This window comes from Dendropsophus ebraccatus, chromosome 2 (assembly GCF_027789765.1).
Source record: "Dendropsophus ebraccatus isolate aDenEbr1 chromosome 2, aDenEbr1.pat, whole genome shotgun sequence".
Classification (NCBI taxonomy): Eukaryota; Metazoa; Chordata; class Amphibia; order Anura; family Hylidae; genus Dendropsophus; species Dendropsophus ebraccatus.
In genome coordinates, this window is record NC_091455.1 from 205476567 (window position 1) to 205764924 (window position 288358).

The 288358-nt window shown below is 43.7% G+C and overlaps 1 protein-coding gene and 2 long non-coding RNA genes across 4 annotated transcripts; 2 read left to right on the forward strand and 1 right to left on the reverse strand.

Annotated features, from left to right (window-relative positions):
• Nucleotides 1–14486: 14486 nt before the first annotated feature.
• ADCYAP1R1 (ADCYAP receptor type I) lies at nucleotides 14487–155557 on the reverse strand. 2 transcript variants are annotated; one of them, XM_069959260.1, is made up of 16 exons: nucleotides 155231–155557; nucleotides 115447–115612; nucleotides 102460–102562; nucleotides 75516–75623; nucleotides 65586–65615; nucleotides 64645–64677; nucleotides 59194–59297; nucleotides 57564–57661; nucleotides 54800–54932; nucleotides 52964–53117; nucleotides 51733–51793; nucleotides 50181–50250; nucleotides 42405–42496; nucleotides 17132–17261; nucleotides 16198–16239; nucleotides 14487–14988 (listed from the first exon to the last, which is right to left on the reverse strand). In XM_069959260.1, the coding sequence occupies exons 2-16, from the start codon at nucleotides 115495–115497 to the stop codon at nucleotides 14800–14802; spliced, it is 1398 nt and encodes a 465-aa protein (XP_069815361.1). In that variant the 5' UTR covers nucleotides 115498–115612; nucleotides 155231–155557; the 3' UTR covers nucleotides 14487–14799. The 2 variants fall into 2 exon arrangements, with proteins under 2 accessions (XP_069815361.1, XP_069815360.1); XM_069959259.1 differs by having other exon boundaries at nucleotides 14487–15001.
• On the forward strand, nucleotides 48338–67503 carry LOC138783928 (uncharacterized). The gene is made up of 3 exons (XR_011361776.1): nucleotides 48338–48449; nucleotides 52069–52457; nucleotides 67088–67503. It is a non-coding gene; the product is annotated as an uncharacterized lncRNA (long non-coding RNA).
• On the forward strand, nucleotides 152120–207437 carry LOC138783929 (uncharacterized). Its single transcript, XR_011361777.1, has 3 exons — nucleotides 152120–152224; nucleotides 204863–205110; nucleotides 207078–207437. It is a non-coding gene; the product is annotated as an uncharacterized lncRNA (long non-coding RNA).
• Nucleotides 207438–288358: the final 80921 nt, after the last annotated feature.

Below are 288358 nucleotides of genomic sequence, written 5' to 3' on the forward strand. Positions count from 1 at the left end.
AATATGTTTTTCCCTATTTCTTTTTACCCTCACTAAGTGTTTTGTGGACGGACATGGCTAGATGTGGATCTCTTTTCATATAATAAACTATCAACCTCACTCTCTGGTACCTGACTAGCCTACTCTCCAACTACTTCTCCTCAGGCTAGACTGCACTAAACTGGTTTTACCTTACCAAGTAGGGAGCTCTGTGATTGGAGGAAACACACCCTGTGACACAAAATAAGGTCTCTGATAGGCTGGGAGCTGGAGGAGGGCTCTGCATGAGGTATCCTCGACAGAGATTGGTCTCAGTCGGCTTACAAACCACCACACATGATTGGACAACACATCCAGTCAATCAAAGAAACAATTAACCCTTTGTAAAAATAATCCCCTGCAGCCATGCCATACAGTACATAAGATATAGTGAGACATCTAGTGGTGGGAGTGCAGAATACACCTTTACAATCCACAGAACACTTTAAAAGTGTCGAACTACATATAACAGAACAGCAATGGCACACCTGTTCTGGGACATTGCATATCTAAGACTGTCATGTGTGATACTGTCTGCTGAGGCTGTGTATCTAAGCCTATGATATCTAAGTAGGTCATATAAGATACAGTTTACTTAATCCATGTATCTAAGCCTATCCTATGTGATACTCTAAGCTGAGACCAACTTTCTTTGCTTATCAAGAATGATATTGTTTGCTGGGCCCATAACACAGGGCCTTTTTTTTATCATAGGGGGCGCTACTGAGACCAGCTAATAATATAGATGGAAAAAAATATATTAATTGCAGAGGAAAGGTGTAACCTGAAGCTTCTGGGCCCCAATGCATCTTGCAATCTACCATGTGCCATAGATAATATTGCTTGGGTGCAGATGCAAACCATAGTTGCCAACCTGTAGCTCCTTAGCTGTTGCAAACCTACAATTCCCAGCATGCCCTGACAGCCGAAGGCTGTCAGGGCATGCTGGGAGTTGTAGTTTTGCATCATCTAAGGGGGCCACAGGTTGGAGATTACTGCCCTATACCTATAGCCATACTACAGAGAAAAGAAGCAAGGAAGCGTAATACTCTATGATGATATAGTCTTTGGTGCCATCTAGTGGCCATTTGTAATAACCACACAGTCAAATTGTGGACAAGCTTGACTATTTGACACTTTGCAGTGTTATAGAAAATGTGAGGTTTTACTGAATGCAAAGAAGATTCAAGGTTGAATACAATGTAAAAAAAAAAAGCACCAGATATCTAAAGGACAAAAAAAGTTATAGCGCGAATATTGAAGACACAAGCAACCTTATTTCTTTTATAATGTTTTTTTTTTTTCTTTTTCATCTGTTAAACATATATGTATATTGGAGCCATGTGAGTTCCATCATTTATCAATGAAAAAAAAATCACTAATAAAATAAAAAAATAAAAAAAAATCTGGAAATTATTTATTTACAAAAAAAAAAAAAATTATAGAAAAATTTTTCCAGAACTTTTATTTTGAACTTTTGATGGCTTCAATTGCAGCAATACCGATGCAGCTATAGCGGCAATCAAAAGTTTGTTATGAGGCCAGTCAATTGTAGTTACGCCCCTGGACACACCTGTAAGGAGTTTGTTAGTTCCTTCTGTCTGCAGGGGGTTCTTCCCACACTCCAAAAACTTATGGATTCAGACTGTACAGTGCTACAGAATATGATGGAGTTATAGAAATAAAGGGATTATTTTAGTCTTACTTCATGTTACTTATACACTGCATTTTCATTCTGATACATCTCTGGTTTATAGGGAGGCCCCCCACTTGGGCGGTAGTTGAAGTTTTGGACCAGGCCTCTGTAAAGTGGTCAATCACAGATAAATATTATTGTAATCTTTATTTAGATAATTCATATTTAATAAAATACATTAAAATGAAGGAAGTGAAACAGAACCATACAATAAAGAAATCAGTCAGGGGATATATAAGCGTACTTTATAAGATCATATATTGCACATGCATAGGAACTGCTCATGAAAAGTATCTAGCTGTTGTGATACAGGCAACCTCCACTAGATGGCAGACAATTACAGGTAATAGATGTAAATGGCAACAGAAAAAGAAAAATGCAAACAGGCAAAGCCCTATAAAGTGCCGAGGTTACTCAGTGAGTACCACACACAAGGTGAAATCACCAAAATATATTAGATGTATATATATAAACCAAGGATTTAATGCAGTTTATAGCAATTAATTTCACACTGTAGGGATATAGGTTTATCTTCCACTTTATTCTGCTAGGGGATGTCTTCTTGTTGTCCGTTTTTAGTTATTATTTGGACATATAAATTTCCTGGTCATGTGACCGGAGTGTGTTGACGTCACTTCCGGTTATGGGTGACGCGCGTCGTCACATGACCGGCATGGACTTCCATCCTTCTCCGCCATGTTTAGTCTTCCTTTCGCGTCTGTCATCTTGTCATTATGGTGAATTATTTCACCTGCATTGGGGTACTCTTATTAGTTGTATTTAGATATAAAAGAACAGGCTTTCCCCTCACTACTCACATCCCTTGACAAAGCCACGCGAAACGCGTGTAGGGTGAGTAGGTGAGTGGGACTTGGTTGAATACACGCATCCTCCTTGTTTTATATATATCTAATATGTTTTGGTGATTTCACCTTGTGTGTGGTACTCACTGAGTAACCTCGGCACTTTATAGGGCTTTGCCTGTTTGCATTTTTCTTTTTCTGTTGCCATTTACATCTATTACCTGTAATTGTCTGCCATCTAGTGGAGGTTGCCTGTATTACAACAGCTATATACTTTTCATGAGCAGTTTCTATGCATGTGCAATACATGATCTTATAAAGTACGCTTATATATCCCCTGACTGATTTCTTTATTGTATGGTTCTGTTTCACTTTCGTCATTTTAATTGTTTTTTATTTAATATGAGTTATCTAATTAAAGATTACAATAATATTTTTCTGTGATTGTCCTGCATTTTCTGTGGTCCCTTTGTGGATCCCTTCCTTTTTAGTTTATATTCTTTGGTGCGTTTAGGACTATATATTTTGGGCACTCTTTAATTGGACTCTGTAAAGTACTACCACGTCTGGGGCAAACACTTGCGTTTTTCCAGGCATCTTCACACTAATACAAAAATAATACTTAGGATAGGGTCCAAGCACTGAATGGGCAAAAAAGTAAAAAAAACACCAGAATTTTAACAAAAAAATCAATAAAGGCTCTAAAACACTATGAAGGTGAAGCAGCAAAAACAGACGAATCCTGTTGGTGACACGCCATACGGAGCGGTGCAAGTGAGGGTGCAGGTGTGGCGGCAGAGACGACAGAGCTCCGACTTAAACCGTGCTTCACTTTACTGATAATACTTCTGTGCAATATAAAATATGAGAACAGTTCTGGTAACAAGTACTAGTGCAAAACTACTTTAAGAACTTCAGAGGTAAACGTGTGCAGAAAGTGATAGAAGAGAGAGCGTGAAGAGAGAGTGGTGTCAGGGCCGAGTAGGAGCCCTTACCTAATTAGTACAGGACTCTGCCAGGACGTGTGTGAAGAAAGATACTTGAATCTTGTAGGGAACTCCTCGTACTCATGTTTAGATAAGCCCCAGTTATCTTATCTGACCTCCTTCTGCCTCATAGTACCGGTGACCGTCCTGGGAGGTAGTACAAGTTCTAGGTCTTTGTCTCTAGGTGTACTGTAGCTCCCACTGAAGCCTAACCCCAAGTGGACGAACGTCTGTCAGTAAAGTACGTCGGCTTACTCGCTGCTTTTCCTTAAGGGGTGACTGTCCTAACTGAAGAATCCTCGATGTAGGCAAGAGGGTCTCTCCTGTGGTCCCGGTTACCCCACCTCTTGGTTTAACACTGATGCTTGCTAGTTAGCTCACACTGGACTGAAACTCAACTGCATCTGCCTCCAACTGCCCACCTGACAGGAAATCTCTACCTTTTATAGGGTGGTGTGACAGTAAGAGTGTGTGCGTGTGAGAGAGAGAGAGAAGTATACAGAAAGTCTGCTCAACAGAACAATAAACAAACACATAGCATAACCTTTTTTACATACTGCAGCTGTGCACAGGGAGTGAGACACCTAGTGGCTGCAGTGGAGAATGCAGCTAAAAATCACTTAGTGTGACACCTGAACAAATTAGTTTTACCTGGGTTGTGCTAAGACAAAAAGAAACACCCATAGTGGGACACTACATATAGATTTGTAATTTACTTGTATTTTAAAAATCTCCAGTATTTATCAGCTGCTGTATATCCTGCAGAAAGTGGTGTATTCTTTCCAGTCTGACACAGAGCTCTCTGCTGCCACCTCTGTCCATGTCAGGAACTGTCCAGAGCGGTAGCATATCCCCATAGAAAACCTCTCCTGCTCTGTGCAGTTCCTGACATGGACAGAGGTGGCAGCAGAGAGCACTGTGTCACACTGGAAAGAATACATCACTTCCTGCAGGACATACAACAGCTGATATGTACTGGAAGACTTGAAGACTTCACTGTTCCTTCTTTAACCACAGTTGATTACCTCTTCATTATTCCTGTACAGCTCAGACTGTGACCACCAATCTAGACCGGGTAACCACATTTCCCAGAAGCCTTTGCAGCTCCCTGCACTGATGCCTGCCCCTGTTGCCATGTGCTGTAGCTGCTCACATGTATGACTTTCCTGCATTATTTCCTGCAGTCTCTTGTGCCAACTTGGCTGCCGCTATCATATCTTTAGAGCACTTTCTGGGGCGGCCATATTTGAAGGCTCACATGTTGTAGAGTGCAGCAAGGTGTGTGCACTTTACGGCAGCTGCAATGAAAAACTGGTTATACATATTAAGTGACATCAGGTGAAGGATGAACGATGTTTTTGGGAATGTTCTACTGTAGTCTATGTGTAGACATCCCCTTCCAGGAAGTGATACAGTGCTGCCCCCCAGAGGTCAGGGAGGGATGGGAGCACAACATAGACCTGTATATATGTGTATATATGTGTATATAGTGTTACTATCCCATATTATCCAGGATAGGAGAAAGAGAGAGAGTGGGGAGAATAAGTATTTAATACACTGCCAACTTTTCCCACCCACAAAGAATGGAGAGATGTCATATTTATGGTGGGTAACTTCACCTGTGAGAGTCTATAGAAAACATTCCAGATAATCCCATTGTAGGATTTATAAATAATTATTCTGCATGTTATTCCATGAAATAAGGATAACAATAGAAAAGTTGCTATTTGGGGCAGAAACCTTTGTTTGCAGTTACAAAGGTCGGACGTTCCCTTGAGTTCCCGACCAGGTTTGTAGACCCTGCAGCAAGGATTGTGTCCCCCTCCTCCATACACATCTTCTCCGGATCTTTCAGGTTTCGGGGCTGTCACTAGGGGGTAACACTGAGTTTCAGCTCCTTTCAAAGATTTTCTATTGGGACCCTGAAATGTTTCTTTTGTGGCCACTCCTTAGTTGCACCAGCTGTGTGTTTCCTCCTTAGTTGCCCCGGCTGTGTGTTTCCTCCTTAGTTGGCTTGGCTGTGTGTTTCGGGTCATTGCCATCCTGGAAGACCCGGCCACCAGCAATACTCAATGCTCTTACTGAGGGAAGGAGGTTGTTGGCCAAAAATACGTGACCCCATCCATCCTTCCTCCCATACAGTCCTGTCCCCTTTATAGAAAAGCCCACCCTCCCAAAGTACAATATCTCCCCCCCCCATGCCTAACGGTTGGGGCTGTGTTCTTAGGGTTGTACTCATCCTTATTTTCCTCCAAACATGGCGAATGGAGTTGATAACAAAAAGATGATTGATAGATGATAGATGGGAGGAGATAGGATAGGAGATAGATAGATAAAAGATCGATAGATAGATGATAGATAACAAATAGATAAATAAATAGATATAGAGAGATAGATAGATAGATAGATGATAGATAGATCAATAGATAGATAGATAGATAGATAGATAGATAGATAGATAGGAGATAGATAGACAGATAAACCAGCAGCACTCCGTTCTCTAAAGTTCAAAACGTGTATTTATTCCATAACAATTGCAACGTTTCAACCTCCTCTCGCGGTCTTTTTCAAGCATGACCGCAAGAGGTGGTTGAAACGTTGCACTTGTTATGGAATAAATACACGTTTTAAACTTTAGGGAACAAAGTGCTGCTGGTTTATCCGTATATATACTACAGTTGACCCCTAGCCTAGCACCTAGCCTAGCCTACCCTAGATAGATAGATAGATAGATAGATAGATAGATAGATAGGAGATAGATAGATAGGAGATAGATAGATAGATAGATAGATAGATAGATAGAGATAGATAGATAGATAGATAGATAGATAGATAGATAGATAGATAGATAGATAGATAGATAGATAGATAGGAGATAGATAGATAGGAGATAGATAGATAGATAGATAGATAGATAGATAGATAGATAGGAGATAGATAGATAGATAGATAGATAGATAGATAGATAGAGATAGATAGATAGATAGATAGATAGATAGATAGATAGATAGATACTATACACAGGGTATGTAGTTAGCAAACACTGTTTAATAAGTTGACAATTTTTGTAACAAAACAGTTTTCCCCAATATCAATACATTTCTATTTAGATATTTCAAAAGTTAAAACAACATTCTACATAGATCGGTTTAAACACGTTTTTGTTATTTGTTTTTTCATTTACAGGTTATAAAAGAAGGATGATTTCACGTTAAGAAGCCGCAGATGCCGGATCGCAATACAATAAGCATTATTAAGAAGACAACCTATCAAAATCTACAAGGGCATCCGTCATTTACATCGTGTCAGAAACCAAAATTCGGAAGGAAAAAAAAATTATTTTTTAAGAACAGAACAAAAATAAATAATTCTAACAATTGTGAGTAAGCCATGGTTATTAAAGAAAAACAAAAAGATTAAAAAAAAAAAAAATTGGACAATACAGAACACTGTTATTTTCTACATACATTAAAATACACTATACAGGTTATCGAACTGTTCTCTCTATTACAAAAACACACAAGTGTACACCACGGCTTCAGGATTAGACGCTACGACATGCTACACACCTCAAAAAGTTAATTTTGGCATTGACCACTGTACAACACACAGCAACAGAGGACTTGTTACATTGTATTAAAGCTGTAGCTTTTTTTTTTTTTTTTTTATGTTTTTTTTCGTAGAGACATTGGAAGGTCATTGGATCAATGACACAAGTTAAGACTTCTTTTTTTTTTTTTTTTTTTTGACATCACAGTAAACACGTAAAAAGGAATCATGGTCTGTATCTGCAATAAGGCACTCGAAATGTTGAGTTGCCACGATGCATAATAGAGAAAACTGATAGGTGTATCGACTTAAGGAGCGCTATTCAGCTAACAGTTGAGTGGATGTGTTTGGAGGATCTGTTACGGGAGATCAACTTGTTCTCTTGATGCGTAGCTATATAGGGGGGGGGGGGGGGAGGTGGCTGAGGGTAAAGTTGCACTCAAGTCCTGATAACCAAGGCAGCCCAAATAGAAGTATAAATAGCACATGGTAGACGGGTGGGGCTTCTTACAAATATATGCAAAATATACATCTGTAATGGTGTTCCAAATGATTCCTAACCACATTGAGGCTATGTTCACACTGCGTATGAATCCGTCCGTAGTGCGAACCTCGAATATATGCACATAGTTTTGAGGTTGATGCGTGCGCTTGAAAGTATACGATATACGCCCGCAAAATGCACACTACGTATGAGCTCACGGCCGGATCGTATACGGCGCCGTGAAAAATGAACAAGACCATTGTTTGAGGACGGAAATGTTGAAACTCACGGCCGTGGATTTCCATGCGGTCCCGTACAAAGTACTTATTTCAGCCAAATTGAACTTGATTTTTCAATCCAAAAGGTTCTGTGTGGTTTACGGGGCTGGGCGAAGATTTACAAGTAAATGACCTGCCTCAGATCGCTTCGAAACAAGCTAGGGAAGCATAACTCTACTACGGGCGTATGTTCGCGGTTCGTACGCATCCGGCTGCATGTCTATTTTTCCCAGGCCCGTAGTTTCAGCCGCACATGTACGCCGGCGTACGATCTACGGACGGATTCATACGCAGTGTGAACATAGGCTAACATTGGACACCACTACCAGAATTTTCCCCTACTTTGAAAGCCATAACTAATGTTGAGCGAACTGGCTAAACTGTTCAGGCTCTGCAAAGTTTTTCGAACCCCAACGTTCTACATTTGACTCCATGACGGCCACAGACTGTATCCATGTTTTCCTGACAGCCCTAGGATGGTATGTAACTTTTACAGCCGCCATGGAGTAAAATTTAGAGTGTTTGGGTTCAGAGAACTTTTCACTCAAATAGTTCGGACAGTTCACTCAACACAACCCACCAGAACCTGAATCTATCGAGTGGAACGGTTCTATCATCCCCCTTTCTTTTTTTTATTCTTAACTTTAAAAAAAAAAAAAAAAAAAGAACAGTTACATATTAAATTCCAAGACAATTTTCTCAGGGTTCAAATAAAAATTTCCAGTTCTCTCATCCCTGGATGGGTAACTGCCTTTGACTCTTTCCACCCTCCAATCTAGACTAGGTCAAACCTAAACATTTTTGGGTCCCTTTGTTAATTTTTCATCCTTTTTTAGACAGAATTGGTAAAAGATCGGGACAAGAACCTATTAGCCACTAGAGAACTGCCGTAGGCTGTTTTCATGTTTTCCAGGACTCCCCAGGGCAGCATCCAACTTCTACAGACGCTAGGAATTGAGTGATCAGTGTTTGGGTCCGGATTAAATTGTCAAACCTGAGCATTTTGACAGGTTCATTCAACACTACTGACATCAATGTTGGAGGAAGTTGGTCTCCCAGGACAGATCCTCTCTAATGTGCCATGACATCATAAACCAACCCAGTAATTCTTACGATGACCTCTGTATGGATAATCAGTACATGTTTGATAAAAACATCAATAACTTTCTACATTTTGTGATCAGTGGATGAGATATGACACAAATTTCTAGAATGGAGATGAAATATAATTTTTTACTGAATTTTTTTTAAAAAATTGGCAATATCTGTATTATGGCTTCACAGAGCCTTATGGTGATATAGATTTGGTTAAGAAAATGTCTTGGTGTTTGTCGCTGTAATATGGACCTTTATTGATGGTTTCTGTTGTGGCCATCTGGGATGGACCCAAAACCCAACAAGACAAAAAAGATGACAAAATCTTTAGGAAAAAAAAGAGTCAAACTTAAAGAGGACCTGTCACCCCCCGTGCCGGGGTGACAGGCTCCCGACCCCCTGTTACAGCCCCCTATACTCACCTGATCCCGCCGGGTCCTGCTTCCTGATTCGGTCAGGTCACGGAGATATGAGCGCCCGAAGCCTGGCGCGCATGCTCACAGGAGAGTCCGATGCCCATAGAGAATGACGGAGCATCGGACTCCCCATTTATTCTCTATGAGCGTCGGACTCTCCTGTGAGCGCGCGCGCCGGGCTTCGGGCGCTCATATCTCCGTGACCCAACCGGATCAGGAAGCGGGACCCGGCGGGATCAGGTGAGTATAGGGGGCTGTAACGGGGGTCGGGAGCCTGTCACCCTAGAACGGGGGGGGGGGGGGGTGACAGGTCTCCTTTAATAAACCATTATGACAGTTTTTTCATGCTTTTTCATCACTTGTTCTGTAAATATTTGAAATGTTACCGCCTTTAACGATTTTAAAATTACCTCCATCTTGGTTAATGTGCATCGACAAAATTAAGGAAAATACTGGAAAAAAACTGTACAATAGATTTTTTTATGTAAATGTGGCTGTTTTTGTTATCTGACTCTATAATATATTATGTCATATGTTGTATTTCTATCATCTGTGATACAGTTTGGAAACCTAAAAAAATAAAATCTTAATTCAGACTGTCTTATCTAAAAATATATTGCTAGATGTGTGTATAATAAGTTTGGCACATACACGGGCAGATATCTATCAATGAAATGGGTGCTTTTCTTATCTAATATATTTAAATGTTATTTTTTTGCTTGTTTTTTTTTTTATTATTTTTATGCAATTTTACGTTACAATTTATTTTATTTATTTTTTGTTTTGTATTCTGCATTCGGCTTAAGCGCTATGTAAAGGAACCTTAATATCAAATGCAATTTGTTTATCAGAAAAAGCTGTAAAATTTAAAGGGATACTCCGTAGAAAAACAATTGTTTTCAAATCAACTTGTGTCAGTAAATTTTTATAAAAAATTTTCAAGCTTTCCAGTGCTTATCAGCTGCTGTATGATCTGCAGGAAGGGGTGTATTCTTTCCAGTCTGACACAGTGCTCTCTGCTGCCACCTCAGTCCATGTCAGGAATTGTCCAGAGCAGTAGAAACAGTTCCTGACATGGACAGAGGTGGCAGCAGAGAGCACTGTGTCAGACTGGAAAGAATACACCACTTTCTACAAGACATACAGCAGCTGATAAGTACTGGAAGACCTGAGATTTTTAAATAGAAATAATTTACAAGTCTGTATAACTGTCTGACATTAATTGATTTATAAAATGCCTTTTCTGAGTACCCCTTTAATGATAGTATGAAGTTTTTAAATGCCCATATATTCTACAAATGTATGATTTACTGTATAGAGAGATCTTTTGTTAAAGATATATTTTCTTTGTTTTTGAAAATATAGTCATCCTTCCATTCTTCAAAAATATTCAGTCATTTATTTTTGTGTTTTATTTATTTATTTTTTGCTTCAACACTTTAATGCTTCTTTCGGTGATTTTATGACTTAAGTACAGCTGGTTGATTTTATTCATATTTTATAAGTTCTTTAAACCCGTGTGATGGTTGAGAAACAGAAATGCTGCTGTGAAAAGGCACTTGAGGGACCTCTGCTGTTCTAATGGAAATACAGAAATTTGGGCAAAAATTCAAAATGTTTTTTTATTTTTTATTTTATATATTATATATTCGTCTACACGATAGCCGGGGGCCAAAAGGCTGAATTATTACTTAGGAAATTACTAATTCACCAAAGTAAGCTGCCCAGTATTTAACAATAAAAGAACGCCATCAAAAATTTAGTCGGTCAAAAGTTCTTTCAATTACAAAATTCAATTCCATTAGGTGAATAAATTGGTTACTTCTATGGGATTTTTTTTAAATCACAAACAAAAGAATTGAAAAGAGAAAAAAGTCCAACTAATTTGACCTTAGATTGTCAGCAGATCCTACTGGTCTGTGAAACAATATCGATTATCTATGGAGGGGAGGGAGGAGCTAATAATTTTTAGCTAATACCAGGAATATTGTTGATAGGCAAAAAGTACACTTTGATTACATTTAACAATACAGTGCAATGTGCATAAATGTGACATCAACAAACCAACCAAAATTTTGGTTGATATTTAAAAAAAAAAATAAAATAAACATTTCCCAGAGTATTAAAAAAATGTATCTGGTAGCTACAGATCATATGGCAAATCATCACGTTGTACCGTATATTCAAATACAAAGTGCCCAATATAAAATGAAACTGGTTTTAGATGGTAAATAGCAAAGTATGATACAAAAACATCAACTGACAGGACATATATTTGGTAATTTTTGGGTCAGTTTCGAATTAGTACAATGGGAGAGAACAATCCATTTGGATGGCCACTAGTCAAGTTTTTTAGAGGGAAATTTCTATTTTTTTCTGTTTACATTTTCCCCTTTTCCGAATCTATTGCAGTTGTTCTAATTCATATAAATTCTGGTTATCTCCAATTCACACAGATATTTTTGGAAATTAAATTTTTCTCTTCATCAGTCACTATTAAAATGGCCACCACAACTCAATAGAAATCTCTTTAATTAAAATGAAGGTCCTTGTCATTAAACTTGGTGGAGAGGCCCCCTATTGAAGTGTCATAAAGGGTCTGATCACATCGGAATTAGACGCTCCATTTGGCATTCAGCACTATTCTTTCCGTCATAACGGTAGACACTACGATGAGACATGAAGGAGTTAGTTATAGGTTAGTGGGGTCTGTTAGGCTCCGCTGGTATCTCTTGTGTCTAGGATCCTTTACAGCTTGAATGTGCTTTAACAAAAAATTCCTTTTCAGAAGATCAAGCTCCAGTGTCCATTAACATTTGTCATGTTCTCTTCTTCAGAGAAGAGATTCCGAGTCAACAGTGGAACATCTGGTGGTCTTGGTCTACTTGACTGGGAAAGGGGGAAAAGGGGGAGTGGTATTAAAATCTACTTGCATTGGGGGTCTATTTTTCAATTGTGTTGAGTTTTTCCATCCATAGAGTCAAAAGTGGTAGACATAGTGCTATTGGGTCTTGATGGACTTTGCCGTGAGAGCCTTTTAGTGAAATATGATGGCTTTGGGGATCTACAGATCTAGTGTTACCTTTAGAAATGTCCAAATATTTTCTTATAGATTGTTCCCTCAAGCCAAGTGGAAGAGTGATGGATGTAAAGCCCTCTGTTTGCAAACTACTTGACTGTGTGGGCCTTGTAGTGAAATCTGGTGGTGTCAATGGTCAGTGGTAAATTTCTTCTTGTAATATAAAGTTATTTTCTTGACAATTGGATTGTTCCACCCATGAAGAAAAGTCAACAGATGGCCTTGGGATCATCTTGGCCAGAGGGGTCTTGTGCTGAAATCTGGTGGTGTTAGGGTCTTGAAATGTTCAGATATTTCCTCATTTGTTTTAAATTATTGGAGTATTTTATCCACATAAAAAGTAAAAAATGTGATGACCTTGGTTTGAGATCTACTTGACTGTGTGGGCCTTGTAGTGAAACCTGGTAGTGTTGATGGTCTATAGAAAAGAGTCAGTGGAAAAATTTCTCTTGATATATCTCAACTGTGTTAGAATTATCAAGAAAAGTCAACAGGTGGTGGCCTTGTAATGATATCTGGTGGTATTGGGGTCTACAGACCACGGTCAGTAGTCAATTTCCTCTTTGAAAAATCTTACTGGTGTCGGATTATTCCATCCATTAGGAAAAGTCTACAGATAGTGGCCTTTGGTTCTCGTCCAATTGGCCAGAAGAGCTTTGTAGTGACAAGTGGTCGTGTTGGGGTCTACAGGCAACATTCAGTGGTGAATTTTCTCATGAAATGTCCAGATATTTCCTCATTTGTATTCAATGTATGGAATATGGAAACTAATTTCTATGCCACACATAAAATAGTCATCAGTTTTAAAAATGGCTCAAAGAGAACAATGGCACAACTAACATCACAGTCCATGTTTTTGAAAAAAAAAAAAAAAAAAAGTTGCTTGTATAATGTAATGTAGGTGAGCTATACACATTCTGCATTTATTATACACATTCTGCATTATATATATACATTTTTATCTTCCTCCTGATTATCTCGATTCCCACGTTCGGAAATTACATTCTAGGAAGCCAAATGTAGAACTTTTTATGCCCCTTTTTCCTTTTCCGATAACATTTTTTGAAAAAAAAAATTTCAAAACGTAGCATAATTATCCAGTTTTTTTTTTCTTTCAAAAGTTTTTGCTTCCTACATTAAATAAAACCACTCGTTATTCTTACGGTAAAGTGTTTTCATAGTGAATTGACATCTTATTACTGTGAGTTAAGAAAATATGCTCCAGATGTTTTATTCTGGATACAAGGCAAAGTTATGCGAGACTGTCACAAAATATTAATAATAATAATTACATATATATAACTTTTAAATTTTTTTTCTAAAAAATATAATTTAATACTGTTAATGTTTTATTTAATGTTTTTATTTTATGCTATTTTCCAGTGTTAATGAAAAAAAATTGCCATTTTCCTGCTAAATTCTACAATAATACTGTACGGTAATCCATTTTGCGTTAAACCTGCATTTTTTTCTTTTTTTTGTGCAGATACACCCTGCGTCCACCGACACCATAACCAGTGCAATCTATATACAGAATTCACCCGAAATTCACATTTTTTAATTTACAAAAAAAATAAAAAATTTAAATAAAAAACTAAAAATTGAAGCTGCCAAATAGTTACATTGTAAACCATAAAATCATACTTGTCCTTACAATCGTTTCCCTAAAACAGGGATGGGGAACCCTTGGCGCTCCAGTTACAATTTCTATCATGTCTGGATGGCCAAAGCTTTGGCCCTAAGACAGTGAAATGAAATGATTTCTTCCTTTTGGACAATGGAAGACACATTTATAAAGACTGGTACAAAAATCAAGACAAAGGGGGGTTTTGTAACCTCTAGCGAATTAAGTTTTTATTTTCTTAATAAATCTAAAAAAAAAAAAATTTAATGATATTGCAAAGTTGTGCAAGGTTACAGAACATATTTGCACCAGTTTTAATAAAAATTATTCCATTGTATTTATATTTTATTTATTTTAGTTTTATTTTTGAATTATAAATTTTTTTTCATTTTATTATTTTGAATTTTGAACTTAATTTTTTAAATGGAAATATATTTATTTGAATATTTATCTTTATTTTTAAATTGTAATCATTAAATTTATTTGTTAATTTGAATTATTTTAGTCTAAAATAAAAAATCGCAATCTACAGTGTTAGACATGGATTGGACTGTATGTATATGAAGTTATATTGCTGGGAAACAAACCCAAATCTTTATGGAAGTGACATATTCTACCTTCTCTCTTCCAAAAACTCTCACTACAGCGCGCTATTCTTTTCTTGCCTCCTTTTCACATTCTCTAAAAATAGTAGAATGGAAAAAAACAAAGTTGTAATAATAAAAAAATCAAAAAAAGCAATGTTAGAAAATGTTTAGGCAGTTTCTGGGCTCATGTCGCCAGGTTCTCCGCATTTATGCTGGACATCCGGATCTGCGAGCTGCTCTTGCTCAGAATGGACAACTGTGTCCCCCCGTTGACTCCGCTGCTCGCCAGTGATGGATGACGGTGCTTGAAATCCACAGCAAAATACCGGTTGACTTTCCAGCTCCGCCATTTTCTCTTTATTTCTGATTGCACCTTTAGGGAGAAACTTTAAAAAGTCATTTTTTTATGTACTTTTGTTGTTATGGTTCAGGGTGGTAAATATGCAAATCTATCTAATATCTATCTCCTATCTATCTCCTATCTATCTATCTCCTATCTATCTATCTAATATCTATCTCCTATCTATCTATCTCCTATCTATCTATCTATCTATCTATCTATCTATCTCCTATCTATCTATCTATCTCCTATCTATCTATCTATCTCCTATCTATCTATCTATCTATCTATCTATCTCCTATCTATCTATCTCCTATCTATCTATCTATCTATCTATCTCCTATCTATCTATCTATCTATCTATCTATCTATCTATCTCCTATCTATCTATCTCCTATCTATCTATCTATCTATCTATCTATCTCCTATCTATCTATCTATCTATCTATCTATCTATCTATCTATCTATCTATGTAAGAGAAAGTGAGCAGCACAGCTTGTAGCAGAGATGCAGGTGCCAGCGGTCGGGGTCCTGACTTCAGACCGTCCAAATATATAAGTAGAAGACGCCTTGGAGTGTTGCCTTTATGTTTTGAATAAATCACAGTTCACCTTTACGTCAACCTTGTGTGCTGCGGAGTTTCTACTTATATCTATCTATCTCCTGTCTATCTATCTATCTATCTATCTATCTATCTATCTATCTATCTATCTATCTATCTATCATCTATCTCATATCTATCTATTATCTTTCTATCTCCTGTCTATCTATCTATCTATCTATCTCCTATCTATCTATTTACTGTATCTATCTATCTACCATCTATCTATCTACCATCTATCTATCTATCTCCTATCTATCTATCTATCTATCTATCTATCTATCTATCTATCTATCTATCTATCTCCTATCTATCTATCTATCTATCTATCTATCTCCTATCTATCTATCTATCTCCTATCTATTCTAATCTATCTATCTATAATCTATCTACCATCTATCTATCTATCTATCTATCTATCTATCTATCTATCTATAATCTATCTACCATCTATCTATCTATAATCTATCTATCTATCTATCTATCTATCTCCTATCTATCTCCTATCTATCTATCTATCTATAATCTATCTATCTATCTATCTATCTATAATCTATCTATCTATCTATCTATCTATTCTTTCAATGTGAACAGTGTATAAAAAAATAAAAATTAAACTAGGAATAATCTGGTATTTTACCTCTCCATTCAGGAAGCAATAGAGGATGGCGACAACAAATCCCTGAGAGGAAAAAACAGAGAAATGTATAAATTATATATCTATTAAAGAATCTGCTCCTGTTTATTGTGGAATTTAAACCAAGGCCGATCTGTATTTAGACCAGATTATTCAGGAATACAATTACCGTACTTCTCAGAGTATAGGACCCACCAGAGTATAAATAAATATATATATATATATATATATATATATATATATATATATATATATATATATAAAAATTTAAACTAATTGAATTTCCCTGGTGGTCTCAGGCGGTGAGGGAGTCAATGTCACCTTTTTGGTTAGTCTAATGTTAAATATAAGTGCCTGTGCAGTTTATTACCTAGATGGAAGTTGCTGTGTGTTTCCTCCTGGTCATGTAACTGATCACATGATACTCTCACTTTATGGTGTTCTGCAGTCTCTATTTTTACCGTATTTATATTTGTTTTTATTAATCATAATAAATATGATGTGAATCTGGCAAGAAACAAGTAACACTACAATTCTTCTGTATTTGCAATGGAAAGTGCCAGGAAGAGATAACAGCTATACCCACAGCATCTGATATGAGTTTCACCAACAGCTTCATCAGGGGTAAGATTCCATATACGGACAGGGTAAAACATGTTGGGTGCAGTGGGTTTTCCTGCTTGTCTCCTACTGGCCCTTTCACTTTATGATATTCTACAGTCTTTATTTTTTGCATATGAAATTGTATTTATCATAAAAGTTTAGACTTTTTTTTATCGTTTTGGATGTAGTATAATCTTTGCTTTATACAGTTGGTGTAAGAGATAAAAAGTATCTTCAGTTCCATACATGTTTAGATAAAGTTTTATCTTTGGCGTTCAAAAGAGACGTCCATGGGAGGAGTGAGATGTCACATTGTTCTCTGGCTGATCCTTACCTGGAAGGATCCCAGTCCCAGCTCAAACACGAGCCTTTCCCTTTTACTGACATTCTCAGGTGAAAAGGCAAAGACGGTGTAATGTATTCCGAAGAGCGGGATCAGCAGGAGTGTGGAGCGGGCCAACCGCCTAGAAGAGAGAAGAAAACATTGCTTGATAGGTCATGGGATTAACTATTTGTTTCTTTATAATTTAGACAGAAGGGATTGGTGAAAAAGGCGAACGTAAAGTGAACAGGACATGGAGAGAAAGGGTAGGATATTGTAAAAGTATTATACAGTGACCTGCAGTTCTGGAGTATAATACAGGATGTAACTCAGGATCAGTACACGATAAGTAATGTATGTACACAGTGACCCCACCAGCAGAATAGTGAGTGCAGCTCTGGAGTATAATACAGGATGTAACTCAGGATCAGTACAGGATAAGTAATGTAATGTAATGTATGTATACAGTGACCCCACCAGCAGAATAGTGAGTGCAGCTCTGAAGTACAATACAGAATGTAACTCAGGATCAGTACTGTTATGTATGTACACAGTGACCCCACCAGGAGAATAGTAAATGCAGATCTGGAGTATATTATAGGATGTAACTCAGGATCAGTAATGTAATGTATGTACACAGTGACCCCACCAGCAGAATAGTGAGTGCAGCTCTGAAGTATAATACAGGGTGTAACCCAGGAACAGTACAGGTTCAGTAATGTAATCTATGTACACAGTGACCCCACCAGCAGAATAGTGAGTGCAGCCCTGGAGTGTAATACAGGATGTAATGCAGTATGGGGTGAGTAATATAATATATGTAGACAATTACTTCTACAACCATCATAACGCCCCACTATGTCACTATTTGTCACTGATTGCCTCCCCTCTGCAGCAGTTTACTCCGACTACGGACTCCTGGGGTTACACCAGTTACTTTGAATTGAAAGCTGAAGACACCTCACTAACTGTATGAAGAATTCAACACTTAACAGTAACACATACAGAAGGATGGACACTACATGCAGACAGCAAAGCTGGACACACAAGACATAAGACACCATCATGCAGAACAAGCACAGGGCAGTGCACACTTACATAGTGACGATGGAAAGCTCAGACATCTTGAATGAGTACTGGTTTACCCTCTTATTGTTACAGAAGCATTTCTGAAGGCAGCTGATGGACATGATAAGAGTAACATATCAGCTGTAAACATGCCTGACCACGACTAACACAGGACAAGCACAGAAAGGACAAGACAACCAACAAAACTAGTTCACACTTAGTAGTTATAGAGTATAAGAGACAGGAACAAAAGAGAGACAGGAACAAAAAAACAGCATGCAGTTATACACTATATTCACAATGTACATGACAAAAACACCCCACAGGGCAGTATTATAGTACTTATATTCTTGTATATAGGGAGCAGTATTATAGTAGTTATATTCTTGTATATAGGAGCAGTATTATAGTAGTTATATTCTTGTATATAGGGGGCAGTATTATAGTAGTTATATTCTTGTATATAGGAGCAGTATTATAGTAGTTATGCAACTAGTAGAGTGAATCTGAGTTTGCACCAAAGTCCAGCAATATGTGTTGTGTACCCATGAGCTAGGACATACGTAGTGAGGATTCTAGGCAGCGGAGTGCAGCATGGGAGGTGCAAAAAGCTTATAGAAGTACAAGTATATTCCAAACAAGGAGAAAAAGAAGCTTGCACTCACCACAAAAAACGCTGCGGTAATGATCCGTTTATTCAGTCTCAATAGACATAAGTGGGGAGGGGAAGTGAAGGCCTTTACTTCCCCTCCCCACTTATGTCTATCGAGACTGAATAAACGGATCATTACCGAAGCGTTTTTTGTGGTGAGTGCAAGCTTCTTTTTCTCCTTGTTTGGATTATAGTAGTTATATTCTTGTATATAGGGGGCAGCATTATAGTAGTTATATGCTTGTATATAGGGAGCAGTATTATAGTAGTTATATTCTTGTATATAGGGAGCAGTATTATAGTAGTTATATTCCTGTATATAGGAGACAGTATTATAGTAGTTATATTCTTGTATAAAGGAGGCAGTATTATAGTAGATATATTCTTGTATATAGGAGCAGTATTATAGTAATTATATTACTGTATATATGGGGCAATATTATAGTAGGTATATTCTTGTATATAGGAGCAGTATTATAGTAGTTATATTCCTGTATATAGGGAGCAGTATTATAGTAGTTATATTCTTGTATATAGGGAGCAGTATTATAGTAGTTATATTCCTGTATATAGGAGGCAGTATTATAGTAGTTATACGGTTCAGGGAAGAAAAAGAGTGCTGCACCTCACACCTATGGCTGATACCAGTACCTCTCGGCTGCATAAAAAACATCAGAATTCTGCATGTGAATTGATCAAGCCACACTGCCCCATGCACCTCGTGCAGGTATCTGATACACATGGGTCCCTACACTAAGTCCACACTGTGCCGGTCAGTGACCACCACCCCCGCAGGCGTGCACAGTCAGGGAAGGGAGGCCATGGAACGGCCCTGCAACCCCCATGCCACAGGACCAGACCCAAAAATGACACACCGGAACCCAGCCAGCACCACCGGCGGAGGAAGCTGCCCACAAACAGCACAAGTCTGGATAAGGTATTGCACTCACCATGGCTATCACAGATAGAATGGGACAGAAAGGAGGGATTAAAACCATGAGCACTCAGGTGTCTCCTGCTAATTGCGGTCATGTGGGTCTTACAGGAGGAGTGCAAACCACGGAGAAAAGAGAGAAACAAAATACGGTTCAGGGAAGAAAAAGAGTGCTGCTCCGCCGGTGGTGCTGGCTGGGTTTTGGTGTGGCATTTTTGGGTCTGGTCCTGTGGCATGGGGGTTGCAGGGCCGTTCCATGGCCTCCCTTCCCTACTGTGCACGCCTGCGGGGGTGGTGGTCACTGACTGGCACAGGGTGGACTTAGTGTAGGGACCCATGTGTATCAGATACCTGCAAGAGGTACATGGGGCAGTGTGGCTTGATCAATTCACATACAGAATTCTGATGTTTTTTATGCAGCCGAGAGGTACTAGTATCAGCCATAGGTGTGAGGTGCAGCACTCTTTTTCTTCCCTGAACCTTATTTTGTTTCTCTCTTTTCTCCGTGGTTTGAACTCCTCCTGGTGAGACCCACATGACCGCAATTAGCAGGAGACACCTGAGTGCTCATGGTTTTAATCCCTCCTGTCTGTCCCATTCTATCTTTGATAGCTATGGTGAGTGCAATACCTTATGCAGACTTGTGCTGTTTGGGGGCAGCTTCCTCCGCCGGTGGTGCTGGCTGGGTTTTGGTGTGGCATTTTTGGGTCTGGTCCTGTGGCATGGGGGTTGCAGGGCCGTTCCATGGCCTCCCTTTCCTGACTGTGCACGCCTGCGGGGGTGGTGGTCGCTGACTGGCACAGGGTGGACTTAGTGTAGGGACCCATGTGTATCAGATACCTGCACGCGGTACATGGGGCAGTGTGGCTTGATCAATTCACATACAGAATTCTGATGTTTTTTATGCAGCCGAGAGGTACTAGTATCAGCCATAGGTGTGAGGTGCAGCACTCTTTTTCTTCCCTGAACCTTATTATAGTAGTTATATTCTTGTATATAGGAGGCAGTATTAAAGTAGTTATATTCTTGTATATAGGAGCAGTATTATAGTAGTTATATTCTTGTATATAGGAGCAGTATTATAGTAGTTATATTCTTGTATATAGGAGCAGTATTATAGTAGTTATATTCTTGTATATAGGGAGCAGTATTATAGTAGTTATATTCTTGTATATAGGAGCAGTATTATAGTAGTTATATTCTTGCATATAGGAGCAGTATTATAGTAGTTATATTCTTGTATATAGGAGCAGTATTATAGTAGTTATATTCTTGTATATAGGAGCAGTATTATAGTAGTTATATTCTTGTATATAGGAGCAGTATTATAGTAGTTATATTCTTGTATATAGGAGCAGTATTATAGTAGTTATATTCTTGTATATAGGGAGCAGTATTATAGTAGTTATATTCTTGTATATAGGAGCAGTATTATAGTAGTTATATTCTTGCATATAGGAGCAGTATTATAGTAGTTATGTTCTTGTATATAGGATCAGTATTATAGTAGTTATATTCCTGTATATAGGAGCAGTTTTATAGTAGTTATATTCTCGTATATAGGAGCAGTATTATAGTAGTTATATTCCTGTATATAGGAGCAGTATTATAGTAGTTATATTCTTGTATATAGGGATATATAGACTGAGCTCTGGTCAATAAGTATTACTTTTTCCTGGTATAAATATAGTCACTGACAGTTAGGAAAAATAAAATATACCTTTTATTTCTTTGTTTAAAAATTGTGCCAAGAAAAAATGTATATTTGCAATAGAAAAAACAAAACACACAACTAAACACAAAAAAACAACAAAAAGGAATGACATATTGTCAAGCAAAAAATTCATATGTGCATTATTATCTTCACGGCCATCACGTAGCTGTCCATAAATATTAATGGGGATTTACACTCCTAGAGTATCAGCATATATCGCTGTGTATCTCTACTGTATTATCCCTATGTTGCACTTCATACAGTATCTATATTGCACAGGTGGTTATTGCACTTTTTTGTTCAATAGCTTCTTATTGCACATAACCCCCACAATGTCCTTATTGCACATGCGGTTATTGCACTTTGTTATATTTCATTTTAGACTTAGTTTCACATAACCTCTTTTCATATTGCAGCAATCAGATACAGTGCGCATTCCATCTTAATCACATCTTGCGTTTTATCAATTTTATAATATTGAAAAAATGAAAAAAATGATGAATGACTTCCCTTTAAAAATTCCAAGAGTCCATTCAATAGTGATTGTCATGAGCCCTACGCGTTTCCTCCGCGACAAATCCTCAGGGGCTGATTGCGCTCTGTCTCAGATGGGTTGAGTAGTGATTAGCTGATGCGGCCATCATCAGAGCTAATCACTACTCAACCCATCTGAGACAGAGCGCAATCAGCCCCTGAGGATTTGTCGCGGAGGAAACGCGTAGGGCTCATGACAATCACTATTGAATGGACTCTTGGAATTTTTAAAGGGAAGTCATTCATCATTTTTTTCATTTTTTCAATATTATAAAATTGATAAAACGCAAGATGTGATTAAGATGGAATGCGCACTGTATCTGATTGCTGCAATATGAAAAGAGGTTATGTGAAACTAAGTCTAAAATGAAATATAACAAAGTGCAATAACCGCATGTGCAATAAGGACATTGTGGGGGTTATGTGCAATAAGAAGCTATTGAACAAAAAAGTGCAATAACCACCTGTGCAATATAGATACTGTATGAAGTGCAACATAGGGATAATACAGTAGAGATACACAGCGATATATGCTGATACTCTAGGAGTGTAAATCCCCATTAATATTTATGGACAGCTACGTGATGGCCGTGAAGATAATAATGCACATATGAATTTTTTGCTTGACAATATGTCATTCCTTTTTGTTGTTTTTTTGTGTTTAGTTGTGTGTTTTGTTTTTTCTATTGCAAATATACATTTTTTCTTGGCACAATTTTTAAACAAAGAAATAAAAGGTATATTTTATTTTTCCTAACTGTCAGTGACTTGTATATAGGGAGCAGTATTATAATAGTGTAGGCATGTCACTGGAGAAATGTTTGAGGGGAGGTACATCTCACCTAGGTTACTGCATAGTGTGAGATGGTAAGTCCAGGAGAGATATGTTACTCAGCAGTGTTATGCTGCTGAGTTGTTGTTCTTTTGTTCCGGGCCTGGACTTACTGGAATGGCGGGTAGGTTGGTAGTGGGATTTGCCATTCCCTTCCCCCCGATCCAGTTCGGGTATTGCCATCAGGTGAGCAATCAGCCTGAGAAGGCAAAAGGTTGCACAATGTGCAGGGAATTGCTCTCAGCCAGGAGTGAACAGCCTGGGTGTATGTATACCCTGCGGTATCCAGGTGAAAGACGCACTGTGATAAGTGTTAGATAGGTGAGCCAACCTGTTAGTAAGAGCCCAGACGGGCAAGACCTTTTTGTTTTTTTTATTCTTAACCCTTTCCCGCACAAGGACGTAACTGTACGGGCGTTCAGAGCGGGCGTTCAGAGCTCTGAACCGCGGGGGTCCCGGGTGCCGCTCGTAGCCCGGGACCGCCGGTATTAGCGGGCACGGTCCGATCGCCGTGCCCGCTAATACAGTAATCAGATGCAGCTGTCAAACATGACAGCTGCATCCGATTACCGGATTCAGCTTATCCCTGGTGTCTAAAGGCGGAGATCGCTCCTCCGGGACGTTGTCCCGGAGGAGCGATCTCCGTTTCTGAAGCCGGCCGGGGACCGCTCCAAGATGGCACCGTCCCTGGCTCGGCACTCGTTTACTTCCGGCTGCAGCAGCCGGAAGTAAACGAGTGCCTATCTCATGGATCTCTGCAGCATATCTATACTGCAGAGATCTCTATGAGAGGTCAAAGCACTTATACTAGAATTCCCCTAGGGGGAATAACCCTAACCACAGGAGGAATAACCCTAACCCCAGGGGGGCTTCTAGTATAAGTGTAAAAGTAAAAAAAAAAGTATTGTTATAAGTAAAAATCCTTCTCCCCTAATAAAAGTCTGAATCACCCCCCTTTTCCCAGGTTATAAATAAAAGTAAATAAAAAAACAAATAAATAAACATGTTTGCTATCGCCACGTGCGTAATCGCCTGAACTATTAATTAATCACATTCCTGATCTCGCACGGTAAACTGCGTCAGCGCAAAAAATCCCAAAGTGCAAAATTGCGCATTTTTGGTCGCATCAAATCCAGAAAAAATTTAATAAAAAGCGATCAAAAAGTCGTATTTGCGCAATCTAGGTATCAATAGAAAGTAAACATCATGGCGCAAAAAATGACACCTCACACAGCCCCATAGACCAAAGGATAAAAGCGTTATAAGCCTGGGAATGGAGCGATTTTAAGGGACGTATATTTGTAAACAATGGTTTGAATTTTTTACAGGCCATCAGATACAATATAAGTTATACATGTTCTATATCGTTTTAATCTTAACGACTTGAGGAACAAGCATAACAAGTCAGTTTTACCCCAGGGCGAATGGCGTAAAAACACAGTCCCCCCAAATAAAAGAAATGCGTTTTTTTTTCAATTTCACCACACTTTGAATTTTTTTCTGGTTTCGCAGTGTACTTTATGCAAAAATTCAGCCTGTCATTGCAAAGTACAATTAGTGACGCAAAAAATAAGGGCTCATGTGGGTCTCTAGGTGGAAAAATGCAAGTGCTATGGCCTTTTAAACACAAGGAGGAAAAAACGAAAATGCAAAAACGAATATTAGCCTGGTTCCGAAGGGGTTAAAAGCACGGTGTTGCTGTATTTCTGTTTTGCTGGACTGTTTATGCTGCAAATAAACGCCAAGCTGTTATTTTATAAGTCCAAGTCTGCTGTGAACTGTGTCCAAACACACCATCCCCCGGGAAGATCCCTACAATTGGTGCTGCGGAGCGGGCAAAAAACGGTTGCTAGGGGCAACGGTGTGCATCAACTTGGCTACAGCTGCTTATGTCCTGGGTGAAGGCTGCTGCTTCACTCCAAAAACAGACAAGCGACATGGAGGAGATGATGAAGCAGTTAATGCAAGTGAGTCTGCAACAGCAACAGGATCAGGCAGCCGCTAACCTGCGCCATGAACAGGCGATGGCTCAACAACAGAAACTTATTGAGCACCTGATAGCAAAGCAAGAGGCGTCTGCAGGTGCTAATCCACAGCCGGTGGCAGCAGCCGCTCCAGAGACTTTGTCTGTAAGAAGAGCTGTGCAGCGTGCGCTGCAAAAGATGACTGCTGATGATGATATTGAGGCCTACTTAACTGTCTTTGAGCGTTTGGCTGAGCGAGAGAAGTTACCATCCACTGAGTGGGCAGAGGTCATTGCTCCCTATTTAACAGGCGGACCTCAAAAGGCCTACTATGACCTCAGTGAGCAAGAGGTCAAGGACTATCCTCGGCTAAGAGCAGAGATACTCGCCCCACTAGGAGTCACTGCTGCTGTCCGTGCCCGGAGGGTCCGCAACTGGAGCTACAGTCTGGACAAATCAGCGAGGTCCCAGATGTATGACCTGATTCATTCGGCAAGAAAGTGGTTGGAGCCAGACACCTCTACTCCTGCACAGATCCTAGAGAGGGTCGTGATGGATCGCTACCTCCGAGCACTTCCTGCTGATCTGCAACGCTTGGTGGGACAAGGCGACCCTAAGAGTGCCGACGAACTTGTCAACCTTGTGGAGAGGTTCCAGGCGACCGAGGACTACCTCCGTGATGTTCCTGCAGCACCTTCACCTCCCTGGAGTGCCAGATCTGTGCCGTCAGCTGGTAAGAGACTTCCATCTATTGGGGGAGTGTGGAGGGGTGCTGATAGAGGGAAGAGCGCTCAGGAGGTGTCTCAAGGGCAAAAGACTGGTGATGGTCCCAGGTGGCTAAGTGGCACTAAAAAGGACTCCCTGCCAAGGAGACCAGGCCCTATCCAGTGCTGGAGATGCCACGAGACGGGACATATGTCTGCCCATTGCCCTCTTACCACTGAGCCCATGGAGTGTGACGCTAGCCGGCGTCAGTCGCTATTTGCGGAACCGTCTTTTGTTGCGGTCACTGGACTAGAGACTGAACCGCAAGTCTGCAACATTACGGTCAATGACTTCCCTGTTAAGGCGTCCCTGGACTCAGGAAGCCTTGTCACCTTGGTGCATGCCAGTCTGGTGACTGGGGACTTTGTGTCAAACAAATATATGAGTGTGGTGTGCATACATGGCGATACAAAGGTGTACCCTATAGTACTGGCTAATGTCGGGACTGAACTAGGCACGGTACAATATGAAGTGGGTGTGGTTAAAAACCTCATGCATAATGTAATATTGGGGCGGGATTTTCCATTGTTCTGGGCTCTATGGGGAAAAAGAAAATCCCCTGAAAGGAGTGAGGATACCCCTAAGTCTATTGCATTACCCACGGTAAATGAAAAAAAATGTACAGGACGAAAATGATGCTTTTCCTTTGCAGGTCCTGGCAGGTGAGGAAGAGGCTCCTCCTACCGAGCAGAATGTTCCAGACTTAGAGGTGTCTAGGGATAATTTTGGTACTGCACAGTTGCAGGACCCCACTCTCAAAAATGCGAGAGAGCAGGTTGCTGTTATGAATGGGGTACCTCAGGAACCAGATGCTGAAAAAAGTTTCCACATTTTTCTGTGACTAACAATCTCTTCTATAGAGTCACTAAGATTAATGACGAGGTTGTGGAACAGCTTCTGGTGCCTAAGTCGTACCGGCGTCAGGTACTCGACATGGCCCATAATCATGTCCTTGGGGGCCACTTGGGGACGGATAAAACGCAGGAGAGAGTCCTCCAGAGGTTTTATTGGCCTGCGATTTATGCTGACATTAAAAAGTACTGTGAGTCGTACCCCACATGTCAGCTTAGCGCCCCAGTGTCGCATTTTCGCAGTCCTTTGGTCCCACTCCCCATCATAGAGGTACCTTTTGACCGCATCGCAATGGACTTAGTGGGTCCCATTGTAAAGTCGGCTAGGGGGCTAGGGGTCACCAGTACATTCTAGTTGTATTAGACTATGCGACCCGCTATCCTGAGGCTGTGCCCTTAAGAAACACTGCATCTAAAACAATTGCACGTGAATTGTTTTATATGTTTTCCAGGGTGGGGATCCCCAAGGAAATCTTGACTGACCAAGGTACTCCGTTTATGTCAAAGGTGATGAAGGATCTATGCAAACTGTTCAAAATCTCACACCTACGTACCTCTGTATATCACCCACAGACAGACGGGTTAGTGGAGAGGTTTAATAAAACCCTGAAACATATGTTAAAAAAAGTTGTGGAAAAAGATGGTCGTGATTGGGATCACTTACTACCTTACCTGATGTTTTCTATTAGGGAAGTACCCCAAGCGTCCACAGGGTTCTCTCCCTTCGAATTAGTCTATGGTCGTCACCCTAGGGGTTTGTTGGATATAGCGAAAGAGACATGGGAAAGTGAGTCCACCCCATACAAGAGTGTTATAGAGCATGTAGCACAAATGCAGGACCGTATAGCCACTGTAATGCCCCTAGTAGGGGAACACCTCCAGAGGGCGCAAGAGGGCCAAAGCAGAATTTACAATCGTTCTGCAAGAATCAGGACATTCAGCCCCGGTGACCGGGTCCTCATACTTGTTCCCACGGTAGAAAGTAAATTCTTGGCAAAGTGGCAGGGTCCCTATGAAATTGTAGAGAAGATCAGTGAGGTCAACTACAAGGTGCACCAACCAGGTAGAAGGAAGCCTTTCCAAGTTTATCACATAAACTTGATCAAGCCCTGGAAAGACAGGGAATCCTTGGTAGCGACAAACCCTGCTAATCATTTGTCACAACCAATCCCTCCGGTCAAGACTGGTGACACCCTATCAGTGTCACAGAAGCAGGAAGCTAAGGAGTTCTTGCAGAAAAACAGGGACAAGTTTTCTGACCTCCCAGGGCGTACGCATCTCATTCGTCATCATATTGAAACTGAGCCTCGAAGCAGAGTAAACCTTAAGCCCTATAGGATACCAGAAGCACGGAGGGAGGCGGTGTCAGCCGAGGTAAAACGTATGCTTGACCTAGGAGTCATTGAGGTGTCCCAGAGCGAGTGGTCCAGCCCGATTGTGCTAATCCCAAAGCCCAATGGAACTTGGAGATTCTGTAATGACTTCAAAAAGTTAAATGAGATCTCCAAGTTCGATGCCTACCCCATGCCTAGGGTAGATGAGTTAATAGAAAGGATGGGCAATGCCAAGTACATAACTACCCTCGATCTCACTTAGCGCTACTGGCAGATCCCCCTCACTCCGGAGGCTAAAGAGAAGACTGCATTCTCCACCTCTGATGGGCTCTTCCAATACATAGTGATGCCATTCGGGTTACATGGAGCTCCTGCCACTTTTCAGAGGTCGATGGACTTGATTCTGCGACCACATCGTGGTTACTCCGCTGCCTACCTCGATGATGTGGTCATTTTTAGCCCGGATTAGGAAAGTCACCTCTGTAAGGTCCAGGCGGTGTTAGATGCCATAACTGAGGCAGGGTTAACCATCAATGCAGAGAAGTGTGCACTAGCCTTAGAGGAGGCCAAATACTTGGGCTACATTATTGGGAGGGGGTTAGTGAAACCACAACTAAATAAAATTGAGGCAATACAGAATTGGCCTAAACCCCTTACAAAGAAACAGGTCAGAGCTTTCCTGGGTATTACGGGCTATTACCGTAGGTTTGTGCCGAATTTTGCTTCAGTTGCAGCCCCACTAACTGACCTGACAAAGGGTGGGAAGTCCGCAATGGTGACATGGACTCCAGAGGCCGAGAAGGCTTTTCAAAGCCTTAAGTCTGCCTTGTGCCAACAGCCTGTGCTAGTTACCCCTGACTTTAGGCGAGAGTTTTTGGTACAGACAGACGCCTCTAACACAGGGTTAGGTGCCGTCCTCTCACAGGTCGTGAATGGTGAGGAGCACCCGGTGATGTACTTGAGCAGAAAGCTATCCCCGGCCGAGAAAAACTACGCCATTGTGGAGCGAGAATGTCTGGCAGTGAAGTGGGCCCTAGAGTCCCTCAGCTATTACTTGCTAGGCAGAAAATTCAGGTTAGTGACAGACCATGCCCCCCTAACATGGATGAAGCTTAATAAGGAGAAAAATGCGAGGGTGACGAGATGGTTTCTGTCCCTACAAAACTTTAATTTTACGGTGGAACACAGGCCAGGAAAGTTACAGGCAAATGCTGACGCCCTATCAAGGGTACACTGTCTGTGGGGACAAAACGCTCAGCCCTCCGGTCTGAAAAAGAGGGGGGGGATATGTAGACTTGTCACTGGAGAAGTGTTTGAGGGGAGGTACATCTCACCTAGGTTACTGCATAGTGTGAGATGGTAAGTCCAGGAGAGATATGTTACTCAGCAGTGTTATGCTGCTGAGTTGTTGTTCTTTAGTTCCGGGCCTGGACTTACTGGAATGGCGGGTAGGTTGGTAGTGGGACTTGCCATTCCCTTCCCCCCCGATCCAGTTCGGGTATTGCCATCAGGTGAGCATTTAGCCTGAGAAGGCAAAAGGTTGCACAGAGTGCAAGGAATTGCTCTCAGCCAGGAGTGAACAGCCTGGGTGTATGTATACCCTGCGCTATCCAGGTGAAAGACGCACTGTGATAAGTGATAGATAGGTGAGCCAACCTGTTAGTAAGAGCCCAGACGGGCAAGACCTTTTTGTTTGTTTTATTCTTAAAAGCACGGTGTTGCTGTATTTCTGTTTTGCTGGACTGTTTATGCTGCAAATAAACGCCAAGCTGTTATTTTATAAGTCCAAGTCTGCTGTGAACTGTGTCCAAACACACCATCCCCCGGGAAGATCCCTACAGTAGTTATATTCTTGTATATAGGAGCAGTATTATAGTAGTTATATTCTTGTATATAGGAGCAGTATTATAGTAGTTATATTCTTGTATATAGGATCAATATTATAGTAGTTATATTCCTGTATATATAGGGGCAGTATTATAGTAGTTATATTCTTGTATATAGGAGCAGTATTATAGTAGTTATATTCTTGTATATAGGAGCAGTATTATAGTAGTTATATTCTTGTATATAGGAGCAGTATTATAGTAGTTATATTCTTGTATATAGGATCAATATTATAGTAGTTATATTCCTGTATATAGGGGGCAGTATTATAGTAGTTATATTCTTGTATATAGGATCAATATTATAGTAGTTATATTCTTGTATAAAGGAGCAGTATTATAGTAGTTATATTCTTGTATATAGGATCAATATTATAGTAGTTATATTCTTGTATAAAGGAGCAGTTTTATAGTAGTTATATTCTCGTATAGCAGTGTTATAGTAGTTATATTATTGTATATAGGGGCAGTATTATAGTAGTTATATTCTCGTATATAGGAGCAGTATTATAGTAGTTATATTCTTGTATATAGGAGCAGTATTATAGTAGTTATGCGGTTCAGGGAAGAAAAAGAGTGCTGCACCTCACACCTATGGCTGATACTAGTGCCCCTAGGCTAAATAAAAAACACATCAGAATTTTGTGTATGAATTGATCAAGCCATACTGCCCCATGTACCTCGTGCCGGTATCTGATACACATGGGTCCCTACACTAAGTCCACACCGTGCCAGTCAGTGGCCACCAACCCCGCAGGCACGCACAGTCAGGGAATGGGGGCCATGGGACGGCCCTGCGACCCCCATGTCACAGGACCAGACCCAAAAACACCACACAGAACCCGGCCAGCACCGCCGGCGGAGAAGGTCGCCCCCAAACAGCACAAGTCTGGATGAGGTGTTGCACTCACCATAGCTGCGGCAAACAGAATGGGAAAAAAACAGGAGGGATTAAAACCATGTGCACTCAGGTGTCTCCTGCTAATTGCGGTCATGTGGGTCTCACCAGGAGGAGTGCAATACACGGAGAAAAGAGAGAAACAAAATGCGGTTCAGGGAAGAAACAGAGTGCTGCACCTCACACCTATGGCTGATACTAGTGCCGCTAGGCTAAATAAAAAACACATCAGAATTTTGTGTATGAATTGATCAAGCCATACTGCCCCATGTACCTCGTGCCGTACTTGTGTCGTTTGGGGGCAGCCTTCCCCGCCGGTGGTGCTGGCCGGGTTTTGGTGGGGCTTTTTGGGTCTGGTCCTGTGACATAGTAGTTATATTCTTGTATATAGGAGGCAGTATTATATTACTTATATTCTTGTATATAGGAGCAGTATTATAGTAGTTATATTCTTGTATATAGGAGCAGTATTATAGTAGTTATATTCTCGTATATATATTACTGTAGTTATACTTTTCCCATACTGCTTTATGTATGTTAGGAGGCAAATAGAGAATTATAAACATGAATACATTCGCTTGTTACATTTACAATATATTAGTAATATTTGCAGTATTTATATCCATTGTTCTGTTTTCTGCTATTAGAGGGTTTGATATTATTCTCATGAATTAACAATTAATTACGAATGAGTAGAGATGTCTCTGTTTTCCACATGGGGATATTAGCTGAATTTCTTAGATCCCGGTCTATTGGTAACAGACACATATGACATCTGGTTAACTGACTTGACATTTTGTTGCGATATTGTCTGACATTTCACGTCAGAGACCGAGGTCGTAGCTGAATACTGATCACCTCCTCAGTCATTGCTGGCAGAAACTGCTACTGACTATGTAGGAATGGCAAAGGTGGAGAAAACAGGAGAAGACCAGGATTAGTCCATTACTCTCACCCCTGATGCTTCACAACTCTTTGTGATAGGTAAAGCTCCACTGTAATAATTTAAGGCCAAAAAAGTCTGAAAATAACACCAAACCTAAACTGCTACAAAACCTACAAAACTGCATTTGCCTGGAGCTAGCACTAGATGGCGCTCACTGCACTTACATTTGTACAGTTTCTTCCAGACGCAGTAAGGACCACAATATACGAATATAGAGCCGAGTACACACTCACCATATCAGAGACATCTACAGTTGTCCCGTAACAAAGCCCCTCTATGTGCCTCAATGAAAGAACCGTAGTGCCCCCATATCTGATGCAGCCACAGGGCTGGCATAGCAGAGCTAAACAATGTAGGGGAAAGCAGAGGTAAACACTGTGGGGGAGATTTATGAAAGGGTGTAAAAATACACCTGGGGGGCGGTGTGTATAGATATATGAAGGGGCTGTATATAGATGTATCTTGCTGTGTATGGATGTATGGTGCTGTGTATAGATGTATTGTGCTGTATGTAGATGTAGTGTGCTGTATGTAGATGTATGGTGCGGTATATAGATGTATGGTGATTAATACAGATGTATGGTGCTGTATAAGGCTGGGTTCACCCTACGTATATTTCAGTCAGTATATTTTAGTCAGTATTGTGATCCTCATATTGCAACCAAAACCAGGAGTGGATTAAAAACACAGAAAGGATCTGTTCACATAATGTTGAAATTGAGTGGATGGCCGTCATTTAATGGCAAATATTTGCTGTTATTTTAAAACAACGGCTGTTATATTGAAATAATGGCCGTTATTTACTGTTATATGGCGGCCATCCACTCAATTTCATCATTGTGTGAACAGAGCCTTTCTGTGTTTTTAATCCACTCCTGGTTTTGGTTGCAATACTGACTGAAATATACTGACTGAAATATACGTAGTGTGAACCCAGCCTAAGGCTATGTCCACACTGCGTATATGTCTGGCCGCATATTTTCGCGGCAGGACATATACGCGGTAAACTCCGGCAGGAGATTTACGCTACTTGCGGCCGGCTACGTACGGACCGCGAACTTACGCCCGTAGTCTACTTACGCTTCCCGAGAGCCCTACGTAGCGATCTGACAGCGGTCTTTTACTTTGAAATCTTCGCCTAGCCCCGGACACCCCACAGAACCTTTTGGATCGTAGTAGTGCTGATGTTTCGCCACAAGATGTCACTGTTGTTATCGTTTGTTTGTATGTCACAGGGATCTGTATGCCAATGAGAGTACACTCTTCTTCTATCCTATAATTACTCTCCTTTCTTCTTGTATTTGCACTCTTCACCCATTCACAGCACACCTTACATGGGGCTGTAGATAGGACGTCACATGGGTAAAGGAAGTGTAGAGGTCTTTTTCGCTAGACTCTGTAGACGAAGGACACAAGCCAGAACGTTCTCTACAGCGGTCCGGTTGGGCCCTGGCCCTCTGCCAGGTCCCCAGTCTCAGTGTGCAGTCTAGAAGCAGACCAAGGCACAGGAAGCTACCCTTTTCTTCTCAAGTAACTCCACTCAACACTATGCAGTGTTAGACCCTTCACTAGAGAGGACAAGTCAGAGATCATCTCAACCCATGCCGTGGACAAGGAGAGTCACAGTGCAGGACAGTATCCACAAAGCAGACGGCTAGGAACTGATCCGGATAGAGAAAAGTTGCTGGAAGCCTATGAACTCGCATATTTCGCAGCGCGGGTGCACTCAGCATTCCGCTCATCCCAGGTAACAAAGTCTGGGGCTTGTTACCCACTAGGACGGGTCAACCGACACTCCAAGGGCAATAGGTGGTGCGAAGACCAAAAGAGTCGAAACACGGGTACAAGTATTCTCTCTCTCTTCTCAAGTATTCTTCTACTTCTACCTCCAACATCCTGGCAGAGCACAGTGCTACTTGGGATGGGACTCTCACAACATGCTCCTTTCTACTCTTCTGATTCTTCTATATACCTCTCAGCACGCAACCCAGTCAGCACGACTGTACCACTCTCTATACTCTCACTGCAGATCTGGATCCTAAACTATCAAGTGTCTTATTAAGTGTAAAGTCTTATGTCAATGAAAAGCTGTATGACCTGCTGCACTTGGGTATTCTTGGAGTAAAGCAGATTTTATTTATGATAAAGAGACTCTGTGATTCCTCGTCAGGCACCAACACTGTACACATACAATCGTTGGGTCATTTCCCCTTTCTGTGGGTGGCAGTGCCGATAGTCCGAATGGGTCATCATTTCATTCCGGACCACTGTGACAATAGCCCAAGGGACCCTGTAGCAACCAACCCGGCAGGTCACTGACCACAGGGAAACAAGGTACAACCGGCCCTTTAAACTAAAAGCAGGTGTGCCACCATACTTGTGTGCCCAACCGGCACTGGCGTCACGACACAACATCACCGGGCCTGGCTGTATCTTGGCCAATCACTATAGAACTGGCGTCACACCTTACCATCTGACAAGTGACCAACCGTACCTCCTCCACACCACCGCAGAAGGTCACCACATATATAGATGTATGAAGGCGCTGTGTATAGATGTATGGTGCTGTGTATAGATGTATGGTGCTGTATATAGATGTATGGTGCTGTATGTAGATGTATGGTGTTGTGTATAGATGTACGGTCCTGTTTGTAGATGTATGGTGCTGTATATAGATGTATGGTGCTGTATATAGATGTATGGTGCTGTATGTAGATGTTTGGTGCTGTGTATAGATGTATGGTGCTGTGTATAGATGTATGGTGATGTGTATAGATGTATGGTCCTGTACGTAGATGTACAGTATGGTGCTGTGTATAGATGTATGATCCTGTATGTAGATGTATGGTGCTGTGTATAGATGTATCGTCCTGTATGTAGATGTATGGTGCTGTGTATAGCTGTATGGTGCTGTGTATAGATGTATCGTGCTGTATGTAGATGGATAGTGCTGTGTATAGATATATGGTGCTGTATATAGATGTATGATGCTGTATATAGATGTATGGTGCTGTATATGGATGTTTGGTGCTGTGTATAGATATATGGTGCTGTATATAGATGTATCGTGCTGTATGTAGATGTATAGTGCTGTGTATAGATGTATGAAGGGTCAGTATACAGATGTATGGTGCTGTATATAGATGTATGAAGACACTATGTATAGATGTATGGTGCTGTACATAGATGTATGGTGCTGAACATAGATGTATGAAGGCGCTGTATACAGATGCATGAAGGTTTTACATGTGTATAAGTGTGATAACTGTTTCGGCTACTGGATAAGCAAAATCTAAAAAACCTCTCTGGCAGTGGAAGGGTTAAGAAACAAGTGTAACTTTCCGTTCCTGTATCTGCTACAATGTGTCCCCGGCCTCCTCAGTAACAAGCTGGGAATAACAATGTCTAACCAGCCTCACCTTGTCACGCGTCACTGTCACAGAGTGACAGAACATCAGCTGCGATAAGGTGAACGCACCAGTAATTATAATGCAGACTGACGCGGAGCCGACATTATACATTACACATCTACCTGCTGCACCGAAAGGTCACCGATCCCGTCATATATACTGCACAGAGACACCGGAGACGGGGGAGAGGCACCGCAGGCTAGAGACAGGAGATATCATATACTCTATACAGTGATATGGAACATGCTGCTATAACCTGGGAATCTCCTGCATATAATTATATACAGTATGTACAGCTGCTATAACCTGGGGATCTCCTGTATATAATTATATACAGTATGTACAGCTGCTATAACCTGGGGATCTCCTGTATATAATTATATATGTACAGCTGGTATAACCTGGGGATCTCCTGTATATAATTATATATGTACAGCTGGTATAACCTGGGGATCTCCTGTATATAATTATATATGTACAGCTGGTATAACCTGGGTACCTCCTGTATATAATTATATATGTACAGCTGGTATAACCTGGGGATCTCCTGTATGTAATTATATATGTACAGCTGGTATAACCTGGGTATCTTCTGTATAAAATGATATATGTACAGCTGGTATAACCTGGGGGTATGTCCTGTATATAATTATATATGTACAGCTGGTATAACCTGGGGATCTCCTGTATATAGTTATATATGTACAGCTGGTATAACCTGGGGATCTTCTGTATAAAATGATATATGTACAGCTGGTATAACCTGGGGGTATGTCCTGTATATAATTATATATGTACAGCTGATATAACCTGGGTATCTCCTGTATATAATTATATATTTACAGCTGGTATAACCTGGGCATCTCCTGTATATAATGATATATGTACAGCTGGTATAACCTGGGGATCTCCTGTATATAATTATATATGTACAGCTGGTATAACCTGGGGATCTCCTGTCTATTATTATTATATATCTACAGCTGGTATAACCTGGGGATCTCCTGTATATAATGTGGACATGTCACTGGTAAAGTGCTCGAGGGGGTGTACATCTCACCCAGGTTGATACATAGTGTGAGATGGTGAGTCCAGGAGGCATCTGTGCTCAGCAGTGTTATGCTGCTGAGCTATTATTTATTATTGCCGGGCCTGGACTTACATGGAATGGCAGGTAGGTTTTGGTAGTGGGACTTGCCATTCCCTCCCCCTCGATCCAGTGTGGGTTTTGGGATCAGGTGAGCTCTGATCCCAATCAGCCTGAGAAGGCAAAAGGTGGGCTCAGTGTACAGGTCCTTGCTCTCAGCCAGGAGTGAACAGCCTGCATGCTGTTTGGTGAGAGCTGGGAAGACAGCCGCTGCTGGGGCCTGTTCACACCCCGCAATACTGCCGACTGAAGTGTCAGAGAGGTAACCTGCTTTTGTTAGTTAGCGCCCAGACGGGCAAGACCTTTTGTTTTGTTCTTAAAGCGCAGTGTTGCTATATTTTCTGTTACGGACTGTTTATGCTGAAAATAAACGCCAAGCTGTTGTTTTACAAGTCCAAGTCTGCTGTGAACTGTGTCCAAACACACCATCCCCCGGGAAGATCCCTACAATTGGTGCTGTGGAGCGGGCAAAGCGGTTGCTAGGGGCAACGGTGTGCATCAACTTGGCTACAGCTGCGTATGTCCTGGGTGAAGGCTGCGGCTTCACTCCAAAAACAGACAAGCAACATGGAGGAAATGATGAAGCAGCTAATGCAAGTGAGTCTGCAACAGCAACAGGCGTTGGTCGCACAACAACAGGCTCAGGCAGCCGCTAAGCAGGATCAGGAGGCTGCTAACCTGCGCCATGAACAGGCATTGGCTGCACACCAGCAGGCTAATCGGCAGCAACAACAGGCTCTGACAGACGCCAATCTGCGCCATGAGCAGGCTAATCGGCAGCAACAACAGGCTCTGGCAGATGCTAATCTGCGCCACGAACAAGCGATGGCTCAACAACAGAGACTTATTGAGCACCTGATAGCAAAGCAGGAGGCGTCTGCAGGTACTAATCCCCAGCTGGTGGCAGCAGCCGCGCCAGAGACTTTGTCTGTGAGAAGAGCTGTGCAGCGTGCGCTGCAAAAGATGACTGCTGATGACGATGTTGAGGCCTACTTAACTGTCTTTGAGCGTGTGGCTGAGCGAGAAAAGTTACCCTCCACTGAGTGGGCAGAGGTCATTGCTCCCTATTTAAGGCTAGGTTCACACTGCGTTTTCAGCATCCGTTTAACGGATCCGTTTTTTTTAACGTCCAGAAAAATAGGGTCAGCAACGTTTTTTGGTCCGTTTTGGTCCGCCAAAAAAAACGGATCCGTTTTTTTTTATAATGGAAGTCAATGGAAAAACGGATGCACACAAATGAATCCGTTTTTTGCAATCCGTTTTTCATGCGTTTTTTCAAAAAAACGGATGCGTTAAACGGATGCTGAAAACGCAGTGTGAACCTAGCCTAACAGGCGAACCTCAAAAGGCCTACTATGACCTCAGTGAGCAAGAGGTCAAGGACTATCCTCGGCTAAAAGCAGAGATACTCGCCCGACTAGGAGTTACTGCTGCTGTCCGTGCCCGGAGAGTCCGCAACTGGAGCTACAGTCTGGACAAGTCAGCGAGGTCCCAGATGTACGACCTGATCCATCTGGCAAGAAAGTGGTTGGAACCAGACACTTCTACTCCTGCCCAGATCCTAGAGAGGGTCGTGATGGATCGCTACCTCTACGCACTTCCTGCTGATCTGCAACGCTTGGTGGGACAAGGCGACCCTAAGAGTGCCGACGAACTTGTCAGCCTTGTGGAGAGGTTCCAGGCGACCGAGGACTACCTCCATGATGTTCCTGCAGCACCTTCACCTCCCTGGAGTGCCAGATCTGTGCCGTCAGCTGGTAAGAGACTTCCATCTATTGGGGGAGTGTGGAGGGGTGCTGATAGAGGGAAGAGCGCTCAGGAGGTGTCTCAGGGGCAAAAGACTGGTGGTGGTCCCCGGTGGCTAAGTGGCCCTAAAAAGGACTCCCTGCCAAGGAGACCAGGCCCTATCCAGTGCTGGAGATGCCATGAGACGGGACATATGTCTGCCCATTGCCCTCTTACCACTGAGCCCATGGAGTGTGACGCTAGCCGGCGTCAGTCGCTATTTGCGGAGCCGTCTTTTGTTGCAGTCACTGGACTAGAGACTGAACCACAAGTCTGCCACATTACTGTAAATGACTTCCCTGTTAAGGCGTTGCTGGACTCAGGAAGCCTTGTCACCCTGGTGCATGCCAGCCTGGTGACTGGGGACTTTGTGCCAGCAAGACATATGAGTGTGGTATGCATACATGGCGATACAAAGGTTTACCCTATAGTGCTGGCTAATGTCGGGACTGAACTAGGCGCTGTACAATATGAAGTGGGTGTGGTTAAAAACCTTATGCATAATGTGATATTGGGGCGTGATTTTCCTTTGTTCTGGGCTCTATGGGGAAAACAACAATCCCCTGAAAGGAGTGAGGAGACCCCTAAGTCTATTGCATTACCCACGGTAAATGATAAAAATGTACCGGATGAAAATGATGCTTTTCCTTTGCAGGTCCTGGCTGGTGAGGAAGAGGCTCCTCCCACTGCGCAAAATGTTCCAGACTTAGAGGTGTCTAGGGATAATTTTGGTACTGCACAATTACAGGACCCCACTCTCAAAAATGCTAGAGAGCAGGTCACTGTTATAAATGGGATACCTCAGGAACCAGAAGCTGAGAAAAAATTTCCACATTTTTCTATGACTAATGATCTCTTCTATAGAGTCACTAAGATTAATGATGAGGTGGTGGAACAGCTTCTGGTGCCTAAGTCGTATCGGCGTCAGGTACTCGACATGGCCCATAATCATGTCCTTGGGGGCCACTTGGGGACAGATAAAACACAGGAGAGAGTCCTCCAGAGGTTTTATTGGCCTGCGATTTATGCTGACATAAAAAAGTACTGTGAGTCGTGCCCCACATGTCAGCTTAGCGCCCCAGTGTCGCATTTCCGCAGTCCTTTGGTCCCACTCCCCATCATAGAGGTACCTTTTGACCGGATCGCAATGGACTTGGTGGGTCCCATTGTAAAGTCGGCTAGGGGACACCAGTACATTCTAGTGGTGTTGGACTACGCGACCCGCTATCCTGAGGCTGTACCCCTAAGAAACACTACCTCTAAAACAATTGCACGGGAATTGTTTTATATGTTTTCCAGGGTGGGGATCCCCAAGGAAATCTTGACCGACCAAGGTACCCCATTTGTGTCAAAGGTAATGAAAGAGCTATGCAAACTGTTTAAAATCTCACACCTACGTACCTCTGTATATCACCCACAGACAGACGGGTTAGTGGAGAGGTTTAATAAAACCCTGAAACATATGTTAAAAAAAGTGGTGGAAAAGGATGGTCGTGATTGGGATCACCTACTACCTTACCTGATGTTTTCTATTAGGGAAGTACCCCAAGCATCCACAGGGTTCTCTCCCTTCGAATTAGTCTATGGTCGTCACCCTAGGGGTTTATTGGATATAGCGAAAGAGACATGGGAAAGTGAGTCCACCCCATACAAGAGTGTTATAGAGCATGTAGCACAAATGCAGGACCGTATAGCCACTGTAATGCCCCTAGTAAGGGAACACCTCCAGAGGGCGCAAGAGGGCCAAAGCAGAATTTACAATCGTTCTGCGAGAATCAGGACATTCAGCCCAGGTGACCGGGTACTCATACTTGTTCCCACGGTAGAAAGCAAATTCTTAGCAAAGTGGCAGGGTCCCTATGAAATTGTAGAGAAGATCAGTGAGGTCAACTACAAGGTACACCAACCAGGTAGAAGGAAGCCTTTCCAAGTTTATCACATAAACTTGATCAAGCCCTGGAAAGACAGGGAATCCTTGGTGGCGACAAAGCCTGTTGGTCATCTGTCACCACCAATCCCTCCGGTCAGGATTGGTGACACCCTATCAGTATCCCAGAAGCAGGAAGCTAAGGAGTTCCTGCAGAGAAATAAAGACAAGTTTTCTGACCTACCAGGGCGTACGCATCTCATTAGTCATCATATTGAAACTGAGCCTAGAAGCAGAGTAAACCTGAAGCCCTATAGGATACCAGAAGCACGGAGGGAGGCGGTATCATACGAGGTAAAACGTATGCTTGACCTAGGAGTCATTGAGGTGTCCCAGAGCGAGTGGTCCAGCCCGATTGTGTTAATCCCAAAGCCCAATGGAACTTGGAGGTTCTGTAATGACTTTCGAAAGTTAAATGAGATCTCCAAGTTCGATGCCTACCCCATGCCCAGGGTAGATGAGTTGATAGAAAGGATGGGTAATGCCAGGTACATAACTACCCTCGATCTCACTAAGGGCTACTGGCAGATCCCCCTCACTCCTAAGGCTAGAGAGAAGACTGCATTCTCCACCCCTGATGGGCTCTTCCAATACGTAGTGATGCCATTCGGGTTACATGGAGCCCCTGCCACTTTTCAGAGGTTGATGGACTTGATTCTGCGACCACATCGTGATTACTCTGCTGCCTACCTCGATGATGTGGTCATTTTTAGTCCGGATTGGGAAAGTCACCTCTGTAAGGTCCAGGCGGTGTTAGATGCCATAAGTGATGCGGGGTTAACCATCAATGCAGAGAAGTGTGCACTAGCCTTAGAGGAGGCCAAATACTTGGGCTACATTATTGGAAGGGGGTTAGTGAAACCACAACTAAATAAAATTGAGGCAATACAGAATTGGCCTAAACCCCTCACAAAGAAACAGGTCAGAGCTTTCCTGGGTATTACGGGCTATTACCGAAGGTTTGTGCCGAATTTTGCTTCAGTTGCAGCCCCGCTAACTGACCTGACAAAGGGTGCGAAGTCCGCAATGGTGACATGGACTCCAGAGGCTGAGAAAGCTTTTCAAAGCCTTAAGTCTGCCTTGTGCCAACAGCCTGTGCTAGTTACCCCTGACTTTAGGCGAGAGTTTCTAGTACAGACAGATGCCTCTAATACAGGGTTAGGTGCCGTCCTCTCACAGGTCGTGAATGGCGAGGAGCACCCGGTGATGTACTTAAGCAGGAAGCTATCCCCGGCCGAGAAAAACTACGCCATAGTTGAGCGAGAATGTCTGGCAGTGAAGTGGGCCCTAGAATCCCTGAAGTACTACTTACTAGGCAGGAGGTTTAAGTTAGTGACAGACCATGCCCCCCTAACATGGATGAAATTAAACAAGGAGAAAAATGCGAGGGTGACTAGGTGGTTTCTTTCCCTCCAAAACTTTAATTTCATGGTGGAACACAGGCCAGGGAAATTACAGGCAAATGCTGACGCCCTATCACGGGTACACTGTCTGTGGGGACAAAATGCTCAGCCCTCCGGTCTGAAGAAGAGGGGGGGGATATGTGGACATGTCACTGGTAAAGTGCTCGAGGGGGTGTACATCTCACCTAGGCTGATGCATAGTGTGAGATGGTGAGTCCAGGAGGCATCTGTGCTCAGCAGTGTTATGCTGCTGAGCTATTATTTATTATTGCCGGGCCTGGACTTACATGGAATGGCAGGTAGGTTTTGGTAGTGGGACTTGCCATTCCCTCCCCCTCGATCCAGTGTGGGTTTTGGGATCAGGTGAGCTCTGATCCCAATCAGCCTGAGAAGGCAAAAGGTGGGCTCAGTGTACAGGTCCTTGCTCTCAGCCAGGAGTGAACAGCCTGCATGCTGTTTGGTGAGAGCTGGGAAGACAGCCGCTGCTGGGGCCTGTTCACACCCCGCAATACTGCCGACTGAAGTGTCAGAGAGGTAACCTGCTTTTGTTAGTTAGCGCCCAGACGGGCAAGACCTTTTGTTTTGTTCTTAAAGCGCAGTGTTGCTATATTTTCTGTTACGGACTGTTTATGCTGAAAATAAACGCCAAGCTGTTGTTTTACAAGTCCAAGTCTGCTGTGAACTGTGTCCAAACACACCATCCCCCGGGAAGATCCCTACAATAATTATATATGTACAGCTGGTATAACCTGGGTATCTCCTGTATATAATTATATATGTACAGCTGGTATAACCTGGGGATCTCCTGTATATAATTATATATGTACAGCTGGTATAACCTGGGGATCTCCTGTATATAATTATATATGTACAGCCGGTATAACCTGGGTATCTCCTGTATATAATTATATATGTACAGCCGGTATAACCTGGGGATCTCCTGTATATAATTATATATGTACAGTTGGTATAACCTGGGGATCTCCTGTATATAATTATACATGTACAGCTGGTATAACCTGGGTATCTCCTGTATATAATGATATATGTACAGCTGGTATAACCTGGGGATCTCCTGTATATAATTATATATGTACAGTTGGTATAACCTGGGGATCTCCTGTATATAATTATACATGTACAGCTGGTATAACCTGGGGATCTTGTGTATGTGTAATGATATAGATATATATGAACAGTCTCCAATACCCCAGTATCTGGGTGTTTGCACTTACAGGTATATGCTGGACTCGTTGCCGCCGATGTCCGGGGACTGAAGCTTCTGCACTAAGATGATTATTATTCCGACAAACAGGACGAAGTTGATCTGTTGGGCAAAGTGAGAATTGAAAACAGGAAACAATATTGGATTCTGAACGTTTCTCAGACACTTATTATCACATTCTTATGACCGTGCGAGAAGGAAACCGGATTGAGGTCATTAGAGCGCGGTGCCCGAGACATCGCAATTTCTAAGTGAGATGATGGTGGGGCGGGGTAGAAGATCCATTGCCGGGGGTCATTCATTCTGCTGTCTATAAGTATGTGCCCCTCTCCTAATCACTCAGCTCAGGTATTTCTCATAAATCCAGCACACAGTCATGTAACACCTATAGAGCGACATAGGCGGCAGTATAGGTCCTACTAAAGATCCAGGACTATAAACGTGGGGTAAGGTCCCAAATCCCTGACTTAAAGGGGTACTCTGGGTAAATTTATTTTGTTTCAAATAAATTGGTGTCAGAAAGTTATACAGTTTACTTCTATTAAAAAATCTTCATCCTTCCAGTACTTATCAGCTGCTGTATGTCCTGCAGGAAGTGGTGTATTCCCTCTAGTGTGACACAATGTTCTCTGCTGCCACCTCTGTCCATGTCAGGAACTGTCCAAAGCAGCAGCAAATCCCCATAGAAAACCTCTCATGCTCTGGACAGTTCCTGACATGGACAGAGGTGGCAGCAGAGAGCACTGTGTCAGACTGGAGAGAATACACCACTTCCTGCAGGACATACAGCAGCTGATAAGTGCTGGAAGACTGGAGATTTTTAAATAGCAATAATTTACAAATCTATATAACTTTCTGACACTTGTGGATTTGATATATTTTTTTTGCTGGAATACCCTTTAAGTGATGGCGCTTGGACCCTTTCCCAGTGATGAAGGCTTCCCGAGTTGACTTATCCATTGCGAGTCATAACCAATGTCACCTTTTAAACGCAGTTTCTAATATTAAGAAGGCAGTGGGTGCAGCCATACTTCAGCCCCACATGGATCCACCATTATGGTTTTTGAGTGACACAAAGTAGCCATGATATAACTAATACACCATATAATACAAGGCTTCTTACCTGTTATCCATCGCCACTCTTAGGGTCCTATTCCACGGGCCGAGGAGGGCCTGATCAACGATGTAAACGAGCGGCGATCTGCTAGATCGCCGCTCGTTTACTGGGCCTATTCCACAGCCCGATGATCGTTGTGCAAGGGCTGCAAGGACATTGTTACCAATGTCCTTGCAGCATCATACATTACCTGTCCAGGCTTCTTCTCCGCGCTGTCTTCATCTCTCTATCTTCAGAATGGCCGGTCAGCTGACGGAGCGCTCAGCCAATCACAGGCCCTGGCAGTCCCGGCCTGTGATTGGCTGAGCGCTCCGTCAGCTGACCGGCCAATCTGAAGATAGAGCGCGTGGGACCCGGGGATGAAGACAGCGCGGAGAAGAAGCCTGGACAGGTAATGTATGCTGCTGCTGCTTGTCAAATCGTCGGTCGCCCGCCGCGCACCGCTATTCAACCGTAGTGATCCGCAGTGGGGGAACGATGATTTTAGGTCTGGCCCTAAATGAACGATCAGCCGATGACACGATCATCGGCTGATCGTTCTCTCTATTTCACCGAACGATAATCGGCCAAATGGGGCCGATTCGGCCGATTATCGTTACTGTGGAATAGGGCCCTTAATATATGGCAGCGTGTGGTATTGTGAGTTCTTTGGGATTCTGAGGGAATTGAATGGGGTGCTGCGTCAAGGCTCTTAAGTGTATCTTCTCTATAGCACATATGATGAAGTTAAAGGAGAAGTCCAGCGAAAATTTTTATTAAAGTATTGTATTGCCCCCCAAAAGTTATACAAATCCCCAATATACACTTATTACGGGAAATGCTTATAAAGTGCTTTTTTCCCTGCACTTACTACTGCATCAAGGCTTCACTTCCTGGATAACATGGTGATGTCACTTCCTGGATAACATGGTGATGTCACTTCCTGGATAACATGGTGATGTCACTTCCTGGATAAAATGATGGTGTCACTTCCTTGATAACATGGTGATGTCACTTCCTGGATAACATGGTGATGTCACTTCCTGGATAACATGGTGATGTCACTTCCTGGATAACATGGTGATGTCACTTCCTGGATAAAAATGATGGTGTCACTTCCTGGATAACATGGTGATGTCACTTCCTGGATAACATGGTGATGTCACTTCCTGGATAAAATGATGGTGTCACTTCCTGGATAACATGGTGATGTGACTTCCTGGATAACATGGTGATGTGACTTCCTGGATAACATGGTGATGTCACTTCCTGGATAACATGGTGATGTCACTTCCTGGATAAAATGATGGTGTCACTTCCTGGATAACATGGTGATGTCACTTCCTGGATAACATGGTGATGTCTATTCCTGGATAAAATGATGGTGTCACTTCCTGGATAACATGGTGATGTCACTTCCTGGATAACATGGGGATGTCACGACCCGACTCCCAGAGCTGTGCGGGCTGTGGCTGCTGGAGAGGATGATGGCAGGGGGACACTGAGGGACACAGAGCACTGGAGGGACACTGAGCACCCCTCTGCCATCATCCTCTCCAGCAGCCACAGCCCGCACAGCTCTGGGAGTCGGGTTGTGACATCACGTGTTATCAAGGAAGTGACATTGCGATGCCCTGGCCCCTAGGGGCCACTCCGCAGTGCGGATGGTATTGCAGGCAGTAACCAGGTGCTGTGGGATGTAGAGTGGCCACGGTTAGGGCACGAGGGTGGCACAGCTGGAGGACGGTCTGCGATACTATGCGGGACACTGGGCATGCGATTCTTCGTTGTACCTAGTCGGGGCACCAGATATTAGACAGCAATGCCAGGGTTCAGTAACAACGGTGGTTACAATTTTATTGTAACTGAGGTAACTGGTAGCAAAAGTCTCATCCGGATGCAACCGGGTATATAGCAGACTTGTACAAGTAGAGCAAGGGTGGTGCTGCATAGGCTGAGAGTGAAACGTGCCGGATGATGGGAGTAGTAGTGATAGAGGAATAGAGAGGCTGGGTGGATTAGATTACTTGCGGTGAATATCTTGAGTTGATGAGGAGGTAGAGAACAGGAACGACGCCCAGATGAGAGGATACTCCTGGCACTTGAGCAGCCGGACAGCCAATAACTGCAACAGCAACGCACCAGCCACTCTTCTAAAGGTGAAGAGGGTCTGCAGGAACACATCCGTCCTTTCTGAGGTAAAGGACAGAACTGCCCCAATAAGGGGAAGTCACATGGTAACCCCTGGCCAAAGCTCGACGGCCATTGGGGGAACCATGGTTACGGGGCACGGTCACGTGACCACCAGCCTCTGCATACCACTGTACATAGTTATACACACAGAAATGTACATATAATTGTACAGGATCCTGAGAGCAATAGGGGTGAAACAGCAAGTAGTTGCAGTGCATAGAGTTACCAGGACAGGCAGGACCATAATAATAAAAGTAAACTTAAAGCGTAACTGTCATGTTTTTTTTTTATTGCAGAAATCAGTAGTATAAGCGATTTTAAGAAACTCTGTAATAGGTTTTATCAGCCAAAAAAGCCTCCTTCTGTACTGAAGAAGCAATCTCCCAGCCTCCCCCCCCTGACTTCTTATCTGTGCATTATCAGGCAAACACGTCTTCATTTCAGAGAAGCCAGTGAAGACGGGCTCTGCTCTCTCCATTTTATCCTTATGGAGGGGGGAGGGGCTGGGGGAGATGAGGGAGCAGGAAGAGGTGACATGAAGGTCAGCTGTTTGTAGACTGTCTGGGCACCTAAACCGCAGGATTCTGGGGTCAGAAAGGTCAGTGCTTATCTATGAACTTACTGAGAGAAGATTGCAGGGTGCCCCTCCCCTCTCCATAGCCACATAATGGACACAGAAATCCTGCTTCTTCTGAAGTGAGGGGGGAGGCTGGGAGATTGTTTTTTCAGTCCAGAAGGAAACTCTTTTGGTTTATAAAACCTATTACAAAGTTTCTGAAAATCACTTGTACTATTGATATTTAATGTTTTCAAAAAAATTACCCTGAAATGACAGTTACGCTTTAAAGTGAGAAAGGAACAGCCTGTCTGGGACACTGCAACATCACCATTTTATCCAGGAAGTGACATCACCATTTTATCCAGGAAGTGAAATTACCAGGTTATCCAGGAAGTGACATCGCCATGTTATCCAGGAAGTGACATCACCATTTTATCCAAGAAGTGACATCACTATGTTATCCAAGGAGTGACATCACCATGTTATCCAGGAAGTGACATCACCATGTTATCCAGGAAGTGACATCACCATGTTATGCAGAAAGTGAAGCCTTGATGCAGTAGTAAGTGCAGGGAAAAAAAGCATTTTATGTGCATTTCCCGTAATAAGTGTATATTGGTGATTTGTATAACTTGGAAGCAATACAATACTTTTATAAAAATTTTTGCTTGACTTCACCTTTAACCCCTAGACGACCCTGGATGTACAGTTACGTCGTGGAAGTCTGTCACCAGACGACCCTGGACGTAACTGTACATCCTGGGTGTTTCTCCTGCTATGAAGCGTGCTCCTTAGCGGAGCGTGCTTCATAGCAGGTGGGGGCCGGCTGCAATCAGCAGCCGGCACCTCACCGTTCATGACATCCGTGTCATCAACTCCTGAAACGGCGCGGCCGCGGCGTTTAAGTGTAAGTGACAGGGGGAGTCCCCTGTCACTTACCGATCGGGACCCCCACAGTGTTACTGCGGGGGTCCCGATCGTTGTATCGGACCGCTGGAGGTCTCTTACCTTCCTCCGTGCGGTCCGGCCCGATGCACAGGCAGGCTCAATGAGCAGATCGCCTATCACACTGACCAATGCTATGCCTATGGCATAGCAATGATCAGTGTATGAAATCAAACTAATGAATGTAAAAGTCCCCCAAAGAGACTTCAAATGTGTAAAAAAAAAGTTAAAAACACCAATACACTACCCCAAAGCCACTCCCCCAATATAAATTTAAATCACCCCCCTTTTTCCATTATATAAATAAAATATATAAAAATAAATAAACATATAATATACCGTAGCGTGCGCAATTGTCAGATCTATTAAAATATAACAAGTGTCATTGTGAACGACAAACAGCGTACACAAAAAGAGGGAAAAAAGTGCGCGGATTACCGATTTGATGTTACATTATATATATAAAAAAATTTATAAAAAGTGATCAAAACATCTGATCTTCACAAATATTGTATTAATAAAAACTAGAGATCATGGCGGAAAAAATGACACCCCATACAGCCCCGTAGGTGAAAAAATAAAACCGTTATAAGCGTCACAATAGGCCCATTTTATTAATAATTAATTGCCAAAAAAAAGGATTTCATTAAAAAAAAATATATATAACATTAGAGAATCTGTGTAACCTGCATGTGGTTGTGTTCGGATTGACCTAAAGAGTAATGGTATCATGTCGCTTTTACCATATAGTGCGTTACGTAGACACAGGAACCCCCCAAACGTTACCATATTGCATTCTTTTTTACGATTTCACCTATTTATATTTTCATAAATAATATATTTGGAATTCCATCATACATGTTATGGTAAAATGAAAGCCGCCATTACACAGTACAACTATTCCTGTAACAAACAAGCACTTACATGGCCTGTAGATAGAAAACTGAAAGTGCTGGAGCTCTTAGAATGGGAGGAGGGAAAAACGAAAGCGCAAAGATCAAAATTTGCGCAGTCCACTGGGTCATTTTGGGCCTGGTTCTTAAAGGGTTAAGCATGATCCATTGTAATGAAGTTTAACAGGTTTTATTCTGGTACATTCTCCATACAGTAAAACTCCATCAGCAATAAACATCACTGGGAACAATGTGGAAATGCTTCCTGCCTTCTTCACATAAGGAGGGTATGTTTCAGGTACCTGGGTTTATCAGTCCTATCCTGTAACACCCTCTGCTTCCCACTGGGCTGGAGTCCCTCTACCTGAGGTAAATCCTGGTCTCTCTCTCCCTGTGGTAAATCTTGCTCTCTCTGTCTCCCTGTGGTAAATCCTTGTCTCTCTCTCTCCCTGTGGTAGATCCTGGTCTCTCTCTCCCTGTGGTAGATCCTGGTCTCTCTCTCCCTGTGGTAGATCCTGGTCTCTCTCTCCCTGTGGTAAATCCTGCTCTCTCTCTCTCTCCCTGTGGTAAATACTGCTCTCTCTCCCTGTGGTAAATCTTGCTCTCTCTCTCTCCCTGTGGTAAATACTGCTCTCTCTCCCTGTGGTAAATCCTGGTCTCTCTCTTCCTGTGGTAAATCTTGTTCTCTCTCTCTCTCTCTCTCTCCCTGTGGTAAATCCTGCTCTCTCTCCCTGTGGTAAATCCTGGTCTCTCTCTCCCTGGGGTAAATCCTGCTCTCTCTCTCCTCCTGGTCTCTCTCCCTGGGGTAAATCCTGCTCTCTCTCTCTCTCTCCTCCTGGTCTCTCTCCCTGGGGTAAATCCTGCTCTCTCTCTCTCTCTCCTCCTGGTCTCTCTACCTGAGGTAAATCCTGGTCTCCCTCTCCCTGTGGTAAATCCTGCTCTCTCTCTCCCTGTGGTAAATCCTGGTCTCTCTCCCTGTGGTAAATCCTGCTCTCTCCCTGTGGTTAATACTGCTCTCTCTCTCTCTCCCTGTGGTAAATCCTGCTCTCTCACTCCCTGTGGTAAATCCTTGTCTCTCTCTCCCTGTGGTAAATCCTGGTCTCTCCCTGGGGTAAATTCTGGTCTCTCTCCCTGTGGTAAATCCTGCTCTTTCTCTCTCCTCCTGTGGTAAATCCTGGTCTCTCTCTCCCTGTGGTAAATCCTGCTCTCTCTCTCTCTCTCTCTCTCTCTCTCTCTCTCTCCCTGTGGTAAACCCTGCTCTCTCTCTCTCTGTGGTAAATCCTTGTCTGTCTCTCCCTGTGGTAAATCCTGCTCTCTCTCTCTCTCTCTCTCTCCCTGTGGTAAATCCTGGTCTCTTTCTCCCTGTGGTAAACCCTGCTCTCTCTCTCTCCCTGTGGTAAATCCTGGTCTCTCCCTGTGGTAAATCCTGCTCTCTCTGTGGTAAATCCTGGTCTCTCTCTCCCTGTGGTAAATCCTGCTCTCTCTCCCTGTGGTAAATCCTGCTCTCTCTCCCTGTGGTAAACCCTGCTCTCTCTCTCTCCCTGTGGTAAATCCTGGTCTCTTTCTCCCTGTGGTAAATCCTGCTCTCTCTCCCTGTGGTAAATCCTGCTCTCTCTCTCTCTCTCCCTGTGGTAAATCCTGCTCTCTCTCCCTGTGGTAAATCCTGCTCTCTCTCTGTGGTAAATCCTGCTCTCTCTCCCTGTGGTAAATCCTGCTCTCTCTCTGTGGTAAATCCTGCTCTCTCTCTGTGGTAAATCCTGCTCTCTCTCCCTGTGGGGAATCTAGGTCTGTAATGTTATTTTGGCTTTTCATATAAATCTGACTTTCTCTGTCAGTGTTTTTACCTCATAACACAACCGGATCTAGTTCCTTTCTCTAATATTCACACAACAGAATCCTGCTTCTTGTTACCTCATAGCACACTATCTGACACTGACTGGATCTCCACACTAGATCCTTCTATGCCCCTCCTCTTTCCCAACATGCACAGCACTGCCTGTTAACCCCTTCACTGCTGGAGAACTACCAATGTTGAGTGCTAGCACTCTCCAACTCTGGGCCACATAGCACTCACATGTCATCCATCCCTATCCCACTTACCATGATGGAGCCGATGACGGGACCTTTGATCACCCACCAGAGGGCCACATTATTGTTCATTTCCCAGCAACTAAAAAACATAATAAACCCAACATCATTTACTAATACTAACCTATAATAACATCATTCACTAATACTAACCTATAATAATATCACTCACTAATACTAACCTATAATAACATCATTCACTGATACTAACCTATAATAATATCACTCACTAATACTAACCTATAATAACAATAGAATTGAAATAGAGAGCCAGGTCGGTTTGTATAGGACAGAGCCCCTTCTAGTTGCCCAGGCTGGGCAGAACCTCCAAACCTTAGATCGCCTTCTTAGATCATTGTCCAAGTAGTAAATAAATATTAAAAAAAACAAAAAAAAAAACAGCACAATGCCAATCAGCTGCTGCTAAAGCCAACAGGATATTAGCAACTTCTTAAGGCCGTATTCCACGGCACAACTCTGAGGAGCAAATGAGCATTGTGAGCACTTGTTTGCTCCTCGTCCCCCGCTCGCTGCTGCCGCTATTCCAGCGGGTGAGTCCAGGGAGGTCCGGGGAAAGCTGCGGGGGGACTGCCCGGGTGATCGCTGATCGTCCGAGCAGCCCATTGGATATAGCAGCGGTCTGCTGCCACGGCTCCTATTACATGGAGCAGCACCACCAGATTGCTGCTATTTAAGTCGTTTGTCTTTCAACATGTTGAAAGACAAACGACTTCAACGATCAGCTGGCATGAACAATGTCAGCTGATTGTTGCCTCCTATTCCACGGGACGATTATCAGCCGTAACAGCCGATATCGGCTGATAATCGTTCAGTGAAATAGGGCCTTTAGACCCCTGTGAATGTACAGTAAGATGAAATTAGCAGCCATTAGAATTGGGGGGAGGGGGGGTTAACCCTAAATTTTAATGTTTTTCCTTTTCTTAGATCATGTCTTCTGTCTATCTTTTTTCTCTTTTGGCAGCAGCAACCACCTTGATACTCCCCACCCTGACAGTCACCACCTGACAGTCACCACCCTGATATTCACCAAGCTAATAGTCACCACAGTGATAGCTATAAGCCTGATAGTCACCACCCCAATAGTTACAACCATTATGGTCACCAACCTGATAGTCACCACCCTTATAGTTACCACCTTGATAGTTACCACCCCCATAGTCACCAACCCGATAGTTATGACCCCGATAGTCACCACCTTGATAGTTACTACCCCCATAGTCACCAACCCGATAGTTACCACCTTGGTAGTCACCACCCTTATATTTACCACCCTCATAGTCTCCACCCCGATAGTTACCAACCCGGTAGCTAGCACTCCATGCTACATTCCCAAGAGTTGTATATCCAGCTGGCTTTAGCAGCAAATAATCAACATTGTTCTGTCTTTAAATACGCGGTCTCTTGAATCCCCCAGACTGTTATTTTGTAATTCGCTATCAGCTTCTGTGTATGTACTGCGCCTCAGTGACTTATCCAACCTCACAAAAGGTTTTATATTGTTATAGTACATGTGGTGAGTGAACGGATCCTATACTGTACATACCCCTGGTCATCAAAGTGAAGTCTTAGTATGGCCCATATGGTGACACAGATCAAGGGAGTTCCTGGAGGAGAGGAGAAGATGACACTATTCATTAGACAGTATCGCACATGATAGGTTTAGATACCCAGGAACAGTGAACAGTATCAAACATGATAGGCTTAGATACACAGGCTTAGATACACAGGAACAGTAAACAGTATAACACATGATATGCTTAGATACACAGGAACAGTAAATAGTATCACACATAATAGGCTTAGATACACTAGCTACTTTGCCCTACAGCTCTGACAGATTACTCCTCTCTCTCTATAACGTTCCTCTCCTTCTTTACAGGAACATGGACACATCTACAGAATCCGCTCTGTATGATGAGACGATGAGAGGAGTCATTCTACATTCTACCTGTAACTCGAGGACAGATAAGAAAAAGATAAAAAGCTTAACGCAGCCCGATGATGAAAAGCCTGCAAACATGAATGGAAATCCAGAGAAGCCGCGGGTGAGTGCCGCAGCCGCATTCCTTTGAAATGCAAAGCTGGAACCAAAGCCGATCTCCAGAATAAATTGTCCGGGACGGAATTCGCTCTTTTGATACGAAGCTTGTAATTAAAATGCAAATGAATGTCATCCAGCGACGCATCGGACGGATTTGCGCTCCTCGCCCTGAATTATTTAACACCGCACTCAACTTTGAAACAGCTGAACACACGCCAAGGCACAAGGTAAATATTTCATCCCCCTGTCCCCTTTGTTCTCTCGGATGATGACGTTCTTCAAAAGAAGTCATGCCGTAAAATCCCTATAGACACCAGCCATAGAGCCGGCGTTGTTATTGATGGGAAGCAAGGGGTTATGTTTTATCATACAGTCAGCTTACCATCTATCTAATCTAGGGATCCAGCTATTTGGTTCATAAATAGAACGTCAGAATGACAATATTTACCAGGAATGGGGGAGCTTCGGTCCTCCAGCTGTTGTAAAACTACAATTCCCATCATGCCTGGACAGCCAAAGGCTGTCCAGGCATGATGGGAATTGTAGTTTTGCAACAGCTGGAGGACCGAAGGTTTACTATTCCTGGTATGGACTGACATGTACAAAGTGACAACCTCCAAGTCTAGTGACAATCACCAAGAACTAGTAAACTGGTAGCCCCCCATACATGAGACATAGCCCCCCTATACACAAGACCATCCCCACGATGTACAATATATAGTGGAACACATACCCCATCCGATTATCGTGTACCAGTAGAAATATCTTCTCTCTGGAAAAAATGTTTCCACCAAGAGTGTGAAGAGGTAAAGTCCTTCTATGAAGAGCCAGAAATAGTTGGACATGACGCAGTAGTGAAAAAACACCATTACTGCTTTACATTCCACCTGAAGATATAAGAGAAGACATAACGTATCATTTACAGGGTGACAAAATGTGTGTCTGGGTTACTATAGATGGAGACAAGGAAATCATTGCTCCTCGTGGGCGGAGCTACTTAGCTGAGGAGCTTGATGAATTATTTTCTACAAATTTGTATCCATTGTATCAGGATACAATATTGTAGCTGCTACACTATAATAGCTCAAGGGTGGTTTCTCACTGGGGATATCCAACCAGAACATGGAGGGGAGACAAAATGTGTATCTGGGTTACTATAGGTGGAAACAAGGAGATCACTGCTCCTCATGGGCGGAGCTAGCCAGCTGAGGAGCTTGATTAATTCTATTCTATAACTTTGTATCCTTTGTAGAAGGATACAATATTGTAACTATTGCTCTAAAATAGATCAGGGGTCATTTCTCACCAAGAAGATCCAAGCAGAACGTGGAGACTTATTTTCAAGCAATGGTTCAGGGTGTGGGGGTGTGGGGGTGTGGGGGGGGGGGGGGGGAGTATGCAATATATTTCTCTTCCAGAATTAGCCAAAGCAGCGTCTCCATATTTTGCTTTTCCAGCCCCTCATCAGTAAAGAACAGGTTACTTTTTGGCTAGACAGAGTAGTTAAGCTAATTTGCATATAGTAGTTAAGCTAATTTGCATATTTGTTTCCCATAAAGCATTGCCTGAAAATAGCTCTCTATACACCAACAATGTCTTCTCAATAGGAAACAGTACCACCCATGAGCTACATCAAAAAATTCTCTCTAGTCAACCAGCACTCTACTCAATGGCCTGTAAGTTCCCAGCATGCTTTCACAGGTACAGGTCACATGACTAATAGTTCCCCATCAATTGCATAACACTGATTTAAAGCAGGAATGGGGAACCTTCAGCTCTTCAGATGTTGCAAAACTACAATTTCCATCATGCCTGGACAGCCATGATGTGAGTTGTAGTTTTGCAACAGCTGAAGGGTCGTAGGTTTCCCATCCCTGGCCTAAAGGAGTCAGGATTAGCTTCAAAGCTTTTCTCCTTTTACTTCTTGCTCTTTTGAAATCTTCTGCATGTAACTGGTGTTAAGAGCCGCGAGCGACATCCTCCCCCTGTAATGCATCTAATGGCGCATCTCAGGAGGAGACACATGAAGTCCATTAGGGAAAAGAACCTTTTCTTAGGTCATCTTTTCCTTCTTTAAAATTTTAAGCATTTGCTTATCACCTAACAGATGTGAGCAGATCCCTGAAGCGTCTCCGGATGGCGACATATTCCGCCATTGCGTGCCATAAGACATCAATATACACTAAGATGACACACACGTACTAAGAAGCAGGTCTCTATATAGCAGGGGTAGGAAACCTTGGCTCTCCAGCTGTTGGAAAACTACAACTCCCATTTTGCGTGGACAGCCAAAGCTGTCCAGGCATGATGTAAGTTGTAATTTTCCAACAGCTGTAGAGCCAAGGTTTCCTACCCCTGCTATATAGTAAAAAATCAGCCTATAGAGCATAGATCTGGAAGTCTACAACTTTTGGATAGACCAGGGATGGGGAACCTTCTGCCCACCAGCGCTTGTAAAGCTACAATTCCCATCATGCTCCATTCTAGTTTTATTGACTACAACTCCCAGCATGCCCTCCTAATTCACACAGGACCCTATAAGACTCTCATCCCATATACATCTGCTTACTGTGGACACGTGGCAGTGGTTGCTGTCCTGCTCGGCGTACAGAACTTCATCTTTGATGAAAACAGATATCGCCCTCAGGATGAAGGAGACAAACAGGTTCATGTGGATGAAGTTCCGGGTGCAGTGGAGCTTCCTGAAACAGTGAAAAAAAAAGTTGTGCAGTCACAGTGTGTTAAAGGGGAACTCTGGAGGGGAAAAACATTTTAAAATTAACTGGTGCCAGAAAGTTATAGAGATTTGTAAATTTATTCTATAAAAAAATCTCCAGTCCTCCAGTACTTATCAGCTGCTGTATGTCCTGTGGGAAGGGGTGTATTCTTTCCAGTCAAATGGTGCTTTTAGACGGAACGAATATCGTTCGAATTTGCGCGATAACGATCAGATTCAAACGATAATCATACGTGTAAACGCTGCGAACGATCAAGCGACGAGCGAGAAATCGTTTATTTTGATCTTTCAACATGTTCTTAAATTGTCATTCGTCGTTCGCAAAAAATTCGCAAATCGTTCCGTCTAAACAGTCGTTCACCGATTTAACCTATGTGTGAGATAGGCTTAAGCGATCGCAAAACGATTTTTCCGTATGATGTATTGTTCCGTCTAAACGCTGATCGTTATAAAAAACACATCGTTCATTCAAAATAGTTAATCGTGCTATCGGGCGAATTATCGCTCCGTCTAAAAGCACCATAACACTATGCTCTCAGAACCCTTGGGCCACAGATGTGTTCCCCTTTTATTCCAGTCAGCCCTGAGTCATTACATACAGAGTGATTAATCCAAAACACCTGCAGTGGCTTCCTAAGTGTTATAAAAGGTCCCTTATGGTCCTTTTAGATGGAGCGATAATTCGCCCAATCGCACTATTAATGATTTTGAATGAACAATGTGTTTTTTATAACGATCATTTAGACGGAACGATACATCGTACGGAAAAATCGTTTTGTGATCGTTTTGCGATCGCTTAAGCCTATCTCGGTCGTTGAAAGACCGTTTACACGGAACAATCTGCTAATTTTTTGCGAAAGATCAACGACGATTTGAGAACATGTTGAAAGATCAAAATGAACGATTTCTCGCTCGTCGCTTGATCGTTCGCTGTGTTTACACGGAACGATCATTATCGTACAAATTTGAACGATAATCGTTCCGTCTAAAAGGACGGATTAGTCTGGTTCAGTATGTAACACAATCATGGGGAAGACTGCTGACTTGACAGATGTCCAGAAGGCCGTCATTCACACACTCTACAAGGAGGGTAAGCCACAAAAGTTCATTGCTAAAGAAGCTGGCTGTTCTCAGAGTGCTGGATAAAAGCATATTAATGGAAAGTTGACTGGAAGGAAAAAGTGCGGTAGAAAAAGGTGCACAAGCATGAATGCAAAAAAGCCATTTAAAAATTTGGGAGAGATTTACAAAAAATGGCCTGCTGCTGGAGTCAGTGCTTCAAAAGCCAACACATCCAGACGTCTGCAGGACATGGGCTACAAGTATTGCATTCCATGTGCCACTCCTGACCAATAAACAAGGCCAGAAGCGTCTCATCTCGACCAAGGAAAAGAAGAACTGGACTGTTGACCAGTGGTCCAAGGTGGAGAGGCTGCACACAATCCGTCTAGTGTGAAGTTTCCACGATCAGTGATGGTTTGGGGAGCCATGTCATCTGCTGGTGTAGCTTCACTGTGTTTCATCAACACCAAAGTCACCGCTACCACGACATTTTAGAGCACTTCATGCTTCTCTGTGCTGGAAAGATATTTGGAGATGGAATTTTCATCTTCCAGCAGGATTTGGCACCTGTCCACACTGGCAAAAGTACCAATCCCTGGTTTACTAACCACAGCATCACTGGGCTTGATTGGCCAGCAAACTCGCCAGACCTTAACCCCATAGAGAATTTATGGGGTATTGTAAAGAGGAAGATGAAAGACACCAGAGCCAACAATGCGACGAGCTGAAGGCCGCTATCTAAGCAACCTGGGCTCCACTAACCCCTCTGCAGTGCCATCAGCTGATCGCCTCCATGCCACGCCGCAGTGATGCCGACATTCATGCATAAGGTGCCCCGACCAAGTATTGAGGGCATTTACTGTACAGACTTTTCATTTAGTCGACATTTCTGTGTTAAAAACATTTTTTTTTCAGTTGGTTTTATATAATATTCTAATTTTCTGAAATACTGACTTTTGGGTTTTTCTTGGCTGTTATCCATAATCATAAACTTTAACAGAAATAAATGCTTGAAAAAGTAATGACTCTATAGAATATATGAGTTCACTTTTTAAATTTAATTATTAAAGAAAAAAAATAAATTAGATATTCTAATTTATTGCAAACCACTGTATTTTACAAGAAGTTCCTATGCTCTCTATATTATACATGCACTACTATTTTTTAGCCACAAGATGCCGCCACTGATCCCTGTGTATGTTATTTACAGCATATTGAAGTAAATGGGGGAAACGTTCTATCTGTATAGTGTTATATTATGCTTCCAGGAATTGATTGTCAGCCAGGTCCCACACTGACAGCCTTTCAGGGGCCCCTTCTATAACATTTCACCCAATGGGACATCAAGTTTCCTTACTCCCCACCAATGGGAGACTAGTCTCTGTACAAGTAGTGGATTAGTCTAGTATTGTGTTCAGTCTAATAAGAGAAGCCCACTGCTCGGATTTGGAGGCCCCCTAAAACAAAAGCAAAGGCCGACTGTGTTTATTGTACCTCACCATTGATTTCTATAAGTAATAATAAAGAAATTTACCTGAAGCGACACAGGATAACCATGGCAGTGGTCAGCGCCACCAGAGACGTGCTGTACCCAACTGTGTATAAGGCTTTCACCGACAGAAAGTAAGTGTCCTGCAGAGAGATCAGCAACATCAACCGCCGTATAACCATCTAATACCATCTAATACCTCTATATGTAAGAAACACTAAGGTGGCAACATACTCCTATACATACCTGTATACATAAGAGAAGTAATATAGCAGTTATATTCTTGTATATAGGGGGCAGTATTATAGTGGTTATATTTTTGTATACAAGAAAAGTATTATAGTAGTTATATTCTTGTATATATGAGCAGTATTATAGTAGTTATATTCTTGTATATATGAGCAGTATTATAGTAGTTATATTCTTGTATATAGAAGCAGTATTATAGTAGTTATATCCTTGTATATAGGAGCAGTATTATAGTAGTTATATTCCTGTATATAGGAGCAGTATTATAGTACTTATATTCCTGTATATAGGATCAGTATTATAGTAGTTATATCCTTGTATATAGGAGCAGTATTATAGTAGTGTATTCCTGTATATAGGGGCAGTATTATAGTAGTTATATTCTTGTATATAGGAGCAGTATTATAGTAGTTATATTCCTGTATATAGGAGCAGTATTATAGTAGTTATATCCTTGTATATAGGAGCAGTATTATAGTAGTTATATTCTTGTATATAGGAGCAGTATTATAGTAGTTATATCCTTGTATATAGGAGCAGTATTACAGTAGTTATATTCTTGTATATAGGTGCAGTGTTATAGTAGTTATATTCCTGTATATAGGAGCAGTATTATAGTAGTTATATCCTTGTATATAGGAGCAGTATTATAGTAGTTATATCCTTGTATATAGGAGCAGTATTACAGTAATGTTTTTTTTTCTTTTTGAATGATGAGAGGGAGATTGTGGTTGTTCCCTGTGATCATGAACCTCACCCTTCTGTATTGTATATGAGGGCAGGTGATGTGTTTCCCCCCCGTTATGTACAGTAACATTATATACAATCTGTAATCATTTCTTTATCACTTCTGATACGTTTTCTCTGTTCGCACACACAATCCATTGTCTTACACATGCAGCTTGCTTTATTTCACAGTGTGTCATCTCTTATTCTGTATCCCTGACCTACATTGGCAGCTCTTGCTGTATATGTCTGTACGGAGCGGCGGTGTCTCTGCTGGATGATGCTGGATGGATCCCTATAAATAAGAGTCAGCAAGTTCTGAGCTGATATCCTGCTTTGTGTTCTATATAAACGCCTGCGCTTATCAGCTAATTGGGCGAGAGGCGTCATGTGACCTCATCTACATTCATATAGCTAGTACTGAAGTCAATGGAAGCTCTCCAGGTTATCACACAGTGAGCCTCTAACCTGCTATTACCTTATGTTGGATCAGCTGGAGCTCCGATCTAATGCATTGTGGGTGATGTACAGATTACACATGGCTGTTCAGTTATCTGCTGTAAAAAGTCAGAAACATCTCCCACAATGTAGTGCAGCTGAAGGCAGAGGCTTATGGGGCATCACTGTATGTAATGCATTGGAGGCTGGCGGCTCATGGATGCCATAGTAGATCATTGGTGGAAGGAGACTATTTTCTTACCTGGTCTGGACCCGTCTGATTGAGGTCAAAGCCGCAGGCGTCCGAGTAATGAGGGAAGGGTTCCGACCAGCCGCTCTCCGTGCAGTTGCGGCTAATGACTCCTTCTGTGGATAGGAATAGGGAAGTGATATACATGATGTCTAGTGAATATGACAGCGATGAAGAGTGATGGTGGCTCATAGACTCAGGGATGGGGAGTGATGGCGACTCATAGACTCAGGGATGGGGAGTGATGGCGGCTTATAGACTCAGGGATGGGGAGTGATGGCGGCTCATAGACTCAGGGATGGGGAGTGATGGCGGCTCATAGACTCAGGGATGGGGAGTGATGGCGGCTCATAGACTCAGGGATGGGGAGTGATGGCGGCTCTTAGACTCAGGGATGGGGAGTGATGGCGGCTCATAGACTCAGGGATGGGGAGTGATGGCCACTCATAGACTCAGCGATGGGGGGTGATGGTGGCTTATAGACTAAGGGATGGGGAGTGATGGCGGCTCATAGACTTGGATGGAGAGTGATGGCGGCTCGTAGACTCAGGGATGGGGAGTGATGGTTGCTTATAGACTCAGGGATGGGGAGTGATGGCGGCTCATAGACTCAGGGATGGGGAGTGATGGCGGCTCATAGACTCAGGGATGGGGAGTGATGGCGGCTCATAGACTCAGGGATGGGGAGTGATGGCAGCTCTTAGGCTCAGGGATGGGGAGTGATGGCGGCTCATAGACTCAGGGATGGGGAGTGATGGCCACTCATAGACTCAGCGATGGGGAGTGATGGTAGCTTATAGACTAAGGGATGGGGAGTGATGGCGGCTCATAGACTTGGATGGAGAGTGATGGCGGCTCGTAGACTCATGGATGGGGAGGGATGGCGGCTCATAGACTTGGATGGAGAGTGATGGCGGCTTGTAGACTTAGATTGAGAGTGATGGCTGCCCATAGACTCAGGGATGATGAGTGATGGTGGCTCATACACTCAGAGATGGGGAGTGATGGCGGCTCATAGACTCAGGGATGGGGAGTGATGGCGGCTCATAGACTCAGGGATGGGGAGTGATGGTGGCTCGTAGACTTAGATTGAGAGTGATGGCTGCCTATAGACTCAGGGATGATGAGTGATGGCGGCTCATACACTCAGAGATGGAAAGTGATGGCGGCTCATAGACTCAGGGATGGGGAGTGATGGCAGCTCATAGACTCAGCGATGGGGAGTGATGGCGGCTTAGAGATTCAGGGATGGGGAGTGATGGCGGCTCGTAGACTCACGGATGGGGAGTGATGGTTGCTTATAGACTCAGGAATGGGGAGTGATGGCGGCTCATAGACTCAGGGATGGGGAGTGATGGCAGCTCATATACTTGGATGGAGAGTGATGGCAGCTTGTAGACTCAGGGATGGGAGTGATGGCGGCACATAGACTTAGATCGAGAGTGATGGCTTCCCATAGACTCAGGGATGATGAGTGATGGAGGCTCATACACTCAGAGATGGGAAGTGATGGTCGCTCATAGACTCGGACTGGGAGTGATGGCGGCTCATACACTCAGCGATGGGGAATGATGGCGGCTCATAGACTCCGGGATGGGGAATGATGGCGGCACATAGACTTAGATCGAGAGTGATGGCTTCCCATAGACTCAGGGATGATGAGTGATGGAGGCTCATACACTCAGAGATGGGGAGTGATGGTCGCTCATAGACTCGGACTGGGAGTGATGGCGGCTCATACACTCAGAGATGGGGAGAGATGGCGGCTCATAGAATCAGCGATGGGGAATGATAACATCTCATAGACTTGAATGAGGAGTAGTGGCAGCTCATAGGCTTAGTGATGTGGACATACCATCATCATCACAGATACCATATTCAGCAACACATTATCAATCATCATCTCTGTCAATACCATCAGGATCACCACCACCATCATCTCAACTATTTTACTCAGGCAGAATCAGTATCCTCATCAATATAAACCATCATCTTTTTCAATATCATAACAATCTGCTCCTAGGGGTGCCTTCTTGGCTGCTGGGTGCTGCCCCTATCATTTTAACTGTTAGCATTCATAATAAGTGTTTAGAGGTAAATGCAGCCCACTGACAAAGAGGAGGCATCATTCTGCCCATGGCCACAAGAAGCCACTCTCTTCCCTGAGCTCTGGCACTCAAGTGACGTAATTCGAGCAATGTTTGGGAAAGGGACAAAGAAGATACACCGATGGACTGTATGTAAGCCAGGTGAATATTGGTGGAAGGCAAAGAGGAGACCTAACAACTATATGAGGGCACAGAGAGACCTAACTACTATATGGGAGCACAGAAGTGGCCTAACTACTATATGCGGGCACAGAGGGACCTAACTACTAAATGGGAGCACAGAGGAGGCCTAACTACTATATAGGGGCACAGAGGGACCTAACTACTATAGTGGCACACAGAGGAGGCCTAACTACTATATAGGGGCACAGAGGGACCTAACTACTATAGTGGCACACAGAGGAGGCCTAACTACTATATGGGAGCACAGAGGTTGCCTATGTACTATATGGGAGCACAGGGGAGGCCTAACTACTATATACGGGCACAGTGGGACCTAGCAATTCTATGTCAGCACCTTAATTCATACCAGGAAACTGAGAGGGCCTTATTACTATCTAGAGGCACAGGAGGCCCTAACTTCTATATGTGGGCACAAAGGGACCTAACTACTATATGTGAGCACATAGGGGGCTAACTACCATATTAGTGACCTAACTATTATATGGAGATACAGGGATACCTAACTACTACCTAATACTATATCGGCTGGGGCAAGGAACCTGATATTATTTTGACAGATTCTATAGAGTGGTGTGGCACGGGCTGGATGGAAAAGAAAAAGAATAGTGAACGATTTTGTACAGAAAAGACATCACCTGTTAACTACTGTACAGTATATAAGTCACTGTTACTGTTTGTACAGTCTGCAGAACATGTATAGCACCGCTATCTACCTGTATATGGTCACTGTATAGGGGAATATTGGTCTTGGTGTGGTTAAGGTTTTAGTTCCCTAACATCAGGTGGTATTGGCAGTGGTCACGGTGGTCACTTTGGTCACGGTGGTCACTTTGTATACTGGTAATACTGGTCTTGGTATACTGGATTTGCCAGCAACTAACCCACCGTAATCTATAGGAGCAGTATAGTGGAAGAAATTGTAACCAATCTTATCCACATGCTGTGACCATAATTCACAGTACAAGGTGATGTGCAGTATTATACCCTCAGGATGCCGCCACTCCTGCAGGGGTCAGCCACAGGTTTAACCTTTGCAATGGAAAACTGCGGGAAACCTGCTGGGATTGCAGCCTGTGCCCAGCAATTATATCCGGTGTCACTAGTTTATGCAGTTTTTCTACCGTTGTGCTGAAGGGGGCAACTACAACCCCTGGTAAAAAGTATGGAATCACCAGTCTTGGATGAGCAATCATTCAGACATTTCATGCTGTAAAACAAACTCAGATCAAAAACATGACACAATATTAAGGTCATTCCAAAGTGCAACTTGTTGGCTTTCAGGAACACTCAAAGAAATGAAGAGAAAACATTGTGGAAGTTAGTGAACGACACTTTTATTGACCAAGCACAGGGAAATAAATATGGAATCACTCAATTCTGAGGAAAAAAGTGTGGAATCATGAAAAACACATAAACAAAAGACCATTCAAAATACATCACTAGTATTTAGTTGCACCACCTTTGGCTTTTATAACAGCTTTCAGTCTTTGAGGCACGGACTTGATGAGTGACAAACAGTATTCTGCATCAATTTGGTGCCAACTCTCTTTGATAGCAGTTGCCAGATCAGCTTTGCAGGTTGGAGCCTTCTTGTGGACCATTTTTTTCAATCTCCACCACAGGTTTTCAATTGGGTTGAGATCTGGACTATTTGCAGGCCATGACATCGACTGAATGGGTCTTTCTTCAAGGAATGCCTTCACTGTTTTTGCCCTATGGCACGATGCATTGTCATCTTGGAAAATTATTTCATCATCTCCAAACATCTGTTCAATTGAAGGGATGAGAAAACTGTCCAAAATGTCAATGTAAACTTGTGCATCGATGGAGGAATTAACCACAATCATCTCCCCAGTGCCTTTGCCTGACATGCAGCCCCATATCATCAAGGACTGTGGAAATTTGGTTGTTTTCTTCAGGCCTCTTCATACATCTCACTGGGACGGCACCAAACAAAAGTTCCAGCATCATCACCTTGTCCAATGCAGATTCTTGACTCATTACTGAAGACAACTTTCATCCAGTCATCCACAGTCCATGATTGCCTCTCCTTAGCCCATTGGAGTCTTGTTTTTTTATGTTTAGGTGCCAATGCTGGTTTTCGTTTAGCTTTCCTGTATAGAAATCCCATCTCCTTTAGGCGATTTCTTACGGTTCGGTCACATACATTGACTCCAGCTTCCTCCCATTTGTGCTTCATCTGTTTAGTTGTACTTTTTCGGTTTTCAAGACAAATGGCCTTAAGTTGTTTGTCTTGACGCTTTGATGTCTTTCTTGGTCTACCAGTACGCTTGGCTTTAACAACCATTCCATGCTGTTTGTATTTGGTCCATATCTTGGATACAGCCCACATCTTTAGCAACCATGCCTGAAGGGTTACCTTCTTCAAGAAGTTTCACAATCCTCTCTTTTGTTTCAAAGGACATTTGTTTTGTTGGAGCCATGGTTCTCGCCACTCCACCTCGTCCAGCAGCCCTCCAAGGTGTCATGACTGCAGGTGTTTTTAACTGCAGACTAACGGGCACATCTAATCTGGGGCAGGTGTCCATTTAGGGAAAGGAAATAGACTGGGTGTGTCCTTTTTTTCTACCTCCAATTTGAGTGATTCCACACTTTTTTCCTCAGAATTGAGTGATTCCATATTTATTTCCCTGTGCTTGGTCAATAAAAGTATCATTCACTAACTTCCACAATGTTTTCTCTTCATTTCTTTGAGTGTTCCTGAAAGCCAACAAGTTGCACTTTGGAATGACCTTAATATTGTATCATGTTTTTGATCTGAGTTTGTTTTACAGCATGAAATGTCTGAATGAGTGCTCATCCAAGACTGGTGATTCCATACTTTTTACCAGGGGTTGTATAGCTGTCAGCCGGCCCTGCCCCACATCATCATCATCCCAACTATCATTCCTTAGCATCACCATCATTATCCCCCCAACTATCAAATTCAGCATCACCATCAACATCCTCATCCCAACTATCATACTCAGCATAACCATCATCCTCATCCTAACTATCATAGTCAGTCTCACCATCATCCTCATCATCATTGTGATCATTCTGTTCTAGATCAATCCTTTCCAGTAACATCATTACAGTCAGATTGCGGCTCCTGATCACACCGGACATCAGTGTCATCCATAGTGGGTGACGGCTATAATCTCCTTCTTACCTGACTGCAAATCCTCCAGGTTTTCCAGGGACTCTGCATGAATGAAGAAAACATGATGATCAGTGCAGTCATATATGATATAATATAACATACTGATCAGTACAGTCATATATAATATAACGCTGATTAGTACTGTCATATATGATATAACGCTGATCAGTACAGTCATATATGATATAATATAACGCTGATCAGTACAGTCATATATAGTATAATATAACACTGATCAGTATAGTCATATATAGTATAATATAACACTGATCAGTACAGTCATATATGATATAATATAACACTGATAAGTACAGTCATATATGATATAACACTGATCAGTACAGTCATGTATCATATAATATAACATGATGATCAGTACAGTCATATATGATATAATATAACATACTGATCAGTACAGTCATACAGTATACGATATACGGCCGCACAATGCACACTACGTATGAGCTTATGGCCGGATCGTAAACGGCGCCGTGAAAAATGAACAAGACCATTGTTTGAGGACGGAAATGTTGAAACTCACGGCCGTGGATTTCCATGCGGTCCCGTACGAAGTACTTATTTCAGCCAAATTGAACTTGATTTTTCGATCCAAAAGGTTCTGTGAGATTTATTGGGCTGGGCGAAGATTTCCAAGTAAATGACCTGTTTCAGATCGCTTCGAAACAAGCTAGGGAAGCATAACTGTACTACGGGCGTATGTTCGCGGTTCGTACGCATCCGGCCGCATGCCGATTTTTCCCACGCCCGTAGTTTCAGCCGCACATGTACGGCGGCGTACGAAATGCGGCCGGAATCGTACGCAGTGTGAACATAGCCTAACACTGATCTTCCAGTATAACAGCATCCCAGTCCTGGTATAGAATCATACTCAGTATAGCAATCTATACATGTATAATGTATCATAGGAGAGATATACATTGAGCTCTTACCCATCTGGGACTCTCCTGTGAAGTCCATCCCTGCAAAACAAGATAATGGGGATCAGTACAGAGGATACAACACAAGATAATAGGGATCAGCACAGAGGATACAATACAAGATAATGGGGATCAGCACAGAGGATACAACACAAGATAATAGGGATCAGCACAGAGGATACAATACAAGATAATGGGGATCAGCACAGAGGATACAATACAAGATAATAGGGATCAGCACAGAGGATACAATACAAGATAATGTTGATCAGTACAGAGGATACAACACAAGATAATGGTGATCAGTACAGAGGATACAACACAAGATAATGGTGATCAGTACAGAGGATACAACACAAGATAATAGGGATCAGCACAGAGGATACAACACAAGATAATAGGGATCAGCACAGAGGATACAACACAAGATAATGGGGATCAGCACTGAGGATACAACACAAGATAATGGGATCAGTAGAGAGGATACAATAAAAGATAATAGGGATCAGCACAGAGGATACAACACAAGATAATGGGGATCAGCACAGAGGATACAACACAAGATAATGGGGATCAGCACTGAGGATACAACACAAGATAATGGGGATCAGCACTGAGGATACAACACAATATAATGGGGATCAGTACAGAGGATACAACACAAGATAATGGGGATCAGCACTGAGGATACAACACAAGATAATGGGATTAGTAGAGAGGATACAATAAAAGATAATAGGGATCAGCACAGAGGATACAACACAAGATAATGGGGATCAGCACAGAGGATACAACACAAGATAATGGGGATCAGCACTGAGGATACAACACAAGATAATAGGGATCAGCACAGAGGATACAACACAAGATAATGGGGATCAGCACAGAGGATACAACACAAGATAATGGGGATCAGCACTGAGGATACAACACAAGATAATGGGGATCAGCACTGAGGATACAGGACACCAGGCTGCAGCCATTAGACCTACAGTATATATTCATCCTCCATAATTGTACCTCTGTTTCTCTCCATTCTCAAGATCTCCGTTTGCTGTGATTAAATGTGAACTGTGACCCAGAGGCCAGAATCCTGCACAGACCTCTCCCAGCTGATGATCTGTTACATTTGTCTCCAATCTGGATCATCCTCTGTGATACATTAAATATAGGTGTGGATACATTGAGGGTCATTCACCAAAATGATGGCAGATCCCGTCTCCTGTGCCTTTACTATACAAGTATTATCATTTGTGGCCTATTCTCTAGCTGGTAAAACTTCATAATTGATAAATCTCAACCATATCAGCAGCACTAGCTCACTGACAGCAGCAGCACTAGCTCACTGACAGCAAGCAGAGATCTTGAAAATGGTGGAAAATAAAAACACAAAGTATATCAGTAAGCTTTTTTTTTTTTGCTTTAGTGCAAAATATTAAAAATACCTTATTTTTTGTAGCATAAAACCATTTACAGAGATTTTTATTTATTTATTTATTTATTTATTTTTGCAGGAATGAACCTCGGTTAGTAGAGCAACAAGAATTTATTACCAAGGATGTCATACAGATCTTGACCATTAGATGGCGACATAGTAATGCACATTTCCTATGGACTGACTGCTGTAGATAGTGGGCTATTGGCAGGATCATCGAGGCTGCTGACAAACCAGAGACTTCTAACATGGAATACAATGGAATAGGGAGCCCCTGTTAGACTAGTCCTTTCAGTGTATCAGATGGTCATTTTGGAAGATGCTACCAGTAAGTAATGAGAAGGGGGTGAGGATAACAATAAGCATTCAGCCTTTCAGTGTTGAGATGATAGGTGTTGTGGCATGAACCAGGACCAGCTATGGGGCCCCATATTGATTTGCTATGGGATCCTCTCTGCTCTATGTATATGATAATATATTGGTTTCTGGATGACATTGAGAAATAAATCACAGAATTTTGGAACTATAAACAACAAAGTAATGAAAGAATCATATTAATGTAAACTCAGTAACTATATCTACCACTAGGTGCTGCTGTAGAGTGTCAAACTACATATGGCTTAACAGCATACCATGTGGTCAAACTTGGTATTGCGAGTAAAATTTTTGGCACCTATATAATTTTTTTTAATTATATAACACCTACATATTCAGTAGCACTGTAGAGAGATTTGTCCTCACTGAAATCGTTCCCCTTTACATGCATATGTTTATCAGAGCTGAGTTTGTCCAGTCACTTGTTCTGTTCTTGAATGCGTCATCCAGGATTAGAAAAACATAACAGCTCCATTCCTGTCCGCAGTTTGTGTGCGGTATTGCGGCTTAGTCCACTGAAGTGAATGGAGTTGAAATGGAATACAAAACACAACCTGAGGACAGGGGTGGCGCTGTTTTTGGAAGAAAGCAGCCATGTTTTTTTAATCCTAGAAAACCTCTTTAATATCATAGCAAATTTAACTTTAGTCCAGTGTAAAACCTCATATATTAAGGACAATAAGTTGTGACAAATGAGGTATGACAAACTAATCTCTGCTACTTACTGAAGTGTTGGAGATCGATTTTAATGGAGCTAAGGTGCAATGCTGAACACATAAACTGAGGACAAGGGGTGGCGCTATTTCTGGAAGAAACCAGATAAGTTTTTGTAATCCTGGAAAACAGAGGCTCATCAGTGTATAAAACACAAATGACTGCAGTAAGTATATCTACCACTAGATGTCGCTGTAAGGCATTCAACTGCATATGGCTTAACAGCACACCAAGTGGTTAGCCCTGGTACAGCAAGTAGAAATGATTGGGACTCTCAGTGTAAATTATTTTCCTGTTTATGTTACACTATTATAAGATGCTGTATAAGGGGCCATATGTCTTTTAACCATGCATTACATAGATACATAAGAAGATCTTTCCTGCTTCTCAGACCAAACGACTTCCCCATAGGAAAGCCATCACTCTGTCAGCCGCTTAACCAACACGCACTCGTCTCTGTACTGACACAATCACGCTCCACTCTATTAAGACAATTAATTTCACCATTAGCTTGAATTATAAATGCAAAAAAGACGCAGTGGGATGAAATGTTCCTTCTAATTGTCTCGTTGTAAGATTCAGCTGTAATTTACAGGAGGCGGAGGAAACTCGGGGACCGTGTAGATATTTTTTCTAAGTACGATTAAAGACAAAGGAAAAAAAAACACTAAATTATATATATATATATATATATATATATATATATATATATATATATATGTATATATACTGCAATACCAAACACAGCCAGTGAACAAGACTGGCGCTGTTTCTCCATGTACATCTTTAGGTAGAGTCATAACTTTATACTCCTGGGTCCCAATGCCCCCCACTTTCCGTGCTTTGTTGAATGTCAGTTATTTTACTCCAGGCACTTCCAGAGCTGCATTCATAATTCTGTTTGTTGGATTTCTTTAGCTTTGATTTTGTAAATCCCTCCGGCCTGGCTCGTTCAGTGTCTTCTTTACCAAATTTACTGTCAGCAGAAACTTCCAGATGAGATTTCCACACTCAGCATAGCTATATTGTGTGTTGGAGTCTTAGGTAGTCTAAACCCCCCCTTTACCAGGCTCAGGCTGGGTCTGGTCCTTTCCCGTGATTTACACTAAACCATTGCTCTAATAACTTTAGCTTCATTACTAATTTAGTCACATGGGGGGGGGGGGGGAACTAAAAGTTTATTTGTCAAAATTTTGGTGAAAAATCTGTTTTTCATGTAATTCTTTTAACAGATAAACCCGATAAAAAAAGTTAGTTTAGCAATTCCAAATGGTTCACTTACTTTCCCCCTGCACTGTGGATGTTTACCCAATATTCTCCATGAATAACATGAACAATGCAGCTGCCTGTGAACTATCAGTTTACTTATATTGGGGAGAATTTATGAATTTATTTGTTTAGTTTTGTTTAATTTTTAAGCAGTCCACTTTTCATCCGTTTTATGCAAAAATAACATAAAATTTGATTTTCCCAGTCCTCTGGTAAAAGCATTGATGAATTCCCTCAATTTTGTTTGTCTACAATTGTGACATAGAGGGCAGATCACATTATTTGAAGTTAATGCAGAAATCCAAGTAGTTCTCCCTGCACTGTGGATGTTTACTCAATGTGCTCCATAAAAGTTATAAATAGTACACCTGCCTGTGTGTTATCAACTTAGTTATAATGGGGGGAAGTTGTCACCGAGCACCCTGGTGTAAGCCCTACTCAACTCATGGGCCTACAGGGGGTGTGGCAAGGTGGTGAGGAAGTGTGTTCTTCTCCCACACCTGATTTATCATGAGATATGGCTACAAACAGTCATAGGGTGACATAGAGAACAATAGACATAAAGAACAATCGGATCACGTTATATTTGGAATCCAAGTAATTCCAGTGGTTTCACTTACTTTTCCTCCCTGCACTGTGGATGTTTGCTCAATGTGCTCCATAAAAGTAATGGATAGTATACCTGCCTGTGTGTTATCAGCTTAAATACAATGGAGGAAAATTGTCACCGAGCACCCTGGTGTAAGCCCCATTTATCTGATGGGCCTGCAGGGGGTGTGGCAAGGCAGGGAGAAGGTGTGGCCTTGTATCATAAATTATGTCTGCAAACAGGCAAAGGGTAACATAGAGAGTAATAGACGTAGAGAACAATCAGATCATATTCCTTTAGGAATCATTGAAGAAATCTAAGTTCACATACTTGTTCCTCCCTGAATTGTGAATGTTTACTCAAAATCTTTCATATTTGGAATCCAAGTAATTCCGAAGGGTTCACTTACTTTTTCCAGCCACTGATTTTTCTACAGCGAAAGGACAGCAGGAAACCTGTTCAATCTTTACTGAGATTTCCATGTTCTCTGGTCCTGCCTGCAGTGTGCATGGTGTGAATGTGTCCCTCCGCTGCCATTGTCTACAGCTTGTTTTGGGAGGGGGGGGGGATTTTACACGATTTCGGTATAATAAGCGTTTTTCCACTTTCTGCTCCTAAATAATAAATGTTGGCAACGCTCAGACGTGTTCTATATATTATTTATTTGTCTAAACATGGCAGCTACAGGAGAGCAGGCGACGCTGCCATCCAGCTGGTATCTGTAGGTAAACTAATGAATAGTTAATTGGATAAAATGTGCATCTGGGGAGCGGGGAGGAGAGGATCTGCTTCTGTGTATCTCAGCACCAGAGACAAAGGCAAAGCGGGCAAAGGAATACTGCAGCAAAAATGTAGGTCTGAGAACTGATAAGGATCAACTATTACCTAGCGTGGGGGGAAGGGGGGGGGTATTCTTTCCAGTCTGACACAGTGCTCTCTGCTGCCACCTCTGTCCATGTCAGGAACTGTCCATAGCAGCAGCAAATCCCCATTAAAAAAACCTCTCCTGCTCTGGACAGTTTCTGACATGGACAGCGGTGGCAGCAGAGAGCACTGTGTCAGACTGGAAAAAATACACCACTTCCTGCAGGACATACAGCATCTGATAAGTACTGGAAAACTGGAGATTTTTTTTAAAATAGAAGTAAATTCCAAATCTCTGGCACTTTCTGGCACCAGTTGATTTGAAAGAAAATATTTTTTGATGAACAACTCCTTTATGGTTGTAAGAATAGAGCTAGATGTGATTCATCCCATCATGTATTCATGGCAGGTACACTGTGTCATGGCTACCACAGAGGCAGGACGCACCACTGCTATGGCACCTGGACACTTTCCCATGTTTTCCCAGTGTAGGACCACTAGGGGGCACTGGTAGAACTCTAGGATAATCCGTTCTGGTCCACAACCAATGTACGTCAGCGTGACTCAGGCTTGTGTCACAGTTCAGCTCTGCCGGGTGTCATTTATCTGCTTTATATATCAGCGCTGCTATGACACAGGGAAGCGGCGTCACATACGAAGCGCAGCCCACATACACTCACTGAATCACAGCTGTTCAGACCTGTGTGATGAATTATATGAGAGCGTTACAGCGTGCGGCTAATGCCGATGAGGATATGACTAGATTACAAAAGATTTCCTAGCTGCCGCTCGGGATCCATTAGCACGCTGATGGTTCATGCAGCACAATGTAAGAGCCACTGAAGTATAGCTGAAATGCACAGGTGTACCTATAGGGGGAGCAGTGTTACATCCGGGCCACCTTAGTGCTGGAGGGGACCCAAACACAAGAAGATGCAAGGTGGCGGCCTTGGCTACAGATATTGCATTAGTGGCAGAGAGCTTTTTTATAACACATCTCCTGCAGTAAATAAAATGCATCTCAGTATAATGGGGAGAAACTACAACTGGGCCCAACGGCCAAAGAGACGACAGAAACTAAAATGACAGCAAAGAAGCAATATTGATAATAGCACCATATAGCACATAAATAATATCACTATATAGCAGATAAATAATATAACCATATAGCAGATAAATAATATCACTATACAGCAGATAAATAATATAACTATATAGTAGATAAATAATAGCACTATATAGCAGATAAATAATAGCACTATATAGCAGATAAATAACAGCGCCATATAGCTCATAAATAATAGCACTATATCGCAGATAAATAATAGCACTATATAGCAGATAAATAATAGGGCCATATAGCCGGTTAATAATAGCACCATATAGCACATAAATAATAGCGCCATATAGCAGATAAATAATATCGCCATACAGCAGACAAATAATAGCATTATATAGCAGATATATAATAGCGCAATATAGCAGATAAATAATAGCGCCATACATTAGAAGAACCACATAGTAGTGCTAAATAGGTATGGAAATAAGTAATATATAGTAGATAAATAATGGCGCCATATATCAGATAAATAAGAGCAATATGTAGCAGATAAACAATAGCCCCTTATAGCAGATAAATAATAGCACTATATAGCAGATAAATAATAGGACCATATAGAAGATAAATAATAGCACTATATAGCGGATAGATTATAGCACTATATAGAAGTTAAATAAGAGGGCCATACATTACAAAACCCACATAGTAGTGCTAAATAGGTATAGAAAGATTAAATATATAGCAGATGAATAATAGCACCATATAGCAGATAAATAATAGGGCCATACATTAGAAAAATTCACATAGTAGTGCTAAATAGGTATGGAAAGATGAAATACATTGCAGATAAATAATAACGCCATATATCAGATAAATTATATCACCATATAGCAGATAAATAATAGCACTATATGGCAGATAAATAATAGCACTATATGGCAGATAAATAATAGCACTATATGGCAGTTAAATAAACACTATCGGGGAAATTTATTAAGTCCGGCATTTTTTACGCCGGGCTTACCAATGTACCCGCAGCTTCAGAGCTAAGAGGATTTGTGTAGAGGCGCATTGCCTCTACATGATATCCTGTGCGCAGTGAACACGTCCGTGCCAATAAATTGAAACCTACGTCAGCTCCCCCGGAAAAATGATAATGCGGCACATGCAGAGACCGCACTCCCTCTGCATGCTGCCGCATCCCCCGTGACGCCCCCTCTCCGCCCCATTGGCACAGGAGGCGCAGATCTGCCCGATACAAATAAAATATTTGCGAATATTTTTACGTCAATCAGGACGATCTGCGACTAAAAAAGGCATTTTAGCCTTTTAATAAGTTCCCCCTATATTGAAGATAAATAATAGCACCATATAGCAGATAAATAATAGCACCATATAGCAGATACATAAACACTATGTAGCAGATAAATAATAGGGCCACACATTATAAAACCCACATAGTAGAGCTAAATAGGTATGGAAAATAGTATTTTATAGCAGATGAATAAATATTGTTAGGGCAATATGTAGCAGATAAGTAATAGCACCATATAGCAGATAAATAATAGCTCCATATAGCAGATAAATAATAGCGCCATATAGCAGATAAATAATAGCGCCATACAGCAGTTCAATAATAGCGCCATATAGCAGATAAATAATACCACCATATAGCAGATAAATAATAGCGCCATATAGCAGATAAATAATACCACCATATAGCAGATAAATAATAGTGCCATATAGCAGATAAATAATAGTGCCATATAGCAGATAAATAATACCACCATATAGCAGATAAATAATAGTGCCATATAGCAGATAAATAATAGCACCATATAGCAGATAAATAATAGCGCAATATAGCAGATAAATAATAGCGCTATATAGCAGATAAATAATAGCGCCATATAGCGGATAAATAATAGCGCCATATAGCAGATGAATAAAAGCCCAACATAGCAGATGAATAATGGCGCCTTATATCAGATAAATACTGTTAGGGCAATATGTAGCAGATAAGTAATAGCACCATATAGCAGATACATACGCCCCATATAGCAGATAAATAATAGGGCAATATAGCAGATAAATATTAGGGCCAAACAATAGAAAACCAACATAATAGTGCTAAATAAGTATGGAAAATAACAATAAATAGCAAATAAATAATTGCACCATATACCTGATAAAATACTAGTATTATATATCATAGATCAATATACAGTGAGAGAGTATAGGGGGCACCCATAGAGCTGTTCATCCTGATCTCACTGCTTCATGAATTCTAGCCGGGCAGTGACTGACCCTGATCCCAGCGTGCGGCTCCTGGATACACACCCGTCTGTCAGTCTTCACTGTTCTACTAGAATTCTATTCATGAACCAGTGAGATCAGGATGAACAGCTCTATGGGCTGGCTGGAGCATGGGATTGTGGGTAGCAGGAGTCAGGGACTGTCATGGTTGAGATAAAATCCATACATTTTTTCCAGATAAAACAAGAAGAATCAGATCAGTTCTGGGTGCAGTAAAGCGTTGTCAAGGTGTTTTGCAGCCGCACCTGCCGCTCGCTGATTATCTCATCCTAATTAGATAAACAAGATACAAAAATACTACTTGTTCCGTATCCACGGTAACCAGGGAGCAGGCAGAGCAGAATACTGGGGGGGGGGGGGCAGATGAGAGGTAATAAATGCTGCTGCACCCATACCGTCTGCTCCCCGGAGTTGTCACCCAGTCTGCTGTTTATTACCGTTATCAGATGAGCAGCCACATCGAGGGGCCACAGAGCCGGAGATCCCCGAAAGTTATCCCTCCTGAAGCCAAGCCCCACCATATCACCATATCAGAAGCTTATAAGGCCCAATCCCAGGCATAATACAGGAGTATACATAAGTAGTGCCACCATTCAGCCATCATGTGCTGCAGTGTCCTATGCAAAAATTTTAAAGGGATACTCCAGAGGAAAAAATGGAGTCAGAAAGTTATATAGATTTGTAATTTACTTCTACCTAAAAATCTCCTGTCTTCCAGTACTTATCAGCTGCTGTTTGTCCTGCAGGGAGTGGTGTATTCTTTCCAGCCTGACACAATGCTCTCTGCTGCCACCTCTGTCCATGTCAGAGCACTAGAAAATCCCCATAGAAAACCTCTCCTGTTCTGGACAGTTCCTGACATGGACAGAGGTGGCAGCAGAGAGCACTGTTTTAGACTGTAAAGAATACACCACTCCCTGCAGGTCATCCAGCAGCTGATAAGTACTGGAAGACTGGAAATTTTTTAATAAAATAAATTTACAAATCTGTATAACTTCCTGAAACCAGGGCTGCACAAATAACTACTTTGCTGTCGGTTGTGGACATGTGCGTTCGACAGCTGATTTTTAATCAACTAAAGAGTTATAAAAAGGCTGCTTAGGTAATGATGCAACAACAAACATACATGAGACATGAGCGTCCTGTTCCACAAGCTCTGCACCCCCTGCATTCCTTTACATTTCAAAGTATTATATAAAAAAATTCCTGCAGCCACCAGTAGGGGGAGCCTGATAGCTGTAATAGGAGCTGTATACATCTGTAGTGTGCTCCCCCCAGTGGTGCCTCCAGGCAGTACAGTTCTTTATGGCTGACTCTCACCATCCTCCGAATCGATCATGCTGAACCAGGCCGGGCATCGGGTAAAAACCATCTTGCCAACCACTGTGGGCATCCAGCAGGTTATATTATCCCACATCCCCGGGCATCCTAAAAACAGAAGAGAACATCAGATTTTATTACAAGACAGATTTCAGATGGATGCAGGATTTCATTCTTCTCGTACAATGTCAGAGAATAAAAAATAATGCCATGACCAATGCAGAACAAAGAATGTCTCATGTGAACGAGACCAGAATTTCTTCCATTGAACAGTATTTATATATATAATTCAGTGACCCCCAACCTGTGAATGTAGAGCTGGTGTAAAACTACATCTCCCATCATTCCCTGTGTTGGGAACTGCAGGGCTGTCTAAGCTCTGGTCCCTGCTTCCTCCCATTACTGCTGCACACAGAGCACTACTGGTATAGAGCAGTGCTCCCATGTACTGTGTAATCATATTAGAATATACAGTACCTGGTGGGGGCTGTCTGGCACTATCACCGCACACAGCAATAGTGACAAGCAGCTTTCCCCCATGTATTGTATATTCTAATAAGAATCCACAGTATATAGGGAGCACTGCTCTGTATGAATAGCACTCTGTGTGCGGCAGTGCTGGATGAGAGCAGGGGAGTGGGGACCAGGGCTTAGACAGCCCTGCAGTTCCTGACACAACCATTGGTGGTAGCAGTGATGCCTGTGTGACCTCTTACTAATAGAAGTAACAAAAAATACATTTATTTTAAAGGGGTTGTTCACACACAAAAACAAATTTCAAATCAACTGGGACCAGAAAGTGCCAGAGATTTGTATTGTACTTCTATTAAAAAAATCAATATCCCTAGAGCAGTAGCAAATCGTCATAGAAACCTCTCCAGCTCTGGAGAGTTCCTGACATGGACAGAGGTGGCAGCAGAGAGCACTGTGTCAGACTGGAGAGAATACACCACTTCCTGCAGGATAAACAGCAGCTGATAATGTGGTGTCCTACAACGGGTATTGTTATTGGTTACACCCTTCGCAAAAGCCTGTACTTATTGTAAGTAAGTGGCGATGTAGTAATGATAAAGTTTCACTATTAGATGTCGCTATTGTAAGTATATGCACTTAGTTGCTGCACAGCTGAAGTATGGAAAGGGTTATTGTTTGCTTATGTGTCACATGGATCTGTGAACCTATGAGAGTGTCTCCTTCTTCTATCCTATCCCTTTATTATTTACTTTTTCTTTATGCACTCTTCACCCATTCAAAGCACAGTCCCAGCAGCAGTCAAGCTGTGCCCTGGCTTATGCCAGGTCCCCTGTCAGGGACAGCAGAACCAGCCTTAGTCTTAGGGCCCTATTACACCAACAGATTATCTGACAGATTTTTTTGAGCCAAAGCCAGGAATGGACTATACACAGAGAACAGGTAATAAAGGAAAGACTGAGATTTCTCCTCTCTTCGAATCCATTCCTGGCTTTGGCTTAAAAAAATCTGTCAGATAATCTGTTGGTGTAATAGGGCTCTTAGTCAGGTTCCTGTATGGTGAGGAAGCAAGACAAGACACAGCTAAGAGTTTCTCTTCAAGTAACTCTATACAACGCTATGCAGTGTAAAGCCCTTCACAGGAGAGGATCAGTCAGAGCCTATCTCAACCCACGCCAAGAAGTAGGAGAGTCACAGTGCAGGCCAGTATCCACAAAGCCAGAGAAAGCTAGGAACTGATCCGGATAGAGCAAAGTTGCTAAGAGCCTAGGAACTCTATCTTGCAGCACTGTTGTCAACAGGAAATCCTCAGCAGTCCGCTCATCCCAGGTAACAAGGTCTGGGGCTTGTGTCACCCTGTAGAACGGGTCCCCCGACACTGGTAGGGCAACAGGTGGTTAATGCCGACAAGAGTTGATGCACGGGCACAAGTGTTCTCTTTCAAGTATTCTTGTATTTCTACCTCATCCTCCAACATCCCGGCAGAGCACAGTACTGCTTGGGTTGGGACTCTAATGACATTCTCCTCTCTGCTCCTCTGATTCTTTGTATCTCTCAACACGCAACTCACTCAGCACGACTGTACTTTCTACTACTCTCTGATCACATCATCTGGATCCTGTATTATGAAGTGTCTTATCAAGTCTACTATACTCAGTCAATGCAAAGTTGTATGTTCTGCTGCACCTAAGTACCTTCAGAGTAAACAAGCTATTATTTATGGTAAGGAGACTCTGTGATCCTTTGTACCGCACCAACACAGTATACACACACTCCTTGGGACACTTCCCCTTTCTGTGAGTGGCAGTACTAATAGTCCAGGTGGGTCAATACTTCACTCCGGAACCCCATGACAGTAATCCAAGCGACCCCTCAACAGCCCGGCAGGTCTCTGACCACAGGGAAACAAGGTTGTGGCGTCACGACACAACACCCAAGGGTCTGGTTACATCTCGGCAAACCACCACAGGAGTGGCGTCACACTTTACCATCTAGCAAGTTACCGGTATACCCCATTAACTTCCTCCCCGTTATACCCCATTAAGTTCCTCCCCGGTATACCCCATTAAGTTCCTTAAGTTCCTCCCCGGTATGCCCTATTAAGTTCCTCTCCGGAGTACCCCTTTAACGCTAATATTTAGACAGTAATAATAAATCTACCCCATAGTATCACACGTAAAGATGTAATGAACCGCCATTCCCACTGAATATTGTTTCCTTTCGGAGCGGCCGGTGTTGGACTTCTGCCAGAGACCATTAGGTAGAAGCTGCTAATGACCTCCGGTATTCCCCGGGAAGGTGGTGCCGGCGCGGAGAATGCGGCACAGTGTTTATTTGTTTCCTTCTACATCGCACTTGTGTGAAACGTCAAGTGTTCTGCGGCCGGAGGAAAGTTCACACCTCAGCACAAAGTGTAAATCATTCCCCAGAGGAGGGAGAAGAGGAAAGCGAGGGATCGGAGGAAGGAGAGTGAGGGACCAGAGGAGGGAGAGGAGGAAAGTGAGGGATCGGTAGAGGAGGAAATCGAGGGATTGGAGGAGGGAGAGGAGGAAAGCGAGGGATCGGAGGAGGAAGAGGAGGAAGAGGAGGAAAGCGAGGGAGAGGAGGAAACGAGGGATCGGAGGAGGGAGAGGAGGAAAGCGAGGGATCGGAGGAGGGAGAGGAGGAAAGCGAGGGATCGGAGGAGGGAGAGGAGGAAAGCGAGGGATCGGAGGAGGGAGAGGGATCGGAGAAGGAGAGCGAGGGAGAGGAGGAGGGAGAGGAGGAAAGTGAGGGATCGGAGGAGGGAGAGGAGGAAAGCGAGGGATCGGAGGAGAGCGAGGGATCGGAGGAGGAGAGCGAGGGATCGGAGGACGGAGAGGAGGAAAACTAGGGATCGCAGGAGGCAGAGGAGGAGGAAAGCGAGGGATCAGAGGAGGGAGAAGAGAAAAGCGAGGGATCGGAGGAGGGAGAGGAGGAAAGCAAGGAATTGTAGGAGGGAAAGGAGGAGAGCGAGGGAGAGGAGGATGGAGAGGAGGAGCGCGAGGGATCGGAGGAGAGCGAGGAGGAGAGCGAGGGAGAGGAGGAGGGAGAGGAGGAAAGCGAGGGATCGGAGGAGGGAGAGGAGGAAAGAGAGTGATCTGAGGAAGAAAGCGAAGGAGAGGAGGAATGCGAGGGATCAGAGGAGGGAGAAGAGGAAAGCAAGGGATCGGAGGAGGGAGAGGAGGAAAGCAAGGGATCGGAGGAGGGAGAGGAGGAAAGCGAGGGATCGGAGGAGGGAAGGGAGTAAAGCGAGGGATCGGAGGAGGGAGGGTAGGAAAGCAAGGGATCAGAGAAGGAAAGCAATCGATCAGAGGAGGAAGAGGAGGAAAGCGAGGGATCGGAGGAGGGAGAGGAGGAAAGTGAGAGATCAGAGGAGGGAGAGGAGGAAAGCAAGGGATCAGAGGAGGGAGAGGAGGAAAGCGAGGGATCGGAGGAGGGAAGGGAGTAAAGCGAGGGATCGGAGGAGGGAGGGTAGGAAAGCAAGGGATCGGAGGAGGAAGAGGAGGAAAGCGAGGGATCAGAGGAGGAAAGCGAGGGATCGGAGGAGGGAGAGGAGGAAAGTGAGAGATCAGAGGAGGGAGAGGAGGAAATCAAGGGATCGGAGGAGGAAAGCGAGGGATCGGAGGAGGGAGAGAAGGAAAGCGAGGGATCGGAGGAGGGAGAGAAGGAAAGCGAGGGATCAGAGGAGGGAGAGGAGGAAAGCAAGGGATCGGAGGAGGAAAGCGAGGGATCGGAGGAGGGAGAGAAGGAAAGCGAGGGATCAGAGGAGGGAGAGGAGGAAAGTGAGGGATCGGAGGAGGGAGAGGAGGAAAGCGAGAGATCAGAGGAGGGAGAGGAGGAAAGCGAGGGATCGGAGGAGGGAGAGGAGGAAAGCGAGAGATCAGAGGAGGGAAAGGAGGAAAGCAAGGGATCGGAGGAGCAAAGCGAGAGATCGGAGGAGGGAGAGGAGGAAAGTGAAGGATTGTAGGAGGGAGAGGAGGAAAGCCAGGGATCAGAGAAGGGAGAGGAGGAAAGCGAGGGATCGGAGGAGGGAGAGGAGGAAAGCGAGGGATCGGAGGAGGGAAGGGAGTAAAGCGAGGGATCGGAGGAGGGAGGGTAGGAAAGCAAGGGATCAGAGGAGGAAGAGGAGGAAAGCGAGGGATCAGAGGAGGAAGAGGAGGAAAGCGAGGGATCGGAGGAGGGAGAGGAGGAAAGTGAGAGATCAGAGGAGGGAGAGGAGGAAAGCAAGGGATCGGAGGAGGGAGAGGAGGAAAGCAAGGGATCAGAGGAGGGAAGGGAGTAAAGCGAGGGATCGGAGGAGGGAGGGTAGGAAAGCGAGGGATCAGAGGAGGAAGAGGAGGAAAGCGAGGGATCGGAGGAGGGAGAGGAGGAAGAGGAGGAAAGTGAGAGATCAGAGGAGGGAGAGGAGGAAAGCAAGGGATCGGAGGAGGAAAGCGAGGGATCGGAGGAGGGAGAGAAGGAAAGCGAGGGATCAGAGGAGGGAGAGGAGGAAAGCAAGGGATCGGAGGAGGAAAGCGAGGGATCGGAGGAGGGAGAGAAGGAAAGCGAGGGAGAGGAGGAGGGAGAGAAGGAAAGTGAGGGATCGGAGGAGGGAGAGGAGGAAAGCGAGAGATCAGGGGAGGGAGAGGAGGAAAGCAAGGGATCGGAGGAGCAAAGCGAGGGAGAGGAGGAGGGAGAGGAGGAAAGTGAAGGATTGTAGGAGGGAGAGGAGGAAAGCCAGGGATCAGAGGAGGGAGAGGAGGAAAGCCAGGAATCAGAGGAGGGAGAGGAGGAAAGCAAGGGATCAGAGGAGGGAGAGGAGGCGATAGAGATATCGGCAGCAACAAGCAGAGGAGAGGAGACATGGGGCACACCGTGATCTATTCATCTACAGCAGGGATAGGGAACCTGACGCCCTTCAGCTGCTGCAAAACTACAACTCCCATCATGCCTGGGCAGCCCCAGGTAGAGTTTGTCAGGTTATATATGGTGGTGTATTAAAGGGGAAGTCCCACGAAATATAAAAAATTAGAAGGGAGAAGGAGGGTGTAGGAAAATAATAAACAAAGTTAACTCACCCTTCCCGGTGCCTCTATAGCGGTGCTCCAGGGTCTCGCTGATGGCCGCCAGATGTCACTTTTGTCTGCAATCCGGGTACGTCAAGGGACAAGGAGGACTTCTCCTTTAAGATGGTGATGAATTGGCCCAGATTAAAGGGGTTGTCAAGCAAAAACCTTTTTCTTTCAAATCAACAGGTGGCAGAAAGTTATATAGATTTGTAATTTACTTCTATTTAAAAATCTGCAGAATTCCAGTACTTATCAGCTGCTGTTTGTACTGCACGAAGTGGTGTTTTCTTTCCAGTCTGGCACAGTGCTCTCTGCTGCCATCTCTGTCCGTGTCAGGAACTGTCCAGAGCAGCAGCAAATCCCCATAGAAAACCTCTTCTGCTCTGGACAGTTCCTGGCACAGACAAAGGTGGCAGCAGAGAGCACTGTGCCAGACTGGAAATAATCCACCACTTTCTGCAGGACATACAGCAGCTGATAAGTACTGGAAGACTGGAGATTTTTAAATAGAATTAATTTACAATTTATATAACTTTCTGATACCAGTAAATGTAAAGGAAAAAGAGTACCCCTTTAAGCTCATTAAGCTTTAAGACATTGAAGGAGACACACGGGTGCACTGTGAGGGGTGAAGCATCATGTGCTATATACCCAGGAATACGCAGGGTTAAGCAGGTCACAGTGTTCTAGAGACTGATCCTACACAGGAGACTGTGTGCGTCCTATGGAAACAGTAACCTCCACAATATTTACACTGCACCAGTAACATTCCTGCTGCTACATACAGGAGCAACTGGGATAAAGGGGAGATAAAGACCACTACCACCCAACCACAGATCATAGACCGCCATATACATCACCAGCCTTCACATCTAACGATCGCCCATAACAAATAAATCAGCATTGTATGACGGTGTTATATGTGCACTGTATGGTAGCAGTATATCAGCATTGTATGACGGTGTTATATGTGCACTGTATGGTGGCAGTATATCAGCATTGTATGACAGTGTTATATGTGCACAGTATGGTGGCAGTATATCAGCAATGTATGACGGTGCTATATGTGCACAGTATGGTGGCAGTATATCAGCAATGTATGACGGTGTTATATGTGCACTGTATGGTGGCAGTATATCAGCAATGTATGACGGTGCTATATGTGCACAGTATATCTATATCACATGTATGTAATCCTTTTACTTTTCTCTGTCTGCAGCTTCCTCCCCCTCCTCTGCTGCAGCTTTTCCTCCTTTATCTGTTGTTCTGTTTCGTTCTGTTTTCCCCTGATTTTAATTATCATTCTTTCTGGATGCCGCTCCGGGCTACAGTCTCTTATTGAAGAGACCCGGTTGATGTTCGGAGTCTTCAAAGCAAGGTTCCATGGGAAGGAATTGTATGTAAATTAGCTATCCTCCAGTAAGGTGTCTCTCTAGTGCCACCTACAGGTAGTCATGAGTCTTGAATGGATAAAAGAAACGTATTCCAGCAGTCCAATAAAATCCGGTATTTATTGTACAGATTCCATAAAATCGTTACATACAAAAAACGTAGAAAAATGCTAGACGCTAATGAATGATTGTATGGAATATTTTGTTTGTTGTTTGGAATCACTAAAGGTTTGGGTTTTGTGTGTGAACTGGCACATATTACATCTAGCTCCATTGCAAGGAAAAAATCCTTTCTGTGTTAACCAAGTGGTGTTGGATTTGTTTTGTTTCAGTACAGTAGGTGAAACTATATTGCCAATGGAAACACCTCTCTTTGCCACAATTCTGCAATTGTCCTGCAGAACCGTGCGCAAAGACTGGTCTTGGTATAAAATGGGTAAATATTTTTGGATTATGTGTTTAATAGCTGGGAATTGTTTGCTATAAGCTGTGGAAAAAACAACATTACTTTCAGTTTTTTTTTACTATTCTCATTAAGTGCACTGTGGTCGGACAATAAGTCCTCCCTATGTCTGTTGTCCGCTATTGTTTTGTCTCTAGTTATCATCCAGTGTGGATAACCCGTTGTTTTAACCTTACAGATAATGTAGATGCAAGGTGTTCATAGTCATGGTTTTCTGAGCAAGATCTTTTTAATCTCAAAAATTCTCCCACTGGTACGGCTTTTATTGTGTGGGAGGGGTGGCAACTATCAGCTTGCAATATGCTGTTGCCAGCAGTTGGCTTCCTAAATTGCGAGGTTACCACCCTTTGTTCAGTGGAGTCCCCCCTCAGACACAAATCCCAAAAATTTACTTTATCAAAAAACAAATCACTCATGAAACGTAAATTTAAATGATTAGAATTGAGAAAGGAGACGAAGTCTGGTACCACATCACGACCCCATATAAACAAGAGGTCATCGATGTAGCGGCCGTACCAGACCACGCCTCCCAAAAAAGGATTTTGTACATTGAACAAAAAAAGCTCTTCCCACCATGACCTATAAAGATTAGCAAGCGTGGGCGAGAAACAGGAGCCCATCGGGGCTCCTGTGATCTGCAAAAAAAACTGACCTTCAAATGAAAAATAATTGTATCTGAGGAGGTACTCACCTGATTTAATGATAAATTCATTTAAAGTGGAACTATATAGGTTACATCTATTCAAATGAAAACGCAATGCTGAAATCGCAAGATCATGAGGGATGTGCGAATACAACCCTATGACATCACAGGTTAACCAATGCATACCCTCTTTCCACTGAAAATTCTTTAGAGAGGTTAGCACCTGTTTACTATCCCGCAAGTATGCCTGACAGGATTGAGCCATTGGTTGCAATAATCCATCTATCCACACACTTAGTTTTTCTTGGAGAGACCCAATGCTAGAGATGATGGGGCGCAGACTGGGGGGGGGAAATTACCTTTATGAATCTTTGGTAACCCATGAAACACGGGCACCAACGGATGTTCTACTGTGAAATATTTTTTTTCAGTTTCATCTGCACCCCATCATCCAGCAGTGAGTCTAACGCTTTTTTAGAAACACTAAAAAAATCACAAGAAAGCCTGCGGTATGTGCAAGTATCATTGAGGATCTCAAAGGCTTGTTTTATATATAATTTCCTATCCAGGACCACCAATGAGCCTCCTTTATCCGCCTGTTTAATAACTAAGCTGGTATTTTTACTTAAATCATGGAGGACAGTGGTGGTCCTGGATCTGGATGGTTGGGAAATCACATCATCATGCAATTGTTTCAGATCCCCTTCTACCATAGCCTGAAAGCTATCAAGTGCTGGAATCCTAGATTGTAAAGGATAAAAAGTCTTGAATGGTTACTTTCTCCCTGGATACAGCTCATCTCTCTGCCCCCGTCCATCATATCATTGGTTCTGTGGCCTGTAGACTACGACCCCTCCTTACAGTATAGATCCTACACAACCTCCTGTCATCCTTCATCCCACTAACCTACCCTAATGCAGATATAACGGGACAGGACTCTCCATATCCTGATGCTGACATGGTGATCTGACCCGTCACATTTCACCAATAATGTTATCAGATCTGAGTGCAGGAAAACCGCCGGCGCCTGATGTTACACAGGATTACAATGAAGGGACTGACGCTGACGTCTCACTATTTCTCGCCCTTCTGACTCAATATAAACCTCGTCCTCCGATCCGACAATCCCAGCAATCGCCCCATCCATCTGCAAATCAAGTGAATGGATGAACCCTGAATAAGACGCATTCCTGAATAAGACGCATCAAGACACAAGAGAAAAAATAAGGGTCTCTAAGAATCTGCTTGTTCCCCTAATGCCTCTCCTCATGGAATCTGCTGCGTATACATGTATAGGGAGAGGAGATCTATTGCCTCTTTCCTCATTCGCTGATCCTTCTTTCCCCCATTTGCTGATCTCTCTTTTCCCCAACATCTAATGATCCTTCTTTTTCTCAACATTTGCTGATTCTTCTTCCCCCTAAAATCTGCTGATTCTTTGTTTCCAACAATTTCAGATCCTTCTTTCCTTTGACGCTTTGACGTGCTGATCCTTTCTTCCTTTCGACATCTGCCAATTCTTCTTTTCCCAACAGCTCCTGATCCTCCTTATTTCTCCTCACCTTAGCTGATCTTTCTTTCTCCTTGACATCTTCTGATCCTACTTTCTTCCAACATCTGCTGATTCTTCTTTTTCTGGTCATCTGCTGATCCTGCTTTTCCCTATCATCTGCTAAACCTTCTTTTCCCTATCATCTGCTGATCCTTCTTTTTCCTACCATCTGCTGACCCTTCTTTTTCCCTATCATCTTCTGATCCTTCTTTTCCCTATCATCTGCTGATCCTTCTTTTCCCTACTATCTGCTGACCCTTCTTTTTCCCCATCATCTGCTGATCCTTCTTTTCCCTATCTGCCCATCCTTCTTTTCCCTACCATCTGCCAATCCTTATTTTCCCTATCATCTGCTGATCCTTCTTTTCCCTATCTGCCGATCCTTCTTTTCCCTACATCTGCCAATCCTTCTTTTCCCCATCTGCCGATCCTTTTTTCCCTACCATCTGCCGATCCTTCTTTTTCCCCATCATCTTCTGATCTTTCTTTTTCCTATCATCTGCTGATCCTTCTTTTCCCTATCTGCTGATCCTTCTTTTCCCTATCATCTGCTGACCCTTCTTTTTCCCCATCATCTTCTGATGATCCTGAACATCCTTCTTTCCCCAACATCTGTTGATTCTTCTATTCTATTAGAATCTGCCAACCCATATTTCCCCAATATGTGCTGATCCTTCTTTCTTTCAACATCTGCCAATTCTTCACTCATATACACATTATATAGATGACTTTCCTGTAGAGATCTGGCCAGTTGTATGGGTGCCTTATGCTGCAGGAATATCTGACCTGCTGATTCAGGATTGAGTAAGAAATCTTATGAATCTTATGAGCAGACTGTCCGGCTGGGGTTGTAGAGCAGACCGCCCGGCTGGGGTTGTAGAGCAGACCGTCCGGCTGGGGTTGTAGAGCAGACTCCCCGGCTGGGGATGTAGAGCAGACTGTCTGGCTGGGGATGTAGAGCAGACTGTCCGGCTGGGGATGTAGAGCAGACTGTCCGGCTGGGGATGTAGAGCAGACTGTCCGGCTGGGGTTGTAGAGCAGACTGTCCGGCTGGGGTTGTAGAGCAGACTGTCCGGCTGGGGATGTAGAGCAGACTGCCCGGCTGGGGTTGTACAGCAGACTGTCCGGCTGGGGATGTAGAGCAGACTGTCCGGCTGGGGATGTAGAGCAGACTGTCCGGCTGGGGATGTAGAGCAGACTGTCCGGCTGGGGATGTAGAGCAGACTGTCCGGCTGGGGATGTAGAGCAGACTGTCCGGCTGGGGATGTAGAGCAGACTGTCCGGCTGGGGTTGTAGAGCAGACTGTCCGGCTGGGGTTGTAGAGCAGACTGTCCGGCTGGGGATGTAGAGCAGACTGTCCGGCTGGGGATGTAGAGCAGACTGTCCGGCTGGGGTTGTAGAGCAGAGCGCCCGGCTGGGGATGTAGAGCAGACTGTCCGGCTGGGGTTGTAGAGCAGACTGTCCGGCTGGGGTTGTAGAGCAGACTGTCCGGCTGGGGTTGTAGAGCAGACTGTCCGGCTGGGGATGTAGAGCAGAGCGCCCGGCTGGGGATGTAGAGCAGACTGTCCGGCTGGGGATGTAGAGCAGACTGTCCGGCTGGGGATGTAGAGCAGACTGTCTGGCTGGGGTTGTAGAGCAGACTGTCCGGCTGGGGATGTAGAGCAGACTGTCCGGCTGGGGTTGTAGAGCAGACTGTCCGGCTGGGGATGTAGAGCAGACTGTCCGGCTGGGGTTGTAGAGCAGACTGTCCGGCTGGGGTTGTAGAGCAGACTGTCCGGCTGGGGATGTAGAGCAGAGCGCCCGGCTGGGGATGTAGAGCACACTGTCCGGCTGGGGATGTAGAGCAGACTGTCCGGCTGGGGATGTAGAGCAGACTGTCCGGCTGGGGTTGTACAGCAGACTGTCCGGCTGGGGATGTAGAGCAGACTGTCCGGCTGGGGATGTAGAGCAGACTGTCTGGCTGGGGTTGTAGAGCAGACTGTCTGGCTGGGGATGTAGAGCAGACTGTCCGGCTGGGGTTGTAGAGCAGACTCCCCGGCTGGGGTTGTACAGCAGACTGTCCGGCTGGGGATGTAGAGCAGACTGTCCGGCTGGGGATGTAGAGCAGACTGTCCGGCTGGGGATGTAGAGCAGACTGTCCGGCTGGGGATGTAGAGCAGACTGTCCGGCTGGGGATGTAGAGCAGACTGTCCGGCTGGGGTTGTACAGCAGACTGTCCGGCTGGGGATGTAGAGCAGACTGTCCGGCTGGGGTTGTACAGCAGACTGTCCGGCTGGGGATGTAGAGCAGACTGTCCGGCTGGGGATGTAGTTCTGCTGCATGGAGGAGCTCTCCTTCTATTCTGCTGTAATAGTTAATAATGTTCCAGGACATGTCATGTGTATAGGATCACTGGGGATCGTCAATGTGCCGCTTCTGGATTTACCCCCCACCCACTCAACGGGATGATGGTTTTTTCATTGCCATTCTTGAAAAGATCCAAATATACATGACAATAGGCATATACAGTATATATATACTCTAGGGGGATAGCATCATATAGCGAAAGCACAGAAGGGTTATCAGGAAAAATGCTGAATGTTTAGAACAGATAAACTCATATAAAGAACAGATAAAGCTGGATAATCCTGGAGGAAGGAATGTCAGGCTGGATTATTAGACATTTATCTAGGAACACTGGAAAGGAAAAGAGAAGGAACAGATCAAGGAGAAATGTAAGGAGAAAACAGAATGGGAATGAATGGTAACAACTCAAAGGAAAATCGGAAGAACACAGAAAGGAAAGGAGTGAAGAGAGGGGAAAAGAGAATAGGAAAAGAAGAAAGAGAATGAGAGGGGAATGAGATGAAAGGGGAAAGGAGGAGAGAAGAGAGAAGGGAAGTAATGAAGCGAGGGAAGGGAAGGAATGAAGTGAGGGAAGGAATGAAGTGAGGGAAGGGAAGGAATGAAGCGAGGGAAGGGAAGTAATGAAGCGAGGGAAGGGAAGGAATGAAGCGAGGGAAAGGAAGGAATGAAGTGAGGGAAGGGAAGGATGGAAGTGAGGGAAGGGAAGGAATGAAGTGAGGGAAGGGAAGGGAAGGAATGAAGTGAGGGAAGGGAAGGATGGAAGTGAGGGAAGAGAAAGATGGAAGTGAGGGAAGGGAAGGGATGAAGTGAGGGAAGGGAAGGATGGAAGTGAGGGAAGGGAAGGACACAAGGGAAAAAGAGAAGAAGAAGAGGAAAAGTTCAAGGGAAATAAAGGAATGAAGAGGGAGGGGAGGAGGAAAGAGAAGGAGAGGGATATAACATGAAAGGGAATGGGAGGAGAGAGGAGGGAAGGGAAGGAATGAAGTTAGGGAAGGAATGAAGTGAGGGAAGGGAAGGAATGAAGTGAGGGAAGGGAAGGACACAAGGGTAGAAGAAAAGAAAGGAGAGGAAAAGTGCAAGGGAAATACAGGAATGAAGGGGGGGGGGAGAGGAAAGAGAAATAGGGGGATATAACATGAAAGGGAATAGGAGGTAAGAAGAGGAAAGGAGAGGAAAGGCTAAGGGAAGAAAAAGAATGGAGTGAAGAGAGGAGGGGTAAGATGAAAAGGAGAGGAAAAATGGAGGTAGAGAGGAAAGAGAAGCGAGGAGAGGGTAAGGCAAAGAAAGAAATGGAGAGGACAGAAAGGACAGATGAGAGGAAAATAGGAATGGGAAGGACAGGGAAAGGACATGAAAAAGAAGAAAAAGAAAGGAATGAAGGAAGGAATGAGGAGGAAGAGGGAAAGGAGAGGAATTAAGGAAATATGAGAAAAGATGTGAGAGGAGGGAAAGGAAAAGAAATGGAAGAAGTGAAGACAAGGAAGGGGAGGGGAAGGAAAGGAGTCGATTGAAGAGAGGTAGAGGAAGGAGAGAGAAGGGGAGTAGAAGGAAAGGACAAGAAAGAGAATGAGAGGTGAGAGGAGGAAGAGAAGAAATGGACAATCCTGAAGGACAGAATATGGTTGCGAAATATCAGAGATTACCTGCAACAATGGAAAACAATGGAGATGACCGGGAAAATAAGGAAAGAAGAAGGAATAAAAGAACTGACAGAAGGAGAAACTAAGGAAAGAAAGGGGAAGGAGACAGTATAGGATAGGAAGGAAAGGAAAGGAAGAGAAAAAAAGAAAGGAAAAACAAGGGGAATAATGCTGTAAAATACACAACCACAGAAGAAAAGAAGGATAAGAAGGGCAGAATGCAGAATATTATAGATTTATAGACAAATCATTAAATGACCAGGAAGAACTGAGGAGAAGAGGCGACATAAGTAATGGGAAAGGAAGCAAATGAAGCATTCGTATTGTGGAAACATTTCAGATAGAATAACGTCAATGAATCTGCAGATGAAATCAGTTCAGTGGCTCCAAGGCATCTATAGCCGAAGAACATGATGGATGTCCCTGTCCGATAGGAGGCCTGATCAATCACATGGGGAGATGCCCAGGAGAACATGGAGATAGAACAATCAGGGGAGAGGAAGGGAAAGAAAGAAAAATCCAAGAATGTGTGAAATCGACTCCAGGAGAAGAAGAAGATGCTCCAGCTTTTAATTTGCTCATTTGACAGAAGACATTAAAATGATAAGTTTACTGAGTCTGAGGCTTGTGTTGTGTCTGAGATCTAATCCATCACCGAGGTTATGTGCAGAGGAACACAGATAGGAGAAATCCACATGTACACGTTACCAGAATAATAATCAAAGCATAAATAACATATTCTTGTATATAGGGGCAGTATTATAGTAGTTATATTCTTGTATATAGGGGCAGTATTATAGTAGTTATATTCCTGTATATAGGAGCAGTATTATAGTAGTTATATTCTTGTATATAGGAGCAGTATTATAGTAGTTATATTCCTGTATATAGCAGCAGTATTATAGTAGTTATGCGGTTCAGGGAAGAAACAGAGTGCTGCACCTCACACCTATGGCTGATACTAGTGCCCCTAGGCTAAATAAAAAACACATCAGAATTTAGTGTATGAATTGATCAAGCCATACTGCCCCATGTACCTCGTGCCGGTATCTGATACACATGGGTCCCTACACTAAGTCCACACCGTGCCAGTCAGTGGCCACCAACCCCGCAGGCGTGCACAGCCAGGGAACGGGGGCCATGGGACGGCCCTGCGACCCCAATGCCACAGGACCAGACCCAAAAACACCACACCAGAACCCGGCCAGCACCGCCGGGTTGCAGGGCCGTTCCAAGGCCTCCCTTCCCTGCACGTGCACGCTTTGCGGGGTTGGCGGTCGCTGACCGACACGGTGTGGAGTTAGCGTAGGGACCCGTGTGGACCAGAGGACCTGCGCGGTGGTACACGGGGCAATATGGCTTGATCAATTCATATACAGACACTCTGGTGTTGATTTTTAATATAGGCCTAGCGGCATTAGTATCAGCCATAGATGGGATGTGCAGCGGTTCCATTCTCTCCAGTTCGTGTATTATAGTAGTTATATTCCTGTATATAGGAGCAGTATTATAGTAGTTATATTCTTGTATATAGGGGCAGTATTATAGTAGTTATATTCTTGTATATAGGAGCATTATTATAGTAGTTATATTCTTGTATATAGGAGCAGTATTATAGTAGTTATATTCTAGTATATAGGAGCAGTATTATAGTAGTTATATTCTTGTATATAGGAGGCAGTATTATAGTAGTTATATTCTTGTATATAGGAGCAGTATTATAGTAGTTATATTACTGTATATAGGGGCAGTATTATAGTAGTTATATTCTTGTATATAGGGGCAGTATTATAGTAGTAATATTCTTGTATATAGGAGCAGTATTATAGTAGTTATATTACTGTATATAGGGGCAGTATTATAGTAGTTATATTCTTGTATATAGGGGCAGTATTATAGTAGTAATATTCTTGTATATAGGGGGCAGTATTATAGTAGTTATATTCCTGTATATAGGAGCAGTATTATAGTAGTTATATTCTTGTATATAGGAGCAGTATTATAGTATTTATATTCTTGTATATAGGAGGAGTATTATAGTAGTTATATTCTTGTATATAGGAGCAGTATTATAGTATATTCCTGTATATAGGGGGCAGTATTATAGTAGTTATATTCCTGTATATAGGAGCAGTATTATAGTAGTTATATCCAGTGGCGGATTATAATATGGGCGGTTTGGGCGGCCGCCCAGGGCCCGAGGCTCCGGGGGGGCCCATACCGCCCGCCAGTGGCGTCGCTAGGCACGAATATTCATGCCTAATAGTCACCCGCGGCCTGCTCGCATTGCCAGCTCCCAGGTACCGCCGCGGCGCACGCATCCAATGAACAAGTGCGGGATGACGTCATTGCATGCGTACGCCGCGGCCGGCCGCAGCGGCGCCCAGCTCCCGCCCAGCCTCTCTCCTGCCTCTGGAGTCCGGGCGATTATCTTCAGCTGAGGGGCCGGCGTGAGCTTCCAGCAGAGAGAGCCTGTATCCCAGGTCGGAAGCTCACAGCTGCAGCCCTGTGATGCCCGAACTCTAGTGCTCGGCGATGACGTCACATGTGCGCGCCGCCGCCGAGAGAAGTTCGGGACCGCGGGGCTGCAGCTGTGAGCTTCCGACCTGGGATACAGGCTCTCTCTGCTGGAAGCTCACGCCGACCCGAAGCTGCGCCCCAGCGGGCCTGCCCAGCCTGCCTCTGCTTCCCCTGCCCTCCGGCTGCCCTCGTCCGCTCCGTCTCCCCCACCGCCCCCCAGCCTCTCCCCCTGTTTCTCCCATGCCCCCCAGCTTCTCCCCTGCTGCTCCCCCTGCCCCCCAGTCTCTCCCCCTGCACCCCAGCTTCTCCCCTACCCCCCTACTTCCCCTGCCCCCCAGTCTCTCCCCCTGACCCCCAGCTTCTCCCCTACCCCCCTACTTCCCCTGCCCTCCAGCGTCTCCCCCTGCACCCCCAGCCTCTCCCCCTGCACCCCCAGCTTCTCCCCTACCCCTCTAGTTCCCCTGCCCTCCAGCCTCTCCCCCTGCACCCCCAGCGTCTCCCCCTGCACCCCCAGCTTCTCCCCCTGCACCCCCAGCTTCTCCCCTGATGCTCCCCCTGCCCCCCAACTTCCCCTGCCCCCCAGCGTCTCCCCCTGCTACTCCCCCTGCCATCCAGCCCCTCCCCCTGCACCCCCAGCTTCTCCCCCTGCCACCCTACTTCCCCTGCCCCCCAGCTTCTCCCCTGCTGCTCCCCCTGCCCCCCAGCTTCACCCCTGACCCCCTGCTGCTCCCCTTGCTACCCTGCACCCCCAGCCTCTCCCCCTGCACCCCCCAGCCTCTCCCCCTGCACCCCCCATCCTCTCCCCCTGCACCCCCCAGCTTCTCCCCCTGCATGGAGAAGACTTCATGATGCTGCGCCAGATGGAGATGAAAGCAAAAAGTGAGCAACGGCAATTTAAGAAGACGACACCTGTGAGTCATTAGTAACTGCACTGTAATCACTTCTATAGTGTGCAGAGCCTGTGTACCATTGGGGTCTCAATGGGTCAGTGTATTGTTTGCGGTAGTGTACTGACACAGCCCTGCGGTCACTACAGTACACTAGCGCAAACTTTTAAACTAGAAGCAAACTACAACAGCTGCAGACACTACAACTCCCAGCATATCCTGAGGGCTGCAGACTGTCAGTACATGCTGGGAGTTGTAGTGCCTGCAGCTGTTGTACTTGGGTCCTAGGTGCATCATACATACAATAAAAGTTAATAGTTTACTATAAAGAAATTAGTGTATTTTTTTTCTAGTTGGGGTCGGTTGTGTACGAAGCGGAAGGAGGGGGGCCCAGGTAGAGCGGACAGCCCGGGGCCCAGGGTACATTTAATCCGCCACTGGTTATATCCCTGTATATAGGGGGCAGTATTAGAGCAGTTATATTCCTGTATATAGGGGGCAGTATTATAGTAGTTATATTCTTGTATATAGGAGCAGTATTATAGTAGTTAAATTCCTGTATATAGGAGCAGTATTATAGTAGTTATATTCTTGTATATAGGAGCAGTATTATAGTAGTTATATTCTTGTATATAGGAGCAGTATTATAGTATATACTAGCACTGGTCAGGGATATCTATGCCTAATCCTTGGAAGGAAAATTTATTATTTCTAAATTAAAGATGATGTTTATATGACAAGTTTTTGTTTCCCTGTAATTTATATACACATGTTACAGCCATTGCCCATTATGTGCCGCCACGGTCAGATATCTCCTTACGGGTACAAACCCACACACCGTATACGCAGCAGATACGCAGCAAAAACGCAGCAGATTTGAAGCAGATTTGGTGGTGCAGATTTGATGCTGTGTTCAGTTATTTAGATCTAATCTGCTGCGTATTTGTTGCGTATTTGTTGCGTATTTGCTGCGTATTTGCTGCGTATTGCAGCAGTAAATAAGCTGCGTATACGGTGTGTGGGTTTATACCCTACATGTCATTGGTTTGACACATTAATTTTATTACATGAGGATTATATTAGTCATATATCTGTGATGTTCTCAGCTCTCCTGTACTGTCATGTCGCCTTGGTTTTTACTGCTCTCCCATTCTTAGATCAGTGTATATGTAATATTCATTGAAGCAGAGACGCTGTTATCCAGTATACTTGTGACTTGTGCCTCGAATCCTGTGCGATGCCGACTCAGCACAAGTAGCAGCCGACGCGTTTCAAACACACTTTGAAGAAGACACTTCACTGGAGAGAATGTTAAGGAAGGGCTGATAGTGTGAGAGCCCAGCTGAGAGATTAATAGTGGCAGAATTTAAGAGATGAACTGGAAATCAAGGGCTGACATGGAGAATGTCTCTTCTAAAGGGATTGCCAGAACCCGACAGTCCTTCAGAGGTCATTGAGCCATAGAGTGCGTGTGTGTGTGACCCTCACTATAGAAAAGGCCTCCACAAAGATGCAGTGTAAAGCATGGTGACCAGTCCATTCTCTATTACCCTGCCTCCCATATACTGTATAGATGTAGACAGTACAGGTTCATTATTAATAGTAACAACCCACTGCAACAATATTTCATCATCAAGTCCCATCATATTACATGTATATGCTCAAGATTTCTCCATATATTATGACATTGCCACCAATGGGACCATATTTGTATCATCAGAGCAATCCGGCACACCGATCACCTAAGTTACAGCCTTTAGGGCACTGATCCCTGGTCCGTCCTTATGAAAATGTATCCATCAATCTGCAGCGATGAGTGATACATATTTTTGAGGAGGGGCGGATCAGTGTGTGGTATCCTATGCACCCCAGTAAGTCGTGCACTCAGGTAAAAGTGGTGGATGAGTACTTTAGTTTTCCCACTAGGTGTCACTATTGTTTTTCTATGTATTACTTCTATGCAGCTGAAGGTAATGGGTTAAATGTTTCTGTACCATGTGTTTCTATGCTGACCACTCACAGGTGCTTCTTCTATTTCTCCTATCTTATCCCTTTTCTCTCTTATCCATGCTCAGTCCCATCACTCACAGGAGGGTTTAGATGGTACCCCTGTAGGAGGAGTTATACTGAAGTGAGTCAGTCTCTAGCCAGTTTCTAGTGAGAGAGGACACAACAAAAAACAGTTCCTGCAGAAGATAAGCCAGAGCATGGCTGATACCAAGAACCCTGACAGGAACCAAAGACAGATGCAGCAAAAGACATTATTCTTTAGACAAACCACTATTTTCACTATGCAGTGCTAAACTACGATAGGGAAGGTCAGCCACTTAGGAATACCTTAGCCCATGCCAGGAACCTCTCAAAAACCTGCAGAGCAGACTTCTGAAGCAAGAGTAGCTGACTCCAGTAGGACAAAGCTACCAGGTTAAAGAAGGTCTACGTATCCTACTGCGCAGCGCAGGTCAACTGGGAAAATTTGGGCACCTGCTACACCCAGATAACCGATGACTGGGGCTCGTGCTACCCACCTGGAATAGGTTCTACGATACTAGGGGGCAAAACGGGGTCAGACATTGTCTAAACATGAGTACGAGTATCACTTATCTAGGTATATCTACGCTACAGTTCCGGCAGAGTACATGACCTACATTGGGCAAGGGCTCCTCTGGCAACTTCTCTCCTTTTCTCTCTACCTCTATAAAGCACTACTACTTCTACCAAAGCTCTTGCTCTCTTCAAGCACCTATTTCTAAAAACACTAAGTCAGCATTCATGTTTGTGTAAAGATTTGCACTGCATAGATCTGCATAGCGTGTACTGTCTAACAAACCCGGATGTTACCAACCATTTGGGGACATAAACCGGCCATACACAAAGCAGGTACCAACATCACACCTGTGCACTGTTCCAGTGCTAGTGTCTCGACAAATAACATCTACACTACTGGCCAAATACTACATGTGCACTGAAGGCTGTACTCCCGCCCCCTGGGGACCAAACCACCTAATTTACATATTAATTTAAGTGAAGAATTTTCTAAAATAGTGCTAAAGATGGAGGTGAGAGGTGAGTCCTCTAGCCTGCTTCTAGTTTCTCTATAAGGCTAGGTTCACACTACGTATATGTCCGGCCGCATATTTTTCGCGGCCGGACATATACGTATGAAACTCCGGCCGGGACTTTACGCAAGTTGCGGCCGGATACGTACGGACCGCGAACTTACGCCCGTAGCGTACTTACGCTTCCCGAGCGCTCTTCGTAGCGATCTAACAGCGGTCTTTTACTTGAAAATCTTCGCCTAGCCCCGAACACCCCACAGAACCTTTTGGATCGGAACAAAAAGCTGGCAAAATGAAGAAATCACCACTATGTACGGGACCGCATGTAACGCTACGGGCGTAAGTTACGGCATTTCCGTCCGGAAACAATGGTCTGGGTCATTTTTTACGGCGCCGCATACGATCCGGGCGTAAGTTCGTACGTAGTGTGAACTGTGCGCCCGTAGATCGTATACTTTCCATTGTACGCAAACTACGTAAGTTTCCGGCCGCTTATTCACGGAACGCGCTACGGCCGGAAACTTACGTAGTGTGAACGTAGCCCCCAGGGGTATTCCACTCAAACATAACTTTTGATACGTTGCTTCCATAATTGTTATTATCTATTCATTCTCCTTCCCCCAGTTCTCAGCTGCTTCTTTCTGCTTAGACAGCTGTTGTAAACAAGTCCCTGGCAGGCTGTATCTGCAGCATTGTAGCTTTTTTGTAATGTTCGGAGGGTTAACCACAGTGAGTTCATCAGCAACTTGACCTTAGAATAACCTCTCAGCATTACAAAGAAGCTACAATGTTGCAGAAAAAGCCAGTTAGAGACTTGTTTAAATCAGCCGTCTCAGAATGAAGGGGGGGCAGAGAGAAAGGCTCATACACAGATTTTTGTGTTGTCAGCAGAAAGCAGCAGCTAAGAACTGGGGAAAGGAGACTGAATAGATAATAACAAGTATGGAAGGAATTGTTAGTCTCACCATGAGCAGCAACATATCAAAAGTTATGTTTGAGTTAAATACCACTTTAAACTTCTTTGAGCCACCAGCACTCATGTTAGTGTGGCGGAGCTGTGATTATCTGATTCTGGTTATACTCTTGATTTGATAGAAATCTTCCGTTCTTTGCCTCGGTTTCGGCGGCTCACATCACAGGATCGGGGAATTCTCTCCAGATGTTTCTCTCTTGTTTTCCTTTTTGTTCCAGTAAATGTCTGATGAAAATAAGAGGAGACCCGACCAGAACGAGCAGCTTCCCCCTGTCCTGTTATATTACTGTCTGCTGTCTAATGACTAAACAAAGCTCTTTGTGGTTATGGCTGCCTCAGTTTTACTGGGCATTTTTTTTATTTTTTATTCTGTTTAGCTGCTTTTTTGATATGATTTGTGGAAAATATTAAGATTCTATTTCCCAATGTTATTATTGTGTAACTATGTTTACCATTGGATTTATGTGATTTATACCACATGTAGCAGGGACGGGTTTTGGTTTGGATTGCACTAATTTCTTTTTTGATTTTATTAAACTTAAAGGGAAAAAATGTTTTTGCATAAACTGCTGTCAAATTTGTAAATTACTTTTTTTTTTTTTAAAAGTGATGTATTCTTTCCAGTCTGACACAGTCAACTATTTATATAAAGACTGTCTATAAGATAATAGAAAACACTTCTTTTTTCTCTTTTTCTTTTTAATTTATTAAAAAAGGAGTGTGTGTGTGTGTGTGTGTGTGTGTGTGGCAAGGGGGGGTTGGGGGGGGGGGGTAATTAAGAGTTTTTTTTATTTTATTTTGTTTTTTATAAGTTGGAGTTAAAGGGGTAATCCAGAGGGAAAAAATACTGTTTTTAAACCACAAGGTGTCAAAAAGTTATTGAGATTTGTAAATTATTTCTATTTAAAAATCTCCAGTACTTATTAGCTGTTGTATCTCCTGCAGGAAGTGGTGGATTCTTCCCAGTCTGACACAGTGCTCTCTGCCACCTCTGTCCATGTCAGGAACTGTCCAGAGCAGTAGCAAATCCATATAGAAAACCTCTCCTGCTCTGGACAGTTCCTGACATGGACAGGAGGTGGCAGCAGAGAGACTGTGTGAGACTAGAAAGAATCCACCACTTCTTGCACCACATACAGTAGCTGATAAGTGCTGGAACACTTGAGATTCTTAAATAGAAGCCAATTATAAATCTGTATAACTTCCTAGCCTAGCAGTTGATTTGAAAACAATTTTTTTACTGGCGTACCCCTTCACATTTTTTTTACCACCCCAGACATTCATCCAGAGAAGTCTAGCGAAAATTTTTATTAAAGTATTGTATTGCCCACCAAAAGTTATACAAATCCCCAATATACACTTATTATGGGAAATGCTTATAAAGTGCTTTTTCCCTGCACTTACTACTGCATCAAGGCTTCACTTCCTGGATAACATGGTGATGTCACTTCCTGGATAAACATGGTGATGTCACTTCCTGGATAAAGATGGTGATGTCACTTCCTGGATAACATGGTGATGTCACTTCCTGGATAAACATGGTGATGTCTGTCTCCTACAGACTGCCGTGGCTGCTGCTGGTGAGGTCACAGGTCAGGGACAGGTCGGAGAGAAGAAAGCAGATACCTCGGGGCTGGAGCTGTGAGCTGTGGGGGCAGGAGCTGTGTGTCAGGCTGCCTGCTCCTCTCCTGCAGTGTCCCTGATCTGTGACCAGCTGGGAGAAGAGAGACAGCCAGCTGGGATCTGACTGCTCCTGACTAGGTGAGTATATGTAGTTTTTATTATTTTCTGTCAGGGATGGGTCTGCAGTGGGATTACTTCATTGGGATGAACTGGGATTACTACATTGGGATGAACTGGGATTACTACATTGGGATGAACTGGGATTACTTCATTGGGATGAACTGGGATTACTACATTGGGATGAACTGGGATTACTACATTGGGATGAACTGGGATTACTACATTGGGATGAACTGGGAGGGGGGATTACTACATTGGGATTAACTGGGGGAGGGGGATTACTACAAGGGGGATTCACTGGGGGAGGGGGGATTACTACATTGGGATTAACTGGGGAGGGGGAAACTGCAGTGGGATTAACTGGGGGAGGGGGATTACTACAGTGGGATTAATTGAGGGAGGGGGATTACTACAGTGTGTACTAGGGGGAGGTGGGTTACTATATTGTGTTCTATGGGGAGATGGGGGTTACTACAATGAGATATGGAGGCACAGAGGGGTCTGTACCATATGGGCAGGGCCGGCGTCAGCACCCGGCTAACTAGGGCAAATGCCGGGGCCCACAGCTCCTCTAGGGGCCCAGTCCCGTCTGTTACTACATTTTTTTGTTAGTAAAAAAAAAAAAAAAAAAGTGTAGTAACAAAGGGGACTGGGCCCCTAGAGGCCACATGTGACAATTAGGGGCCCGCCGATACATACTGGGGTCCCCGGGCACCTGTCTTCCTTCACAAATCTTCCCTACATCCAAGTAGGAAAGAGGACCTTTGAGTGTGAAGGACCTTTGATGATGTCACGGGTCATGTGATTGGATACCTGACCTGATAGAGGGCAGCATGGTAGGCTCTGCAAACTAATAGTGTTCTGTATGTGCTGGGGCTTCTAGTTGTTTTGAGTATAGAGGTCCTGCTGTAATATATATATCTATTACAGCAGGATATATATTACAGCAGGACCTCTATACACAAAACAACTAGATATCTGTATCTATCTATCATCTATCTATCTCTCCTATCTATCTACAGTATCTATCTATTTATCTATCTATCTCTCTCCTATCTATCTCTATCATATGAACATGGTAAGTATACACTGTATATCACTGCAGGACCTGTATATAGGAGAACGAGAGGTCTTACCATGTTCATATAATATATATATAATGTCATGCCGGTGCTGCTAGTTCTCCTGTATGCAGCTCCTGCTTTGTGTGTGTGTGTATGTGTATATATACACACACACACACACACACACAGCAGGAGCTGTATACAGGAGAACTAGCAGCACCAGCATGATATATATATATATATATATATATAATCCTGTGACTGGGTCTGACTCCTCCAGAGTCCTGACTACCACAGAGATCAGGAGATACAGGAGGAGAAAGATATGCAGCAGCCGCATGTTTCTTTTGCTGCAAATCTTTCCTCACCTGTCTCTCCATGATTTGCTGCTCAAAGGGGCCCGCCGATGCTCTGTCGCCCAAGGGCCCACAAAAAGCTGGAGCCGGCCCTGCATATGGGGCACAGAGAGTTACTGTGAAGCAGATGAGGATGATACTGGAGACAGGAGCCTAAAATGTTTGTCTCGCAGATGGCCGGAGAGGTTTTCAAGATGGCTGTGCATGATGGCGAAAAAACACAAAAGTGATCAAGAAGAGAAGACGTCCCCTGTGAGTCACTGAATACCTGCACTATAATCACCTATAAGGTCTGCAGGTGTACAGCCTCATCTACAGCTATATGGTAAGTGCTGAGGGAGAGAACTGCTCTGTGTATAGTGGATGTTATGCAGTAATAGTATAAGGGGGGATAAGTCACTATGTGGTGAAGATCTGGTGGGAATATTTGTTTCCTATATAATGGTAATAGGTAATGCGGGTGTGGCTATGGGGGCGTGGCCATAGGGGTGTGGCACATTGCCGTCACTGTCCCTCTTTCCTCCGAGCAAAAGTTGGGAGGTATGGGAATGCAGTGAAGATATGATAGGTTGGAGGATGAGACAAACTCATAGAACAACAAGTACCAGACGAGAACGTCAAAAAACGAGGCAGAAGCAAAATCCAGAAAACAATTCTGCCTGTGTATATGTCAGTCTTCACTGCCGTTCTAGCATTATATTCATGAATCAGGAGGTCCAGGATGAAAAAAAGAGTATGCACTTTCCCAAAAGGAGATAATGCAATGGTATTATAGAAAGTCACAGCAATAATCTATGCAGTCTGTCTGTATGGGGCGGATAGTCACCCAGTATAGCAGAAGATCTGGTCAGTATAGTTGGAGGTCTTATTAGCCACATACAGGAGGCCGTGCCGACCATCCCGGTATAAGCCGGCTGTGATCCAGAGTAATGAGGAGACGCCATGGATGTGGGTGTCAGATTCAATCTACATGTCCTCCATCTCTGTTAATAAGAGTCCTGAGATGAAATTAATTTATTGGACTGGAGTTTATTTCTCAGATAATAAGTCGGCTGTAGCAGCTCATATTGCTGATCTCTCCGGCCTGGTTGGATGATGTCACTGTGGAGAGTAATGAGATAATCCAGACCTGCAGGCACTGTATGACATGGCACTGGGTCTGTCTGATATATCCCAGCCATAGAGGTGCTTACAGGTGTCTTATACAACCGCCTCTATGTCTCATAGGGGAGAAGGAATCTAACCACACGTCATGTAGGAAACAATGACTGATCAATAGCAGATGTGTAAGGAAGCAAGACGTTATATTTGTAGCTGATAAATAATGAACAAATGTGACTCAAAGGATAAAAACCAAGAGATTCCCATACTGTGACTATTTGAGAGTGTGAGAATAGCCACCTGGGATATGCTGAGAGTGTGAGAATAGACTGGGATATGCTGAGTGTGAGAATAGACTGGGATATACTGAGAGTGTGAGAATAGACTGGGATATGCTGAGTGTGAGAATAGCCTGGGATATGCTGAGTGTGAGAATAGCCTGGGATATGCTGAGTGTGAGGATAGCCTGGAATATGCTGAGAGTGTGAGAATAGCCTGGGATATGCTGAGAGTGTGAGAATAGCCTGGGATATACTGAGAGTGTGAGAATAGACTGGGATATGCTGAGTGTAAGAATAGCCGGGGATATACTGAGAGTGTGAGAATAGACTGGGATATGCTGAGTGTGAGAATAGCCTGGGATATGCTGAGTGTGAGAATAGCCTGGGATATACTGAGTGTGAGAATAGCCGGGGATATACTGAGAGTGTGAGAATAGACTGGGATATGCTGAGTGTGAGGATAGCCTGGAATATGCTGAGAGTGTGAGAATAGCCTGGGATATGCTGAGAGTGTGAGAATAGCCTGGGATATACTGAGAGTGTGAGAATAGACTGGGATATGCTGAGTGTAAGAATAGCCGGGGATATACTGAGAGTGTGAGAATAGACTGGGATATGCTGAGTGTGAGGATAGCCTGGAATATGCTGAGAGTGTGAGAATAGCCTGGGATATGCTGAGTGTGAGGATAGCCTGGAATATGCTGAGAGTGTGAGAATAGCCTGGGATATGCTGAGTGTGAGAATAGCCTAGGATATGCTGAGATTATGAGAATATCCTGGGATATACTGAGTGTGAGAATATCCTGGAATATGCTGAGAGTGTTAGAATAGCCTGGAATATGATGAGAGTTTGAGAATAGACTGGGATATGCTGAGTGTGAGAATATCCTGGAATATGCTGAGAGTATGAGAATATTCTGGGATATGCCGAGAGTGTCAGAATAGCCTAGGATATCCTGAAAGTGTTAGAATAGCCTGGAATATGCTGAGAGTGTGAGAATAGCCTGGGATATGCTGAGAGTATGAGAATAGCCTGGGATATGCAGAGAATGTGAGAATAGCCTGGGATATGCGGAGTGTGAGAATAGCCTGGAATATGCTAAGTGTGAGAATAGCCTGGGATATACTGAGAGTGTGAGAATAGACTGGGATATGCTGAGTGTGAGAATAGCCTGGGATATGCCGAGAATGTGAGAATATCCTGGAATATGCTGAGAGTGTAAGAATAGCCTGGGATATGCTGAGTGTGAGAATAGCCTCTAATTCCCTAATCATTAGATAGATAAATAGCAGATTTCTAGGTCGCTCTTCTTTGCTTCCCTCATCAGATGCCACAAGACGCCAATAATACAGTACACCATTACTGTTATATTGGAGTAAGTTACCTGGGAGCGAATCGTTCCACGACTCCGCCTCATATTTCTGTATCTTCTCTGCACAAGCTTCCTCTTCCTTCTTGATCACACAGTACGGGTGCATCACAGCCATCTGAAAATATAAAAATAAAACAATATGGGTCACATCACATCATTGAACATTAAGCCAACATTTTTGAATTGTATAATTTTTCCCCCTTCCCTCATATCAGAGTTTTTCTTCTCTTTAAGGCACCAGGCCGCTGCACCAACCCTCCCCCACTTCCTATCTAGAACTGTTTGGCTCTGCTCCATTGGTTGGGTCAACCCCCTGGACATCGGAAGTGTCCCCCAGTGTTCTCTACACGATTGTACCAAGAACGTAAAATCAACAAAAGAGTCAAAAAAGTTAATATTTACTGGTGCATCGACTGGAAAATTGGTGAACTTCCAATGTGGTGGGTGGATAGACTGATCTGTACCCATCATGCCGCACTCTATCGCTGTGTCCAAACATGTCACAGCCTATATACTTTGTCCCAATGTTGAGTCTCATCCCTCGATTCTGTGTAAAGTGTCGAAAATTACAGTCATTTCATAGACACTTAGGAAAAAAAATGAAAGAACAATCTTGTGTAATCCCCGCGGAAAGTGGCTCAGTCAATTTGTATTACTTTCCGAGAAAGAAAAATCATAGACATTCAGGAACGAAGCTACTAAGTCATTGAAATGTTCGGTTCTTAAAATATAACCCATAACGGGGAAGGTCCGGGGGGAATACAAAGAGACTGGCAGGAAGTTTCCTGGAAATATCTCTTTGAAGTTTGTTGCACAGGATAATTACACTTGTCTCGTTGATCCTCAATCATTTATGATAGTGGGAGTAGTAGTCATAATAAGACATCAGCATAATTCACCCCACATTAAAGTCAATCATGGAGGGAACAACCTGAGCCTCATCTTCACGCCAGGGTCTGCACCAGCCAGGGTGTATATTATAGGGGTATTCCCATGGCCCATGGAACGTCACAGTAATACTGGTACTGGTTTTGAGAACCTGGTCTAGGAGACCCTTCTTGGTTGGAGATATTGGAAGATGGTTATCCGGTGTAGGGTGTAGATGTGGCTCTGTATGAGGCGGTGCAGGCTGTAGATGTGGCTCTGGATGAGGCGGTGGAGGGTGTAGATGTGGCTCTGGATGAGGAGGGTCATAGTGTAGATGTGGCTGTGTATGAAGTGGTGCAGGATGTAGATATCTGGCTAGTCCTGTGTTTCGAGATTCTTAAATAAGGCTCCAAAGGCTCTTTTTTTGCATATTCATGTTTCCCAGGGGGCAATGCACCTAGGATTTCACTGCATTGAGTGCTTTCACTAGCAGCCGGCATTGTTGTCATTTGGCTGGTCCCCCTGAGATCAGCGATCTGTTTCTCTTATGGCTCTACTAGGCATTGCACCCACCTAGCCAGAATCCTGCTCCACACTGATGAGGAGCAACACCCAAAAACAGCTGTATGTGGATGGATACCTGGCCTTGGTTTTTCCCTTGTAATGTAATGACATTGTCTTAGAGGGCCACTTTATATAGTGATTTTGGTGGTTTCCCTACAGGAGCCACCCCTCGGCTGGGTCCTTCCCGGGGGGATATCTGGCTAGTTCTGTGTTTCCAGACTCTTAAATAAGGCTCCACAGGCTCTTTTTTTGCATATTCATGTTTCACAGGGAGCAATGCATCTAGGATTTCACTGCATTGAGCGCTTTAACCATCAGCCGGCAGTGTTATCTTTGGCTGGTCTCCCTGAAATAAGTGATCTGTTTCTCTTAGGGTGTAGATGTGACTCTGGATGAGGCTGTGGAGGGTGTAGATGTGGCTCTGAATGAGGTGGTGGAGGGTGTAGATGTGGCTCTGGATGAGGTGGTGGAGGGTGAAGATGTGGCTCTGGATGAGGTGGTGCAGGGTGTAGATGTGGCTCTGGATGAGGTGGTGGAGGGTGTAGATGTTGGTGTAGATGTGGCTCTGGATGAGGTGGTGGAGGGTGTAGATGTTGGTGTTGATGTGGCTCTAGATGAGGCAGTGTAGGGTGTTGATGTGGCTCTAGATGAGGCGGTGCAGCATGTAGATGTGGCTCTGGATGAGGTGGTGGAGGGTGTAGATGTGGCTCTGGATGAGGCGGTGGAGGGGGTAGATGTTGGTGTAGATGTGGCTCCGGATGAGGCGGTGTAGGGTGTTGATGTGGCTCTAGATGAGGCGGTGCAGCATGTAGATGTAGCTCTGGGTGAGGCAGTGTAGGGTGTTGATGTGGCTCTAAATGAGGCGGTGTAGGGTGTTGATGTGGCTCTAGATGAGGCGGTGCAGCATGTAGATGTGGCTCTGGATGAGGTGGTGGAGGGTGTAGATGTGGCTCTGGATGAGGCGGTGGAGGGGGTAGATGTTGGTGTAGATGTGGCTCCGGATGAGGCGGTGTAGGGTGTTGATGTGGCTCTAGATGAGGCGGTGCAGCATGTAGATGTGGCTCTGGGTGAGGCAGTGTAGGGTGTTGATGTGGCTCTAGATGAGGCGGTGCAGCATGTAGATGTGGCTCTGGATGAGGTGGTGGAGGGGGTAGATGTAGGTGTAGATGTGGCTCTGGATGAGGCGGGTAAGGGTGTAGATCTGCCTCTGAATGAGGCAGAGCAGCATGTAGAAGTGGCATTGGATGAGATGGTGTAGAGTGTTTCCGTCCCTTCCTTACTGTCAAATCTGCTAAAACTCTCATTGTCGCTCTGATTCATTCCTGTCTAGACTTCTGCAATTCCCTACTAATCGGCCTTCCTTCCTCTAAACTCTCCTCTCTCCAGTCCATTCTCAATACAGCGGCCAGGCTCATCTCCCTGTCCAGTCACTATACCGATGCCACCCCCTGTGCCAGTCACTACACTGGCTCCCTATTAAACACAGGATATAATACAAAGTCCTCCTGCTCACCCACAAGGCTCTCCACAGTGCTGCACCTCCCTATATCTCCTCAGTCATCTCTGTCTACCGCCCTACCCGTGCCTTACGCTCCTCTAACGACTTAAGACTAACATCCACCTTGATCCGCACCTCTCACTCCCGTCTCCAGGACTTCACCAGAGCTGCACCAGTTCTATGGAATACATTACCCAAGACTGTCAGACTCACCTCCAATACACAAGGCTTCAAACGTGCCCTCAAAACACATCTGTTCAAGCAGGCTTACCAGGTTCCCTAATTTGACCACTACCCTCAACCCCCCCGCTCCCCCCCCCCCAAACACACACACCAACACTTAAGCACTTAGACCTGTGCATGCAGGCTGGTTCACCCACCCTTACCTGCACTGCCTTATTTATAAAGATGGCCGGACCATTGCAACAATGAAGCACTTTGCCCCTCTGCCATTCTGTCTCGCACCCCCTCCTAATAGTCTGTAAGCTCATGCATGCGGGCAGGGCCCTCACTCCTCATGTATGGCTAACTATATGTATATCTCTGTAATGTCTTATTTCTGTCTATGTATGTACCCCCAGAATTGCAAAGTGCTGCGGAATCTGTTGGTGTAATATAAATAAAAATTATTATTATTATTATTATTATTTGGGCCATTGTACCGTGGTTTGGCACAAGCGCTGCTTGGCTTTTCCTGAAGACATTGTTCTGGGTGAGGATGTTGAGGAATCTTCAGTTCAGGATGTAGTTGAATAGTTTCCCCAGGTTGCTGCTGACACATAGCCCTTAGTACTTGGCTCCCGCTCTTGTGTATGGGCATTATAAGGCTTTGGTTCCAGCTCTTAGGGGAGCAGTCGGCATACAACTAGAGATGAGCGAATCGGGTTTGGGTTCGACTCCATCCGAACCCGAACGTTCGGTATTTGATTAGCGGTGGCTGCTGAACTTGGATAAAGCTCTAAGGTTGTCTGGAAAACATGGATACAGCCAATGACTATATCCATGTTTTCCACATAGCCTTAGGGCTTTATCCAAGTTCAGCAGCCACCGCTAATCAAATGCCGAACGTTCGGGTTCGGATCGACTCGAGCATGCTCCAGGTTCGCTCATCTCTACACACAACCCATTGCTGACCTTGTCGTTTGGTTGCAACCATATTAGTCAACACAAAACATTGATATGACTGTTAGCCAATATAACATATGACTGTTAGCCAATATAAACTCAGATTTAGGCAAACAAATTCCACATAGAGTATCAGTAATCACCATCAGTAATATTATTCATCGTCAAGGATTTATACAATGTGACGCTTTCTTGGCCATGATATCAGACATGGCGTCCGACCATAAGTTGCACAGTTGTTCTCTACACCGGGTGGGTCTGTGACTCATTTGCAGATGTCAAATTTTCTCATAACAAATCTATTGTAAGAAACTAAAACAAACTATTGGGACGTCCCTGTTCAGAACTATTTTCCCATCAGAAACATCGGAATCTGTGATGGAGCGGCTGCACCTACTATCCGTAGTACTCCATTACCCAACAAGGACCAAGAGGGTGTCATTCTGGCCAGTGTCCATATACATCATTATACCACTAATGGTATAATGATGTGCAGTATAGACCACATTATATATATAGTGCAGCATAGACTACATTACATATAGTGCAGTATATAGTGCAGTATAGACCACATTACATATAAAGCAGTATAGAGCACATTACATATAGAGCAGTATATAGTGCTGTATAGACCACATTACATATAAAGCAGTATAGAGCACATTACATATAGTGTAATATAGAGCACATTACATAAAGGGCTATGTTCACACAACGTACAGTATATTTTCGTAAAACTGTACAACGGCCGTGATTATTACCAAAATATACGTTACCTTGAAGTCTATGGGACCCCTAGTGCCGCCGCAAACAACTGACATGTGAATAGCGGCCGCAGAAAACCCTGTCAGTGCACACTATGGAGCGTACCGTGCGCGCCCGCATCAGAACTCTGCGGGGCTAAAGATCATCTTTTGATCTTTTCAGAGACCGGCCATTCCGTGACCCAGCTGGGTCACGGAACGTCCGGTCTCATACGTAATGTGAACATAGCCTAAAGCAGTATATACCACAGTATAAAGCACATGACATATAGTGCAGTATAGATCACATTTCATATAGTGCAGTATAGATTGTATTGCATATAGAGCAGTATATACCACATTAGATATAGAGCAGTATATACCACATTACATATAGAGCAGTATATACCACATTACATATAGATCAGTATATACCACATTACATATAGCACAGTATAAAGCACATGACATATAGTGCAGTATAGATCACATTTCATATAGTGCCGTATAGATTGTATTGCATATAGAGCAGTATATACCACATTACATATAGAGCAGTATATACCACATTACATATAGTGTAGTATAGCCCACATTACAAATAGAGCAGTATACTGTATACCACATTACATATAGAGCAGTATATACCACATTACATATAGTGCCATATAGATTGTAGTGCATATAGAGCAGTATATACATTACATATAGAGCAGTATAGACCACATGACATATAGAGCAGTATATACCACATTACATATAGAGCAGTATAGACCACATGACATATAGAGCAGTATATACCACATTACATATAGAGCAGTATAGATCACATTACATATAGAGCAGTATGGAAAATTGTGGGAAATGTAGTAACCACTCAACCAGGAAGCACAATGATTATGTGACCCTCAAACACACAAAACGCATGGACGTAAAATGTATTACAGTGTTAATTAACATGTGAAAACCTGCTCCTGATTTCAATGAAAGAGGTAAGGGGGGAGAGCTCCTGCTGCAGCCAGCTGCCTTACAGCCAGAAACAAGTCTGATACCAGATTTGTGAGAAGTAAGGAAGAATGGCTGATCTCCTGAGACACATACCCCATTTAAATAAGTATTTTCTATAACACTGTCTACAGCTCATGTGCAGACCTATATGTTTCCGTGGTAACAGACAACAAACTCTTTGTAGTCTGAGCCTTCAGTCACACTCTCCTTCACCATCGCTCACATATCTCATGTATACACTGTATTTGTTGGTCCTCATTTTCTTCCTATAATTTCCAATTCTCTTCTGTTCTAGTTAGACTGGAAATGGGTAACTATGTTCTGGGTCCTCTTTGTTTTCGCTGCTTTTCACTCCTGTTCTGTCAATTCTTTCACTGCAAATTGTTTTATTTTTCAATGAGCTGCACATCCATTCACAACACAGTTATCATAGCGTCGAACAAATGTCTGTAACATCACAGCATGAATCACCCGCTCTTCATATTCACCTTGAAGAGGAATTCCAGTCACCGCTGATATAAACATGAATGGTAAAAATATGCCATAAAATACGGTAAATACAAATTATTTTTTACTATAAAGTGATTTTCTACTATGTTCTGTGCTCTCTTCCATCTGACTAATACAATCAGCCGCCAACAGGAGTGGGGGAGAGAAATGACAACTGTTCCTTGTAAACACAATATAGTACTGCCCTTTACTATTATACCACCTCCTATATACAAGAATATAATGACTACAATACTGCCTCCTATATACAGGAATATAACTACTATAATACTCCTATATACAAGCATATAACTACTATAATACTGTCCCTATATACAAGAATATAACTACTATAATACTTCTCCTATATACAAGAATATAACTACTATAATCCAAAAAAGGAGACAAAGAAGCTTGCACTCACCAAAAAACGCTGCGGTATAAGTCCGTTTTATTTCGTCTTGATAGACACGAGTGGGGACAAAATAAAACGGACTTATACCGCAGCGTTTTTTGGTGAGTGCAAGCTTCTTTGTCTCCTTTTTTGGATTACCCGTATACTTTGTTATAGCTTTGCACCCCTATGCTGCACACCGTAGGCCTATTATCCTCACCCTATATATCCTAGCTCGTGGGTACACATGACATGACACTGGACTCTGGTGCTAACTCAGATGTTCTTCCTCAGTTGGATATAACTACTATAATACTGCTACTATATACAAGAATATAACTACTATAATACTGCTCCTATATACAAGAATATAACTACTATAATACTGCTACTGCTCCTATATACAAGAATATAACTACTATAATACTTCTCCTATATACAAGAATATAACTACTATAATACTGCTCCTATATACAAGAATATAACCGTGTGGACCAGAGGACCTGCGCGGTGGTACACGGGGCAATATGGCTTGATCAATTCATATACAGACACTCTGGTGTTGATTTTTAATATAGGCCTAGCGGCATTAGTATCAGCCATAGATGGGATGTGCAGCGGTTCCGTTCTCTCCAGTTCGTGTTTTACAGTTCTCCCTCTCTGAACAGCTCGCACTCCTTTATAAGACCCACATGACCAAAATTAGCAGGATATGCCTGTGATCACATGTTTGGACCCTATGTCTTCCCCATTCTGTGAGAGCAGCAATGGTAAGTGTAATACCATATCCATACTTGTGTCATTTGGGGGCAGCTTCCCCGCCGGTGGTGCTGGCTGGGTTTTGGTGGGGCTTTTTGGGTCTGGTCCTGTGACATTGGGGTTGCAGGGCCGTTCCATGGCCTCCCTTCCCTGTACATGCACGCTTTGCGGGGTTGGCGGTCGCTGACCGACACGGTGTGGAGTTAGCGTAGGGACCCGTGTGGACCAGAGGACCTGCGCGGTGGTACACTGGGCAATATGGCTTGATCAATTCATATACAGACACTCTGGTGTTGATTTTTAATATAGGCCTAGCGGCATTAGTGTCAGCCATAGATGGGATGTGCAGAGGTTCCATTCTCTCCAGTTCGTGTCATAACTACTATAATACTGCTCCTATATACAAGAATATAACTACTATAATACTGTTCCTATATACAGGAATATAACTACTATAATACTGCTCCTATATACAAGAATATAACTACTATAATACTGCTCCTATATACAAGAATATAACTACTATAATATGCGACATGGAGAGAAAGGAGCTGCTGCACATCACACCTATGGCTGATACTAATGCCGCTAGGCTATGTTTAAAAAACAACGCCAGGATGTCGGTATATAATTTGATCAAACCATATTGCCCCACGTACCACGTGCTGGTCTCTTGGTTCACATGGGTCCCTACGCTAACTCCACACTGTGTCGGTCAGCAACCGCCAACCCCGCAATGCATGCACATGGAATGGCCCTGCAACCCCCATGTCACAGGACCAAACCCAAAGTGCCCCCCCAAAACCCAGCCGGCACCACCGTCGGAGAAGGCTGCCCCCTAACAACACAAGTATGAATATGGTATTCATTCATACTTGTGTTATTAGGGGGCGGCCTTCTCTGCCGGTGGTGCCGTCTGGGTTCTGGGGGGGGGGGCATTTTGGGTTTGGTCCTGTGACATTTGGGTTGCAGGGCCATTCCATGTGCATGCATTGCGGGGTTGGCGGTTGCTGACTGACACAGGGTGGAGTTAGCTTAGGGACTAGAGATGAGCGAACCTTAAGCATGCTCGAGTCGATCCAAACCCGAACTTTCGGCATTTGATTAGCGGTGGCTGCTGAAGTTGGATAAAGCCCTAAGGCTATGTGGAAATCATGGATATAGTCATTGGCTGTATCCATGTTTTCCAGACACCCTTAGAGCTTTATCCAAGTTCAGCAGCCCCAGCTAATCAAATACCGAACGTTCGGGTTCGGATCGACTGGAACCCGAACCCGGTTTGCTCATCTCTAGCAGGGACCCGTGTGAACCAGGGGACCTGCACATGGTACATGGGGCAATATGGTTTGATCCAATTATATACCAACATCCTGGCGTTGGTTTTTAAACATAGCCTAGCGGCATTAGTATCAGCCATAGGTGTGATGTGCAGCAGCTCCTTTCTCTCCATGTCGCATTTTATTTTTCTCCCTTTTCCGAGCAGCTGGCACTCCCCTTCATAAGACCCACATGACCCAGTGCTCACATGTCAGGACCTCCTATCTTTCCCATTCTATCTGCAGCAGTAATGGTGAGTGCAATACCATATTCATCCTTGTGTTGCTTGGGGGCAGCCTTCTCCGCCGTTGGTGACGGCTGGGTTTGGGGGGGGGGGCATTTTGGGTTTGGTTCTGTAACATTGGATTTGTTTGTAGGGCCATCCCATGTGTGGAGTTAGCATAGGGACCCATGTGAACCAGGAGACCAGCACATGGTACACAGGGCAATATAGTTTGATCAAATTATGTACCAACATCCTAGCCTAGCGGCATTAGTATCAGCCATAGGTGTGATGTGCAGCAGCTTCTTTCTCACCATGTGGTATAACTACTATAATACTGCCCCCTATATACAAAAATATAACTACTAAAATAAAGCAGTAGAGTGCAGTCGGCACTGCCGGCAACGCTAGCAATAAAGGACATATAGTGGAAAAACCGACCTGGCGTGCTTGTACTTGTGGTGCTCCCAGACAAAAGAAAATAGAGTGTACAATACGGCAATGGGAGAAAGTAGAGACTGGGGCACTCACCGATACTTTCCAAGCTAGCGTCTTTTATTCCGATAGACAGAAGTCCACGATGGAGCGAGGACAGATGGATTAGCGGGCGCCTATACCCCGGGGTATAGCTTTACGGTAAACCTGTCAGCATTCTCAGGCGGGTACGTGTATCGGCATTGATACCCCCTGCAGGGCTAAATACCCTCTCTGACAAGACACTAAAGGCAGTACAATACCTCTGTCCTTGCTCCAGCTGCTGTCCCTGACAACTAGCAGCAAGCATCTGGAGACCTGGGTCTCTATACACCCAGGTCACCTAATACAGCCAATCACTGCTATACCAGCAGCCAACATAGCTGCTACATAGCAGGACCTCCCAGCCCCTTCTCCGCATACTTATTGGCTGATTAAAGTCGCCAAACATACAGGGAGGAGACATAGAGTATGGAGTACTTTCAAGTACCATATTAGTGATCCCGGACAAGCTCATCTCTATTCTTTAACATAAAATCTTGCATGATCTTATACACGTGAGACAGTGTTGGGGGCCAATATTAGGTCTGGGACTTTCTCCATGAAGATGTCGGCCCCGACAATTAAGCCAGTATCGGCTATCGCTTTTACAAGGTGTCTGTCAGGAATGTGCAGTAGCCTGGTGTGAAGTGGGCCTGGTTTTTGCTTTTGTGTGAGACACACGCTTGCATCTCAGCTTCTGGCAATGCAGGAGTTACACTGAGCTCTGCTGGACTTGATTGCTGCAGCTGAGCAAGTCTTTTTGATTGACGTTTTCCTCTGCCTTTCTGTAACCTGGAGGATCAGAGCGCCGGTCCAATGGGGATCAGACCGGGCTCTTGATCCTTATAAAAGAAAGCTGAGTCAGTCTCTCAGCGCTGGCTATTAAGGTTCATACCCTGATCCCAGCTCCCCCTGTCTATTCCTGCGATCCCCGTTCCTAACTTCTCTGCTTGCTTGACCTGTTATCTGACCTCCTGCCTGACCTTTGACTATGCGATGTTTACTGATTGTGTACTGTGTTGCCCATTTGGTTTTGACTTTGGCTTTTTGACTCTCCTTCGTGTTTGTTTGTCTGTCTCATTCTGTGTTTTACTTACACCAGAGACGGGGTCGCCTTCGTGGTTGTCCGCGGCTACCTAGGGCCGTTTGAGGCAAGTAGGTAGGGACAGTGGGTGGTCTAAGCTGTAGGACTCACTGTCGTGTCATGTTCCTACCTCATCTGTCCTGACAGTGTCTTCCCCTTGTACTCTCCTTCATCTGGTCTTGATGGAAACAATGTTGGAGGTTTCTCTGATCCCAATAACAGCAATGCTATCACGGCTATGCCCCTGCAGGTGCGCTGACAGCACCTCCACCACCTCACCTGTCATTGGGGAGGGACGGGTTATACATATCCAATAACCAGCAATAATGCAGTGCTGTCTCCTTTACGATACACTATACCAGTATACTGGAAGGATATAATACAACCCCTACCTGTCCTGACGTCGCCCCCCTCTCCAGAGTTATATAAACAAGCTTGGCGATATCTATGGAAACGGATCCCTGTGAATTATCGCTGCCTGTTAAAACACCTGCAATGCAGTCGAGTTTAATATTCACTTCCAACCCGAAGCCAAATTTATGACTCATGATTTTCTTTGTTTTCTCGAGAGCCTTTCGCAACCTAAAAGAACGGCGCTCGGAAGAATTTTTCCTGCCATTTGTATAGACGACTTAGGTTAATCAAATATCATTGCCGCACTTCCACAGTGAAAGGCCATAGAAAAAACTGCAGGGCATGGCCTGAAGAGAGAGAGGAATGCATTATCCAGCGAAGAGGAGGCCGATTCATCCGCTGTGATTACTGCGGCAACAGACGACTGGGAGGAGGGAGGAAGGGCGAGGAAACTTCTGGTGGAACATAGGTGGGGGCAATGAATTAGCCCAAAACTTGAGTCGCTAGAGTCCTCACCTGACTCTATAGACTGATTTTGCCTAATCCTTACAAATAAATGCAATTCTTTTAAGATCAAATGGTTTTCCGGGGTTCACCATTGATTTATGATTGGTGTTGTCTCCTTTTCCTCTCCAGGACCACCAACTTCTTCAGTACACAGCAAAGCAATGACCATGTGATGGTGACTGCCCCAGTACTGCAGCTCACTAATAAAGAGAAAAGCTGCAGTACCAGATGCCACCACATCTTATGGCTATCACCCTAAAGCTTTTTTTCTTTTTTTTACCAAAATACTTCCAGAAGGAAACCATGCCCAAAGGTAGGGGAGGTGTCCCTGTGCATTTTGGGATTGGTGTGTAGATGGCCTGAGTTTTGGCTACAAACTATATTGAGCTCCATGTATTTGAGTTTTACATTGCAATAGTATAATGTAAAGGCCTGTGTCACATTGTGGTGACCTAAGGGTTAAGCGTGTGGTGACTAGATTTCCAGTAGAAATCTGCATTTGTTGGCTCACAGTGGGTAATACTCGTAGCAATAAGGTTAACACAAAACATGGTCTGCAGTGTCCAATGCAGGTTGTGAAATAGGTGCATGGCTAGAAAGACATGATGTCTCTAGGCCTGGCACGAAGCCTGGGCAGGTCTTAGAGATGCTATGAAGTACTTGTGCACCTTCACCTCAAAGCACATCAGATAGGAATTGAAAGTATGGGTCTTCATACTATATAGAACATATTATGCGATTAAATAAGATAAAAAAAAATTCTGGAAGCCACCGCATTGCAGAGACAGTGGAGCCATTTACGGCATATGTGCTTTATGGCAGTAATGAAAACAACGATCAGAAAAGCATCAGTTATCTACAACATCCTCCAAGGAGCAGAGCCCGATTATAGGAAGACTAAAAAGGCCTCTATCATTACAAAAACTGAATGTTACCAATAAGACATTTCTGTCCTGCAATCTGAAGGCGCCTAAATATCATGCATTAATTTTTCCTTAATTATCAGCAGCAGTTCTGGAGCAATAAAAGGATGGGACACCTGAAGATACACCACTGTTCTGACCCCACCCCCTAATAATAATGAGATGACTCTGTTGACCCCACCCTCTAATTATAACAAGATAATTTTGCTGATCCCGCCCACTAATGATAATGAGATGACTCTGCTGACCCCGCCCACTAATGATAATGAGATGACTCAGCTGACCCCGCCCACTAATGATAAGGAGATTATTCTGCTGACCCCGCCCACTAATGATAATAAGATGACTGCTGACCCCGCCCACCAATGATGAGATGACTCTGCCTACTCCGCCCTCTAATGATAATGAGATTACTCTGCCGACCCCGCCCTCTAATGATAATGAGATGACTGCTGATCCCTCTCTCTAATGATAATGAGATAACTCTGCTCACCCCATTCTCTAATGATAATGTGATGACCCTGCTGACCCCTCCCTCTAATCATGAGATGACCCTGCTGATAAGTCCCATTCTACACAGAAAAGCTAAACATTAATCTGGTAGAAAACAGGAAATGCTGATACCTACCAGAGATGAAGCCACAGTGAGCAGAATGTACAGCCTGACAATCATTTCCATTTTTATCTTGTGTGGAGAGTCGCCTTGAATTATTTCTTTCAGTTCTCAGTAAATAATAAAAATAAATAAAAAAATATATCTGCTTGACAAAAGCTTCAGATTTCAGTCCAGGGCCCTGTAACAAATAGAAGAAGGAGAGGGTTAGAAGAAATTGTGGGAAAATTATATCAACACAATTGCCGCTCTGCCTGGGAAATGACGGTGAAATTGAACTATAGAAAATTGAGAATTTTTCTTTCTTTTTTTTTTTTTTTTCTTTCTGAATAGTCATCAAAGCAGAAGTGCCTGTGAAGGACAAGACACTGAGGCTCTGACTGTATGGATAATCTATTGACGGTTCAGACTGCTTTCCTCTGCTGAACTCCGCCAACACCAGATTTATTTATAAAAGGGTTTTTCTTTCAATCAAAAACTATAAAAAAAAAAAAAAAAAGTTCTTCCATAACCAGTAAATATAGATTGCTGAATAACTGCACAAAGTTCATTTTGGTTTCAATATGGACTCAGGTTTATTTAAAGGGGAACTCAAATCAAAATCAAATAAAAAAAATCCAGGATGGGCAGTGGGTGGGGGAACATAATAAAGAATTTATACTTACCCATCCCTGTGCCCCAAGCTTACTAACCCCCGCCGGTCTCCGGTTTCTTGAGAGAAGAACCCAGTTACTGACTACCTGAGAGACGGGACATTGCAGGAGTAGGAGCTGTATGAGACCAGCAGGGGGCAGTGAGCTTTAGTGTTCGTTAAACTTGCTGAAAGTTCAGGTTCAGCAACTTTCATTGGAACCGATACAGTCTGCATTTGACTCTCAGCATCTGGAGAAGTTAGATGCCACCCTAGGGTTGCCAGAATAAAGCTTATGGCTGTATACATGTTTTCTAGGACTTCTTAGGCCTGCATCCAACTTCTCCAACAACCACGAGTTCGGGTTCGGATCAAAGTTGCCGAACCAGAACTTTTAGCAAGTTCGCTCAATACTAGTAAGCTTGTGATGCTGCGTTGTGGGAGCATGGGGACAGGTAAGTATCGATTCTTTATAATGTTTAAATCTCTGTACCCCCCGTTGATCAATGTATTGGACCCCACTAGCTCTGTTATGAATAGAGCCATGGGTGTGGATTGTGACCCACTTCTCTATTCATTCCAATGGAGTGACAGAAAGAGCCGAGAACGACGGAAGACACTGTACTGGGCCCTTTCCGTTGGCTCCATAGGAATGAATCATGAGTCATGTGCCACACCCGCAGCTCGATTTATAACAGAGCTGACGGGGGAAATCAGTGGGGTACAGAGGTCGTTTCCCCTATCCTGTGGAAAAGGGAAAAGTGAATTTTTCCCGGAATACCCCTTTCAGGGTACCAACAACCCTCCTGAAGATTCTCACCCTTGCACCTAACCATCGTGCCAGCCTCCAAATGATGTTACCGTTATGACATTGTGGCCACTTCCGAAATTCAGCCTGTTGACCACCATGAGGTATAATATATTCTGTTAGTTAAAATGACTCAACAATAACATGCCTACGACTCCCCCCCCCCTGCAGAACCACTAAATCAAAGCTGTGACGTTAATATATGCCATGCCGTATGTAACATCTTCATACATAATACTGACGTTTATTTATATTTACACATTTTTGCACACTAAATTCAATGCCATGTTTGTATAACTGAAAAATTTACATGTCTAGACAACAGCTATGGATGATGCACACTCCTCCAGCACTCAGGAAGGGAAAAAACCCCTGTGGAGGAAACCTTTAGGGAAGCATGGCTGAAGGATTTCCCTTCCCTTGGGCTTAAAGGATTAATGTCAAACTGTTACCGAAATTCATAACATTATCGCCCATGGACTTAAAACAAAGAGCAGATCTAAAAATACAAGTATCATCATACAAGCTAAACAGTTGTAAAGTACTTTTAACCCTTAGAGGACCGGGCCAATTTAAATTTTTGCGTTTTCGTTTTTCCCTCCTGGTGCTTAAAAGTCCATAGCACTCGCATTTTTCACCTAGAGACCCACATGAGCCCTTATTTTTTGCGCCACTAATTGTACTTTGCAATGACAGGCTGAATTTTTTCATAAAGTACACTGCGAAACCAGAAAAAAATTCAATGTGTGGTGAAATTGAAAAAAAAAAAAACGCATTTCTTTTATTTGGGGTTTTTTCGTTTTTACGCCGTTCGCCCTGGGGTAAAACTGACTTGTTAAATATGTTCCCCAAGTAGTTATGATTACAACGATATGTAACATGTGTAACTTTTATTGTATCTGATGGCCTGTAAAAAAATTCAAACCATTGTTAACAAATATATGTTCCTTAGAATTGCTCTATTTTCAGGCTTATAGCGCTTTTACCCTTTGGTCTATGGGACTGTGTTAGGTGTCCTCCCCACTAGACACCAGGGATCGGCTGCATCAAGTAATTGAATGCAGCGGTCAACTTTGACAGCTGCATCTGATTACTTTATTAACGGGCACAGCGATTGGACCGTGCCCGCTAATAGCCGCGGTCCCGGGCTACGAGCGGCACCCGGGACTGCGGCGGTTCAGAGCGCGGCCCCGCTCTGAACACGTGGAGGCGGCCCTGGATGTACAATTACGTCCAGGGTCGCCTAGGGGTTAATAAAACTGGGCAGGCAGTTCTTCGTATGAGAAAGAGACAAGACAGGATGTTAATATTCTAGGCAAATCCCTACCCTGGCTCCATTCCAGTTCTCCAGGGGTTGTCACCTGTCCTAAAGGCAGATCCGCAACTTATACATCCCGCTCCCCCCAAAACGTTGCTTAATTACTATAACCAACATCTAACAACGATAACTTCCCTGTCTGAATGACGGGATAATCTGCGGCTCGGAGATAAGAATTCACACATCTGCAGCAACAATCCTATAATTGACCACCAGCCGAAATAAAGTGATGGTTAATTACTGTGAAAATCAGGAGAGAAGATATAAAGTGTTTAATTACTGCAGAGTGTGATCTGCGTCCTCCGATGCTTCATGTCAGGAGGCGGCACAACGCGAGGGGACAAGACAGTATTGTCATGGACAAGTATAGGATGGGACAATAACAAGATGACGATGGTGAGGAAAAGATATAGAGCCACACATTATAATATATGTATGAAAATAACATGATTTTTTACATGTAATACCAGACCTGACCACCCGGTGTGCTGTTACAAAACGACATACACCCCAGCATCATAGAGCATGGTCTTATTTGTAGCACAAAGCTATAAGGCAGCCCCTACTGGAAAGAACTATGACTATGTTTAATTTTATAGAGGATGGAGAGGACTATGGGGGAGATTTATCAAACAAGTGACCCTGGCCCCTTGCAACCAATCAGATCCCACTTTTCATTCCTCACAGACTCTTTGGAAAATAAAAGGTGGAATCTGATTGGTTGCTAGGGGCAACTGAGCCAGTTTCACTTTACACCGTGTTTGATAAATCTCCCCCATTGTGTACGGATATTCCTACAGTATGTGAGTTTCCGCTATTCTCTTTGTACTATGATGTATTTTTCTTTCAGCCTTGGACGGGAGCTCACAGTCATTCTATTAATGTGTCTGGTGTCGCCCGCGTAGCCCTGCAGGTTCAAGGAAAACAAACATTTGTATAAAATGGAAGGACGCGGATAATATTTATTTATCTTGCCTAGTTTTTTTTGCTTGACAAAAACGTGAAGAACCGATCGTGTACCGCCACGTGGTACTGAAGTTGGTGACACGGGAAAAGTCCCTGTGAGAAGACCAGGCTGGAGTATGACATAGAGAGGCCTAGATATCCTATTACCAAATACCTGATTAGTGTAGAGTAGGGGGTCCCCAGTTCAGGACTCTGCTACACAGCTCCCTCCTTCAATTAGACCATATATGTTTATGGAATACAAGGAAAACCCTATTGACTTCGATAAGGACAGTGTAATGCTTCATGTCTCCTGCGGGGGCACTGCAGGGGAGTCAAACAATTACTGATGAGTTTGATAAAAATTAGTTTTAATTTCCTCCAAAATTTTGATTGATCTGAGGTTGATTTGACAGGTGACTATCATTGTGTCCTATATGGACCGCATAAGACAAGGATGTGGAACCTTCGGCCCCCCCAACTATTGCAAACCTACAATTCCCATTATGCCTGGGCAGCCAAAGCTTTAGCTGTTCAGACAAGATGGGAATTGTGGTTTTGCAACATCTGGAGGGCTAAAGGTTTCCTATCCCTGGCTTAGGGCAAGGCATACAGAAGCAGGGACTCCTATCAAATAGAGGAGTGAAACATGCACTGTACAAATCCGCTGATTCACTACCCAGCTCAGCCAATGTTTGCACCCACTAAAAGGGAGCTTTGATGCAATTTCCATTGCCACTCACTACATTGCCTTGATCAGGTGCTCTCCCTTACCACCCAGTATACAGGAGCAGGGACTCCAACCTTTTGAGAGGTGTCCCTGCTTCTGTATAAATCAAATTCAAATCTGAAGGACAATTTAAGCAAATCCTCCTGAAATTTTGTACTCTATTGTACTTTATCCCGGTCATCCTGTTGAAGAATTGTTCCATATTTATATGAATATGTTATAGGGAGTGTTAGGGGGACTTGCCGAACTGTTCGGGTTTGGCAAGTTACTCCAAACCCAAACGCTTGCCACTTGACTCCTGATGGCTAGAGAGGTTGGATGCCGCCCTAGAGCTACCAGGAAAACATGGATATAGCCTATTTTTGTATCCAGGACTCCCTAGGGCGGCATCCAAACTCTGGGAGTAAAATGCTGAGCGTTTGGGTTTGGAGTAAATTGCCAAACCCAAACAGTTTGTCAAGTCCTCTCAACTCTAGTTATAATGAGTTTTGGAGGGTGAAAGCCACTGTATAGGCAGCGAGTGGCCCAATATGGTAATTAATAACCACATAGACCATTGCACCATGCAATACAAAAACAATATTAAAATCTAAAACTCCATCACTTCGTATAGTGCAAATATCCAAACTACCGCATCTGGACCTAATGAGATATGTAGCAATGGCTTCCTGCCCTTCCATGTCCTCTGTCCTGGCCTGGCATTACAAAATCGGAGTCAATAAAGTTTTCTGCAGAATATCAAATCAGACTAATGTCCATAACAAACAAGGCTGCGTCCTGATAAATGATCTTCACGGCTGATGTCATTGTCTCCTAGAGGATGACATTAGCCGCTTCTGTTTCTTGTTAGGACAAAGAACATTTCCTATGTGCTCACAAGGAGATCATTGGAAATATATGTTTTTAGGAACAGCTTGTCAGGGTCATATCCGAATTATCAATGACATTAAGACTGGCAAAAAGACAATAGGTTGAGTTTTTTGGATTTGCAGATCAGACATTTTGGAAGGTCCATAGTGGTGGCCTCCAAATGCAATGTTGATGAGCGGAAGTAAGTGCAGTCTACTACAACCTATGACCATGGATGACCTAAAATCAATGACAGGGTCTTTTTAGGATGTCCATCTCTTAGTTCTCCACTAATACTGGTTAGTATATAAGAACCACCAGGGTTTACATGTGTTCTTGAAAATGTTGAAGAATAGAGAAAAGTGAACCTCAAGGACGCTCAATGAGGGTTCATCTGAACTTCAGTGTGTGGCATTTAATTACCGGTGGCTGAAGTTGTTGGATGTAGCCCTAAGGAGTCCTGAAAATCATGGAAATCCATGTATCCGTGTTTTACAGGTACCTTTGGGTCTGTATGTTTGTCGCTTTGCAGCCCGGCCTCATTCATGTTAATAGAGCTCAAATACCAAAATTTTTGGAAAACATAATTCTATCATTGTTCATTTTCTGATATAAGTTTTTGTGATCCCGAATGTGGTGAATGACTGCACAGAATGGATTTATTAGGTCAAAATTTGGGGCCAATGTAGCCAAATTTAGGATCCTTGATACACGGCGGTGGACCCAATAAACAAATTGCAAAAAATTCCCAAAAATTGGCAACTAATTCCTCTATGAAAGATATATTACACCCAAACCCAAAAGCCAGCACCTTCTACTTAGTAGTATTTGTCTTAGGTAGTGTTGAGCCAACCTGCCGAAAAGTTCAGATTCAACATCATTTGCAGAACCTGAATACTGGGCATTTCACTCCCAAGGTCTGGAGAAGTTGAATGCCACCTTAGAGAGTCCTAGAACACAGATAAAGCCTAGGAGCGTCATCCAACTTCTCCAGCCGTTGAGAGTCAAATGGCAAGCATTCAGGTTCGGAGAATGCTGCAAAACCCGAACAATTCGGTAGATTTGCTCAACACTAGTCCCAGGCCCAATATTTGCAGCCACAGATGACTCAAAAATGGAAACGCCTTACATTAGTGCCCTCTCAATCTTTAAATACTCATACAGTTCCTCAACCTTCTATACCCTCATGAGTACTACTCATGGTCTCTAGATCTTCTCCAAAACCAGAAGAAAAAAAAAACACTTTCGTCTTCTTGTCTGAGCTTTTTTACTGCAATAAATCTATAAGCTCAGAGGAAAAGCTCAGAAGAAAGAAGAAGAAGAAGAAGAAGGAGGTGGAGGAGGAATGTTTTTGAAAATACCTAAGGATGGTTTCATCATCAGGTTCACGTACGTTGAATACTATTATGCTGCCCTTTAAATCATCCCACATAGTATAGAAGTCTAGAGGAAATACTGGAGGCAATTCAATGTCCCATTGTTATCCAGACTAAAGGTTTCCACCGGAGGCCATTAGCATTCTACGCACAAGCCTCCTGTCACCCGACAAAAATTGTCTTGCCTCAGCGAGCCGCCGAGTGTGTATTTAATGAGAAGGAATTTCTCCTTGTGCGCGATTCTTCTCCAGAAAGGAATCTAATTATGAGTTAACCAGTGATCTGCTGGAAATTACAGCGAGGGGCTGATCACATTGTGGGAAGGATGAAGCTGAAGATGTGTTCAAGAAGATTCATGAAACAACAAAAACCTCCAGGGCCACATGGTGCTCAAATACCGGCTGCCGAGATGAGAATGTACAAATGGAAGAAGAAGTCATAAGCTAGCCATAGCCTATACACAAGACGGCAGACGGGCAATGAGACATGGCAAAACCACTTAAGCAGCTCCAACCAGGATGGCACAGAAGAAGCTAGACATACTCTACAACAATGATCCAGGTGTCCTTTCCTCCAATCCATTATAGTATAACTACAACATTATAGTAGGTATATTCTTGTATATAGGGAGCAGTATTATAGTAGGTATATTCTTGTATATAGGAGCAGTATTATAGTAGTTATATTCCTGTATATAGGGGGCAGTATTATAGTAGTTATGCGGTTCAGGGAAGAAACAGAGTGCTGCACCTCACACCTATGGCTGATACTAGTGCCGCTAGGCTAAATAAAAAACACATCAGAATTTTGTGTATGAATTGATCAAGCCATACTGCCCCATGTACCTCGTGCCGGTATCTGATACACATGGGTCCCTACACTAAGTCCACACCGTGCCAGTCAGTGGCCACCAACCCCGCAGGCATGCACAGTCAGGGAACGGGGGCCATGGGACGGCCCTGCGACCCCCATGCCGCAGGACCAGACCCAAAAACACCACACCAGAACCCGGCCAGCACCGCCGGCGGAGAAGGTCGCCCCCAAGCAGCACAAGTCTGGATAAGGAATTACACTCACCATAGCTGCAGCAAACAGAATGGGAAAAAACATGTGAGGTCTGACCTGGCTAGAGGAAGGGAGGAGTCCCGAAATAGCTATCCCAGGTGATGCGCCTGCACCTCCACTGATCCACCATACCCTCCCTGCAACTACGTCTGTGTAATAAATATTTGGAAGACGATATCGGTGAGTGCTTGAATCTCTCCTACACATTGTTTTGCATCTACCTTTTCTTCTGAGCACCCAGTTGTCTCCATACAAGATACACCATATGCTCCATCCTATCCACCAGGGGTTTATGTTGTAAGCAGTGCGGGCTAGCTATACCTTTTACCAGTATTATAGTAGTTATATTCCTGTGCATAGGAGCAGTATTATAGTAGTTATATTCTTGTATATAGGGAGCAGTATTATAGTAGTTATAGCAGTAGTAGTAGTATCAGCCATAGGTGTGAGGTGCAGCACTCTTTTTCTTCCCTGAACCGCATTTTGTTTCTCTCTTTTCTCCGTGTTTTGCACTCCTCCTGGTGAGACCCACATGACCGCAATTAGCAGGAGACACCTGAGTGCACATGGTTTTAATCCCTCCTGTTTTTTCCCATTCTGTTTGCTGCAGCTATGGTGAGTGTAATACCTCATCCAGACTTGTGCTGCTTGGGGGCGACCTTCTCCGCCGGTGGTGCTGGCTGGGTTCTGGTGTGGTGTTTTTGGGTCTGGTCCTGTGGCATGGGGGTCGCAGGGCCGTCCCATGGCCCCCGTTCCCTGACTGTGCACGCCTGCGGGGTTGGTGGCCACTGACTGGCACGGTGTGGACTTAGTGTAGGGACCCATGTGTATCAGATACCGGCACGAGGTACATGGGGCAGTATGGCTTGATCAATTCATACACAAAATTCTGATGTGTTTTTTATTTAGCCTAGGGGCACTAGTATCAGCCATAGGTGTGAGGTGCAGCACTCTGTTTCTTCCCTGAACCGCATTATAGTAGTTATATTCTTGTATATAGGAGCAGTATTATAGTAGTTATATTCTTGTATATAGGAGCAGTATTATAGTAGTTATATTCTTGTATATAGGAGCAGTATTATAGTAGTTATATTCTTGTATATAGGGGCAGTATTATAGTAGTTATGGTTCAGGGAAGAAAAAGTGCTGCACCTCACACCTATGGCTGACACTAGTACCTCTCGGCTGCATAAAAAACATCAGAATTCTGTATGTGAATTGATCAAGCCACACTGCCCCATGTACCGCGTGCAGGTATCTGATACACACGGGTCCCTACACTAAGTCCACACTGTGCCGGTCAGCGACCACCACCCCCGCAGGCGTGCACAGTCAGGGAAGGGAGGCCATGGTACGGCCCTGCAACCCCCATGTCACAGGACCAGACCCAAAAATGCCACACCAAAACCCAGCCAGCACCACCGGCAGAGGAAGCTGCCCCCAAACAGCACAAGTCTGGATAAGGTATTGCACTCACCATAGCTATCAAAGATAGAATGGGACAGAGTAATTATATTCATGTACTGTATATAGGGGGCATATTTGGCAGTTCACATATTTGTATATATTTGTCGCACACAGTAGTAAGCTTGGGCCCCCATGTGTAGGTTTTTCAGGGTGGGGACATTCCACATTGTCTATTATTGCGTCAGGTTCATTCACATTATTCTTTATCATTGATTGTTCAAAAAAGAAAATCTGAAATGAAGGAACATTCTGTAGATTTGGCTCCTGGTCCCCTGCAGACTATTACGCTCATGAACTTAATTTTCCTATTGTTCGGTATGTACCCTGCAGATCAAATGTGGTACCAACATAACTGTTGCTTAGCAACCTGATCTCCTTTAATGCAAATATATAGTTGTGTCAGCGTGAGGCTCAGCCACATTCTGTAGGCAGCGTATAAATTACTGATCCGCCGCCGTCATACTTGGACATTCAACCCCCTCAAATGAAAATCTGAATAAAATCTGAAAAATATAATATTTTTCATCTTGAGTTGTTGGGGAATGGTAAGAGAAAGTTGCAACACCCCCCTCCAACCACCACAAAGAAGGGGGCAAGATATTCTACAAAAGCCTAATGTGTAAGAGAGAGGGGCGGGGCTGTGACAACTTCTTGTCCTTAAAGTGCACCAGTCAAAACTTTTTATCGGTCAGGGTCTGATTGTTTAGAGCCGAACAATAAGTAGAATGGGTAGTAAGAGCAGGTTCCCCCGCTATGTGTATACTAGACCTGCACGGTGGGGAAATAGTAGTGGCAGGGAACATGCATACTCCACCAAAAAGTGAGTCTTCCCAGGAAATGAAGCTTAAAGGGGAACTTTAAAAAAAAAAAAAGCAGTAGCGGTTTTCTATAAGGATTTGCTATTGCTCTGGACAGAGAAAAAAATTAAATCTCTGGAGACAAAAAGTTAATTTAAAAGAAAATCACTGGAGTAACCCTTTAATTGCAGATTTTTGCCTCAAAATTTAAGAGATCCCTTGATCCTGCCACAATCGGTTGATCACTGGTAGATCTAGGAACTGGTGGGTACAAGGGGCAGGTTTCTACCCACACACAATAATGGGCATTTCCTGTGTGGCTTTCATGTGGATTCTTAGGAAGTCTTGGGGGCGGAGCTTAAAAGTTCAAATTTTTTAGGTTGGCAACTATGTGTTACATGATCACCTATCCATTTCAATAGGCATGAATATGTTTTAAGCGGCACTGACTAGTGGGTCTACTTTTAGGAAAGGTTTAAGATCACCTCCTTTAAGTCTTAAAGGTATTTTACAACAATAAGAAAATCCCATAAAATACTTATTAGACTGTGTTTTTCTCCATTGTGCTATCATGTGACATCACATATGACATTGCCTACATGTTATACACTGAGTTTTTGATTTTTTTTCATTGCCTAAGCTTGTAAGACAAGCAGGAGCAGGAGGCAGTGCACTGTATTGATAGAACTTCCTGTGACTACTTCTCTACATACAGCAACCTCTGTGCAAATGTGGTCCCCCGGACAGGAGGTCAGATAATCTGATGTTCCTGAGCTTACAGAACAGGCTAAAGGAGGCTGCAAGAAGAGACCTAAAGCCAGATAGTATAAAGTAATGTAATACTGCTACGGTGGTGGAGATGCCCTTTAATATGTAATATGTCTGTGCTCCACAGCAGCGCTCATCACTTGTACGACCCATCCCCATGACATTCTGCAGATGTGCTTCTCGCTCGCCATACAATGCTAATCACAATCAAGAGTTTTGCTATAGAAAATTGCAATGTTTCACCCCCCGATGCCGGCGTCTCCTAGTGATTAATCTAATTAGCCGTAAGATGCACAGACAGCTGATAGTGACCACGGATCGGGCCGGAAACTGCTGCCGTCATGGTGATTCACCAATTTATTAATGGATTCTCTACGGTTACAGCCATAATATAAGAACACTTCCAAAGTTACTAAGAACAAATTGGAATAAGGAATGGCAACAGAAAAGGGTAAGGGCCCTATTACACGGAGCGATAATAGGCCGAGCTGATTATCACTTCGTGTGATAGCAAAAACGATCATTGGCTGATCGTTGGTTCAGGTCTGGACCGAAAACCGTCAGGTGCCGAGCGCACATAGTTGTGTGTCCAGGGGCGTAGCTAATGTCTCCTGGGCCCTGGTGCGAGAGGCCAACTTGGGCCCCCCCCCCTCCTTTCACGACCAAGTGATGCTATTGTTGTGTGTGTGTGTGTGTGTATATATATATATATATATATATATATATATATATATACACACACAGTGGTGCCTTGGATTATGAGCATAATTCGTTCCAGGACCGTGCTTGTAATCCAAATCCACTCTTAAACCAAAGCAAATTTTCCTATAAGAAATCATGTAAATGCAGACAATTGGTTCCGCACCCCAAATATATTTATTATTCTGTACTGTACAGTAATGGAGAGGATGGGAAACACAAGGGCTGACAGACTGCAGGGAGCATGAAGGAATGAGCAGTACAGATGTGGGCACATACATGCAGCACTCTCTGTCCGGGGAGAGAGGGGTTACAGCTATGGAGAGATTACCCCCCCCCCCCACAGTCCTGTCCCCTGATGTAAGCCCCAGCCTGAAGGGGATCTGCTATGATTTGGAAGGTGTTTAGAGTACAGTGCTGTAGACCCCGCTATGCAGGCCATGCCCCTTCTCCACTCGCGCTCCCACCCAATACAGGAAGTTCTTAAACCAAAGCAATGTTCTTAAACCAAGTCACAATTTTGAAAAACTGTGAGCTCTTAAACCAAAACGCTCTTAAACGAAGTTACTCTTAAACCAAGGTACCACTGTATGTATGTATATATATATATATATATATATACACACACACACACACACCAAGACAGATATTACCTATTACCGCCATACTGTTACTGACCAAATCCTGTATACTGAGACCAATATTACCAGTAATACCAGTATATAGGGAGGAAACATTACCGCCACACCACAACCACTACCATCACCACCATATTGTTACTGACCAAATCCAGTATACTAAATCCCCTCATCCAGTCATATAGAGGTGGCCCCAGCTCTACACAGGCTCTATACACCATATACATTACTGTGCAGTTATATCAGGTGACTCACAGGAGACGTCTTTTCTGATCGGAGTTCTTTCCTTTTCATCATCTTCTCCATCCGTCCTAGGCCATTATGAGAACTTCTCCGAGCCACGAATCCACAGAATCTGCCAGACAGACATATTAGGCTCCACACTCTGACACCATCTCCATCTCTCTACACACTGCACATCTGTACTGTCCCCTTTACACCCTCATTTAGTGGGTAGCCCTGACTCTATGTGACCTCCTAATAATATATGCCCCCCTCTGTGTATTCCCTCTCCCCCTATGTTGCCCCCCCAAATAGATGGCCCCCTCCCTTATAGATGGCCCCCTCTACCCCCTCCCTTATAGATGGCCCCCTCTACCCCCTCCCTTATAGATGGCCCCCTATACCCCCTCCCTTATAGATGGCCCCCTCTCTCCTCACCCTCCCTTATGGATGGTCCCCTCTCCCCCCACCCTCCCTTATAGATGGCCCCCTCTCCCCCCACCCTCCCTTATAGATGGTCCCCTTCCCCCCCCCCTCCCTTATAGATGGTCCCCTTCCCCCCCCCCCTCCCTTATAGATGGTCCCCTTCCCCCCCCCCCCTCCCTTATAGATGGTCCCCTTCCCCCCCCTCCCTCCCTTATAGATGGTCCCCTTCCCCCCCCTCCCTTATAGATGGTCCCCTTCCCCCCCCTCCCTTATAGATGGTCCCCTTCCCCCCCCTCCCTTATAGATGGTCCCCTTCCCCCCCTCCCTTATAGATGGTCCCCTTCCCCCCCTCCCTTATAGATGGTCCCCTTCCCCCCCTTTATAGATGGTCCCCTTCCTCCCTCCCTTATAGATGGTCCCCTTCCCCCCCCCACCCTCATAGATGGCCCCCCTCTTTCCCCCCACCCTCATAGATGGCCCCTCTTTCCCCCCACCCTCATAGATGGCCCCCCTCTTTCCCCCCACCCTCATAAATGGCCCCCTCTTCCCCCCACCCTCATAGATGGCCCCCTCCTTTCCCCCCACCCTCATAGATGGCCCCCTCCTTTCCCCCCACCCTCATAGATGCCCCCCTCCTTTCCCCCCACCCTCATAGATGGCCCCCTCTTTCCCCCCACCCTCATAGATGCCCCCCTCCTTTCCCCCCACCCTCATAGATGCCCCCCTCCTTTCCCCCCACCCTCATAGATGGCCCCCTCCTTTCCCCCCACCCTCATAGATGGCCCCCTCCTTTCCCCCCACCCTCATAGATGGCCCCCTCCTTTCCCCCCACCCTCATAGATGGCCCCCTCCTTTCCCCCCACCCTCATAGATGCCCCCCTCCTTTCCCCCCACCCTCATAGATGGCCCCCTCTTTCCCCCCACCCTCATAGATGCCCCCCTCCTTTCCCCCCACCCTCATAGATGGCCCCCTCCTTTCCCCCCACCCTCATAGATGGCCCCCTCCTTTCCCCCCACCCTCATAGATGGCCCCCTCCTTTCCCCCCACCCTCATAGATGGCCCCCTCCTTTCCCCCCACCCTCATAGATGCCCCCCTCCTTTCCCCCCACCCTCTTAGATGGCCCCCTCTTTCCCCCCACCCTCATAGATGCCCCCCTCCTTTCCCCCCACCCTCATAGATGGCCCCCTCCTTTCCCCCCACCCGTACAGGCTGATAAAAAAAACAAAACTTAACTCACCTGACATCGCGCTCCCACGTTGATTCTCACTCCTCCTGGTCTGTCCCCGGCTGCTGCGCGGCTGCCGGGAGTGTCGCGTCTTATCCCCGGCAGCGCGCGCATCCCAGAACTCCCTGCGCGCCGGAACCGGAAGTCAGGGCCCAAGGCGCGCAGGGAGTTCTGGGATGCGCGCGCTGCCGGGGGTAAGACGGAGCCAGACTCTTGTGACCGCAAGCACAACAATGCTTGCGGTCACAAGAGTGATTGATCGGGGGGCCCCGCGGGCCCCCCTTGTGGCGGGCCCGGTCGCGGCGGCGACCCCCGCGACCACGGTGGCTACGCCACTGTGTGTGTCGATGCACGGTCGACGGCTGACAATTCGCCAAACACCTGACACCTTTTCTCTTCTCACTCCCGGTCTTCTCTACTGTTCTCCACAGCTTCCAGGTCCTGGCAGCAGCATCATCTGAGTGGCCTGTCAGCTGACAGGCCGCTCAGCCAATCACAGGCCGCAGTGGTCCCTGACAGGCCGCCCAGATGCTGCAGCCGCCGGGATCGGGAAGCTGTGTAGCACAGGAGAGAAGAACGGGAGCAGGCAGAGGTAAGGTATCAGGTGTTTGGGCAAGGGCTGCATGGACATCGCTAATGATTTCCTTGCAGTCCTTACTGGCCGATTTTCAAGCGGTCTAATAGGTCCAGTAAACGAGCGCCGATCTACCAGATCAGCGCTCGTTTACTAAAATGATTTGGCCGTCGTAATAGGACCCTAACAGTAATTAAAGGGGCAGGTAATAATAGAGATGAGCGACCTGAATCGAGGTCAGATACAGATCTATGAGAAAACTGATAGCTGAGATTCTTTATATGTATGGGATAAAACAGTACAGCAGAGCTGGGTAGTAAAGTAATGCAGGAGAAGAGTAGGATTCTGGTCACACTGTCTAGTCTTGTGGGTGTATAGCTATATAAACCTTGTCTGCATCGGGGCCCAGGACACTGATAAATGATTCCTTCTCCAGTCTCCAGAGTCGTCGTGTGATATTACAGTACAGAAGATTGATCGCTCTCACCCTCTAATCCTTGCAACCTAAAATCGTCTCATTTAAACAACAGGAAAGAACATGAAACATTGATAAATGGCTGCGGCATCCAGGATCCCATAAAGCACAAACAATTGTCCGTCTCCGCTTCAGCTGGCAGAAAGGTCCCTGATGTCTGCAAGTTTTTATATCTGTATATCTATATAATACAGCACTCTCTGATGGTCTCCATCTAACCATAGGGAGTCTTTTACTATAATACCAGTCACTACTATGATACTACACGGTGGAGTCCAATATTGTGCCCGGCAAGTAATACCCAGAGGACCCGGTGTATGCAGCAGCTAGATGGGCCGGGAGTGACCCAATAAGGTCCTGGTAGGTTTCACAGGTATCTGGAGCCATGCTGACTGCCTCCCACAGCTGCCGGAGAGTGACTAGAGCCAACACCTACATTCAGGTAGTCCCACAGATGCTCAATTGGGTTCACATCTGGGGAATTAGGGGCCAGGGTATTACTGGGAAGTCTTAGTCATGCTCTACTTAACAAATGTCGGATATTACTAGCCGTGTGCCATGTCGCATTGTCTTGCTGGAAAATCCCATCTGCCCCAGAGAAGACAGTCATCATGTATGGGTGTACATGATCTGTAAGAATAGATTTATACCAAGATAGGCTGGGATTTCCTCCACATGGATAAGTGGGCCAGAGAACAGCCCTCAGACCGTAACGCTGGTCCCATCAGCTTGTGTTCTTCCAGCAATGGCTGCTGGGTGGTTTTCTCCTGATGAAGAAGAAAATGTGACTCATCAAAGAAGACAGCCCTTTACCAACCAGTAGAGAAGACAGCCCTTTACCAACCAACGGAGGGGACAACCCTTTACCAACCAGCAGAGAAGACAGCCCTTTACCAACCAGTATAGAAAACAACCCTTTACCAACCAGTAGAGAAGACAGCCCTTTACCAACCAGTATAGAAAACAACCCTTTACCATCCAGTGGAGAAGACAGCCCTTTACCAACCAGCGAAGAAGACAGCCCTTTACCAACCAGTATAGAAAACAACCCTTTACCAACCAGCAGAGAAGACAGCCCTTTACCAATCATCAGAGAAGACAGCCCTTTACCAATCATCAGAGAAGACAGCCCTTTACCAACCAGCAGAGGGGACAACCCTTTACCAACCAGCAGAGAAGACAGCCCTTTACCAATCATCAGAGAAGACAACCCTTTACCAACAAGCAGAGAAGACAGCCCTTTACCAACCAGTATAGAAAACAACCCTTTACTAACCAGTGGAGAAGACAGCCCTTTACCAACCAGCGAAGAAGACAACCCTTTACCAACCAGTATAGAAAACAACCCTTTACCAACCAGCAGAGAAGACAGCTCTTTACCAATCATCAGAGAAGACAGCCCTTTACCAATCATCAGAGAAGACAGCCCTTTATCAATCATCAGAGAAGATAACCCTTTACCAACCAGTAGAGAAGACAGCCCTTTATCAATCATCAGAGAAGATAACCCTTTACCAACCAGCGAAGAAGACAACCCTTTACCAACCAGTATAGAAAACAACCCTTTACCAACCAGCAGAGAAGACAGCCCTTTACCAATCATCAGAGAAGACAGCCCTTTACCAATCATCAGAGAAGACAGCCCTTTATCAATCATCAGAGAAGATAACCCTTTACCAACCAGTAGAGAAGACAGCCCTTTATCAATCATCAGAGAAGACAGCCCTTTATCAAACAAGAGAAGACAACCCTTTACCAATCATCAGACAAGACAACCCTTTACTAACCATCAGAGAAGACAACCCTTTACTAATCAATTGAGAAGAAAACCATTTACCAACCAGCAGAGAAGACAACTCTGTACCAATCAACATGGAAGACAGCCCTTTACCAACCAGCAGAGAAGACAACTTTTTACCAACATGTGGAGAAGTCAACTGTTTACCAACTAGTGGAGAAGAAGACAACCCTTTACCAATCATCGTAGAGGAAACCCCTTTACCAGTCAGCTGAGAAGACAACTCTCTACAGATAGGCGGAGAAGATAACTCTTTACCAACCAGCAAAGAAGACAATGTGAACAGGGGGCACCTGTTAAAATGCTCAAGTGTTTGTTACTCGAGTCGAGCACTGGAGCAATGAAAAACATTTTAGTGCTCGCTAAACACTAGTATCTTATTATATGTTATATGAGCAATGATACAATACTTGGGGACTTCTATGGCTGAAACCATACAGTGGCTTTAGGGGGATAGGCTATAGTTTAGGGGTCCTTGACTTTTTAGGCTGATCACATTCTTCTTTTTTCTTGACTCCATTAGATGGATAGAGATTATCATTATGGTTCTTGATATCCAAGTGCTGTAAGCGGCTCGGCAGTAATTAGTGCGAGGGCCGCGCACACTGACGGGTTCACTGTTCCGATACGATCACATCATCGTGTACACATAGTTTCTGTACGGGGTGATGGTTTGCTATTTGATCATTTTCAGCACAGACACAATGGTTAGTGAACTATATCGGACCAAGCACATGTAGAATCTGCAGTAATTAGACAGAGCTGTGGGGGATGGGCGGCCATATCTGACATCGAGGATGAGCGCAAATCTCTGATGAGGCTGCGGTGTGAGACACGGAGGACATAGACTAAATCTACCATAAGCTGTTGGTGGAAATATAGAGTAACACGTAAAATCTGCCATAAGACCTCAGCTTCTCCTACTACTAATGTTATAAAGCTATGGAATCTTGCAAAGCCTTCACCGGGAAGAATCACTAGTATTCTGGTCTGTATTTGGAGGTTTATTAACTCAGTAATCGGCAGATTGGCCGTCCTTTCGAGGTTGGATCTGGTGTGTACAGGACTGTCCCATGAACCCTTTGTTATATGTGTCCACAATTGATCCCTTCTCGAGATGGTTAGGCCCTTGAAGTGGTAATGTATGCCGATGATGTCACGTACAGAAGAGAGGAGGCAGATATAGTGATGTCAGAGGTGGAGCATTCCTTAGAGGCAATCAGGTCTGATATCAGAGAGACGCCATGGTCAGAATTTACTTGCTCCCTTGGTTGATCTAATTCAGAAGAGTGTAGTGGTACATAGGTGGAATTTGTGTTATTGGTGCAGAGCTTTGATGTATGGACAAGGGCTGGGACTATCATTTATAGACTGGGGCTGGGACTATTATTTATAGACTGGAGCTGGAACCATCATTTATAGACTAGGACTATCATTGATAGACTAGGACTGTGACTATCATTTATAGCCTGGAGCTGGGACTATCATTCATAGACTAGGACTATCATTTATAGACAGCGGCTGGGACTATCATTTATAAACTTGGAACTGAACTATCATTGATGGACTGAGGCTAGGACTGTCATTGTTGGACTGAGGCTAGGACTGTCATTGACGGACAGAGGCTAGGACTGTCATTGTTGGACTGAGGCTAGGACTGTCATTGATGGACTGAGGCTAGGACTGTCATTGATGGACTGAGGCTAGGACTGTCATTGTTGGACTGATGCTAGGACTGTCATTCTTGGACTGAGGCTTGGACTGTCATTGATGGACTGAGGCTAGGACTGTCATTGATGGACTGAGGCTAGGACTGTCATTGATGGACAGAGGCTAGGACTGTCATTGTTGGACTGAGGCTAGGACTGTCATTGATGGACTGAGGCTAGGACTGTCATTGATGGACTGAGGCTAGGACTGTCAATGATGGACTGAGGCTAGGACTGTCATTCTTGGACTGATGCTAGGACTGTCATTCTTGGACTGAGGCTAGGACTGTCATTTTTGGACTGATGCTAGGACTGTCATTGTTGGACTGATGCTAGGACTGTCATTGTTGGACTGAGGCTAGGACTGTCATTGATGGACTGAGGCTAGGACTGTCATTGATGGACTGACGCTAGGACTGTCATTGATGGACTGAGGCTAGGACTGTCATTGATGGACTGAGGCTAGGACTGTCATTGATGGACTGAGGCTAGGACTGTCATTGATGGACTGAGGCTAGGACTGTCATTGATGGACTGAGGCTAGGACTGTCATTGATGGACTGAGGCTAGGACTGTCATTGTTGGACTGAGGCTAGGACTTTCATTGTTGGACTGAGGCTAGGACTGTCATTGATGGACTGAGGCTAGGACTGTCATTGTTGTATGTGGGCTGCGATGATCATTCATGGGCTGGGTCATGTTCTATTGACTAGAATTATGGTTTATCGGATGAGGTTATCTCTTACAGACAATGGATTGGATCATCTTTGATGGACTGGAATTAGTGTTTGTGAGATGCGACATCATTTATGGACTGGAAACTGGACTATCATGTACGGACTGGGAATTATCATTGATGGATGTTGGCTGGGATTATCACTTATAGACTACAGTCGGTCCTATGGTTTGGAACTGAGACTATGTTGCCGGAGTATAGGATTCTGGGGTGAGGTTGGTTACTTTTCCTAGTTGTCACATACAAACCTGTTACCTCTGTTTATGTTGAATTGCTTTATATTATACAGCAGTGGGCCATGCTGGTGTGTATATGGTGCATATACGCCAGGACCGCGTGGATACATTCAGCATATGAACTGAGCCTGAATTTGCGGAGTATTTGATCTTGTGGGATTCCTTCGCCGGGGGGCGCCTCACACTCCATGCCTTGTACCAGGCGTATGCCCGCAGAATAGCGACCTGTCGGCTGCAGCAGACACATTCACTGACAGGCTGCGTGTGTGATACAAGAGATAAATGCTCGGCGGGGAGTGGAGTGGTGGAGACGGAGCACAATAGAGCGGCTGAGGAGCTGGTGTCCACCCCGCTGGCTCATACACTAAGCGAGAATGTAACAAGTCTGTACAGAAATGCAGGTCATTCTACCCCAGGAACCTTATTCATCTGTCTGTAATGATAGGGGAGGTAGACAGGAGCCCCCGCAATGTGGCACAATGCCTCCAGGAAGTGCAGGAAACAACCACAACCCGCCTCTATGTATAGAGGGCACAATTCTCCCTAAACAGCGATGCATGAGCGCCACGGTAATACCTGTGTCTTATACTTTGCGTTTTCCCTCTGCACCATTTTCAGGATCTTAACAGAGAATGAAGAATTGTTGTTTACATTCAAAGGCTGATTCCACTTGTCTCCTCGGGAAGGTCTGTCCCATTAATGGGGTGCAGTCTGTGGAACCCTCACTACTCTCAGTACAGGACTAGTTAGAGGAGACTCCTCCGAAACCCCAAGCTGGCTCAGTATTGTTGGCAGGAGCTGTCCTCATCCTCACAAAACCCTCTTCCCACCAAAAGAAGCTGATGAGCCCAGATCTCAGCAGAGAGACCTTCTAAACACAACTCTCACTAGAGAGTCTACTCTAGACTGACTAGATCTTCCTTTTCCTCAGTAGAGAGATGTCTCAACACAACCTCTCATTAGAGTCTATTCTAAACTGACTAGATCTTCCTTTCTTTCAGAAGAGAAAAATTTCATCACAGCCTCTTACTAGAGAGTCTACTCTAGACTAACTAGATCTTCCTTTCCCTCAGCCTCTCACTAGAGCGTGTACTCTAGACAAACTAGATCTTCCTTCCCCTCAGCAAAGAGACCTTCTCAACACAACCTCTCACTACAGTGTCTACTCTAGACTGACTAGATTTTCCTTTCCCTCAGTAGAGAGACATCTCAACACAACCTCTCATTAGAGAGTCTAATCTAGACTAACTAGATCTTCCTTTCCCTCAGCCTCTCACTACAATGTCTACTCTAAACTAACTAGATCTATCTTCCCCTCAGCAGAGAGACCTCCTCAACACAACCTTTCACTGGAAAGTCTAATATAGATTAACTAGATGTTCATTCCCTCAGTAGAGAGACCTTCTCAACACCACTGCTAACTAGAGAGTCTACTCTAGGCTGACTAGATCTTCCTTTCCCTCAGTAGAGAGATGTCTCAACACAACCTCTCATTAGAGATTCTACTCTAGACTGACTAGATCTTCCTTCCTTTCAGAAGAGAAACATTTTAACACAACCTCTCACTAGACAGTCTACTCTAGACTAACTAGATCTTCCTTCCCCTCAGCCTCTCACTACAGTGTCTACTTAAGACTAACTAGATCTTCCTTCCCCTCAGCATAGAGACCTTCTCAACACAACCTCTCACTAGAGAGTCTACTCTAAACTAACTAGATCTTCCTTCCCCTCAGCAGAGAGACCTCCTCAACACAACCTTTTACTAGAAAGTCTAATATAGATTAACTAGATGTTCATTCACTCAGCAGAGAGACCTCCTCAACACAACCTTTTACTAGAAAGTCTAATATAGATTAACTAGATGTTCATTCACTCAGTAGAGAGACCTTCTCAACACAACTGCTAACTTGAGTCTTCTCTAGACTGACTGATCTTCCCTCCCGTCAGTAGAGAGACGTCTCAACACAAACTCTCACTAGAGAGGCTTTTTCAGACTAACTCATCTTCCTTCCCTTCAGTGGAGAGATTGGACTGCAGCAAGCTTCTCCCTTCCATCTTAAAGGTTACTAGCTATGTGAATGGGTATAAATGTGCATGGGCAGGCGGGTGCGGCAAGTCAGCCATGCCTCCTCCCTTGACTTAGTTATCATGGTTTACACCTGTTAACAAGCATAAGCCATGCACTGGAGCATGTGTAGATTTCTGCACAGGTCCTGATGGGTAAATGGAGACGGGGGGTTTAGACTAGCGTATAAGTACCCCATTCTTGATAAATGTCCTCCACAGTATATAGACGGAGCCCCCACTTATGTTAGAAGGATTGAAGGTGCCCGCATGTGACCACCTCAGCCTCTTTTCTCGGCTATCTCATCTGCTGCATTTTCTATTACAAAAGGAAAGTCAATTAGTGAGATTCCAAGAACGACAAATTCTAAGAAAATGAAGAATGATGAACCAGGACTGAGGAGTATGGGTGACGGTTTCTTTGTGTAAGCCGCTTCTGTCTGTTCTCAATCAGCCAGTTTCTGTACAAAACTCTGTCTTATTTTTCACCAGTCTTCAGAATCAAAAGAAAGTGCCCCCCCCCCCCAAACACAACCTCTATATGCTCGGTACATTTCCAGGCCATGGCCTTGGATAACAAGTCTATGCCTCCCTTGTTATTGGATCGCCATCCACTGATCTGGGAAGATTTGGGGAAATGGCTACCAGAATCCATTTTCTTCATTCCCAATCCAATGGGTGGTTAGGCCAGGCACATGCCCCAATGGTTGTTACTAGAGCTTAGGGCAGTCAACTTCTACATGAGACTCAGTGAACCCTTCAAGGTCAAGATGAGATGAGCAAAAAAAACAAATTTGGTCTGCTCTCCTAGAACACCATTCACACTAGGCAGGAGCACGTTGCTATGGCTGAAGTTGCAAACACACAAAAACACAAAAAAAATGCAACAGCTCACCACTAATGGCAAGATACAGACCCACTTCAGCCATAGCAACGTGCTCCTGCCTAGTGTGAATGGTGTTCTAGGAGAGCTGACCAAATTTGTGTTTTTTTTTTGTGTTCCAGATAGGGGAGTGGCTGCCTCTACTTGGTTGTGCACTCCACCTATCCCACCCAGGTGGGGTAATTACTTGTGCCGGTATAAGACAGATCTTGCATGCCCAGAGCATAGGCGTATAGTACAGTGTAGAGGCCATAGTACAGTGTAGGACTGCCCGGTATGAGGCCACCGTAACGTGGTGAGGCAGTTTATACCATTTTCAAATAGTAACCAAGAGACTCATTATTTTTGTGGACTTTTTTTGGGCAGTTGGGGGGGGGGGCTGCTTTTAACTATTTTCATGTCTGTAGTGGGTCTGTATCTTGCCATTGCAGTGAGCTGTTGCATTTTTTTGTGTTTTTGTCAAGATGAGATGAGGCAGGATCCTCGGCCAACTCTGCTTACAATCAGGTCTCTAACATGGAGTCACTTGATGATACTGGATGACATCTTTTCTTACCCCCAAAACCATGTAAGAAGCCACAGAATTCACCCCGTACAATAACACTCTGTGCCGGAGAACTTTAGGGCTAGGAAGGAAGGGAGGGAAGGAAGGAAGGGAGGGAGGGAGGGAGGGAAGGAAGGAAGGGAGGGAGGGAAGGAAGGAAGGAAGGAAGGAAGGAAGGAAGGGAGGGAGGGAGGGAAGGAAGGAAGGAAGGAAGGGAGGGAGGGAGGGAAGGAAGGAAGGAAGGGAGGGAGGGAGGGAGGGAGGGAGGGAGGGAGGGAAGGAAGGAAGGAAGGGAGGGAGGGGAAGGAAGGAAGGGAGGGAGGGAGGGAGGGGAAGGAAGGGAGGGGAAGGAAGGAAGGAAGGTAGGAAGGGAAAGGAGGAAAAAGTGAACAATAGAAAGGAAACAAAAGAAGGGAATTGATAGAGGTGGAAAGGAAGAGAGAGGAAGAAAAAGGGAAGGAAAAAAATAAATTAATAAGGAAATAGGCAAAAGGGGACAGGAAATGCAGAGAGGTAGAACGGCAGAAAAAATAAGTTAGAAAAAGAAAACAGAAGTAAGGATATGAGAGAGGGAAATAAAGAAAAGAATAAGATAGGAAAGTAAAAGGAGGGAGGAGATCTTAGCTATGGATAGTTATTCTACATGTGATTTGCACCAGTTTTGATCAATACCCCAAGTGATCAATACAGACAAGACAGGGGGGAGGGGGTCATTGTATGTCTCTTTATAGTATATGGTTTATGGTACTTGACATCTTGTCTTCTCTTACATCCTTATTCTAGATTCTTTGCTTCTATTGGTAACCAGAGCAATTTCTGATCATAAAAAAATCTCTGGCTCCCCTGCGGAGGGGAAATAAAGGGGCGAAGAGGAGGAGCGGCCGATCTATGGAAGTACTTGTAGCTTTATCCAACAAAAGCGAAGAGCTGCAGAGCTGCGTGCTTAATGGAGCCCGCTTCATGGCAGCCTCTGCGCACTTTGATTTTCCTCCCTGGGAGGTCTCATTGTGACGGAGCGCTCTCCTTCTCTTATTTCTCTGACAGGCAGCACTTTTTAGAAGAGGCCAAGAAAATCGTATTTCTTTTAAATCAACCCACGAGAGTAATTGCCAGAAGCTTTCTATCACTCATAGTAACCTCCAGAGCAGTCGCTGAATTACATCGACAGTATGTGACGGTATATTGTGTGACAACCGTATGTTACCGTATTGTATGTTACCATGTATTGCAGGGATTGGGAACTCACAGCCCTTCAGCTGTTGCAAAACTACAATCCCCATCATCCCCTGGGAGTCTTTGTGCCCCCCCCCACCCCCCACTACTTGGTAACCATGTGATCCTCCATACTGGTTTTTCTATTTGGGATCGTAAATTTAGTGGGACATTGACTTAATGGGCCACTTAATAAGGTGGTTTTGGTGGTTTCCTTACCGGAGCCGCCCCTCAGCCGGGCCCTTTCTGGATATCTGGCTAGTCCTGTGTTTTGAGACTCTTACATAAAGCTCCATGGACTCTTTTTGCCTATATAAAGAATATCATGGAATACCTACTACTAATGTGGCTTTGAGTTAAAAGGGTACCCAACAATAACTTTGCATAAAAGACTCCAATTAGTCCCGATGCACCTTCTAGTAGCTCCTGAGCCTGAAGTCTTTCTCCAAAATTGCTGACATAGGAGTCCTAGGCAATATTAAAGGGATACTCCGGAAAAAAAATTCAAATCAACTGGTGTCAGAATGTTATACCAATTTGTAATTTACTTCTATTGAAAAATCTCCAGTCTTACAGTACTTATCAGCTGCTGGAAGTGGTGTACTCTTTCCAGTGTGACACAGTGCTCTCTGCTGCCACTTCTGTCCATGTCAGGAACTTTACAGAGCAGTAGCAAATCCCCATAGAAAATATCTCCTGCTCTGGACAGTTCCTGACATAGGACAGAGGTGGCAGCAGAGAGCAGTGTGTCAGACTGGAAAGAATACACTACTTCCTGCAGGACATACAGCAGCTGATAAGTACTGGAAGACTTGAGATTTTTTAATATATGTAAATAACAAATCTGTATAACTTTCTGACACAAGCTAATTTTTTTTTTTTTTTTTTTTCTACAAAGTACCCCTTCAAGCAATTCAATCATACAGACTGGTTGCTAAGGACACTTTGCCTAACAACAGTTATTAGAAATGTTTTCCACAGTCTTTTATATAAGGTTGTCAGTCAAAAGACGCTTAGCAACCAGTCTCCGTTCACACAAATTGTCAATAAAAAATGGACTCTGAACAGGACCAAATAAAAAAGACAACTTCACTATTCAGAGAGTGTCAGTGTCTGGTTTTATATTGATTTATTATTATTATTATTATTAATTATTATTATTATTATTATTATTATTATTATTATTATATTTTATACATTATTTGTAGTGCAATAATTTGTACAATTATAATAATTATTTATATTATTTTTTTATTTTATTTTTACTTTGACTTTTATAAAAAAAAAAATTACTGTTTCTTACCTTATTTTTTACAATTGAAATGATTATTTATGTTATTTTGTTCTCACTTTAATTTTGGTGTGATTTCAAGTATTTTTTTGTTAATATTATTGATCTCATTATTTTTTGTTCTTTTTTTCATTTTTATGATCATCATGACTATTTTTTTGGCCTTTTTTTATTGATATTTTGGCTCGATCACTAATACGATACAATAACATCGTGCGGCATGGCAATCACTAACATCTTCAAGCAGCATCAGGCCGACCCTTGTCCTCTCTAATGACTCTTCATTAATTGTAATGTCATTTTCCTGCTCATTATAAGGAACATTCTACGGACCGGTTTCTTGGAATAAATAGCGTTAAGCTGCCTCTAGAAATTCTCAGGGGAAAATGACTTAGTTTTCTATTAAAATTCCCCTTCATTTCCTTTTCTAACATCAGATTGATAATTTCATGGTTTCTCCATTCTGTTCGCTTTAACATTAATCGACTTATTTCAGCTGAATAATTACACGACATTCATTATAGAAAGAGAAAAAAAATACTGTACTTAAAAATAAAATATAGGGCAATTTTTTTCAATGATTTATATTTCAGGCAGAAACTGGTATTAGGATGTAACAATGTGCTGAAGCCGCAGGCCAGATACACGCAGCTGGACTATATCGCACTATATGTGTGCTGAATGCTACAGGTCAGAAGTATTATAGGGGGCAATATTATAAGAGCTATATTCTTATATATAGGGGTAGTATTATAGCAGTTATATTCTTGTATATAGGAGCAGTATTATAGTAGTTATATTCTTGTATATAGGAGCAGTATTATAGTAGTTATATTCTTGTATATAGGAGCAGTATTATAGTAGTTATATTCTTGTATATAGGAGCAGTATTATAGTAGTTATATTCTTGTATATAGGAGACAGTATTATAGTAGTTATATTCTTCTATATAGGGGGAAGTATTATAGTAGTTATATTCTTGTATATAGGAGCAGTATTATAGTAGTTATATTCCTGTATATAGGAGCAGTATTATAGTAGCTATATTCTTGTATATAGGGGTAGTATTATAGCAGTTATATTCTTGTATATAGGAGCAGTATTATAGTAGTTATATTGCTGTATATAGGAGCAGTATTATAGTAGTTATATTCTTGTATATAGGAGACAGTATTATAGTAGTTATATTCTTGTATATAGGAGACAGTATTATAGTAGTTATATTCTTGTATATAGGAGACAGTATTATAGTAGTTATATTCTTGTATATAGGAGACAGTATTATAGTAGTTATATTCTTGTATATAGGAGACAGTATTATAGTAGTTATATTCTTGTATATAGGAGCAGTATTATAGTAGTTTTATTCCTGTATATAGGAGCAGTATTATAATAGTTATATTCCTGTATAGGAGCAGTATTATAGTATTTATATTCTTGTATATAGGAGCAGTATTATAGTAGTTATATCCCTGTATATAGGAGCAGTATTATAGTAGTTATATCCTTGTATATAGGAGCAGTATTATAGTAGGTATATTCCTGTATATATGAACAGTATTATAGTAGTTATATTCTTGTATATAGGGGGCAGTATTATATTAGTAATATTCTTGTATATAGAAGAAGTATTATAGTAGTTATATTCATGTATATAGGAGCAGTATTATAGTAGCTATGGTTCAGGGAAGAAAAAGAGCGCTGCACCTCACACCTATGGCTGACACTAGTGCCTCTCGGCTGCATAAAAAACAGTGTCAGCCATAGGTGTGAGGTGCAGCGCTCTTTTTCTTCCCTGAACCGTATTTTGTTTCTCTCTTTTCTCACATGACCGCAGTTATATTCTTGTATATAGGAGCAGTATTATAGTAGTTATATTGCTGTATATAGGAGCAGTATTATAGTAGTTATATTCTTGTATATAGGAGACAGTATTATAGTAGTTATATTCTTGTATATAGGAGACAGTATTATAGTAGTTATATTCTTGTATATAAGAGACAGTATTATAGTAGTTATATTCTTGTATATAGGAGACAGTATTATAGTAGTTATATTCTTGTATATAGGAGACAGTATTATAGTAGTTATATTCTTGTATATAGGAGACAGTATTATAGTAGTTATATTCTTGTATATAGGAGCAGTATTATAGTAGTTATATTCCTGTATATAGGAGCAGTATTATAATAGTTATATTCCTGTATAGGAGCAGTATTATAGTAGTTATATTCTTGTATATAGGAGCAGTATTATAGTAGTTATATTCTTGTATATAGGAGCAGTATTATAGTAGGTATATTCCTGTATATATGAACAGTATTATAGTAGTTATATTCTTGTATATAGGGGGCAGTATTATAGTAGTAATATTCTTGTATATAGAAGCAGTATTATAGTAGTTATATTCATGTATATAGGAGCAGTATTATAGTAGCTATGGTTCAGGGAAGAAAAAGAACGCTGCACCTCACACCTATGGCTGACACTAGTGCCTCTCGGCTGCATAAAAAACAGTGTCAGCCATAGGTGTGAGGTGCAGCGCTCTTTTTCTTCCCTGAACCGTATTTTGTTTCTCTCTTTTCTCAGTGTTTTTGCACTCCTCCTGGTGAGACCCACATGACCGCAATTAGCAGGAGACACCTGAGTGCATGTGCTTTTATCCCTCCTGTTTGTCCCATTCTATCTGCAGTAGCAATAGTGAGTGCAATACCTTATCCAGACTTGTGCTGTTTGGGGGCAGCTTCCTGCGCCAGCGGTACTGGCTGGGAGTTTTTTTTTTGGGGGGGGGGGCATTTTGGGTCTGGTCCTGTGGCATGGGGGTTGCAGGGCCATTCCATGGCCCCTCTTCCCTGCCCATGCACGCCTGCGGGGGTGGTGGTCACTGACCGGCACAGTGTGGACCCATGTGTATCAGATACCTGCACGCGGCACATGGGGCAGTGTGGCTTGATCAATTCATACACTAAATTCTGATGTTTTTTATGCAGCCGAGAGGCACTAGTGTCAGCAATAGGTGTGAGGTGCAGCGCTCTTTTTCTTCCCTGAACCGTATTATAGTAGTTATATTCTTGTACATAGGAGCAGTATTATAGTAGTTATATTCCTGTATATAGGAGCAGTATTATTATAGTTATATTCTTGTATATAGGAGCAGTATTAGAGTAGTTATAGTCTTGTATATAGGAGCAGTATTATAGTAGTTATATTCTTGTATATAGGGGGCAGTATTATAGTAGTTATATTCTTGTATATAGGAGCAGTATTATAGCAGTTATATTCTTGTGTATATGAGCAGTATTATAGTAGTTATATTCCTGTATATAGGAGACAGTATTATAGTAGTTATATTCTTGTATATAGGAGCAGTATTATAGTAGTTATATTCTTGTATATAGGGTCAGTATTATAATAATTATATTCTTGTATATAGGGGCAGTATTATAGTAGTTATATTCTTGTATATAGGGGGCAGTATTATATTAGTTATATTCCTGTATATAGGAGCAGTATTATAGTAGTTATATTCCTGTATATAGGAGCAGTATTATAGTAGTTATATTCCTGTATATAGGGAGCAGTATTATAGTAGTTATATTCCTGTATATAGGGGGGAGTATTATAGTAGTTATATTCCTGTATATAGGAGCAGTATTATAGTAGTATATTCCTGTAAATAGGGGCAGTATTATAGTAGTTATGTGACATGGAGAGAAAGGAGCTGCTGCACATCACACCTATGGCTCATACTAATGCTCCTAGGCTTTGTTTAAAAACCAACTCCAGGATGTTGGTATATAACTTGATCAAACCATATTGCCCCATGTACCACGTGCCGGTCTCCTGGTTCACATGGGTCCCTACGCTAACTCTGCACTGTGTTGGTCAGCGTTCGCCAACCCCGCAAAGCGTGCACATGCAGGAAAGGGAGGCCATGGAATAGCCCTGCAACCCCAATGTCTCAGGACCAAACCCAAAGTGCCCCCCCCATAAGCCAGCCGGCACCACCGGCTGAGAAGGCTGCCCCCAAACAACACAAGTATGAATATGGTATTACACTCACCACCACTGCTGCAGACAGAATGGGAAAGATAGGAGGTATTGACATGTGAGCACAGGTGTATCCTGCTAATTTGGGTTATGTGGGTCTTATGAAGGGGAGTGCTAGCTGCTCGGAAAAAAGAGAAAAATAAAACGCAACATGGAGAGAAAGGAGCTGCTGCACATCACACCTATGGCTGATACTAATGCCGCTAGGCTATGTTTTAAAACCAACTCCAGGATGTTGGTATATAATTTGATCAAACCATATTGCCTCATGTACCACGTACCGGTCTCCTGGTTCACATGGGTCCCCACGCTAACTCCATAACGCTTGCAGGGCCGTTCCATGGCCTCCCTTCCCTGCATGTGCACGTTTTGCAGTGCTGGCGGTCGCTGACCGACACAGTGTGGAGTTAGTGTAGGGACCCATGTGAACCAGGAGACCGGCACGTGGTACATGAGGCAATATGGTTTGATCAAATTATATACCAACATCCTGCCGTTGGTTTTTAAATATAGCCTAGCGGCATTAGTATCAGAAATAGGTGTGCTGTGCAGCAGCTCCTTTCTCTCCATGTCACATTTAATTTTTCTCCCTTTTCTGAGCAGCTGGTACTCCCCTTCATAAGACCCACATGACCCAAATTAGCAGGATACACCTGTGCTCACATGTTAGTACCTCCTATGTTTCCCATTCTGTCTGCAGCAGTAATGGTGAGTGTAATACCATATTCATCCTTGTGTTGCTTGGGGACAGCTTTATCCGCCGGTGGTGCCAGCTGGGTTTTGGGGGGCACTTTGGGTTTGGTCCTGTGACATTGGGGTTGCAGGGCCATTCCATGGCCTCCCTTCCCTGTTTGTGCACGCTTTGCAGGGTTGGCTGTCGCTGACCAACACAGTGTGGAGTTAGTGTAAGGACCAATGTTAACCAGTGGACCTATATGTGGTACATGGGGCAATATGGTTTGATCAAATTATATACCAACATCCTGGCATTGGTTTTTAAACAAAGCCTAGGAGCATTAGTATCAGCCATAGGTGTGAGGTGCAGCAGCTCCTTTCTCTCCATGTCTCATTATAGTTGTTATATTCTTGTATATAGGGACAGTGCTATAGCAGTTATATGTTTGTATGTAGGGAGTAGTCTTATAGCAGTTACTGCATATTCATTTACTAAAGGAGCAGTATACTTATTTCTGGTAATATAGTAAATGACTTTCTTATAGTAGTAGTTGCTCAGAACTGTTTCTACATCTCATCCCGCTGTATTTCGCTGTGATGTGATATAATAGTTGCTATTAGACCTCCTGACTATTGGCAGATATGTTACAGGTACAGTATGTGGTTTCTGCAATGCTTATAATATAATCAGACTATTTTACACATTATAATAGATGGCTATTATCTGTCCTGATCTGCCCAGGTTCACCACTAATGATGTGTATCCTTGTATTGTAGTGCGGTTTGTTGTTACCGCTGACGGAACAAACACTGAACACTTCCCGTCCCCCGGGGCCTGTAAAGCAGTGTAGCTATGAGATGGATCTCTGACCGCGGCGGTAGTCACGGAATAAAGCCTTCAGCTGTTTAATACAGAAATCCAAATACCTGATAGCTGGGAGACCCTGCTATTAAAGGGAAATTCCATTTAGAGCTTTTAATTCAACTTTTTTATTTATTTATTTTTTTTTATATAAAAAAGGTTGTCCGGGATCAAACAACTCATAGTATATCCCCTGGATAGGCTATCAATAGTGTGTTAGTGGGGTGCTGACATTTGTCTCTCCTGACAATCAGTTAGACATATGTTTGGCATCCAAACTCCAGCGAGAATAAGGCCAGAAGTAGTTGGCTGTGTCCCCGGTGTAGTGGTGGCTCTGGGGTACTGCAGTCTCTGCTCCTATTGAAGAAAGTGGGAGCCGCTGCTGCAGTCCACTGACACAGCCAACTGCTTACAGCTCCATTCTAACTGCGGTGCAGGTGCTTAATGGATGATCAGCTGGGGAGCTGGTGGTCGGCAATACACTATTGGTTGTCTGTCTAGTGGATAGAATATGAATAGTCTTATCCCTGAAAGCCTGTTTAAAAACTTAAATCCAAAAACATATATGTAACATGTATGATGTCTAACCCCCTCATTGTTCTGTTTCTCCTCTGGATCCATTCTTCTGCAGTCCGTTGTGGCTAGAATATGTCTGGTCTGGGGTCTGTATTAGGTTAGGGGTCTGGTATGGGGTCTGTATTAGTTTAGAGGTCTGGTCTGGGGTCTGTATTAGGTTATGGGTCTGGTCTGGGGTCTGTATTAGTTTAGGGGTCTGGTCTGGTGTCTGTATTAGGTTAGGGGTCTGGTCTGGGGTCTGTATTAGTTTAGAGGTCTGGTCTGGGGTCTGTATTAGGTTATGGGTCTGGTCTGGGGTCTGTATTAGTTTAGGGGTCTGGTCTGGTGTCTGTATTAGGTTAGGGGTCTGGTCTGGGGTCTGTATTAGTTTAGGGGTCTGGTCTGGGGTCTGTATTAGTTTAGGAGTCTGGTCTGGGGTCTGTATTAGTTTAGGGGTCTGGTCTGGGGTCTGTATTAGTTTAGAGGTCTGGTCAGGGGTCTGTATTAGGTTAGGGGTCTGGTCTGGGGTCTGTATTAGCTTAGGGGTCTGGTCTGGGGTCTGTATTAGTTTAGGGGTCTGGTCTGGGGTCTGTATTAGTTTAGGGGTCTGGGGTCTGTATTAGTTTAGGGGTCTGGTCTGGGGTCTGTATTAGTTTAGGGGTCTGTTCTGGGGTCTGTATTAGTTTACGGGCCTGGTCTGGGGTCTGTATTAGTTTAGGGATCTAGTCTGGGGTCTGTGTTAGTTTAGGGATCTAGTCTGGGGTCTGTATTAGTTTAGGGGTCTGGGGTCTGTATTAGTTTAGGGGTCTGGGGTCTGTATTAGTTTAGGGGTCTGGTCTGGGGTCTGTATTAGTTAAGGGGTCTGGTCTGGGGACTGTATTAGTTTAGGGGTCTGGTCTGGGGACTGTATTAGTTTAGGGGTCTGGTTGGGAGTCTGTATTAGTTTAAGGGTCTGGTCTGGGGTCTGTATTAGTTTATAGATCTGGTCTGGGGTCAGTATTAGTTTAGGGGTCTGTATTAGTTTAGGGCTCTGGTCTGGGGTCTGTATTAGTTTAGGGGTCTGGGGTCTGTATTAGTTTAGGGGTCTGGTCTGGGGTCTTGAAATGAATGCCATGCATCTTTCTGTGTTCAGTGATACCTTGGTTTAAGAGTAACCTGGATTGAGAGCTCACAGATTTTCAAAATTGTAACTTGGTATGAGAGCTCTCTGTACTGGGTGGGAGGGGGATTGGGGGAGGGACATGATCTGCATAGCGGGGTCTACAGCACTTTACTCTGACCCAAAAAGTCTCCTTAACCTTCCAAATCATAGCAGATCCACTTCAGGCTGGGGCTTGCATCAGTGGACAGGACTGTGGAGGTAACCTCTCCATAGCTGTAACCCTTCTCTCCCCGGACAGAGAGTGCTGCTATACTGTGCTCACATATGTCCTGCTCATTCCTCCATGCTCCCTGCAGTCTCTGTCAGCCCTTGTGTTTCCCATCCTCTCCATTCCTGCTATAATGTGCCTGCACTTACACTCAGCTATACACACTGCTGCTATAATGTTCCTGCACTCACACTCAGCTATACACACTGCTGTATAGAAAAGTTTTTGTCACTGTCCTCCTGCACAGCTCTGTGATTCTCACTTCCTGATTAATCCATGCTGAACACACACCCCTTTCCCATGGCCACACAGGCCTCTGACAGCAGCCCTGCTTCTCTATTCTAGCCTGTTGTACTACGCTACTGCATTATGGGGATCTGCACCTCCATTCTGTATCTACAAACTGCTGCTGTTTTTTTATTCTTATGCAGTTACTATACATTATACTCCACATGCTGGTTGTTATACTGTACAGTAACTTATAATATGACATATCCAGCTTTACATGTTATTCAGAATTTAAAAAATCATTATTTTGGGTTGTTGAACCAATTGTCTGCATTTCTATGATTTCTTATAAGAAAATTTGCTTTGGTATAAGAGTGGATTTGGATTACAAGCACAGTCCCGGAACGAATTATGCTCCTAATCCAAGGCACCACTGTACAAGCAAAAGATAGGTAAAATGTTTGCACACTGATGGCTGACCGGCATGGTTGGAGTCAGATGGCAGTGGTCATCTCTGGCTCATACAGTACAGTGTCAGGTGGCTGCATTACTATATCTTAGTGTCCCGAAGCAATATATGGGAAAATATCACTCTCTTGTTGGTCCTTTCCAGATCCGGATTTTCACATCAGTTCAGATGAAATTCTCTGCAAATGCAAATCCATGAAGACATGTGAACGATGTGAATGACTAGGGGTGTGGGCTGCCTTCCGGAACAGAGACGGCAGTGTATATATAAGGGAGGTCAGACGCCATGATGTTTATACAAGTGACAGGGAATATATATATATATATATATATATATATATATATATATATATATATATATATATATGTGCATATCATAGAGCCGGCAGTGCACAGTGTCAGCTCATTCACCAACTAGAAGCCATGATGCTGTTTATATCTCCGGTATACAGTATATATGGCTATAAATGGATAATAATGGAGGTCAGTAGAGGTAAACAGCATAAAGCTACAAAGCTTCTGAATATGCTGATAACATGTAGGAACAATCCCTAAACCTGATATATGAGTCCAAGAATTTTGCGATGTTATTTTAAAATTATTTAACCTGTGGTGCATATCATTGAGACCGGGCAAGACAATGCTATGAGGTTTTTCATGGGAGGGGCCTGACAATGCCTATTGTGAAAATAATAATGAGTAACTGCAGCCCCCACTAGGGGGAGCTCACTATATAAATTTATATACAGGTGGTGTCTACATACAATCCAGACCAGGCAAGTAAATGCTGTAAAGTTCTTCATGGGAGAAGCCTGACAATGCTCATTGTGAAAATAATATTGAGTACCTGCAGCCACCAATAGGGGGATCAATATATAAATTTATATACAGGTTGTGTCTACATACCATAGAGACTGGGCAAGGCAATGCTAATATGGTAACTGGCTGTTTGGTTGTTGCAAATGCCCTGCACTGTGTTCTGTTGTGACGCCAGTGCGACGCTAGTGACCCACCTGGACTATTGGCACTGCCACCCACAGAAAGGGGAGATGACCTAAGTAAGTGGTGATTACTGTGTAGGTGCTTGGTGAAGAACCACAGAGTCCCGTTAAAATAAATATACTCTTGTTTACTGTGAAGATACTTGATAGAGGAGAATACAGTATACTTTCATCTTAATAAGTTACTTTATACTTAATAAACAAGATCTGTACTGAGAGTTAAAAGAGTGATACAGTCGTGCTGACTAGGTTGCGTGCTGAGAGGCAGAAAAGAGTAGCGAAGAGGATGTCTAGAGAGTCCCAACCCAAGTAGTACTGTGCTCTGCCGGAACTTTAGAGGTAGAATAAGTAGAATACTTGAAAGTAGAGAGAATACTTGTGCCCGTGTTTTGACTCCTTGGTCGTTGCACCACCTATTGCCCATCAGTGTCGGGTGACCTGTCCTAGAGGGTGACACAAGCCCCAGACCTTGTTACCTAGGATGAGCAGAGTGGTCAGATTTCTTTGATTACACCCGCGCTGTGAGATAGAGTGCTTAGGCTTCTAGCAGGCTTCTTTGCTGTATCCGGATCAGTTCCTTACTTCTTTGTGGATACTGTCTTTCTCTGTGTTCCTCTTGTCCACGGCGTGGGTTAGGATAATCCCTGACTTGTCTTCTCTGGTAGTGACTTAACACTGAATAGTGCGAAATAAGGTTGCTTGAGGGAAAACTGTGTCTAGGTACATGTGCTCTGCTCAACGTCTAGACCACAACTTAGACTGGGGACCTGGCAGGAGCCAGGGCCCAACTTGACTGCTGTAGGTAGCGTCCTGTCTTGCGTCCTTCCTCTACAGAATCCAAGGCAAAGTGATTTTTTTTTCCCTCTACCCTGTTGGCGCTGGTGAGTGGATCCTAATGGTGCGGTTCTTTTTTCAAAGCGACATCCGACATATGTAAAAATCGCAAGTCTTCCAGTACTTATCAGCTGCTGTACGTCCTGCAGGAAGTGGTGTATTCTCTCCAGTCTGACACAGTGCTCTCTGCTGCCACCTCTGTCCATGTCAGGAACTGTCCTGAGCAGGAGAGGTTTTCTTTTTATTGTGTGTGGGGGAGGGGGGTTAGAATACACCACTTCCTGCATTACATACAGCATCTGATAAGTACTGGAAGACTTGAGATTTATACATATGTCGGATGTCGTTTTGAAAAAAGAACCGCACCATTAGGATCCACTCGCCGGCGCCAACAGGGTACAGGAAAAAATTTTCACTATTCATAAGGGTACGTTAGTTTTAAAGGCTTTTTTAGACTGAACAATCTTCATCCATCCACAGCAGCATACGAGCGCTGGTTGGCTAGATGGGCGCTCGCTTGCAGGGTCTTTCCACAGTACAAGAGGGACCAGGCGGCCCAGCTGATCCCCGCATCATACATGCAGCCATTTAGATACATGGCTGACTGTTTGCACACTGTATAAGCACTTTATAGGCTGGGTTCACACTATGTATATTTCAGTCAGCATTGTGGTCCTCATATTGCAACCAAAACCAGGAGTGGATTAACAACACAGAAAGGATCTGTTCACACAATGGTGAAATTGAGTGGATGGCCGCCATATAACAGTAAATAACGGCCATTATTTCAATATAACAGCCATTGTTTTAAAATAACAGCAAATATTTGCCATTAAATGGCGGCCATCCACTCAATTTCATCATTGTGTGAACAGAGCCTTTCTGTGTTTTTAATCCACTCCTGGTTTTGGTTGCAATATGAGGACCACAATACTGACTGAAATATATGTAGTGTGAACCCAGCCGGGGGAAATTTATCAGACACGGTGTAAAGAGAAACTTGCTCAGTTGCCCCTAGCAACCAATCAGATTCCACCTTTTATTCCTCACAGACTCTTTGGAAAATGAAAGGTGGAATCTGATTGGTTGCTAGGGGCAACTGAGTCAGTTTCACTTTACACCATGTTTGATAAATCTCCCCCTTTGTTTCTGTTCATCGTCATCGTCGCCCCGGACAGGTCTCCAGCCTTAATCGCGGTCTTTGTGCTCCGGCTCTGGAGACATTCCTCACATGTATGTTTATGTCACAGCTCCGACCTCAGGTACGTCCCAAGGAAAGGTTCTCACCATAGATCACGGCTGTTTGCTAAAATATATACATCTCCATCCGCCGCAGTAATCCACTGTCTAAGGAACTGCTCGTCCTATAGTCAGGAATATAACCTAAAGCTATAGTGAGCAATGTCAGGGAGGAGACAGGTGGGGGTATAACTCTATATAACATACAAGCAGGCAGCTATGGGGAAGACCCCTAAACCTATACCAGCTGCAGTAATGTCACTGCTTTAGGGTCCATTTACACAGAAAGATTATCTGCCACAGATTTGAAGCCAAAGCCAGGGATGGATTTGAAAAGAGGAGAAATCTCAGGCTTTCCTTTTTGACCTGATCTCTGTTTATAGTCTGTTTCTGGCTTTGGCTTCAAATTTTTGCAGAAATTTTGTCTGTGTACATGGACCCTAATTTACCAGGTGTTATCCATTAGTATCCATTTCTATCCATTGATAATCTGGGAACGACTACGACCCTGTCCACCCTGCCTGCAGGTTTATTATATGAGTGACAGTCGCCACAGATGGGAGAACACAATGGGATAGTATAATAATGGTAGACGCTGCACTGTGCATACAATAGTGGGATTATTATAGACTAACCTATAATTATACAGCGATCAGTCATGGAATATATTGCATCCTGTATTATACTCCAGAGCTGCACTCACTATTCTGCTGGTGGGGTCACTGTGTATATACATTACATTACTGATCCTATACTGATCCTGAGTTACATCCTGTATTATACCCCAGAGCTGCACTCACTATTCTGCTGGTGAGGTCACTGTGTACATACATTACATTACTGATCCTGAGTTACATCCTGCATTATACCCCAGAGCTGCACTCATTCTTCCGCTGCTGCAGTCACTTCCTACATTCTCTCTATCCCACCACTAGGTGGCAGTATATAGATCAATCATCAAATTGGCGCTTACACATTTTATAGAAACCATCAGTATGGCTGCTCCCCATAGTAAACAGAGACAGATGCCATCCAGCTCATAGGGCAGAGACACATGGAGCCGCCTCTGTCCAGCAGAAAGACGCTTTGGCGTTTCCTTTAACCATGAATTGGTTTGGTATTTTAACGTCCGGGCCGTCCACATCTCCGCATGAATCTCTGTTCTTATTGTGGGAGCGGAATATAATTTATTAGAAATCTGCCTGGTTTCCGTCTCATTCAGTCTACGACCATCATTGCTATTGTTATGGCTTCTCCATTGCAGATGCTCATAGATCACATGGTCATGTGACGTGGCGCTAACCACATGCCTTGGCCCCCAGAGCGCCTAGAAGACAAGGTCAAGGGGGAAATTAGAGGAAGCCAAGGACATCAGTCACTGAAGGGTTAAAAGTGGAGGCGAGATGCATCTGACCAGAGCTATTGATAAATATCCCATCTGATACCGTGCGCAGTATTGATCGCCAGCGCTGCCATTACAGACCGAGAGCGACGCGGTACGGTGACATTGCAGCAGATTCTCCGACACTTTGGGTGCTACAGTATGACATCATCTGATCCCATCCACCGACAATACATCAAAGTTATGGCACATCGTTTAGACCTCGTAAAAGCGAAATATCCATCACCGGTTACACCACACAGCCGAGACGTAAAAAAACAATAAAAATAAAACAAATATTGAAAATAATGTAATTAAATAAATAAATACTGAAAATTAAATAAATATTGAAAATAATGTCATTAAATATTGGGAAAAAACTATTAAAAATAATGTCAATAAATCATAAATATTGGAAATAAAATAAATATTAAAAATAATATAAATAAATATTGGGAAATAAATAAATATCGCAAATAATGTAAATAATAAATATTGAAAATAAAATAAATATTGAAAATGATGTATATAAATATTGAAAATGATTAAAATAAACATTGAAAATAAAATAAATATTGAAAATAATGTAAATAAATATTGGGAATAATATATAAATATTGAAAATAATGTAATTAAATATTGAATTATTTTTTTTTTAAATAAATATTGAAAAACCTAAAATAAATATTGAGAAAATATTGAAAATAATCATACAAAAAATAAATAATAATGCAAGTTAATAAAAAGGTGGAAAAATCCAGCTTTGGATTTAATATGAATGTTTTTCTTTAAAGATCTAGATGTAGTAAATAAATAAAAAGTCTAAAATGATCAAATAAAAAAAAAAGAAAGAATTTTCCAGACTTCGACTTATTTTTATCATTAAAAAAAATTAAATAAATAAATAAAAGCAGAAACAGATGGAAACAAATACTTGGCTCCTAGGTTCAGGATGATCTAATCTGTTTGAGAGCAGCCTTGTAGTGTTAAGGGATTATTCCGGTTAGTTATTGGGGAGGGGATAAAATAAAAAGACAAAAATAATAATAATAATAATAATAATAATAATAATAATAATAATAATAATTAAATGAAATAAAATAAGTATATATATTTTTTATATATATATTTTGCAGTTTTCACCCTCCAGTCATGTAATTGCCTCCAATGGACATATTGCATTACTCTATACGTGATCCCCATGAACAATTCAGCGCTGGAATCTAAAGAGACGCGGTCCTGCCCCCCCCCCCCCCCCTCCCTTTCAAGCTGCAAAAACAATAGCTAGAAATACATCATCGATATACCCGGCTTTCCATGAGATTCCATGCCACTCAATAGCATAGAGCATAGAAAAGCCATTCAACCAGTGATCACAACATGTTGTTACTGTGACTACGAGGGCTGCGGAGAACAGAGGGGGGGGGGGGGATATCTGCGGTTGGATGTATCTAAAGACATTGTATCACTGACAGGATAGACACCGCACCTGAGGCAGCATTGTGGGCTGGGTGCACACCTCAGACACTTTCCATTCCTAAATGTGGAGACGGGTTTGTCATTTGGTGCAATGGAGATGGCGAAAATGAAGAGGAAGAGTTCAATGACAAATTCAGCTCTGCTACATCTGTCAGGTTGACGTACTTACCTGGAGCAGCGAGGAGATTCGGTCCCTGTGCGGAGGAAGTTTGGTGCTGGTGGCAGCATTGAAGGTGCAACAGTATCTGCTAGAATCAAAGCCTTGTATCACAGCTCTGCTATTGCAGCAGTGGTAGAAGTATGTGATCTGAATGCAGAGTAGAGCTCCAGTATAGCCAGCGCTGAGCTCCCTGCAAGGAGTGCATTCCCTTACAGGCTACAAGATGCCATCCAGAAGTTGTGCCAGGGCCAGGTAGACATATCCACAGGGAGAAGGCGCTGATACGGTATATACCCAGCAGCTGCTGTCTCAATTGTGTCTCTCAGGGAATTGCAGGTCCCTGTTCTTTAGCACTAGACAAAGCACAGCAAACCTTGCAGGTCTTGCTGAGAGATGAAGACCACCCTACAGTCAGGGGAGGGGGGGGGGGGGAGAAGCCGTAGCCAATCACTCCTAGGCAGCGATTCTTATAAATATTCATCGGGTCCGGGGAGCCAATTGGGGTGTGAATGGGACGGGGCGTATTGAAATGACCCTCTTAAATCAAACTGAGTCATTGAACTCTGGAAGAAGGGACCGGGGTGCTGGGCTGTGATGCTGCTGCTGCCGGGAGCACTGCAGTGATGTGTGCAGCCCCGCAGCTGCCTGCCTCCTCTCTCATTGATGTGCAGATGCTGCTGCTGCTTTACTCCAGGCTGCCGTCACGTGCCTCATTGCAGAGTAAGGGCCCTATCACACCGAGCGATAACCTGCCGATTACTCACTATGCGAAGGGAGAAGAGGAGACGCGGAACAAGGAATCCTGAATGAGATGGAGAGGACCATACGGTTTATATACTGTCATAAGAACATTGAGACCTATCACACCCTGCTGCGCTGTACACAAGACTGCGCCAGGCCTCACGCCAACAACTCCATGGGCAGATCACCCCCCACCCCCACAACCAGGGTTATTATCACTCCAAAGGTCTGAGAGCAGGACTAGCTATGTACAATGTATCAGTCTGGGGTCCAGGCTATAGAGCTCACAGAGCATTGTCTACACTGGATACAGCTGAGAGCAGGACTAGCTATGTACAATGTATCAGTCTGGGGTCCAGGCTGTAGAGCTCACAGAGCATTGTCTACACTGGATACAGCTGAGAGCAGGACCAGCTATGTATAATGTATCAGTCTGGGGTCCAGGCTGTAGAGCTTACAGAGCATTATCTACACTAGATACAACTGAATCACTATCTACAGCACATGTTCTTTAGCTTTGGCTGTCCAGGCATGATGGGAATTGTAGTTCTGCAACAGCTGGAGGGCCTGACTTTTACACCCCTGACAGATTTACTGCCTTTGAATGTAAATGGGAACTTGTTCTCATTCTCTGACAGTCCTTCCAAGATACCTTGGACCTTGAAGGGTTATGGGCAGGATTACATAGGAATAATCTGCATTGTGCTGAAATTGCATCCGGTTCAGTTGTTAAGGTGTTAGAAGAGTATTATACCAAGGAAAGCCTCACAGAATGCAGCCACAGGTGCAGTTGCAGTCCTCTTAAAGGGTTAAATTCCCAACCCAATGTAGTAATGTGCTCTGCTGGAACTTTAGAAGAAGAATACTTGAAGAGAATGCTTGAAAGAAGAAGAATACTTGTGCCCGTGTTTCGACCTTTGTGGCTACACCACCTTTTGCCCTGCAGTGTTGAGTTACCCGTCCTATCAGAGTGACACAAGCCCCAGTCCTAGTTACCTGTCATGAGTGAAGTGTCCGAAATTATTCAGTGTCACCTGTGTTGCAAGATAGAGTACATAGGTTCTGTCCTGCACTGTGTTGAGATGTTTGCTGCGTCGGTTGGGGTGATCGCTGAATTTCCTCTCTGCATTCTAGGTAGAAGTGTTAGTGTTTTGTTAGTGTTTAGTGTTAGTGTTTTAGAAAAGAAAATCTCTGTGTTCTTCATAAGTGTCTGTACACTACAGCTGGTCCGTCCCGGACAGGGAACCTGGCAGAGCCAGGCTCCTGGTTAAGCTCAGCAGGGATGCCTGATCTGTGTGTCTTGCTCCTCAGAGAAACAGGAAAGAACTAAGTGTGGGTCTACACTTCCTCTCCCCATGTGACTTCCTACAGGGTGTGTGTAACAGCTCCTGTGAGTGGTGGAGAAGAGAATGCGAGAAGAAAGGAGGATAGAGATAGGCAGAAGTAAAGAGTCTCTCTCATTGGTGTACAGAATCATATAATACAGTAACCCTTACATGACTACAGCTGTGCAACATATATACATGAATATACACTGACACCTAAGCAGAAACACCTCTCCACAAACACCTTTCCAGGCTTCCTGCAGGACATACAGCAGCTGATAAGTACTGGAAGACTGGAGATTTTTAAATAGAAGTAAATTGAAAATCTATATAATGTTCTGATACCAGTTTATTTGGAAAAAAAAAAGATTTTTGCCCTTTAATAGTACATTCCTCTGCATAAGCTTCTATGATCTGGGTCTTGTGGCCGTAAAACAGATGGCACAATGCAACCGTATTACGACCATGAATGTGTCCATATTCAAGAATAGACACAATGTACTTCCTTAGATCATGTGACCACAAGGGGCCCGGCTGAGAGAATGCCCCTCCAGGGCCGGCTCCAGGGTTTTGTGGGCTCTTGGGCGACAAAGCCTCAGTGGGCTCCTTTGTGGACCACTCACGTGGCAACAGTAAAACAGTGGGTCCCCCTCTGTGTAGCCACCAGAGTGCTGTCCCTCCCTGCTCACCTTCAGCATCCTCATGTGCTCCCTCTCTCTCCCCTCCTGGGCAGACAGTGTGAATATCCCCTCATCCCGAGCAGGATCATTGCTCTGCCCTGAAGATGGCCTGCTAGGACCTGCTAAAATGACCTGCTAGGACCTTTCACTCGGACTACAGAGGCTCCGCCCCCTCCTCACCATGTGACCTCCTCACTATCTGACTGCTGGAGGCCGTGCCGACTGCTGGGGCTGCTGTCTGGTGAGTTCACTGACTGACTCTCATCATCCTGTAGGTGTAGGGAGGCTGGGAGTGCTGGGAGAGGGAGGTCACCTAGGTCACAGGGCTGCCCCATATAACACTGCCCCATATAACACTGCCCCATATCCCTGCACTGCTCCTCTATACACAGCACTTCCCATATTGTTCCCCAACCTGTGGGTCACCAGCTGCTCCAAAACTACAACAGTCACAGCATGATGGGAGTTGTAGTCCTGCCACAGCTTGGGACCCACAGGTTGGTGAACACATGTGTTTATTATGTACAGGCTAATTCTCCTGACACTGGTGCTTTATATCCTTATTGTATTGGGTCCTTGTACTGGGTCAGGTAGGATCAGTATATGATGTGTATATGGCGCTGTGCTGTCATGGTATAGGGGAGGTGTATGTGGCAGGATCAGTATATGATGTGTATATGGCGCTGTGACTGTGCTGTCATGGTATAGGGGAGGTGTATGTGGCAGGATCAGTATATGATGTGTATATGTGACTGTGCTGTCATAGTATAGGGGAGGTGTATGTGGCAGGATCAGTATATGATGTGTATATGGCGCTGTGACTGTGCTGTCATGGTATAGGGGAGGTGTATGTGGCAGGATCAGTATATGATGTGTATATGGCGCTGTGCTGTCATGGTATAGGGGAGGTGTATGTGGCAGGATCAGTATATGATGTGTATATGGCGCTGTGCTGTCATGGTATAGGGGAGGTGTATGTGGCAGGATCAGTATATGATGTGTATATGGCGCTGTGACTGTGCTGTCATGGTATAGGGGAGGTGTATGTGGCAGGATCAGTATATGATGTGTATATGGCGCTGTGACTGTGCTGTCATGGTATAGGGGAGGTGTATGTGGCAGGATCAGTATATGTGACTGTGCTGTCATGGTATAGGGGAGGTGTATGTGGCAGGATCAGTATATGATGTGTATATGGCGCTGTGACTGTGCTGTCATGGTATAGGGGAGGTGTATGTGGCAGGATCAGTATATGATGTGTATATGGCGCTGTGCTGTCATGGTATAGGGGAGGTGTATGTGGCAGGATCAGTATATGATGTGTATATGGCGCTGTGACTGTGCTGTCATGGTATAGGGGAGGTGTATGTGGCAGGATCAGTATATGATGTGTATATGGCGCTGTGACTGTGCGGTCATGGTATAGGGGAGGCTCCTGTGCTGCATCATTTTCTCTGTTCCTGAAGTCTGTAACGCTGTATATTCCTGTTATACCTATAGCACAATGTGCACCATCATTATACCCGAAGGGTCTGGTGTGTGACACCTATATTCTCAGGATGCCATGTGTTACACTACTACATTCAGGTGGCACGGTGTGTTACAGTCAAGGGGTACAGTATACATGGTCCTGTTACATTCAGGGGGTACAGTATACATGGTCCTGTTACACTCTGGGGGTACAGTATACATGGTCTTGTTACATTCAGGGGGTACAGTATACATGGTCCTGTTACAGTCAGGGGTACAGTATACATGGTCCTGTTACAGTCAGGGGGTACAGTATACATGGTCCTGTTACAGTCAGGGGTACAGTATACATGGTCCTGTTACAGTCAGGGGGTACAGTATACATGGTGCTGTTACAGTCCGGGGGTACAATATACATGGTGCTGTTACAGTCAGGGGGTACAGTATACATGGTGCTGTTACATTCAGGGGGTACAGTATACATGGTCCTGTTACACTCAGGGGGTACAGTATATATGGTCCTGTTACACTCAGGGGGTACAGTATACATGGTGTGTTACAGTCAGGGGGTACAGTATACATGGTCCTGTTACAGTCAGGGGGTACAGTATACATGGTGCTGTTACATTCAGGGGGTACAGTATATATACAGTATATACATATACATATACAGTATAGTCTCCTGGCTGTCCCTGCATAGTGTACAGTCTATACTTGGGGGTGGGGGGGGGCACCATTTGTCTTCTCTGCCTAGGGCACCAAAACTCCTTGTCCCGGCCCTGCTTTAACCCCTTCCTCTATACAAGCTTCCAACAGTTACAGGACCCTCTTTCTGCCTTTCAAGTTATTTCCTTTCTTTATGCCTTATTTTGCGGTTAGGGTACCATCTGTGGTTGTGCCCCCTCTCTATACCCCTATCTGTAGCTGTGCCCCCTCTCTATTCCCCTATCTGTAGCTGTGCCCCCTCTCTATACCCCTATCTGTAGCTGTGCCCCCTCTCTATACCCCTATCTGTAGCTGTGCCCCCTCTCTATAACCCTATCTGTAGCTGTGCCCCCTCTCTATACCCCTATCTGTAGCTGTGCCCCCTCTCTATACCCCTATCTGTAGCTGTGCCCCCTCTCTATACCCCTATCTGTAGCTGTGCCCCCTCTTAGTGTGCATATCTGTAGTCAGGCCTCCTTTCTGCCCCTCATCTGTAGGTGAGCCCCTTTGGGCTTCAATCTGTAGTAAGGCCTTCTCTTTGTGCAAAAAGAACTTTGCCCTTGTGATCTTTGCTACTGCCCCCCCCCTTCCCCCTCCCCACAATAAACTTTCACTGCCCCCCAATAATCTGTGCCACTGCCCCCCAATAATCTGTGCCACTTTCCCCCAATAATCTGTGCCACTGTCCCCCAATAATCTGTGCCACTGTCCCCCAATAATCTGTGCCACTGTCCCCCAATAATCTGTGCCACTGCCCCCCAATAATCTGTGCCACTGCCCCCCAATAATCTGTGCCACTGCCCCCCAACAATCTGTGCCACTGCCCCCCAATAATCTGTGCCACTGCCCCCAATAAACTGTGCCACTGTCCCCCAATAATCTGTGCCACTGCTCCCCCCTCCCCACAATAAACTCTATCTGCCCCCCCAATAAACTGTGCCACTGACCCCTAGATATTGTGCCATCGTCCCCAATAATCAGTGTTTCCCAATCAGTGGATTTTTTGCTGTTGCCAAACTACAACTCCCATTATGCCCAGCCAGCAATGCATGGTGGGAGTTGTAGTTTTTCAGCAACTGGAAAGTCACATGTTACAGAACACTGCACTAATAAACCGTCCCACAAGTCTCTGTTTCCCAACAAGTGACTCTTTAGTTGTTGTCAAACTACAACTCCCATCATGTCCTGCTAGCAGTGCATTGGAGTTGGAGTTTTGCAGCAATTGAAGAATCACATGGTCTCTAAACACCCCACAAAACACTGCCCCCCCTCCTCATTGTACACTCACCCATCACCTGGCCCGGAGCTGAGCTGTTCTGGCCTCCTCTAACAGGTCTGGCCTCCTCTAATCAGGTCTGGGCCAGGGCAGGAAGATGCAGGGAGTGCAGATCAGGCTGATCTACAGCATGGAGGAGACGCTGGCTGCCAGGCAGGGAGGTGAATGTTCTCTACCTCCAGCCAGTCTCAGAGGAGAAAGAAAGCAGCCTTGGTGGGACTGGGCCCCTAGGGATGCTGTGGGCCCCGGCACTTGCCCAGGCGCTGACGCCGGCCCTGTACACACACTTTTGATAGGGAGATCTGCAGCTTTTTCAGGTGCTAGAGGCTGCAGCACCCTTACTAATCTGCCCCTATGTCTAACGTTATCTCCCTATTTTTCACTCTATAATCAAGCAACTGATTAGTCGCCGACTAAGTATTGAAAGCTTTTCATTGATTCTTGTGTCACAGTACACCCTATGGCTCTGAATACTCTGCTGCTGGAGTGGGCTATGAATATTAATGGGGTCTGGGGTGTCTCTGACCGCTTGTATTTTCTCGGCTGAGTCCTCCGAATCTCATTTTTCAGTAATAATGGAATTTGCGCTCCTCGTGTTATTAACATGATCCGACCCAAAGGTGACATGCAATATTTAGCAGCATTTAATAAAACTGGAAGCGGCATCATCTCCGAAATAGGAGCTCCCAAGATCTTCATCATCCGGCTCCTCGCTTCCCGTACTCAGGATCTACGACAAATATTGCACTGACCGCCATGTAAAATTGCATCTTCAAGGGGAACTCTACTCTGGAAATCTCCTCGAATACATTCGTCTAAGCTCCCATAATGCACTGAAATGGAAAAGTTATGAAATGGCACAGTTATATCACTGCGGGGAATCACTGGCCGCGGAGCTGCCCCGTCTCAGTCAGTCATGGTTCACACTGCGTTTTTGCAATCTGTTTTTTTTTCCCCCATCTATTTTATGCAAAAAACTGAAAAAAAAACAGATGTATTTTATATGTATATGCTTTACCTCTCTGCGCTCCCCTCGTATCTCTCTGTGGTGCTTTTGGTGTACCCCATTAACTGCAGCCGCTGCCACTTTTGAGACTGAGGCTGGGTTCACACTGCGCTTTTGTAATCAGTTTTTTTTTCATCCGTTTTATGCAAAAAACGAATGAAAAATGGATGCATTTGTGTGCATCCGTTTTCAATCCATTGACTTCCATTACAAAAACAAAAAAAATCAAAACGCATCTCTTTTTTAGTGTACACAAAAATGTGGTTGAGGCTGTGTTCACACTGCGTTATTGCAATCCATTTAACCTGTACGTTTTAGGGAAAAAACTAATGCAATTGTGCGTCATCCGTTTGGATCCTTTTTTTCCCTTGACTTCCATTATAAAAAAGAAAACGGATGTGTTTTTTTTTAACAGACACAAAAGTGTTGACTATTACTTTCCGTTAAAAGTAACCAATTAAAAACGGTTACGTTAAATGGAGCTGCCTAAAGTGTAATTGTTTTGTGAAATGGAGCAAAAATTTTTTCCTTTTTTGACGTTTCGTGCTTTTTATATGGGGCACAGAAGGGAGCCTAAACACAATATGAAGGCACAGAGAAAGGCCTTCCTACTATACGCAGGTGCAGAAGGGGGTCTACCTACTATATGGACTACAAAGGGGCCTTATACTATATAGGGCAAAGATGGGAGCCTAAACACAATATGAAGGCACAGAGAAAGGCCTTCCTACTATACGCAGGTGCAGAAGGGGGTCTACCTACTATATGGACTACAAAGGGGCCTTATACTTTATAGGGCAAAGATGGGAGCCTAAACACTATATGAAGGCACAGAGAGAGGCCTTCCTACTATATGCAGGTGCAGAAGGGGGTCTACCTACTATATGGACTAAAAAGGGGCCTAATACTATATGAGGGCACAAAATGGAGTCTAAAAACTATGTAGGTGCACACAGGCGCTTAATACAATATACTGGGTAACAGAGGAGACCTAACACTGTATGGAGGCCCAGAGGGGCCTAATAATAATAGGAGGGGCCACAGAATCTAAGTGAGTCCCCAGTTGGGCTCGGACATTTTTTATTACCAGGTACCAGCAGCCAAAATTTAAAGGGGTACTCCGGTGATTTTCAAAACAAACAGTCATACAAGTCATACAGGTTTGTAATATACTTCTATTTAAAAATCTCTAATTTCCCCATACTTATCAGCTGCTGTATGGCCTGCAGGAAGTGGTGTATTCTCTCCAGTCTGACACAGTGCTCTCTGCTGCCACCTCTGTCCATGTCAGGAACTGTCCAGAGCAGGAGAGGAGAGTTTTTTTTATGGGGATTTGCTCCTGCTCTGGACAGTTCCTGACATGGACAGAGGTGGCAGCAGAGAGCACTGTGTCAGACTGGAGAGAATACACCACTTCCTGCAGGACATAAAGCAACTGATAAGTACTGGAAGACTGGAGTTTTTTTTAAATAGAAGTAACTTACAAATCTAAATAACTTTCTGAAACCAGTTGATTTAAATAAAGGAAAGAAAATCGACGGAGTACCCCTTTAAGGCTATGTCTACAAGTTTTTAAATTTTTTTTAATTTTTTTTTTGCCCATTTTGCGGCCGCGAAAGGCATTGTGTGAACATAGCCTAAAAGGATTACTGTCAATGATTAAGAAAAAAAGGCCACCTTCTTGAAAAAGAGCACCACACCTGACCTCTACAGATTATGTATGGCATTGTAGGTTAGACCCATTTACTGCATTTAGGTCGAGTTGCAATACCAAACACAACCTATGGACAGGAATGGCGCTGTTTCTGGAGAAAAAAATAATCTGTAAAATCTGTAGACGAGTTTTTAGACCTAGCGCATTGGAAGGTGTGAGGTTTGATGTGAGAAGGGCGAGGCAACATGCTCATCAGGGCTGTTTCTAGGTAATTTTGACTACAGGGAGAATCTTGCTAAAAGCGCCCCCCCCCCCCCCCAATTCCCCCCCCCCCAAAAAAAAAAAAAAAAAAATTCAGTGATTCACAGGTGACGTCTTCTTTGATCTGAGGCGTTACTTTCCTTTTCCTTTCCTTCTGGCTTAGACCTCCATGATGACTTCTTTCAACTACAATTTGTCTCATGTGAACCTGCCAGACAAACATCTTAGGCTTCGCACTTTTACTACAACTTCCACTATTTTGTAAGTCTTGTGCAGTAAAGTGAGTAGGTATGTGGGTTGCCCCCTGTATATAGAATCCCCTGCTGTACCCTCATATAGTAATAATGTCCCCCTGTGCTCTTCCCCCATAGAAATAATCCCCCCTGTCCCCCCCCCAAGGTAAAAATCCCCCCTGTGGCCCCCCATGGTAATAATCCCCCCTGTTCTCCCCCCATGGTAATAATCCCCCTGTGCTCCACCCCCATGGTAATAATCCCCCTGTGCTCCCACTTTTAGTAATAATCCCCCCTGTGCTCCCCTTATAGTAATAATCCCCCTGTGCTCCGTCTCCATAGTAATAATCCCCCTGTGCTCCACCCCATAGTAATAATCCCCCCTGTGCTCCCACTTTTAGTAATAATCCCCCCTGTGCTCCCCCCATAGTAATAAGCCCCCCTGTGCTCCCTCCCATAGTAATGTTCCCCCCTGTGCTCCCCCCCCCATAGTAATAATCCCCCTGTGCTCCCCCCATAGTAATAATTCCCCTTTTCTCCCCCCATAGTAATAATCCCCCTTGTTCTCCCTACCATAGTAATAATCCCCCCTGTGCTCCCCCCATAGTAATAATCTCTCCTCCTCCCCACCCCCATTGCCAAACACACACACACACACACAAAAAAAAAACATTATACTCACCTTATTCTAGCATCGGGTCCCTCTGTTCTCCAGCCTGCAAAGAGCAGGCCACCGCCGCCCCCGCACACATCTTCTCCCTCCAGCAGGCGCAGTGATATGACGCCATTACACCTGTTGGAGGGAGATGATGTGTGCGGGGGCGGCGGCCTCGCAGGTTCTGTGCAGCTGAGCGTGGTCTCGGGCAGGGTGGCGGCGACCTGGGCACATGATGGGGCAGAGGGGTACATGATCAGTTCATCTCATGTGACTTATATTACTTATCTGCTCCCCGCAGATTTAATAATAGGTCTTTCTAATGTTGGCGAGTTTAATATAAGGGGGGGGGGGCTTACCTGAAGTCATCACAATCCTTCCTCAGGCAGAACTAGATGATTATAAGATGTGAAAGAAACTGTAATCTTCATTACAGGAGAAAGATTCCCGTCTGACACAGTGCTCTCTGCTGCCACCTCTGTCCATGTCAGGAACTGTCCAGAGCAGGAGAGGTTTTTTATGGGGATTTGCTCTTGCTTTGGACAGTTCCTGACATGGACAGAGGTGGCAGCAGAGAGCACTGTGTAAGACTGGAAGGAGTACACCACTTCTTACAGGACATACTGTACAGCAGCTAATAAGTACTGGAAGACTGGAGATATTTTAAAAGAAATCAATTACAAATGTATATAACTTTTTTGCAATACAAAAAGGAATCCAATCTTACAAGTGACTCAGATGCTTGTAGTTGAGGTAGAAGTAAGGTGCTCTGCAGAAGAAAGAGCTTTGCAGTAGAGAGAGTAGAGGAGATGGGTTGCCTGAGGGGCCTTGTCCAATGTCATTTGCCCCCTAGTTGCGAGCTACCCATCTTAGGTGGGAAGTACTAGCCCCAGGTGTTGTTATCGGGGTTAAGCCAACTTCCAAGACGTCCCGGTTGTCTGGCACTGCGCAGTGGAATACATAGACTTTCTTTACCTTTGTTCCACTGGGGTTAGTTCCTATGGCTTCTAAGATAACTGCCCTGCACTTTTAGAGTGTGTGTAGAGAGAGAAAGAGCAGACAATGGGCTGAAGAAAGGAGGGAAAGCACGTGCACCTGTTGGAAAAGGACAACATGTGACACACGATAATTAACCCTTGATATACATCAGCTGTGCATAGAATATGCTTACACAGTAGTGATACCTAGTGGGAAAAATACTAACTACAGAGGATACCTCATCCCACTTGTGTGAACCTGAAGGAGTTACCTTTTTTTTTTTTTTAAATAATTTTTATTAGGCTTTACATATGTACACAAACACTAAAAATGAACATCCAGGGTTTGACTACAACCTCTTTCCTTCCCCTCTCCTATAGAAGGTAGGGCTTTAGTTCTTTTGCTCCCACAGTCCAAGGGGAGGCCAACAAAACTCCCAATAAAATCTACCCCCTCCCTCTTCCCCCTTTTTACAATCTTCCCCTCTAGAAGGGCAGACCTGGATCGGCATGGTACAACCCTCTCTTATTAGCTATCATAACTACTTACCCCATCCCTCCCCCCTTCTTCCCCCTTAAACCTCTCTCGATTACTCGAAGCACCAGCCCAATCCGCATTAAAGCTATTATGTATTCCAAAGGTATCCCATTACTCCCCCACCCTCCACTACATATCTTTATCTACCGCCCCTGGGAGACATGTCCGTGGCAGAGGTGGCAGAGGGCGCGCGCCGGGCGACTCACTCCTTCAACTCTTACTCAACTCTTACTCACCGACTAGACCCCTTTTCCCTATTACACCCTCTAGTTATTGTCCTGGCCCATTTGGTCTCACACCCCCGCCTGGCTCCCCCTTCTCAGGAGGACCCCTTCAGAGATGCTACGACCCCCTGGACCTTTCAATTAATAAGGCTGATCCCCAGTCCTCCCCCAGGCACCAAGATAACCTTATATTAAGGTCACCCGTCCCCAACAGAGGCCACTGGCCAGCCTATGCTCTCATTGCCACATTATTATATTACTACTTAAACTTCTCTCTATGGGGTTTCACTTGGTCTCATACTAAAGGAGTTACCTTACTCAGGTGCAATACAGGTTTAGGTGCCCGTACCAGGTCACCACAGGTGCACTGTGAGGACCCTGTCCATAATAGCTGTGTACTCTGCAGGGATGGAGTAGTAACGAGTGGCCAAAGAAGAAGATACTCACACTCACCTATAGATATCTGTGATCTGACTGCCTTATGCCCTACAATGTTAGGTTACTATTAGGGTATTATGAGGTCACAGGTCTCTGCGCTGGGTTGAGCAGACTTCCCAAAACTTTTCAGAATAGCCGTGTGTTACAGTAGGATACGTAGGCGTAATCTGTAGCTTTTTCCTGCTGGGGTCAGTACCTAACTCAGGTATACTGCCCTGTATCTTGTTGAGAGTATCCCTGGCGTGGACAAGGTGATCCTCGGAGGTCGTCCTTTCCTCCTGAGTGGTCTAGCACTGCATGCTAGCGGTGTTTAACAACATTCTCACACTCTGTCTCTGTGTTGCTCTCCCCTACACTCCTGACAAACGACCCAGCCACCCACCCACCCACCAGGAACTAGCCATAGGGGAAAGCTAATCTCTCTTGTAATTAGTGGGGCTGTGTGTGTTAGAGAAAGAGTAGAGGTGATAGGAGAGAGAAAGGAGGGAAAATGCCCACACCAGCCATAGGAGAAGAATAAATATGTGATACAAACAGTTTAACCCAATGCTTCCTTCGTCAGTGCATAACATAAGGCACACAGAAAACACAGTAGTGGCACCTAGTGGGAAAAACACAGAATACACTTTTACCATATCCCACTGTTTGAACCTGAGCTACTTTGCCCAGGTGCATAAAAAGACTATACTAATCCATGTTCTGGGACACTGCATACATTCACATCATTATGTTAACATACCCAAACACCAGAAGACATTCAGATCCCAGACTCCCTTTCCCCACACAATATCCAGCCAGCTTAACACCCCTCAACCCCTATTCTTTATAGTGAACCAACTCCCTACCCCCAGATGGTGGTGGGGAATAGAGGGTTACATAGTGAACACCTTCCTAAGCCCTCATACCAGCGAGTGCAGCTGTAGCCCACAAGCTCCACATGGCCAGGGCACTGAAGATGTCACTCAAGTGTCGGCATGGGGCCTTAGTGGGAGGAGGCGCAGTCATACAAGTGCCGGGCTGTTCACAGCTGATTCAGCCTATTACCTAGGATTTTCCGATGTTCGATCATCTCTACTTATCAGCTGCTGTGTGTCCTGCAGGAAGTGGTCTATTCTTTCCAATCTGACACAGTGCTCTCTGCCGCCACCCCTGTCCGTGTCAGGAACTGTCCAGAGCAGTAGCAAATCCCCATAGAAAACCTGACCCCACCAGCAGAATAGGGAGTTCAGCTCTGGAGTATAGGATGTAGCTCAGGACTAGTACAGAGTCAGTAATGTAATGTATGTACACAGTGACCTCATCAGCAGAATAGTGAGTGCAGCTCTGGAGTATAATACAGGATCAGTATGTATTTACGCAGTGACCCCACAGTAAAACAGTGATTACAACTCTAGAGTATAATACAGGATGTAACTCATCCTCATTGTGTTGGGTCTCTACCTGGGGTTGGGGTTAGTGTTAGGTTGGGTGGTGGGTTATATGGGGGAGGGGGTTTCTGGGGACTTTGTCTGGGGACTTTGGTATAAACAGAAAATCCTGGGCTGGTTCATGGACGTCTGTTATCATGTACTGGGGGCATGGGATGCGGCACCAGCTCAGGGCCAAAAAAAAAAATAAATTTTAAAAATGTTTTGGTGTTTGGTGTAGGGATCTATGTATATATTTATTTATGTATTTATTTGTGCATTTATTTAATTTTGTGGAACGCAACCGGACCAGGGGGTTAGTGTAGAGTATAATTATGTTAGTTATTGTTAGTTAAGTTAAGTTTTATAGTGTTATTATTGTGGTGTTTGTGGGAAAATCTAGTTTGCACGTGTGGGGGATAATACAGCGGTGGGTTTGGTGAGTGTGAGGCTGGACCAGCCAATACGTTTATGGACTTGTATATATTGTACAGTTATGTTATTTATATTATTGGTTTGTTGTTATGTTTTATATTTTTAAATAAAAGATCTACAGGATGTAACTCAGGATCAGTAATGTAATGTATGTACACAGTGACCCCACCAGCAGAATAGTGAGTGCAGCTCTGGAGTATATACAGTTATTCAGCTGTTTATGTAGATTATATCTCTATAATAACATGTTGCTCACAGATGGACATATGTTTCTATATGTGCATTTCCCCGGCGGTCTACGTGCTCCATATGCCTGCGCATAAGACTATTGTTCTGTACATTAATAATGCATCTGGCACATGATCCCGGTATATTGCTCCTTTAGGGCTGAACCGTTGCTCATTAATTGTTATTCCTTTACATTGCGGCGAGTTATATGTTGCATTATTTAGTATATAGAGAAGCCGACAACTACATCAAAGCATCTTCGGTCTACGGCGAGAGAGGGTAAGAGGGGAACAAAGAAAACCAGCACTTTATTACTGTAGATAATAGCATCACATAAATTGAGAACTAACAGAATAGGAGTAATGTGGTGGTGGTGGGGTGGGGGTCACAGACGTAACTTGTAAACCCTATAAGGGGCAACTGGAAAGGGTTTTATTGTTAACCACCCTCCGAAGGAGATTAGTTGCTTGTTTGTTTTTTTGTTGCTTGTTTGTTTTTTCTTTCTTTATACATAATATCCCCATATAAATGAGCGCCATGTTTGACAATGCGGCCCAATGTACATCTTGTGCGATGTATGCAATCCTTGATCAACCGATCGAGGGTGCATACCATTGTGGGAGATGTGTGCATGTTGCTGGTTTGGAAGCCCAGATCCTGGATCTAAATGAGCAGCTGCAACGATTGAGATGCATTAGCAAACTGGAAAGGGGTCTGGTGCTCACTGAGCAAGCACTCCAAGGGGTAGATGGGGGAGAGAGTGATAGCATGGAGGTACAGGAGGAAGAGGCAGCTAGTTGGGTCACAGTTAGAAAACGGGGTAGAGGGAAGAGTGTGAGGGAGGCCAGTCCTGATCTGGCACACCCCCAACAAGTTTGCCAAATTGGCGGATGAGGGGGATGTTGATTCAGGGGTGGCATTGCTGCAGCAGGACACTGCCTCTGAAAGCCAGGGGGGTGTCCGCTCCAGTAAGGTGGGAAACAGGAGTTCAGGGCAGGCCAGGCAGGTACTGGTAGTGGGGGACTCAATTATTAGGGGGACAGACAGGGCAATCTGTCACAAAGACCGGGATCGTCGAACAGTGTGTTGCCTTCCTGGCGCTCGAGTTCGTCACATCACGGATCGGGCTGACAGATTACTGGGAGGGGCTGGCGATGACCCAGCAGTCATGGTGCACATTGGCACCAATGATGGAGGTAGGTGGCGGGTCCTTAAAAACGATTTCAGGGACTTAGGCAGGAAGCTTAAAACTAGGACCTCCAAGGTGATATTTTCCGAAATATTACCTGTACCACGAGCCACACCTGAGAGACAGCTGGAGATTAGGGAGGTAAATAAGTGGCTCAAGAGCTGGTGTAGGATAGAAGGGTTTGGGTTCATGGAGAACTGGGCCGACTTCTCGGTCGGTTATAGGCTCTACGGTAGGGACGGGCTGCATCTCAATGGGGAGGGTGCAGCTGTGCTGGGGGAAAAGATGGCTAAGAGTTTGGAGGAGTGTTTAAACTAGGGACCGGGGGGGAGGGCAACTACAATATAGTAAGTAAAGACAGAGTAGATGGAGAGCTGGGCCTAGATTATGGAACTGGGGGTGGAGCAGCAGTAGGGGTTAGAATAGTCACTAGTGATAAAAGGAAAGGGAATATGGACAAATATATTAAATGTATGTATACTAATGCTCGAAGCCTCACTAATAAAGCTGAGGAATTAGAACTCATAATTGTTGAAGAGAAATATGATATAGTGGGGATAAGCGAGACATGTCTGGACGAGACCTATGACTGGGCCGTTAATATCCAGGGTTATAGTCTATTCAGAAATGACCGTAAAAATAAGAAAGGGGGAGGGGTCTGTCTATATGTTAAATCATGCCTTAAGCCTATTCTGCGGGAGGATATATGTGATGATAATGTGGAGTCTCTTTGGGTAGAAATAAGGGGAGGGACGAAGAATAATAAAATTCTTATAGGAGTGAGTTATAAACCTCCAAGTATAGTGGAAGAATCAGAAAATCTTCTTATAAGACAAATAGATGCGGCAGCGAAGCAAGGGGAAGTCATTATTATGGGGGACTTTAACTACCCAAATATCAACTGGAAAGCAGAAACCTGCAGCTCCAGGAAGGGAAGCGTGGGTCACCTATGTAATAGTGACCATAACATAGTAAGTTTTCAATTATCCTTCAATAAAATTATTAGTAGAGGGGCTACAAAAACATAAAATTTCAGGAAGGCTAATTTCCAAAAACTGAGAGGACCTTGGGAACATAGACTGGGACAATGCCTTCATAAATAAAAGTACACAAGAGAAATGGGACATATTTAAGAGCATCCTGGGTAAATCGTGTGAACGACACATACCATATGGGAATAAACATAGTAGAAATAAGAGAAATCCAATGTGGTTAACTACAGCTGTAAGGGGTGCAATAAATGATAAGAAACAAGCATTCAGACTACTAAAACAAGAAGGTAGTGGGGAAGCATTGAGCAACTATAGACAGAAGAATAGAATGTGTAAAACGCAAATAAAAGAAGCAAAAATAGCAACAGAAAGAAGGATAGCCACAGAAAGTAAAACAAATCCCAAAATGTTCTTCACCTATATAAATAACAAAAGACTTAAAACCGAAAATGTTGGTCCCCTCAAAAATAATCTGGGTGTAATGGTGGAGGGGGAAGAGGAAAAGGCCAATCTACTAAATACATTCTTCTCTACTGTATTCACAGAGGAGAATCCCATAACAGACGACATGACTAGGGATAATGTTAATCCTCCCATAAATGTCACCTGCCTAACACAACAAGAAGTGGGGAGACGCCTTAAAAACATTAAAATCCATAAGTCACCGGGCCCAGAAGGTATCCATCCTAGAGTTTTGCAAGAATTAAATACTGTGTTAGACAGACCGTTATACCTATTATTTAAAGATTCTATTACGACAGGGATTGTTCCACAGGACTGGCGCATAGCTAATGTGGTACCAATATTCAAGAAGGGGTCAAAGAGTGATCCTGGAAACTACAGGCCCGTAAGTCTAACATCTATAGTAGGTAAAGTATTTCAGGGGTTTGTAAGAGATGCTATACTGGAGTATCTTAATGAAAATAATCTTATGACGCAGCACCAGCATGGATTTATGAGGGACCGGTCCTGTCAGACTAATCTGATCGGCTTCTATGAAGAGGTAAGTTATAGACTGGACCTGGGGGAGGCTGTGGATGTTGTGTATCTGGACTTTTCAAAGGCATTTGGTACTGTGCCGCATGAAAGGTTGGTCTACAAAATGAGGATGCTGGGACTTGGGGAAAACGTATGCAAATGGGTAAGTAACTGGTTGTGTGATAGAAAACAGAGGGTGGTCATTGATGGAAAATATTCAGATTGGGTTTTAATTACTAGTGGGGTACCACAGGGGTCAGTGTTGGGTCCACTTCTTTTTAATATTTTTATTAATGATCTTGTAGAGGGGCTACAGAGTAGAATCTCCATTTTTGCAGATGATACTAAACTGGGTAAAGTATTCAGTACAGAGGAGGATAATATCATATTACAGAGGGATTTGGAGAAGCTAGAGGCTTGGGCGGAGAAATGGCAAATGAAGTTTAATGTGGATAAATGTAAGGTTATGCATTTGGGCCATAGAAATAATAAGTACAGTTATGTGCTAAATAATAAAACACTGGGTAAAACTACTTCCGAAAAGGACCTGGGGGTATTGGTGGACAGTAAACTCAACTTTAGTGATCAGTGCCAGGCAGCAGCTGCCAAGGCTAATAAAATAATGGGGTGCATCAAAAGAGGTATAGATGCTAAAGATGAGAACATAGTTTTGCCTCTTTATAAATCACTGGTCAGACCACATATGGAATACTGTGTACAGTTTTGGGCACCGGTATATAAGAAGGACACAGCTGAACTGGAGCGGGTGCAGAGGAGGGCAACAAAGGTCATTAAGGGAATGGGTGGGTTACAGGACCAAGACAGGTTATCAGGCTTGGGGTTATTTACGCTAGAAAAAAGACGTCTTAGGGGCGATCTGATCACAACGTACAAATATATGAATGGACAGTACAGAGGTCTTTGTAGTGGTCTTTTTACTCCTAGGTCTGTAACAATGACAAGGGGGCATCCTCTACGTCTAGAGGAAAGAAGATTTCATCATCAGCATCGACGCGGGTTCTTTACTGTACGAGCGGTAAGACTGTGGAACTCTCTGCCACATGAGGTTGTCATGGCCGATTCATTAAATAAGTTCAAGGGAGGCCTTGATACTTTTCTTGAACAATATAATATTACAAGTTATGGGCATTAGATTTCTGGTGATACGTTGATCCGGGGATTGTTCTGGTTGCCATTGCAGTCGGGGGGGGGGGGGGGGGGGGGTTGTCTTCTCCCTGTGGTGGGGCGGTTGTCTTCTGCCCCATAGGGTTTTTTCGCCTTCCTGGATCAACATAGTAGGATTCTCCTAGGTTGAACCTGATGGACTCTTGTCTTCTTTCAACCTTATTTACTATGTTACTATGTTACTATGTAGTAAGGGATAGAAGGTGGATCTGCTTTGTATATGATTGTGAGCTGTATGGATAGAAGCAGGAAGGGTGAATTGTGGCCCTTCCTCTATGGTCAAGGCAGAAGTACGGGCATGTGGCAGTCAGGGGCAACATGACAGCTTGAGCCAGTGTACTGGGACATGGGATCAAGTAGAGGGGTGAGGAAAGCTTCAGTTTATTTGCCCTCCTTTTGTGTAGGGCCTGGAAAAAAGGTTCACTTACTTTTTCTCCCTGCACTGTGGAAGTTTACTCAGTGTGCTCAGTTACAGATAAGCGCAGGACAAGTGTTTGTGTTATTACGAAAGTGGTGTTTGTCTGGGTTCACATACTTTTTTCTGCAACAGTGCATGTGTATGTAATGTGTATAATATATAACATGTGATGCGGGTAATTCTTTATATGTGTCTGTTAGGGGCATAGCTAAGATTCATGGAGCCCCATAGCAAAAACTGTACAGAGAACCATGAATCCTTTACATCTGGTAAGTGTGGTGTCCTACCATGGGTGTTACTATTATATACACCCTTTGTAAAAGCCTGTACTTATTGTACTTATGTGGTGATGAAAGTAGTGATAAAGTTTTGCCACTAGATGTCGTTGTATTAGATATGTATGCTCAGGTGCACAGCTAAAGTATGTAAAGGGTTATTGTTTCTTTATATGTCACATGGATCTGCGAACCAATAGGAGTCTGTACTTCTTCTCTCCTATCACTTCTCTCTTTACTTCTTCTGTTTGCACTCTTCACCCACTCACAGCGCACTTTAGAGTCCCTGGAGGAAGGAAGTCACATGGGTGGAGTAAGTGCGGTGTATCTTTTATGTTGGACATTGTAGAGGAAGGACGCAAGCTAGATAGCTCTCTACAGTGGTCCTTTCTGGGCCCTAGCCCTCTAGGTCCAGTCTTAGCTAGAACCCCGTATGGGTAGGACTTAAGACAGTACACAGCTAAGAGTTTCTTCTCAGTGATGCTACATAACACTGTTAAGCCCCTTCCAGGAGAGGACAAGTCAGAGACAACCTAAACCCACACCGTTGACAAGGAGAGTAACAGAGCAGGACAGTATCCATAAAAGCCACAGAAGCTAGGAACTCTATCTCGCAGCGTGGTTGTCAGCAGGGAACCCTCAGCATTCCGCTCATCCCAGGTAACAATGTCTGGAGCCCGCTAGAAAAGTTCAGTCGAATCTAGTGGTCATAAGGTGGTGTCAAGACTAAGCAAAGGTCAATACGCGGGCACAGTCCCAACATACTCACCTGGCCAGGTGCATTTGTGGTGTCCTAGCACAGGGTGCTGTCTAATTCACCTGAGCAAGTAACTCCCTCAGATTCAAACAAGTGGGAGATGGTGTATCATTGTGTTTTTCCCACAAGGTGTCACTACTGTCTTTAACTAGCTTTATGCACAGCTGAGGTAACCGTAGGGTTAACTGTTTGGTACCAAGTGTTGTCTTCTAACCACTTACAGGTGCAGGTGCTTTCCCTCTTGTTCTACCCTGTCCTATCCTCTCTTTCTCCACATGCTCACAGCCCCCACCACTCACAGGAGGTTTTAGTTAGCTCCTGTAGGAAGAGTTAGTTCTTGGTGGGAGGAACTGGTCCGTTGTAGTCATGTTCTCCATGTGAGAGGAAGCAGATAGAGGAGTCTCTGCTGAAGTTAAGCCAGGGCCTGGCTTTGGCCAGGTCCCCTGATAGGGACACAGGAACAGCAACTTAAAGGGGGACATGTATCAAGTGGCGTATTTCATTTTTTTGGTGGAAAGTGCCGATTTGTGAATATTTTATTCGCAAATGGCCGTTTCGCGAATATCTATCTATCTATCTCCTATCTATCTCATAACTATCTATCCATCTGTCTGATATACATATATATTTCAATCTAGGACCGTGAACTAAATCATTTAGTTCACTTTGAAGATTAGTTCATTTTGACCTGATTATTCATGAACTCCCTATCACTAATATGTAGTATATCAGGAATCATCTGTCTATAATCCGCAGACGATAGGACATTAACTTTGCTGAGCTGTAAATCCAGGAACAGACATCAGAATTTCACGTCTTCTGTTTCAGATTGTGAAATGTAATTTCTTCTAAATGTTATTTGGGTATTCTGCAGCTGCAGAGTGAAGGATCACAGAGAAAATTTGGATGAAATTTGGAAATCGTCACTCCCCGCAGTGAACTTGGTAAGAAGATTAACCTCTGCTCCGTCAATGATGAAGGCGGCAAATGCGGGAGATTAGCAAATCATCGGCGTGGAGTATAACAGAGACTAAGAACTCTCTGCAATATCCTCATGTCCCAGTAAGAGATGGGAGGTTGTATCACCATGCGGACCTTCAGCACCTGACCCATCAAAATGGCAGCTCCTTTAGATCAGGACTTCTAAATGGTGGACACTATATAGAGAAACAGTCCCAGTCCCTGATCCAGAGTCTCTAGCTTCAAGTTGCAGCACTAACCAGAAAGTGACTTCTGGCCATGGCAACCCATTGGCTCCCTCAATTTAGCTGCCAAGATGCCACTGTAGACTTATTATCTCCAATTCCAGAAGCTGCCAGTAGGTACTGGCTGTATATAGAGCCACCCTACTTTCTAAACCAGCGCCATATCTCAGCAGGGCACACCTGCCCTACATGTATGAAGGTTGTACTCCAGCAAATTATTCTGGACATAAAGGTGGACATTTAGGAAGACTGGCATACTCGTACGCCGGTCTCAAATTAGGCGCCGCCCCCCATTTGCTTCGCCGGATTGCATTGATATGGATGAGTCCATTCAGTTAATATCTGCAGAGTTATAACACTCCCCTGACCCACACTGCCTGTCTCTGTTGTCTACATGTACTGTATGAAGAGCATTCAGTATACTCAGGCAGTGTGGGTCACTTCCACTGTAAATGACAGGTTGCACCACATTGGCTCATATAATCAGGAGGCAGCATAGAGTATTGTGAAGCTGCATCTCATGGGAAAACCCTGAGGTCTCTTCTCATAGCACTTAGAAAAATCAGGGCTTCACCTTACCTGCCTCCTGCTTGTCATGTTTAACCCTGTAGGCGCCTATAAGTGGGAAGCAGAGGAGGGCAGTGTGAAGTTGCATCTCATATGAATGCACCAAACTCCCTGCACATAGAACTTAGTCTAATTTTACTATGCATTGATTACAAAGGTCTGCTGCACCATTATTGATAAAACTTTATTTTTCTTCATATGTGAATGAGGAGATTTGGTGCGCTTGGGGCAGTCCTGTATCCCCCAGTGCACCACTCTGCCTGCCCACCAGCTCCCGCAGCATATATTCTTATGAATATTCTTAATGGCGCTCTGCAGTGACATCGCTCTGCAATTATCATAGCATTATCATAACAATTACAAAGCACAGGAAGAAGGGAGAATATGCAGAATTTTTGAACTCATTTTTCCTAAACTTTATCTCTCCCACCTTATAAAGTCTTATAAAGGATGGTTGATGGAAGTATTGGGAAGCTGCATCTCATAGGAATACACAGGAGATTTTACAATGTTGAAAATATCAGTTTAATATATCTGAGCTTTATGACTTACAAGACTTGATACGATAGGTAGGGGCAGAGCAAGTGAATTGGGAGGAGACACCAATCCTCTGTCTCTAAAGATCCAAAGGCATTATGAGATATGTAGGTGATATAAAAAGAACCATATCAAAGGGGAAGGATGAGCCAAGATGCAGACGAGCTATAAATGGCACAATCATTAAACCAGGTATACACAAGAACCTCTAAAGTATCCTTTAATAATATCCTATGCTGCACTATACAGGCAATAAATGAGAAATAACTGGAGGAGTTCTTCTTTAAGTAGAAGCTGCAGAGACGTGCAATTATTTCTAATTTTTGCCAAGCGTGAGTCACATTGCTGTTGCTTTTAATAGAGATGTAATAATCTATTATGATGGGAAACATTCCTTCAGAAAATATGAGCAAGGGAAGGATGATGCAGTGACTGCACCCAGAAGTGCACCGATGCAGCTTAAAGGAGAACTCCAGTATATGACGTGCTACAGTTATCTACACACAGCTCCTGTCTCCATGGGTACAAAGAAACTGATCATGCATTTGTGTCTTACTTCTTCATACATATACAATGGTGAAAATAAGTATTTGATACGCTGCCTACAAACCTACAAATTATGGAGAGGTGTAATATTTATGGTAGATACGCTTAATCTGTGACAGAACCTATAAAAAATCACATTGCATGGTTTTAAAACAATTTATTTGCATTTTATTGCATGAAATAAGTATTTGATCACCGACCAACCAGCAAGAATTCTGGCTCTCACAGAGCTGTCAGTTTCTCTATAAGAAGCTCCTTTAATGCTGCGTTTACACGGAACGATAATTCGCCCGATCGTACGATTAATGATTTCGAAGTAACATTTTTTTTTTATAACGATCAGCGTTTAGACGGAATGATATATCGTACGGAAAATTCGTTTTGCGATCGCTTAAGCCTACCTCGCACATAGGTAAAATCGGTGAACGACTGTTTACACGGAACGATCTGCGAATTTTTTGCGAACGACGATTTAAGAACATGTTCAAAGATCAAAATTAACGATTTCTCGCTCGTTGTTTGATCATCTGCTGTGTTTACACGTACGTTTATCATTCAAATTCGTTCGTTATCGTGCAAATTCGCACGATAATTGTTCCGTGTAAACGCAGCATTACTCTGCACTCATTACCTGGATTAATTGCACCTGTTTGATCTTGTTATCTGTTTAAAAAACACCTGTCCACACATTCATTCAATCACACTCCAACCTCTCCACCATGGCCAAGACCAAAGAGCTGTCTAAGGACACCAGGGACAAAATGGTAGACCTGCACAAGGCTGTGATGGGCTACAGGACAATAGGCAAGCAGCTTGGTGAGACGGCAAACATTGGCACGATTATTAGAAAATGAAAGAAACACAAAATGGATGTCAATCTTCCATAAAGTCTGTGACTTTATGTATCTTGCCATTGTGGCGTAAGGATGATTCTGAAAAATGTCAGGAATCAGCCCAGAACTACACAGAAGGACCTGGTAAATGACCTGATGGGAGCTGGGAACATAGTCTCAAAGACACACTACGCCGCCATGGACTATAATCCTGCAGAGCAACAAAGTCCCTCTGCTCACACCAGCACATGTCCAGGCCCGTGTGAAGTTCACCAATGCTCATTTGGGTGGCCATGTTTGCAGGAAGAAGAAGGATGAGTACAAACCCAATGACACAGTTACAACCATGAAGCTTAGGTGGGAAACATCATACTTTGGAGGCTTTTCTGCAAAGGACGACTGAACGGAAGGGAGGATGGATGGTTTTGGCCATGCATCCCCACATTTTGGCCAACAACCTTCTTCCCTCAGTAAGAGCATTGAGGATGGGTCATGGCTGGGTCTTCCATCATGGTAATGACGAGAAACACACAGCCAGGACAACTAGGAAGAAGCCCCATAAGTAGCATTTCAAGCTCCTGGAGTGGCCGCCAGTCTCCACACCTGATTCCAATCGAAAATCTTTGGAGGGAGCTGAAACCCAATGTTGCCCAGTGACAGGCCAGAAACCTGAGAGATCTCGAGAAGAAGTTTTTTTTGTTCTGATTGAAAATAAATGAACTTATGAATAAGTTGCAAACCATATGACAAACACACATAGACGTAGAGGCACCTATGGCAAAAGGCCATGTACTCTCTGCGTTTGACCCTCTTTCCTGTTATATTATCCAGTGACAATGGAAAAAACAGGCCATTTAATAACAGCAATTAGCACGCCGGGGTCGGCTCCCTATAAAGGGTTAATATTGCGTTGGATGCTATTACTTTATTAGCAGTTAAGATAATGGAGGAATCGTCACTGTCGGCAGGTTCAGTCGTGTTGTTGCTATGGAGCCAATCTTGGAAGTTTGCTTACAAGCTGTCAGGAAGCAAATTATTCCATTAGGAATTTAACTGTTTATTGTCCGCGTATAACGCAATTCCTACAAAGTCAGATCATCCATCATCTACCGGGAAGGGATTTATGATCCTGCCAGCCGAAGGCAACACAAAGGATTTCTGCACATTGATGTTTGGCATTGACTAAAATTTCAGTGAGAGCGGATTCAGATCATTACGTCTCCGGGATAACGCTTTACATTAATTATCAAAGTAAGGGTTAATCAATCAGAGCAGAAAATTAACTCCCCCCCCCCCCCCCCCCCCCAACCAAACCAATAATGTATAAGTAAATCAGATTAGAACAGAACAACGGACCAAGTTGCTGTATGCACAGATGCATGTTCGAATCTGACCGAACCTGGAAGTCTTGGTATTTAATTACTGGTGGCTGAAGAAGTTGGGGGCTATGACTGCATCCATGTTTTCCAGGTTGCCCTAGGGCCAAGACATCCTGGCTTGGACAGACTTGAGCATGCTCCAGTTGCGCTTATTTCTAATCCACAGAAGGGTTGTGGCACTATACAGTATCTTGAAGTGACTTCTTTTATTTAAAAAGGCAGGTAACACAGTGCAGCAAAGCTACCACTGTCTCCTCTAACGTACTATACCACTGTCTCCTCTTATATACTGTACCACTGTCCCCAATAATATGCTGTACCACTGTCCCCACTAATGTACTCTACCACTGCCCTCTCTAATGTACTGTACCATTGTCCTCTTTAATGTATTGGGCCACTGTCCCCTCTAATTTACTGTACCACTGTCCTCTAATGTATTGTACCACTGTCCCCTTTAATCTACTGTACCATTATCTCCTCTAATGTACTGTACCACTGTCCCCTCTAGTGTACTGTAACACTGTCCTCTAATGTACTGTACCACTGTCCTCTAATGTACTGTACCACTGCCCCCTCTAATGTACTGTACCACTGTCCTCTAATGTACTGTACCACTCTGCCCTTTAATCTACTGTACCATTATCTCCTCTAATGTACTGTACCACTGTCCCCTCTAATGTACTGTACCACTGTCCCCTCTAATCTATTGTACCACTGTCCTCTCTAATGTACTGTACCACTGTCCTCTAATGTACTGTACCACTGTCCTCTAATGTACTGTACCACTGTCCCCTAATGTACTTTGCCACTGTCCTCTCTAATGTACTGTACCACTGTCCCCTCTAATCTATTGTACCACTGTCCTCTCTAATGTACTGTACCACTGTCCTTTAATGTACTGTACCTCTGTTGCCTCCAATGTACTGTGCCACTGTCCCCTTTAATGTACTGTACCACTTTCCTCTAATGTACTGTACCACTGTCCCCTCTAATGTACTGTACCACTGTCCCCCCACATCATCCCACCAATCCCACCAATGGTCGGACTCGTAATGGGTGCTATGACGCCAAATTTCTGCCAAGTCTCTGGAATTGTCTAGTAATAAAAAGTTGCACTTTGGGATGTCAGACCCCTGTGCAATAATCATCCCACCTTGCACAGTCCAGTAGACGTCCAGGGGTTAGAACGCAGATCTCCCCTCAGCCTTGCGCTGCCAATACTGTTGTCATGGAAACATCAGACGGCTGAGATGAAAGAGACAACAATTTTTTAAAGGATTTTGTACAGAAAAAAAAAGAAAAAAAAAAGTGCAGCAATTTCTCCAGGGGGGTAAAGACCAGGATTACAGGGAGAACCCTAAATTGTATTCTTATCTGGATACGGTGTGTGATCACTGTGATTGCCATAATTATCATCCAGGACTAGAAATAAATATATGGTCCCTTCCGGACTCCACATGATATCGCCTGTGACACCACACACCTTACCGGTGGGGGAGGGGGCACCGATAAATACTGCAATCCAGGCATGGTGAGCCTGCACAAGAGTATCATGCAGTGGAGCACTTGTATAGAAGGCTCTCTACCGCCACCTATTGGAGGTACTGCTGGATGAGAGACACTTTGCATAATTTTTTCCCCAAAGGGCATTGCTTGGCCCATAAGACTTGTCATCTAACACATACTTCCCGACTTCTTGGAAGCAGTGTGAACAGGGCACCCATTTAAATAGACATGCCCCAGCCTATGGCATTGAAACAAACAAATATATGATACCTTCAAGACAAGAATACAGCAATGAAAAAAGTTCAAGATGTTTTCTGCATTTGCCAATTTATATCCTGGATTTCAGGGTTTAAAGGGTTACTCCAGCAAAAAAATATTTTAAATCAACTGGTGCCAGAAAGTGACAGAGATTTGTAATTTACTTCTATAAAAAAATGTCAAATATTCCAGTACTTATCAGCTGCTGTATGTCTTACAGGAAGTGGTGTATTCTCTTGTGTTTGAGAGAGAGTAGAGGAGAGCTGTTGCTAGAGGGGCCCTGCCCAAGGTAGAAGTGTACAATGCCGGAACAATAGAGGTGTGTAAAAGAAGAGAATAGAGAATACTCCTACTCACAGATGACTTCTAGTCTTGACCACCTTATATCCCCTAGTTGTGAGCTAATTGTCCTAGGTGGGTAACACAAGCCCCAGGCCTTGTTATCTGGGTTGAGCAGATTCCCTAACCTTCCCAGTTGTCCTGCACTGCGCAGTTGAATACGTAGACTTTCCTTAGTTCCTTTGTTTGCCTGGGGTCAGTTCCTATGGTTCTGAAGGTAACTGCCCTGCACTTTGTAGAGAGGGTCACGGCGTGGGCAAGATGTTCCCTTGTTTGCTTCTTTCCCCATGTAAAAGGCTTAGCACTGCATAACGGTTCTAGTACTCATAAGAAGAACTGACTTGTCTAATTGCGTCCCTGTTAGACTGACTCCAGACTACCACTAACTCCAACTCACTAACTGAACTCGCACCAGGAAGTCCTAACTCCTGGGGTTTATCTAACCTTGTCTGTGATTGGTGGGGCTGAGAAAGAGTGAAGAAGATAGGCTAGAGAAAGGAGGGAAAACACCTTTGAGTGGTCAGAAAGGCAACATGTAAAAATAATGCACTTGGGGAGGAGGAATCCTCTATCCGAGTATCACATCGGCAGTACTGTGTTGGAAAAGACTTCAGAAGAGAAGGATTTAGGGGTAGTGATTTCTGACAGCCTTAAAATGAGTCACCAGTGCAACCAGGCGGTGGGGAAAGAAAATCGTATGTTGGGGTGTATAGCTAGAGGTATAACCAATAGGAAGAGGAGATTGTGATCCCGCTGTATAGAGCTCTGGTGAGGCCACATCTAGAATACTGTGTCCAGTTCTGGAGACCTCACCTAAAAAAGGACATTGATAAAACGGGTCCAAAGACGGGCTACAAAAATGGTGGAGGGTGTGAGGCATAAACCATATCAGGAAAGACTTAAGGATTTGAATCTGTATAGTCTGGAGAAAAGAAGGGAAAGGGGGGACATGATTGAAACCTTTAAGTATGTTAAAGGACTAAATAAGGTTCAGGAGGGAAGTGTTTTTAGTAAACAACTGAGCTCAAGAACAAGAGGACACAGTGAGAGGTTAGTTGGGGGAAAGATCAGAAGCAATGTGAGAAAATATTATTTTACTGAAAGAGTAGTAGATACCTGGAACAAACTTCCAGCAGAGGTGGTTGATAAATCTACAATAGCAGAATTTAAACACGCCTGGGATAAACATACATCTATCCTAAGATAATAAGAAAGGAAATACTAAAAGGGAAGACTAGATGGACCCAGTGGTCTTTTTCTGCCAACAATCTTCTATGTTTCTATGTGACACACAACAGTTAACCCTTGGAAGACTTCAGCTGTGCAGAGAATAAGAGATACAGAAACACAGTATTAACACCTAGTGGGAAAAACACTAGCTACAGCGGACACCTCATCCCACTTGTGTGAGCCCAAGAGAGTTACCCTACTCAGGTGCAACAGGACTTAGGGGCCCGTACTGGGTGACTACAATCACACTATCAATCCGGCGATCATACATGCAGTCATGGCCGCACGATTACCAAGTTGTGTAATAGGTTCTGTAAGTGAGCGGCAATCTAGCAGATCAGTACCAGTTTACAGGACGACCCAGGCAGTTTAACACAGCCCTTACTCTTCATACTCTCAAAGAGGATGTAATGTACCTAGCAGGATGTGCTCAATTTCCCTACAGCTCCCCCACAGGTGAAACTAAGCATTACACAGTTCCAATTAAAATCAATGGTATGTCCAGTGTCCATAAACATGCCAGGTTCTTCAGAGCAAGAGGCTCTTTCTGTAGCCACTGACTAAGGGTATGCATGATGGGATCTACTCTCATGGGGTTCCCACATACACTATTGGAGAACTGTGTCGGTGACTAAAGCAAAAAACTTTTCTTCACATTACCAGAACGTTATTGAAACAAAGACAGACAGAAGGAAGAATAGAGAAAGTGAAGGTGATGGGCGGCGGTGGGGTGTAATAAAAATTCTATCTGGCTGTTAATGATGGAGCGAGGAGAGCGCCAAACGCATCCAAGAGCAGGTCTGGCGGGAGGAAGGATTGATCCAAGCCTGTAATTGTACTTGTCTGAAGATCAGGATGATTACAGCTTGTATTCTCGGCTATTTCTGTGTCGGGTTTAACAATAAAGAACACAAAAACCGAGGTAAGGCTCCGATCGCATCACATCGGGGCTCCGAACACATCACATCGGGGCTCCGCATTTGGTGTTCCTGCTAGGAAAAGTGTGTATACCACTAATATAACCGTAGAGTGCTATTCACCTGAAAGAGTGGCCTTTTGGCCTCTAACTCTGTTGCGAGTATTGCCACATGACAAGGGATTACCAAAGCCAGGCATCCATCCACAGACACCATCATACATAGCCTGGTATTTCCTTATTTGCATCCTAATATTCGCAACCAAGTGGGACTTAAAGCGACTCTGTACCCAAAATCTGCCCCCGACAAATCGCTTGTACCATCAGATAACTGTATTGTCCTGGGGTTCGTTCGGCAGGTGATGCAGTTATTGTCCTAAAAAAAACAACTTTTAAACTTGCAGCCCTGTGTCAAATTGGCGTGGCCTAGAGTGTCTGTGCCCTAAGCCTGCACCACCTCTCCATCCTTCCTCCCCACCCTCCTCACCATTAGTAAGGCCCAAGACAGGATTTCTCCTATTCATCACCTGTCTGAACACTGCACATGTGCTGGTTCATTAAGGCCCCTGTTAAGTGTTTAGACAAGTGATGAATAGTAAAAATCGTCCCTGGGGCATTTCTAATGGTGAAGAGGGCGAAGAGGAGGGATGGAGGGACATTGCAGTACTAGGGCATAGACACTCTAGGCCAGTGTTTCTCAACCTTTTCAAGCCAAGTACCCCCATTTGATGAGATGCTCCAGCCAAGTACCCCCTAGGATGAAATTGATTATAAACATTGCCTTAATAAAGCCAAGATCACACAATGCATCTATATGCTCTGTATAAGGTCTGTGTCAGCAACTAATTCCCAGATCAGATCCCCCATAACAATGTGAATGATCTGTAAGACCCAGTAATAATGCCAGTAGTCATGTCTAATGTTGCCCCCGTAGTCAGTAATAATGTCCCCTTTCCCAATAATAAAGCCCCCTTCCCTAGTAATAATGCCCCTGTAGCCATTATTAATATCCCCGTCCCAAAAATAAGAGCCAATGTGGCCACTAATACATGGCCCCTGCAGCAGCCAGATACATGGCCCCTTGCATGTAGATACATTTCCACTTGCAATCAGGCAGGGCCAGCCCTGGCACACAAACCCCACCAGCCCACATATATCTCCCACCACCAATTGCATTAACTGTGTTAAGCAGAAGAATTTTTAGCTCTGCTTTGTTACACCATTTTATTACATATATAATACCCAGAATTATCACAGAACAAAAATAAGTGTACACTACCAATATAGTCACTAATACCCCCATATACTGACCATATAGATAGATACCAGGTATACACAGATACCAGGTGTACACAGATGCTGCAGAGTATTACACCCTGCAGACTATAGAAGAGTATACAGCAGTGATATCAGATACCAGGTGTACACAGATGCTGCAGACTATAGAAGAGAATACAGCAGTGATCAGACGCAGTCACAGGTGGAATACAGAATTAGGTTATGTTCACAGTACATAAGTACTGTAGTAATTGCGGCTGTTGTTGATCACAGCCGTGAATACTACGGTACTTACGTAGTGCTGCAGGCTGAGGGAATCCCGACTGGAGTGTATACACATAGTATACACTCTGGCTGGGGTCCCTAGCGGCGCCGTAGCAAACTGACATGTCAGATTTCTGTGGCTGCTATTCAATTCATTTCACACAATGGAGCATGTGGCTGCGGCCGCACGCTCCATTGTGAGCAGCGGGGAATTTGGTGGCAGTGAAGATCTTCCGGCCGGTACCACAGTACCAGCCGGGATGATCTTTTCTGACACTGGCCGTTCCGTGACCTGGCGTCTTACAGAGTGGGAACATAGCCTAACAGAGGATCTGTCATCTCTTGTGTCATTGTGCTGTTCCCACTATCATTCCTGGAAATCTAGGAATACATTGGTCAGTCGGTGTTAGGGCCTTATTACACAGAGAGATTATCGGCCAAATAAGGTAAACAGCAATCAGCCATGGAGGAGGTGGAGCTCATCATAGTCTTTAAACAGTTTTAAAACTCATTGGCTGCTGATCCCCACTGATCACAGCAAGAGCTGCAAGAAGAATTCTGCAGACCCCTAAATACAGGCATATCCCAGACCCCTAATTAAATGTAATCCACATAACCTAATCGCCCCCCCCCCCCCCCCTCTCCTCCGCCATAAGTGATTACACTGTAATTACATCCTGGGACTCACAGGTGGCGTCTTCTCTGATCAGTCATTTTGCTTTTCTTCCCCATCAGGCCCTGGCCATCATGAAGACGTCTCTCAGGTACAACTTGTCCCCACAGAATCTGCGAGACAAACACTTTAGGCTTCATGCATCAGCACCATCTTCACCTCTATACAAAGCCCCTGTGTATTGCTCCACAAAGTAATAGTGCCCACTCTGTGCCCCCATATGGTATACATAGCTCTTTTTGTGACTTCATATAGTATATATACCCCCTCTGTGGCCCCATATAGTGTACATATACCCCATCTGTGCCACACATAGTTTATATAGGCCTCTTTTGTACCCCCAATATGGTGTTTATATGCCCCATATAGTTTTATATACCCCCTCCAGGGGGCAGACATAGACTGCAAAGGGCCCTGTGTAAAAAAAAAAAATGTGTCCTTCCCGGTGTTCTTGTCACTTCTGTCTGGTCCCTGCAGCCACCACTGGGACTTCGAAGCCGGTCTGTGAAGTGACAGGCCACTCAGCCAATAACTGGCCATGGTAGTACCATCTCAGCCAGTGATTAACCTGAGCAGCCTGTCACCTCACAGACCGGCTCTGAAGTCCCAGTGGTGGCTGCAGGGACCAGACAGACGTGACAAGAACACCGGGGAGCGCGGACAGGTGTGTATAACGTTTATAGTTTTTTCTACACAATCATCAGCTGTCGGCTGCACATCACTACACAATTACATGTAGCAATGTGCAGCCCTGGCGGCTGAAGATTTTTAAAATTGAATTATTGACAACAATCAACAGATCATCATCGGCTGATCATTGTCTTTATTACACTGAGCGATGATCTACCAAATCGTCCTGATTACCAGCAGATTATCGCTCAGTGTAATAAGGCCCTTACTATAGCAATATGGGCCCTATACTGTGAGTAGCTGTCAAGTCTCTAGCTCCTTCAGCTTCCTTGTCGGAGACTTCTTTTCCACAGCAAGCAGACATGTTTAACCCTTACAGTGCTTGCACAGTTAATCCATTCAAGAGTTGCAGGAAGGCAATGTAAGGGTTAAACTTCTGTCAGCAGTAAATGAACACAAGTCACTGAAAGAAACCAGGGAATCTAGAGAGAGGAGCTGACCCCCCCCCCCCCCCCCACCGGCTCTGACACTGCCATGACCCTCACCTCATAATTAGATTAGGTAAGAGAGAGCAGGACTTCCACCTGCTCTCCTGCTCTGTGTGCAGGCGGGTCGGGGGAGGAGACGCTGTCACCGGGTGCTGCTGCTGCTGGCTGTCTGCAGGAGGGAGATGATTAGCAGAGCAGCCGGAGGAACACCAAGAAGTTCCTGTAGCTCTGTGCTCTCCCCTGCAGCCCTGTCCCCTGGAGTCTCACTCCCCTGGCCCCTGTGCACTGATAGCTGTAGTATGTCCCTTCCGTGCCCACACTAGACAAAAAAAAAAAAAGGAAAATCAACTCACCTGTCACCAGCAGCTCCTCTTCTGTAGCTTCTTCCAGCAGCTCCCCCATCCTTGAAGCGTTTTCTTTTGTCTCCTGTCACGTCCCGCACAGACAGCCTGGTACCCAGGAACTGCCTGTACCGGATGTGCCCTGCAGCCTCACTCATAGATCTGCCTGTGTGCGTTAGACACACACACGCGGGGCTGCAGGGCACCTCTGGCACAGGCCGTTCCAGGCTGCCTGTGCGGGACATGACAGGAGACCAAGGAGAACGCATCAAGCATAGGGAAGCAGGTGACAGATGACCCGTACCTTACTCCCTGCTGTGAAGGAGGACAGCGGTTAGTTTCTCCAGCATCTTCCGGCGTACCCCCTCAACCTGCGCCGGGTACCCCCTGGGGTACGCGTACCGCAGGTTGAGAAACACTGCTCTAGGCCACGCCAATTTTGATACAGGGCTGCAAGTTTAAAAGTTGTTTTTTAGGACAATAACTGCATCACCTGCCGAACTGAGCAGAGGACAGATCTTGGATTAAAAGCAACTAGCCGACGGTACAAGTGGTATGGGGAGGTGCAGATTGTGGGTACAGAGTCACTTTAAGGGGCTACGTATCAGGGTGGTTTGGTGATCTCCCCACTGGGAGTCACCCCCTTTGCAACAGGTTTTCCTTCCCTGGAGGGTCCTGTGTAGGAGATCTCTTTTACTGGGTCCTGTGTAGGAGATCTCTTTTACTGGGTGCTGTGTAGGAGATCTCTTTTACTGGGTCCTGTGTAGGAGATCTCTTTTACTGGGTCCTGAGTGGGAGATTTCTTTTACTGGGTCCTGAGTGGAAGATTTCTTTTACTGGGTCCTGTGTAGGAGATCTCTTTTACTGGGTGCTGTGTAGGAGATCTCTTTTACTGGGTCCTGTGTAGGAGATCTCTTTTACTGGGTCCTGAGTGGGAGATTTCTTTTACTGGGTCCTGAGTGGAAGATTTCTTTTACTGGGTCCTGAGTGGGAGGCCTCTTTTACTGGGTCCTGTGTAGGAGATCACTTTTACTGGGTCCTGTGTAGGAGATCACTTTTACTGGGTCCTGTGTAGATCTCTTTTACTGGGTCCTGTGTGGGAGATCACTTTTACTGGGTCCTGTGTGGGAGGCCTCTTTTACTGGGTCCTGAGTGGGAGATCTCTTTTACTGGGTCCTGTGTAGGAGATCACTTTTACTGGGTCCTGTGTAGATCTCTTTTACTGGGTCCTGTGTGGGAGATCACTTTTACTGGGTCCTGTGTGGGAGGCCTCTTTTACTGGGTCCTGTGTGGGAGATCTCTTTTACTGGGTCCTGAGTGGGAGACCTCTTTTACTGGGTCCTGTGTAGGAGATCTCTTTTACTGGGTCCTGTGTAGGAGATCACTTTTACTGGGTCCTGTGAAGGAGATCACTTTTACTGGGTCCTGTGTAGGAGATCTCTTTTACTGGGTCCTGTGTAGGAGATTTCTTTTACTGGGTCCTGAGTGGGAGGCCTCTTTTACTGGGTCCTGAGTGGGAGGCCTCTTTTACTGGGTCCTGAGTGGGAGGCCTCTTTTACTGGGTCCTGAGTGGGAGGCCTCTTTTACTGGGTCCTGTGTAGGAGATCTCTTTTACTGGGTCCTGAGTGGGAGATTTCTTTTACTGGGTCCTGTGTAGGAGTGGGAGATTTCTTTTACTGGGTCCTGTGTAGGAGATCACTTTTACTGGGTCCTGTGTAGGAGATCACTTTTACTGGGTCCTGTGTAGGAGATCTCTTTTACTGGGTCCTGAGTGGGAGGCCTCTTTTACTAGGTCCTCTGTAGGAGATGTCTTCTATTGAGTCCTGAAATCCAGCCCGTGTAACGTAGCAGAATTATAGCAACACTTGAGATTTAGCCGATACGACATGATGAGAAATTAATTTCTGACAAGACGCAGTAATATCCATTTCTGAGTCCTATAAATCAATGTAATTCCTTTTAAATTGCTGCGATGGTTTCAGCCATAATTCAGACTTTGTGGATTCAAAAAGTCATTTAAGAAATAAATGGGAGATCGCGGTAAAATAAGGAAACTGAATAATTCACAGCCGTGAAAATGAGTAAAGATCTTAGAAGAACCAGCGAATAGCAAATCATCAGCCGCCGGGTCTCCATTTCTTTACATACAGCTGGTACTACAACCCTCTTGGAAAGCGATTGCCCTGACCACCAGAGACAAGGACGTGCCAACCTTATCGTGAATCCTGCTATAGGGCCTGGATGGAGAGTGGGGGCATCTTAAAGGGGTTATCCAGCGCTACAAAAACATGGTCACTTTCTTACAGAGACAACACGACTCTTGTCTCCAGCTTGGGTAGGGTTTTGCTCCTCCAAGTTAATGGAGCTTAATTGCAAACTGCACCTGATCTGGAGACAAGAGTTGTGCTGTCTCTGAAAGAAAGTGGCCATGTTTTTGTAGCGCTGGAAAACCCATTTAACTGGACGTGGGCTTTGGAAACATTAGTAATCCTATAGGGATTGTCCTATGTATGTACTATAAATAAATGTGAAGATTTGTTGAAACCTGGATGGTCTGGTTACATTAACCCATCAGATTGGTAACAGGGGATGTCACTGCTGCTATTGGGCCCCTCATGGTGCACAGCTATTTCTCATTCTCTTCATATCAGGAGGCAGGACTAGAGATTGGCTGTTTACCAGCAGTACTCACACAGGACTTCCTTTCCCAAACTGCAGTACTCGCACAGGACTTCCTTTCCCAAACAGCAGTACTCACGCGGGACTTTCTTTCCCAAACCGCAGTACTCACACAGGACTTTCCTTCCCAAACCGCAGTACTCACACAGGACTTTCTTTCCCAAACAGCAGTACTCACACAGGACTTTCTTTCCCAAACCGCAGTACTCACACAGGACTTCCCTTTCCTTACTTTTCTTGCCAGTCACAGCACATGCTCTTCTCTGCCATACCATGATGTAGTGCTGTAAAAAGAGCACGGGACTGCAGAGGCTGCACTTTGCTGGGGGATGATTTACAGAGTACAGTGGTATCGATGGAATGTGATGATTGAAGAAGTTATTGATGCACTGGCTTTGTTAAATACCATGTGAAAAGAAATTAAAGAGTCAGCCCAGTGTGGAAGGAGTTACATTATGCATACATTATGGAGACTACACTGCAGCCCGGACTGATAATCTGGCAGGCCGGGCAAATGCCCGCTGGGCTGCTCAGATTATCAGTCGGAGGGCCGCCGACCAGCCCCCCTGCTAAGTAAACCACGAGCCACCACGCGTTCACTCCCCCCGCCCGCCGCGGCCGTGAGAACTTTGTGTGGCCGCCCTGCATCTGCCGCCGTTAGCTGCTTACATATTCTGTTACCAGCAGCCCGGCCCCGGAGGCTCACAGCTCCAGCCCCGCGGCGCCTGCATCTCTCTCCCCTCCTGCTCGTCGGCAGACGTGTGACGTCATCAGTTGCTGCCCGCCCGAGCAGGAGAGGAGAGAGATGCAGGCGCCGCGGGGCTGGAGCTGTGAGCCTCCGGGGCCGGGCTGCATCGGGCTGCCGGTAACAGAATATGTAAGCAGCTAACAGCACCAGACCAGAGAGGAACAGAGAGGACCTGCTGGATCCACCAGAGGTGAGTATACTTTTGTTTTTTTGTTTTTTACATGAATGCTCCTACACAGTGGGAGCTTTACTTGGGGCCTATAACATGGAGTTATAGACCCCTCTATACTATACTATGTGGGGGCTGTACAGGGGGAAAATGCCATGTGGGGGGCTACAGAGGGATGCTTTTACTGTGTGGGGGGCTTCAGGGGGGGATAATATGTTGTGATTATTCTATGTGGGGGCTGGCTGCACAAGGACCTATACTATGTGGGGGGGCTACACGGGGGGGGGGGGATAATATGTGGGGGCTGGCTACACAGTGAGTGACATCCCTGTATACTGTGCATATACTGAGTGACATCCCTGTATACTGTGCATATAGTGACATCCCTGTATACTGTGCATATAGTGAGTGACATCCCCGTATACTGTGCATATACTGAGTGACATCCCTGTATACTGTGCATATAGTGACATCCCTGTATACTGTGCATATAGTGAGTGACATCCCCGTATACTGTGCATATACTGAGTGACATCCCCGTATACTGTGCATATAGTGACATCCCTGTATACTGTGCATATACTGAGTGACATCCCTGTTTACTGTGCATATAGTGAGTGACATCCCTGTATACTGTGCATATACTGAGTGACATCCCTGTTTACTGTGCATATAGTGAGTGACATCCCTGTATACTGTGCATATACTGAGTGACATCCCTGTTTACTGTGCATATACTGAGTGACATCCCCGTATACTGTGCATATAGTGAGTGACATCCCTGTATACTGTGCATATAGTGAGTGACATCCCTGTATACTGTGCATATAGTGAGTGACATCCCTGTATACTGTGCATATAGTGAGTGACATCCCTGTATACTGTGCATATACTGAGTGACATCCCCGTATACTGTGCATATAGTGACATCCCTGTATACTGTGCATATACTGACTGACATCCCTGTATACTGTGCATATAGTGACATCCCCGTATACTGTGTATATAGTGGGTGACATCCCTGTATACTGTGCATATAGTGAGTGACATCCCTGTATACTGTGCATATACTGAGTGACATCCCCGTATACTGTGCATATAGTGACATCCCTGTATACTGTGCATATACTGAGTGACATCCCTGTACACTGTGCATATACTGAGTGACATCCCTGTATACTGTGCATATACTGAGTGACATCCCTGTATACTGTGCATATACTGAGTAACATCCCTGTATACTGTGTATATAGTGGGTGACATCCCTGTATACTGTGTATATAGTGGGTGACATCCCTGTATACTGTGCATATACTGAGTGACATCCCTGTATACTGTGCATATACTGAGTGACATCCCTGTATACTGTGCATATAGTGACATCCCCGTATACTGTGTATATAGTGGGTGACATCCCCGTATACTGTGTATATAGTGGGTGACATCCCTGTATACTGTGCATATAGTGAGTGTTATCCCTGAATACTGTGCATATACTGAGTGACATCCCTGTACACTGTGCATATACTGAGTGACATCCCTGTATACTGTGCATATAGTGACATCCCTGTATACTGTGCGTATACTGAGTGACATCCCTGTATACTGTGCATATAGTGACATCCCCGTATACTGTGCACATACTGAGTGACATCCCTGTATACTGTGCATATAGTGACATCCCTGTATACTGTGCATATACTGAGTGACATCCCTGTATACTGTGCATATACTGAGTGACATCCCTGTATACTGTGCATATACTGAGCGACATCCCTGTATGTTGTGACTATACTATGTGGGGGCTGGCTACACAGAGACCTATACTATTTGGGGGATACAAGAAGGGGGGAATAATATGTTGTGGCTATACTATGTGGGGGCTACAAAGGGGGATATACTATGTGGGTGCTACACAGTGGGAAGGGCTATACTATGTGGGGGGCCTATATTATGTGGGTCTGCACAGGGCATCTATATTATGTGTGGGGGGCTATATGCCTGACTACTATTTGGAGGCACATATTGGGCCTGACTGCTTATGTGGGAGATCAGAGGGGGCATTGTTACTGTGTAAAGCAATGGGGAATATAAGGTTATGATGAGGTATAAGGTTAGGTTGGTGCTGGAGCGTGGAGCCTAAAGTGTTTGTCTCGCAGATTCTGGGGAGAAGAGTCATGGCTGGAGAAATCTTCATGATGGCTGAGCCAGATGGAAAGAAAAGGAAAAAACAGACAACTTTGACTACCAAAAAGTCACTTATGATTCATGTAGGAAGACGCCTCCTGTAAGTCACTGGATGTAACTGCACTATAATCACTTTTTGAGTGCATTCACACGTAGAGGATCTGCAGCAGATTTGATGCTTGGTTCCGTCATTGAGTAACAAAGCTATCTGCAGCATCAAATCTGCTGCAGATCCTGTATGTGTGAACACACTCTTAAGGTCTGTAGATCCTTTGTATAGCTGCATCTCTACCTCTATTTGGTCACTGCTAGAGATGAGAGACCTTACAGTAAGTTTAGGTTCACATGAACCCAAATGCTCTGAACTTCATCTCTAGTCAATGCTGAGGTAGAATATTGCATTTTATATATTGATGGTATAAAGGGGATATTATTAATAGACAGTACAGCAGTATTATCCAGTCACTGTATGATGGCAGTGGTCATGGTATTATTTGTCCTGTGTATACTCATTTTATTGGTAATACTTGTGTTCACGTAGTGGATTTATTCAGTGACAGTATAGTGGTATTAGTCATGTTGTAGTGATGATGGTAGTTGATGTATTATCTGTTACTTGTATACTGTAATAATGGTAGTATCAGTCTCTTTATAATAGATTGGCCAGTAACAGTAATGATGATATTCGCTTCCTGTATACTGGTGGTTTTTGGTAACTATAATAGCTATTTAGAGATATACAGTATTATAATGCATAGAAAATTGTCTTACCAGTGCTAACATTATACAGGAAATGTGTAATATTATTTTACATATGCTAACAATTTCCATAGGACCCTACTTATATATATTATCACTGCTGTAACCTGTTGTTGCATAATAGATAGATAGATAGTAGATAGATAGATAGTTCGATAGATAGATGATAGATAGATAGATAGTTCGATAGATAGATAGATAGATAGATAGATAGATAGATAGGAGATAGATAGATGATAGATAGATAGATAGTTCGATAGATAGATAGATAGATAGATAGATAGATAGATAGATACTATAGTAAATCCAACGGCACTCCAAGATGTGTTGAAATCCAAAGATGTGATTTATTCACGTGGTTAAATCATGTTGCAGCACAGCAAACAAAGAGGCAACGTTTCTGTGGCCTCACGCCACCATTTTCAAGCCAAAGAAAGTGAGCACATCACACACTTAAATACAAGAGGGTTACACCCTAGGGTGTTCCCCATTGGTGAAAACATATGTCCATCACAGTGGTTATACAAATCTACATCTGGTGTGTTAAGTGAATATAATGTAAAAGAAACATCGTATCGTGCCATATAAAATTAATATACAGTGTACTCAAGTGACCCCAAGTGAACAAGTAAATAATTTACAATTTTTTATCTATGGGAAACGTCCCAATGAAAATCCATATATCATATTCATATAAAAGTCATTGAGAAGGTCTTAAATCATGTAGTTCAGTCCATAAAAGTCCGCCTGAAAAAGCAAATATCGCACTGTTTCAGGATCCATTTCGGGAACTTCATCGGCCGCTAGAGCTTCTGTGGTTACATCTTGTAGCGTCCCTGTCTCCACGCAACAGCTGACGTCAGGAGTAGCGCTCCAAATAGACGTACCTCAGTATCGGTTGCAAGTTAAGGTAAATTAGCCACCATAAGAGGCAGCAAAAAATGTTACCAGTGTCGCTTAGCTCTGCAGTAGATTAGCCACCATAGCCGTCAGCAGACTTGGCCACCATAGCAGGCAGCAGAAAATGATATCAGTTTCGCTTTACTCTGCAGTGGAATATAATCACCCAGCTCCGGGGAATCATATAGCCGTGGGGCCCGACAGGCCGCCATAATCACCCAGTAGCAGAGAAGTATGGAAAAAAAGAAATACCGCAACCACCGAAGACGCATCGTCTGAGCTGTATCCAGCGAGGAGACTGGTAAGTAACGCACTTCCACTCATAATATGCGGCCTAAAGCTGAAGATTCCGTCCATGTTCCATAGCAATCTAAAAGAATATAGAAAAAGAAAATAAGTAACAATCATGGTAAAACAGAAAAAAGAAATATTAAGTGTAATTGCTCACATTACACAGGGTGCACTCCTGATAACTGGGATATGTTTAGCATTATCACATATGTTTAGCAGTTTTGTATTCTATGTTCAAACCAAATTGTCCAAGGGCTTCAGTTTTGAAAATCCATTCCAGTTCTTTTCTTTTAGGAGTAGATGTCTGTCTCCTCCTCTATGTGGCATTTCCACTCTGTCCACAACCATAAAGCTCAGGTCACGTTCTGTATGTCCCTTTTCAGTAAAGTGTTTGGCTACGGGGAGATCTAATCTGTTCTTTCTAATTGTGTAACGATGATGATTCAGTCTAGTCTTCAGATCCCATGATGTCTCCCCCACATATATAAAGCCACACGGGCACCACAGAATATATATGACCCAATCCGAAGAACACGTTAAATATGTGTTGATTTTAAATGTCTGTTGCGTGATAGGGTGAACAAATGTTTTACCCTTTTTCATCAGTTTGCAGTTAATACAGTTAAGACAGGGGTAGGACCCTGTGTTTTTCTGGCTAAGGTAAGTTTGTCGGCTACTTCGTGTCTTGCCTACCACATTCTTCACTAGTTGATCCTTCAGGTTCCTTCCTCTGCGATAGGACATCAAGGGTGGAATCTGAAAATCAGTTATTTGTTTATGTGTGTTCTTAATTATGTGCCAGTATTTATTCACAATGTTAGCTATTTTGGATGACATATCCGTATAAGTAGACACAAATGGAATTCTCCTCATTGTCCGGTCAGTCACTTTGTCCTGTAGTAGTACACTTCGCTCCACCCCTTGAATGTCATTTCTACATGTGTCCAGGATTCTGGACGGGTAACCCCTATCCCTGAAGTCTTTGGTCATTTTTGTCAGAGTCCTTTGAAGGTCACTTTCCCGTTCTATGATCCTCTTAGCTCTAAGCATTTGGCTTTTAGGAAGACTTTTCATCATTTGTCTCGGATGGCAACTATTGTACAAAAGAATATTGTTACAGTCAGCTGGTTTGGAAAAAATATCAGTAGTTAGGTGTTGTCCATTCCTAATAACCAATACATCAAGATAACTGATTGTATTATAATCACAGTGCATGGTGAATTTTATAGTAGAATTGATGGTGTTCAAAAAATTCACAAATGTCACTAGCTGCGTCATGTCCCCATACCATGTCATGAAGACGTCATCTATAAAACGCTTCCACATTCCAACATGTTTGAACAGGGGCGTTCCATAGATAACTGTCTCCTCCAGAAATGCTACTACAATGTTAGCGTATGTAGGTGCATAATTTGCACCCATCCCCACTCCGCGTGTCTGTAAATACAACTGTTCATCAAACATGAAAAAATTGTTAGTTAAGGCAATTTCCAACAGTTGTAAAATGAAGTCCTCCTCCTTTGGTTTTAGTCCCAGTTCACACATCTTACTCCTGACAGCAGTTTTGCCCAACTCATTGTCTATAGATGTATATAAGCTCACTATGTCCAGTGTAACTAAGATACATTGCTCAGGTATGGTAAGATCATTAATTTCCCTAAGAAATTGAGTAGAATCACGAACATATGATCTCGTGTTGGTTGCCAAGGGTCTTAGTACTTTATCCAGAAATACTGATATATGACTCAAAACCGAATCTCTCCCTGAGACTATCGGCCGCCCCGGGGGCTTGTCTGGGTCTTTGTGTAGTTTAGGTAAAAAGTATAAAACAGGTGTTTTTGGATGTTCAACCATAAGAAAATCTGCTAACTTTTCATCAATGATATTTTGATGTAAACCTTCCTGTATCACTTTGTCAATCAGTTTATTCACTTTGAATTTTGGGTCTCTGTTAAGAGGCACATAGACATCCCTGTCATTGAGTTGTCTATATGCCTCATCCAGGTATGCTTTTTTGTCCATTATCACAATTGCTCCGCCTTTATCGGCCGGTTTTATGATAATTTGTGGATTATGTGTGAGTTCATTTAAAGCTGTCATGTCAGAAGTGGTGAGGTTAGGATGTAAAACCTTGTGTGACTCAGAATTATGCCGTAATTCTCTTAATTCATCTTTAACCAGTTGTGCAAAGGAGTCAATGGCTGTAGAGACATTGGTGGGATTAAAATCACTGTCTGTAGAAATATGTAAATCATGACAATTAAATTTAGCAGCTGTGATTTTTGCCTGATCCCTGGGTTTATCAGCAAACCATACACGTAAATTACAACGTCTTATAAATTGAGATACGTCTAAGTCTAGTTGGAACCAGTCAATTTCTTGACTAGGACAATAATTCAGACCTTTGCTCAAAACATTTAGATGTCTAGGTTCAAGTACAACAGAGGAAATATTTACCACTTTGCTCTCTTTTTGGTGGTAACTCTCGGTGTCGTCCTGCTGCCTCTTTGCACTCTCTCTTTTGCGCTCTCTGTTCCTCTTTTTTCCTCCTCGTCGTTTTTGGCGGCGGGAGGGGGGCCTTGCGCTAAAAAAACCTCGTTGTCGTTGTTCACACTCTGTTGTCTATTAATGTCTTTTCTTTTATTTTTTCTCAGGTTGAAGGGAGTGTCCGCTACTGGATTCCATGTGTAAATTTTCCCGGACGTGTAATCATGTAAGTCTCTGAACCATTTATGTTTTTTTTGTTCCTGTAGCTCACTCTTGAATTTTTCCAAAAAGGTCTTTTGTTTATTATAGAATCTTTCCAATTCCTCGGTAGGCATAGTGGTCTGTAGCTGATCCTTGGTGGCATTTAAGTTCTTTTCCACTTCTTTTAGCTGCTTCTGCATACTGCTCATTTGAATCAAGATAAGTTCAAAGGCATATTTATTAGAGACCGTGACAAATCTTTGTCGAGATTCTTCATCCTCAAAGTCCATGTTTGGTTTTAGACGTGTTCTCATGCCTCTTGGTATTCTTTGATGTTTGTGGTACTCACTAAGTGTTCCAATATGCAATTGTAAATTAAGTTGTCTCTTGGATAAATATTCATAGTCTCTCTGTAAATCAATACACGCAGGTGTTCTCAAAAATGTCATATCTGCTTGCACATCACCCAGAATCTGGTTAGTATCACCTTCTGTGAAAAGGAATGCTTGTGCTACTTGTTCATCCATTGTAATTCAGAAAAAACTCAGAAAAATCGTAGAAAAGAAGGTCCCAACAGTCTGTGCCAGCTTACCGGTTAATTAATATGAGCGTATGTCAGCAGCACAATATAAATGAGGTGGGTGCCAGTAGTAGTTCCAACCACGAACCTCCAATATACTATAGTAAATCCAACGGCACTCCAAGATGTGTTGAAATCCAAAGATGTGATTTATTCACGTGGTTAAATCATGTTGCAGCACAGCAAAGAGTGAGCTACAGGAACAAAAAAAACATAAATGGTTCAGAGACTTACATGATTACACGTCCGGGAAAATTTACACATGGAATCCAGTAGCGGACACTCCCTTCAACCTGAGAAAAAATAAAAGAAAAGACATTAATAGACAACAGAGTGTGAACAACGACAACGAGGTTTTTTTAGCGCAAGGCCCCCCTCCCGCCGCCAAAAACGACGAGGAGGAAAAAAGAGGAACAGAGAGCGCAAAAGAGAGAGTGCAAAGAGGCAGCAGGACGACACCGAGAGTTACCACCAAAAAGAGAGCAATGTGGTAAATATTTCCTCTGTTGTACTTGAACCTAGACATCTAAATGTTTTGAGCAAAGGTCTGAATTATTGTCCTAGTCAAGAAATTGACTGGTTCCAACTAGACTTAGATGTATCTCAATTTATAAGACGTTGTAATTTACGTGTATGGTTTGCTGATAAACCCAGGGATCAGGCAAAAATCACAGCTGCTAAATTTAATTGTCATGATTTACATATTTCTACAGACAGTGATTTTAATCCCACCAATGTCTCTACAGCCATTGACTCCTTTGCACAACTGGTTAAAGATGAATTAAGAGAATTACGGCATAATTCTGAGTCACACAAGGTTTTACATCCTAACCTCACCACTTCTGACATGACAGCTTTAAATGAACTCACACATAATCCACAAATTATCATAAAACCGGCCGATAAAGGCGGAGCAATTGTGATAATGGACAAAAAAGCATACCTGGATGAGGCATATAGACAACTCAATGACAGGGATGTCTATGTGCCTCTTAACAGAGACCCAAAATTCAAAGTGAATAAACTGATTGACAAAGTGATACAGGAAGGTTTACATCAAAATATCATTGATGAAAAGTTAGCAGATTTTCTTATGGTTGAACATCCAAAAACACCTGTTTTATACTTTTTACCTAAACTACACAAAGACCCAGACAAGCCCCCGGGGCGGCCGATAGTCTCAGGGAGAGATTCGGTTTTGAGTCATATATCAGTATTTCTGGATAAAGTACTAAGACCCTTGGCAACCAACACGAGATCATATGTTCGTGATTCTACTCAATTTCTTAGGGAAATTAATGATCTTACCATACCTGAGCAATGTATCTTAGTTACACTGGACATAGTGAGCTTATATACATCTATAGACAATGAGTTGGGCAAAACTGCTGTCAGGAGTAAGATGTGTGAACTGGGACTAAAACCAAAGGAGGAGGACTTCATTTTACAACTGTTGGAAATTGCCTTAACTAACAATTTTTTCATGTTTGATGAACAGTTGTATTTACAGACACGCGGAGTGGGGATGGGTGCAAATTATGCACCTACATACGCTAACATTGTAGTAGCATTTCTGGAGGAGACAGTTATCTATGGAACGCCCCTGTTCAAACATGTTGGAATGTGGAAGCGTTTTATAGATGACGTCTTCATGACATGGTATGGGGACATGACGCAGCTAGTGACATTTGTGAATTTTTTGAACACCATCAATTCTACTATAAAATTCACCATGCACTGTGATTATAATACAATCAGTTATCTTGATGTATTGGTTATTAGGAATGGACAACACCTAACTACTGATATTTTTTCCAAACCAGCTGACTGTAACAATATTCTTTTGTACAATAGTTGCCATCCGAGACAAATGATGAAAAGTCTTCCTAAAAGCCAAATGCTTAGAGCTAAGAGGATCATAGAACGGGAAAGTGACCTTCAAAGGACTCTGACAAAAATGACCAAAGACTTCAGGGATAGGGGTTACCCGTCCAGAATCCTGGACACATGTAGAAATGACATTCAAGGGGTGGAGCGAAGTGTACTACTACAGGACAAAGTGACTGACCGGACAATGAGGAGAATTCCATTTGTGTCTACTTATACGGATATGTCATCCAAAATAGCTAACATTGTGAATAAATACTGGCACATAATTAAGAACACACATAAACAAATAACTGATTTTCAGATTCCACCCTTGATGTCCTATCGCAGAGGAAGGAACCTGAAGGATCAACTAGTGAAGAATGTGGTAGGCAAGACACGAAGTAGCCGACAAACTTACCTTAGCCAGAAAAACACATGGTCCTACCCCTGTCTTAACTGTATTAACTGCAAACTGATGAAAAAGGGTAAAACATTTGTTCACCCTATCACGCAACAGACATTTAAAATCAACACATATTTAACGTGTTCTTCGGATTGGGTCATATATATTCTGTGGTGCCCGTGTGGCTTTATATATGTGGGGGAGACATCATGGGATCTGAAGACTAGACTGAATCATCATCGTTACACAATTAGAAAGAACAGATTAGATCTCCCCGTAGCCAAACACTTTACTGAAAAGGGACATACAGAACGTGACCTGAGCTTTATGGTTGTGGACAGAGTGGAAATGCCACATAGAGGAGGAGACAGACATCTACTCCTAAAAAGAAAAGAACTGGAATGGATTTTCAAAACTGAAGCCCTTGGACAATTTGGTTTGAACATAGAATACAAAACTGCTAAACATATGTGATAATGCTAAACATATCCCAGTTATCAGGAGTGCACCCTGTGTAATGTGAGCAATTACACTTAATATTTCTTTTTTCTGTTTTACCATGATTGTTACTTATTTTCTTTTTCTATATTCTTTTAGATTGCTATGGAACATGGACGGAATCTTCAGCTTTAGGCCGCATATTATGAGTGGAAGTGCGTTACTTACCAGTCTCCTCGCTGGATACAGCTCAGACGATGCGTCTTCGGTGGTTGCGGTATTTCTTTTTTTCCATACTTCTCTGCTACTGGGTGATTATGGCGGCCTGTCGGGCCCCACGGCTATATGATTCCCCGGAGCTGGGTGATTATATTCCACTGCAGAGTAAAGCGAAACTGATATCATTTTCTGCTGCCTGCTATGGTGGCCAAGTCTGCTGACGGCTATGGTGGCTAATCTACTGCAGAGCTAAGCGACACTGGTAACATTTTTTGCTGCCTCTTATGGTGGCTAATTTACCTTAACTTGCAACCGATACCGAGGTACGTCTATTTAGAGCGCTACTCCTGACGTCAGCTGTTGCGTGGAGACAGGGACGCTACAAGATGTAACCACAGAAGCTCTAGCGGCCGATGAAGTTCCCGAAATGGATCCTGAAACAGTGCGATATTTGCTTTTTCAGGCGGACTTTTATGGACTGAACTACATGATTTAAGACCTTCTCAATGACTTTTATATGAATATGATATATGGATTTTCATTGGGACGTTTCCCATAGATAAAAAATTGTAAATTATTTACTTGTTCACTTGGGGTCACTTGAGTACACTGTATATTATATTTTATATGGCACGATACGATGTTTCTTTTACATTATATTCACTTAACACACCAGATGTAGATTTGTATAACCACTGTGATGGACATATGTTTTCACCAATGGGGAACACCCTAGGGTGTAACCCTCTTGTATTTAAGTGTGTGATGTGCTCACTTTCTTTGGCTTGAAAATGGTGGCGTGAGGCCACAGAAACGTTGCCTCTTTGTTTGCTGTGCTGCAACATGATTTAACCATGTGAATAAATCACATCTTTGGATTTCAACACATCTTGGAGTGCCCTTGGATTTACTATAGTATATTGGAGGTTCGTGGTTGGAACTACTACTGGCACCCACCTCATTTATATTGTGCTGCTGACATACGCTCATATAGATAGATAGATAGATAGATAGATAGATAGATAGATAGATAGATAGATAGATAGATAGGAGATAGATAGATAGATAGGAGATAGATAGATAGATAGATAGTTCGATAGATAGATAGATAGGAGATAGATAGGAGATAGATAGCTAGTTTGATAGATAGATAGATAGGAGACTGATAGATAGATAGATAGATAGATAGATAGATAGATAGATAGATAGGAGATAGATAGGAGATAGATAGATAGATAGATAGGAGATAGATAGATAGGAGATAGATAGATAGATAGATAGATAGATAGATAGATAGATAGATAGATAGATAGGAGATAGATAGATAGATAGATAGATAGATAGGAGACTGATAGATAGATAGATAGATAGATAGGAGATAGATAGATAGATAGATAGATAGATAGATAGATAGATAGATAGGAGAGAGATAGATAGGAGAGAGATAGATAGATAGATAGGAGATAGATAGATAGATAGATAGATAGATAGATAGGAGATAGATAGATAGATAGATAGATAGATAGATAGATAGATAGATAGATAGATAGATAGGAGATAGATAGATAGATAGATAGATAGGAGATAGATAGATAGATAGATAGATAGGAGATAGATAGATAGATAGATAGATAGATAGGAGATAGATAGATAGGAGATAGATAGATAGATAGATAGGAGATAGATAGATAGATAGACTTGGCACCATTTCTGTCAATAAAAATGAGTTGCAATACAACACAACATGACCTAAGTGTGATATGGTATGTGGGCTGGAGGGGTGTGAGTGCCAGGGCTGATTTTCAGTCCCAGTCCGGCCCTGGCTGTAGGTACCTGCTATTTACACCAGGGACTTCTGCCCTGAGCTTTATAGTTCCAAAATGAGAAATAAGCCTTGATTTATCTTACATAAACAGTGTGGATCATCATCTGTAGGCAGACTGGTTCAGTTTGCAGGTACACAGCCCAGGATTTCTTTCTTTCCCCTGCACATACCATCAGGTAAGCCCCATCCCAACTTCCTGTGTTCTGTCCTGATCTAGCTGTTACTAGAGACAATCAAAGAATCAAAGAATTCCGCAGCACAACCATATGGTGAAAAAAATCCAAAATAGTGTTTATTCCATATCAGTAGAAAATTCCATGCAACGTTTCTGTCTCTTCCCGAGACCTTTCTTGAGAAAGTCACACCTCTGGTGGTTTAGCACTGCATAGTTATACAGTCAGGAGCACAGCAGCACAGGTACAGACACTGCCCAACAGCCAGGCCCCTGGAAGACAACTCTCTGGCTCTGAATACATCTGAACAAAGTATAAGCAAGAAAATGAAAACTTAAAGCACCCCCAAGGAGATTAGAGATACTTCTAGCCTAATTGCTAGGGTGTGATATACATAACACAACAACACACAGCACAGAAGCAGGGTTGTGGGACAGTGCACAGTGTCCTAATAGGACAGGGGGCCTCTGAGCCAACTGAAACCACTGAGATCCTTATAAATCCCCTTTAAATGTAGTACTAATGGGGGGTCCTTTTAATAACATAAAGCAAAGGTAAATGATTTTGTTAGTTGTGTTAAAAATATAATTTTGCACCATTCAGATCCATCTTGAACTGCAGACAATCCAGAAAGAAAGAAAAATCCTTTTGCCGTTTTTATTTTCTTGTCTTTTCAGAAGTCAGAACTGAAATGATTGAATGGAAAAGACTCGCTAAGTGCCAGCGCGGTGCGCAATTTCCATCATTACCTGCCTGACTCCACACAGAGACGTCCACCACCTTTCACTGCAGCCTCGGATAATTGGAGAACATTTTCATATTTGTCATCACATTGACCACCAGTCATGTGTGATCTATAAGGAACGAGTGCACAAACCTTTACGAGTCAAGTGCTGGAGCTGCGAGACGAATGCAAAATGTGCAGGTAAATTAACAGGCCAGAGTATATACCCCCAGCCCAGACTATACCCGGTGTAACAGAGTATATACCCCCAGCCCAGACTATACCCGGTGTAACAGAGTATATACCCCCAGCCCAGACTATACCCGGTGTAACAGAGTATATACCCCCAGCCCAGACTATACCCGGTGTAACAGGCCAGAGTATATACCCCCAGCCCAGACTATACCCGGTGTAACAGGCCAGAGTATACCCCCAGCCCAGGTCAGGATTCAGCGTCGCACTGACACTGATCCCGGCTTGGCAATCGATGTATCTGGTCTGCTCCAGACCAGAGTAATACAACAATGATCTGATCGATCATTGCTGTATTAAGTATACTGTAGTGATCTCTATGGGAGATCACTGCAGTAATACTGAAAGTCCCGGACAGGGACTAAAAGTTAATGTATACTGTAAAAAAAAAAAATCCCCTCCCCTAATAAAAGTTCGAATGACCCCCCTTTTTTCATTTTATAAATAAAATGAAATAAATAAACAAACATATTTGGTATCGCCGCGTGCGTAATCGCCCGAACTATTAAGTTATCACATTCCTAAACTTGCACGGTAAACGGATTAAGTGCAAAAACCTGCCAAAGTGCTAAATTGCGCATTTTTTGTCACATAAAATCGTGTTTTAGTGTACGCTAAAAAAAGATGCGTTTTGATCCGTTTTTCAATTCGTTTCTTTGTTTGCCCCAGCTAATCAAATACCGAACGTTCGGGTTCTGACCGACTCGAACCCGAACCCAGTTCGCTCATCTCTAATTATGACCTGGAGTGATAAAATCTGGGCTAGGCTATTTTACACCCCCCAGTATAGAATATATCCCCTGGGGTATACAGTGGCCTGGGCCAGAACTCAGAAACCATTGACATGATAACTTGGATTGATATAGCCTGGCCTAGACTGTTTTACACCCCCAAATAGAGTTTATCCCCGGGGTATACTGTGACCTGGGCTAGACTATACCCAGGTTTATGGTCTGACCTAGGCTATATTACACCCCTGGGTACGAAAATATGTGCCCTAGTTTATACTGTTGCCACCCCTGGTCATGAAAATATATCCCCTGTAGTATACTGTGGCTTGGGCCAGGGGTAAGAAAACCAGTGAAGTAATAACATTATGGCCCTGAGAGATATAGCATGGCCTCGGCTGTTTTACACCCCCAGGTATAGAATTTATCCCCTGGGGTATACTGTGGCCTGGTTCTACATTAGATGGCTATATTCTGGCCTGCATAGGTATACTGTGGCCTAGGCTATTTTACACCCATGGGTATAGTTTGGTCTAGGCTATTTACTCTGGCCTAGGCCTAGGCCATGTTATAGCCTGGGTATATTCTGGCCTGGAGGGGTATAGTTTGGCCTAAGCTATTTTATAGCCCGAGGTATACTCTGGCCTAGGCTATTTTATTCCCCAGGGTATAAAGTATACCCGGGTATAATCTGGACATGGGTTAATCTGGCCTGCTACACCGGTGTACATGTGTATGGAGGAGTAGCTGAGCCCAGTGTATATGTGTATGGAGGAGGAGGAATAGCTAAGCCCAGTGTACATGTGGATGGAGGAGGAGTAGCTGAGCCCAGTGTATATGTGTATGGAGGAGGAGGAATAGCTAAGCCCAGTGTACATGTGGATGGAGGAGGAGGAATAGCTGAGCCCAATGTACATGTGTAGGGAGGAATAGTCTAGTCGGGTATCGTATCGAATTAAAAAATCTCCTAGATACCATTTTACTATAGTTTACCCCATATGGACTCCCCAGGAACAGTTGGCAATGGATTCACGTGAAGCTATAAGATCTGTTTTATTATTGCAGATTGCCATCTATTCTTTATCGGGACTCGTTTCCATGGCACCCAAACCTTTTAAGCTAAAAATTACTGATTTTTTTTTTTTTTTTTAATGAATTAGATTTATTTTTTACTTTCTCATAATTTAGTGCTTGGAGCTACTCACATCGTTCACATCTCGTGACAGACAGCAGGTTCTGGTGTGTCTGACGCATGTTCCAGATTACCATTCCCCTCCAAGCCCACAGCTAGAAGCATCCTGACTGACTGGCAAATGCTCACTTTACATGAAAACAGAGGAGGTCAGGTCTCAGACTTTAAGACCTCATCATCAGGATCGGTGGCGATCAGTTGATCAGCATCTGGGATAACACTGTTCGTTGCATCTGTTGTATAGTTATAGTTAGAAGTTCCCCTCTCCCTGTCAATAAGTTTTCTGTAATTGGTCACCAAAACAGAAGGGAGAAGAAGGGAAGGAGAGAAGAAGGGAGAGGAGAAGAGAGGAGAGAAGGGTAGCGATAAGGAGATGAAGCAAGAAGAGAACAGGGGAGAGATAAAAAATGGGAGGGGAGAGGAGAGGAGAGGTAGGGAGATAAAGGAAGAGAGGAGAGAGGAAAAAAGGCAGAGGAGCTGAGAGGAAAAAAGGGGAGAGGGTATATAAGGGAGAGGAGAAGAGGGGAGAAGAGAGGTGGAAAAAGGAAAGAAGAGTAGAAAAGGGGAAAGGAAAGTAAGGGAGGGGAGGCGAGAGAAGAAGAATGGAAAGAAGAAGAGGGAAATAAGGGAGAGAAGAATGGAATGGAGGGGAGAAGAAGGGTGAGAAGGGGAGAGTAGAGGTGGGGAGAGGAAGGGAGGGGAGAAGAGAGGAGAGGAATGGAGAGAAAAGGTGAGGAGATGAAGCAAGAGGAAAAGAGGGGAGACATAAAAAGGGAGAGTAGCAGAGAGGAAGAAAGAGGAAAAGTGGGGAGAGGGAAAATAAGGGAGAGGAGGGGAGAGGGGATGAAAATAAGTAAGAGGAGAAAAGAGGTGGGAAGAGGAAGAAAGAGGAGAAGAAAATAACGTAGAGGAGGCGAGAGGAGAAGAAAGAAGAAGAGGAGATAGGAGAAACGAAGAGGAGAAGAAGGGAGACAAGTCGTAGGAAAAGGAGAGGCAAGGAGAAGATGGAAGAGGAGAGGTGTGGAAAGGAAGGAAGAGAACAAGAGGGGAAGAGGATAATAATAGAGGGGAGGGAAGAGGGAAATAAGGGAGAAAAAGGCAGTGGAAACATAGGGAGAGGAGAAGAAGGGAGAGAAGTGGGGAGAGGAGAGGGAAGGACAAGAAGAGAGGTAAGAGGAGGGGAAGCAGCAGCAAGGGGGACATTTTCATTGGTTCAGGACACACATTAAAGCTCTGACATCACTCAAAGAAGTCCTACCCACTCCACAGGCAAGCAGAGAGGAAATGTGCAAATCTAAAGAAAAAAATATATATATAAATATCGACAGATCTGATGAGGGAGGTGTGATTTTTTTTTTTTCATAATGAAAACTACTCTACTAACCAGTTAACCAATTGTAACCACTTGACTCCATTTTTCGAATTTTTTTCTTTTTATTCAGACAAGAAGTAGCTGTTTGATACCTGCCATTATGACCAATCCTCCCAACCCTTTTCACAAACAGGACGGAATCCACACCCACGAGTCTAGCTTCCGACATCTGCTAATGGAACCATAGTTGGACCATAGTTTCCAGCATAGCCCCAGCACAATCAATTCATACTTTGAAATTTCCAAAGGCTACTACCATAATACGTTAATATGTTAAAGAGCCCCCAGGTGGCTGGAAATGCACCAGATTACATGTTAGCCTGTGGTTGCAATGCCATGTGGGTGGCATGCTAATTGCCAAATTACATGCCCTGTCTAGCAATTATACCCACCAGGACCCATGTATTGACACCAAAGGGTCTAGATTCAACTGTGGGGTCCAAATAAGTTGGTGCCACTGCCTTGAAGCTTCTTGTTGCCTTTTTCAACATTGTCCATGTTGGGTTCTTCCAGAGTCTACTGGAAGAATAAGGCATGGAGTGGCACAGCTGAAACAATAAGTGACTTGGGGAAGCAGTTGGGTATCAGATGGCAGTGTACAGGCTTGTGGGCAGACCAGGATAGTTTAGTCATTACTTTCTAGGGCACTAGCTCGAAGCATGGGAACAAAACAAAACGTTTTTATTAACTTTATTCGGGTATAAATTACTTACAAAAAGGCAGGTGGTGGTGGACGTTGGGCTATGGTACTCAGCTGCATCCTTGCTCTTTACACACCCAATGTTGACACCACTGCCCCCCCCCCCCCCCACACCTACCATAACAATATTGTCATCTTACATGACTGTGGGCCTATTAAACAACCCTATAGCTAGAGACTGGTTTTGATCCTGGTCACCCAGTGGGATGACTTCTCTCATTGTTGTCTTTGTGCACTCTCATCTATAAGAGGGATACCATGTTGGTAACAAAACATATTTCCATATTGTTGCATTGTCTTCAATCTTCCGGAGAGAGTTCATTACGGCTGCATTGTAGTCTTGCATTCACACTCACTCATTACTGCACCAGTGTGCGCGGAGTTCAATATCAGCGCCGTGAGCCGGGGGAAGTGTTGTGTTCCCTTCTGCCGAGCTGATTACAGATATTGTGTTGTGACAAAGCACAGTGTTCTATTGACTCTGCTAGGCTGCGTAAAGTAAATTGACGAAGCCCCCACCGCCAAACCCAACATTGTTAAGATATGTCATTTCTACCCGAACCATCGCTATCATTACAAACATGAAGATCTCTTCTTTTGTGTCCTGCCTGCACTAATTTTAAGCTAAAAGCTATTCAACCCATTTTCAGACTCGAAGAATAACAATAATAATAATAGTAATAAAAGAAAAAGCTTAGATCTTTTGTGGATGGAGAAAAAGGCGAGTGCCATACTTGAAAAACATTTTAGTTCTCCACCGCCGCGGTGCCCTAGTTTCTGGTTATACCGAATACACATAAAAGTCAACATTTAAAGGAATATGAGAACATCCCAACATCTCTTCTGGGCTTCGGGATTCAAAGCTGAAAGATGTACCGTGTTTCCCCGAAAGTAGGACCCCCCCGAAAGTAAGGCAGGGTGAGGGTTTCGGGGGGGTCCGCCAATGTAGGGCACCCCCCGATTGTAGAGCAGGGTAGCTGGGAGGGGGGAATGTAAGGCCGCATATGGGTGGGGTCCCTGGGGAAAGTACAGGAACTGCTACGGTACCTCGCTCCATCCAGGAGCCGCCCATATTCCGCCTTCAGTAAATGGCCTGCGGCGCATCCTGCTGCTCGAGCTGCGATTGGCCAGTCAGCTCGAGCTGCGATTGGCCAGTCAGCCGGCTCGCAGCTGATTGGCCGAACGTCACCTCGTCAGCCCGGTACCGCAGAGGAATCGCGTTGAGACAGAAGAAAGGTAAGGTGTGTATGTGTGTCTGTGGAATGAGAAGGAACAGGGGAAATGGAGGGGAATGAATAAGAAGAAGGATAGGAAAGGAATAAGGAGGAGTGGGAGGAAGCATGAGAAATCCAAAGGATCAAAGAGGAATAAGGGGGAAATGAATGGGGATGTATACAGGAGAGGAATATGGAGGAGCGTTAATAAATGTTAATTTTATTGTTAAAAAAAATATTTTTTTCATTTTTTTTTCCCAATGTAAGGCCTCCCCCGAAAGTAAGGCAGGGTGGGACTTTTGGGAGTAAAATTAATGTAAGACAGGGTCTTACTTTCGGGGAAACACGGTATCAGATCTCAGGTGCTTTGTCGGCCTTTATAGCTACTTACTGGCATTGAGATTTTTGGAAGACAATATTGACTTACTCCCATCTCACAATAAGCCATGAAGGCCAAAGTCAAGATTTTGAGCAACCTACTGTACGATGGGAAGAAGGGGATCGTCAATACCCACGCTGTCTCATCTCTGGACGAAATTTATGGTGGTCATAGACAGACATTCATCTTCTCCATGATGATGCCTTTGTTTCTGGTTTTACAGAATATACATGAAGTGTTAGAACAACCCAACATCTCTGGTTGGCTAGCGAACTTAAACCAAAAAGATGTATAAAAAAAAAAAGGTGGCTTTAAGGATGTTGAACTTTACAGCTACTTACTGGTATTGAGATTTTCAAAAGGAGAAGTTGGCTCTGTCCCACCTCACCATAAGCCATGAAGGTCAAACCTGAGGTTCATAGCAATCTGAGAGTCATACTACAGGAGATGGGAAGGTGGGAGCTGTCAAGTGCCATACTATGTCCTACCTGGACGGAGGTTATGGTGGCCACAGTCTGACATTTATTAATCTCATCTCCACTGGTTGCCCTTGTTTCTAGTTATACATAATACACATGAAAATCAACATTTATTTAAATATTGGAGCAAACCAACATTGTTTATTTAAAGGTTTCACCAGAAGGATGTATAAAGTCAAAAAGGCGGTCTCAAGAATGTTGTCCTTTACAGCTACTTATTGGCATTGAGATCTTTCAAAAGAAGAAGTTGACCATATCCCACCTCATCACAACCAGTGAAGTTAAGATTCAAAGCAACCTACTGTACAATGGGAAGGAGGGAATCACCAAGTACCTTACCTCTTCATGTCTGGATGAAATATATAGTGGCCACAGGTGGACGTTCATCTCTCTCTTCTCCCCCGTTGTGATGATTTGATTCTGGATATGCAAAATACACATGAACCTTTTAATGCAATCGAAGAACCCTGTTTAAACCAGAAGAATACATTAGGCTAAAGGTTCCTTTAAGTCTTTACAGTCACTTACTGGTATTGAGATTTTCGAAAAAGAGAGGTTGACTTCATCCCATTTCACCATAAGCCATGAAAAGTCAAAGTTGAGGTGATGAGAAGGTGGGAGATGTCAGGTGCCATACTATCTCATACCTGGATGGAGGTTATGGTGGTCCCAGTCTCACAATTATGTTTCATATGCTAGTCTTAAAAATCCCCCCTAGTTCACTTCTAATATCAAGATGTTAAAGGACTTAGAAAAATATGGCTGCTTAAAGGGAATCTGTCACTAGGTTTATGCCACCTTAAATGAGATCAGCATAAACTAATGACAGAAATACTGAATAGGTTGGTGCATTACTTACATAATTATTTTTCAGCCATTCTCCTAATATGCAGGAGAATAGGATTCTTGCCACACCCCTCCCCCACCCTCCCTCTGCGGATTGATAACTCCCAATCAGCAGCTGGTGGGTGGAGTTTTCTGCTTCTCATGAATATCCAGGACTACTGAGCTCATGCACATAATGGAGAGGACTACTTATTGTCCATGTTATTGAGGAGGATATCTCTGCATCAGCTGCACAGAACAATATAAGTGATACCTCATTCTGCTTAGCTTCTCTGTCACTACTTCATGCTACCCTGAGATAGGACACCATAACCCTACTGACAGAGTCTTTTTAAGCACCTCAGCCACATTCACTTATTAGGAGCTGAGCTGCAGTACCAGGCACAACCAATGGACGGGTGTGGCGCTGTTTATGGTATATGGCAGCCATGACCCTGTAATCCCTGTAATAATGACTGTAAGACTCCTTGGTGGCTGGATGCGGGCACAGGAGGATTCTACATAAAGGAAAGCCATTTTATTATTTGCCTCTGTAATCGCATCATCCGAAATGAATCTAATAGGATTGCAGGAATCAGTTGTAAAGTCGTCTAATAGCCAAAAATGTAATTAGATTGAGAGGCAGAAATTAGATTGTTTGTAGCTGCTGAAGTAATATCGGCCTAGGAAATGACGGGGCGGGTGCTAGGCCGACTCCAAGAGCATTATTCTGGAGGAGCTCAGTTCTGGATGCTGACTCCAGAAGAGACCGCACAAGGACACTACTACTTAAAGGCGTTTTCTAGTTTTCTTTTAAAGGGGTACTCCGGTGAATTTTTATTTATTTATTATTTTTTAAAATAAGTTAATTTTTAAATTACTTCTAATAAAAAAATCTGACTTCTTCCGGTACTTATTAGTTGATGCATGTCCTGCAGGAAGTGGTGTATTCTTTCCAGTATGATACGGTGCTCTCTGCTGCCACCTCTGTCCATGTCAGGAACTGTCCTGAGCAGCAGCAAATCCCTATGGAAAACCTCTCCTGCTCTGGACAGTTCCTGACATGGACAGAGGTGGCAGCAGAGAGCACTGTGTCAGAAAGGAAATAAAACTTTACTTCCCGCAGGGAAAACAGGAGCTGATAAGTAATGGAAGATGTCAGATTTTTATATAGAAGTAAATTACAAATCTTTATAACTTTCTGCAACCAGTTGATTTTCTCTGCCTGAGAAAAAGGTTCCATTTGGATCTTTTTGGCTTACCAACTTGACCTAAGGTTCTGTGAGAGACAAGGAGAGGTTGATCATTTTCCTAGTTAGCACCCACCTTCCAAAAAGAAGTTAGCTCTAAGGGTGCGTTCAGACAGACAACTTCCCGTGGATTCTGCGGCTCCCCCGCGCCCGCTCTCATATTTGCCGTCCCATATACTCCATTCTATGGTTCCGATGGTTCTGATTCCGTTGTCCGCCAAAAGAATTGACATGCCCATTCTTTAGGTGGACAGCAGAATCCGCCTGACCATAGAATGGAGTCTACGGGACGGGCGGAGATGTGAGCGGGAGCGCGCTGGTGAGCAGTGGAATCCAAGGGAACTTCTCCGCGTGGATTCCTTAGTGTGAATGCACCCTAAGCTGAGATGAAACCCCAATTATCAGCATTTGAATCCCACTGCCTGGAGAAGATAGAGGGAGTAAGAAGACTGTCTGGAAAGCATGGATACAGCCATACACCAAGAATAAGAAGAGGACGATGGTCCTGATTTGTACACTTTATTAGAACATAATGCCACGCCCACCTCTAGCAATGACCACACCCACTATTGGTAATTACCACACCCACTGAGGTTCATGGCCACGCCCACTACCACAAATGACCATGCTTAACTAACTGGTGGGAGGCCGGAGCCACCCCCTACAAGTCCTTGGACGTCATGTACCTTTTCCAGGCAGCGGGATTCCAATTGTTGGAACTTGCACGAACCCAAATTTTTGGTAACGTCACTCATCTCCAGTTCTAAGGTCTCGACTCCAGAAGTGGAAACAGCTTTTGAGAACGAACAGCAGGTCTTCTCCTCATCTTTGGTTCTTCTCTTTGTCAGCCATGTTTTAGGGTATGTTCACGCTGAGTAAATCAGGTGGAATTCCACCGCGGAGGAGCGTGTGCGCACTTCCATAGACAGGCTAAGGCACACTGAAGCAGGTGGGATTCCGCTAAGTCCTGTCCCTAAGGGTGTATTCACACTGAATAAAATGGAACTTTCCGCCGCGGAATTCCACCTGTCTCTGTGTCCCATAGCCTGTCTATGGGAAAGTGCGCTCTCCTCTGCCGCCTCTCTCCACTCAAGCGGAGAGCTGCGGCAGTGGAGGAGCGTGCGCTCTCCCATAGAGAAGTAATGTCACACTGAGGCAGGTAGAATTTCGCCTGTTTTACTCAGTGTGAACATACCCTTAGGGAGAAGTTTCCTTGAGCGAATACACTGACCCTGTTGCCTTCCCTACAAGGTCAGTAAATTTTTATTGCGAAATGTTGGAAAAGAACTAAAGTCGGATGGAAGGAACCCAAACTATTCTTAAACTTGGCCGCCGCCGCTGCCGCCCCTCTAATCATCTCCTCTTCCTCTATGGATGGTGATGATATCGCTTATGTAGATGACTCATTGAAGCCGACTTATGAGCCCATAGAGGATAGAACAATTGTGCTGATTTGTTTCCCATCCTACGGCAGCGTTCTCGCCTCTCCACCATCAGGAATCAAAGACGCCAAAATGACACTGGCGCTTTTATCAAATATTAAATTGTTTCAAATAGAAAATTGCTCAGTTATTCAGGAAAAAAGACGACAATAGTGTGTGGAAATATTACAGAGAAAACAGTGAATGGGGACGATCGGGGGGGGGGGGGGTGTTTATCTTTAATGGGGGGGGGTAACTTTTCCGCTTTATCTGTGTACAGTGTTTTTGTATTTTTGTAAAACTTTTAAAAACTTATTAAAGTAACTAAAGCTGTGTTCATAACCCTTTAGGGTGATGGTGTCGAGGGCTTTCTGTAGGATCACCTGCAGAGGGGCAGCGGCGAGTGGCATCAAGGATCAGAGAAAAGTAAGATCCTGGCTGATGGCCGTGACTGACATTACTTTGGTACTCTGGTGAAATATATATATTATTTACATATGTGTATATATATATATATATATATATATATATACATATATTTTTTTTTTATTTTTTTTTATTAACTAGTATCAGAAAGTTATACAGATCTGTAATTTACTTCTATTTAAAAATCTCCAGTCTTCCAGTACTTTTGAGCTGCTGTATGTTCTGCAGGAAGTGGTGTATTCTCTCCAGTCTGACACAGGGCTCTCTGCTGCCACCTCTGTCCATGTCAGGAACTGTCCAGAACAGAAGCAAATTCCCATAGAAAACCTCTCCTGCTCTGGACAGTTCCTGACATGGACAGAGGTGGCAGCAGAGAGCCCTGTGTCAGACTGGAATGAATACACCACTTCCTGCATGACATACAGCAGCTGATAAGTACTGTAAAACTGGAGATTTTTAAATCTTCTGCGCTGTTTTACATGGTAGTGTCACCACCCTGGCCCCCCCCTTGTGATGGATCAGGCAGGTTGATGTACGGATGAGTCTGTGTGTGTACAGGCGCCACTGCTTGATGACATTATTACCAACATCTCCCTAATGTCGGAAATTGAGTGCGTAGAAATTAGAGGAGAGAATGCCTGACAGCGTGATATGCCGCGCCGCTTTTAACACGGACCTCGACAGTTTCTGTAAAAAAAAAACAAAAAAAAACTACGGTAACATAATGAGGGTTCTCTAGTGAACGGCTCCTCTCATGCTGAGATTCCTCCCCGCTAAATGCCGTTTCCATGTTTACTTGCACTTGTGCACGGTGTCGGAACATAGAAATGGAAGAGGAGAAGAAAACAAGATGGAGGGGGCAGAAGGAGACCGCTGCGCCCTAGTTTACTCAGGGTATTATAATGGATAAGGAAAGAACAGAAGAAGATGACCCCCGCTGGCAGAAGACCTCCTTTCAACATTTTTTTTTTTTTGTTACATTTTCATTATTTTTGGATTTATTGATTTATAACAATAAAATACATGAAGGGTCTGGAGTAGCGGATTGGTTTCTTTATATTGCTTTTAAATTTTTCACCTTTCCTGTACTGGTGGAGTGCCATGATTATAGGACAAGGTGGTGGGGCCAATACTAGCGGGTGTCAGCTTTTTATTTCATACTTGTACTTTTGTTGTTGTTTTTTTAATGTTGATGGACAGCACATCTCACTATGGTAGCTAAGTGTCCAAAGATGGCAGGCTTAGAGGTCTTCTCTAGGCCCTAAGCTGCTGTCTTAATCATTGAAACCCCCACTATTGACCACAGCATCTAGGGGGCTAAAATACCAGGATTAGAGTTATCTCTGATCCCGGCTGCTGATGGCAATGTCAGCAGGAAAGGGTTAAATGGTACTATTAAAAAATAATGCTCATCTAGTTATGAGAAAAATAAAATGTTTTAGTTCTTTTCAAGAACTATAGAGGAATTAAAAAGTGATCAAAAATTGATGTGGCATAAAGTTGTTAAAAGTAGCGTTCAAATGAAAACAGAGTTTAAGGGGGCTACTGAGGATGCGAAAAACATGACCCATTTATTTGAACTAATACAGACCCCCAGACCAGACTCCTAAACTACTGCAGACCCCAGACCAGACCCCTAAACTAATACAGACCCCAGACCAGACCCCTAAACTAATACAGACCTGAGACCAGACCCGTAAACTAATACAGACCCCAGACCAAACCCCTAAACTAATACAGACCCCAGACCAGACCCCTAAACTAATACAGACACCAAACCCCTAAACTAATACAGACCTGAGACCAGACCCGTAAACTAAAAGAGATCCCAGACCCCTAAACTAATACAGACCCCAGACCAAACCCCTAGACTAATACAGACCGCAGACCCCTAAACTAATACAGACCCCAGACCAGCCCCCTAAACTAATACAGACCCCAGACCAGACCCCTAAACTAATACAGACCCCAGACCTCTAAACTAATACAGACCCCAGACCAGACCCCTAAACTAATACAGACCCCAGACCAGTCCCCTAAACTAATACAGACCTCAGACCAGACCCCTAAACTAATACAGACCCCAGACCAGTCCCCTAAACTAATACAGACCCCAGACCCGACCCCTAAACTAATACAGACCCCAGACCAGACCTCTAAACTAATACAGACCCCAGACCAGATCCCTAAACTAATACAGACCCCAGACCAGACCCCTAAACTAATACAGACCCCAGACCAGACCCCTAAACTAACACAGACCCCAGACCAGACCCCTAAACTAATACAGAAACCAGACCACTAAACTAATACAGACCTCAGACCAGACCCCTAATCTAATAGAGACCCCAGACCAGACCCCTAAACTAATACAGACCCCAGACCAGAGCCCTAAACTAATACACACCCCAGACCAGACCCCTAAACTAATACAGACCCCAGACCAGACACCTAGACTTATACAGACCCCAGACCAGATCCCTAAACTAATACAGACCCCAGACCAGACCCCTAAACTAATACAGATCCCAGACCAGAGCCCTAAACTAATACAGACCACACACCAAACAACTAAACTAATACAGACCCCAGGCCAGACCCTAAACTAATACAGACCCCGGACCAGACCTTGAAATATCCCTTTAAATCCGGGGACTTGGGATCATGTGGTTTTGGCGGATTGTAATCTGGGGCCATTCAGGAGGTGACATCCATTTCCAAGCACAGACTCATGGCAGAGCAGACTGCGCTATAATTAAGTGATAACACAAGATTTCCTTTGAAGTGTAAAATCGCTCTCTGTATCCTTCGAGTTGTTTTTTTCTTCTGTCATCGGAGGGCGAGATTCCTGCGCTTGGATATTAGAGTTTTAATTAGGCGAAGATTTTCATGTGTAGGAGATGGCTGTACATGTCACATCTCCGTACAAACAGCCGGTCCTTAAAGGGGCACTACACACCATCCTCTCCACTCAGGTCTATAGGAGTAAATCAGCTCCTTTTAAAAAAAAAAAAAACAGCTTTTTAAATTTTTTAAAAGACATAACTCTAATTTTCCATCTTCAGGGGCATTGGGCTTGTTGTTCGCTGACCAGTTGTACTTTCTGATGACGTCTTCCATCTTAGTTTACCATCTATTGAAAAATCTGGGGGAAAAAATTGTAAAAATTTAAAAAGAACCCAAATTGTGGTTGGGATTTAAAAAAAAAAAGATCCAACTACTTAAAATTGCCTTATTATGACCCATATAACTTTTTAATTTTTCAATAAACTAATTCTAGACCTCTAAATTATTATAGGCCCCCTACAATAAAACACTCCAGACCCTTAAACGAATAAAGATCCCAGGCTTGTAAACTAAAAGAGAATCCAGACCAGTCCCCTAAACTAATACAGACCCCAGACCAGACCCCTAAACTAATACAGACCCCAGACCAGACCCCTAAACTAATACAGACCCCAGACCAGACCCCTAAACTAATACAGACCCCAGACCAGACCCCTAACCTAATACAGACCCCAGACCCCTAAACTAATACAGACCCCAGACCAGACCCCTAAACTAATACAGACCCCAGACCAGACCCCTAAACTAATACAGGCCCCAGACCAGACCCCTAAACTAATACAGACCCCAGACCAGACCCCTAAACTAATACAGACCCCAGACCAGACCCCTAAACTAATACAGACCCCAGACCCCTAAACTAATACAGACCCCAGACCAGACCCCTAATCTAATACAGACCCCAGACCAGACACCTAGACTTATACAGACCCCAGACCAGACCTCCAAACTATTATAGACCCCAGACCAGACCCCTTAACTAATACAGACCCCAGATCAGACCGCTAAACTAATACAGACCCCAGACCAAACCCCTAAACTAATACAGACCCCAGACCAGACCCCTAAACTAATACAGACCCTAGAGCAGACTCCTATACTAATACAGACCCCAGACCAGACCCCTAAACTAATACAGACCCCAGACCCCTAAACTAATACAGACCCCAGACCAGACCCCTAAACTAATACAGACCCCAGACCAGACCCCTAAACTAATACAGACCCCAGACCAGACCCCTAAACTAATACAGACCCCAGACCAGACCCCTAAACTAATACAGACCCCAGACCAGACCCCTAAACTAATACAGACCCCAGACCCCTAAACTAATACAGACCCCAGACCAGACCCCTAAACTAATACAGACCCCAGACCAGACCCCTAAACTAATACAGGCCCCAGACCAGACCCCTAAACTAATACAGACCCCAGACCAGACCCCTAAACTAATACAGACCCCAGACCAGACCCCTAAACTAATACAGACCCCAGACCAGACCCCTAATCTAATACAGACCCCAGACCTGACACCTAGACTTATACAGACCCCAGACCAGACACCTAAACTAATACAGACCCCAGACCAGACCCCTAAGCTAATACAGACCCCAGACCAGACCCCTAAACTAATACAGACCCTAGACAAGACCCCTAAACTAATACAGACCCCAGATCAGACCGCTAAACTAATACAGACCCCAGAGCAGACCCCTAAACTAATACAGACCCGAGCGGGACCCCTAAACTAATACAGACCCTGGGCCATAATAAACAGCTGGATGATGGTTAGTAATGTATATAAGTGGAGCCCTTGCTTATATAGAAATAAAGTATATACTTACTTCTGCACAGTCCCGGCTGACCACAGCTGCCACTGAAGCTTCTGAACCTGTTTGTGCAGTGACAGGACGCTCAGCCAATCACTGAGACGGGACAGGCTGACACTACATATGCATAGCTGGCGGCTGATGGTTTTTAAACATGTTAAAAGCCAATGATCAGCTAATTTACGGCTCTTCGGCTGATCTTTGTCTTATAACACAGAGCGAAATCTGCCAGAGCCGGCCTAATTCAGATTAGGGATCAGTGTAATTGGACCCTCACACCATGCAGCAGACCACGACAACAGCACAAATACTGCTGGAGAATAATAGTTACCTGATAAATCCTGCTCTGCTCTATCTGTATGAACAGCGGCTGATAATGGTGTCCTCTTATCTATAACACAGACATGTCCCTGCCCTGCAAGAAAAGACGCTTCTGCCGAAAAGGTCAAATCCTAATTAGCAAAGAAACTCGGCTGCAAATATCAACCTGGCTACCAGTGTATATAGCGCTATATACTAGCTGTACTGCAAGGGAGGGGAGGACAGCGAGCTCTATAGCTCCGCTACATCACAAACATAATCACATTATAAAAGGGGGGGGGCAGCTAGTACAAGCCCCCAGCATCCTACCTATTATATTATAGCACATATGGGGCAGTGTAATAGTATTATTATATTCTTATATATGAGGAGTATTAAAGTAGTTATATTCTTGTATATAGGGGACAGTATTATAGTAGTTATATTCTTGTATATACGGGGCAGTATTATAGTAGTTATATTCCTGTATATAGGAGCAGTATTATAGTAGTTATAGTCTTGTATATAGGAGCAGTATTATAGTAGTTATATTCTTGTATATAGGAGCAGTATTACAGTAGTTATATTCTTGTATATAGGAGCAGTATTATAGTAGTTATATTCTTGTATATAGGGGCAGTATTATAGTAGTTATATCCTTGTATACAGTAGCAGTATTATAGTAGTTATATTCCTGTATATAGGAGCAGTATTATAGTAGTTATATTCTTGTATATAGGGAGCAGTATTATAGTAGTTATATTCTTGTATATAGGAGCAGTATTATAGTAGTTATATTCTTGTATATAGGAGCAGTATTATAGCAGTTATATTCCTGTATATAGGAACAGTATTATAGTAGTTATATTCCTGTATATAGGAGCAGTATTATAGTAGTTATATTCCTGTATATAGGAGCAGTATTATAGTAGTTATATTCTTGTATATAGGAGCAGTATTATAGCAGTTATATTCTTGTATGTAGGGGCAGTATTATAGTAGTTATATGCACAAGCCAAAAAGACAGAAATGGCTGCACATCGCACCCATGGCTGACACGAAAGCTTATTCAGCTACATTTAAAACCAACATCAGAAGTTAGTATATAATTTGGCCAAACCATATTGCCTCATGTACCACGTGCAGGTCTTCTGATACACATGAGTCCCTAACCAAAAAACATCACTGTGCCGGTCAGCAACCACAATCCCCGCAAAGCGTGCACAAGCAGAGAAGGGGGGCCACGGAATGGCCCTGCAACCCCATTGTCACAGGATATATAGTAGTTATAGTTATAGTAGTTATATTCCTGTATATAGGAGCAGTATAATAGCAGTTATATTCTTGTATATAGGAGCAGTATTATAGTAGTTATATTCCTGTATATAGGGGGCAGTATTATAGTAGATATATTCTTGTATATAGGAGCATTATTATAGTAGGTATATTCTTGTATATAGGGGCAGTATTATAGTAGTTATATTCCTGTATATAGGGGGCAGTATTATAGTAGTTATGACACGAACTGGAGAGAATGGAACCGCTGCACATCCCATCTATGGCTGATACTAATGCCGCTAGGCCTATATTAAAAATCAACACCAGAGTGTCTGTATATGAATTGATCAAGCCATATTGCCCCGTGTACCACCGCGCAGGTCCTCTGGTCCACACCGGTCCCTACGCTAACTCCACACCGTGTCGGTCAGCGACCACCAACCCCGCAAAGCGTGCACGTGCAGGGAAGGGAGGCCATGGAACGGCCCTGCAACCCCAATGTCACAGGACCAGACCCAAAAAGCCCCACCAAAACCCAGCCAGCACCACCGGCGGGGAAGGCTGCCCCCAAACGACACAAGTATGGATATGGTATTACACTTACCATTGCTGCTCTCACAGAATGGGGAAGACATAGGGCCACATGTATCATCCGGCGAATGGATGATTTTCGGCGGAAAGTGCCGATTTGCGTCTTTTTTTAAGCAAAAATGGCGGATTTGCGAATAAAATATTCGCAAATCGGCACTTTCCGCCGAGTACGCCAGGGGGCGGAAAAGGGGCGGAGAGTGGGCGGAACGGAGGGCGCGGACTCAGAGTCCGCGCGATTTATCATCCGTTCCGCCAAAATGTACGCCGAAAACCTACTCCAGTCCTCAGCTGGCGTAGGTTTTCGGCGATGCGCAACGGCGCGCACGGGATTTATGTAGAGGCAGTCCGCCTGTACATAAATCTCCGTAGCGCCGGAGCTGCGGGGGCATTTTTACGTCCGGCGTAAAAAACACCGGACTTAATAAATGCCTCCCATAGGGTCCAGATAATGTGAGCACAGACATATCCTGCTAATTTTGGTCATGTGGGTCTTATAAAGGAGTGCTAGCTGTTCAGAGAGGGAGAACTGTAAAACATGAACTGGAGAGAATGGAACCGCTGCACATCCCATCTATGGCTGATACTAATTTATAAGACCCACATGACCAAAATTAGCAGGATATGCCTGTGCTCACATGTCTGGACCTTATGTCTTCCCCATTCTGTGAGAGCAGTAATGGTAAGTGTAATACCATATCCATACTTGTGTCGTTTGGGGGCAGCCTTCCCCGCCGGTGGTGCTGGCCGGGTTTTGGTGGGGCCTTTTGGGTCTGGTCCTGTGACATTGGGGTTGCAGGGCCGTTCCATGGCCTCCCTTCCCTGCACGTGCACGCTTTGCGGGGTTGGTGGTCGCTGACCGACACGGTGTGGAGTTAGCGTAGGGACCCGTGTGGACCAGAGGACCTGCGCGGTGGTATACGGGGCAATATGGCTTGATCAATTCATATACAGACACTCTGGTGTTGATTTTTAATATAGGCCGAGCGGCATTAGTATCAGCCATAGATGGGATGTGCAGCCGTTCCATTCTCTCCAGTTCGTATTATAGTAGTTATATTCTTGTATATAGGAGCAGTATTATAGTAGTTATATTCCTGTATATAGGAGCAGTATTATAGTAGTTATATTCCTGTATATAGGGGCAGTATTATAGTAGTTATATTCTTGTATATAGGAGCAGTATTATAGTAGTTATATTCTTGTATATAGGGAGCAGTATTATAGTAGTTATATTCCTGTATATAGGGGCAGTATTATAGTAGTTATATTCTTGTATATAGGAGCAGTATTATAGTAGTTATATTCTTGTATATAAGTGCAGTATTGTAGTTGTATTTTTTGTTCCTTATGAGGAATTTTTTAAACCTCCATTTTATAGATTATTATAAATGTGGATTCTTCTGCTCTTTACATGCTGTTTTTTTCCAAATCTTCCATTTCACACTTTATATTCAGTATCCTTTTGAACTTTCTATAAATTACTCGCCCTCTGCCTATTTTCACAGCGGGAGCATCTCTTCCCATGGAGGGCTGAGTGGCAGGGGCTGGGGTCGGACTCCACAGAGGGTGGCCCTCAGTATTGATTAACAATCAGAGTAGAAAGCTCTGTCCGGCCATTATCTTCTTGTCTCCGCAGCCGCTCATCGGGGGTAATTAGCTCCATTTTGAATAATTCTGGCTGATCATCACCATGGTCCTAATAACATGTTATGTCAGGTCTTTGTAATAAGCACTTTGTTCCGCTGATACGAGGAGAGCCGTTATGGTCTGTCAGGCATCAGGAAGGGGGATTTACATTTTGTTCTGATCCCATACGGTTCCGCAACCCAGACGAGATTAAGCGTGTCACTTCTTCAGCTTTGATTAAGTATTCTCATTGTATTCCTGGGTAGGGATGAGCAAAAGATGAGAACATGAGCATTTGGCAGTAATAGATGAATGGTGTTAGGACATCACATAATACCTTGTCTGACCTTCTGGTAGGTGTCTTGGGAGACATGCTGCTGGAGGATCCGTATAGCCAACACCAACACCCAGGTGGTCCTACAGATGTTCATGGGTTCAAGACTGGGAAATTAAGGGTTAGAATCTTTCTTGGAAGTCATGGTCATGTTCCTTCAACCAATGTTGGATATTTCTAGCCATGTGACAGAATGTATGGGTGTAGGTGATCTGCAGGGATGGATTCATACTGAGATCAACTGAGAACGCCTCTACATATAGAAGTGGCCCAGAGAACACCCGCCAGACCATAACACTGCCCCCGCTAGCTTGTGTTCGTCCAGCAATGGCTACAGAGTGTTTCTTCTCTGACATGCCAATGTCCATTCATATGATGAAGCAGAAAACGTGATTTATCAGAGAAGAATAAACGACAACCCTTTACCAATCACCGGAAAAGACAAATCTTTATCATTCAGCAGAGAAGACAACCCTTTACCAACCAGTGAAGAAGACAGCCATTTACCAATCATCAGAGAAGACAACCCTTTACCAATCAGCGGAGAAGACAACCCTTTACCAACCAGCAGAGAAGACAGCCCTTTACCAATCAGCGGAGAAGACGGCCCTTACCAATCATCAGAGAAGACAACCCTTTACCCATCATCAGAGAAGACAGCCCTTTACAAACCAGTGAAGAAGACAGCCCTTTACCAATCATCAGAGAAGACAGCCCTTTACCAATCAGCGGAGAAGACAACCCTTTACCAACCAGCAGAGAAGACAGCCCTTACCAATCAGCGGAGAAGACGGCCCTTACCAATCATCAGAGAAGACAACCCTTTACCCATCATCAGAGAAGACAGCCCTTTACAAACCAGTGAAGAAGACAGCCCTTTACCAATCATCAGAGAAGACAGCCCTTTACCAATCAGCGGAGAAGACAACCCTTTACCAACCAGCAGAGAAGACAGCCCTTACCAATCAGCGGAGAAGACGGCCCTTACCAATCATCAGAGAAGACAACCCTTTACCCATCATCAGAGAAGACAGCCCTTTACAAACCAGTGAAGAAGACAGCCCTTTACCAATCATCAGAGAAGACAGCCCTTTACCAATCATCAGAGAAGACAGCCCTTTACCAATCAGCGGAGAAGACAGCCCTTTACCAATCAGCAGAGAAGACAGCCCTTTACCAATCAGCGGAGAAGACAGCCCTTTACCAATCAGCAGAGAAGACAGCCCTTTACCAATCATCAGAGAAGACAGCCCTTTACCAATCATCAGAGAAGACAGCCCTTTACCAATCAGCAGAGAAGACAACCCTTTACCAACCAGCGGAGAAGACAGCCCTTTACCAATCAGCAGAGAAGACAGCCCTTTACCAATCATCAGAGAAGACAGCCCTTTACCAATCAGCAGATAAGACAGCCCTTTACCAACCAGCAGAGAAGACAGACCTTTACCCATCAGCAGAGAAGACAGCCCTTTACCAACCAGCGGAGAAGACAGCCCTTTACAAACCAGTGAAGAAGACAGCCCTTTACCCATCAGCAGAGAAGACAGCCCTTTACCAACCAGCAGAGAAGACAGACCTTTACCCATCAGCAGAGAAGACAGCCCTTTACCAACCAGCGGAGAAGACAGCCCTTTACCAATCAGCGGAGAAGACAACCCTTTACAAACCAGTGAAGAAGACAGCCCTTTACCCATCAGCAGAGAAGACAGCCCTTTACCAATCATCAGAGAAGACAACCCTTTACCAATCAGCAGAGAAGACAACCCTTTACCAGCCAACGAAGAAGACAACCCTTTACCAACCAGCACAGACGACAACCCTTTACCAACCAACAAAGAAGACAACCCTTTACCAACCAGTGAAGAAGACAGCCCTTTACCAACCAGTGAAGAAGACAGCCCTTTACCAACCAGTGAAGAAGACAGCCCTTTACCAACCAGTGAAGAAGACAGCCCTTTACCAACCAGTGAAGAAGACAGCCCTTTACCAACCAGTGAAGAAGACAGCCCTTTACCAACCAGCAGAGAAGACAACTTTTTACCAACCAACGAAGAAGACAACCCTTTACCAACCAGCAGAGACGACAACCCTTTACCAACCAGCAGAGACGACAACCCTTTACCAATCAGCGGAGAAGACAACCCTTTACCAACCATAGGAGAAGACAACCCTTTACCAACCAACGAAGAAGACAACCCTTTACCCATCAGCAGAGAAGACAGCCCTTTACCAACCAGCAGAGAAGACAGACCTTTACCCATCAGCAGAGAAGACAGCCCTTTACCAACCAGCGGAGAAGACAGCCCTTTACCAATCAGCGGAGAAGACAACCCTTTACAAACCAGTGAAGAAGACAGCCCTTTACCCATCAGCAGAGAAGACAGCCCTTTACCAATCATCAGAGAAGACAACCCTTTACCAATCAGCAGAGAAGACAACCCTTTACCAGCCAACGAAGAAGACAACCCTTTACCAACCAGCACAGACGACAACCCTTTACCAACCAACAAAGAAGACAACCCTTTACCAACCAGTGAAGAAGACAGCCCTTTACCAACCAGTGAAGAAGACAGCCCTTTACCAACCAGTGAAGAAGACAGCCCTTTACCAACCAGTGAAGAAGACAGCCCTTTACCAACCAGTGAAGAAGACAGCCCTTTACCAACCAGTGAAGAAGACAGCCCTTTACCAACCAGCAGAGAAGACAACTTTTTACCAACCAACGAAGAAGACAACCCTTTACCAACCAGCAGAGACGACAACCCTTTACCAACCAGCAGAGACGACAACCCTTTACCAATCAGCGGAGAAGACAACCCTTTACCAACCATAGGAGAAGACAACCCTTTACCAACCAACGAAGAAGACAACCCTTTACCAACCAGCAGAGAAAACAACCCTTTACAAACCAACCAGAGAAGACAACCCTTTACCCACCAGAGAAGACAACCCTTTACCAACCAGAGAAGACAACCCTTTATCAACCAGTGAAGAAGACAACCCTTTACTCATAATCGGCGTAGGCAGCCCATTACCAATCATTGGAGAAGAGAACTCTTTACCAATCAGCAATCTTGGAGTCCAATCCTCATAATTTAAGGAATACTGAAGTCTGCTTATATAACTTGGTTATCAGAGAGCAATGGCCATATGTCTGCTTCACAGCCCCATACACAGTGTTGTGTTACACACGTCTGGTAGCCTCCTGGGTTATTATGGCGGTGAGCTGCTCCACTGTAATATGTCATCCATCCTCTCACACTTTCAGAGCCAACGTTCACCTTTCACATTAATGGCATGTGGTGCGCCTTTGTTTCCATGTTGCTTATTTACAAAGGCACCATGTGCTGTCACCACAGCAGCACTGAACAGTTCACAAACTGCAGTGTTAGAAATACTGCAACCTGCTGCCCGGCACCGTCAACCAATTTAGCATAAAACGACAGTAAAAAGGATAAAAGGAAATATAAGTATTATATCTTATCTGAGAAAAATGCCTCTTTCGCCATTTATCATGCCCATTTATCATAAAACAAGCTTGTTTTGTGAACTGTATATTATAGACATACTTACCTGCCCTGAATTTACCAATATTATTCCAATGACCATATGTAAATAGTCACGGCACCTTCAACAAATTTTGCATAAATTGACAGTAAAAGGAAATATAAGTATTATATCTTATCAGAGAAAAATGTCTCTTTCTCCATTTATCATTCACAACAATCAGCCATTTCAACCTATTTATATATCATACTGGATAGTCTCGTACCCCAACATAATTAAGGATCAATGGTAACGTGGTCGATGCCAAAGTGCTGAGCACCCTATGTAGATTCCAGTGAACTGTACTGTGTGCAGCCTGTGGGTGGCGATCACACACACACACATACACAATATATGTGATGTATTGCTGTCAGCCATCGCCCATCCCCGATCCTCACCATTCCTCCCTGGTCCTCATTATCCAGCGCTGCCTGTGTAATAGAAAAACCTTCAGTCAAGCAATATTAAAGGATAACAAGAGCGAGCGCTCACACCAGTGGGATCAACACTTCATCCATAATGTACAGCGCGCGTATGTGCAGAATCGTCAGATATAGATGACGTACTGGAGAAAACGGCCAAGTTACAAGAAGAGATTTTCAATGAAAAAGTCTCTGGAGGAAAACTAAGGGATCGATGATGGTGAATGGGAAGAGCGTGGAGCCATAGTATTCAGTATAGCAATGATTAAGAGCTGGAGTATCCATAGGATAGAGAGGTCCCCCATCAGGCAGGCACATCACCCCAGTAGGTAGATAGTTCCCCAATAAAGTAGGTAGGTATGTCCTCCAGTATAGAAGTAGTTCCCCCATTTGGCTGGTATGTCCTCCAGTATAGAAGTAGTTCCCCAATTAGGTGGGCATGTCCTTTAGTATAGAAGTAGTTCCCCCATTAGGTAGGTATGTCCTCCAGTATAGAAGTAGTTCCCCCAATAGGTAGGTATGTCCTCTAGTATAGAAGATGTTCCCCCCATTAGGTAGGTATGTCCTCCAGTATAGAAGTAGTTGCCCCCATTAGGCCGGTATGTCCTCCAGTATAGAAGCAGTTCCCCTATTAGGTAGGTATATCCTCCAGTATTTAAGTAGTTTATTGATTAGGTAGGTAGGTATGTCCTCCAGTATAGAAGTAGTTCCCCCAATAGGTAGGTATGTCCTCCAGTATAGAAGAAGTTCCTCCCATTAGGTAGGTATGTCCTCCGGATGATCTCCACTGCTGCTGAATTCGGATGCGGACGCATCCAAATACACCGCTGCACAAAAATGGAGCGTGCGGCTAGAGCCACGCTCTCCATTGTGTGAACTGACAGGTTCTCTGTGGCCGCTATTTAATGTATCTATTTAATGGCGTCGTCGCTGTGGATCCCGGACGGAATGTATACTATGGGGGACATTTATTAAGTCCGACATTTTTTGCACCGGACTTAAAAATGTCCCCGCAGCTCCGGCACTATGGAGATTTATGTAGAGGCGGACTGCCTCTACATAAATACCGTGCGGCAGGAAACCTACGCCAGCTGAGAGCTGGAGTAGGTTTCCTGCGTATTTTTTTGCCAAACTAAAGATGAATCGCGCGGACTCTGAGTCCGTGCCCCCGTACCGCCCCCTCCACACCTTCTCCCCGCCCCCCTGGCGGAAAGTGCAGATTTGCGAATATTTTATTTGCAAATGGCCGTTTTGCAAATAAAATATTTGCAAATCGCCACTTTCCGCCAAAAAAATTTAATACGCCGCTTGATACATGTCCCCCTATGTGTATACACTCCAGCCAGGATTCCATAGGCAGCAGCACTACGTAAGTTCCGTAGTAATGACGGCCGTTGTTGCAAATCGGCAACAACGGACGTGATTACTATGGAACTTACGTAGTGTGAATATAGCCTCATAGTATATATCCTTGGATAGTTGTATTTTGCACTTATTGATATTTAGTTATATTGCGCACTCCAGCACCTTGTATACATTCTGGGAGACGGACATGGTTTACATGGAAGCATTCGGGGAGAGTGATTACATTGTATCAGGGTTGCATTTTTTATGTAAATTTTTCCGCTATTTTTGAGCAGTTTACGCCAGCGGGGTTGGGGCATGGTTTATATTACCTACTTTTTTAGCCAGATTTATCATGTGCAATTTTTTTCATTTAGGCAAATATTATTGCACAGCCGTACTCCAGTCAGACCCTGACGTACTTTGTTAGCCATTTTTTTAGGCTGGGTTCACACTACTTTTTTAGCAGTCCATTTTTCTTTTTTATAAAAATAGTATGAAAAAAATGATGCATTTATGTTCTTCTGTTTTTCCATCGCTTTCCATTATTAAAAAAAAAAATCACAGTGCAGAAAACAGCAGGATTTTTTTTTTTCATGGAAACTTTCACAAAGTTTTTTTTTTATTTATTTATTTATTTTCCTATTCTCACATTCAAAAAAGACAAATTGACATAATAAATCCTACAAGTCTTTGAATTCACTGAGGCATGACTTCAGTTCCTAAGGTTTACCTTATCCTTCATCCTCATTATACCAAGTGCCAGTCTGTGTACAGCTGATTCACCCCCAGATCCCTAAGTCTCCTCAGCTCAATAAGAGTGAATCTAAAGGAACAAATATGAACAGCCCTTCAAAGTATTAAACTGCCTACAGGAAAATACTTAAAGGGAAAATTTCAGCAGGTTAGACAAATGTAACCTGCTATGTCCTTTTTGTGCACGGGGGTAATTTCTTCCCTTCATCCTCTGCGCTGTTTCTGTGTAGTTAGTATTTATATCCTTAGGCTAATATGGTGGTTTGGAGCACTGGAGGGGCGAGAATATAACTACTATAATGCACAAGCCTGGAGGACAGAAATGGCTGCACATCGCACCCATGGCTGATACTAAGGCTTGATCAGCTACATTAAAAACCATCATCCGAAGTTAGTATATAACTTGATCAAGCCATATTGCCTCATGTACCACGTGCAGGTCTTCTGATACTCTAGCCATAGTGCAGCGTTCGCCAGCGACCATCGCAGCTGCAAAGCCAGTGCCCGTGCTGGAAAGCAGCCCAGTGGTCCAGGGAACCCAGTGTCGCAGAACCAAGCCCCCATGGCCAGAGCCGCACCTCCCCCGCAGGCACAACCAGCAGAGGCAATGGCCGGCAGCTAACACCTACTGTAAACAGATCTAAAAGCTCACACCATGTGCTCCCTGACTCCCTCCTATGGGCACTGGCTTTGCGGCGGTGGTGGTCGCTGGGGAACGCTGCACCATGGCTAGAGAAGGGACTCTGTATCAAAAGACCTACACGTGGTACATGAGGCACTATGGTTTAATAAAATTATATACTATTTTCTGATGTTGGTTTTTAATATAGCTGAGCAAGCTTTAGTATTAAAGGACAACTCCGGACAAAAGTATTTTTTAATATGTTCTTACTTATTGAAAGCTAGACAAATTTCTTATGTACATTAATTATGGGAAATGCACATATACTGCTATTTCCCTTAATTTAGTAGATCATGGAGTGTTAGAATTCTGTCAAAAACCAAAACCATGACATCACGAATCAGTTGTAATTCCTATGGAGTGTCCAGCAGGGGGCGCACTATATATAGAAGTCAATGAGTACTGTATATATATATATACATATATGTATATATATATATATAGTGCGCCCCCTGCTGGACACTCTATGGATTCAATTGATGTGTATGTAAAAATGTAATGTACAGTATGTTTTTGATTGAATACATTTATGGACTACTTTGGGGAGCAAGTGTCCTTGCTCCCCAAAGTATTCCAAAATTGTATTCAATCAATACATTTGGAGGGCATCGAGCAGGGAGGGAGAGAGGTGCCTGTGCATCTAACTACCTCCCCCCTCCCTCCCTGCTCGGTGCTGGACACATATACACTGTACCACTACTCCCATCATCTGCTCATAGTATGAGCAGATGATGGGGGAGTAGTACCCTGGCCATCACCAAACAGATCGCCCCCCCTGCCACCACCACCACATATGCACTGTATTAGTACTCCCATCATCTGCTCATAGTATGGGCAGATGATGGAGGAGTAGTACCAGGGCTATCCCCATCACATCTGTGCCGCCGGCGCAGCTGCTCATCACACAAGGGCTTCATCATGCCCCCTCCGCTCCCCCTCCTCCTCCTCCCAGGATCCGTAGAAACTTCAAACTATATCCCGGGGCTGACTCACCGCCCGGCCGCTGCTCACACATATACAAGAATTTAACTACTATAATACTGCCCCCTATGTCACCCTCGGAGGCACAACCCTATTACTTTGTAAGGTTCCATGGTCACAGTAAAGGGGTCTCCTAATTCGGCACTATGGTCGGTGTCAGCTTCTTGGGGTTCCTTGGTACTTCGCACTGAACACATTGAGCATCAGTCCCTCCGGAATGTCATTTAGAGCCAGATTATCTCTCGGAGCGCGCCGGGACTCTGTGGACTCATCTAGTCGCACTTGATTTTCAAAAGACCGTTTTCAGCAAAGTCTCTTCTGTAATAAGTGCTACTTGGGAATTAAGAAGTATATCTATAGTCCAGGATTGTACAGTGCGAATCTTACAACCCTGGATAACGTATGCGGATGCAGTTACCATGGAGACATCAAGAGAAGAAGCATTAATATTGCAGAGTAAATTGTTATACAGAAATGGCAGAGAGTATGGATTACGAAGCACGTGATTCCTTAAGTGTTCAGGACGACACATGACAACTGTGCAGCACACGGCAAAAATAAGGATCCAAGCCAAACCTATCGATCCAAAAACTGCAAATCCTATGATAACAAATATCAGCTGATTCCAATCCATCACTTCATATTCTCCTCTCCAAGATTTCTGATGTTTTTAAAGTCTTCATTTGAAATCTAATATATGATATTACTGAATATTGGCCTGTAAGCATAAGAAAATAGTATAATACTGCCCTGGATGTACAAATATATAACTACTATAATACTGCCCTCATTTACAAGAATATAACTACTATAATACACGACACGGAGAGAAAGGAACGGCTGCACATCCCATCTATGGCTGATACTAATGCCGCTAGGCCTATTTTAAAAATCAACACCAGAGTGTCTGTATATAATTTGATCAAACCATAATAGCCCCGTGTACCACGTGCAGGACCTCTGGTCCACACGGGTCCCTACGCTAACTCCACACCGTGTCGGTCAGTGACCGCCAACCTCGCAAAGTGTGCACATGCAGGGAAGGGGGGCGATGGAACGGCCCTGCAACCCCCATGTCACAGGACCAAACCCAAAATGCCCCACCAGGACCCGGCCAGCACCACCGGCGGGGAAGGCTGCCCCCAAACGACACAAGTATGAATATAGTATTACACTCACCACCACTGCTGCAGACAGCATGGGGAATACATAACTACTATAATACTGCCTCCTATATACAAGAATATAACTACTATAACACTGCTCCTATATACAAGAATATACCTACTATAATACTGCTCCTATATACAAGAATTTAACTACCATAATACTGCTCCTATATACAGGAATATAACTACTATAACACTGCTCCTATATACAAGAATATAGCTACTATAATACTGCTCCTATATACAGGAATATAACTACTATAATACTGCTCCTATATACAGGAATATAACTATTATAATACTGCTCCTATATACAAGAATATAACTATTATAATACTGCTCCTATATACAAGAATATATCTACTATAATACTGCTCCTATATACAGGGATATAACTACTATAATACTGCTCCTATATACAGGGATATAACTACTATAATACTGCCCCCTATATACAAGAATATAACTACTATAACACTGCTCCTATATACAAGAATATAACTACTATAATACTGCTCCTATATACAGGCATATAACTACTATAATACTGCTCCTATATACATTAATATAACTACTATAATACGAACTGGAGAGAATGGAACGGCTGCACATCCCATCTATGGCTGATACTAATGCTGCTAGGCCTATATTAAAAAACACCAGAGTGTCTGTATATGAATTGATCAAGCCATATTGCCCCGTGTACCACCGCGCAGGTCCTCTGGTCCACACGGGTCCCTATGCTAACTCCACACCGTGTCGGTCAGCGACCGCCAACCCCGCAAAGCGTGCACGTGCAGGGAAGGGAGGCCATGGAACGGCCCTGCAACCCCAATGTCACAGGACCAGACCCAAAAAGCCCCACCAAAACCCAGCCAGCACCACCGGCGGGGCCGGTTCCATTCTCTCCAGTTCGTGTTTCACAGTTCTCCCTCTCTGAACAGCTAGCACTCCTTTATAAGACCCACATGACCAAAATTAGCAGGATATGCCTGTGCTCACATGTCTGGACCTTATGTCTTCCCCATTCTGTGAGAGCAGCAATGGTAAGTGTAATACCATATCCATACTTGTGTCGTTTGGGGGCAGCCTTCCCCGCCGGTGGTGCTGGCTGGGTTTTGGTGGGGCTTTTTGGGTCTGGTCCTGTGACATTGGGGTTGCAGGGCCGTTCCATGGCCTCCCTTCCCTGCACGTGCACGCTTTGCGGGGTTGGCTGTCGCTGACCGACACGGTGTGGAGTTAGCGTAAGAACCCGTGTGGACCAGAGGACCTGCGCGGTGGTACACGGGGCAATATGGCTTGATCAATTCATATACAGACACTCTGGTGTTGATTTTTAATATAGGCCGAGCGGCATTAGAATCAGCCATAGATGGGATGTGCAGCCGTTCCATTCTCTCCAGTTCGTATAACTACTATAATACTGCTCCTATATACAAGAATATAACTACTATAATACTGCTCCTATATACAAGAATATTACTACTATAATACTGCTCCTATATACAGGAATATAACTACTATAATACTGCTCCTATATACAAGAATATAACTACTATAATACTGCTCCTATATACAGGAATATAACTACTATAATACTGCTCCCTATATACAGGAATATAACTACTATAATACTGCTCCTATATACAAGAATATAACTACTATAATACTGCCCCCTATATACAGGAATATAACTACTATAATACTGCTCCCTATATACAGGAATATAACTACTATAATACTGCCTCCTATGTACAGGAATATAACTGCTATCATAAGTCCTCTATTGAGTCCCCTCTGCCCCCTGGATGTCATGTAGCCCCCCAGTGTTTCCCTTACATGAGATCGCTGTCATCCCATCTGAGTCAGCTTTTTGGACTTTAATGCTAGAGGAGGTTTAGCCTCTTCGGCTTTGTATCCGCGGTGCTTTCCTGGAGCAGCTCAGGTTCTTCCGTCCTCTTGAAGTCTATCATTAATTTATCTAGTGTCCTTCTCTGAGCGGTAATTTTATTCATTTGCTTTTGTAATCCTTTGCAGTCTTATGTTATGATCCCCCGGAGAGTGGAGTGCTCTAATTAATAGAGTATTAGCATTCCTCTCAGCTCTCGCGTATATTTCCCCCGCGCTCACTCCACACATTGGTGATTAAAACCGCAACCACATTCATTAGTTGAGCATCTTCAGTGTTAATATCCATCACTCATGGAAGGCGTGAATACATGTGAGGCGAGGGGGATCAGACACACAGTGTTCACTTGTTTACGGTATAGAACATGGAAAGATCATATTAGGGTCATATTCTGGAAACCCTTTAAGAAAAACCTTAACCCATGTGGAGAGCATAGTGAAGAAAGTTTGTGCCCCCCCCCTCAATCTTTATCCTCCAACACTTTGACTTGATAAGGTCGGAGGCAGAAGAATCACTGTGGCACCATGGCTTCTTCCACAACGTCCAGGGGTAGTGTTGAGCGAACTGGAAGAAACTGTCCAGAAACTGTCTCAGAACCCAAATTCAGAACATTTGATTTCTAAAGTCTGCAGAAGTTGGATACCGCCCTAGGCCTTCCTGGAAAACTATGGCTTTATCCATGGTTTCCAGGACTCTCTAGGGCAGCATCAAAACTTCTCCACACCTTGGAAATCTAATGCTGGGTGCTTGGGTTTAGAAAAGTTGCCGGAACTGGACAGTTTCCTTAAGTCCACTCAACACCACCTAGGACGGACCATACCTAATATCTACAGACCTGACCCTGAGAGTGAGCAGTACAAGGACATTGCCTGTGAATACATCTCAGTGGTGGTCAACATCTGCCCCTGCCCAGAGGTAAAGAGGCCAAAAATTGCTCCACAGAAGTTTGGTTAGAATTGATGTTCTGGTCTGGAGCGTAAATTGATTTAAATTTTTTAATTTTTGTAGTCTTTTTAAAAGTCTGAAAAAGATTAGGATCAGGTCAGAGTCTGGATTATGTTTGGTGGTGTGGTTTGAGGTCTGAATTTATTTTGGCATCTAATGGATGGTCTGAATTTATTTTGGCATCTAATGGATGGTCTGAATTTATTTTGGCATGTTTTGGATTCTCATGCTCGGACTTGTACTTTACCCGTTGGGTCCTTTTCACTTTAACTTGTGCCTTTACTATAAATTTGCATGGAGCTCGGTCAATGTACTTTGGGGAGAGGAGGCACCAGTTCATAGATTTGCTATCGGGAAGTATTGGAGATCTCAATAATTGTAGCCTAGAATATCAGGATTCTGATAGGTGAATATTTTTTAGAAGCTTCGGTCATAGTGAAGTTCAACCACAAAGTGGTGACCACACAAGAACATAGGACAGGACCATCAAGTCATGAAGACTACTGAGTGTGGAGGAAGTCCAAGACCTCTTTTGGGCAACCTCACTATAGGAACTTTTTTGGGAGCTTCGTAGAGTAGGCACATACAAGCACGAGCCATGGCAAGATGTAGTTGAAGAGATGAAGCCACCCGGCTGGACTCCAGCATGGAGGGAACAATCTCTGGGGTTTTATATCTCGCTTTACCAACAGATTTATCAATCGAGATTCTAACTTTGTTGGAAGTTTTTTTGACAGATCTTTCCGTCCATAAAATTGCTTTATTGAAGAAGGAGTTTATGTGGTGAAGGCCCTTTAGTTATCTTCACCTCTCCGAACACAATACCAAAAAATAATAGTCTTGTGAGTTCAGAGAGGAAGAACCCAACCCATCAGGATGTATTGGAGGCCACCATCAGTGACGAATGGACACGAATTTCAGAAGCCATAATACAAATTCTAGAGGAAATATCTCTCAATAACCCAAATACCGAACTTTATTCCACTTAGGCTAGGTTCACACTGCGTTTTTGCAATCCGTTTTTTGCAAAAAATGGATGAAAAACTGATGAAAAAAAACAGATGCATTTGATCTGTTTTTTTTTACAATGGAAGTCAATGAAGAAACGGATCAAAACTAATGCACACAAACGCATCCGTTTTTTTTTAATCCGTTTTTTGCAAAAAATGGATGAAAAAAACGGATTGCAAAAACGCAGTGTGAACCAAGCCTAATACAGACTACAGGCCTCTTCTGGCTGGTACCTTGGGTGATATATAAAGTGGCCCAGACTGGTACAATGTCATCATGCCTGCCCACCCTGGAAATCATCCGTCCTCTAGGCTGCAGATGGGACCTGTAGCAGATATGTAGATGAGCGGTGGAGCCTGGCGCTAATGGCTCCTGATCTCTGCTACAGTTTTTAAACTCAACTGTGTCCTACTGATCAGCATAAGGCTATGTTCACACGTCTTTTCATATCCGTTTAAAATGACGTCCGTCATTTTGAGTCTAAAATAACGGACGTTATTTAGCAGCCTGTTTGTACATTATTCTAGTTTGGGGTTACTAATTGGACTTTGGATGTGGCTTAATTGAAAAGTCAATTGAATTTAATAGTAAAAACGGAGACAGAACAGTGACAAAAGGAAAACTGTGTGTGAACTACAAATAAAAAACGTCCGCTATTTGCAAAAGATGCCCGAAAATAATGATCATGTTCATTATTTTGACCCCTGCGGCAAAAACGTCCGTTATTCAATACGCTGTGTGCATTGGACGTCCGTCTTTCCATTGACTTCAATGCATTGCACTGCAGTCAATTAAGTCTCGGCAAAAATATGAAAATCGGACGCCTTTTTAATATTTTTGACGTTGTGTGAACATAGCCTATAGTTGGAGGAGGGCTCATTTTAGATTTGGGCTGTGGGTAGAAATTTTAAAATCCAGGGTACAGGGCTTAAAGGGCCTGATGGTCCCTATTGTGGATGTGAGAATGATGTCAATATTATTATTATTATTATTATTGTAAATTTATTTTTATTATTTATTTATTTTTAAATACAGTACTTTATTATTATTATTATTATTATTATTTATTTTTTAATACTTTACTATTATTATTTTTCCTATTAAAAGGGGTACTACAGCTAAATATGTTCACACAACTTTTTTTCAGCTCCGTTTAAAATAATGTCCGTAATTTTGAGTCTAAAATAATGGAATGGAATGCAATGACTGGTGTTTGCACATTATTTTAGTTTGGGATTACTAATTGCCCTTTGGTTGTGGCTTAACCCCTTAGTGACCGCCGCACACATATTCACGGCGGCCACTAATGGGCTTTATTCCGATGCGTACGCCTTTTAACTGCGGGCGCATCGGAATAAATTACCGCCCGGCGGCGGCAGCAGAGCGGGTGATCAGCGGTCAGTGTGACAGCTGACCCCCTCCTGTACCTGCACGGAGCGGAGGATTCTCCTCTCCGAGCAGTTTAACCCGTTAAATGCCGCTGTCAAACCATGACAGCGGCATCTAACACGTGCCGGTGTGTCCCGGTTGGCGCCGCGGGTCACTGAAGCGATCGCGATGTCCCGCGGCGCCGTCCGGTGTCCTTGTGGTCTCCATGGTGATCCGGGGTCCTAATGAAGGTCCCCGGGGTCTCCATGGAGATGCCTGATGCTGACAGGGGTGGCCGTGGCTATTGCCTGTCAGCATGAGGCATGATACAATACATTGCAGTACATTAGGTACTGCAGTGTATTGTATCAGTGATCTAAGTATTTTACACTAGTGTACAGTAATGTACACTAGTGTAAAAGTAAAAAAAGTGAAAAAAAGTGTGCACCAAACACAACACAGCCCCCCAGCCCCCCCCCCCCAATAATAAAAATGCATTACATTCCCCATACACAATAAAAGTTGACATAAAAGTGATCAAAAACACAAATCATATACATATTTGGTATCGTTACCTCCGTAACGACCCAATCTATAAAACTATATCAATAATTACACCGCATGACACACGCTGTAAAAAAATAATAAAAAAAACTGTACCAGAATAGCAGTATTTTATCAATCTGCTTTAGAAAATATGTTATAAAAGAGATCAAAAAGTCATATACCTATAAAACTTGGTATCAATAGAAACTACAGATCTTCCCGCAAAAAATAAGCCCAAAACCAGCTCTGTCGCGCAAAAGATAAGAACGCTATGAATCTTGCAATGCGGCGACAGTTTTTGTGGGTTTTTGCTAGGAAGATAGTTTCTATTGCGCCAAAGTGGTAATAGTTAAAGAAAAACTACACAAATGTGGTATCGCCGTAACCGTAGCGACCCAGAGAATACATGTATTTTACGGCGATCACTAATGGGCTCTATTCTGCTGCCATCAGCTCTTTACGGCGATGGCGCAGAATAGTGCAGTGGCGCCGGTAATGCCCGCAGCCCCCTCCTCTCAGCTATCGGAGGTAGCTGAGGGGTTGGGTTAGAATGTGGGGTCAGTCCCGGCCAGTCCCCTCACCAGCGATCGCCGTTATTACCAGTATAACGGCGGCCACCGGTAACGGGCATTGCCAGCGCAGCTGAACGCTTTCATCTCTTCTCACAGTGAATCCACAGTGAGAGGAGATGAGAACATGTCCCCCCCCGTCCCCAGAATTAACCCTAGTGACCTGGTTACTGACCCTTCCCTCCCTGGGCGCCGCCATCACTGTGAACAGACTCTGTTCACAGTGATGGATTCCTAAAAATGATGAAAGCTTCATTCTCTCCACCACCGAAGGTGGCAGAGAGCATGGAGCAATAATCGGGGGACCACTCGGTGTGGTCCCAGTACAAGCGATCGGCGGTATATACCGCTGATCGCTTGTTCCAAATGGTGCCGGCACTTTTTTACCCCTGTCACCAAAGTCAAAAGCCGCCCCGGATTAGCTGTAACCACCCCAGATTACCTATAACCACCCCAGATTGCCCGTCACCTTCCCAGATTGCCTGTAATCACCCAAATTGCCCGTAACCCCCCCAGATTGCCCGTAATCCCCCCCAGATTGCCCGTAACCCCCCCAGACAGTCCGTAACCATCGCAGACAGCCCGTAACCACCACAGATTGCCCGTAACCATCGCAGACAGCCCGTCGCCACCCCAGATTGCCCGTCACCACCCCAGATTGCCCGTCGCCACCCCAGATCACCAGTGAACACCACCAGATTGCACGTCACCACCCCAGATAGCCAGTAAACACCCCCAGATTGCCCGTAACCACCCCAGATAGCCAGTAAACACCCCCAGATTGCCCGTAACCACCCCAGATTGCCTATAACCTACCCAGATTGGCACAGACTGCTCGTAACCACCCCAGATTGCCCATAACCACACCAGATTGCCTGTTGCCACCTCAGATAGCCAGTAAACACCCCGAGATTGTGCATTACCACCCCAGATAGCCAGTAAACACCCACATATTGCCTGTAACTAAAATGACACTTCTTCCCTTCTGAGCCCGGCTGTGTGCCCATACAGTGGTTTATGCCCACATTTGGGGTACCGTTCTACTCAGGAGAACCTGCGTTACATATATTGGGGTGAGTTTTCTCCCCTGTTCCTCGTGAAATTGAGAAATTTCAAACTAAACAAACATGTTATTGGAAAAATTAAATTTTTTCATTTTTACGGTTTAGTTTTGAATACTTTTCTCCAATACCTGTGGGGTCAAAATGGTCACCACACCCCAAGATGAATTCTTTGAGGGGTGTACTTTCCAAAATGGGGTGACCTGTGGGGGGGTTCTATTTTGCTGGCACTACAGGGGTACTGCAAACGCACCTGGCACTCAGAAACTTCTTCAGCAAAATCATGCACTGAAAATGCTAATTGGCGCTCCTTCCCTTCTGAGCCCGGCTGTGTGCCCAAACAGTGGTTTATGCCCACATATGGGGTACCGTTCTACTCAGGAGAACCTGCGTTACAGATTTTGGGGTGAGTTTTTTCCCCTGTTCCTCGTGAAATTGAGAAATTTCAAACTAAAGGAACATATTATTGGGAAAATTCTATTTTTTTCACTTTTACTGTCTTTTTTTGAATACTTTCCTCTAATACCTGTGGGGTCAAAATGGTCACCACACCCCAAGATGTATTCTTTGAGGGGTGTACTTTCCTAAATGGGGTGACTTTTTTGGGGGGGTTATTCTGCTGATACTACAGGGGCTCTGCAAACGTACCTGGCGCTCAGAAACTTCTTCAGAAAAATCTGAACTGGAAATGCTAATTGGCGCTCCTTCCCTTCTGAGCCCGGCTGTGTGCCCATGCAGTGGTTTATGCACACATATGGGGTACCGTTCTACTCAGGAGAACCTGCTTTACATACAGTGGCGGATTAAATGTACCCTGGGCCCCGGGCTGTCCACCCAACCTGGGAACCCCCCCCCGGTCAATCCGCCCACATTATAATCCACTACTGCCCCCCCCCCCCAATGCTGTCCCCAATAAACACTGCCTGCCTCCCCTCCCTGCTGGCCCCAATAAACATAATGTTTGGTCCCTTGCTGCACAGAGCATGTAAGGAGAGGAGGGAGATGATACTATAGGAGAGGTCACAGCAGCACAGAGGATGTCAGGAGAGGAGGGTGCTGATCTTATAGGGGAGGTCACAGCAGCACGGAGGATGTCAGGAGAGGAGGGTGCTGATCTCATAGGGGAGGTTGCAGGGTCACAGCAGCACAGAGGATGTCAGGAAAGGAGGGGGCTGATCTTATAGGGGAGGTCACAGCGTCCCAGCAGCACAGAGGATGTCAGGAGAGGAGGGTGCTAATCCTATAGGAGATGGTCCCCCTCTTCCCCCTTATAGATGGTCCCTCTCTTCCCCCCCTTATAGATGGTCTCCCTCTTCCCCCCCTTTTAGATGGTCACCCCCCCCCCTTATAGATGGTACCCCTCTTCCCTCCTTATAGATGGTCCCCCTCTTCCCTCTTCCCCCCTTATAGATGGTCCCCCTCTTTCTCCCTTATAGCTGGTCCTCCTCCCCCCCTTAAAGCTGGTCCCCCTCCCCCCCTTATAGCTGGTCCTCCTTCACCCCCCCTTATAGCTGGTCCCCCTCCCCCCCCCCTTATAGCTGGTCCCCCTTTCCCCCCCCCCCCCCTTATAGATGGTCCCTCTCTTTTCCCCTTATAGCTGGTCCTCCTTCCCCCCCCCCCCCTTATAGCTGGTCCTCCTTATAGCTGGTCCCCCTTCCCCCCCCTTATAGCTGGTCCCCATTCCCCCCCCCCCCCCCTTATAGATGGTCCCCCTCTTTCCCCCTTATAGCTGGTCTTCCTTTCCCCCCTTATAGCTGGTCCTCCTTTCCCCCCCCCTTATAGCTGGTCCTCCTCCCCCCCCCCACTTATAGATGGTCCCCCTCTTTCCCGCTTATAGCTGGTTCTCCTCCCCCCCCCCCTTTATGGCTGGTCCTCCTGTCCCCCCTCCCCCCCTTATAGCTGGTCCTCCTTCCCCCCTTAAAGCTGGTCCCCCTCCCACCCTTATAGCTGGTCCTCCTTCACCCCCCCTTATAGCTGGTCCCCCTCCCCCCCCCTTATAGCTGGTCCCCCTTCCCCCCCCCCCCCCCCTTATAGATGGTCCCTCTCTTTTCCCCTTATAGCTGGTCCTCCTTCCCCCCCCCTTATAGCTGGTCCTCCTTCCCCCCCCCTTATAGCTGGTCCCCCTTCCCCCCCCCCTTATAGCTGGTCCCCATCCCCCCCCCCTTATAGATGGTCCCCCTCTTTCCCCCTTATAGCTGGTCTTCCTTTCCCCCCTTATAGCTGGTCCTCCCCCCCCCCCCCCCCCCCTTATAGCTGGTCCCCCCCCCCCCCCCCCCCCACTTATAGATGGTCCCCCTCTTTCCCGCTTATAGCTGGTTCTCCTCCCCCCCCCTTTATGGCTGGTCCTCCTGTCCCCCCTCCCCCCTTATAGATGGTCCTCCTTCCCCCCCCTGCCCCCCTTATAGCTGGTACTCCTCCCCCCCCCCCCTATAGCTGCCCCCCCCCCGTGCAGATAACACACACAAAAAAACAAAAAACACAATTCACCTGCCGTCCGTTCCCCCGTCAAGCCTCTCTCCTTCTGCAGCCTCCGGCTGATGTGCGGCTGCCGGGGGTGTCCCGTCCTATCCCCAGCAGCGCGTGCATCAGAGAGCTCTCTGATGCGTGCGCTGCCGGGGATAGGACGGGACCCCCCCCGCAGCCGCACATCAGACAAGGCTCTGCAGTGGCGGATTATAATATGGGCGACATGGCGTGGGCCCCCCGGAACCTCGGGCCCCAGGCGGCCGCCCAAACCGCCCATATTATAATCCGCCACTGGTTACATATATTGGGGTGAGTTTTCTCCCCTGTTCCTCGTGAAATTGAGATTGAGATATTGAGATATATTATTGGAAAATTTCTATTTTCCATTTTTTTCCGGCCTAATTGTGAATACTTTTCTCCAGCCCCTGTAGGGTTAAAATGCTCATTATACCCCTAGATTAATTCTTTAAGGTGTCTAGTTTCCAAAATGGGGTGACTTATGGGGGTTTACAATATACAAGCCTCCTAAATGAACTTAAAAAAAGAACTGGTCCCTAAAAAAAACAGTTTTGAAAATTTCATGAAAATTTCATAATTTGCTGATGCATTTCTAAGCCCCGTAACACTCTAAAAAGGTGAAATATGTTTACGAAATGAAGTCAGAATAAAGAGGACATATTGATAATGTGACTTACTAACTAAATTTTGTCATGTGACTTTCTTTTTTTAGAAGCAAAGAATTTCAAAGTTCGTAAAGTGCACATTTTTCAAATTTTTCATGATATTTTAATGTTTTTCACACAAAAAAAACAAAACAAGACAGTGACCAAATTTTGCCACTAACATAAAGTACCATATGTTACGAAAAAACAATCTCAGAATCGCTAGCATACGTTAAAGCATCACTGAGCTATAAGCGCATAAAGTGAGACAGGTCAGATTTTGAAAAATGAGCCTGGTCATTAAGGCCCAAATAGGCTTGGTCCCTAAGGGGTTAATTGAAAAATCCATTCAATTTAATAGTTAAAACGGAGAAAGAATGGTGACAAAAGAAGAACTGTATGTAAACAACTAATAAAAAAAGTCCGCTATTTGCAAAAAACGTCCAGAAATAATGTTCATGTTCATTATTTTGACGTCCCCGTCAACATAGCTTTATAATGATTTGTGAATTCCATTTAAAAATCTCCAGTCTTCCGGTACTTATCAGCTGCTGTATGTCCTGCAGGAAGTGGTGTATTCTATCCAGTCTGACACAGTGCTCTCTGCTGCCACCTCTGTCCATGTCAGGAACTGTCCAGAGCAGGAGAGGTTTTCTATGGGGAGTTGCTGCTGCTCTGGACAGTTCCTGACATGGACAGAGGTGGCAGCAGAGAGCACTGTGTCAGACTGGAGAGAATACATCACTTCCTGCAGGACATACAGCAGCTGGAAGACTGAAGACTTTCTGACACCAGTTAATTAAGGGGGGGGGGGGGGGCGTTAACATTTTTAATTATGATCACAATTATTATTAATATTATTTTATTTTTTATGAATATTTATATTGAAGTTTATATGGGTATTACGTCAATTGTTATTTTTAATATTTCTACCATTTTTATTTTATGTTAATTTTTATTTAATTATATCACAATATTTACTTTAACAATTAACGTATTTATCCTAATTTTAATAATTTTTTTTCTTCTTTGTAACATTCTTATTTTTTAAATCCATTTTAAATATTGTATTATTTTGGCTTGTTGGCCACTGATCTGCGGGCAGGGTCCTGTATTTGCGGTGTAGGTGGATTGGGTATTCTCGGAGTCTATGGAATAACATAAAGCAGCTGTTTGTTTACCTCCTCGGGGAAGCAATCAGGATGCAGGAGACGGGCTCTGAACTGTGCAGATTGCTGCTATGGTAACGGAGTTTCTCTGTCGGTCCCTTTATTTTGAGCAGCCGCGGCACCAGTCGTGTCTCTTACATTTTCGTGGTAATGAGCGGATTCTTCCTCTGCAGCCTTTTCATTAATTATTACAGAATGTTCTATTCACCGCGCACCGCGGCCTCCGTGCCGCCTGCGAACATCGTGTACGCTCTCCGGCGGCAGGTATTAGCGGGGGTCAGGCCGAGCACCGGATTATCACCACAATTATGTCTCTTATGTGTGAGCGGAGGCGGACAGCCACCAATATCGCAAAACTATACAAGAGGAAAATCAGAAAGTAATAATCATCAGCGCTAAAACCTTAAAAAATTCTGAAAATTGAGAAGCGTTCCGTGATTTCTGCTAAAACACCTTAAAGGAGCAATTTTTTTTTTCTTTAAATCAATCGGCGTCAAAAAGTTATGTAGATTTGTAATTTTCTTCTATTTAAAAATCTCCAGTCTAACAATACTTATCAGCTGCTGTATGTCCTGCAGGAAGTATGTGCTCTCTGCTGCCCCCTCTGTCCATGTCAGGAACTGTCCAGAGCAGCAGCAAATCCCCATAGAAAACCTCTCCTGCTCTGGACACTTCCTGACATGGACAGAGGTGGCAGCAGAGAACACTGGAAAGAATACACTACTTCCTGCAGGACATACAGCAGCTGATAAGTAATGGAAGACTGGAGATTTTTAAATAGAAGTAAAATACAGATCTGTATAACTTTCTGACAGTAGTTAATTAGAAAGAAAAAAAAATTGCTGGCGTACCCCTTTAAGGGTGAATTCACACGCAGAAATGTTTATGATTGTCCCATTTATCTGAATGAGAAATCCATGTAAACGCCACTGAAACATCTGGATTGCGATCAGGCTACGAATCTGCTCTGAGTAGAATTCACCCTATGATCAGCTATGATTTGTGTGGAAACCTAACGGTGAATGTTCAGCGTCCCTGCAGCACCACCACCGGTGAAAAGAAGCATTACACCATGTGCATTCAAATCAATGGGTTATCTGTGTGATGCAGGACAGGACAGCTTCTGCAGAGAGTGATGCTCTTTGTAGCTTCTCTCTATTCAGAACCAGACGCATCCTCAATGACCCGTAGAATTCCATATCAGACCACTATGGTATAGGGCGCCACCATCAGTGACCTCTCCTCTCAGGGTATGATATACACTATGGTATAGGGCACCACCATCAGTGACCTCTACCCTCCCAGGGTATGATATACACTATGGTATGGGGCACCACCATCAGTGACCTCTCCTCTCAGGGTATGATATACACTATGGTATAGGGCACCACCATCAGTGACCTCTCCTTTCAGGGTATGATATACACTATTGTATAGGGCACCACCATCAGTGACCTCTCCCCTCCCAGGGTATGATATACACTATGGTATAGGGCACCACCATCAGTGACCTCTCCTCTCAGGGTATGATATACACTATGGTATAGGGCGCCACCATTAGTGACCTCTCCTCTCAGGGTATGATATACACTATGGTATAGGGCACCACCATCAGTGACCTCCCCTTTCAGGGTATGATATACACTATGGTATAGGGCACCACCATCAGTGACCTCTCCCCTCCCAGGATATGATATACACTATGGTATAGGGCACCACCATCAGGTGCTCACAGGATGCATGCTCCCCCCTGCAGATTCCGCTCTCCCCTATTGTCTGGGGGTCTGCAGTGTGCGGTCGACTCTCTGCTGCACAAGGTCACCGTCACTTATTGTTATTTCACCATCTGGTCGGGTAAATGAATGAGAAATGAAAGTTGTGCGGCTCAGCAGTAATGTGTGCCATCTCCTGACAGCGCCGGGCAGCCAGACTGCTGATCAGACACACAGCGCATAATAAGGAGGACGGGAAGGTGCCGGAGCGAGAGGAGGGCGACAACACTGCAGCAGGACAATGCATCTGTCTATATATCTCCTGTATACTGTACACAATATCTATCTCCTATCTATCTAGATACAGGAGAAAGCCACACTTCTGAATACGTGTAGCGGGGGCTGTACAGAGCAAGTCCCTTGGCTCAGGATCCCGGTCGATACACAGCAAAATTCTGCAGCAAACCAGCTTGTAGTGAAAAAAGGTGATATATGTATTGCAGATTGCAAGAAATAACAGGAAAGATGCAACGTTTCAGTCTTCTCACAAGACCGTTATCAAGCATGTGTTGTGGTGTGCTGCAGAACTTTGCTGTGTATCTATCTATCTCCTATCTATCTATCTATCTATCTATCTATCTCCTATCTATCTATCTATCTATCTCCTATCTATCTATCTATCTATCTATCTATCTATCTATCTATCGTCTATCTATCTCCTATCTATCTATCTATCTATCTCCTATCTATCTATCTATCTATCTATCTATCTCCTATCTATCTATCTATCTATCTATCTCCTATCTATCTATCTATCTATCTATCTATCTATCTATCTATCTATCTATCTCCTATCTATCTATCTATCTATCTATCTATCTATCTATCTATCTATCTATCATCTATCTATCTATCTATCTATCTATCTATCTATCTATCTATCTAAGAATACAATGAATAATGTGTCAATATTTAAACCAAAAGTAATAAACAAACAATGATGTCACCATCTTCTCAGTAGTGTCAGGTGAGGTTGCATTTACATTACCCAATTATGGAACAACATTGGACATGAAATATTAGAGATGAAAATCAGAAAATTGCCTTTTATTACAATAAATTGATTCATTTATTGACAATCCATGTACAAATCCAAATGAAATCCAAATTAAGACTAAAATATGGTAGTTTTCATGCACGCTGCAACCTAGTGTCCAAACCAGCTACACAGCAGACTGGTACAGAGCAGCAGCTCACTTTACAGCCTGCAGTGAAAGTGACTGCTACCCCCACATGATCGCTAGCAGGCCTAATGCTACGTTTACACGAAGTGTTAATTCGCCTGATCGTACGATTAACGATTTCGAAGTAATGATTTTTTTATACGAATCAGCGTTTAGATGGAACGATACATCGTACAGAAAATTCGTTTTGCGATCGCTTAAGCCTATCTCGCACATAGGAAAAATCAGTGAACGACTGTTTACACGGAACGATCTGCGAATTTTTTGCGAACGATCAACGATGATTTATTAACATGTTCAAAGATCAAAATGAACGATTTTTAGCTAATCACTTGATCGTTCGCTGCGTTTGCACGGAACAATTATCGCTCAATGCGATCGTTATCGTGAAAATCCGCCCAATAATCGTTCCGTGTAAACGTAGCATTAGGGTCCATTTACACAGAAAGATTATCTGACAGATTATCTGCCAAAGATTTAAAGCCAAAGTCAGGAACAGACTATAAACAGAGATCAGGTCATAAAGGAAAGTCTGAGATTTCTCCTCTTTTCAAATCCATTCCTGGCTTTGGCTTCAAATCTTTGGCATATAATCTGTCAGATAATCTTTCTGTGTAAAAGAACCCTTAGATCAGTGTTATGGGGCAGTAGCTGTGCAAGTGGTGTGTGTTGTGAGATGAGAGGGGTTTGGGGGCAATAGAAGAATTTTCTGCCAAGGGCTGTCATGATATGAGGGGACAAGGCTCAGTTGGCAGAGCGACCTGGGGATATCATAGAGTCAAAGAGCATTGTTAAAAGGGTTGTTGTTGACCAAAAAAAAAATAAAAAATTCTTTCAACTGAACTGTTGCTAAGGAGTAATACATTACTTCTATAAAAAAAAAAAAAAAAAAAAAAAAAAAAACTCCAGTACTTATAATCTGCTGTATGTCCTGCAGGAAGTGATGTATTCTTTCCAGTCTGACACAGTGCTCTCTGCTGCCACCTCTGTCCATGTCAGGAACTGTACAGAGCAGCAGCAAATCCCCATAGAAAACATCTCTTACTCTCCAGACTGTAAAGAATACACCACTTCCTGCAGGACATACAACAGCTGATAAGTACTGGAAGACTTGATTTGAAAGATTTTTTTTTTCCGGTGAACATCAAGTTTGACAGGTGACAAAATGAGTCAGCTGTGCTATCCAGGGAGGTTTGGTGATGTCAGCAATATTTGGAGAGACCTAGTGATGTCATAGAGTGAGCTGCAGCTGCTGATGTTACAGAGTAAGGGGACTGGATTTTTTTGGGAAGTCTGACAATGTTCTTAAGTTGTACATGAAAAGAAAAAAAGGAAACACAGTGGCGCTGCATGTGCAGGCGGATTAACCCTGTGAGACCACTCACCTGATTAGGTCGTACGCATTAGGCACGACTCTAATGTAGGCTTGTAGGTATATAAGGAGGGCTGCTGCCTTGCACCTTCCGATATCCCTGGATGTGGGATCGGGACCGAAATCCAAATGACCTTGCAACAATGGTGGATGCCTTGGCGCTCAAACCTCCAGGCACAGTCACTCCACTTCAATCACTTCGTTTCTACATTTAGGCTATGTTCACACTACATAATCAGCAACAACGGCCGTACTTTTGGCGCGGTGGAAACAATGCCTTACTTTCAATGGGATCATGGAACGGCTGGTCTCTTACGTAGTGTGAACATAGCCTTACTCTATATTTTTGCAAAATATTTTTGAGGCCCCCCTTCCCCCCACCACCCCCGACGCGGGGCCACAGATCATCACTCGTTCCCACCTTTACACTATATTTTTGCTAAATATATTTGACAATTTGTTGCAATTTAAAATTGGAAAATATTCCAATATGATTCACTTCTATAATGATCAGGAGCAACGTGCGATCACCTACAGGTCACCCCCCCCCCCCCCCGCTAATCGTGATCACAAAGGGTTAACAGTTATAAGGGGTCGTACCACAACATTCATTTAACCACTTAGTTGCCACCTACAGTAGTAATCATGGTATCTAAGGTGTTTGACAGAGGAACAATGATGTTCCAACAATCATAACAATGATGTGACTGGACTGTAAGGAGTCAGTGTTTTATAATCGTTCCCAATCATTGTGAGGGTGTTCCCAGCTGGTCCCAGATTTTCTAAAAATTTGGATGTTAGCAAGTACTTCTATACTTCTACAGTCCAGGAGGATATGCGAAGCATCCTCAGGTTCCCACAATGGAAGGTAATTAGAGGGGAGGAGACGCACTGGAATCTTATACTGGTGTTAATCGACTTCTTCTAGTTATTACTTCTCACATTATTCAGTGATAAAGTGTGAGGAAGTGTAAACCTGCTACAAGATGTTGGTTCAACAGATCCCACAGTCTAAGAAGGAAGGAAGACGTGTGAAGCACTCGTGAGAATGGAAATTGAATCATTAGCGGTGTCACATATTTATCACCTAGATGTAAGTGAGCCTAATGTGGTATTAACATTTACAGGAGGGAGCGAGGGACGGAGGAAGGAAGGATGGAAATTAGGGCTAGAGAAAGGAAGGGAGGAAGGGAGGGAGGGAGGGACAGAGGAAGGAAGGATGGAAAGTAGGGCTAGAGGAAGGAAGGGAGGGAGGGACAGAGGAAGGAAGGATGGAAAGTAGGGCTAGAGGAAGGAAGGGAGGAAGGAAGGGAGGGAGGGACAGAGGAATGAAGGATGGAAAGTAGGGCTAGAGGGAGGAAGGGAGGGAGGGACAGAGGAAGGAAGGATGGTAAGTAGGGACAGAGGAAGGAAGGGAGGGACAGAGGAAGGAAGGATGGAAAGTAGGGCTAGAGGAAGGAAGGAAGGAAGGAAGGGACAGAGGAAGGAAGGATGGAAAGTAGGGCTAGAGGAAGGAAGGAAGGGAGGAAGGAAGGGAGGGAGGGAGGGACAGAGAAAGGAAGGATGGAAAGTAGGGCTAGAGGAAGGAAGGGAGGAAGGAAGGGAGGGAGGGACAGAGGAAGGAAGGATGGAAAGTAGGGCTAGAGAAAGGAAGGGAGGGACAGAGGAAGGAAGGATGGAAAGTAGGGCTAGAGGAAGGAAGGGAGGAAGGAAGGGAGGGAAAGAGGAAGGAAGGATGGAAAGTAGGGCTAGAGGAAGGAAGGAAGGAAGGAAGGAAGGAAGGAAGGGAGGGAAAGAGGAAGGAAGGATGGAAAGTAGGGCTAGAGGAAGGAAGGGAGGAAGGACGGGAGGGAGGGACAGAGGAAGGAAGGATGGAAAGTAGGGCTAGAGGAAGGAAGGGAGGAAGGAAGGGAGGGAGGGACAGAGAAAGGAAGGATGGAAAGTAGGGCTAGAGGAAGGAAGGAAGGGAGGAAGGAAGGGAGGGAGGGACAGAGAAAGGAAGGATGGAAAGTAGGGCTAGAGGAAGGAAGGGAGGGACAGAGGAAGGAAGGATGGAAAGTAGGGCTAGAGGAAGGAAGGAAGGGAGGGAGGGACAGAGAAAGGAAGGATGGAAAGTAGGGCTAGAGGAAGGAAGGGAGGGACAGAGGAAGGAAGGATGGAAAGTAGGGCTAGAGGAAGGAAGGAAGGGAGGGAGGGACAGAGGAAGGAAGGATGGAAAGTAGGGCCGAAGGAAGGGAGGGAGAGACAGAGGAAGGAAGGATGGAAAGTAGGGCCGAAGGAAGGGAGGGAGAGACAGAGGAAGGAAGGATGGAAAGTAGGGCTAGAGGAAGGAAGGAAGGAAGGAAGGGAGGGACAGAGGAAGGAAGGATGGAAAGTAGGGCCAGAGGAAGAAGAGGAGAGGACAGGAAGGTAAGTTAGGGAAAGAAAGAAAGAAGGAAGGGAGGAAGGAAGGAAGGGCAGAAAGTAGAGGAGAGAAAGATAAGTTAGGGAAAGAAAGAAGGAAGGAAGAGAGGAAGGGAGGGAGGAAGGGCAGAAAGTAGAGCGAGAGGAACGAAACAAAGGAAAGCAGGAAGGAAGGGAGGGAGAAATCAAGGGGGAAGGAAGGAAGGAAGGAAAGAGAGGAAGGGTGGGAGGAAGAAAAGGAGGAATGGAGGAAGAAAGGAAGGGGTGGATGGAGGGAGTGAGAAAGGAAGGGAAGGAGGGGGAGGAAGGGGGAGAGGGAGATAAGGAGGAAGAAGGGACAGAGGGAGAGAGGAAGGAAGGGAGGAAGGAAAGAAAGAAAGGAAGGGTCAAGGGAGGGAGGAAAAGAAAGAACAGAGGGAGGAAGAAATTAGGAAGGAAAGGTGGAAGGAGGGAGGGTAAGAGGAAGAAGGCAAGAAGGAAGGAAAGGAGGGAGAGAGAGTGATAGGAAGGAAATGAGGAGTAGAAAGCATGAGCATTGCAGGGTATTAGACATGGAAGTAAGGGAAGATAGTGGATGAGGGAAGGGAAGAGAAGATAATGAATGAAAGAGGAAGAAAATTTGGAGGTAATGAGGGGATAGAAAGGAAGGATGAGAAGGATAAAGGATTGGACAGGGAAGTAAGGGAAGGTAAAGATGAGGGAAAGGGAAGGAGGCGGATAGGTGAAAATAGAAAAGAAGGAAGAAGAGACCAATAATGATGGCAGGAAAGGGGAGGGAGGGAAAAAAAGGGAGTGAAGAGGTATAAGGAGGGTGGAGGGCATGGGAAAGGAAATAATAAGGGGAGAGAAGAGAAGGGAGGAACAATAAGGAGCTAGGAAGGATGAAGTTGGAGAATCCAGGGGAGATCAGTAGATCCAGGGGAGATCAGTAGACCCAGGTGCTCAGTAGATCCAGGGTCTCAGCCTTCTTGTCACATACATCATGCCCAAATGGATATATGAGAGCTGTGTGTGTTCTATGGGTGCACGCTGTTGATGCCCGCTGCGGGGGCTTGCCGCTTAGCGCTGTGTTTATGTTTGTTAGTGTGATTGTTTCGCTTAAACTGCTATCAATTAAAATGTTGAACACATCATCGAGGCGAAGGATCCGGCTCTGAATAATTTATCACTGAACATTCATCTCCTAAGAGTCTCACACCTGCTATAGCCTCATGGTACGCAGAAACTCGAAACAATATAAACCTTACACCCAATTCAATAAAACACCCAACACAAAAAAACCTCAGCAATAGTCTGAAGGGACCAGGGGAGCCTTTCTTGGTCTCTATTGACACTGAATGTAAAGTAGTCTATCTAACCAACCTACTGTATATCGCTACAGACACTAAGATCCATATACAACTGCTGTCTCGGCAGTCCCTATATTTTAAAGACAGAGTGCCCAAATCGGAGCCCAAATCCTGCCAATCCTGAGTACAGTGGTGGACTACATTGATAACCAGTGGATTTTTCTTAATATAAAATGGTCAATAAGGAGAGTGGGGGTGTTCTTATTTCAATAAAAAAAATCACTAATGTCTTTTCTTTTATTGTGCACTTAACAGCTTAGTAGTGGAAGCCATCTGAGGAACAGCTAGTGCTTAGTGTTTGTAAAATGGCTATCACTATCACCTATCACCACTGGCGTACTGGGAAGCGCCAGGTAACAGCAGACTCGGAGCGTGAATAAAATGGCAATCTGGGTTAGACGCAGTAGCAGACTGGTGTTATTAGGCTGGGAGGGACCAAAATAAATGGCCTTTACCATCCTGGTACTACTAGGCTGTTGCTGTTTGGTGTTTTACCTGGCTCTTAATGAAACATAAAGTGATCCAACACGCTTTTTAAAATGTATTTATTATACAGTATGGGGTCTTAAATAGAGGAAGGACTCCATACTGTTTGATTTATAAAAAAAAAAAAAAAAAAAAAGAAAAAGCATGTAGGAGTTTGATAACCAGCCAGGTAAAACACCAAACAGCAGCAGCCTAGTAGTACCAGGATAGGAAGGGTTGTTTATTTTGGCCCCTCCCAGACTAATAACACCAGCCTTAGATCCAGAGCGGCATTTTTTTCAAATTTCAGGTCTGCTGGCAGCTGGCTCTTCCCAGTACCCCTTTGGTGGTGGGTACCGGGATAATAATTCAGGGAGTTTTTCAGGCTAACACTAAGCCCTAGCTTAGTAATGGATGCCGTATATCAGATTCCTTGACTAAGCCAGTACAGAGAGTTAAAAAAAGACTACAGTGATAATTTATATATTGAAATAACACCCTCACACCCCTCTTGGCTATATATATATATATATATATATATATATATATATATATATATATATATATTTTTTTTTATTTTTTTTTTTTAAATAGAGTCCTGGCCCTTCTCCCCAACCCTATTGTAACATCTAATGGGGGATGAGGAGAGGAGATCCCTCCAGGTAGTGGCGGTGCCACCTCCGAGCAGCTGCTCTCTCCATATTCTGTGTAGGAGACTTCTTCGCATTGTCACAATGAAATGTAATTATACAAAATGTTTTAATACATTTTCATTTATCATTTGTTTTTGGAAATGGAGAACATTTACAGACGGCGGGCGGCCGCACATCGCTCCAGACACACTCAGGCTTTGGGGAAATCTAATTGGTATCTTATTAAAATCTTCTCTTCCCAAGACGTTCACATTTACAAGTCACCCTGGGGTTTGTAGAGCTCAGATCGCAGACTGGTGATGGCATCGGGCGAATTGTAATTCTGTACAGGACAAATATGAAGCTTCATGTAAGTGAATTATCCCCAAGATGAAATTATATCATCCCCATAAATAGTGGATTACTGGGTGCATTACATCTAATTTACTTTACCATCTCCTATCTATCTATCTATCTATCTATCTATCTATCTATCTATCTATCTATCTATCTATCTATCATCTATCTATCTCCTATCTATTATCTATCTATCTATCTATCTATCTCTCTATCTATCTCCTATCTATCTATCTCCTATCTATCTATTATCTATCTATCTATTTATCTATCTCCTATCTATCTATTTATCTATCTGTCATCTATCTATCTATCATCTATCTATCTATCTATCTATCTATCTATCTATCTATCTCCTATCTATCTATCTCCTATCTATCTATCTCCTATCTATCTATCTATCTATCTTCTATCTATCTATCTATCTATCTATCTATCTATCTATTTATCTATCTATCTCCTATCTATCTATCTATCTATCTATCTATCTCCTATCTATCTATCTATCTATTTATCTATCTCCTATCTATCTATCTCCTATCTATCTATCTATCTATCTATCTATCTATCTATCTATCTATCTATCTCCTATCTATTTATCTATCTATCTATTTATCTATCTCCTATCTATCTCCTATCTATCTCCTATCTATCTATCTATCTATCTATCTATCTATCTATCTATCTATCTATCTATCTCCTATCTATCTATCTTCTATCTATCTATTTATCTATCTCCTATCTATCTATCTATCTATCTATCTATCTCCTATCTATCTCATATCTATCTATCTATCTATCTATCTATCTCCTATCTATCTATCTATCTATCTATCTAGCTATCTTCTATCTATCTATCTATCTATCTATCTATCTATCTATCTCCTATCTATCTATCTATCTATCTATCTATCTATCTATCTATCTCCTATCTATCTATCTATCTATCTATCTATCTCCTATCTATTATCTATCTATCTATCTATCTATCTATCTATCTATCTATCTATAATCTATCTATCTATCTCCTATCTATCTATCTATCTATCTATCTCCTATCTATCTATCATCTATCTATCTATCTATCTATCTATCTATCTATCTATCTATCTATCTATCTCAGCCTCACACATGACACTGCTCCAGCTGCTGCACATACGGAGGGTATCTCGATCACTTCTTTTGTTTCACTCATCCCAGTAATTGTGTTTTCTGTCTGATCACATTAATTACTTGCCTGTCAAATTATTTTGTTCGTCTTCTGTGATCGTCTTTTATGAGATGTGACACAATGCAGTATTAGCGGTATTGTATTGTGTTCTCTCGTCTGCAGTCACTCAGGGTCTCATTATTACTACTTCTCCTCCGCGCTCCATACAGTACACTGAGAGTCTCGGGGGCCACATGTCGGGGCCACGATCATTACCAGCTGCAGGTACCTCTGTGCACCAGCATCTACACTACCGTTCAAAAGTTTGGGGGCACATTAAAATGTCCATATTTTTGAAGGAAAAGCACTGTACTTTTCAATGAAGATAACTTTAAACTAGTCCTAACTTTAAACAAATAGACTCTATACATTGCTAATGTGGTAAATGACTATTCTAGCTGTAAATGTCTGGTTTTTGGTGCAATATCTACATAGGTGTATAGAGGCCCATTTCCAGCAACTATCACTCCAGTGTTCTAATGGTACAATGTGTTTGCTCATTGGTTTAGAAGGCTAATTGACGATTAGAAAACCCTTGTGCAATCATGTTCACACATCTGAAAACAGTCTAGCTCGTTAGAGAAGCTACAAAACTGACCTTCCTTTGAGCAGATTGTGTTTCTGGAGCATCACATTTGTGGGGTCAATTAAACGCTGAAAATGGCCAGAAAAAGAGAACTTTCATCTATAACTCGACAGTCTATTCTTGTTCGTAGAAATGAAGGCGAGAAAATGCGAGAAATTGCTAAGAAATTGAAGATTTCCTACAACTGTGTGTACCACTCCCTTCAGGGGACAGCACAAACAGGCTCTAACCAGAGTAGAAAAAGAAGTGGGAGGCCGTGTTGCACAACTAAGCAAGAAGATAAGCACATTAGAGTCTCTAGTTTGAGAAACAGACGCCTCACAGGTCCCCAACTGGCATCTTCATTAAATAGTACCCGCAAAACACCAGTGTCACCATCTACAGTGAAGAGGCGGCTGCGGGATTTGTGACAAAGAAAAAGCCATATCTGAGACTGGCCAATAAAAGAAAAAGATTAAGATGGGCAAAAGAACACAGACATTGGACAGAGGAAGACTGGAAAAAAGTGTTGTGGACGGATGAATCCAAGTTTGAGGTGTTTGGATCACAAAGAAGAACGTTTGTGAGACGCAGAAGAAATGAAAAGATGCTGGAAGAATGCCTGACGCCATCTGTTAGCATGGTGGAGGTCATGTGATGGTCTGGGGTTGGTGCTGGTAAGGTGGGAGATTTGTACAGGATAAAAGGGATTCTGAATAAGGAAGGCTATCACTCTGCACCGCCATGCCATACCCAGTGGACAGCGCTTGATTGGAGCCAATTTCATCCTACAACAGGACAATGACCCTAAACACCTCCAAATTGTGCAAGAACTATTTACAGCAGAAGCAGCAGCTGGTATTCTATCATAGGTAATGGAGTGGCCAGCACCAGTGGCGGATTATAATATGGGCGGTTTGGGCGGCCGCCCGGGCCCGAGGCTCCTGGGGGCCCACGCTATGCCGCCCACATTATAATCCACCACTGGTGCTGGCCACTCCATTACCGATAGAATATAGAACCAGCTATAAGGGGGAGGGAGAGGGGGGGCCATCTATAGGGGGGGGAGAGGGGGGACCAGCTATAAGGGAGGGAAAAGGGGGAAGAGGGGGGACCAGCTATAAGGGGGGGGGGGAGGGGGGACCAGCTATAAGGGGGGGGGGGGAGGGGGGACCAGCTATAAGGGAGGGGAAAGGGGGGACCAGCTATAAGGGGGGGGGGAAGAGGGGGACCATCTATAAGGGGGGGGGATGGGGAACAGCTATAAGGGGGGGAGGGGGACCAGCTATAAGGGGGGGAAGGGGGACCAGCTGTAAGGGGGGGAAGGGGGACCAGCTGTAAGGGGGGGAAGGGGGGACCATCTATAAGGGGGGGGGTAAGGGGGGACCATCTATAAGGGGGGGAAAAGGGGGACCAGCTATAGGGGGGGAAAGGAGGACCAGCTATAAGGGGGGGAAAGGGGGACCAGCTATAAGGGGGGGAAGGGGGACCAGCTAAAAGGGGGGAAGGGGGACCAGCTATAAGGGGGGAAGGGGGGGCCATCTATAAGGGGGGGAAGGGGGACCAGCTATAAGGGGGGGAAGGGGGACCAGCTATAAGGGGGGGAGGGGGCCAGCTATAAGGGGGAAAGAGGGGGACCATCTATAAGGGGGGAAGAGGGGGACCATCTCCTATAGGATTAGCACCCTCCTCTCCTGACATCCTCTGTGCTGCTGTGACCTCACCTATAAGATCAGCACCCTACTCTCCTGACATCCTCTGTGCTGCTGTGACCTCCCCTATAAGATTAGCCCCCTCCTCTCCTGATATCCTCTGTGCTGCTGGGACGCTGGGAACTCCCCTATTAGATCAGCACCCTCCTCTCCTGACATCCTCTGTGCAGCAAGGGACCAAACATTATGTTTATTGGGGCCAGCAGGGAGGGGAGGCAGGCAGTGTTTATTGGGGACAGCATTGGCGGGGGCTGTAGTGGATTATAATGTGGGCGGATTGACCGGGGGGGGGGGCAGGTTGGGTGGACAGCCTGGGGCCAGGGTACATTTAATCCGCCACTGGCCAGCGCAGTCACCAGATCTGAACCCCACTGAGCTGTTGTGGGAGCAGCTTGACCGTATGGTACGCCAGAAGTGCCCATCCAACCAATCCAACTTGTGGGAGCTGCTTCTAGAAGCGTGGGGGGCAATTTCTCCAGCTTACCTCAACAGATTAATAGCTAGAATGCCAAAGGTGTGCAATGCTGGAATTGCTGCAAAAGGAGGATTCTATGACGAAAGCAAAGTGTGATGTAAGAACAATGTTATTTCATATACAAATTATTATTTCTAACCTTGTCAATGTCTTGACTGTATTTTCTATTCATTTCACAATGTTTGGTGGTGAAGAAGTGTGACTATTCATGGAAAACACAAAATAGTTTGGGTGACCCCAAACTTTTGAACGGTAGTGTATATTCCTATTATTTACATAAAGTACAATGGGGGAGATTTTTTAAACATGGTGTAAAGTGAAACTGGCCCAGTTGCCCCTAGCAACCAATCAGATTCCACCTTTCATTCCTCACAGACTCTTTGGAAAATGTAAGGTGGAATCTGATTGGTTGCTAGAGGCAACTGAGACAGTTTCACTTTACACCATGTTTGATAAATCTCCCCTAATGGGTTTATGTGCAGATTTAGTCATAGAGTTACATGATAACATTTCCCTCCAATCCATTTATAGAGTGAACTGTCCTTCACAATACAATTTCATAGCCAGAATACAAAATCGCAGGAAGTCTCATAGACTTGCATTGCAAGTGTACTTCACTACAAGTCTATAGGACTTCCAGAAATTCCATATACAGAACTGCTCCCTTTAGCAGCAAGCTACAGAATTGCAGAATATGTAGACATGTATTATCCTGCCACTGAGGTAGACGTTACCCTTTAAATCCAGGCAAAAAGATTTTTTATATTTGTCTTCCTGAGCAGTAAGCAAAGATTGCTTACTCCCCTCCCCTGATCCCCTGCCGCTGCCGCTTAGGGCCCTATTACACGGGACGATTATCGTGCGAAAAATCATTAAATCGTTCGAATGTAAACAATAATCGTTCTGCGAAATTGCAGGCAACGATCGAAAAATCATTCGTATGTCGTTGATTGTTGATTTAGATCTGAACCTAAAATTATCGTTAATCGTTCGCTCTAATTCCACATTCATTCGCTGTAGTTCCGCATTTGTTCACTAATTGTTCAGTGTAATAGCACATTGCCCATTGTTTTCCTGAGATCAGAAGGAATAAACGACCATCGTTCTGTGTAATATGGTGAACGATTTCAGGTTAACGATAAACAATCTCGTTTGCAATGGTTTATTGTTATGGTCCTTTTACACGGGACGATTGATCGTTCGTTTTTGCACGATAACGGTCAATTTCGAACGATAATCGTACGTGTAAACGCAGCGAACGATCAAACGACGAGCAAAAAATCGTTCATTTTTATCTTTCAACATGTTCTCAAATCATCGTTGATCGTTCGCAAAAAATTCGCAGAACGTTCCGTGTAAACATTCTTTCAGCGATTTCACCTATGTGTGAGATAGGCTTAAGCGATCGCAAAACGATCGCATAGCGAATTTTCCGTACGATGTATCGTTCCGTCTAAACGCTGATCGTTATAAAAAAAACATTGTTCATTCAAAATCGTTAATCGTGCGATCGGGCGAATTATCGCACCGTGTAAAAGTAGCATTAGGGCCGTATTCCACCGGACGATTATCGTTCAGATTATTGTTAAATCGTTCGAATCTAAATGATAATCGTTCGGTTGAAATGCAGTTAACGATTAACGACGGAACGAGAAATCGTTGATCGCTTTATAAGACTTGGACCTATTTTTATCGTTGCTCGTTTGCAAAATGTTCGCATTGAATAAGATGTCGTTCGGTCGTTCGCAGTAGATACGAACGCAATAGCGAATAAATAGCGAAGAAAAAACGATCGCAAATACGATCATAAGTAACGATTATCGTTCCATAGAAATGAGTGACTGTTTTCAGGTCTTTCGCAATAGCGGTCGTTTGAGATCGTTAGTTGTTAACGATTATGCGAACGATAATCGTCCGGTGGAATAGGGCCCTATTCCACAGAACGATTATCGTCCGTATTCGGCCGATATCGGCCGCTACGGACGATAATCGTCCCGTGGAATAGAGTGCAATGTCGGCTGATCGTTGCAGTCGCTTGTTTTTCAACATGTTGAAAAACAAGCGACTGATATAGCAGCGATCTGCTGCCGTCGCTCCGTTGAATAGGAGCATCGGCAGCAGACGCTGCTATATCCTATGGGCTGCCCGGCCCTGCTCCTCTGACGACCCGTGTAATAGGCCCTTTAGATTATTACTTTACCTTTAGCAGTTGTTCTTTCATTTTACCCAGAAGCTGCTGTTGATGGATCCTTTAGACTTTATGGAGAGGGAAATATAAAACATGGTGTAAAGTGACACTGGCTCAGTCGCCCCTAGCAACCAATCAGATTCCACCTTTCATTCCTCACAGACTCTTTGGAAAATGAAAGGTGGAATCTGATTGGTTGCTAGGGGCAACTGGGCCAGTTTCACTTTACCGCATGTCTGATAAATCTCCCACTATATGTTTTCTATACAATATTTGTGCCACGTTCTAAATTTTATTAACTTTGTATAAACTTAAAAAGAAAGTAAAAAAAAGTCAGAAATGTTGGGTCACCTCTTTGGTGCCTCTAGGGCTGGTGTCCTCGGGTGTCTTTTCCAGGCGGTGTTGTGGCTCGGCTGGGTTTTTGTGTTTTTATTACGCTCGCCTCTTTTCTTCTCCCCAGTATAGTTCAGGAGATTATGGGGCGAGGAGGCTGAATACTAATTTCTCTCAGATAAGAGCTCTAATCCTGTCAGACGTCTCTCTCATTGTCTCACACCATTTCTTTTTGTTCGGGTGTCACATATTTTCAGGAGCGGCACAATCGGATCCAGTCTTGGAAAGAGCCGGCCCTGCGGATTGTGTGAGCGTTACCGCACCGAGGTTATTACACATTGTCTCCATGCTTCTCTGTCCAGAATAATGAGAGTCTATTCCAGACATCCTAAACCCAGCGGAGAATGCACCATCTATCTATCTATCTATCTATCTATCTATCTATCTATCTATCTATCTATCTATCTATCTATCTCCTATCTATCTATCTATCTATCTATCTATCTATCTATCTATCATCTATCTCCTATCTATCTATCTATCTATCTCCTATCTATCTCCTATCTATCTATCTCCTATCTATCTATCTATCTATCTATCTATCTATCTATCTATCTCCTATCTATCTATCTATCCATCTATCTATCTATCTATTATGGATGGATGGATGGAGTATTTTCCTGCGTATAAGACTACTTTTTAACCCAGGAAAATCTTCTCAAAAGTCAGGGGTTGTCTTATACGCTGATGTCTTATAGGGCGGATGCTGGAAAACTTTGGGACCGGACTGGAGAATCTGCGGTCGCCACATAGGGTGGAGGGAGTTAAAAAAAAGTCAGCATCTTGCCATATGCAACAACCGTATGAAGGGCAGAGCAAGCTGCAGGTGTCCGGGGTATGAAAAAAATAGATACGGTGGAGTGGCCCAGAAAAACCCACCTCTTTCACCCATCTGGTCCGCACTTGTATCTTACCGGTATTACTGCACCTCCTTCTCTGCCTCTCAGATCTCGCTGCTGTCTGATTTTTTTTTATGAATTTCTTTTTGCTGTGCATTGGAAGAGGGGTCGTCTTATATGGCAAGTATATCCCAAACTCAATATTTAAACTGGAAAAGTTGGGGGCCGTCTTATACGCCCAGTCGTCTTATATGCCGTCTTATATACCGTAGAAATATGGTGTATTAGAGATAGTGCCCGGTCCTAGGCTTAGCTCTATGCTGGATATGGCCGTACGATGGATGTTGTACTGCCGCTGTCCTGAGTAGTTGGGTCTTATCAGCTCATTTTGACTTCCCCTCTTTGTGTGCCCCGCCGGAGGGGGGTCTCCTCAGTATCAAAAATGGGGTAACTAATAGTTCTTATTTCAGATTGTTTATTACGGTTTTTGTTATTCTGTGCAAGAAAAATAATTATTATTGAATGGAGAAGTGCTGATGCCCCTTCCTTAGGGTAGGTGCACACTATGGAACTGCAGCGGAAAACCCGTTGCGGATTCCGCTGCTCACACCTGCTCACGGACTCTGGCAGCTGAGTGCATCTCTGCTCGTCCCATTCTATGGGTGAGCGAATTCCACCATCTGTCCAAAGATTGAACAGAGTTTGCGAGCGGGTGCGATCTGCGGGATCCGCAACGGGTTTTCCGTTGCGATTCCGTACTGTGCACGTACGCTTAACGCGAATGTATCATCAGATACATTCACTTTAATGTGAGCCACGGATAGATCGTGCCAGCGCAGGGAAGCCGGTGCCGCTGTCCATTTTTTGAACTGTGGCCCGGTTCCCGTGTACGGCGTCATTCTATCCACGAGTACCGGGCTGGGGCTGAAGCACTGGAGGCGGGCAGGGCCGCCCCCAGTGGGAGAAAATCCCCTCCCCTCTTTGACGCGGCTCCGTTAAAATCAACGTAGCCGTGTCATAGAGGGGCGGGGGATTCCTCCCACTGGGGGCAGGCCGGCCGACGTCCAGTGCTTTAGCCCCAGCCCGGTACTCGTGGATAGAATGACGCCGTACACGGGAACCGGGCCACAGATCAAAAAATGGACTGCGGCACCGGTTTCCCTGCGCTGGCACGATCTATCCGTGGGTCGAGTTAAAGCGAATGTACCTGATGGTATATTCGCTTCAAGCAGATGGATACAAGTAAGTATAAGTATAGTATAGGTAAGTATAAGTACCACAGATTTTGTACAACAACCAAAATTGCCCCCCAAAATTTGCAGACATTTAGATACACTGGTTCATGTCAGACATAACTACTGCTTAACCCCTTCATGACCCCCTAAATAACCAGGCACCACATTTTACTGTTACATGTTTGTTTTTTCCTCCTCTCCTTCTAAAAGATGTAGCACTTTTATAGCTCCATCTACGGGGCTCGTTTTTTTCTGGATCAAATCTACTTTGAAATGGCGCCTTTCAATCTATCATGACGGAACCCCCAAAATATTATTTATGGGGTGAAATTGAAAAGAAAAATACAATTTTGTAACATTTGGAGGGTTCCAGTGTCTACATAATGCACTTCATGGTATAACTGGCCTTATTATGACTCTTATAACGGTTTTATCTTTTCACCTACGGGGCTGTATGAGATGTCGTTTTTTGCACTATGATATCTAGTTTTTATTAGTTGTATAGATATTTGTGTAGATAAGACGTTTTGATCACTTTTAAAAGACTTTTTTTTATGTAACAAAAAATCAGCAATCCTGATTTTCCATCTTTTCCATTCTTTATCATGTGGGAACAATATTGTTATATTTTAATAGACTGGACAATTATGCACACTACAGTATATAATATGTTTATTTATTTATTTTTACATGTTTTATTTGTCCCCTTGGGGACTGTTACCTGCAGTCATTAGATTGCCATTGCATAGCATTGATCAGTATTATAGGTGTTCTTCTCATAGAGCCTGCTTGAGGCAGACTCTATTAGAAGATCGCCAATCAGATGGCACAGCGGTAAGTGTTCTTCATCCATCCTCCTCCCCTTATTATGATATGCCATGGACTCCCATACCCTGATCCCAGATGTGCCCCATCCTCCTCCTCTTATTATAATATTCCATGGATTCCCATACCCTGATCCCGGATGTGCCCCCATCCTCCTCCCCTTATTATGATATGCCGTGGACTCCCATACCCTGATCCCGGATGTGCCCCCATCCTCCATCCCTTATTATGATATGCCATGGACTCCCATACCCTGATCCCTGATGTGCCCCCATCCTCCTCCCCTTATTATAATATGCCATGGACTCCCATACCCTCATCCCAGATGTGCCCCCATCCTCCTCTTCGCCTTATTATGATATGCCATGGACTCGCATACCCTGATCCTGGATGTGCCCTCATCCTCGTCCACTTATTATGATATGCCGTGGACTCCCATACCCTGATCCCGGATGTGCCCCCATCCTCCATCCCTTATTATGATATGCCATGGACTCCCATACCTTGATCCTGGATGTGCCCCCATCCTCCTCCCCTTATTATGATATGCCGTGGACTCCCATACCCTGATCCTGGATGTGCCCTCATCCTCGTCCACTTATTATGGTATGCCATGGACTCCCATACCCTGATCCCAGATGTGCCCCCATCCTCCTCTTCGCCTTATTATGATATGCCATGGACTCCCATACCCCGATCCTGGATGTGCCCCCATCCTCCTCCCCTTATTATGATATGCCATGGACTCCCATACCCTGATCCCAGATGTGCCCCCATCCTCCTCTTCGCCTTATTATGATATGCCGTGGACTCCCATACCCTGATCCCGGATGTGCCCCCATCCTCCATCCCTTATTATGATATGCCATGGACTCCTATACCCTCATCCCGAATGTGCCCCATCCTCCTCCCCTTATTATGATATGCCATGGACTCCTATACCCTGATCCTGGATGTGCCCCCATCCTCCTCCCCTTATTATGATATGCCATGGACTCCCATACCCTGATCCCGGATGTGCCCCATCCTCCTCCCCTTATTATGATATGCCATGGACTCCCATACCCCGATCCTGGATGTGCCCCCATCCTCCTCCCCTTATTATTATATGCCATGGACTCCCATACCCTGATCCCGGATGTGCCCCCATCCTCCTCCCCTTATTATGATATACCCTGTACTCCTCTACCCCCATCCGGGTGTCCCCATACTTCTTACCCTTATTCCCATTTCTCATTCTCTCTCATCACAATGGAGCCGTATAAATCTGGATTCAGTGAGCTCCCCCTACTGGTGATTGAAAGCACTCAGAATGTTATACTTCTACTCATCATGAGAATACGGGGCCCTAATGCTTTGGCCCCTGAATTGATCAGTCACCCGTATTTTATTCTTTTCTTAGTACTTATTACTTAACTTCTCTCGCTGTTCTCAAACTTTCCTTGTTATTCTTACCCGTAATTATTTTTGGAATAGATGTTTATTACATTTTACATCTTTGAATTTTTTTATTTTTTTTTTAGGATTTTGACATTTTTGATTTCCAGGCGTTTAATAATAGAAGTATTTCTGCTGCTGTCTGCCACAATGAGCCTGTAAATGTCAGCAGCCTTAGTTACCATCCTAGCATTCAGCTGTAATTACGGTTTACAGCACGGAGGATGGCAGGAGTCCATGTCCTACTCTCCCGGCTGATGTGAGGCCTGAAAGGGTCAACAAATTGTAAGCCTGGATTTACATGATGTTTATGGAGACAATTCCTGATTATATGCACTACGAGGCCACGAGGAGGTGATGGGTGGGGGTGGGGGCATCAATCAACGTGTCTCAGGGTCCTCCAATATGAAGGGTGGGCTCTAACCGGACCCTCTCCGTCAGTTGTCACTGTATTAATAGACACGTAAAAGATCAGATGCAAATATCAATGTAAAGGATTGAACACAGCAGCAAACCTGCAGCAGATCCTGAATGTGACCTTAAAGGGGGGTTCTTACCATCTGCTGTCAGGGATTAAAAATATTCTTCTTATCGAGTACATAGCTAGTCCTGCTCTCATCTGTATCCAGTGTAGACAATGCTCTGTGAGCTCCAGACTGATACATTGTACATAGCTAGTCCTGCCCTCATCTGTATCCAGTGTAGACAATGCTCTGTGAGCTCCAGACTGATACATTGTACATAGCTAGTCCTGCTCTCAGCTGTATCCAGTGTAGACAATGCTCTGTGAGCTCTACAGCCTGGACTCCAGACTGATACATTGTATATAGCTAGTCCTGCTCTCAGCTATATCCAGTGTAGACAATGCTCTGTGAGCTCTACAGCCTGGACTCCAGACTGATACATTGTATATAGCTAGTCCTGCTCTCAGCTGTATCCATTGTAGACAATGCTCTGTGAGCTCTACAGCCTGGACTCCAGACTGATACATTGTATATAGCTAGTCCTGCTCTCAGCTGTATCCATTGTAGACAATGCTCTGTGAGCTCTACAACCTGGACCCCAGACTGATACATTGTATATAGCTAGTCCTGCTCTCAGCTGTATCCATTGTAGACAATGCTCTGTGAGCTCTATAGCCTGGACCCCAGACTGATACATTGTACATAGCTAGTCCTGCTCTCAGCTGTATCCAGTGTAGACAATGCTCTGTGAGCTCTATAGCCTGGACCTCAGACTAATACATTGTACATAGCTAGTCCTGCTCCCAGCTGTATCCAGTGTAGACAATGCTCTGTGAGCTCTACAGCCTCATACATTGTATATACCTAGTCCTTTACTGCAAGCAGAGATAATATATGACACTGGAGCAGCGTGGACTTACATGCAGGCGATCGGGACATTATATCCGCCTTATAGCCACACATCCCAACAACGTCCATCCTTCCCATCACCCCCATTATCCACCACTATAATCCCCCCCGTCCTCGGATCCCACCCCCCGTCTTCGGATCCCATCCCCCCTCCCCGCTGATTCCTCATAAGATCTTTGCTTCTCTTGGGCGTCTTGGGCTCCGGGAATAACTGAGCTGAGTTGTTGCTAGGTGATTCATGTTCCAGTTTATATATAACATATTATATATACATTTAACCCTTGCTTTGTCTTCTTCCGTCAGATTCTTCGGGCTATACCTGTTCCTGTACCATGTTGGCCGCCATTACAGCTTCCTAAGGGTTATCATCAAACTTTCCTACACTCTTAGAGGTACAGTAAACCAAGACATGAATAATAATAAGCCCCCAGGGTTAGAAGCTGTAAATATCTGAAACTCGCTCGTAAAAAGATCCTGTCTATAATCCTCAGAAAGAAGGTGTAGGACGTCGATGGGGGGGGGCATGGGATGGTGGGCCTTGTCTTCTATATAAATAATAAAGTGGGGGGAGAGCTCCTGCTGCAGCTGGCTGCCTTACAATGACTCTGATCTCAGGTTTAAAGGGGTATTCCAGCACAAAAAAAAATCTTTTCATATCAACTGGTGCCAGAAAGTGCCAGAGATTCGTAATTTACTTCTATTTAAAAGATATTAAGTCTTGCTGTATTTATCAGCTGCTGTATGTCCTGCAGGAAGTGGTGTATTCATTCCAGGCCGCCACCTCTGTCCATGTCAGGAACTGTACAGAGCAGGAGAGGTTTTTCTATGAGGATTTGCTACTGCTCTGGGCAGTTCCTGACATGGACAGAGGTGGCAGCAGAGAGCACTGTGTCAGATAATAGAATACACCACTTCCTGCAGGACATACAGAAGCTAATAAGTACTGGAAGACTGGAGATTTTTGTAATAGAAGTAGATTACAAATCTATATAACTTTCTGATACCAGTTGATTTAAGAGAAAAACAAATGTGCTAGAGTACCCCTTTAAGGGAAAAAGAAAACATTAATAAATACTGTATTACACAGTTTTTATTGGAAACAATGGATGATTGATTCTTCCAGAAAGAGTTATATTTATTATATATATTGTACTGTATAAAGTCAGAATATAATTAGGGTACCGGATCCGCAGCGGATTTCACATTGTGAGTTTGCAGCGAGATCCGCTGCGGATCCTGTAGTGTGAAGCTGAATGGGGCCCATACACGCAGCGGATCCGCCCCATTCCGCTTCACACTACAGGATCCGCAGCGGGTCTCGCTGCAAACTCGCAATGTGAAATCCGCTGCGGATCCGTTAAATGTGAACGTACCCTTAATCCCTATTCTTTTAGCATAGTACCTAAAATGAACATAGAATTTCCTGTACAATTATTATTATTGTTGTTAATATATTTTTTGTTTGTATATATGACTATAACTACAATCTAAATTTAAATTTGAATAATTTATATTATTAGTTTATTGTTGTTCTTGTTGTTATTATTATTATTTGATTATTAATCATAGTAGTGTAAACACTTTATTATAATTATTTCCACTTTTTTCTATGGTTTAAGTTTTATTATTAATATGAAAATAGTATATGATGATGATTGTTATCATTTCTTTTTTAAATTAGGCATTATTGTTAAAGGGGTTGTCCAGCGAAAATCTTTTTCTTTCATATCAACTGGTGTCAGAAAGTTATATAGATTTGTAATTTACTTCTATTTAAAAATCTCAATTCTATCCATACTTATCAGCTGCTATATGCCCTGCAGGAAGTGGTGTATTCTTTCCAGTCTGACACAGTGCTCTCTGCTGCCACCTCTGTCCATGTCAGGAACTGTCCAGAGCAGTAACAAATCCCCATAGAAAACCTCTCCTGCTCTGGACAGTTCCTGACATGGACAGAGGTGGCAGCAAAGAGCACCAGTTGATTTGATAGAAAAAAAAAAAAACCCTTTAAATATAATTTTATATATTATTATTATTATTATTATTATTATTATTATTATTATTATTATTATTATTCTTTTGTTGTTGTTATTATTCTAGTTCTCTGGACTTTTCCCAATAATAAAATAAATACTTACGAAAAATTCTGCCGCTCACTTTGTTCGATTATTAAAGTAAAAAAAAAAGGCAAGATAAACAATAAATAAAATTCAATAGAGGTAATAGGTGCAAAGCTCTCGCCTGAAAAAAAAGAGCAGCGAACGTCCGTGGTCTCCGCAGAGCTGGTTACCATGACGACGTTAAATGCGGAGAAGTACAAAAAAAAAAAGAATTGTCAGTTACACGAATCCGAAGACATTATTTCAGAAAATCACAGCAATTAAAGTAACAAGTTCTAATAAGCCGGGATAAATATATTTATACGCCTGTCATCTCTGCTGCTCGGTTCCATTAGGAATAAGACGGGACTTGTGTGCGCCGTAGACGAGAGACCCCCGGCTTCCAGGGTACAGATCAGACCCCAATTTTTATAAAAAAGAAATAAAGACAATTCAATTCAACTGGAAAATGTTTGAATCTTTTTGAAAAACAAGGAATAGTTTCTTAAAGGAAAATTACACCTTTAATCGTGTTCTTAAATCTCCCTGCAAAATGGCAACAGTGAACCCGATAGGATCCTGAAGTCGTGGGTTCTAGTACCGTTTGGTTAGTGCTTAAAGGGGTACTCCAGTGAAAAAATTGATTTGTGAATTACTTCTATTTAAAAAATCACCAGTCTTAGAGTATTTATCAGCTGCTGTATGTCCTGCAGGAAGTGGTGTATTCTTCCCAGTCTGACACAGTGCTCTCTGCTGCCACCTCTGTCAATGTCAGGAACTGTCCAGAGCAGCAGAGGTATTCTATGGGAATTTGCTCCTGACATGGACAGAGGTGGCAGCAGAGAGCACTGTGACTAAAAAGAATACACCACTTCCTGCAGGACATACAGCAGCTGACATGGACAGAGGTGGCAGCATCAGACTGGAGAGAATACACCACTTCCTGCAGAACATACAGCAGTTGACATGGGCAGAGGTAGCAGCAGAGAGCACTGTGTCAGACTGGAGAGAATACACCACTTCCTGTTGGACATACAGCAGCTGATAAGTATGGGAAGACTTGAGATAGTTTAATAGAAGTAATGTACAAACATATTTTTCACCAGAGTACCCCTATAAGGACCTTAAAGGGGTACTCTGATGAGAAAAAAAAAGTTTGTACATTTTTTAAACTTGATAGACCATCTTCTGGATAGATCTATTTTCAACTCTTTATGATGCAGGCCAGATCATGCTAGGGCACTGGTTTCCATGTCACTAGCTTGTTACTTGGCTTGTTTAAAGGTGATGTCCTAGAGAAATTAAAACAAAAAAATAGGTCTCTGCCCATCACACCCCTGTGTCAAAAAGGACCTTAAGGGAAAGATTTATCAAACATGGTGTAAAGTGAAACTGGCTCAGTTGCCCCTAGCAACCAATCAGATTCCACCTTTCATTCCTCACAGACTCTTTGGAAAATGAAAGGTGGAATCTGATTGGTTGCTAGGGGCAACTGAGCCAGTTTCACTTTACACCATGTTTGATAAATCTTCCCCTAAGTGTCTACAACTTCTATAAAATGTGGCACGGAGCATTTAGGTCGGTGTTTGCTGCTGTTGGACCAACATTTTTGTACTTTTGTTGTAGTAAATTTGCTCCACTATGTTTTATTTCCCCTAAGACCCCAATTCTTGGTCCTATCTCGGCACACAGGAAATGGAAGTGGTGACTGGAAACCAATCAATGGCTGCAGTGGTGCCCCGCCTCAGTTACTGATTGGCTGAGCAGGCAGTGACATCACAAGAGCCCTGACATAGAGATGTCCAGCAGGGGAACAGGACAGGTGAGTATAACTTGTTTGTTACGCTGCCCAGCAACTTTCAGTTTTGCCCGGACTTCAGGATAGAAGTTTATTGGTTCCTACAGATCATTGCTTCTGTTCTGGTTTCGCTCCCATCCCTGACGGATCCTCCAATAACCCAAATGTTCCTAAGATACAGAAGGTTCTTCAGTCTTCTAGGCTGGAGATGAAGTTAGTCGACTACAAGACAAGAGCTAATTAAAACTTGGCATCATGGCGGCTACTAATAAGTCTCACCACCTCCTCGCCAGTAAAGATCAGCTATTCATCCTTCAAGAACTGACTCCAAACCCTCGGAAGTTGGAAGGATGAGAACTTCTGCCCAATGAATAAGACTTACACAAGGGGTATTGTCTCCAGGACGGACACTAAGCAACAGGTCCACAGGCGTCTGCATGATCATCCCAATTACCTTTGTTGTGGATCTTGGGAATCTCGAGATGTCGATGGCTGACATTTATTGGCCTCCTCCCATTACAGCTTAGAATTGGCCCGAGGTGAATTGAAGATTTAATAAGAGGTTTACACTTTCGGGATGTGCGAACGAATTGATGGGAAAGTACCGAGACAGCTCCTAATGGACAAGCCTGATGTCATGGTCTGCCGTCCCACTGAGATTGTTATCCAGAACAAACTAGGTCATTTTTACTTGTAATACCATCTCTGACCACATGGTGTGCTGTTTTGTTAGAGGGACTCTCTTTGTACCCTGATCAGAGGACCCTTCCCCCTTGAACTCAGAATTCCCTAATAGCGTGTATGAGGAAGAGTTTTCTAAATTGGGCAAAACTGAAACAACTGATAAGCTTCACTTGTAATACTACATCTCACCACATGGTGCGCTGTTGTGTTACATTCCATATAACAGTAATATTTGATAAAAAGATAGGGAAATATCCTTAGCAGTCACTGTAATCTGTGATCAATCCTACAGTGCCACCACAGGTGAAGAAAAGTATTACACAGCACCCATTCACATTGATCAATCAAAACAGGCCCTCCATAATAAGTAGCCAAGAGATGAGCATCCTGAGCAGAGGACACCCCCCCCCCCCCCCCATCATCTCCTTAGCAGGATGTATGAATATTTTTTCTAAACTGAACGACTGAAATATAGACTTTTAACCGACTTGTAGCTTTACCTGTAATACCCCATCGGACCACCGTGTGTGCTGTTAGTACACAGTACATTGCTCTAAGCCCACCTAGTGGTTTAAAGTATGTACTGCAATATTCTACATTTTCTGCTCTGCAAAACCCACATTAAGGCTGGGTTCACACTGCAATTTTTTTCCCATGAAGCCATATTCCCACCATAAGAAAAATGTACGTCACAGGCGGCTGTAAGCGCTGCAGCATGACTAGACCTCACTGCCAAGGTTAGGTTCACACACCATTTTTTTTAAGTGAAAAAACTGTATTATTTTTTTCCAGAACTGTCGTTATTTAAAGTGAATGTACAATCCGATACATCGCTTTGGGTTTTTTACCTTAATGGTCCGTTTCTTGAATCACCACCCAGTTCCCGTGAACAGCGCCGGTCTATTCCTCAGCATTTGCCCAGCATAGAGTACTGGAGACCCCCATTGTGACGACCACAAAAAAAAACAGCCGTTTTTTCACTTTAAAGGACAGTGTGTGAGCATAGCCGTATTGCGGGGTCAGTGGTGCCGCCTCCTCCACACCTGGCAGCAATGTACAATCCTTAAAGCCAAAAAGAACCATGAAACCCTGTAAATGGACCTGGAGCCCAGAAATGGCCTCAAGGGGTTAAAGTAACTGTTTAATCCGGATTCTGTTAACATTGTATCAGTGAGGTATGGCGGCCTTATAGTAACCATGGCGACGGAACATCTGTGTGTATAAGAGGAAACATCCCATTACCATAGAAGGAATCATTGTCTCTCTGGTAACATCTCTATTAATTACGCTGAATGCCAGTATGGCTCCCTGTCATGTGCCAGGAGACCGGCCAGGTACCAGCGCTGCCACCATGACATCCCTACAATACTGCTGCCACTTACTGACAGACTTGGCAGCGGATCAGATGATCTATCCAGCTCCTCTATATCTGCTATAAAGCAAGTTAGGTCAGTCTTTCTGTGACACATATTCAAATAGTCACAGATGACAGTATCATAACAGCCACTAGATGGCAGTAAAATTACATAGTAACTAAATGGCAATAAGATTTCATAGTAACTAGATAGCAGAAAGATTACATAGCCACTAGATGGCAGTAAAAATTCCATAGTAACTAGATGGCAGTAAGATTACATAGCCAGTAGATGATAGTAATATTACATAGTAACTAGATGGCAGTAAAATTACATAGTAACTAGATGACAGTATGATTACATAGCCAATAGATGACAGTAACATTACATAGTAACTATATGGCAGTAAGATTATATAGCCACTAGATGGCAGTGTTATCACATAGTCATCAGATGTCAGTTTTATTACATAAGCACTAGATGGCAGCAAAATTACATAGCCACTAGATGGCAGTAAAATTACATGGCCACTAGATGGCAGTAAGATTACATAGCCACTAGATGATAATTTTATCAGTCATCAGATGTCAGTTTTATCATATAACCACTAGATGGCAGTATTATCACAATCATCAGATGTCAGTTTTATTACCATTTTATTACACAGTTACTAGCTGGCACACTAGATTATCAAGTAGTCACCAGGCAGAATCACTAGACAGTGACCAGATAACTATAACAACACAAAGCATCACACAGTCCCTAGATGGCAGAATTATTATAAAGACAATAGATGGCAGGATTATCACATAGTCACTCAATGGCAGTGTCAATACATAGCTACCTGATGACAGTATTAATGCATAGATAATAGATGGAAGTATCATTACACAGGCACCAGACAGTGATATTATCATATATATATATATATATATATAGATATATATATATCACGTACAGACAACATCACTACATATCCACTAGATGGCGGTATAATCACATAGTGATTGGATGGCAGTATCATCACACAACCACCAGACCACATTTTACACTCACAATTATCAAGTGACAATATCACCAAATAGCGATATAGTCATAAAGTCACCAGATGGCAGTAATATCATATGCAGCAGAGGGAAGTATCATTACAATAACCATCTGATTGTTCAAACCTCATTAACTTGTTTACATTATTAAAAAGAAAATCTTATTTATTTATCTATTTCAGGGGTAGGGTACCTTCGGCCCTCCAGCTGCTGCAAAACTACAACCCCCATCATGCATGGACAGCCAAAGCTAACGCTTTGGCTGTCCAGGCATGATAGGGGTTGTAGTTTTGCAAGAGCTGGAGGGCCAAGGTTCCCTACTCCTAATTTATTTATTTTTTTGCTGCAGTATCATTAGACAGTCACTAGATGGCAGTCTCATCACACAATCACTAGAGAGCAGTTTCATTACATTCACTGAATAGCAGCATCACCATACCAGCACTAGATGGCAGCATTGTCACACATATGTACATATTTTTTTTTTAACTGTACGTGTTGTACTACCAGTCACAAACTATTATTCATTGTAAATTTTATTATTCGTTGTTCTTGTTTTATTTATTTATTGAAATATTGTTTGTTTGTTGTTCTTGTGTAAATGTAAAATACAACATTGTGATAAATCCTACATATTAGAGGGGACACACGGATCAAGGCTTCAGACCGGTCCATAGAACCTATAAGGTCCGAGGCCGTACCATGATGTCATGTATTTAGTGGCACCCATGACATAATACTTTTCTAGTTTCTGTAAATTATTGCAGATATCCCAGGTCCTCCTGCTAAGCTTATGCGTACAATTCCCCACACCGCCACATGAATGTTACAATGGTCGGATCCCCAGTGCAAACCAATGTTCTGTAATGACTCCCTGGCTGTGTGGGTAATTCCTTGTGCTGACACCAGGGGGTGCTGCTCGGTCAGAATGGCCGCTGTAGGGGTTGCAGGGAAGGTGAGAATAGTGTTTTGTTTTTTTTTTTTTATTCTTAAAGGGGTTGTCCAGCAAAAATCTTTTTCTTTCAAATCAACTGGTGTCAGAAAGTTATATAGATTTGTAATTTACTTCTATTAAAAAATCTCAAGTCTTCCCATACTTAGTAGCTGCTGTATGTTTTGCAGGAAATGTTGTTTTATTTTCAGTCTGACACAGCGCTCTCTGCTGACATCTCTGGCCCAGGCAGGAACTCTGTCTTGGTTTTCTATGAATCCCCATAGAAAACCTCTCCTGCTCTGGAAAGTTCCTGTCTCGGCCAGAGATGTCAGCAGAGAGCGCTGTGTCAGACTGGTAATAAAACAACATTTCCTGCAGGACATACAGCAGCTAATAAGTATGGGAAGACTTCAGATTTTTTAATAGAAATAAATTACAAATCTATATAACTTTCTGACACCAGTTGATTTGAAAGAAAAAGATTTTCGCTGGACAACCCCTTTAACTATTTTTATGAAAAAAAATGATGGAATAACCCTTTAAAGGTATAACCAGTCACTTTGAATGTGTTCTGAATGGGAAGAGGGGGTAAACTGCTGCCAGGCTCCTTTGTCCTCTCCAGCAGTGGCTTATTTCTCAGAGAACAAAAGGATCAGACATCATCTATCAGGGGAGTCATGGAACTTAATATAAGGACCTGATGAAGAAGGAGGATGCTTATCAAAATACGTTATCAAGATATGGCGAGAAAAGTTAGGCGTTTTTTTATTATTACACGTCGGTTACCATTAGGTCCATTACCAGTATCAGCTATGGTTTTGCACCTGTATCTTCTTCTTCCTCTGGGGGAATAGGCTTATATTTCTGATTTTCAGGAATGGTTTCACTATTACCATTCTATTGAATAGACAGCATGTAATACTTCATCCCCCCAGCAGAGGTCACTGCAACAGAAATGATCTGTATCAAGTGATCAACACGATCAGATGATCAATAGGGTACAATCCACACTAGGGTAGCACATGAGGCCACAGATAGTTTGCCCTACAAAGAAAGTGAGACATACACCTCTGCAGGAAGTCCAGCTATCTGCAGGCGTTGGATGAACATGTGACGTCTGGGATCTTCGCCATCTTGGTTTTCACTGGTGTTTGGCAGCGACAATAAGACAATACGAACTCAATGAGGAACAGATTTTGTTTTTCCAGTTCCTGCTGAGAAATTGAAATTATTTCTCTACCAGAGAATTGAAACCAAATCAATGAAAATATCTGTAGGGAGCGGAGGTGGAGAGCGTGACGTAATGGAAGATGGCGACACGTCCCCGGGCGCACACTCACTGCCATAATAACATCTGCAAAACCATAAAACCCAGACCTGAATCATTTACATAAACCCCAATATCTGGAAAAAAAAAAAAACTAAAAGCAGCGAGGCCTCAGAGCGGAGATCATGTCTCCCATTACTGCTTTCTAAGCTACACAGTGATTCTGATGGACTTTGTATACACAAACTATAAAGCCATCAGATTTTCTTCTAACACAAAAAATTGTACATATTTTTCACACATTATATGATTTTTTCCCAACATTTTACTGTTTTCTGCCAAAATTTTAAAAACTAACTGTTGCAGTTAAAAATTCTAACAGTAGGGTGTGCTGTAGAGTACTGTAGTGCATGTAACAGCACACCGTGTGGCTGTATTTGGTATTGGATTTATTTAAATGCTCCAAACTAAAATTCTACTTGGCTTGAAGTTTTTTTTTTGTTTTGTTTGGTTTTTTTAGCCATATTCCCTGTGACCAAATAACGCAGAATCTGCACATGTACTCAGCCACAATAACCTCACATGAAAACGACAATCTCTCCATTTCTTACTACAATTGTACTAACATGATCTGTAACTATCAAATTTTAGGGATGGGAGTATCCTGTAAGTGATGAAATAATAAAGGATGTAACTCAGGATCAGTAATGTAATGTATATACACAGTGACCTCACCAGCAGAATAGTGAGTGCAGCTCTGGAGTATAATACAGGATGTAACTCAGGATCAGTAATGTAATGTATATACACAGTGACCTCACCAGCAGAATAGTGAGTGCAGCTCTGGAGTATAATACAGGATGTAACTCAGGATCAGTAATGTAATGTATGTACACAGTGACCCCACCATAGGATCATAGGACGTGATCACCTGACAACTGATACACAAGGGGGAGACAAGATAAGAGGGTGGAGTCAGACACCTAACATATGGCAGAGGTCTGTGCAATATTTATCCTTATATCCCATCTACATAGGATATTTCCTCAACCTACAGATTATTCATCACAGACAGCATACCTCCCAACTTTTTGGACGACCAAAGAGGGACACTTGTGGGTCACCCTAGGAAAATTTTACAGACATTTTTATACTTTTTAATTCAAGCATGCATCCACACATCCAGGATCTGCTGCAGATTTATGCATTTAGTTCCATTGATATCTGCAAATCTGCGGCAGATCCTGTATGTGTGACTTTATCCTTAGGTCCCAGTCACACATAGTAAGGCCATGGTCACACTACGTTAGAGACCGGCCGTTCCGTGACCGGATCATGGATGGTACTTCAGAACCGGAAAGATGATCATTCCGGCCGCAGAGTTCTGATGCGTGCGCATCCCTGCACGCCCTCATCAAAACTCCCCATAGCACACAATGAAGCAAGCGGCCTGAGCCGCTCGCTTCATTGTGTGCACTGGCAGGGTTTCCTACGGACATGTCAGTTCTTTGCGGTGCCGCGAGGGATCCCGGCCGGAGCGTATTTTCATTTATTTCACATCTTCTTATAGTTGATGCCACATTTTCATCCACATAGTAAATACTCAGTGTCAGTGACTCCGAGGCAGATCAGGAGACGCTGGAAGCAATTTTCACGGAGGCCTCAATTAGTATTTTGTGACATAATTACAAGGACTGATACTTGTGGTTAGCTGAGAAACGGAAGCGGTGACACCGCATCCAACCAATAAGATCGGTGAGGGGATGATGGGAGTCACCAAGGGTCATACGGACCTGCTGAATGTGAGACCGATCAGGGGCACCAGAATAGATAGATAGATAGATAGATAGATAGATAGATAGATAGATAGATAGATAGATAGGTGGTGTACTACCACGGGTGTTACTGTCATATACACCCTTCGCAAAAGTCTGTACTTATTGTACTTGTGTAGGGATGAAAGTAGTACTAAAGTTTGCCACTAGATGTCACTGTATTGTATATATGTATTTGGAAGCTGCACAGCTGAAGTATATAAAGGGTTATTGTTTCTTTATGTGTCACCTGAAACTGCAGACCAGTAGGAATCTGTTTTTCTTCTCTCCTGTCACCTCTTTCTTTATTTCTTTTGTTGCATTCTTTACCCACTCACAGCACACGTTAGTTACGCTAGGAAAGTAAGTCACATGGGTGGAGGAGGTGCAAAAGGTCTTTTGTGTTGGACTTTGTGGAGGAAGGAGGCAGGCTGGATGGCTCTCCACGGTGGTCCTATTCGGGCCCTGGCCCTCTGCCAGGTCCCCTGCTCAATTCAGTCACAGCTACCCCGTATGGGAAGGAAACAAGACGGTACACCTCTAACAACTTTCTTACTAATAACGCTACAGAGCACTATGCACTGTTAAACCCCTCTTAGGAGAGGACAAGCCACAACCTCAACCCACGCTGAGGACAAGGAGTCTCACAGAGCAGGACAGTATCCACAACAAAAGCCAAGGAGCTAGGAACTCAATCGGATAGAGTAAAGTTGCGCAATGCCTAGGAACTCTATCTCGCAGCGCAGGTGTCAGCAGGGAACCCTTAGCATTCCGCTCATCCCAGGTAACAAGGTCTGCCTCAGGTAGAAGGTCACCTTCTAGGAAGGTTCAGCCGAGTCTAGTGGGCATAAGGGCGTGTTAAGACTAAGCAAAGGCACAGGCGTTCTTCTTCTAAGTATTCTACCTCATCCTCCAGCATCCCGGCAGAACACAGTACATGCACTGGCATCACTCCAAGGTCTGGCTGTATCTTGGCCAACACCTCCGGGGGGGAGTCACACCTGACCACCTAGCAAGTGACCAACTGATCCTCCGATATAACACCACACCGGGGGCTCACCACAGATAGATAGATGGATCTTGGTTTGAAGAGTCAGCCATACAGTGGGAATTTGGTGGCTGTGGGGGAATAACCAGTTCTGGTGGGGCAGGTGGTATTTGCCCTGTAAGCATAGTTGGCGGGCTAGATTGTGGTACCTACAGTAGGTTGTAGGCCCAGTTTGAGACAGTCCTAGATGGAATTCACTAGGCTTGATGGACAGTAGACTGTGCGGTGAGGTCTTCTATCCCTGAGCTGTGATGGCAGTCAGAGACATGTCTTAGTGAATACGTGTGCCACCAATATTGGTGGGTTATCTACCTGAGCAACCAGCGTGGTCCTGTGGGAAGTAACATGGAGGGCTGCTGGGAAGAGACTTGGTAGAACTGCTGTTCTATATCCTGGTTTATGTTGTGATGACTGATCTATTCATGTAATAACTTCACCCTTAGAAGCTAAGTTGCAGGAATCATCTAGAACTATAAAAATATTATCAGAAATGATAGGACTGATCCCTGTGTAACCCAGCGCGTCCCCTCCTCAGCGGCTGTACACTGTCCAATGGAAATATCTCGGAGATAAGACATCTTGCAGCAGATCCTGGCCGCCACTTCATAGCCCCGATCAGTTTAGGCAATTATTATAGGATTTGGGGCTTTGCTGTGTCATTGCTTTTGATCTTCAGTTCTCATGTCTATATCTCAGTTATTCTCATACTGTATACAGAGGCCAATGTCAAAGCCAGATTTTATACAGTTTATTTATTAATATATTTATTATTTATTCTATTATTTATTTATTTTTTATTAATGTTTACTTATTTATTTACTTGGTTGCTTGTTAGTTTTTTATTTATTTACTTATTTGTTTTTTTTTTAATTATTATTTATTTAGTTTGCTTTTATTATTAATATATTTATTTGTTGTTACTTTTTATTATTTATTTACTTGTTTTTATTTTTTGTTATTTATTTACTTATTTGTTAGATTTTTTAATTTCCTTAATTATTTTTTTTTTACTTATTTCTTTGACCTTTTTAATCAATTTATTATTTAATTTTTTTAATTTATTTTTTAGGCTATGTTCACACAACGTCAAAAATGGAGAAAAAAACGTCCTATTTCGCTATTTAAAAAAACGTCAGTTTTTGCAGCAATTTAACTGACTTCAATGCAATTGCATTGAAGTCAATGGGGAGACGGACGTCCTATGCACACAATGCACTGAAAAACGGACGTTTTTGCCGCGGACGTCAAAATAATGAACATGAACATTATTTTAGGGCGTTTTTTGCAAATAGCGGCCGTTTTTTCTTAGTAGTTCACACACAGTTCTTCTTTTGTCACCGTTCTTTCTCCGTTTTTACTATTAAATTCAATGGATTTTTCAATTAAGCCGCATCCAAATGCCAATTAGTAACCTCAAACTAAAATAATGTGCAAACACCCGTCATTGCACTAAGGGGATGCCAGGCTTCGAAAAACATCCGTTATTTTAGACTCAAAATAAGGCTATGTTCACACAACGTTTTTTCAGCTCTGTTTAAAATGACGTGCGTTATTTTGAGTCTAAAATAACGGACGTTTTTAGAAGCCTGGCATCCCCTGTTTGCACATTATTTTAGTTTGGCATTACTAATTGCCCTTTGGTTGTGGCTTAATTGAGAAATCCATTGAATTTTATAGTAAAAACGGAGAAAGAACGGTGACAAAAGAAGAACTGTGTGTGAACAACTAATAAAAAACGTCTGCTATTTGCAAAAAATGTCTGAAAATAATGTTCTTGTTCATTATTTTGACGTCCGCGGCAAAAACGTCTGTTTTTTAATGCATTGTGTGCATTGGACGTCTGTCTTTCCATTGACTACAATGCAATGGCATTGCAGTCAGTTAAATTGCGGCAAAAACGGACGTTTTTTTAAAATATCGAAAACGGGCGTTTTTTCTCCATTTTTGACGTTGTGTGAACATAGACTAACGGACGTCATTTTAAACGGAGCTGAAAAAAACGTTGTGTGAACATAGCCTTATTATTAATTTATTTGTTTGTCTATTTGTTTTTTTTTTCATTTTCTTAATTTGTCCTATTCTTTTATTTTATGTGTTTTCTTTGTTTGTTTTCATTTTTTATTATTTACTTATTTGTTAGATTTTTTTTCTTTCATTTCCCTTAATTATTTTTTTACTTATTTCTTTGACCTTTTTTAATTATTTTATTATTTATTTAATTTTTCATTTATTTTTTATTATGAATTTACTTGTTGTTGCTTTTTTTTTAATTTTGTAAATTTGTCCAATTCTTTTATTTTATGTGTATTCTTTGTTTGTTTTTGTATACTTCACATTTCGGTCAGTTTTTATGTATTACTTTGCTTTTGATTGCTAGTTTCCAGGCTTCCTGCCCATCTCTGAATTACTCTCATGTGCTCTTTGTGATTTAGGAGGCCAATTCTGAGTTTTGATTATTTTTAATAAATTATTGTTTTTATTTTTCTAGTATTTTGTCATTTAATCTTTTTTATTTTCTTATTATTTTTACAGCACCACTTATCAGAGGCTTTCCCATTTATCAGTGATAAGATAAGAAATCCTTACCGGTATCAACAAGAATCATTACGGCTGTTTTAGGCTATTGTTGTAGGTTTTAGGATTTTGATTCATCTTTGCTTCTGTTTTCCACGTTTCATGTGGGTTTTTTTGTCTTCTTTTGACTTATTCTCATAACACTGATGTCAGAAAGTAAGATTTAGTGTCCTCTGTGCTGACATTTAGGTTTTAGTTTTTTATGCTTTCATTTTCCAGTTGTTTATTTTGAAATTAATTTACATTTTGCTTTTCTCTCTTTCTTTTTGTTTGTTTTTTTAACAGTTTTATAAGATTACTTCTCAGTTTCCTTTAGTAAAGATAAGATATCTTGCAGGAAATCCTGACCAGTTCACTATCACGGTGATCACTGGAACAGGTTTAAAGGAGAAATATTCACTGGGATTTTGCAGTCTGGTTCCTTTCTGACATGGAGTTTCTTATTCTCCAAAATTCTATATTTAAAAATGCATAAAAACATGATTATATATATATATATATATATATATGTATATATATATACACAAACACACACATATATATATATATATATATATATATATATATATACACACATATATATATATATATATATAAAATCATGTTTTTATGCATTTTTAAATATAGAAATTTTTTTTTTTACTTTTTTTGACTTGCAAAAAATTTTCAAATGACACCACAAGACTATTTCCTCCTTTTGCCTTGCTGTATAATGACCCACTTTTTGCACTCTGTTGTAATTATGTCATTATGATATAATTACATTGCTCCTTATTGCAATGATGGTTAATTGCTAAATGAGAACAGAAAGAACAGTGTCAGCAGATGTGCAAACCATTTACTAAATAACCCCTTATCATCTGGATAGTCAGTAACAGAGGATCTACGGGACCAGGAGACTTAAGTCTTGTCCATTGGATAGGCCATCAATGGTTGATCTGTGGGGGTCCAAGCTTTCATGACTCCCACCACTCAGCACAAGTAGCCACGGTACTGGGACTTGTCACATAGTTTAATCCCCACTGAAAGAAAATGGTGGCATATTGTGTAATAGAGACAACAAATAGGTGACAACAATGATCATCAGCTGATCGTGTTTTATGGTCCTGAAGTAAAAAAATTGGCCACCAACCGTGCATTGCTAGGTGTTATAGCAATGCGCGGCCAATGGCGGATGACTATGTAAAAGAAATAACTGTATATATCTGCTCTATCTCGGCATCTGCCACTGTAGAAATTACAGGTCACACCATAGCAGTCCTGGCCAGTGTTTGGCTGAGCAGAGGGCAGAAGAACATGGGGACCCGTGGAGAGGTAATGTATTCGTTTCAAATGGGTTATCCAGCGAAAATCTTTTTTCTTTCAGATCAACTGGTATCAGAAAGTTATATAGATTTGCAATTTACTTCTACTTAAAAATCTCAAGTCTTCCCATACTTATCAGCTGCTGTATGTCCTGCAGGAAGTGGTGTATTCTTTCTGGTCTGACACAGACTCTGCTGCCTCCTCTGTCCATGTCAGGAACTGTCCAGAGGAAGAAGTGGTCCCTGAAACGGCCATCCCAGGTTACACACCTGCACCTGCACCTTTCCATCTGTTCCTCTCCCTGCAACTTTATTTGAATAGAGCTACGAAGTAAAGTCAAGCCGGTAAGTGCAGGAATCATTCCTATTTGAACTGTTACATTGCCTGCCCTTTCTTTCCATGCACCCTGGGCATTTACCATCTGCATTGTTTTAAACTCCGAAGCTCACCTCCTGAGACCGCAGTGTTCACAGCAGTGCACGTCTCCTGTTGCTTTACTGTATTATTATAACTACTATAATACTACCTCCTATATACAGCAATATAACTGCTATAATGCAGTACAAAACAAAAAAGAATTTCCAGCACTCACCGGTCCATGAGGCAGGGACAAGCTTTAAAGCTTGTCCCTGATTCATGGACCGGTGAGTGCTGGAAATTCTTTTTCTTTTGTACTGCATTGGATGGTCTTCACTCGTTTGCTAGCACCCTGGTATCTTGCTGGACACCTTTATAGGCAGAGCATTTTCTGAATTCCTTTGTGTCTTTTCATTCTCCATACCAAGGACTGTTTTCTAGCGGTGCGGGCAATCTGTATCTACGATCAGTCATAACTACTATAATACTGCCTCCTATATACAAGAATATAACTACTATAATGCAGTGTGCGGGAGAGATTCAAGCACTCACCGTTGTTGTCTTCCAAATCTTTATTACGTAGAGATCATAGCAGGGAGGGGGTGGTGGATCAGTGAAGGTGCAGGGGCATCAGGGGTATTTTTAAGGATCGGGTTTAGGAGCCAGTCTAGGAACTGAGATAGGCTTTCAGTCACGGAGTTGATGGCTGACACTATAGGACGCCCAGGCGGCGCTTCCAAGGACTTGTGGACCTTGGGTAGGAAGTACCACCTGGGCGGCCTGGGGGCATCTGGGAGGAGTTTCTCTGCTAGATTCTTATCCACAGCACCCTCTCTTGTGTGCTTACTTAGCATCTTCCTGAGCCCGTCTTGTATGCCTAACATAGGGTCCTTGTTTAGAACAATGTATGTGTTTCTGTCCCCTAATTGGCGTTGGGCTTCAGTGTTGTAATATACTTTGGACATTATAACTGCCGCCCCTCCCTTATCGGCTCTGCGTACTACCAGGTCTTGACGTGACTTCAACCAACGGATGGCTCTATTTTCCCTTTCCGTGACATTCATGGATGCGGGTGGGTATTTTAGTGCTCTGACATCCCTGAGTACGGACTTGTGGAATAGGTCAAGTGGCCCTCCAGGTGTCACCTGTGGGGTAAAGGTGGATTTTTTCCCCCCCGTGAAACTGGAGACTGTGGAGATGGAAGAAGTATCAGGGGGAGCAGGAATGTCCGCTAAGAAATGCAGACATTCAATCTCCTCAGCATTGAAGCCTATAGGTGCTTGGAACCCTAGGGGCCCTATGGAGCATCTGGACACTGGATTCTGCTGTTGTGAAGTGAATTTATTGGTAGCGAAATTTTTTACTAGGTTGACCTTTCTAATGGCTTTAAAAAGGTCAACTTCAAAATTCTCAACTAGACCAAAGTTAAGTCCCTTAGATAAGACTTGAAAGCAGTCCGGAGGGATATCAGTTCCTGAGATGTTAATTACATTGTTAGGTAATTCTAACGTTTCCATGACACGTTTTTTCTCTTCCTGTCTCCTCTTCCTCGTTGACCTCCACTTCTTGCCCCCCCTTCTGGTTTTCCTCCTAAAGGGGCGGCACGGGATGAGTTTGAGGAGGATGCAGGACCCATCTCTGTATTGCTGGCAAAATCGTCTGATCCGCTAGATTCCGACTCCGTGGTGTATACATCACTCGTGTATTTGCGTCTGGGAGGACCTCTTCTATGTTTCTGGCTCCAATCAAACACATGCTGGGTATCGTAGTCAAGTTTGTCCCTCAAAAACTTGTCTTTTTTTCTTTCTTTTGTTTCATTTTGAAGGGCAATAAGCTTGGTCTCGAGTCTGGCAAAGAAAGTGTTAGCCTGTTCTTCCGAGACCCTATTACGTAGCTCATGCTTAGCTTTGCATAAATCTGTTGTGATAATCTCATACTCTTTACAATGTCGCTGGAGTGTAATAGACATAAGGTGCATGGCATGTTTCTGATGTGCCATCTGCCAGGCGTGAATGAATTCCGGGTCATCCTGGTATAATGATGGTGCCTTATATGACCGCAGGCCTCTTGGAACTCTATTATTCTCCTCGTAGGCTCTAAGGGAGTTAATGGTCCAGAATAGTCTGGTCTCCCGATCCGCTAGATGTGATATACGATACTCCAGTGTTCTTGTGCTGATGACTTGCACTGATTCCTTTGCGTTACATGACGCAAAAAACGCATCCGCTCCCTCCCTCCCTGCTTGTAGAGCCTGCACTGGAGGAGTAGACTCTGCCGTTTGGATTTCCATGCTGGATGTGTGGTGTGCTGAGTAGAGAAACAGGTATACAAATGCGAGGAGGAGAAACAGCTGACCCGCACCACCACACAACAGTCCAGTGCCTATGGATCTACGGACCTAAATTGGCAGGATACACCGTGATGCAAAACGGCTGGGTGCCGGGGGTGCAAGATGATGAAGGAGGAATACGCTGTGTGTAAGGTAGATGAAAACAGCACTCACCCGGTCTGTATCAGCTCAGTTTATTTCATGCACCGCTGGTGGCAGGGAGGGAGAGGTGAGGACGCGCACTGGGACGGCCGTTTCGGGGACACGCCCCCTTTGTCGACCAGGTATTGACGTCATGTGGTGGGAGGTGTGCTATATACACAGGTAACGTGCACGTGATCAATTAAGGAAAAAGATATGTGTTAAACAAATAACAAAGACATTTACACAAAAACACTGAAATCGTTACGCTCGTTAAGGCCGAGCGGACCCGTAGCGTTAAGTCGGGAGATCCAGAGGGACTCTTTTCTCAGAAGTGTCTGATGTTTGTCAGCTCCCTCCGGTACAGCGTTAACTCTTTCTAGTCCGAGAAACTTTAGGTTCCTGGTATCGCCATGATGGACAGTTCGTACATGTTCTATAAGGCGTGGAACGCCTTTACCCGTCTTTACAGAGTAAGCATGTTCTTTAAACCTTACCCATAAGGGTCTCTTGGTTTTTCCTATGTAGTATGACCCACAACTGCAAATAATCGCATATACTACAAAGGGAGATTTACAGGTAATGAAATCTTTTATCATACATTCATGGCCTCCCAAGCGAATGAAGGATACATTTAACAATTGGGTGCAGTACTTGCACTGACCACATTTTCTGTTGCCTTGAGGCAGTGTCTTAGATAGCCAGTCAGTATTTTTTATTTTTAAATTGGAATTGTTTAAATGGTCAGCTATTGTTTTATTCTTTCTATAGGAGACACAAGGCTTCCTCTCTGCAATTTCCCTAAGGTCAGGGTCTGACTCTAAAAGGTGCCAGTGTTTTTTAATGGCCTCCTGTATTGCCACATTATTAGGGGAATTCTGAAAGATGAAATTAAATCTCCTGTCTGAGGAATTATGTTTAGCTGTATATGACAGAAGATTGGTCCTACTCTGTATACTAGCTCTGTGACGTGCTTCTTTTACAAGAGTGTCAGGATATCCTCTTTCGGCAAATCTCTTCTCCATCTCGGCAGCCTGTTTATTAAATGAATCATCTGTAGAGTTCACCCTGCGCAGGCGCAGCATCTGACCATAAGGGATTGCTTTCTTAACGTGCGCAGGGTGTGAGCTGCCGAAATGGAGAAGAGAATTGCAAGAGGTAGGTTTCCTGTACACCGAGGTGTGGATCTCATTGTTGCGGATATTGACTTGAACATCCAAGAATTCAAGAGAGTCGCCACCGAATTTGGAAGTAAAAAGCATATTAACGTGATTGTGTGTATTAAGGAACTGAATGAAATCAGAAAATTGTGTCTCTGTACCCTGCCAAACAATAAAGATGTCATCGACAAAACGGTGATAAGACTTAATAAACTTAATATAAGGGTTGGTAGTGGAGAAAACAACATCGTGTTCCAGCTTAGCGAGAAACAAGTTGGCATACGTACAGGAGACCGGCGTGCCCATGGCAGTGCCGATCTCCTGTCGATACCAACTGTCCTCGTAGTGGAACACGTTGTTGGTGAGGATAAAACGTAAAGCTTCACCAATAAAATTGACCATGGCAGTAGGATTATTACCCTGAGTAACATACCACTTGACAGCCTCTACACCCGCATCGTGAGGGATGCGGGTGTAGAGGCTCTCCACGTCAATTGAGGCCAGAGCACACTCATCCGTCCATGTAATGTCACCAAGGACTTTAAGAAAGTCACTGGAATCTTTTAGAAAAGTTGGGGTATTTTTAAGGATCGGGTTTAGGAGCCAGTCTAGGAACTGAGATAGGCTTTCAGTCACGGAGTTGATGGCTGACACTATAGGACGCCCAGGCGGCGCTTCCAAGGACTAGTGGACCTTGGGTAGGAAGTACCACCTGGGCGGCCTGGGGGCATCTGGGAGGAGTTTCTCTGCTAGATTCTTATCCACAGCACCCTCTCTTGTGTGCTTACTTAGCATCTTCCTGAGCCCGTCTTGTATGCCTAACATAGGGTCCTTGTTTAGAACAATGTATGTGTTTCTGTCCCCTAATTGGCGTTGGGCTTCAGTGTTGTAATATACTTTGGACATTGTAACTGCCGCCCCTCCCTTATCGGCTCTGCGTACTACCAGGTCTTGACGTGACTTCAACCAACGGATGGCTCTATTTTCCCTTTCCGTGACATTCATGGATGCGGGTGGGTATTTTAGTGCTCTGACATCCCTGAGTACGGACTTGTGGAATAGGTCAAGTGGCCCTCCAGGTGTCACCTGTGGGGTAAAGGTGGATTTTTTCCCCCCCGTGAAACTGGAGACTGTGGAGATGGAAGAAGTCCTTGGAAGCGCCGCCTGGGCGTCCTATAGTGTCAGCCATCAACTCCGTGACTGAAAGCCTATCTCAGTTCCTAGACTGGCTCCTAAACCCGATCCTTAAAAATACCCCAACTTTTCTAAAAGATTCCAGTGACTTTCTTAAAGTCCTTGGTGACATTACATGGACGGATGAGTGTGCTCTGGCCTCAATTGACGTGGAGAGCCTCTACACCCGCATCCCTCACGATGCGGGTGTAGAGGCTGTCAAGTGGTATGTTACTCAGGGTAATAATCCCACTGCCATGGTCAATTTTATTGGTGAAGCTTTACGTTTTATCCTCACCAACAACGTGTTCCGCTACGAGGACAGTTGGTATCGACAGGAGATCGGCACTGCCATGGGCACGCCGGTCTCCTGTACGTATGCCAACTTGTTTCTCGCTAAGCTGGAACACGATGTTGTTTTCTCCACTACCAACCCTTATATTAAGTTTATTAAGTCTTATCACCGTTTTGTCGATGACATCTTTATTGTTTGGCAGGGTACAGAGACACAATTTTCTGATTTCATTCAGTTCCTTAATACACACAATCACGTTAATATGCTTTTTACTTCCAAATTCGGTGGCGACTCTCTTGAATTCTTGGATGTTCAAGTCAATATCCGCAACAATGAGATCCACACCTCGGTGTACAGGAAACCTACCTCTTGCAATTCTCTTCTCCATTTCGGCAGCTCACACCCTGCGCACGTTAAGAAAGCAATCCCTTATGGTCAGATGCTGCGCCTGCGCAGGGTGAACTCTACAGATGATTCATTTAATAAACAGGCTGCCGAGATGGAGAAGAGATTTGCCGAAAGAGGATATCCTGACACTCTTGTAAAAGAAGCACGTCACAGAGCTAGTATACAGAGTAGGACCAATCTTCTGTCATATACAGCTAAACATAATTCCTCAGACAGGAGATTTAAT

Bases quoted from the DNA above. Each gene is read 5' to 3' on its own strand.
- ADCYAP1R1 (XM_069959259.1), bottom strand. From the start codon at position 115,497: ATGGAAATGATTGTCAGGCTGTACATTCTGCTCACTGTGGCTTCATCT. The intron at 102,563-115,446 runs GTAGGTATCAGC...TTATATTTTCAG, and splicing joins TCACTGTGGCTTCATCTCTG to ATGGCTGTGATGCACCCGTA. The intron at 17,262-42,404 runs GTAAGTGCAAAC...TCTCTCTTCTAG, and splicing joins AACGAGTCCAGCATATACCT to GCGGTTGGCCCGCTCCACAC.